The following is a 275,673-nucleotide window of genomic DNA, read 5'->3' as shown; positions in this document are numbered from 1 at the left end:
CTTTCTTTCTTTCTTTCTTTCTTTCTTTCTTTCTTTCTTCTTCTTCTTTCTTTCTTTCTTTCTCCTTCCTTCCTTCCTTCCTTCCTGGAGTCTCTGAAGAAGAATCTGCTTCCAAGCTCATTCAGGTTGTTCGTGGAATCAAGTTCCTTACAATTGTAGGACTGAGGTCCATTTTCTTGCTGGCTTTCTGTCCCCTCTACGTGGCCTCTTTCATCTTGAGTCAGCAATGTCATGAAGAGCCCTTCTCATGCTTCGAATCTCCCTGACTTCTCCTGTCTTCTTCTCCAACGTCACTCTCATGCCAGCAGCAGGAGAAAGTTCTCTGGTGTCCCAGCGCTGACTAGGATCTGCGGAGATACAAGATGCAGAACCCCAGGTGGGAGGGGGGAGGGGGCATTCTTATCGTCAGGTATCCTGTTTGGAACAACGCCTGCTGCTGTCGCTGGCGAACCTGATGGCACGCTACAGGGGCATTACTCCATCCAGGCTTGGCAGAATCCTGGAGGTGACGCTTTCCAGAAAGGCCAGAACAAATTAAACGTCCAGCAGAGAAGATTGTGGGTTGACAAAATGGCCCGAGCCCATTTTCCAAAGCGAAAATTGAAGGTGTGCTTTTGGAGGATACAGACACACATCACTGAAAGCGGGTTTAGTTTAAAGGCAAAAAAAAGTAATAAAAGGGCACTCTTCGTTTCTTGCTTCAGCTCCTCTATTTCTAGAAAGTCTAATACAAGAATATGATCTGAGAAAATGCTTCGTTCCTACCCACCCCCAACTACATAAGTTATGCAGCAGTGAGGCTCGTATCCTTTGTCAAAAAGAAGACACCAAAGAATTCCATTTCCTTATTCAAATTACCTTCTCGTAAAACAGAAGGAGAATTTTAGAAGTTTTTGTTTTTAATGGACAACTTAAATAATTGTTCATGATCATTCAGCCTTCCTTTCCAATTTATCAAGCACTGATTATTCATCTAGAATGTCATGGCAAACAGATTTCCAAATCATTCTCAGACCTTCTGGCAAATTTTCACTTTACAAAAAAAAAAAAGTTTCACAAATGAGCCTGCGTATGCTATAGTGGAGGAAGAAAAAACTGCGGAGCTGAAATTTATGCATGACTCAAGAATTGTACTTAGGATTTAGTTTCAAGTTCCAGGTGTGTGGCATAAGTACCTTGGTTGAGGAGGGAAAGACCAAACAGTTGTGATAAACAGAGTAATGCTGTAGTTCGTTTATCTACTCCCTGGCTCAAGAACTGTGGCTAAATACTAGAAAATGAAGGGAAGGAGTAGAGGTTTGAGGACTCACTACCTTTGCCCTTATCTTACCTACAGAAGGGCATTTTACCTACCATTCCCAGTTTGGGGGAACGGCCATATAAAATTATTTAAAACTTGTTACTTATGGAATACATTCATTTTCAAATTTTTTGGAAGACTGGTAGGATTATATGGAAGACAGGGGGCTATATGCAACCAATCTGAAGATTGTTTTTAAAAAATGCAGCCAGAATAAAGAAAGAATACTACCTAAATCGTGGGCATGACATACACTTCAAATTTATTTCATCAGGATTTCTTTACCTGGTGTCCATGAACTCCAGGATTGAGGGAGGCTGCAAACATGGATGGGAAAGATTATATTCTTGTTTTTTTTTTTTTTAACTTTAACTGAAACTGAACATTTCCTTCAATTATGAATATAGGTTTTATTAGACTGTTGAAGAAATTCATGCTGAGCACATACAAAAAAAAAAGGGCAAACCTTTTTTTTTTAAGTTTTATTTATTTACTGTGAGAGAGAGAGAGAGAGAGAGAGAGAGAGCAAGAATGGAGGAGGGGCAGAGAGAGAGGGAGAGAACGAATCCCAAGCAGGCTCCATGCTGTCAGTGCAGAGCCAGATGCGGGGCTCAAACTCACGAACTGCAAGATCATGACCTGAGCCAAAATTAAGAGTTGGATGCTTAAGCTACTGATCCACCCAGGTGCCCCAAAAAGGATAAAACTTCTTTCCCCCAAAAGGATAAAACTTCTTGAATAGCAGACTTTTCACCAGTAAGTGGGAAAATAAAAATTTTTCATGTTTGAACCAAAGTTATCAGTGCTTTCAACTAGTAAATATATGAATCCAGTAAGAAAGGTTTCAGATGAAAGGATATTGGTAATATTACCCACCACAGTCTATAGATATATATCATTTCAGTCTCTACAGTTGTTATTTTCAATTCAATTCTATTTGTTTTCTGAGTACTATGAGACAGATATTTTCTAAGCTCTGGGGGTTACAATAATTGCAAAAGCGTCCAGTGTTTTGAAGCTGCTAGGTACATGGTAACTATAATAAAAGGAATGTGTGATTTGTGTGTGTGTGTGTAGAGATAAAACAAAATTATTCAATACCTTACTGGGACTCTATGTCCCAGTATGGTGGGGAGCTTAGGTCTTCACAGTATTTGTTGTCTTCTTCCATTCTTTATAGACCCAGTTTTTTGAGCATCCACCTTGTACAAGGCACGAAGCTAAAGTAGGGGGTAGTGTTTTGTTGGGCCGTTGGACACATCCACACTCAGGCATCCACACAAAACTAATATACTCTTCCTGGTGATCTCATGCAACTCTAGCCAGATATGGTCATTTCTACTCCCTAACTTTTGCATCCAGTTTTCCAGATCACTTGGACCAAAGGACAGAAGACTACAGAGGGATTGTCACAAACTCATTCATAAAAGATTCATCTCGGGGGTTACCTCATCAAGAAGTACTCCCCGACTCTCCTACCCAGTGGTCATCAGATCTTTCTCTGTGAACCTATGTGACTTCATCTCTCTTTGGTACAGCCCTTATCTTATGTATCATAACCATCTGTGCCCCTCAAAAACTGCTTGCTAGACTGAGGTGACTTCAAATACTATGGTGAAGGAATAACCTTCATGATATCTTTTTTGGGATATTAGACTAAGTAAATAATGTACTAAACGAATAGGTAAAATTTTTCTCTCTCTTTCCTCTCCCCAAAGAAAGTAGCCATCAGTTAAAAATGAAAATCTTTAGCTGAGAAATATTAACATAAGTACATTTTAAAAATTTGCCCATCATTAATGAGCTTTGGTTATTATTTATGTCAATAAATGAATTGATAAATGGATGGATGTAGTAGACAGATAAATGGTCTAGATAGCAAGAGACCAGAGTTCTAATCAACTACATGAATCACCTCTGTGATCTTACAGAATGCATTTTTCTAATTGGTTAATTGATTTTAATTACTTTCTTAATTTCTCCATACTAATTCCTCTTTCTTAATTTCATCATCTATAAATATGGAGCTAGTGACCTTTGCCCTGTCTGTATAACAGAGTTGTTTAGAGGTTCAAATGAGACAGTATATGTCAGACCTCTATATAAATAGTCTAACTGTCCAGACTAGAACAGTGATGTTATTAGTACAGACAGGATTGTTATTCGCAAATAATTTATAACTTCATAATTTACAATTGGCTAATTATTTCCATCATCAAAATAGAATCATACAAAGACTTGCCACTAATCTCTATGTTTATATTAATAGTTATTAATATTATTATTTATAATATTTATTCATAATAATAAATATTAATATCTGTTTATATTAATATTTCCTAGGTCATTTAAGTCCATACTCTTGTATGTCAGAGATATTTTGGGATACAGATTTATTTTCAGGCCCAAATCCGTGTTATATTTATTTAACTATAAATAAATACCTTGAACACTTGATTACGCTTTTCAACTTGGGTTAAAAGGAAATTTAAGACTCAACTGACAGTTTTAAATGGATATTTTTATCTCATTTTGCCCTCAACTTTCAGTTGAAGTTCCCTGGTCAGTGTGGTAGATTTGGCTGGCTGCCTAGCCAACGGCCTTTTTCCTTCTTTCTTCCTCCTTGTTTATGGAATGCCAGTTTTGTTCAGGAAACTGACAGCGATGATTTACTAGCCCCTTCCCCAGGAGATGAATCGTGGATGGTTCTAGGCCAATCACAGCAACCTCATTCCTCTTTGCCAAAGGTTGGTTTAGGGGTTGGCATATGACCCGAATCTGGCTCATGAAATCTAACAAGTCTGTTGTGGAGGAATAAAGGACGTTCTAGGAAAGATTTTCTTCCCAGATAAAAAGAAATAGACACACAAAAAGAAGCCTTCTTCTTCCTTCCCACTTTTAGATATTGTTACAAGCAGATGTGTTGGTCGGCACTGTGGCAGCTGTCTTCAGACCCTGGAGGAAAAGTCAGGAAACCTTCAGAAAAGGTGTCACCGAGAAACTTCTGAATTAGCCAACCCTAGAACGGCTTACTCACCATTAGAAGAGTAAAAAGACAGGCCAAAGAATGAAAGATGATCCTTCCAACAAAGCATGTAGATAGCGCTTAAAAATCGATAAGAAAAATGAGACAAAAAAATAGGTAGACTTGAATAGGCATTATGCACACAACATATGCAGATCACCAAAAAATATACGCAGTAGTGGTCAATATCATCGGTCTTCAGAAAAAGGCAAATTAAAATCGCAAGATAGCACTGTATGCCCGCCAGAATGGCTACCATGAACAAGACTGACCAACTAAGTCGTGGTAATGATGTGGGGAAACCAGAATTCTCAGGTTGTCGTTGGAAGGGGAAATTGGGGAAATCTTTGACAAGATCTAGTAAAGTGACTTCTGCATTCCTGTTGAACCAGCAATTCTGCTCCTAGGTATCACCCAACAGAAATGTGTACGTGTGTTTACCAAGAATATTCACAACAGTACACTTTCGAATCCCTTCAAAGTAGAAACAGCCCCAAAATTCATCAGTGTACAATGGATACATACATTATGGTATATTCATTCACATATCAGATACTGAAGAACAATATAAATATAGGAACTACTGTTACACACAGCAACATACATTTAATAAACATAATTTTGAGCAAAGGACGCATCCCAGATGACTCCATTTGTATACAGTTCAAAAAACAAGCAAAACTAAATTCTGTTCTTAGAAGTCAAGGCAGGGATGGGGAGGGGGGTCACAAAAGGATATTTTTCTGCTGCTGGCAATGCTCTGCTTCTTGATAATGGGCTTTGATTTCATTTTCTGTTTACTTTATGAATGAAAACTAATTGAGTTATATGTTAATATCTGTATACAGCGGACCCTCGAATAACACAGGTTTGAGCCAGGCGGTTCCACTTATACACTTCTTTTCGTTTTTGGGTTTTTGCTGCACAAGCTTTGTTGTTTACATTTGGTGCCCAGCTTGGGCCAGGGCTCCAAGGTGGTTAAAAAGCTAGGCAGCAGCTGCAGGGAGAGGCTCAGGCAGAAGCACTGAGGCCAGGGGGTCTGGGGGGTAGGGGTGGTGGGTGCCAGAGTGGCCCCTCAGGGCTGTTGGCCTTTGCAAGCTCTTAGTCCTGCTCACATTGAGCTTTGTAAGAGACGCTCACCCATCCAGGCTGCACAGGGGAGTCGGGGTCGCCATTTCTTGATGCATTTCACCTGCTCCTCTGGGAAGTCCCAGAGGCTGGGGATGGGGGTGCAGGCAGAACCTGGGGCACAAAGATCCAAAAGGGCCTGCTTCGGGTTCTCCTCTATGATCATGGTGGCTGCCATGCCAGGGTTTTACCACACGCATCTTGGGGCAGTTTCTGGGCCTCCTGGAAGGCTACCCTGCTGCTTTTACATCTTCAGGAGATGCTGGGTTCCCTGGGCTTCTCCTCGGCCAGTCCTGGGAAGAAGTGGCCCGCGCCACCCAGAGCCTCATCCTCCCGGGAAATAGGAAGCCTAAAGAGATGTGGGTGCAGGAGGCTCGCAGGTGCACGGTGACCTGGCCAATGGCGGATTAGTTCTGATGGGACTGGGGGCTCCTGGCTGATGGACAATAAGGAGCTAAGCTCAAAATAAGGTGTTGGCTGCTCCCGGGGGCAGAGGATGGCTGAGAAGACAGCTCTGAAAGTTGTGACTCGAAAAGACTTTGGACGATGGTGGGAGGCTGAAAGTGGGGGGTGGGGGGGGTGGGGGGGGTTGCATCCCTGGATTTGTTCCTTCCAAATATTGTGGAAGCGAGGGACAGGTCTGCCGATTTTTTATAGTGCAGGAATGTAAATGCATTTTCTCTCCCCTGCCATCGTTTTCATAACCTTTTCTTTTCTCTGGTGACTTTATTGTAAGAATACCCTATCACTGCACATTACACACAAAATTGCGTTAATCCACCACTTATGTATTCAGTAAGGCTTTGGAGCAACCGTAGGCTATTAGTAGCTAAGTTTTGGGGGAGTCAAAAGTTATACTGGGATTTTCTGCTTTTGGAGGGTCAGCACCCCTAACCCCCACGTTGTTCAAGGGTCAGCTGTACCTCTTCTGAATGTATGTTTGCTTCAATAAAAATACTGTTTAAAAAATAATTGAAAGAGAAAAAAATAAGGTAAGAAGAAGTGTTAGCTTTGGAAAAGGAACAGAAAACAGAAGAAGTGTGTAAAGGGCAAACAGCATTTGCCAAGGGGACCTGCCATCCCAAACAAGGGTGTGTGTGGGTTCAGAGGTATTGCCTCGTGCTTCTAAAAGCCTTTCATGGGTTAAATGCTTCCGGAGTCTTTAATACCGACTCTGGCTGTCTCTTGCTGTTCTTGAAGGTAAAGTATAACTTGATTTTCTCTAAAAAATTAGAATTCACTGTCTGGAGCTGTTCATCTGCCACAAGTAGATCCTTGTGATTCTGATTCCTGAATGATTTCATAGTTAGGAGTCCATTTCTGTCTCTCATAACACATGATCTTAGATGCATACGTTTCATTTGTAGTGCTTAGACTAATTCACTAACACAGTCAATGCATTTTCCTATTATGTGAGAATACTTATTTAGATACAGTGTGTATAATCAGTTTGGAATTTAGGTGAAAATGTAATAACTAACAATTTTTTTAATGATTTTTATTTATTTTTGAGAGAGAGATTGCAAGCAGGCAGGGGGGCAGAGAGAGAGGGGGACAGAGGATCCAAAGGAGTCCCTGCTGTGACAGTAGTAAGCCCTCAGATGCTCAGTCGACTGAGCCACCCAGGTGCCCCAATAACTAACGATCGAAAAAAAATGTTGCCGGACCTTGATGATTTGCTTCTCTGTAGAGATCCTCCAACATTATTGGCCCCTAATCCATTTTGTTGACCAATGAGTTCTAGTCTGCCTTGGGTTTTTGGCAGTTTTTGTTTTGTTTTGGTTTTTTTCCCCTCCATGTATGCTAGCTTTGGCCCTCTACATAGATCATAAGCCATGTCTTATAATCTTTTAAAACTTTTTCTCTAATCTTTGGGCTTTATTCATAATAAGTGCCCAGTTTTTACTGAATAGTTGCTGGTCACTGTCATGCTTAGGTTAGATAAGGAAAGACCATGCTCATGGGCAATTGGCAGAGTATTTTTCTTGGCGGGATTGAAGGATAGAATAAGCATTCTTCTGCGTATAGTTACAGGAAGTCGAGGAAATGGACTAAGAACATCCTGGCAGTCTCTATCAGTCCTATGGCCTATGCATGTGACAAAAATGACAGGCGAATTATTGTTTGGCCTACCCAATACCAAACAACTCAGTTGACTTTTTTTTTTTCTTTTTAAACAGAATTGACTAGATTACCCAATTGTTTTGTCTTTGTGTAGACAGAGCCTGGGATTCTATTGATGAAACCATGTTTCATGCTCATTCTCTGAAACAGCTGTAGTTCACCAACTTGAAATAACTTAATGAGGTATTGATTTTACTGCTCAGCGTGTTCTGAAATAAGTACCAAAATTGTAGAAGGCAACATCATAAGGGAGGGAGAGAAAGAAAGGTGACTTTCTAATGAATACACCAGATGAGTTCCTGTCAACTTGATTATTTGAATTGGATGCTTTAGAATTAGAGAAATGAATTATTTAATTGGAGTTGAAAAATATGAGTTTATTTTGCTCCTTTGGAATTTGGAATTGGAGCTGAATCACACGCACTTCAGGAAACATAAAAGTTCAGGAAAAAAAAACAAACCTAGCTCAGAGATAAATTATAGTGGTAAGTTATTTTTCATGCCAATTTTTAGTTGTTCAAACTAGAAGAAATGGAGAAAGCCTTGGAGTGGAAATAAGACTCTAGGGAAAGGAAATAAAGGAACTGTTCCTTTTGCCTGTTTCCTAAATACTCCCTGGTGGCTCTTAATGAGCTGCATTATTGCGTTTTGGCTCTGGAGTTGGATGGAGCTCTGCCATAAATTAGCAAGATGGAGAGAATTTGAATGAGGGTACTGCACAGACAGGCATACAAGGAAACCTCTTCCTCATATTCCATTTGGCTAGATTCTGATTCTGTGGATAAACGGTTGCCATCCTGAGGGCCATCTCAAAGTTACCCAACTTTGCAAAGAAGTTTCTAGAATCTCTGGGTCGACAACTATGCTCATCAGGTAATTTTAGGTTGACCGGACACATTTTCCTGAGCCACTTCCAGACTCTCTTGCCAGTTGTCTCATCTCCTTTCATTAAGAACACCCATTGATTATTTGTCTGAGTGACATAAATTTAGTATTCCTCAAGAACACGGAGAGCCTCTATTAGCAAATAGGTTAGAACCTAAAGAGGTGGCAGCGTGTACCCCGAGAGGAAATGGTCCTGAAGCAAAGCAGAGGAGGTTACGGATGGTCATGAGGAAGAATTCCCAGCGAATCGCATATAGAGAGGCTGCCGGAGTCAAGGACATAATTGGGAAGAAAATCAGCAGCCTCCTGCTATGAAGGAAGGGCCCTCTTAGGGCCCTTATATTCTCAGATTCTTTCTCAAATTTAAATTTGATTCGGTTTCTTAATTTCAAGAAGATTCCTTTAACGCAACGGTTCTCAACTTGGGACAAGGCTGGTTTTGCCCTCCAGGGGACGTATGGTGATGTCTGGAGACATTTTGGCATCTAGTCACTACTGGCATCTAGTGAGCAGAGGCCAAGATGCCGATAAATACTAGAATGCAGACGACAGCCGCCTTCTCTCCCTTTGCTCCCCACAACAAAGATGGATCTGGCCCCAAATGTCAACAATGACAAGGTTGAGAAATCCTTAAAGGAAGGACTCTTCTTTATGGTCATGGAAGAAGGAGGAACTAATAAAAAATTAGGAAGGATTTAAGATCTGCTGAGGAAAGGAGAGAAATACCAGCCAGGAGCGGCAAAGATATGACAAGATGATTTAATGCTCCCTGTCAGGTGTAAGGAGTTCCATGACTGTGAGGTCTGGACTGTGTGGCTGAGATTCACTTTGGCTACTTGCCCAGAGCCTCAGGGTCGTAACTGATTTGCATATGATGATGTGTTTACATAAGATGTAGTTATAATAAATACAAACAACAGTGGGTGGTTTTTCTTTAATGTATCTTCTCCATTGCCAGATAATGATCATTTATTGGGCATCTGCTGGGGCCTGGTGTTGTGTTCAGTATATATTTTTAAAGGCATTCACATTAGTTTCCTTTGTTTTAAAACAGCAACCTACCTCAGCCATGCCCATGAGGCTAGTTTAATTGTTCCAGAAATAGAAGCATCTTCTTTTGAGTCCCTTGCTTTTCCACATGTAGAGTAAGTTAGTACAGAAGAAATACAGCTTTGGGATGGAGAGACTTTCTTTCAGGGCTCCTGCACAAGGAAAAATAGGTCTTATGCACTTGAAATATTAACAATCCTAAGGAGCTTAAAGGGATTTGCATGCCACACCCTTAAACAATGTTATTCTAGGTCTGTTTCCTGGGTCTCAAATGAGAAGTCGGCTCTGATGAGCTCCAAAGTCTTTTTCCACTAAGAGTCTAGGGTTCTGTTCTTCTCTGCCAGCCGGTTAGAAGTGAGGCAGTTGGGGCCCGTGCTCATCTGGAAAGGCTGCAGGATTTGCAACCATTGATTTCAAGGGCCTCAGGAAGCTGGCAAAATAGGGTGCCAAACTTTTTGAATAACTGCATTTTCCTGGGGTGAGTTTCTATATTCAAATGATAATCTAAATAGTCTGGGATTCTAAAAATTTAAAATCTACTGCAGTAGCGTGTGATGCTAATAAGGTCAGGATTATAAGCTTCCACTCTCACAGATATTAATAGAGGAAACTCTATCCTGTAACCCTAGACCTCACAATCCGACCCTGGGGATTGACAGGCAAATGTGTGCTATCGGTAACGGAGGTACAAAAGAAAACATATATTGGTCAGGGGCTCCCGTCGCCTCTACTCAACACACCGATCCCCGATAACAAAGAGCTGCTATGAAATCTCATCAGTCAGAGATACATATGGGATTTTGGAGAGCCAACAAATGGCACTCACCTTTCTCATCAGATTGTGGAGCCAGTAATGAGGCCAGAGAAGACAGACAGATGGGGAGTAAAAAGAAAGTTGGCTTTATTATTGTTTAAGCTGATGGAGAAACATGACTTTAAATTTGGGCCAAATAGGCTTAGTAACACTCCTCCTGAATTTGGAAGACTTCCTGCAGGTGTTCCTGGCCCAGCCACTCAGCCACAGGTGAGCTCCCTTCCTTCAGCTGAACCGAATACCTGATCTGCAGAAAGCCATTGTCTCTCTGAAGTTGCTGGATCTGGCATTGCTCTGCTCTGTCTACTGACCTCACCCATCTGGTATGGCTCCCCTCCCCAGAAGAGCAATGAACAAAGGGTGGAGAGCAGCTTTCCCTAATAACTTTTCCTTCTTGGATATTGGAGGCATGTTATCTGCTCTCCTTCGAACATCAGAAGTTAGGAAGAAATTTTTCCCCCCAATTTAAGTGCATCTCTGAATCAATTGCAGATTGAAATACAGTATTGGTGGGGAGATATCATAAGTGATTTATTTTTACAAATGGAAATAAGAGCTCTCCAAGGCCATATGAAGCAGGAAAAGAATTGATCAGAGAGTTTCGGAGAGACTGCCCAATATCTCTCAAGGCCAGCTGATGAATCAGACATTGTCAAGTGGAGCTGAGATATCCTGGGAGGAAATGCTTCAGAGCAACGTGTATGGGGGAGTGGGCGTCAGAGGAGTAATCCCCTGGATGAACCGTGAACTGAGAATTGTGTCACATTCTGGGAGACACTTTTCTGTTTTCCTTACGGAAAACAACACATTTGGCTTGGCTTGGCTTGGCTCTACAACATGTTTTCTGACTTTCTATTTAACATGCTATAAAACTTAAATGCTTTCAAGTTGTCACTCTTCCGGAATATTAACAGAGGTTATCTTTTGGGTAAAGCCAAGTCTCGGCCTTTGTGGGGAGGCGGGGGTTCTCCTGGGGCTTTAGAATTCTTAATCTGTATAGTGACCCAATGTCCCAATTTGTCTGGTGGGTCTCAGTTTACATCTGATGTCCCGATATAATTATTAAATGTGCTTCCATTCACCCTCAAGAGTGTCCTTGTTTGGGTAATAAATGATGTGTTCACTCCACTTTTCTGTAATGTTTAGTTTTTGCCTTTTTAAAAAAGGAGGGCATTTAGTGCTACTTGTGTAATTAAAATTAGTTTTATAAAAGGCAATGTCGTGATTTCTGCCTTCAAGGAGAGCCAACTGATTACAATCACAAAGCAGGCGTTGGTATGGTGTTTTCGCATTACAGAACACTTTGACAAGTCTCTTTAAAGGGCTGAATGGTAGGGGTTCGATATGTTTTGAGTAGATGAATGAATAGGTAAAGCTAGAGTGATAGGTCCAGGAGGCCTTAATATATTAGTTACATGTAAATTATCAACATCGTCTCATACTTGTGTAGTCTTGTTCATATCTAACTTGGTGACTCTATTGTGTGAAACTTCTTTCTTTCTTGCATGTTTGTAGGTGGCTAGTGATACTTAAAATTGTGTTGCTCTTTCAGAAAGTCGGCATTTCTCCCCTACTCTTAATTCATACTTTCTCTCGCCTCTAATCAGAGATCTTTTCCAGCCTTCAGCAAGATGCCAGTTATTGTAAACATTATTGTGCAAAGTGAGATAACACTGGTTACGTGGGTGAACATCTCCGGTCTCAAGACAAACTCCAGCAGGGCATTGTTTTTCAGTTTCTTCTGTTTGAGAAAGAGTCATTGGAACCCTTTTTGTATATGGCTCTCCAGACAGTTTTCCTCCACCATGTTGTGAAACCCAGCCTGTCGTATCTCCGTTTATTAATGGTTCTGTCACATAGACGAGAACGGAGGGTCCATATAAATCAAGCTGGATTGCCTCTCTCTTTTCCATCCTTTCAAATTCACCGTCAGGGAGGAAGGTTAGTGTGGTGGAGTTTTAAGTAACTGGATTCATTAGTGATCGTGCCTAGGACTGATAGCCAACCCGTAGGACCCCACTATTGCAGCATTGCTTGTTAAAATAGGAAAATATTTCCGAAGCAGTTGACAAACAGCCAGTGTTCCAAAGGCTCCCTTTAAGTTGTCCTGCCCCTATTTCCTTGACTCTCTCCTCAGGTACTGCTGGATGTCCCCAGATTCAGCAAATAAGTGTCAACACCTGGCAGAGCAAGGGGCTGCTGGAATGCACGCATCCGGGGACATGTGTGTGTGTGTGTGTGTGTGTGTGCACATGCGCATGGCAATGGACCTGACTCATTTTCTACCTTTCAGAGTGTCTCCAATGAACATTGCTGCTCAATAGTTGGGCCAACTATTTTGTTTTCATAGAAGACATCCTTCAGAGATATTCTCTTCAAACAAAACATGGAAATTTCTTTTAGCACCTGTCTGACAGATGGTCATCCAGTGTTTGTATAGCTTTGGTAATGGAGAGTTCACTCCCCCAGATGTCATTTTCCCGTCTGAAATAAATTACATAGGATGATCTACACTCATTTCTCAGGAATGTTCTTTATCGCAAAGAGCCAAACCTGATAGCAACAGGATTTACCTCTTTGTGTAAAAATGTTTCTCTGGATAATATTCCCTTAGCCATCCTCTCTGTATGCATATTCATGAACACTTATAATGTTTGAGAAATATCACAGACCTAAAGAAGCCACATCATCCAGATTCCTGTCTTGTGGCTCAGAAATATGCTTTGTACATAGTTAGGTAATCAGTCCTTAGGTAATCAATTGTTTCTGTCAAAGAAATGCATACATGACAAAATGAAGAACCCCAGGCAGAAAATATTTTTTTAGCCTTTATAGAAAATTCCCCCAGGATAGAAACTTCATGACTCTGATTGGCCTATTTCAATATTTAATCATAGCAAAGATCAAGAGTTTCCCTTATGCCCAGATGAAATCTCTCTACCTTTAATTAAAGCTAATTTCTTCTTCTTTAGTACTCTGGGTGGGTATCCTTTGTCTGGCTGCATTTCCAGATCATCCTTCTTGTTGACAGGGCAGAAGGAGGAGGAAGGAAGACCAAGCGTGTATTCTAGGAGTCTGGTATTCTAGAGAACTCTATTACCAAATTTACCTCACCATATAGTGATGGGGAACATTTTCCTTCATTGTTCTAGGGATCTGATTATACTAAAAAGTAAAACAAAAAAATGCTAACCACTTTGCTGTAGCAAGTGAGGCCAACTCTTTTTTTTTTTTTTTTTTTAAACCAGGTCACGTGTTAGCTTTGGATGTTCAGAGGGAAGTAAAGGCTGTCATTGTAAACAGGTAGGCGAAAGCATTTACGTTTTTTTAAAGTAAAACTTTATTACAATCTATGTGCAAATGTAAAAGTAAGAATTTTGTATTTTGTCTCCTGAGCTTGACCTTCTAACTTCTAATTAGGCCAACTAACATAGCATCATGGACTTTCCCAGAGTGCGATGGAGAACGCACAGAAGGCGGTCGTATCATGAGACTCTTGGTTCTAGGACTTTAGTTGTGGTTATGGACAGAAATATATCAATGCTTCTTTAATGGCAAAATTCATGGCTTTATATTTGACTTTTAGTTTCTATTGTTTTGAAAGGATGCTAAATCTGAAAGGGACTTTAGAGAGCCTACAGCTTACACGTCTTTGCAGATGAGGAGACTGTTGCTTATGCATTGACCATATACACATACTTCTCCTCAAAGGACTGAACGTTGAGGAGCAGTACTGAATGACATTGAACAACAGTAGTTACTTCTTTGGAAAAAATCTGGATCGTTTCTTGCCACCCTACTGCCATGGTGTCCATCAGTTAGAAATATGTAGAAAGGAGGAGTACAGTGCCTCCAGTGTCCCTGGCTTAGTGGATGTGTCCCTTAGGACCTTTAATCTTTTAAAAATTAATTCTGTGATTATGGAATAACCTCTTGATATGTGAGCATGCTTGCCTACTATGAGGGAGAGTCCTGAGCAAATAACAGATGTAGATTATTCTCCGGATGTAAAATAATAAGAAAATCATCACCACTCTGATTTTTAAATGTTTCCTATACTTTTGATTGTTTTGAGGTCCCTTTTTAAAATACAGCTCTGTGTGGGCTTGAATTTATTTACTGGATTCTTTTAAACAAACATTTGTTGAGTGTCTACCATTCAGTTAGTTATTCAACAAGAATGTATTTAGTGTTTGTTATTATCAGAATTTCTCTAGGTGCTGGGGATATAGTAGAAATAAAAGAAATACCTATACTCACAGAGCTTTTGGTCTCATTACAAATACAGGTGAATAAGATGAATCCTGTTCTGGCTTCCTTGAGCACGGAGCTTAGCAGGAAAGACAAAATTCAAATTGATTGCTACAATTAGTGTGATTAATATTCATTACAGGGGTAACAGAAGGTATAGAGTACCTAATGACTGATTACCTAAGTATGTACAGAAAACAAGACAGTGATAGCAAGTTCCAGGGTTAAGGAAGACTCCTCAAAAAGGGTAGAAAGAGACAGTTAAGTTGGTATCTAAAGGGTGAGTAGCAGTTCCATGATCTGGGAGATTGGGAGAGGGAACGATTCCATCAGAGGGAATGACATGCATGCATTTTGGAATTGAGAGAAAGGACGGCACATTTGTAAAACTGGAACAGAGCAGAGAATATTTGGGAATACAGGGTATAGCTAGAACAGAGTATCCGGGAATATGCTGGGGGAATTATGAAATGAGGTACCATTGTTGAGGGCTCTGGAAACCATCTTAAGGAAACTGTACTGTATTTGAAAGGCAGTGGGGGGACCCTGTGGGTTTTAAGCCATATTGCTTTTATTTAAGGATCACTCTTAGAGCGATATGGATAAAAGAATGGAAGGACAACCACTAGAGGGAAGGAGTGACTAGGCAGTTGACATAATCTGGGTAGGAGATGGTGGCAGGGAGGATGGAGTGAAATGCAGGGGTTTGAGTAACATTTTGGAAGTAGAATGCTCAGACGTGAACGAGAGCGGTGGAAGTGAATGATCACGTATTCATAAGAAGGACGGTTCAGGGTGACTTTCAGAATTTTGGTTCTGGATTCAATCAGCTACAGATCTGATTGCCAGACTGTGGACCTGTATAATTGCCCATCTTTCTGTTTCTCTTCCTTCATTTGAGGATGCACTTGTATATCGAGGTAGCCAGCTATGTCTTGTGGAGAGCCCCCATGTTGCACGTGGGTCTGTGTTCCAGTGAGAATTGTTATATATAAAGCCATTCAGCCTTCTATCTAGGTTTTAAGGTGGACAGGCCATCTTCTGAATTCAACTCAACGGAACATCTAAACTATCTAAGTGATTATGTCAGAACTAGCTAAGGCTCTGTCTGCATCATGCTACCAATTGATCATTAACTTCCTCAACTGTGCCACTCATAAAGCAGGCTTGAGACCCTGTTTTCTTTTCCGAATTGACTGTTGTTCAGGGCTGAATTGCACATCGCCCGTTGCTTTTGTATTGTAAAAACTCAATATATCTACTCCCCCTCTGAGGCAGAAGGGGAATCATTTGGATTAATATTTTATTATTTTAAAATGCCTCCAAGATGCTATCTGATTCATTCTCATAACAATTTGGGAAGGCAGGAAGGAAGCAGGTAAATGCACACTTCACATAGTTTTTACTTAATGGCAAATTTAGTGCTGTTTGGTCAAAGATGAAAAATGAAGAAATTATTCATGTGGAATCTAATTTAAGATCATCATTCTCGGTGACATTTATGACTTGCTTCTGGCAGGAATTTTGTTTGTTGTTGTAATATGAGGAATGTTCTACTCTTTGTATTTGAAGGTGACACCGGTATCCCTCCATTAGTTGTACATGGGCTTTGAGATGTTTTTCTAATGGAAAGGACAGATTTTCATTAAGCCATTTGCTCTTTCTCTTGACATTGTGACAATTGACATACATTTCTGATGCCTGACTTGGGATAGGTATCACAGCCATAACCACCAGCAGAGAAAAACAAATTGCCTGCCTGGGGATTTGAACTTTTGCCACTGGCCTCATTAGCACAGCGTACTAACCAAGTAGGGTAGCCACGGGCATGCAATTATAAAACAGCATGAATCAAACCTGGTCTAGAGCCCTGAAACTTACCCTTTGAATACATCCATTAGCCTCAACACATCTCCATGAAACAATGTGGCCTTTCTCTAGAGGCATATACTGCGAAAATGGTTTGCTGTTACCTTCCATAGAAATTTATTTCTCAAATTTAATAAAGATGGAAACATTAGTGAATCTTGAAATAAAATTTAGTGTTTCTATAATACTAGGTATTTAGTTTGGAATGGTATTCATAAACATGTCATCTATCTGTGACAACTGTTTTCAATAACTTGTTTTCCATAGTAAGGGCCATGCTTGAACCACATCAGAATTTATGTCTATCCACGTGTGGGGAGGGTAACATTTTAGAAGTAGATCACAAATGTCAGAACACTGTTCAAAGTGACAGCTTCATGGAAATGCTACAGAGTAGATAGAGAGCCCTGAAGGCATTATGTAAAGACAGGAAAAATTCATTACAGTCAACATATTCTTGCAAACTATTTTGAAAGGGAAGCACTTAATTACATTGTAATTATTAATGATTTCAAACCAGTGGTGGTTATATGGATATCAAACCATTCAAGGAAGGGAGGGTGCTATGGAAATGGATGTTAGATTTATAGACCGTGTTAGTTTGCTTGGGCTCATAGAACAAAATGCCACAGAATGGGTGGCTTAAACAACTGATGTATTTCTCAGTTGTGGAGGCTGGGGAGTCCAAGATCAAGGTTGGACCCACAGATTGGGTTCCTGGTAAGGTTCTCCTCCTGGCTTGCAGACTGCTGTCTTCTTGCTGTGTTTTTGCATGGTGGACAGAGAGAATGCCCCGGTCTCTTTCTCTTATAGGGACACTCATCCTATTGTGGGTACTCCGTCCTCATGACTTCATCTAAACCTAGGTGCCACCCTAAGGCCCTACCTCCAAATACCATCACATCGGGGGTTAGGACTTCCACATATGGATTTAAGGGGACATGAACAGTCGTAAGAAAAGCTGAAATGAGCTTGACTATTTTATTGGCAAACAAGTTCCCCTGTCTCCCTCACTTCCCTTCCTCAGCCAGCCATCAAGTCCTGTCGATCGTACCATCACGTAGTTCTCTAATCAAACCTCATGATACACCTGAGCTGATCCAGACCTTCTCATTTCTCAAGTGGACAGTGCCAGTAACTCCCACCTGCCTGCTGTCTCCAATCCTGCCTCCTTTTAATCCATTTGTCATAATTTATAACATGCAAATGAGATTCTGTCACTTACTTGCAATCTGAGGATTGCCATCACTCTTATGATGAAATCTCCAATTGTTACCACTCCTTACAAGAAAGACTTCATCACTGGGTGTTGCATGGGCACTGGGGAGTGTGTGTGTGTGTGTGTGTGTGTGTGTGTGTGTGTGTGTGCGCGTGCACGTGCATGCGTGTACATCTGTGAGTGTGTGTCTGTGCGTGGGAGAGTTGATCTCACACTGATAGAAGTCCACAAATTTAAGCTTTTTTTGCTTTATGTGCACATGAGATTATTTACGGTCATTAAAGTTTATATATTTGTGTTGAAGCATTAATTTAAGTGCAAACATTTAAGAATACCTGATTTTTACAATCCCCTTCTGACCTTTCTTTATTTTGTTTGTATACTGGGAGCCTAAGGTAAAACAAGTTGAATTGGCCTTGACGTCTGTCCGTTCAGAGGCCCTGCCCTCCAGACTCCTCTCTCTCTGTTCTCCACACACCACCGTGTACCCTAAGCTCTCCCTTCACGAATGTTTTCACTTTCTTAAGTGTTTGGTGCTCTCTCATCTGCGGAACTTCTCACATAGTGTTGCCCCTTCCTCGACTCATTCTACTCCTATTTTGCTCTTTCAGGTCTTAGCTCAAACATCACTTCCTGTTCCTGGGACTTCCCTTGAGAAGGCCCGGTGCTCCCATCACCCGCCTCTCATTCAAACTTCAGCATCCCCTTTCCTACCTTCCTAGGGCAGCAGGTTTACTGCTGGTTCATTTGTTCCTCCTCCTTGAGGATAGGGGTCTTGACAACCTTGCTCATTATGGAATCCCTCGAGTCTAGCAGAGAAGGAAGCCAGGCAAAGGCACCCACTACAGAGGAGCTTGTCCTCTGGAAGCTCCATGGGAACAAGAACCTCCGTTTGTCCTTTGACTGATTCACTGCTATATTCCCCAGCACCAATAACAATGCCTGTACATAGTGAGTGCTTAATAAATGTATGTGTGTGCGTGTAATAGTCATACACAGTTAGTTCTCTCTTCTTCTATACACATATAAGTATATGTATAAATAGGAAGTACGGTGTTTAAAAGACTGTTTTGGGGTGCCTGGCCGGCTAAGTCAGTTAAGCCTTCGACTCTTGGTATCGACTCAGATCATGATCTCATGGTTTCATGGGTTCGAGCCCCATGTTGGGCTTTGCCCCTCTCCCACTCATGCTGTCTTAGTCTCTCCCAAAATTAATAAATAAACTTAAAAAAACCCAAAAAACTATTGATTTTAGAGCAGTTTTAGGTTCACAGAAACATTAAGAGGAAAGAGCAAAGATTTTTCATATATCATTTGCCCCCACACATGCATAGCCTTCCCCACCGTCCCCACCACCAGAGTGGCACAATTTTCAGAACTGATAAACCTACATGGATACATCATAATCACCTGAAGTCCATAGTTTATGTGAGGGCTCACTCTTGGTATTATACACTTTATGGATTTGGACAAAGTATAATGATATGTATCCATTATTATAGTATCATATGGAATATTTTCATTGCTCTAAAAATCCTTTGTACTCTGCCTGCTCACCTCTCCTCTGACCACCCCCCAACCCTTGGGAACCACTGATCTTTTCATTGTCTCCATAGTTTTGCTTTTTCCAGAATGTTATGTAACTGGAATCATACAGCATATAACTGTTCACACTGGCTTCTTTTACTTGGTAATATGCATCTAAGATTTCTTCATGTCTTTTCATGGCTTGATAGCTCATTTCTCCTTGATGTTGACTAAGACTCCATTTCCTGAATATACCACAATTTACTTGTCCATTCACCTACTGAAGGACATTTTGCTTGCTTCCAAGTTTCAGCAGTTACAAATAAAGTTGCTATGAACATCCACATGTAGGTTATGTATGGACATCCATAAATTTCTAACTCCTCTGGGTAAATACCAAGCAGCACAAATACTGGATCATTTGGTAAGAGTATGTTTAGTTTTGCAAGAAACTGCCACACTGTCTCTTAAAGTGGCTGTACCATTTTGCATTCCCACCAACAAGGAAGGAGAATTCCTGTGGCCCCACATCTTCACCAGCATTTGGTTTTCTTACTGTTCCAGATTTTGGACATTCTAATAAGTGTATAGTGGTCAATAGACATTTTATGACTGAACCTCCTCTACATCATGGGACTAGTATGACAACTCTGAAGAGGTGATATCTTTGTTAAGTGCTATAAATATACATTATTTGTGTCAGGAATCAGAGTACAGATGTCACCCCTTGAAAAACACGGACCTGTCAAGGAACTAGCCTGCCATCTCTCTGCTTTACCTCTATGATTCATCAGTAGTAAAACAGGAAGCCAGGCATGGCTTGGCCACTCAGTTTTTTTAATGGTCTTCTTTCCTTTTAATGATTTCATAGCAACTTGCTTCAGTGGGAAGAAAATAATTGATTTACTTTTGAGAGACAGAAAGAGGCAGAGCATGAGCAGGGGAGGGGCAGAGAGAAAGACACAGAATCTGAAGCAGGCTCCAGGCTCTAAGCTGTCAGCACAGAGCCCGGCATGGGGCTCGAACCCATGAACCATGAGTTCATGACCGTGAGTTCATGACCTGAGCTGAAGTTGGCTGCTTAACTGACTGAGCAACCCAGGCGCCCCAAGGGCAATTATTTAAAAGATTATCTTTAACTTTGTTTAATAACAACTTAGCTGGATTTTTTGCCCATATACCAAAGGTTCAAATTATTGCAGAGACTGCTGACTCTAATGAGCTAAGAAGACCAGTATGGTTTCATGTTGAAATGTTTACAGCATAGCTACGAGGTCATAAATACAAAAAGAGGAAAGGCTAGCCACATGGTTTTTAATGCATCAAAAATTCAAATAAGAGTTAAATGTGTAAAATGTTTTGTAAGGTTCAGTTTTCCAGATCTGTATTTGTGAGCTATAAAATTAGGAAATGAAACGGTGGTTTCTAAATGAAAACTTTGATGAAGGTTGACCAAAGTTTTCGAAGCTTAGACCCTTTTATTATTGAGTATGTACTTAATAGGAATGAAAATTTATAATAACTACTAACTCACTGAACCTCTGTTTTTAATTTATTGTTACCTTTAGGTACATAAATATAATTTAAGCTTTATGCTATTTCTGTAAGCCAAGTGTAAGTATCTCAGTCTTGCAGAAAAGGGGACTAAGGATCAGAATGGTTAAGTGGCTTGCCTGAGAGCACACAGAATGAGACAGTCACAGAGTACAACGTTTCCTGGCTGGGTGAGCCCATTCCTCTGAATGTGTTTTGGACTCCAGTTAATGACTCTCCAATGAACTGTCTGAATTATTGTTGTTTAAATGGTATTTTTGCTGCATCTGCGATTCTTAGAAATCAGTTTGCTGTCAGGGAAGGTTTCTTAAAGAGCAGTCTACCTTCAATTATTTCCATTTTTTCCTATTTCCACTGTGCAGCTTCCACATCAATATTCTTATTATTGACTAACCTCCAGATTGGCAAATTTGGTGGGATCTCTTTCTAGTATTTGAAATTGCCAACTAATCTTCCTCTGAAAAACTTTTCCTTCTTTTTTTTTGCATTTAATAACTTGTGTTACTTTTATTTTTTTAAATTTACATCCAAATTAGTTAGCATATAGTGCAACAATGATTTCAGGAGGAGATTCCTTAGTGCCCCTTACCCTTTTAGCCCATTGTCCCTCCCACAACCCCTCCAGCAACCCTCAGTTTGTTCTCCATATTTAAGAGTCTCTTCTGTTTTGTCCCCCTCCCTGTTTTTATATTATTTTTGTTTCCCTTCCCTTATGTTCATCTGTTTTGTCTCTTAAAGTCCTCATATGAGTGAAGTCATATGATTTTTGTCTTTCTCTGACTGACTAATTTCACTTAGCATAATACCCTCCAGTTCCATCCACATAGTTGCAAATGGCAAGATTTCATTCTTTTTGATTGCCAAGTAATACTCCATTGAATATATATACCACATCTTCTTTATCCATTCATCCATCCATGGACATTTGGGCTCTTTCTATACTTTGGCTATTGTTGATAGTGCTGCTATAAACATGGGGGTGCATGTGTCCCTTCGAAACAGCACACCTGTATCCCGTGGATAAATGCCCAGTAGTGCAATTGCTGGGTCGTAGGGTAGTTCTGTTTTTAGTTTTTTGAGGAACCTCCATCCTGTTTTCCAGAGTGGCTGTACCAGCTTGCATTCCCACCAACAATGCAAAAGAGATCCTCTCTCTCCACATCCCCGCCAACATCTGTTGTTGCCTGAGCTGTTAATGTGAGACATTCTGACAGGTGTAAGGTGGTATCTTATTGTGGTTTTGATTTGTATTTCCCTGATGATGAGTGATGTGGAGCAGTTTTTCATGTACTGGTTAGCCATCTGGATGTTTTCTTTGGAGAAGTGTCTGTTCATGTCTTTTGCCCATTTCTTCACTGGATTATTTGAAAAACTTTTCCTTCTTATTGGCACAATCCAAGTACATCTCTGGGATCTGTTCCAGATCCATATGTCAAATTGTCTCCCCGACAGCTTGTTTGGTGTTTCCATCGACATTTCCAATTTAACATGTATGAAACTGAACTTGTTTTCCATATCAAACCTGTTCTTTCCTGTGTTCTTGAACTTAATTCTTGTGATAGTTAATTTTATATGTCAGTTGGTTACACTCTTGTGGCTGGGTGTTTGGTTAAACACTAGTCAAGATGTTGCTGTGAGGTATTTTGTAGATACGATTAACATTTACATCCGTTTGACTTTAAGTAAAGCAGATTACTCTCCATAATGTGATGAGTCTCATCTCATCAGCTGAAGGACTTAAAAGGAAAAACTGACATTTCCTGAAGGAGAAGGAATTCTGCCTCCAGACAGTAATGTAGAAATCCTGCACACGTTTCCAGCCTGCTGGCCTACCCAATGGATTTTCAATTCAATACTGCAATGTCAACTCTTAACATAAATTTCCAGCCTGCCAGCCTACCTTCTGAATTTCAGACTTTCCAGACCCCCCAATCACATGAGCTAACTCCTTAAAATCAGTCAATCAGCCAGACTCTCTTCCCGTGCTTGGTTCTGTCTCTGGAGAACTGACTGATACATTACTAAGTCAGAAACCACACATTGTTCTTAGCCTTCTCTACCTCCTCTTCCTCCTGCTGTCCAACAAGTGCCAAATCCTCTAGATTCCCTCTTTTAGAGGCTCCTAAATCTATCTCCTCTTCCCTTCTTGCTTGGAGCTCTGTGGTAGCTACCTAAGCCCCGCCTCCAGTTTGGTCCCCTCAATCCACTCTGCTGGAGATGTCACTGTGTCATTTCACAATCCTTTGGTGGTCAGGTCCCTTCACCTGAAACTCAGGCATGGGCGGGCACATGGCTCTCCTTGATTTTGTTCTTTATTTCGGGATCCTCACTTCCTCTACTGGCCCAGGTTCGCTTTTGGATCCATGAAGAAAGACTTGCTATTTCGTGCCTCTATATTTTTCCACATGTCATCACTTCTGAATGCCTCCTCTCCTTTTCAGCTAGCCATCACCTACTTCCTTTTCAACACTCAGCTCAGGGTCATCTGTTCTAGGACTCTCGTTTGTTCCCTCATAACCTCTTGCTTACACTGCAATCAAGAACTAATCCCTCTGACCTGGATTTGTTATTTGCTCTCCCCTCTACTAAAAACCAGAGAGCAGAGACCGTGTGCTTTTATTTCTATGCATCAAAAGCGTGTATTTTGCAGACACGTAATAAAGGCATATAGGATGAATGAATCAATAACCAGATGAATAGGCTATGACCGGGAGGTCTTTGCTGTATAACGATTCCCCCAAATGGTAACGGTACTGATACAGGTTCACCTGTGACGCAGTAATAAGGATTGGAAACTCTTTCTTTGCATACCACCCTAGGGCTAGACAGGGCCAGGAGTGCTGCTGGATATCTAAGCAGAGGTGGGACTAAAGGAGAAAAGTGAAGAAGAAAGGGAACTAAATGTTAAAATAAAAGAAGTAGTTGGGAAAGGGGAGAGAAAGAAGAGGAGGAAACATGGAAGAATCCTGGGGAATAGGTGGAGGTCCAGGGAGCCGTGATTAAGACCTCAGGTGTTCTCAGCAACAGGAAGCACAGGATTCTCCTGTTGTCCACCTTTGTTTGTTGTTCCTTGTGTCAATACTAGGGATCACGGCACCCTTACACCCCGGTCTCCTGCACATATCCTGTGTGTGCGCCTCTCTCTGTGCACCTCTCCCCTACGGTGAAGAATCAGCAGTACCAAAGGGACATGCCCACCTTGAATCCCCACCTAGGCCCCAGGATCTTGCAATGCCCTGCCCAGCTGGCCCTCAGTTGGCCTCCAGAGCCTTCACAGCACTTCCCGTCCATCTTCAGAGGGCAGATAGCTGAGCAGAGGAGTTGTCCCTCAGGCACAAGGTATACTCTGAGTGGGGTTACAACTAAAGCTCTACACCTGGATCTTGCAGACCATTCTCAAGGCCCTGGGAAGGCAGAATGGGTCTAGAGTAGCCCGGAGGTGTCAATATATTGACAGAAGAGAAGAGTTGGAAGATGTCCCAGCTTCATTCTGACTCCCAAATCTCTGCCGAATCTCACCTAGGCCGAGATGTAACTGGCCCTCCTGTAAGTCCTCCAAAGTTTTCCTTTTCTTAAAAAGTTGGAAAACAGAAAGCATTACACATAAAATATTAAAAACAACCCAATCACACATACTCCTAACACCTGGAATTAACCCTGTCAACGTTTTGGCTATTTGCTTCTAGTCTTTTTTTTTTTTTTTCTATGTAGACACCAAACACAATTCTGCTGGTGATATATGCATATGTCACCATTTCTTGGTAAATTTTTTTGATATAATTTCAAACTTAAAGAAAAGTCAGAAGAATGGTATGAAAACTCCTCTTATGTCTTATACCCAGATTCATCACATGCTACCATTTTGCCTCATTTGCTTTATCTTTCTCTTTTTCTTTCCCTCCCTTCCTTCCTCCCTGACCCCTTTCTTTGTAGCTTTCTCTCGCTCTCTGTGAAGTTATTTTCTGAACCATTGGATGATAAGTTTTAGTTTTTAGTTTATTCCAAAATATTTCATGTGTGTTCGCTACAAACAAGGACATTCCGATGATCACAATGAAGAACTTTAACATTGATACAACACTGTTATTTCAGTCACAGTCCAAACTTGTTTGATTGTCCCAGTGATGTCCTTATAGCTATTTCTGGTTTGGGCTCAGAATCCAGTCCAAGATCGGGCATTGCACCTAGCTGCCTTTAGTCAATTCCCCAGCTTCCTTGTCTTTCATGACCTTGACATTTTTGAAGGGTATAGGCCAGTTATTTTGTAGAATGTTCCTTAACTTGGGTTTTTCTGATGTTTCCTTGTAATTGGATTCGGTGTCTTTATTTGGGGCAGGAACACAAGAGATGTGGTGTTAGTCATTTCCCAGAATGTTGTAACAAACAGTCTGGTGCCGTCCAGTAAGGCTTCTCTCTCTGACCATCCTGATTCCTATTCCTGACGCCTGCATCTCCCTTACCCCCGTAGCCACTGTTACGTGGGCATCCTCTTGTTCTTTAAAAATAAATTTACAAACTTACGTGTGCTGAGGGACAATCTGTACTGTTAATTTTATACTTTTAAAGTTATACACGTAAAGTTTGAAGCTATACATACGAAACATTTGTAATGTGTTTGGACTCCATCCCTGATGATGCCTATAGACCTATGCGATTCCTTTTATGGTTCTTGTTCTCCAGAATCTTCAGTTTAATGCAGGCCTGAGAATTTCTCCAGGTGGCTGCAATATGGATCCCACAAGATCGTATCTATCTAGTTTACTACTGTGTTACCAGTCCAAGGCCTTTCCATCACAGGTCCTCAACTAATTTCTGCTGGATGGACTGAGACATCACCAGGATTAGAGGAATCTTCCAAGCCAGCTCCAGGGCTATTTCCCATACCTGGTTCTATCAGCACCAGGAGAGCTCACTGATTCCCCTACATTGTGACACTGACTCCTGGGTCAGAAAGTTCTGATGCATATTTTCTTAAAAATTTGTTTTCGAATTCACGTTAAGAGAGAGGAACTGGTAATCAAGATTAATGTTAGCCATTGGGGTGCACATACTTTCTTACTGTCATAAAAGAACATCATTGGTATTTGAGAACAGTGAGTCTCCATATATCGCTGCTATTAAAACTTCAACACAAAGCCTTTTCAGGATGTTTTAATGATCAGTGAATGACTTAATGAATGTTGAGCTGCAGGCTATTAACCCTGACTCTGACCTCTATTAGCTATGAATTAAGGCAGAGCTTTAGGCTTCGAAGAAGGGATCAGAATAAATGTGGGGAGTAATTAAGCTTCAGTGGGTCCCTGGATTTTTGCATTTCCCATTGTAGCCTGTGTAATTGCCCAAAGAGCTGATCACTCTGAACCTTCAAAACAAAAAGATTTCTTATTCTTTGACTGTGAGTCTGTATACAGATGAAATGGTGTATAGTCTTCTTTCTCACTTTGAAGAGAGTAGTGGAAAGAGAGAAGTAGAAGTAAAATTGATGACAGAGGAACCGACTGCCATGCTTTCAAACATGTAATACACTTGTCTGGGGGAAATGGCTTAGTATTCATGTTTTCACCAAGTAGACTTCTGTAATTGGCCAAGTGCAAACACAGAGGCTTTTACCTTCTTGAAGAATCGAGCAAAGCTCCTTTTTTCTAATCAACAGGATATCTGATTGAATAATATATTGTGTAACTCTGGGATATCAAAGTCAGTGTTCTTTGAATATGTATGAATCATAAGGAATTTAGCTGGTCAACATATTTACCCTGTAAGATTTTACATTTGCTTTTTTATTCGTAGCTTTTGGAAAAAACAACTCGTTCCTAAAGGGGATGATTTGATGACAGATTTTCATGTTATATAAGCCAAATTGGGTCAAAGATATCCTTATTTTTAATCAGGTTTTCTGGGATAGAACTTTAAAAACCTGGAGGCTTTTGATTCCACTTTTCGTTAGAAAGGAAGAAAGGAAGAATGGAAGATATTAAGGGAAGAAGGAAGTAGAATGGAAGGGAGAAAGAAAATAGACCCTTTCATAAAATTAATTCCTCCTTTGAAGAGCTATGTAGAGGCACAAAGGATCCCCTAAGTCCTCCTGAACGACGGATGTGAAAAGTCATGTGAGTGGTACACTGATAGTGATCAGGGGAGCCCCTAACCAGGAACAGGGAGACTGGGACCTAATGGCCAATGCATAGGACATATGGCAATACCTAACTCTTGGACTTAAATTCCAATGTGCATCTCTTATAAAAACAAATAGGAAGGGATTACAAGAGAGGCCACAGCACTTTATTATGCTTGGAGACTCCCATCTCTTCTCTGCTCCTAGCAGAGAGTAAAGGGATTTCCCCCAAAATATGTGTCATCTGAGAATGGTCCTTGAAGAATTAAATAAGACAAGATGGACTATATGTATATTTGCATATCCCTGTAGTATGTATGTGTGTACGTGTGCACGCTCACATACACACATATTTTAAAACCTAGGATAAAAGCTAAATTAATAATGGAAATACCAGCCTTTTTAAAGACTGTGAAAGTGTTTGTTTATTCTTCTTGAGGAAGCGGGATCTCTCCACTATGTTCAACGCCATTAAATCAAACAGAATAATGGATCCCTGAAGAGTTCCACATTCTGGAGCCTGTGAATATATTCCCTCATTTGGAAAAAGGGAGTTTGCAGATGTGATTCAGACAAGGATCTTAAGACAGAGAGCTTATCCTTGAATATCTAGGTGGGCTATGTAATCAAAGGATTCTTCAACGATTGAAGAAGGAGGCAGAAGAGAAAGAAGTGACAGAGGATTTGAGGGGTCTCTGCTGCTGGCTTTGGAGATGGAGGAAAATGCCATAAGCCAAGGAATGAACGCAGTCTATAGAAGCTAGAAAATACATGGATCCTCCCTGAGAGTCTCTAGAAGGAATGGAGTTCTGTTGACACCTTGATTGTAGCCCACTAAGACCCATTTTGGACTTCTGACCTCTAGAGCCATAAGATAATAAATGTGTGTTGTCTTAAGTCACCGAGTTTGTGGTAATTTGTTGTAGCAGCAATAGGCAATTAAAGCACTGAAGCATTTGCTTTCCAGATGAGAGTCTCTAATGTTCTCTAACACACCATTGACTATGAAGGTCTTGTGTTCTAGATGTTGTCACTACAGGATGGTAGTGACATACAGGCTGTATGCCTGGGTCTCTGAGTCCCCACATTACTCCTTAGACTGGGGGCGGGCTCTGCTCGAGTGAGAAATAAACTCTCTTCTGATTAAGACCTGGAGATTTTAGGATCGTTTGGTTTCGCTGGGTCACTTGGCCTTTCCCCCATTAGTACCCAGGACCTGCCTGGTAAACTCAGATCTTCACAAATGAGGTTTTATCAGTGGTGTGCTGATAAATGGTTATTTCTATGGTGTAAATATTCCCACCACGGCTAATTTCAAGTAACATATAATGTCACTGAAGGACAAGTAATATGCACAGTTAGTTAGCTTTTGTGAGTGTGTAAGTTGTACCAGCTCATTTCTGGGTGAACTTTGATTGGATCTTAAGATGGGGCAGAATTTGACTATTTTGTAAATTTAACAGTGGCATATCTATAGAGGGAGATGAATGTGGGAGAGGACACAGCCTGTTTGTGGTAACAATAACTGGAAAGGCTGTATTTAGTAATATTTTGCATTAAGATTTTCAAGCCAGGAATTAGAAGATTGAAATCATACCTGGTAAAATAAGTTCTAGCACTTAAATTTTAAGATCTATTTAATATACCCAACCAAGGCAAATAATTTAGAAAATTATTTTGTGGGTTTGGGGTTTAAAAAGACCTTTTTTTAAAAAAACATTTATTCATTTTTGAGAGATGGGGGGTGCAGAGAGAGAGGGAGACATAGGATTTCAAGTAGGTTCCAGGCTCTGAGCTGTCAGCACAGAGCCCCGACACGGGGCTTGAACCCACAAACTACAAGATCATGACCTGAGCCAAAGTCAGATGCTTAACCAGCTGAGCCACCCAGGTGCCCCTTATGAGTTTTGGTTTTATATTATGGCTGTATATCTTATTTTTGTGGAAAGAGCAAGTTACTGCCATAGTAAAATAAAGGTAAATGAAAACAGAACATTTTGGAATTTTTTATAGTAAATGAACTTTCTTACATTTGTTTTATAACTCAAAGACATTATAATTACCTATGTAAATATTTAGGAGGATGTGAAATGTCAACCGAGGAGTTTAGGTAAGTTAAATTATAATTTAAATATCATTTTTTACAAAATGTTTCTTGTGAGACCCAATATCACTCCTATAAAAACAGTCCATTTAAATTATCTAGGAAAATATTTCAAGTTTCTTTTTTTAAAAGCCTTAATGTCAAATAATAGTGTTATTTTTAATGTTAATCAAAATATATTTTTGTAAAGCCCATAATGAAATTTAGGGCTTTAAACCAATTCACTTTTTTAAAAAAAACATTTTTTTTTTTAACGTTTATTTATTTTTGAGACAGAGAGAGACAGAGCATGAACGGAGGAGGGGCAGAGAGAGAGGGAGACACAGAATCGGAAGCAGGCTCCAGGCTCTGAGCCATCAGCCCAGAGCCCGACGCGGGGCTCGAACTCACGGACCGCGAGATCGTGACCTGAGCTGAAGTCGGACGCTTAACCGACTGCGCCACCCAGGCGCCCCCTTTTTTGCTTTCTTAAAAATATGAAATGTATTGTCAAATTGGTTTCCATACAACACCCAGTGCTCATCCCAAAAGGTGCCCTCCTCAATGCCCATCACCGACTTTCCCCTCCCTCCCACCCCCCATCAACCCTCAGTTTATTCTCAGTTTTTAAGAGTCTCTTATGGTTTGCCTCCCTCCCTCTCTAACTTTTTCCCCCTCCCCCTCCCCCATGGTCTTCTGTTAAGTTTCTCAGAATTCACATAAGAGGGAAAACATATGGTATCTGTCTTTCTCTGTATGACTTATTTCACTTAGCAGAACACTCTCCAGTTCCACCCACGTTGCTACAAAAGGCCATATTTCATTCTTTCTCACTGCCATGTAGTATTCCATTGTATACATAAACTACATCTTCTTTATCCATTCATTGGTTGATGGACATTTAGGATCTTTCCATAATTTGTCTATTGTTGAAAGTGCTGCTATAAACATTGGGGTACAAGTGCCCCTATGCATCAGTACTCCTGTATCCCTTGGGTAAATTCCTAGCAGTGCTATTGCTGGGTCATAGGGTAGATCTATTTTAATTTTTTGAGGAATCTCCACACTGTTTTCCAGAGCAGCTGCACCAGTTTGCATTCCCACCAACAGTGCAAGAGGGTTCCCGTTTCTCCACATCCTCTCCAGCATCTATAGTCTCCTGATTTGTTCATTTTAGCCACTCTGACTGGCGTGAGGTGGTATCTCAGCGTGGTTTTGATTTGTATTTCCCTGATGAGGAGTGACGTTGAGCATCTTTTCATGTGCCTGTTGGCCATCCGGATGTCTTCTTTAGAGAAGTGTCTATTCATGTTTTCTGCCCATTTCTTCACTGGATTATTTGTTTTTCGGGTGTGGAGTTTGGTGAACTCTTTATAGATTTTGGATACTAGCCCTTTGTCCAATATGTCATTTGCAAATATCTTTTCCCATTCCGTCGGTTGCCTTTTAGTTTTCTTGATTGTTTCCTTTGCAGTGCAAAAGCTTTTTATCTTCATGAGGTCCCAATACTTCATTTTTTCTTTTAATTCCTTGCCTTTGGAGATGTGTCAAGTAAGAGATTTCTCCGGCTGAGGTCAGAGATGTTTTTTGCTACTTTCTCCTCTAGGGTTTTGATGGTTTCCTGTCTCACATTCAGGTCCTTCATCCATTTTGAGTTTATTTTTTGTGAATGGTGTAAGAAAGTGGTCTAGCTTCATTCTTCTGCATATTGCTGTCTAGTTCTCCCAGCACCATTTGTTAAAGAGACTGTCTTTTTCCATTGGATATTCTTTCCTGCTTTGTCAAAGATTAGTTGGGCATACATTTGTGGGTCCAATCTGGAGTCTCTATTCTATTCCATTGGTCTATGTGTCTGTTTTTGTGCCAATACCATGCTGTCTTGATGATTATAGCTCTGTAGTAGAGGCTAAAGTCTGGGATTGTGATGCGTCCCGTTTTGGTCTTCTTCTTCAACATGACTTTGGCTATTCTGGGTCTTTGTGGTTCCATACAAATTTGCTTGTTCTAGCTTCAAGAAGAATGCTGGTGCAATTTTGATTGGGATTGCATTGAATGTGTAGATAGCTTTGGGTAGTATTGACATTTTAACAATATTCTTCCAATCCATGAGCACGAAATATTTTTCCATTTCTTTGTACTTTCTTCAATTTCCTTAATAAGCTTTCTATAGTTTTCAACATACAGATCTTTTACATCTTTGGTTAGGTTTATTCCTAGGTATTTTATGCTTCTTGGTGCAATTGTGAATGGGATCAGTTTCTTTATTTGTCTTTCTGTTGCTTCATTATTAGTGTATAAGAATGCAACTGATTTCTGTACATTGATTTTGTATCCTGCGACTTTGTTGAATTCATATATCAGTTCTAGCAGACTTTTGGCGGAGTCTATCGGGTTTTCCATGTATAATATCATGTCATCTGCAAAAAGTGAAAGCTTGACTTCATCTTTGCCAATTTTGATGCCTTTGATTTCCTTTTGTTGTCTGATTGCTGATGCTAGAACTTCCAACACTATGTTAAACAACAGCAGTGAGAGTGGACATCCCTGTCGTGTTCCTGATCTCAGGGGGAAAGCTCTCAGTTTTTCCCCATTGAGGATGATATTAGCTGTGGGCTTTTCATAAATGGCTTTTATGATGTTTAAAAGTCTATCCTGACTTCCTCAAGGGTTTTTATTAAGAAAGCATGCTGAATTTTGTCAAATGCTTTTTTTCTGCATTGATTGACAGGATCATATGGTTCTTATCTTCTCTTTTATTAATGTGATGTATCACATTTATTGATTTGTAAATATTGAACCAGTCCTGCAGCCCAGGAATGAATCCCACTTGATCATGGTGAATAATTCTGTTTATATGCTATTGAATTTGATTTGCTAGTATTTTGTTGAGAATTTTTGCATCCATGTTCATCAGGGATATTGGCCTGTAGTTCTCTTTTTTTGCTGGGTCTCTGTCTGGTTTGGGAATCAAAGTAAATCTGGCTTCATAGAATGAATCTGGAAGTTTTCCTTCCCTTTCTATTTTTTGGAACAGCTTGAGAAGGATAGGTATTATCTTTGCTTTAAATGTCTGGTAGAATTCCCCAGGGAAGCCATCTGGTCCTGGACTCTTATTTGTTGGGAGATTTTTGATAACTGATTCAATTTCTTCTCTGGTTATGGTTCTGTTCAAATTTTTTATTTCTTCCTGTTTGAGTTTTGGAAGTGTGTGGGTGCTTAGGAATTTGTCCATTTCTCCCAGATTGTCCAGTTTGTTGGCATATAACTTTCACAGTATTCCCTGATAATTGCTTGTATTTCTGAGGGATTGGTTTTAATAATTGCATTTCCATTCATGATTTTATGTATTCAGGTCACCTCCCTTTTCTTTTTGAGAAGCCTGGATAGAGGTTTATCAATTTTGTTTATTTTTTCAGAAGACCAACTGTTGTTTCATTGATCTGCTCTACAGTTTTTTTAGATTCTGTATTGTTTATTTCTGCTCTGATCTTTATTATTTCTCTTCTTCTGCTGGGTTTGGGGTGTCTTTGCTGTTCTGCTTCTGTTTCCTTTAGGTGTGCTGTTAGATTTTATATTTGGGATTTTTCTTGTTTCTTGAGATAGGCCTGGATTGCAATGTATTTTCCTCTCAGGACTGCCTTCGCCACATCACAAAGCGTTTGGGTTGTTGTATTTTCATTTTCGTTTGTTTCCATATATTTTTAAATTTCTTCTCTAATTGCCTGGTTGACCCATTCATTCTTTAGGAGGGTTTTCTTTAACCTCCATGCTTTTGGAGGTTTTCCAGACTTTTTCCTGTGGTTGATTTCAAATTTTACAGCATTGTGGTCTGAAAGTCTGCATGGTATGATCTCAATTCTTTTATACTTATGAAGGGCTGTTTTGTGACCCAGTGTTGATCTATCTTGGAGAATGTTCCATGTGCACTCAAGAAGAAAGTATATTCTGTTGCTTTGGGATGCAGAGTTCTAAGTATATGTGTCAAGTCCATCTGATTCAATGTATCATTCAGGGCCCCTGTTTCTTTATTGACCGTGTGTCTAGATGATCTATCCATTGTTGTAAGTGGGGTATTAAAGTCCCCTGTAATTACCACATTCTTATCAATAAGGTTGCTTATGTTTGTGAGTAATTGTTTTATATATTTGGGGGCTCCCGTATTCAGCACATAGATATTTATAATTGTTAGCTCTTCCTGATAGATAGGCCCTGTAATTATTATATAATGCCCTTCTTCATCTCTTGTTACAGCCTTTAATTTAAAGTGTAGTTTGTCTGATATAAGTATGACTACTCCAGCTTTCATTTGACTTCCAGTAGCATGATAAATAGTTCTCCATCCCCTCACTTTCAATCTGAAGGTGTCCTCAGGTCTAAAATGAGTCTCTTGTAGACAGCAAATAGCTGAGTCCTGTTTGTTTGGGTTTTTTTTATACATTCTGATACCAAAGTCTTTTGGTTGGAGCATTTAGTCCATTTACACTCAGTGTTATTATTGAAAGATATGGGTTTAGTGTCATTGTGGTGTCTGTAGCTTTCATGCTTGTAGTGATGTCTCTGGTACTTTGTGGTCCCTGCGACATTTCACTCACAGAATCCCCCTTAGGATCTCATGTAGGTCTGGTTTGGAGGTGATGAATTCCTGCAGTGTTTGTTTGTTTGGGAAAACCTTTATCTCTCCTTCTATTCTGAATGACAGACTTGCTGGATAAAGGATTCTTGGCTGCGTATTTTTTTCTGATCATCACATTGAAGATGTCCTGCCATTCCTCTCTGGCCTGCCAAGTTTCAGTAGATAGGTCTACTACTACCCTTATGTGTCTACCTTTGTAAGTTAGAGTCTGTTTATCCCTAGCTGCTTTCAGAATTCTCTCTTTATCCTTGTATTTTGCCAGTTTCACTATGATATGTCATGCAGAAGATTGATTCAAGTTACGTCTGAAGGGAGTTCTCTGTGCCTCTTGGATTTCAATGCCTTTTTTCTTCCCCAGATCAGGGAAGTTCTCAGCTATGATTTATTCAAGTACACCTTCAGCCCCTTTCTGTCTTCTTCTTATGGAATTCCTATGATATGGATATTGTTCTGTTTGATTGCATCACTTAGGTCTCTAATTTTCCCCTCATACTCCTGGATTGTTTTATCTTTCTTTTTCTCAGCTTCCTCTTTTTCCATAATTTTATCTTTTTTTTAAAAATTTTTTTTTAACATTTATTTATTTTTGAGACAGAGAGAGAGCATGAACAGGGGAGGGTCAGAGAAAGAGGGAGACACAGAATCTGAAACAGGCTCCAGGCTCTGAGCTGTCAGTACAGAGCCCGATGCGGGGCTCAAACCCATGGACCGTGAGATCATGACCTGAGCCGAAGTCTGACGCTTAACTGACTGAGCCACCCAGGCGCCCCCATAATTTTATCTTCTAATTCACCTATTCCCTCCTCTGCCTCTTCAATCCGTGTTATGGCTGCCTCCATTTTATTTTGCACCTCATGTATAGCATTTTTTAATTCCTCATGATTATTTTTTAGTCCCTTGATCTCTGTAGCAATAGATTCTCTGCTGTTCTCTATGCTTTTTTCAAGCCCAGTGATTAATTTTATGACTATTATTCTAAATTCTTGTTCCGTTATATTGCTTAAATTGGTTTTGATCAATTCGTTAGCTGTCGCTACTTCCTGGAGTTTCTTTGAGGAGAATTCTTCCATTTCATCATTTTGGGTTGTCCCTGCCGTAGCTCCAAATGGCAGGGCACTTCCCCTGTGCTGTCTGGAGAAACTTGTGTTGGTGGGCAGGGCTGCAGTCAGACTGGTGTGTGTCTTCTCTTCCCCTCTCCCAGGGGCAGGACTCACTGTGGATTGGTGTGGTCCCTGTCTGGGCTACTTGCACACTGCCAGGCTTGTGGTACTGCTTCGATGGGATCTGGCCAAGGGCGTATTAGCCGGGGTGGATCCGCAAGGTGCACGGGGTGGGGGGGGGGGGGCGGGAGGGTCAGGCTCAGCGCGCTTTGCCTTCGGTGGTCCACTTCGGGAGGGGCCCTGCAGCACCGGGAGGGAGGCAGACCCGTCGGAGGGATGGATCCGCAGAAGCACAGCGTTGGCTGTTTGCGTGGTGCAAGCAAGTTCCGTGAGGGGAGCTGGTTCCCTTTGGGATTTTGGCTGGGGGATGGGCGAGGGAGATGGCCCTGGCCAGCACCTTTGTTCCCCGCCAAGCTGAGGTCTGTCATCTGGGGCTCAGCAACTCTCCCTCCCCGTTGTCCTCTAGCCCTCCCGCTCTCTGAGCAGAGCTGTTGACATATAACATTCCAGATGTTAAGTCCTGCTGGCTGTCAGAACTCAGGGAGTCCAGTCCCTCCGCTTTTGCAAGTCAGACTTGGGGGCTCTGCCTTGCCGGGCGGGCTGCCCCTCCACTGCCCCGGCCCCCTCTGGCCAGTCCGTGTAGCGCACACCGCCTCTCCCCCCTTCCTACCCTCTTCCGTGGGCCTCTTGTCTACGCTTGTCTCCGGAGAGTCTGTTCTGTAGTCTTCTGGTGGTTTTCTGGGTTATTTAGGCAGATGTGGGTGGAATCTAAGCGATCAGCAGCCCAAGTCACTCTTTAAGAAGCTATTTATTTATCTAAAATCTTCTAAGGAATTAAAGGATACCATACCACTGTCTGTGATAAGAGATAGTTAATTACCAGAAGATGATTATGACTGTATGTATTATTAAGCATATTCATTTTAAAAATAAAAATGTGTGTTTAACAAAGGAGTGGAAAAAAAAAACCCAAAGACTTAAAACAAGGGGGAAAAGGGATAAATGTATATTGACACAAAGCCCAGAGAAGGCAATGCTTGCTATTTTGCCTAGGATGAAGGACCCATGAGATGGGCCTGCCTGTCCAAATCAAAACCTTGACCTCATCTTTGAAGTAAATGGGTCCTGTCACCTGCACACACACGTAGAGCTGCTCTCTGTCTGTGCTGTTTTCCGCACGAGGAGAGGAAATGTTCTTTGTCTTCTGCGTATCCTGTCCCAACAGCAAAATTTGTTGTCCTCAGTTTACCATATAGTCTCCCCTAAAATCTGCTAGCATGTATATTGCCTGTGGTCAGTTGTGAAAATGTTAGTCACGGGTGCAGTCGTTGTCAAGTAGTTATTCTAGTTAGAAGCTCAGCCAAGACTGTGGACAGTCCTCATTCCTAAACTCTGTCTTTGCTTTCATTTCTCTCAACTGGTGAATCTCCTCTGAGGATCTTTCAGATGCTGCCCTTTTTTATAATCAGTCCTTAATGCTGTGTATGTGTGTGTGTGTGAGTGCATGTGTGTGCACACACACCCGTGTGCACATGCGTATGCAAGGCATACATATGCACGCAAACATACTCATGCATATACACACGTGTGCGTATACAGACCTATGCATGTGCACACACACACACACACACACACACACACACACGATTGGGAGACTTGCAGCATACATGCATGTGTGAGCATACACACACATTTTGTAGACTTGTAGGAATTATTTTGAGTCATTGAATTATTGGTGGACTTTCCAGACAGCCACTTGGCAGTATTCTCTCCTTGCTCTTGTACGTCCTGGCTTAGCACCCAGAAGCAAAGTGGGGCAGGTGATGTCCTCATGATTTGCGTGCTCTTCCAGTGTGGCTCAACACTGCTGCCGAAGCCATACTGCCAAGCAGGTGCACATGTGTGCAAAGCTGTGCTAACAAAGAAAGAAGCTTATCCTTCCCATTGGGGGCCATTTGTGAATATTCGGGTTGATTTTATTTACATGGAGGGAGTACTATCCACAGGAATGTATCCTAGTAATTGTACGTGTATTGATAGGATGGGAGAAGTTCACACATGTGCAGAGGAGACAGGACTCATTTCATTCAAAAATAAGATCAGGGCTTTGGAACGGAGTGATCCAGCAGCTATACAATGATTCAGACAGGCAGGAAAGTCCAATGGGTTTCTCACTCTAACACAAATTTAAGGACTTCTCAAACACTTTATTTCCAAATTTGGCTTATTCTACTCGACCAATAAGGACATTTACTTATCCCACAGGTCACATTGCAAAAGAAGTAGTGAAAGCCCTTATGGACTGAGAAATGTTTTGAAAGTTCACATCATCTGGAACCAACAGGGGCAGAGAAAATTGAAAAGCAGTTGTGAAAAAAAGGTAGCCAAGTTGTGGGCAGAGAGCCAAAGTGATGAGATGTCACTTGTCACAAAATCCATAGCAAATGGAGTAGTAGGACTGTGTTTGAGCGTGAGTTCCTTGAAAATGGCATCTGAGACAAAGTTCATAGTGTCCAGATATGTTATTGGGGATTATGATTCCAGGGAGCAGGAATGCAGGATATAAGGAATGAAGCAGAGAAGAAGGGAAGGCCAATATTGAGATGCATTACAGAGCTGGTCCATCCTCCAGGTAGCCCGTGCTCTCTTCTGCAGGAACTGCTGAGGAACCTTATGAAATGTGCCTGAAAGTGACTACATAAGAGGCAACAGGTGGACTTATTTTCCACTGACTCCAGCTTACCATTTGTTAAGGGAAGCTTCACGGGTGGTAACGCTCCCTCGTACGTTTAAGGTCCTGAGGCAGAAGTCAAAACATGTGTGCGTTAGTGCAAACAAGATGCTATCAGATTGAACTTGCATCAGGCTGCTAGAAACGTGGGCAGAACCGGTAGCCAGAGCAAAGGCTGGAATGAGGCAGTGCCACGTGGATGAAATTAATGTAGAAATATCTGACAAAGACTAATTATCTTCGTCGGTTTTCACTAGGTGTGCTGTGTTAGGAAACAGCCCTGCTATCTCTTAAAACAACAACAGTTAAGGGGCGCCTGGGTGGCTCAGTTGGTTAAGCATCTGACTTTGGCTCAGGTCATGGTCTCACGGTTGGTGGGTTCAAGCCCCACCTGGGGATATGTGCCGACAGCCTAGAGCCTGCTTTGAATTCTCTCTCTCTCTCTCTCTCTCTCTCTCTCTGCCCCTCCCCCACTCACGTTCTGTCTCTCAAAAATAGATAGATGTTAAAACAACAACAGTTTATTTCTTGGGCTTTCAGACTGAAGGAGAAGCCTCTATTTAGGAATGGCAGAGGGAGCAGAGCAAGAGCATATATTGACTTTTAAGGCATTTGCTCAGACATGACATGTATCACTTCTGTTCATGTTCCACTGGTCGAAGCAACCATATGGCCAAGTAGCACAGACTGGAAAACTCAACTCCAGAGGGAAGCACTACAGCTCACGTGGCAACAGACAGGATTGTGTCGCGCGCTCACAAGGAGGGCAGAGAATGAGCAAGAACAATAATACAGTCTAACCAGGGGACCTCCCCATAAGAACTGTTTACAGGGAGGGCCATGAGACTTCTTATTACTGCCCTACTGCCTTATTAATGCCTTATTACTGACTAGTGGTCACCTGGATAACTAAGGTGACTAATGTAATTACTGCAAAGCATTGAGAATTCGTGATCAAGTATTCCATCCACAGATAAAAGAAGCCCTGTTCACTGAGCCTGCCACATATAACACGAGAGAAATCAGAGTCCGAGTTTACGCCCAGATTCATCAAAGACACAGTCACCAGTGTCGCTGTCAAGATAAAGTCTTTCCATTGTCATCCATGCTTCTCACTATATGTCATCCATGCTTCTCACATTGGCCACATTACACACACACACACACACACACACACACACACACACACACACACTCCTACACTTCCCTTTTTCTCTTAGACACAAGGACTGAAAATAGAAGCATGTGACTTGAGCTTCAGAAAGGTGCTGAATGTCCACAGGAGGTCTTGGGTGTTTTGAGATGTTTTGCTTCCAGCTCTCAGACCTTCTATTTTAACGATGGCTCGTGCATAAGTAAAATTCAACTCAAATTTCAGAATTAGCCAACTGCCATTGAGATCTCCTCCCACTGGGTTCTGGCCTCTATATTTAAGATGCTCAAGGAAATCTTACAGAAAACTGCCTTCTTTGGGCAGAAGAGCTTTTAATTTGTAATTTGCATGCTGTCTTAGTCTATTTGGGCTGCTGTAACAAAACACCATAGACTGGTGGCTTACACGCAACAGAAATTTATTTCTCACAGTTTTGCAGGCTAGAAGTCCAAGATCAAGGCGTCAGCATGGTCCTGTTTTGGTGAGAGCTGTCTCTTGGTTCATAGCTGGCACTTTCTCACTGTGTCCTCACAGGGATTTCTGTGGAGCTTCTTTTAGAGGAGGACTAATTCCATCAGGAATTAATCACCTTTCACAGGCTCTACCTCCTAATACCATCAACTTTGGGGGTTAGGATTTCAACATATAAATTGGGGGGAGACACAGCCATTCAAACCGTAGCACATGCTTATTTCCTACCAAATTGAAATTTTCCAGTCGACTGGTGGTTTCGGCCATGTCTCAAGTTTCAAGGCACAGACTTGCAAGGCAGATATAGCACGATTCTTCCAGCTTGCCTGAGGTGTAATTAGTATACAAAAAGCTGCACACAATTAATGTATACCATTTGGTATACGTGTGTGTGTGTGTATGTGTATATTGGCATTACTATCACCACAGTTTGGGGAATGTACATTCTCATCACCTCCAAAGGGCGGATTCAGTATCACTCGTCCCTTTTCTGCCAAAAACTCTTGTAACCATTTTCTCATTAAAAAATGAGGGGTTGAAACTTCAGGTCTTCCTGACCAGTTACTCTACTATCAAAACATACCTGGACAGCTGGGGTGCAGGTGCAGGAATTCTAAAGGGCATCGCCACCTAAAAGTAACTGTTTAAATAAAGTGAGAGGCTAAAAATCATTTAGGAGAAGAAACCTCTGTTCTGTATGCAGTCGCTGCAGTAAATTGTCCCTTTGATGTATATATCACAATGGAAACTGTCTTTGAAACTGAACCTATGGAATGTGGCCTTTACCTTTTTGAATACTAATTGGTCATCATCGGTAACAATGTTTAAATTAAGGTGTGCAAGTTTCAAAGACGTGTAGATAGATTTGCTTCCCTTTCCAGAAAAGCTTTGGAATTTATTTACTCTCCCTCCATGAATAAAGGGTAAGTATAGTGATAACTCCTTACTGTAAAACAATTTAAATAACTGGCTGCTTATCGTCATGTGACTGGGAAGGGCCTTCAGAATTGTGCTAATGAGGTCAGATAAGATTAATAATGTAAGAACCACAGTTAAGGGCCAAAATGGTCTTAGAGGTAACAGAGTGATGTAGTAATAAGGGATGGGTACCAGGAAGGGCTATGGGGGACTGAGGGAAGCTGGCTGCAGTTGGGTTTGTTTTGGGGGGGAGGTGGAAACATTCGTCCCTGTCAAATGCCTCTCCCTTTACATGATCAGTGGGATCATATAAGGACCCAACATCGCACGACATGTCCTGGTTTTGGTTGAACGTGACATGTCTAAAGAATAATAAGGCTGAGTTTTCCTTGTGATTTAGGGAAGCAGGGCAGAATGACTGTCACAGCCACTTCTAGTCACATTTGACAGAGCAGCATGTGGCCCTGTAGCTGGTCAATCTGCTGAGATCAAGGGAATGTTTTTCTTTGTCCATGTGAAAATAATTGCTCAAAATGCAAAGCTTTAATACCAAATAACACATAAATTTTAATCAACTAAGGATAAATTATTGGACATATCAATTAGCATCTCTAGGGATAAAGTGACGTTCTATTCAGGAATTAATTCCCCCCCTGTCATATTGGGTTTTAAAAGGCAGGAGAATACCCCAGTCGTAATGAGTACCCCTAACAGCCAGATCTTGGTTTTTAATAATATTCTCAAATCAAAGGAACCAGAGCTTTGGAGAAATGACTTATTCCAGTACTGAGGCAGGAAATAAAAAAGATCAGTCTAGAGTGTCTAATAACATCAGAAAGTAAGGAAGTGTCCCTCTTTTCCCCAAACCGCACAATGACAGGCTCTGTCAGAGCCATGCAGGAGCTAACTGAAAGATTTCCCAACAGCCAAAGCTGGAACAATTTGAGCAGTAAAATAAATACAGCAGTATTGGATTATAATCCAAAAATAAATAAATAAGTATCCATGTGTCCATACTGATATAAATAAGTGATTGAATACATTAACAAATGCAAGAGAAGAGACAAATCTATGCAGAAGAATTCCAAAATACCTATACGGATACTCTGAACTGGAGAGGGAGAGCATAACTCCCCATTCCTTAGGTCGGGGCTGCAAAGGGTACATTCATTCTAGTATGGAAAAGGAAGAGGAAAAAAAGAATAAATTTGCAGTGGAAAATCTGACAAACACTGCGTCAGCTAGGTGGTCGAGGTCCGTAACAGTCATCAATCAAGTTGATGGTAGATGCCCATGATGTGATGTGTTGAAGATGGCACCTTACCTCGGTCCTCCTGATAGTATTATCATGAGAAAAACATCACATTCCCAGCAATGGATCCCTGACAGTTTTCTCAAAACTTTCAGTGTCACCAAAAACAAGGAAAATCTGAGAAATGGCAGCAGCCAGGAGGAGCTTAAAGAGCCATGATGACTAAATATAATATGGCGTCCTGGATGGGATCCTGGAACAGACAGACATGAGGTTAGAACTAAGGAAATCTGAGTAAACTCCGGACTTTAGTTCATAGCAATGTATCAATATTGGTTCATTAATTATAATAAATGTATCATACTTATTTGCAGGTGACATGATACTATATGTACAAAACCCGAAAGACCACCAAAAAACTAGAAATGATAAATGAGTTCAGCAAAATAGCAGGATATAAAATCAATGAGCAGATATCTGTTGCATTTCTATACACCAATAATGAAGCAGCAGGGAGAGAAATTAAGAAAACAATCTCATTTACAGTTGCACTAAAAATAATAAGATACCTAGGAATAAACCCAACTAAAGAGGTTAAAGATCGGTACTCTGAAAACTGTATACACCGATGAAAGAAACTGAAGATGATGCAAAGAATGGAAAGACATTCCATGCTTATGGGTTGGAAGAATAAATATTGGGTTTTTTTTTTAATTTTTTTTTAACGTTTATTTATTTTTGAGACAGAGAGAGACAGAGCATGAACAGGGGAGGGGCAGAGAGAGAGGGAGACACAGAATCTGAAACAGGCCCCAGGCTCTGAGCTGTCAGCACGGAGCCCGACGCGGGGCTCGAACTCACGGACTGGACCGTGAGATCATGACCTGAGCCGAAGTCAGATGCTTAACCGACCAAGCCACCCAGGCGCCCCGAATAAATATTGTTAAAATATCTGTACTACCCAAATCAATCTATAGATTTAATGTAATCCCTATCAAAATACCAACAGCATTTTTCATAGAACTAGGAAAAACAATCTTAAAATTTATATGGAACCGTAAAAGACCCCGAATAACCAAAGTAATCTTGAAAAAACAAAGCCAAGCTGGAGGCATCACTGTTCTAGACTTCAAGTTAGATTACAAAGCTGTAGTGATCAAAACAGCACGCCACAAAAATAGACACATAGATCAGTAGAACAGAATGGCAAGTCCAGAAATAAACCCACAATTATACGGCCAGTCTTCGACAAAGCAGGGAAGAACATCCAATGGGAGAAAGACAATCTCTTCAGCAAATGGTGTTGAGAAAACTGGATAGCAACTTGCAAAAGAATGAGACTGGGTTACTTTCTTACACCACACACAAAAATAAACTCAAAACAGGTTAAAGACCTAAATGTGAGACCTAAAACAATAAAAATCCTAGAAGAGAGCACAGGCAGCAATGTCTCTGACATGGGCCATAGCAACATTTTTCTAGATAAGTCTCTGGAGGCAAGGGAAACCAAACCGAAAATAAACAATTGGGACTTCATCAAAATAAAAAGCTCCCACACAGTGAAGGAAACAATCAACAAAACTAAAAGGCAACCTAAGGAATGGGTGAGCATAACAGATAAGTAAAATAAGTCAGACAGAAAAAGACAAACACCGTATAATTTCACTTACATGTGGAATCTGAAAAACAAAACAAATGAACAAACAAATCAGAAACAACAGACTGGTGGTTGGCGGAGGAAGGAGGTGGTGTGAGGGGAGGGGCAAAATGGGTGACGAGGGTTAAGAGGTACAGAGTTCTAGTTTGTAGTAAGTCATGAAGATAAAAAGTACAACATGGGGATATAGCAACATTGTAATACTGTCTGTAATGCATAGACTTGCCAAATCACTATGTTGTACACTTGAAACTAAGATAACATTGTCAATAGCATTTAAATAATAAAAAAGTTTAAAAATCGTCTCAAGTGTGCATGGGTGGCTCAGTGAGTGAAGCGTCTGACTTCAGCTCAGGTTATGATCTCTCTGTTCATGAGTTCAAGCCCCACAATGGGCTCTGTGCTGACAGCTCGGAGCCTGGAGCCTGCTGCGGATTCTGTGTCTCCCTCTCTCTCTGCCCCTCCTCCACGTGTGCTCTGTCTCTCTCTCTCTCTCTCTAAAAATAAATAAACATTAAAAAAAATAAGGGCAAAACTTAAGGGGACACCAACATAAGTACTATTTCACTGAAATATTTTTCAAAAGCCACATGAACGTAACAAATCCATGATGAATCAAATACCAAAATTTTATTCAATTTTAATTCCAATATAGTTAGCATACAGTGTTATTATTGGTTTTGAGCGTACAATATAGTGATTCAACAGCTCCTATGTCACCCGGTGCTCATCACGACAAGTGCACGCCTCCATCCCTATCCCCTACTTCATCCGCCCCCCACCCCCAATTCCCCCCTGGTAACCATCAACTTGTTCCCTATAGTTAAGAGTCTGTTTCTTGGTTCCTCTCTCTCTCTTTCCCTTTGCTTGTTTATTTCCTAAATTCCACATATGAGTGAAATCATATGGTATTTGTCTTTGTCTGACTGATTTATTTCACTTAGCATTATACTCTCCAGCTCCATCAGTGTTGTTGCAAATGGCAAGATTTCATTCTTTTCTATGACTGAATGGTATTCCACTGTGTGTGTGTGTGTGTGTGTGTGTGTGTGTGTGTGTGTGTACCCCATCTTTTTATCCATTCATCTTCACATACAACAATTTATTCATTTTTAACATTTATTTATTTATTTATTTATTTATTTATTTATTTATTTATGTTTATTTTTGAGAGAGAGAGAGAGAGGAGAGAGAGAGAGAAAGTATGCATGTGTGCATGAGCTGGGGAGAGACAGAGAGAGAGGGAGACAGCTCTGAGCACAGAGCCTGATGCAGGGCTTGAACTCACAAACTGTGACATCATGACATGAGCCAAAATCAAGAGTCAGACACTTAAGCGACTGAGCCACCCAGGTGCCCCTAACATATAACAATTTTTTAAAAATCAGTACCAGTGCCAGGTTGACCCCCAGTGAGTTCTGAGGCAAAAAGAAAACTCAGTAAACTGAATCAGATACTGATCCTATCTTCATTTAAATGCTTGATATTTTGTCTGTCATGGATTTTTGGGTATTCGCTTGATTTTTAAAGGATATTGCTGTGAACTATGATTTTCTTGAGTACCAAGTTTTCAGTGCTTCTTAATTTTGTGCTCAAGACCTCACTCAAGCCTCGGCCCTGGATGTCTGCCTCAGATTTTATCTTCCTCTTTTCCCTGTTCCTCTGCTCTGGCCACAACGGTTGCCTTGCAGTCCCTCAAACATTCTAGACAATTCCTTACATTAGGGCTTCTGCACTGGAATCACCTCTTCCCGAACTCCTTTTACCCCAGAAAAGTACATAGCTTGGTCCCTCAGCTCTTCTAAGTTCTTGGTACAAAGCATGCTTTTCCTGAAAGGTCTACCCTGGCCACTGTACGTAAATATAAAATCTGTTCTACCCCTCCTGCAGCCTCCCTTTTCGCTTCAGTCCTCTCTTTAAAATAAATAAATAAATAAATAATCAATCAATCGATCTCCATGGCACTTCTCACGTCTTTTACTAGATAGTTTCCTGAAGGCAGAGTTTTTTTGTGTGTGTCTATTTTGGTCACTGCCTAGTGCATATGGGTTGTTCAGAAAATATTTGTTGGATAAATGAATGGTTTAACCACTCCAAGGTCCATTGAGAGCTTTTGGAAGGGTCACAGATTCATTTGATTCGGATAGACATCGACTGTAAAGTGTTTAAGAGGTAGAATAGATTCAGTCTGAAACTAATTGAAGGAAAGTTTCTGCAGAATGGTATTGGGCATGGTCATTAATTTTTGTCCTTAATATTGGAAATCTGCCTTTGTCCCAGTCTTCTGCAAGAAAACATGATCTGAATAGGATCCTCCCAAATGATGTGGAAAAGTATGCCAAAATCTATATTATAAAATTCCAAAAACCACACTTAACTACTAGTAAGGGAGGAAAATGTTGATGTATTTTGTGGCTGTTGCTGCCTTTGATTTTGTCGAATTTATCTGGCAAGGGCAAAATGTCCCGTATTGCAGACTGAGATTTGAAAGTCTCTGATTCTGTTGACCGAAAATATTGAAGTATTTCACTCATTGTCTTTATTTTTCCCTCATAATGAATATTTTAAACAATTAGAAATGTGTTCTAATATAATGAGCACTCAGATTTTCACTAAATTGTCAAATTGTACTATTTTTTCCATATTTGCTCAAATTTTCCTTTCCTTTTCCCCCTAAGAAGTAAAACCTGATAGATATGATAGATAATATATGCTTTCTCTTTCCCATGGTTCTTCCTCCCTCTCCAGTTAAGTACTCTCCTAAATTTGTTGTTTATCATTTGCATGCATGTTTTTATACTTTCATTAATATGTATGTACCCATAAACAATTTATAGTTGCTTTGCAGATTTTTAAAACTGCATATAAATTTTATCCTACTGTATATACCCATCTGAAACATTTTCTTCTGTTGTTAAAAATTATGCTTTTAAGATTCATCCGTGTTGTTACATGTAGCTTTGGCTACTGTAGTATTAGATTGTGTAAATATACCTAGCCACCATTGGAAACAATGTTGTACACATCATTCATTGTATTTATCTCTTTGGGTATACAGCTGGGCGCTTGCTAGGATTGCTGCCTGGGGAATGGGTCTATGTATCTGCAACGTTACTAGAAGTGGATTGATTGTTATCCAAAGTGATTATGCCAATCATGGGCATTTTCCATTAGATCCTGGAATATTTTCTGGGAGCCTGTGTTTTGTACAAAAATGATATCACCTAATCTGATCACCCATCTGTTGAAGTGTAAATGTGTTGTTTAAATTTTTTTTTTAATTCAATGTTCATTTATTTTGAGAGAGAGAGACAGAGCGCAAGCAGGGGAGGGACAGAGAGTGAGGAAGACCCAGAATCCCAAGCAGGCTCCAGGCTCCGAGCTGTCAGCACAGAGCCCGACGTGGGGCTCGAACTCACGAACTGCGAGATCATGACCTGAGCAGAAGCTGGACTCTCAACCAACTGAGGCACTCAGGAGCCCCAAATGTGTTGCTTTTTTTTTTTTTTATAAAAAATATATCGCTTAATAGACATATTAGTAGAAAAAAATACTACCTAATATATTAGTAGAGAAAGGTGCAAAAAAAAAAAAAAAAGCTTGGAATAGAAAAGTGATGAATATACTGTAAAATCAATTCAATCAGCATTACCTACGGATGCAAAGTGGAGGAAGAGGTTTCCTGCTGTTCCCGCGAGAGCCGGGGTCATTGGGAACAGTCTCGCGAGCGTGGTCAGAGCAAAGTGTTCATCTTTCGGCTCAGTCTGTGTGGCTTCCACCAAGGCTCTTGAAGCCTCTCCAGTTGCTTGTACACCAACATTTGAGACAGAGACACGGAGGGGAAAAGAAAACTCTGCACTGCCTTTTTTTTTTTTTTTTTTTTTTTTTGGCAACTTTGGTTATATTGCTTTACTTCAAGCAAAAGTAAACCTTAGCCCCTAACTTTCTGCTCCCATTGTTCTCTTGATTAAACCACTTTTCCCTTCTTTTCATTTTCCCTTCCGTCCTCAAAGTGAAAGGTACCAGACACAGGACGGCAGGTGGAGACACTTGAATGAAGAGACAATATCCACGTTCATGCTTGGATAAAGTTGGGGGAAGGAGAGGTAGTGGCTTTGCCTTCACCCCAATTTCTGCCCTCTTCCCCGACCAAGGCTGAAACATTCTTTGTCTCCTTTTAAATGGTTTCACTTTATTTTCTCCGAAGCATTTTTGGCTTAAACAGTGGCTGAAGCTGTCCTGGTTTCCCCTTCTCACCTTCAAGAGTGTGTTATATTTCCTTTGGTGCCTTTCTGCAGTGGAGAGAGAACCTGGTTAGACGGCTGATTAAAAAAAAAAAAATCTTCTAAATAATTTGTCCATAACATTAAAGTCTATTAGTGAACAACATCATTTTGGCAAAAAAGCACCACTTTAATTCAAGAGAACATAGTCCAGCTGTCAAGCTACAACTGCTGCCATTTCCCAACCCAGAAAGTAAGATTCAGGAGGTCATTTGGTAGAAAATGGCTTTGTCAATACCAAGCTTAATGCCACTGCTATGGCTGTGTTCCACTCTCCTATTCTGAAGTACAAATGGGACTTTGTAAGACTGGGTGGATGGAGCTTAACATTTTTTAGAACTTTAATGGAATTCCTGAACTTGCTTTTCTCATGGTAATAAGGGACCCGGCCTCGATGGAGCAGCCGTTTAGAAAAAGCATATGCAGTGTTCCGATTCTGCAAAGACTAACGTGGAGAAATGGGGTGCGTTGAGGAATTTATCTTCGTGTGTTCAGGCGGTTGAAACAATGTTGCTTAATTCTCAGGTCGCTCCCACCAGGTCTACTGGAGTCGGGAAGTGGCTTTGAATGGCTTCCTGAATTTTTCTTTGTGTGAATAGTTTAAGGGTCTGAGAAAGTTGGCACATAAAGGCTTGAGAAGTGGTTGGGTTGATTCAAAAGACACTTATTAACTGCTAATGGCATGCCTTCATGTCACCGGTGATTCTCAGATAGAATGTATCTCCGAAACTCTCCTCCCTTTCCCTAGTAAGCTCATTGCCAAGTGTGTTAGTTTCCTAGCGCTGCAGTAACACCTTAGCACAAACTCTGTTTAGAACAAAAGAAGTTTATTCTTTCACAGCTCAGGAGGCCGGAAGTCCACGATCATGATGTCAGTAGTGTTGATTCTTCCTGGAATATCTGAGGGAGAAATGGCTCATGCCTGTCTCCTAGCTTCTGATGGTCACCACTGATGTTCGGTGTTTCCTCGGCGGTAGACGCACTCTCTGGAGGTATTCCAATCTCTGCCTCCGTCTTCACATTGCTTTCCTCTCTTTGTGCCTCTCCTCTTACTAATCTCTGGATTTAGGGCCCACCTAAATTTCTGTGCCTTTGCCCTCCACCATGCTTGGAACTACTTGTGTTCATGGTGAGAACACACAATGATGCCTGCCTGTGTCACCCCCCATGAACGCTAAGAGACAGAGTCCAAGAGAGAGCTGAGAGGTGAACCAGATCATCTGCATACTTTATGTGAGCAGCAGATCTAACGGTCATGCTTACCAAGTCACTAGACCTCCAAGTTTTCCAGGTTATCTGTTCTTACCGGGATGCTATTTTCCGGTCACACAGTTCTCTGAATCTTTCACCCATGCGCAGTGATTAATTGTCTGCCGTCAGCAAAATCCCGTATCTTTTACCTCTTCTCTGCACAACTTTGACTTTCACGATCCAACTAAAACTCACTCCCTAAGGACTCTGATTCCCTTATAAACTCTTCATACGGTGCTGTTTTTCCAATACCCACCCTGTACCACTTGGCCCAGAGGTGGAGTAAAAGACCTTTTTGTTCCTTATTGCTACTTATGGACACTGTCTTCCCCTGTCCCTCAAAAATCTCTAAACCTGTCATCAGAATCCACCATCTGCTAATTTTTCTGGTTGTAATCATCAACCAGCATCCTGGTCACATCTGCATTTACTGAGGTTTTTGTTCCCTGGTCCATGGTCTTTTTAATCCAACATTTCGTGTCTCACTACATTTACCTACCTTCCAGAGACTTTTTCCCAGCCCCCACCCCAGCCACTTCTCTAGAACAGTGGAGTCCAATGGAAATAAAATCTGAGCCACAAAGGTGAACTCTATGTGCAACTTTTAATGTTACGATAGCCACATGATAAAAGTTCAAAAAAACCTGAAATTAATTTTAGTGGTATATTTTATGGACCCAATATTCAAAATATCATTTTAATATATGATAAACATAAAAATATTAATGATGGGTTTAATGTGTTTTATACAAAGTCATCGACACTTGATGTGTATTTTATACTTGCAGCATATTTCAATTCAAACGAGCCATCCAATATCAGTCCTTAGTGGCCACACATGGCCAGGGCTACCATAGTATATAACTCACTCAGCGCTAGGGAATGGGTATACTCCAGGTGTTGTCCTAACTAGTAACTGAACCACCACCATTATCCTGATCTTGAGGGTCTCCTACCCTGGCACCACCTCTTCCTAGGTCACTGACCCTAGAACGACCTGTCCAAGAACTCTTCTACTCTAAGAAGACTTCTACTCAACTGACCTACCTCTTTACTGCCCCTCATCCCTCTGATATCCATATACAGCCTAGCTACTACGTTCTACCCACTGTAATGGTTCCCTTACAAGTACCCTTCATCTCTCGCTCCTCCCTTATGCACTTGACTAGTAAAACACCAACTCCAGGAGCACGTGGGTGGCTCAGTTGAGCATCTGATTTCAGCTGAGGTCACGATCTCATGGTTCATGAGTTTGAGCCCCACATCAGGCTCGCTGCTGTCCGTGCAGAGCCTGCTTCGGATCCTCTGTTCCCCACTCTGTCTGCCCCTCCCCTGCTCGTGTGCGTGCTCTCTCTCTCTCTCTCTCTCTCTCTCTCTCAAATAAAAACATTTTAAAAAGACACAATTATAAACACACACACACACACACACACACACACACACACACACCAACTCTAGTTAAGCTCAGCCCCTTGACACCTGTTCCACACCCGCACCAGAACAGCTGACTATACCTGGAGAAAATACATGACTGCAAGAATCTCAAGTGGGACCTCAGAAACATGCTGTATTTCCTTAATAGTGAAGTCTGTCGTTCTCTGAGACAACTGTTTAACGTTTTCTCCTCTCTTCCCAAACTGATTATCTTACTCCTCATCTCACTTAGAAAATAGAAGCTAGCAGAGAACAATCCCATTTTGTTCTAGCAAATCTATCGATCTAACAAGCGTCGAAATCCTGCCATTCTGCCTGTTGTCCTGTTGGCAGGATGTCTTAGGCCAACCTCTCTTCCTGCACTTGGATCCTAGCCTGTCTCACTACTCAAGGACTTTGCTCCTATACCTGTTGCCTCTCTTCCCTACATTATCAGTTGCTACCTCTCCAATGGAATACACCTCATCCCTACCCAGAAAGGCTACAAAGTATCAAAAGTTACCCAAAAAGCACCCCTCTTGATCTTCCAATCTCCTCCAGGAACTGTCCCACTGATCTGTTTGCCTTTAAGCAAATTCTTTTAAGGAATTCTCTATCTTCTCCATCTCATTTCTCACCTCCCATTTTCTTTTTTATCCCCTCTATTTAGGCTTTTGTCCCTATTCACTTGCCCCATCCACTGAAAGTTCTCTTGTCAAAGTCACTAATGACTTTCATCTTGCCAGATCCAATGTAAAATTCTCGATACTCATTTTATTTGAGCTTTCGGCACATTCGACGCACTCCATACTTGTTGAAGCACTTTATTTGCCTTCTATGACTCATGTTCTTGATTTCGATTTACCTCATTGGCTTCTTCCCTTTCACTCTCTTGATGAGTCTATTATCTCTCTGCTTCTTTTAATGTTGGAATGTCCCACAGCTCACTTCTCAAAACTCTTCCCTCTGACTGATCTCATAGCTTTAGATACCACTACATGATGATTTCCCCAATATTTTTCCTCTCTCACTGAGTTCTCTTGAGCTCCAGACTCTTATAATCAACTGCCTTGTCAACATCTTCTTCTAAGGACCTTCATGTTATCTCAAGTGTAGTATTTCCAACTCACAATTGATTCCACCTCCTCCAAACCACTCTTCCTCCCATTATTCATGTCAGAAATCTAAGATTTGAGTCCTGATTCTGTATTTTCCCTCACATGCCATTTGTAATCCATCAGCAAGGCCTGGTTGGCCTACTTTAAAAATACATATGAATCTAATCCCAATTCTTATCAGTTTTTCCTCTAGCACCCTAGCCCAAGGCACCATGGTCTCCCTGAACCACCATCAAAACTCTACAGAATGAACCTTTCAGATGTAAGTCAATGTACTTCCAACCAAATCCATGGCTTTCTATCAGACGGAGAACAAATTCCAACACTTTAATATGGCTGAAAGCCCCTATGTGATCTGGCCCCTGCTCACCCCAGTGACCTCCTCACCTGCCATCTTTCTCCTTTGCCTATTCCAGTCTGTCTGCTATGGCCTCCTTGCCGATCTCTGTATACACCAAGATCATTTCTGGCCCAGGCATTTGTACTTTTTAGTCCTTCCCATTAGAACACTCTTTTAAAAGGGCTTTAAAGATCTTTCCCTTATAAGTTTTTTTCAGGTCTTTTCTCTAGTGTCCACACTAAAAAGTATAAACACCACCACTATCAACAACAAAACCTACCTAGGACTTAAATGTAGTGTTCATGATGCTCCCGAATAAATAAACAAATATAAATAAATAGAATCTCCAAAATTAAAAAATAAAACACCGAACTCCTCTTACTATCTGTCGCATTGTTTTCCTCAGTCTCTGCTTCTAGAGGATGCCAATCAATGTCTGAGAAGCCCAGGAGAAAAGAAGGACCTTCAACATTAATTGACAAGGAGAAGGAAGAGAGGGCCTTAGACAGTGCTCAATATCTAAACATCCCTCCTGCTCAGAAACATTTTGGCACATTTGGTTTAAAAAATTAACTCTATTAGTTGGGATTTCTATCTGTCTTTACATGGCTCAGATGCAAAATAGCAATGTCTTAGATAAGACAGTTTATTTTTCTTTCCTTTAGGAGCCTGGGCTGGTATCATGACTCTGCTCTACAAAGTCTCTAGGGATCCAGCTCCTTCCATCTTGTTGATCTGCCTTCCCTAGAATACCCACTGGCCGTTCTAAGATGACTCCCCCTCCAACAAGGAAGGAGGAGGGGAGAAGGTAGAGCAAACCCCATGCCTTTAAGTCCTAACCCCAAAGTGGCACACGTTATCTCCACCAATACAGCATTGGCCAGAATCTGCTTATGTGAGTATGCCTAGCTAGCTGTGTGGGAGATGAAGAATTTTGTCCTTGTTCTATTCTGTGTGGTCGTGTATTATATACTGGCTGAATATCAGGGGTTTTATTGTTACAGTAGAAGGGGTGAATGGCTATTAGGTAGTGATGGGAAACTTCAGTAATGCACATTTCATGAAAAACAATCACGTAAGAATTATAGAATGACTGTATTGCAATGAGCTGGCTATCATGTGCACATGTATGTGTGTGTATCTGTGTATGTGTATAAATATTTGTGTATGTCTAAGAGAGATGAACTCTTGAAAGATTGATAAACTCTCTCCATAGAGGAGTTCAAGAAGGTCTGGGAAACATCATGGAGTAAGTCTATAACCTCCCAGGGCAATGACTTTAGAGAGAGCATCAATAATTGTGTTCTTAAAGCCTGCTGTGTTTTTACTTCATGCAAATGCATGAGGATCAACCTCGTACTCTGTGTATTAGGAACATGACATGATTTATACCTGCATAACCAGATATGTGGTGTAACAAAGAACTTTTTAATTTCCTCATTAGAATAAGTAATCACGACTGTAAACAGCTATCAGTATGATTATAGGGCTTAGTAATACCTATGGAGGATGCAAGTCTGATTTTAGGTGTAATGGTCTCTCCCTCCTTCTCCCCCCGTAGCTTTGCCTCGACTGCTGTTAAATGCTATCCTTTTAATCAGTCTTGATTGCTTTGCCTTGCTTTGAGACTTGCTTAGAGACTCCTCAGAGGCACATTGTTTCATGGGAGACAGCTGTTCTTTCCTAGCTCACACTGACTGCGGTTATATATAGTGACGATAATAACTGTCTGCACATACGCACACAGCACATGGGGACCCACTGATGAAAATTAGTGTTTTGTGCGTATGTAGTGCTTTCCTTTGATTGCATTTACAAACATCCAGCCTAACTTCCCCCCTCCAGCTGCCGCAACGTATCTCCTTAGCTCACAGAGGGGTCAAAAATTGCCCCTCAACCTCCAAGACTCCTCTACAACTTGATAATTAACACATTCATGACTGAGGTTTCCCCTTCCAGTTTCTCCTCTAAAAAAAAAAAAAAAAAAAGATTCAGATCTCTAGGTTTTTAATTCTTTGAATTTTATTCCGCGATCAAAGCTTTTATTCTGTAAGTACGATGCAATTTCTAGATAAATTCCACTTACAAAAATAAAATATTTTTTATTTTTTGAATTTGAATCGATTTTGAAATTGATATTTGTAACATTCAGCTCCGCTTCCACTTCCCATGAGGCACCAGTGACTGTAAAACAAAGGGCTTAAAAATATTGGTTACCAGTGGGAAGAAAAGTAGAACTGGGTCCTCATTAATGTGTTTGATAACAGTTCCTTTGTTTAAAATACCAACCCAAGTTTCTTCACCGATCATATAGAATTTATAACAATCATATACTAAAAATGGAGACCACCTATTTGAAATAACAAACAGTGTCCTTGTTTGTGGCGTCAGCCTAATCAGATCTCATATGCAGTGACAAAGGCCCCCTCTCACTGCCAAATGGAGCATCTCTAAAGCCCAAAGTATGGTTGTTCACCACACTGGCCTTTCAATAACAATCTATTTTGAAGTTGGCAGTTGTATTAAAGGGCATGATATTTACACTACGGTGCATATTCTTCAGGGTCTCTGGTTTTCATTTAATTTTAGGTCTTCATATTAACTCTTTTTTTATTCCTAGTTTTACATATCCTTATGTTAATGTTTCATTGTCATGGAAAATCCCATTATTTTTTGTTTGTTTCTTTTCTTTTTTTCATTTAAGACACTACAGTATTGTCTTTACCACAGTTTCCTCACAGTTTACCACCATAGCATAAACTAGGGCCATAATTTCTCTATGTCCTCTTTGAATTGCATCGGGACCATAGTGGAGTGAACCAGATGGTTTTCCCCAAAAGAGAGAACTCTGGGAGAGGGCACACCGTTTCTGAGGTCACAGATAACCCCAGTGGCCACATTGCATATGGTACCCCAAGACAATGCAGTCAGTAATTATAGAGGAGGTGGTCCCTGCTGTTTAGAGCCTCCTCGTTTTTCTTCCAGGCTGGTTTCCCTCTTGCTGCACATCCAGCCTTTCCTGATGGCCATTTTGTCTACGTGCAGTATACCAGAGACTGCACTGGCTAAGGCTTCTGCTCTGGGCTCTATCTCTTCCTATGTCAGTTTTGATATGATAGATGGCATCTCTGAGCCTACGTACTTAGTTTTAAAAGAGGTGGTAAAATGGAAAGAACTTGAGAGTAGGCTGACTTGGGTTCTGAGCTTGGTTTTGTCTATTACTAGAGGCACAATTAATTACCTTGAGCACTTGACCTCCTCTCAGGGATTTGGGCACAATGCATGAAGTCATACATTTGAAGGGTCTGCCTTGTATCAGAGCTTTATAGCTCTCTACTTTCTTGTCCTACTTGTCCCACCACTTTTGTGAGAGTCTGGTGAGATAAAATGAGAGAACACACTTTGAGTATTGCCTGGGAGCGTTCATGGTTTTCAGTGGTGGACTGCATAACCAGAAAGTACATTTAGATCAGATAACTATTACCGACAACAGTTGGTTACACTGAGAACATACACGCCCCTGGCCTGTCCTGGTGACTTCAAAAGTGATTCACATGTGGGTCAAGTCCTCATTGGTATTTTACTCACTCTTATTTTCTGCTTTTCAATAATCTTGAATAATGTGCGAATTTTACAGTTTGAAATTAAACTCGAGGGACTTGAAATTATGCCACTTTATTCAGTTTCAGTTGCAAATGTGAAGGGTTCTAAATGATCCCTGTACACAAATGATACAAATGATGTCTGTCAAATGATGCCTGTACATAGCCAATACAATGGAAGCCAGTCATGGTTTATCTGCTTCTGCCGATGAGCTAATTCAACGTGCTGTTGTGCTAACTGTGCTACCTTGGCTGGACTCCATTCCCCAGGCAACTTCAAATTTACTCTCTAGCCTTCTCTGTCCTGCTCTTTGCCCGAGATGGCTGGTACTGTGGGCAAGGATCCTGGAGCTCCTTCATCTTTCTAGTTAAGTTTGACCATAGGGAAGCACGAGCAGGAGCGCAGAGGATCGAGAGAGAGAGGTCAGCATACTTCAGACTGGATTGCACATTAGCCGGTCTCTCCCAGTAGCTGATTCCTTTGATGACCACAGCCACACTATTTCTTCCAAAGCTTCAGCTCTCACTGAGCTTCTTCAACACAAATTCCTTTCTTGTCCCTCCAGTTTTAGGGTTGAAAAAACTCCCACCTGTTGCTGTTCTTTTGGGCCTCACTGTTCCTTGTCTGTTCCTTTAATCCTTCCCAAAACTCGGTAAGAAGTCTCTCCTATTGAACCTCCATATTTGAATCACCCAGGGTGAATCCTGTGTCCTGCTAGACCCTGGTCTTTACTCTTGAGAGCCCTCAAGTCACCAGTCTACACAGGGGATGCCCAGATTCTCGATTTCCTCTTCTTAGTTCATGAAAAAACTTTACCTCTGATTGTTCCTGCTAGAAATGCCTTCAATTAATCAGCTTTATATGTTCAGCTCAATTTGAGTGTGAGGGTGGCATTGAAACGTTAAGTACAAGCATGAGAAACATTTCATCTTCTCTAAAATTAAGTGAATGTCCAAAGTCATTCATTCAGATAAGAATCCACATGATAAACCTCTCCACCATGAAAAAGGTTCTTTTTGTCTCAATAAATGTGATTATTAAATATCTAATTTCTCTATTAATTCTCTGAAAACATTTTAGGCAGTAGTCAGGTTATAAATTACACATACAGAAAATTCCATTAATATTACTTTTATTACATGATGAAGTCAAGAGTCTTGGCAGATAGCCATACTGGGAAGGGATTGCCTCCTGTATGTATGGCTTAGTGAACCCTCTAGTTGTTAGTGTTGTGGAAATAGGAACTAAACTGATGAAATAGTAAGAAAAATTGAGGGACCCAAATATCGATACAATCCTAAATAGAAAGTGGGGGGAAAAAGATATGGATGTTGAGTTTTTAAGAAAATTGGGAAGCAAAGTATAAAAGAACGAACACTTTATATATGGAGAAAGGGCAGAATTTTGTAAGATCTCATAACTTCGGCTAAATGGCCTCCTAACCTTTTGAAAAGATGGATAGGGAAAAAAAATAATTTAATTGCTGAAGGCTTCATAGAGAAGTTAAAGGTATATGGGGAAGTCTTATTAAGTAAAAAAAAAGACAAATTATTAGTAAATTTTTAAAAGACTCTAAATTATTTAAGATTAAAATTTAGAGGGAAAAGGGTAAGTATATGTGGCAAAAAAATGAGAATACTAATATAAGGCAATTCAGAAATATTCCCACTAAGATAGGAAAAAAGCCTCCAAAGAAAAGCAAATATGTTAATAAATGAGACAAAATTCTATGACTCTTGCAAATGGCTTGGAGAAATCAATAATTCAAGGTTTTTAATATATATATATATGTAATATGTATACTATGTATATTTTAATATATAATACTATAGATTATATTCAATACATATTTATTTATATATTTTTAAATATATATATATATTTATATATATTAAAAACTTTGAAATGTGTGTGTGTGTGTGTGTGTGTGTGTATATATATATACATATCTCAAATCCCTTGAGTATGTTGTTATTAAAAGGAATTATTGTTATCATCTCAAGTGAACCATCTGTGGGGTCAGTGAGGAGCTACCCCAAGTGGTCTTTCCCTATAAAATTCAAAATGTTGCACAGTAAATAAGCACTGAGAAATTGTCAACTTTTGTTGAGGGTTGAGTTGTGTCCTCTAAAGAGATACATTGAAGTCCTAACCCCTTAGTACCTGTGGATGCAGCCCTATTGGAAATAGATGTCATTTGTAGATGTAATTGAGTTAGGATGAAGTCATAGGGTGGGAACCAGTATGACTGGTTCCTTTGGGAAGAGGGAAATTTGGACACCGGCACAGACACACAAGGGAAGGCCATGTGAGCTCAGAGGCAGAGCTGCAGGGTCTTGCTGTTGCAAGCCAAGATATGACAAGGCCAGCAGCCACCAGCAAAAGCTAGGAACAGGGACAGAGGGACTCAGAGTCTCAGAACTGAAAGAGAGTGCATTTCCATTGTTTTAAGCCACCCACTTGGTGATACTTTGTTTTGGCACACCTAGGAAATGAATACAAGTTTCTCTTCTTTTTCTTGTCCTTCATGATGGTGAAAAACAGAAGGAGAGGTCCCTATGGGTACAGGCAATTAGGTAGTGCATTCTTTACAGAGAACCTGTAAACAATAATACGATTAAACTAACAGCCTGGCTGTGCTTTGTCATCACGGTGGATCACCAATTTTAAACCTTGTCGATGGTTTCCTGTCTCACATTCAGGTCCTTTATCCATTTTGAGTTTATTTTTGTGAATGGTGTGAGAAAGTGGTCTAGTTTCAACCTTCTGCATGTTGCTGTCCAGTTCTCCCAGCACCATTTGTTAAAGAGACTGTCTTTTTTCCATTGGATGTTCTTTCCTGCTTTGTCAAAGATTAGTTGGCCATACGTTTGTGGGTCTAGTTCTGGGGTTTCTATTCTATTCCATTGGTCTATGTGTCTGTTTTTGTGCCAATACCATGCTGTCTTGATGATTACAGCTTTGTAGTAGAGGCTAAAGTCTGGGATTGTGATGTCTCCTGCTTTGGTCTTCTGCTTCAAAATTACTTTGGCTATTCGGGGCCTTTTGTGGTTCCATATGAATTTTAGGATTGCTTGTTCTAGTTTCAAGAAGAATGCTGGTGCAATTTTGATTGGGATTGCATTGAATGTGTAGATAGCTTTGGGTAGTATTGACATTTTGACAATATTTATTCTTCCAATCCATGAGCAGGGAATGTCTTTCCGTTTCTTTATATCTTCTTCAATTACCTGCATAAGCTTTCTATAGTTTTCAGCATACAGATCTTTTACATCTTTGGTTAGATTTATTCCTAGGTATTTTATGCTTCTTGGTGCAATTGTGAATGGGATCAGTTTCTTTATTTGTCTTTCTGTTGCTTCATTGTTAGTGTATAAGAATGCATCTGATTTCCATCAAAACCCTAGAGGAGAAAGCAGGAAAAGACCTCTCTAACCTCAGCCGTAGCAATCTCTTACTCGACACATCCCCAAAGGCAAGGGAATTGAAAGCAAAAATGAATTACTGGGACCTTATGAAGATAAAAAGCTTCTGCACAGCAAAGGAAACAACCAACAAAACTAAAAGGCAACCAACGGAATGGGAAAAGATATTTGCAAATGACATATCGGACAAAGGGCTAGTATCCAAAATCTATAAAGAGCTCACCAAACTCCACACCCGAAAAACAAATAACCCAGTGAAGAAATGGGCAGAAAACATGAATAGACACTTCTCTAAAGAAGACATCCGGATGGCCAACAGGCACATGAAAAGATGTTCAACGTCGCTCCTTATCAGGGAAATACAAATCAAAACCACACTCAGATATCACCTCACGCCAGTCAGAGTGGCCAAAATGAAGAAATCAGGAGACTATAGATGCTGGCGAGGATGTGGAGAAACGGGAACCCTCTTGCACTGTTGGTGGGAATGCAAATTGGTGCAGCCGCTCTGGAAAGCAGTGTGGAGGTTCCTCAGAAAATTAAAAATGGACCTACCCTATGACCCAGCAATAGCACTGCTAGGAATTTACCTAAGGAATACAGGAGCACTGATGCATAGGGGCACTTGTACCCCAATGTTTATAGCAGCACCCTCAACAATAGCCAAATTATGGAAAGAGCCTACATGTCCATCAACTGATGAATGGATAAAAAAATTGTGGTTTATATACACAATGGAATACTACGTGGCAATGAGAAAGAATGAAATGCGGCCTTTTGCAGCAACGTGGGTGGAACTGGAGAGTGTGATGCTAAGTGAAATAAGCCATACAGAGAAAGACAGATACCATATGTTTTCACTCTTATGTGGATCCTGAGAAACTTAACAGAAACCCATGGGGGAGGGGAAGGGAAAAAAAAAAGAGGTTAGAGTGGGAGAGAGCCAAAGCATAAGAGACTCTTAAAAACTGAGAACAAACTGAGGGTTGATGGGGGGTGGGAGGGAGGGGAGGGTGGGGGATGGGCATTGAGGAGGGCACCTTTTGGGATGAGCACTGGGTGTTGTATGGAAACCAATTTGACAATAAATTTCATATATTGGAAAAAAACACACAAAAAACCTTGTCGATGATCAGCAACTAGTCTTCCCCCCAAATGTGGTGCTGCTGTAAGATCTAACCATTTGCTGCAATTACCGTAGAACTTTTAAAATACATATATAAGCTTCCAATGAGTACATGTATATTCTGTACTTTTTATTAAAAAAATGTTTTTTAATGTTTATTTATTTCTGAGACAGAGACAGAGCATGAGTGGGGGAGGGGCAGAGAGAGAGGGAGACACAGAATCCAAAGCAGGCTCCAGGCTCTGAGCTGTCAGCACAGAGCCCGATGCGGGGCTCGAACCCACGAACTGTGAGATCGTGACCTGAGCCAAAGTCGGACGCTCAACCGACTGAGCCACCCAGGTACCCCAAATTCTGTATTTTTTAATGAAAAATGTTTTCTGTGCAGAGGTTAATATGGAGAATTCACAGTTAAACAGTCATCCTGCACCATGGGCAGACTCACCTATCATATTCCTTTCAGGGTAAAGCTTGAGCTCTGGGTTTGTGCAAGGTTTGTGCCTTCCTCCCCTTGATACTAGATATTCCTGTGTTTGAAGAGCAGACTCAAAGTAAACAGTGACAACACTCTGCCTCCCTAATGTGGCCACTTGGAGTTTTTATTTGTGTGTAAGTTTTTTCCACAGAAAAACTTAAAAGCTGCGAGAAAGGAAAGCGAAGACATGGATAGTGTTATGGTTTCTGGAATTTAACGCGAAATAGGATTTTTATAACTCTCGACCCAACTTATTCTTGCGTTGAAGGTTTTTTTTTTAATCACTTGTAGGTCTGCAGTTTAATGTAAAAGAAACTCATCTAAAATAAAATAAAATAAAGTGTGATTCAATCAACCGTGATTGAGACTGGGTGGACAAATCTCATTGTGTTTTTTATCAAACATGACTATGTGAAGATCAATGTTGATGAAATCATTGGCAAGTTTGCAGTTAAGAATTGAAAAGAGAAGCTGTTGCACTATTATCCATTACGGTGATAAATCAATATATATGCATAAATCTTTCGATCTTTTAAAATGTGTGTGTGTGTGTGTGTGTGTGTGTGTGTGTGTGTGTATGAACTAGTACTAATCAAAAGTACTAATCCATCACTGTATTGGTTTCCTACCACAAACTGGGGAGCTTAAAACAACAGCAATTTATTTTCTCATAGCTCTGGGGGTCAGAAAGCTGAAATCAAACTGTTGGAAGGGTTGGTTCCTTTTAGAGGCTCTGGAGGCAGAATATGTTTCATGCGTCTCTCCTAGACTCTTGTGGCTGCGGGCGGTCTCCCATTTTCTGCCATTGCTTTCTCGTAAGCCTTCTCCCCCTGTGTCTGTGTTTTTTCTCCTCTTCTTATAAGGATACTTATTCTTGGATATATGGATCTTGAGATTCCTCACTTAATCACATCTCCAAAGACCATGGTACCAGGGGCCAGGACTTGGACATATCTTTGGAGGAACCGCGATTCAACCCAATACAGCGAACTTTTGCCTATTATCTATGGCAATACTTATTTTATCTTTTTATTATTCTAATTTGGGGGGCATGATTTTATAGGAAAAGCTTCATAAAAGAAAGTGTTCACTGTCTCTATTTCTTCTGTGGCCATTATTATTATTAATTTCACTTTATGAATATTCCTAAGAGTACTAAAAATGGCTATGATTTATGAAGGAGCATGGCATTAAAAATTATTTTCTCTGAGTGCCAAATAGCTAGATATGGATTGCTTCTTTGCTGGGTTTTCAAAGGGAGAAAACAGAAAGCAGAGTACAGGCTGGAAAAGAGAAAACTGGGAGAAGATGAGAACTCATGCGTGTGGTGATGTCATTGTGCAGCGCTTAACAGCATGAGCTTCTGAGTTTGAAGGTGAGGATTCATAACCCCAGCCTGTTGCCCTGGCAATGATATCTGACCTTAGCATGGCTTCACCAAGTGCAGAGACTTTTCAGAAGAGGGTGTAGGAAGGGAAACTCAATCATTTTTCACTCGTTGTGCGTGTAGGGGTGCAAATGTAGGACCTGGTGCGCCCTACAAAGGTGGCAAGGATGAAACAGATCTGGGCAGTCAGGCAGGGGTGAGGGTGGGGCAGCTTTGGACGCCCGGAGGATAAATGAAGGCATGGAGACTGGGAGAGAAGGGGCCAGCTGCGCTGTGCTTAATGTAGAGTCTGTTCCTTCATCTTATTGGAAAAGGGAAGATAAAAGAAGATGGACAAGCTATACAATTAGGAGGCCATGACCTACCAGTGCTAACTGGGCCTTTAGAGAGGAAATCATCCAAGCTCCTTCATTGTCAAAGAGGAAACGTGAAGTCCACAGGGGTCTAATGTGTTATCTGAGACAACTCATTGTGTTGGTGTGGAAGCCCCTCTTCCACGGTGCAGGAAAGGTACACGTAGCCTTTGTAGTAAGTTGTCCTCACCTGCCACGGAGGCTCCTTCGAACGGAATGACTGGTGCCACGAAAATACACCTATACACGATTGCAATTATAGTCTCAAATTTATTACAGGAAGAAAATAATGAAGTGAAAAAATTAAAAACAGAGTCAATGATACACTTTACTTGGAAATACTTACCTTGTGTAAATACCTTAGATATGTTAAATGACAACCACTTAGAAATGCATTACAGAATTCCTTTAATAAAATGTAAAATCCAGAGTTAATGGCTATATATATATTTTAATGACACACATTTATTGCTACACATAATTCATTGCATATATTAAGTATGAAATTTCCTGTGAGCAATAATAAATGTGATTTATAAGTCACAAATTTGTGTGGAATCTATTTCTTATTCTCTTGAGGACAGTTCCAAGAACCATAAAAAAATAGAAAAATATCTAAAACAATTGGAGATCATGCCAGTCAGAGTGGCTAAAGTGAACAAATCAGGAGACTATAGATGCTGGCGAGGATGTGGAGGAACGGGAACCCTCTTGCACTGTTGGTGGGAATGCAAATTGGTGCAGCCGCTCTGGAAAACAGTGTGGAGGTTCCTCAAAAAATTAAAAATAGATCTCTCCTATGACCCAGCAATAGCACTGCTAGGAATTTACCCTAGGGATACAGGAGTACTGATGCATAGGGGCACTTGTACCCCAATGTTTATAGCAGCACTCTCAACAATAGCCAAATTATGGAAAGAGCCTAAATGTCCATCAACTGATGAATGGATAAAGAAATTGTGGTTTACATACACGATGGAATACTACATGGCAATAAGAAAGAATGAAATATGGCCTTTTGTAACAATGTGGATGGAACTAGAGAGTGTTCTGCTAAGTGAAATAAGTCATACAGAGAAAGACAGATACCATATTTTTTCACTCTTATGTGGATCCTGAGAAACTTAACAGAAGACCATGGGGGAGGGGAAGGAAGAAAAAAAAAATTAGGGAGGGAGGCAAACCATAAGAGACTCTTAAAGACTGAGAACAATCTGAGGGTTGATGGGGGGTGGGAGGGAGGGGAGGGTGGGTGAGGGGTATTGAGGAGGGCACCTGTTGGGATGAGCACTGGGTGTTGTATGGAAATCAATTTGACAATAAAGTTCATATTTAAAAAATAATAAATAAAACTATTGGAGATTTATTTGTTTGTGGAATCATCTTTGTTTCAGTTCATTCTACAAAATATATTTTGAAATGCAACTAGCTTATTTATATTCCTATCATCAAAATTATACGGAAATTAAAACATGCAATTTTAAGGCTCTTTCATTATTTTATTTTATTTTATTTTATTTTATTTTATTTTATTTTATTTTATTTTATTTTATTTTAAATTTATATATTTTTCAGAAATAGAGTGAGACAGGGTACAAGCAGGGGAGGGGCAGAGAAAGAAGAAGACACAGAATCTGAAGCAGTCTCCAGGCTCCGAGCAAGCGTTCAGTACAGAGCCCAACATGGGGCTCAAACCCATGAACCCTGAGATCATGACCTGAGCCGAAGTCAGTCACTTAACCGACTGAACCACCGAGGTGCCCCAAGGCTCTCTTCATTTTAATCACTCAAGGAACATACTAAGTTTTTATGATTTTGAGTAAATCATTTTCTTCTGCTTTTTTAAAAATTAAAAGTGAACTTTATTACAAAATTAGTGAATATAAATTGTAAAAAATTTTAAATAAAAATAAAAAAATTAAAACAGGACAACCTACAGAATGGGAGAAGATACTTGCAAATGATATTTTCTGATAAAAGTTTAATATCCCAAACATAGAAAGAACATACATAACCCAACCCCAGAAAAAACAAATAGTCCCATTAAAAATGGGCAGAGGACCTGAATAGACATTTTTCCAAAGAAGACATCCAGATGGCCAACAGACTCATGAGAAGATGCTCGACATCACTAATCATCAGGGAAATGCAAATCAAAAACCACAATGAGATATCACCTCACATCTGTCAGAATGGCTAAAATAAAAAAAATAAGATATAACAAATGTTTACAAGGATGTGGTGAAAAAGGAGCCTCTGTGAACTGTTGGTGGGAATGTAAATTGGTGCAGCCACCCTGGAAAACAGTATGGAGTTTCCTCAAAAAATTAAAAATAAGAATACCAGTAAATATGATCCAATAATTCCACTCCTGACTATTTATCCAAAGAAAATGAATACAGTAATTCAAAGTGATATATGCCCTTCTTATGTTTATTTCAGCATTATTTATGATAGCCAAGATATGGAAGCAATCAAGTGTCCATCAATAGATGAATAAAGACGATGTGGTGTGTGTATGTGTGTGTGTGTATGTGTGTGTGTGTGTGTGTGTATGTATGTGCACATATATACATGCACACACATATATGTACATACACACACACACACTGGAATATTACTCAGCCATAATAAAGGATGAAATCTTGCCATTTGCAACAATGTGGATGGATCTAGAGGGTATAATGCCAAGTAAAATAAGTGGAAGAAAGACAAATATCATGTGATTTTTACTTGTGTGTGAAATTTAAGAAACAAAACAAATGAACAAAGAAATGAACAAAATACAGACTCTTAATACACAGATAAACTGATGGCTACACGAGAAGTGGGTGAGGGATGGGTAAATGGGTGATGGGGATTAAGAGTACACTTATCATGGTGAGCAGTGAGTAATATATAGAATTCTTGAATCACTCTAGTGTACATCTGAAACTAATATAACACTGTATGCTAATTATACTGGAATTTAAAAGAAAGATGTGGTATAAATGCACAGTGGAATATTACTCAGCCATAAAAAAGAGTGAGATCTTGTCATTTGTGACCACATGGATGGACCTAGAGGGTATTACGCTAAGTGAAATGAGTCAGACAGAGAAAGACAAATACCATATGATTTCACTTATATGTGGAATCTAAAAGTCAAACGAACAAATAAAAAAAGCTGAAACGGATCCGTAAATACAGAGAACAAACTGATGGTTGCCAATGGAGAGTGTGGTCGGGGAATGGGCAAAAGTAGGTGAAGGGGAGTGGGAGATACAAGCTTCTAGTTACGGAATGAATAAGTCACAGGGATGAAAGGGCACAGCATAGGGAATACAGTCAGTGGTATCGTAATAGCATTGCATGGTGACAGACGGTAGCTACATTTGTGGTGAGCATACCATAATGTATAGAATGGTTGAATCACTATGTTGTACACGTGAAACTAATGTACCATTATGTGCCAACTATACCTCAATAAAAAAAGAAAAAAGAAGATTAAAATACTATATTCCCAACACTAGTAGCACTATAATGAATACAGTTGTAAATTTTTATACATATATATATACGTATATATATGTATATATATATACATATATATACGTATATATATGTATATATATTTTTTTTAGAGACAGAGAGAGCCCGAGTGGGGGAGGGGGCATAGGGAATGAGAGAGAGAGTCTTAAGCAGGCTTTATACTCAGCATGGAACCCAACGCAGGGCTCAATCCCACGACCCTGGGACCACAACCTGAGCTGAAATCAGGAGTCGAATGCTCAACCAGCTGAGCCACCCAGGTGCCCCATATACATATACATTTTTTAAAAAAATGAAATAGTATATATAATGTGTATGAATGATTTGTTTTTGTCAGTTGACATTTTCTATTCTTCCATGTAAATGAAACTATCCCATCTAGTATCCAAGCCACATTAAATTGCCCTAATTATACCCAACATGTCTTTAAAGCTTCCCAAGAAGAATCTCCATCAGGACTGTCTGTTGCATCCTGTTGTTATGTTAAGTCTGTAATCTAGAACAAGGGCTGCTGGCCAAATTCATCAGGCTGCTGGTTTTTATAAATAAAGTTTTGTGGGAACACAGACACTCATTTATTTAGGGCCGTCCATGACTGCTCTCACTCTATAAAGGAAGAGTTGAGTAGTCATGACATAGGCCATGTAGCCCACAGAGTCTGAAGTGTTTCTATTCGGCCCTTTTCAAAAAAGATTTGTTTACCCCCAATCTAGAATAGAACAGTCTTCTTTTTTAATGACTCTGAATTGCTGATGTGACTGGGGCAGTTGTCCTCCAGAATGTCACAGTTTCTGGATTTATCTGGTTGCTTCCTATAGTATCTTAGTTTATTCTTCCTACTGGATGTTTTTTCCCATGTCATTACAGTAATCTCAATTACCTTAGTGTCAGTATGACCAGGATTTCATAGATACTAAAAGGATACATTAAATGAAATGAATGAAGAGAATTCTCTGATCCTGCCAAAACTTAGTTTTTTCTTCTGAAATTCCTTTAAGTGGGGATAAACTCTTTCACTGTCTCAATAGAAAGAAATATTTCAAACGAAAATATCTTGGGAGAAAGTATAATGGATGAGGCAGCACAGCCAATGGCTGGGTTTTAAAGCAGGGGAAGGGGAGACGTAGGGAAGATAAAATGCTGTTGGAAAGCCAGTCATACCAAGGTGTGAGTGGTCCAGGCTCGTGAGAAAGAGAAGCACGAGGCCTGCAGAAAGGCTTTGTTTTCCTGAAAGAGTGGAGAGATAACAAACCATAAAGAAAAGAAAGTTGAAATATCAAAGACAAACTCTCTATTCTAAAATTTTGTCTGGAGCCAATTCTGAGCAGTAAGCATTGTGCAGTGTCCAACCATTTCAAACTCATTCGTGTTTCCATCTTCTCTGTGGGAGGCATTGCATGGTGGTGGAGAGGCATAAGGAAGACCTACCACTTGCCTAGCACTGTTCTGATTACATTGCTGTAGCATTATTGTCTATAAATTTCAAGTATCCTCGAGTGGCCTAACTCTGTCTTTAACACGCAGTATTCAGTATCAGCCAATGAGTCACAGCAGAATAATTTGAAAAGTAACCACAGGATAATTTGAAAACTGTCGTAATGTTTGATACAACACTGGCTTTTTAGGTGCTAGATAGTTCTCTGGTGACCTTTGATTACAGCATGTGAAATGACTTCTGCCCAAAGACCGGTTGATGAAGCAAAGCTGAGTTCACTAAACTTCCCACCGCAAAGGAGATTGTCGTCTTATCTTGGAGGAAGTTAGGGAAGGATTTCTTCCAAAGGGATTTTGAGGTCTGGGCCAAATGTTTAAGATGGGTCTTTCAAAGCAGGGACTGGGTGAGGCCAATGACATAAAAATTTAGGTGTGGTGAACATATATGGCAAAGCAAGGTTCTGGTGAGCAAGCTCTTTGAATAGGGAAGGAAATCTTTGTTCTGACAGGGGAGCTGTTTGCCCAGATGAGCAAACTGTCTGCCTTGATAAATTGACTTGTAAGCATTTCCTGAAACAAATGGTGAGGTTAATTATTGGTTTCCAGTCTTTCTCTTCCAAGGTATAAATTACCTGGAACAATCAGGTCATATTAATACAGACGGTCTCGGGGCGCCTGGGTGGCTCGGTCGGTTGAGCGTCCGACTTCGGCTCAGGTCATGATCTCATGGTCCGTGGGTTCGTGCCCCGCGTCGGGCTGTGTGCTGACAGCTCAGAGCCTGGAGCCTGTTTCAGATTCTGTGTCTCCCTCTCTCTGTGACCCTCCCCCGTTCATGCTCTGTCTCTCTCTGTCTCAAAAATAAATAAACGTTAAAAAAAAAAAATTAAAAAAAAAAAAAAAATATAGACGGTCTCAGTTTTCAGTCCTAATGGCTGAGTTATGTTGACGCAGATGGTCTCATCCCTCAAGAACTTGGTGGAAATTAAACAAAAACAAAAACCTAAGACGTAAAATTATTGCCTTAAGTATTTTTATATATTAATAAGGAATATTTGTTTTGTTATACCAACGTTATATTGGAAATTTTCCAATTTGCTTTCAATGAATATTTAACTATTTTAATCATTTATTTTGAGTTACCCAATTATTTATAAGAACAAATATTAAAAACATGATCGTGAACATACTGGTCTTTTTCCCTTAGTGATAATTATAGCTGCTTAGACAACTTTTGGAAATTAAAAGAATATGTCAAAGTTAACATGCTAATTAACAGCATCCGAAATGTTGTTTCTAATTAAATATGTGGAAGGAATCTATGTGTTTGAACAAGATATGACAAAAACAATTTTGCCAATTAAAATGATTTCCTAAGATACTTTATATAATAGTTTTTCATTTATACTTCTTATATTTAACAGGTATTTATTGGGCATCTACCATTTACAAGGTACCATGTGCAATCTCTAGAGAATTCAGGCCCTCCCTGACCTCCAGGAGCCGACAGTTTAATAAAATAGACGACAGAGAAAACTATAAGTAAGGGATATTTTATGCAAATCAAGAGGAGTCATATAAAGTACTTCCCAATGATAGTGTTAAAGTATAATTTTTTAAAAAGTTAAAAACATGAGTCTCATGCAAATAGAGAATGACATGAGTCAGAGTTTTATTAACTCATTAGTGAAAGAACTATTAAAATGATAAAGCTGGTCCAAAGATCATTTTGAGGAATTGGGTATTTATTGGCACTTTGAGAAAAGAATGTTAAAATATGACGGGTAGGTTAGGTACAAAATTAGTTAATGTCCTATAGGGCAATAAAATCATAACCTCGAAGATTATGTTTTCTTCCAGAATAAAATCTGCAAGTAAATAGTAATTCCACACAGTCGAAGATTCTTAATTAATAGTAAATAGCAAATTCAAATGCAGGAATTCCCCGAGATAATTAAATAATCTTTATATGAGCCTATTATATGTGACTTTGGAAGTAGTGTTTTCATATGGGAGTTCCAAAGTGACATTTCTTGGGGATGTTATTCTAAATCCTGAATCCCAAGAAAAATCAGTTGAGAAAAGGGGAAACAGGACAAAGTATTAAAATTCTCTTACAAGAATTAAAACTTATCAGTGTAGAGACATTACTGGCTCAAAGGAATCCACTGACACCAAGTAGAAAGCAAGGGCAGTAAATGATCATACACAGAGGAGAAGGTTAAGTTAATGTTTCTAGGAATGTTTCGATGTAAAGTTTTAGACCATTTTTCTTAACAGACACAAGAAGGATCAGAAAACACTCTTAGAGAAAGCTGTGGACAAGGAATAGTTTAAACACGCAAAAACACAGATGGGGTGTGGGTAGGAGAAAAGAAGGGCTTTCTAAGCAAAGGGAACTCTGCGAACAGAAGCAGAACGTTTGGAAAGTGTGCGGAATCTATAAAACCTATAAACAAGGGAAGATGAAGGTTGGGCCAGATGGTAGGAGGTCTTAAGTTCCAAGATAGGATTTGAGTTTTATTCTGTGAGCAGAGTAGTTACGTGACTGTAGATGGGTTTTGTGTACATAATTAAGGCTGCAGATTTTGGGGAATGGGGTGAGGGAAGCTAGGTTAAAGGAGCGATAGCACTGGAGTCAGGCAGATGGGTTAGGACAATGTCACAGTATAGGTTAGATGTAACTCTGGCCTAGACTAGGTTAGCAGCAGTAGGAGTAGAGATTGAAGGGAAACAGGTGCACTGCTATCTTGGTTGCAGATGCCAAAAGGCAGGTCAAATGCTTGGATGTATTAGGGGGTGAAGAGGGGCTGATAGGAAGGCAAGAAGAGTTTTAGCAAAAATAAATGTGAGACTGGAATATTCGTAGAGGAAATATGGAAAAAGTAGCAGGCACTTTCTGCTTTGCCATTAAAATGGCTTACTATGATGATCGTCTTACCAATAAATTTGAATATTCATCAAAAGAAAGGTTTTCTGTACAATATTTAATTTGAAATACATTTTGTTTCTGTATCAAAGTTATGGAAAAGTTAAAAACTTTTTTTTTTTCCAAAATACATTCTCTCTTTTTCAGGAGAAGGTCAGTTAGACAGTAATCAACATACTACAAAGACAGTTGGCTTTGGAAATAAGCCAACCCAGAGAGCAAGGTTCTGTATAGAAACTCAGCAATCGGGTAGCCCAAACTTAGGTACTCTTGAGTCTGTGTCTTAGTCAGTTATCTACTGGCCATTTGGTATTATGAATGGACAGTGAGGAAAACAAGGGCAAGTGTTTTGGAGATAGGAAGGGGGATGGGTTGGGGGGAGGGAGTATCTCTAGCAGAAAGGTGACAAACTTTATTAAAGAAAGAGAACAAACTCTATTATACATCCATGAGAAAATGGAACATTAACATCAATACTAATGTTACTGACTCATTAATTCATTCACTCCTTTATAATTAATTCTTATTCTGAGAATCTTGAATTAGCCATCTGTTTTCATGAAGTTTCCTCCTTCTGCACTAGAGAGAGTCCTGGATATCCTGACTAAGTACACTTTTGGTCTTGGTTTTTCTAAGCTATAGAATGGCTATACTTTCGGAGTGTGTTGATATATACATTATGGGATGTGTGTATTTGGCATGTGTGTGTGCGTGTGTGTGTGTGTGTGTGTGTGTGTGTGTGGCTTAGTTAACTATGTTTCAGTATTTTATTTCACATAGAAATTATCTTGATACCCAAACATTCTCCATTAATTAACTTAATTTAATTATAGTCTAGGATGAAAAATTATCTAAGTACCTTAGATACTATTTTTAAAATTACTTTTACAAAAATGTTAGAATCATCTTTTAATTTAGTTGAATACACAATTTTATGTTTTTCACATTGCTAAACATTATACAGATGTTAGTTATCTGATCAATAAACTGATATAAATCATTTAAGGAATCAGATTAACTAAGCTCTTAAAAAAAACAAATAAAAAAAACCCATATGGTTTGTATAATGTGCTTCACTGATAACATGCCACACTGATATCAAAGAAAAGATATATAGTTGGTGTTACTTGTTTTTTTTTAATCAAAATTATTAAATAAGTCTGACTTGTCTAAAATTCACTTTAAATATGGGAACCTGAATTTCTTTTAAAAGAAGCTTCTGAGCATAATAATAGCATATTAAGAACAGAACAGAAGTTCTTTAAGAGGTGTTATAATCTAATTTAATAATAACCTCTAGTGGTAGGAGAATATTTATGGAGAGGCAGAGACCTTTTCCAGGTTCAGATACACAGGTATCCAAAGAGAATGTAGTTCAAGGTCCCACAGGTCAGAGTGAACACAGACACATGACGCCTCACCTGTCTTGCTCTCAAAGAACCATTCTTCATCTGAGATCACATATAGGCAAGGATAAAGAAAAGACTAACGAATTGGATACTCTGTTGTTTTTCACCAACTCAACCAACACACCTCACTAAATTGCCAAACCATTAAACCAGATTCCCAGCCATCATCCTCCTAATGCTGCTGCTGCTGCTGCTGGTAACTTATCTGCTATGTATGAAGTCATAGCCACTTGGACAAAGAGTTTGCAGCTTCCCACACAAACCAGAACCAGAACCAAATTTGGTCAAGATCCAAAAGCAAAAGGAAGGGCTCAGCATCAAGTTAAAAAAAGAAAGAAACAGAGTTAGCAAAAGTAAAAGTTCTACTGTGCTGGAGAATCCCTCTGGGTCCTAGAAAAGATGAACCTATGAGAAACACTTCTTGGATAGCACGGTTTAATTTGTTCTGGCACAGAGTCTACCTGGACATGTTTGACCATCTCCAAGCAAAGTCCCATTTGGGGAAAGTTAAAAACATTACCTGCTTTCAAATACAGAAAGAGCACATGTCAAAAGTTTTACTCTTGTTAATCAATGAAGGAACCGGCAGGATCACAGGACTAATTGAAAGAAGAATTCCTGGAACAGGGATTTATGTCACCAGAAATTCCGAGGAATGCAGAAATAAATGTTCTAATGGCTACAAAATTGGTTAGTGTCCAATGGGACTATACAAGTTTAATAACTGGAGCTATCATTTCTAGTGGACTGACATCTACAAGTAAGCTTTTAACTTCATGATGTCTGTGCTTTAATCAAATATAGTTAAGAGTGATGTTTCACACAGGTGCGTTTGTCTAAATAATTAATTATGACATGTGGGATCTTGAAGGCTTTGAATAGACTTTGGATTTTAACCAAAATGCAGTTTGCAGCCGAGTGATGATAGTAGCTTGGATTAGGGAATTGGCAAGGGGAACCAATTGACAAGGGGAACCAAGAATGCTCTTGAGATATATTTTAAGGAGGAAGATCCCCCAGATGATTATTAGATTACTGGCATGAGCATTTGGGGGTATTTGGGTGGCATTTATTGAGACACAGAGAACTGGAGGGAGAACAGATGAGAGCAGGGATGGGGAGGTTAACTTGGGAAGCACTAGGTTAGAGATGTCTGTGAGATAGGTGGAGGCTATGTTAAGTAGACAATTGGGTGTTGGGTCTGGGGCTCAGCAGAGAGGGCAGGGTAAGACTTAGCGGTGCGGGGATGCAAAGTAGTAGATATGGATGACCTCCATGAGGAGAGATTGTGAACGAGATGTGAGCTCAGAATGGGGGCCTTGGCACCCTACCCTGAGGGGTCAGCTGGTGGAGGAAGAGCCAGCAAACGAGACAGGCTGAGGGGCCAGTGAAGTAGGAGGACCTGGAGAGTCAAGAGGAGAGAGTGGGTTTTGGGAGTTTATCAAAGAAAACTCAGTCACTATTTGTGTGCACTTGTGTCCCCTGAAAAATATATGTTGAAGTCCTAAGGCGCACTACTTCGGAATATGATTTTACTTAGAAATGGGGTCATTACAGATGAAGGTGAGGTCATCCTGGAGTTGGGTGGGCCCTTAATCCAATATGGCTGGTGTCTATTTGATTCATAAAGTGCCAAGCATTGGTGACTTGAGCAAGAGTGGCTTTGCCGAAGATAAGCAGAGCCAGACTGCCGTGGGGGATAAACTGCAGGAGATGAGAGGTGGGGGCAGCTTTCCAAGAACTGTGACCCCCAAACCTCCTATGCTTCCAGAAGCTCTGACAAGTTTTGGGAAATGTGAACCTCCATGACAGTTGTATGTTAACAACCTTTCACATCATAATTTTAAATAATACCTATATCTATATCTATCTATGCATTCTTTTGGGTCTTGTATTCAATTTCAGCATGTGGAGGGGGTGAGGGTTTTTACGGAGGCCTCATTACATGGGCATGAGTGATTAAGTCATTGGCCGTTGGTGATTGAACTCAATCTCTAACTTCTCTCCTCTCCCTGGAGGTTGGGGGTGGGTAGGTGGGACTGAAAATTCCAACCCTCTGTTCACATGGTGCTCCTAGCAACCAGTCCCTATCATTAGGTGGGTTCCAATAGCCACCTCATTAACATAAAAGGCACATCTATCACTCTTTCACTTAGGAAATTCCAAGGGTCTTAGGAGCTGTGTGCCAGAAATGGTGATGGATACCAAATATAGATTTCTTATTATAAACCACAATATCACAGGCATATTGTAATAATTGAAATTTTAAGATAAAACTATTGTACGGTCCTTTAAAATATACCTAGTGGAGGGGCGCCTGGGTGGCTCAGTCGGTTAAACGTCCGACTTCAGCTCGGGTCACGATCTCGCGGTCCGTGAGTTCGAGCCCCGCGTCAGGCTCTGGGCTGATGGCTCAGAGCCTGGAGCCTGCTTCCGATTCTGTGTCTCCCTCTCTCTCTGCCCCTCCCCCGTTCATGCTCTGTCTCTCTCTGTCCCAAAAATAAATAAACGTTAAAAAAAAAAAGTTAAAAAAAAATTAAAAAAATATATACCTAGTGGAATCAGCATGCAATCACAATTTGATATTCAGTAATTCACTTGAAATATTCATGAACAAGTTGGAAATTTTATGCTGTTCTTTCCCTGTATAATCTTATTGTCATTTGATTTCTTCTACAGAATTTTATCATAATATATCATTATGTTTGGCAATCTTTTTTTTTTTTTAGCAGTCTTTGCAATAAAATAAAGACATTGACATTAAATTTTAAAAAAGGCCTATGACCATAAACTTTGAAGTAGTAAATATTTTTCTTTTGGATTGATTTCTTCCTTTCTTTTTTCATGTTATTTTATTGGGAGAGAGAGAGAGAGAGAGAGAGAGAGAGAGAGAGAGAGAGAGAGAGAACAAGTGAGCACGTGTGATTGGGAGAGGGGCAGAGAGAGAGGGAGAGAGCGAATCCCAAGTATCACAGCTGACAGTGTAGAGCCCATCACAGGGCACGATCTCACCAACTGGAGATCATGACCTGAGCCAATATCAAGAGCCAAATGATTAACCAACTGAGCCACGCAGGGAGCTCCCTGGATTGATTTCTTTTTCACATTTTCATACAGTTGGTCAACACAATATAATGCAATCTAAAATTCAATACATAATTGTTAAGTGTATAAAAGTTAGTGGAAATGTATCTGATAATGAGACAGATGGCAAAGGTTTTTCTTCAAGTAGTTTAAGTATCCCTAGTTCAGTATTTTTTTGTGAGAATGAGACAGAGTTCTGCACCAATACTTTTCCCATTTTTTACTTTTGTTAATGTAACTCCTGAGAAGCCTTTTCACAGAAATAAGTAGACAAGAATGGAAGGACTTTTGTTCTGGCAATACCACTAAATTCTTTAAATGGTCCTCATGATGCCTCCAGAGGAAGAGCTACTCTTATACTAAAGCTCAATCCGGCTTAATCATAGGCTGTACCTCCTCCCAGTGCTTTTGAGTTACATGGTAAAAATCAGAGTGTGTGTATCAAACAACATTTCCCATAATCTATTCATTGACAGAAGGATTAGTTTCTCCCTTCACTTGTGTTGAAAGCAAGAATTGGAAAAGATCTTTTACCCAGTTGCTAGAGTGATTCACTTTTTTAACACCTATACTGACATTTTGAACTGCCCCTTGGGCAGTGGCAGAGGAGGAGTTACACCTGAAGACAATGAAGTTAATGAGATTTGAGCTTCCAGAACCTTCACTTGTACCTGCCCCAGCTAATGCTGAGAGTTAGGAGCCTTGCTACTTGAAGTATGGTTTGTGACTCAGCCATACCAGTGTCACCTGACCATGTCCTGGGGATTGTCAAATATGTAGAACTCGGAGCCCATCCAGACCTACTGAATCCTAAATGGATCTACATTTTGCCAAGTTCCCCAGATGTTCATAGGTTCTTTGAGGTTTGAGAAAACACTGCTGTTGGGTATTCCAGGTTAGGAAGACCAACCAAGTTGTAATCAGTTACCATTTCTGGCAAGTTGTGCAAAGAGATCTCAAAAGAAAAAGAACTCGGATTCCCAAGTCTCTAGTATTTGGTGTGTTTTCTTTGCTCATTTGAAACAAATATTCACTTTCTGGGGCGCCTGGGTGGCTCAATTGGTTAAGCGTCTGCCTTCGGCTCAGGTCCTGATCTCACAGTTCGTGGGTTCGAGCCCCGTGTCGGGCTCTGTGCTGACAGCTCATAGCCTGGAGCCTGCTTCGGATTCTGTGTCTCCCTCTCTCTCTGACCCTCCCCCGTTCATGCTCTGTCTCTCTCTGTCTCAAAAATAAATAAACATTAAAAAAAAATGGAAATAAATCTTCACTTTCAGACTAAATTTTAGGTTTATAATGTTTTTCTTAAAAGGGACTCTTAATACTGTACAAACTTCAGGGCTTACCAAACCTGTTGTGTCCTGGCCAGGGGCGGGGGGGTGGGGGTGGGCACTGAGAGCAAAGAGTGGGGGTGGGGGGAGGAGGTGAGGAAAGATGCAAAGGGAGAGGAAGCTCAATGGGGAAAAGCACCAGGGCTACGTGTCAGTGAGGAGGGCCTACTGGAGGTTGGCGATACTGCTTTGGCTGTGTGACCTTTTTTTTTAGCAGCTCCTAATGATAGACAGGGTGGGTGCCTTCTTTCTCCACAGGTTCATGGGGTAGATTCAAGAGAAGGAGGAGGAGTGATGAGAAGATGGCAGTTTCTTATTTCTCATTTTATCCTCATGACACCTTTATGATATGTGAGGGCATACATACGACCACCATTTTAGAGTTGATGCTGAGCCTTGAGTCAAGTACTTTTCTAAGATGCTACACTGTTCTTGACCCAGTTTATCACCTCCCCAGATCCACTTAGCTTTTCCTGCCTCCTGCATCTTAGCCATTTGTTCAGTGGAGAGATGCATGGACCCTCTAAGCCCAGAGGGGTGGGTGCTCTGGGAGTGTTGGCCTTTGGCACGGCCTCCATGATGCCTCCAAAGGAAGAGCCGCTCTTATGCCAAAGCTCAACCCAGCTTGGCCATAGGCTGTACCTGCTCCCAGCGCTTCTGGGCTCAGGCGAGCACTGTGCCATAGGCAATGCAGCGGGCCCTCCAGCAGCTGCCTAGCAGGGTCAGACAGCAGTGTGTGGGAGTCAGCGCCCCAGGGGATGAGACACAGGTAGGAGCTGGAAAACAAACTCCTCTCCCCTCCTAGATGGTCCTGAGACTCAGGACTTCTACATGGCCCATCTGGCTGGTGTCCTGGGCTAGGAACCAGCTGCGTCTTTTTTTTTTTTTTTTTTTTTAATTTTTTTTTCAACGTTTTTTATTTTATTTTTGGGACAGAGAGAGACAGAGCATGAACGGGGGAGGGGCAGAGAGAGGGAGACACAGAATCGGAAACAGGCTCCAGGCTCCGAGCCATCAGCCCAGAGCCTGACGCGGGGCTCGAACTCACGGACCGCGAGATCGTGACCTGGCTGAAGTCGGACGCTTAACCGACTGCGCCACCCAGGCGCCCCACCAGCTGCGTCTTAATCAGCAGCTGTAGCTGGCTCAGTAACATATGTATCACCTTCATTTTGCTTTCTGTTTTCCTCTCTTTCTGAAGGCCTTGGGGTTGTACCTCCTGAGGAGGCCTCAACACACAGCTCTGCCTCAGTGTTTGCTTTTGGAAGTGCTCTGGACCAGGAGACACTTATTCAGGACACAGTAGAACCGACCATAGAAGTTACCTCATTGTCAAGGATACACTATATGCCAGGCGCTGAGCTGGAATGCAAAGTAAAACAAACAATATGTGGCCCCTTCCTTCGGGGGGTACAAATCCAGCCTTCCCATCTCCTGGTCCCATGTTCTTTCTAGAAGACACCATAGTGATTGCAATGGACGATCCATCTCTAAAGAATGGATGGAAACTCACCAGAAATCTCCTACTGGAGAAAGTTCAAGCCCTCTTGTCACACTGCTCAGAATTCATCAGTTTCGTTTTCTGAGTGGATTTTATGTGAAAGTATAGCTTGTTCTTTCTGTGTCTATAGAATAGAAAGAGAGCAGCAAACAATATATCCCACAAAAATAATTTATCTCAAATGGGAATTTTTTTCCCTAGAAGATATGCTTTTCATTTACTCCATTGAACCTGACACACCTTGTGGTTATCTAGGTTATTAGCCCCTCTAATAATGAATGAACACATATCCAGTCCTCTCTTCCCTTGTCTCCTCCATAAATGTCATTATTCATACTTCATTCTTTCATTCGTTTGTTCGTTCTTTCATTCATTCATGTATTCATTCACAGAGAAAGGGTTGTTGCGCTGAATTTAACAAAATAAAATATCGACTTCTGGTGTAACCTTAGCCTTTGGTGAAGAGCCAGCAGCCTGTTCTGAGCCATGATATTGAACATTTGGGAGGATGCAAAGTTGGCATAGTATGGGCCATAGGGATCCTCATTTTACACAGGAGGAAATGGAGTCCCAGGGAGGGTAGAGGGATTCTCCAACACTAGTTAGTGATAGAGCTTGGACTTAGGCATAATCACGCTCTCTTACCATCATGATGTTTGGGAACTATTTTCTTTATCAGAAAAAAACATGTTCTATTTTGATATGCAAGTATTCATCCTCCTACCGCAATCCTCTCTTAAGAGTGAGCAACTGGGATGAAGTCTACTTCTCAAAGAAAGGGCCATAACCTTGGAGTTAAATATTTATGAGGAAAGCATTTCTATTTGCAACTGCCACATAAGAATTTGGGAACAGCTGCAGGGTCAGGCCATAGCATATAATGCTTCTTCCCCCACTCCAGCGTCAAAGACAAGATTATCTCTGCTAAATTTTCTAGGTGATTTCCCCTGCTTTATATTTTGTCCAGATTAAAAATGTCCAGAACACCCTAAATGTAATTTTGCAGAATTGACAATATTTAATGATGCTAACATCTTGGTAATCATTACTCTGAAAATGTGCACCTAACTGCCTGGCCTGAATAAGGGAAAATGTTTGCCTCATCAGGCTGTTTAGTGGATTTTAAAGTGGATCGATCCACTGGGAAAGAGTTTATATGAGATTGTTCTGGTTTTTTTTTTTTCTTTAAGTTAATTTTTTGAAATTTGCTGCATAAGAATAATGAAATGAACTCCAATGAGATTAATTTAGTATAATGCTTCCTATAATTAAATCCCAACTTAAGTTCAGTACTGCAAATATGAGTAAGCATCTAAATTAAATCTGTTTTAACTAGGCTCTAATAGTCTAATTGAAAAAAATCTATGCTAGAATCAAGTACTCAGGTTTATAGTAAATGAGCATCTCTCATATGACATCAAACTGTAAAATGGAAATCTTTGGTAAATTTTGATAAATATCTAAATACTTTGCCCCCTATATTTTGAATATGTTCTCTCTCCACCCCCTGCAATTTTTAATATTTGCTATTTTAGCTTGAGAATCTGGGGAAATGGCTCCATGGTTAAATGTGGAGTAGTTAACATAGTCCTACATTTTGATTTAAGGGACTTAAGTCCTGGTCACAATTCGACAACAAGACATCTTCTTTACAAACCCACTTAACCTCGGGTTCATTATCTGTCAAATGAGAGATTTTGTCTACCAGACAATATCTGTGTTTCCTGCCCCATTCAGTCACTAAATGAATATTAGTCTTTGCTCTAGTATCGGAATGTGCATTTAGCCTTTGCTGTGGTTTTTATTATCACACATTTGGAGATATTGCCTTAACTACCTTTGAGAAATAGTATTACATAAGGAAATCATTTTATAGATACGCGTATCAAGTAATTAGTAGTGGTTCTTGAAATCATTCAATGTCAATCAGATTTTAAACCCTTCAGAAGCGTCCTATTCTTAAATTATGGTAATACATATCTTTCCAGGAGACGTTTTCTAAATGAAAGGAATTTTTAAATGTATATAATCATCTCTAATTAGTGAAGAAAGACATCAGGCCTCTTGTGGTTTACAATATCCAAGGGAAACACTTAGTCAAGTAGATTGTTTATTTGGAATATACATCAGGCCATAGCTTGCAAAGTTTGAAGGTATTCAGTCAGAGATTTGTAATCAAAGACCCCTGAGAGCAAATATCTCCCTGTCAAATAAAACATGGTAGAAATATTAGATTTGGTCATTTACCAACTGCATGAATTAGACAGGATGCATGTTTATATTCCAATTTTACAGAAGAAAAAACTGACCTTCAGAGAGTTTAAGCACCTTGGCCAATTTTACACAGCTCTCCCACTGGGACCAAAATCCAGGCCTTTCATTTAGTTACTCTGTTAACTACATCACAGATTCCTTTGAGTTGCCTAAAAGGAAAACAAAATTGCACATGGAAGGTAAGAAATGCCACTTTATTTAAATGGATAAACAGGGTAACAAAACAAAAGCCAACTGCTCTAAGAATCCCAGAGGAATTTGAAAGCGTTGTATTCACGTAATTTCTCTCACGTATAAGTGCTCTTGCTTCTCTGCCCCTTGTTGGAGATGGAATTTGTTGAAAAGATTGGTTGAAAGAATGATTTTCATAAGGAAGGTTAAGGCTTGAAGAAGGGAATGGCAGTTTATAAAAGATCCCCTGTTGAAGGAATTACTTCTTACCTAGAATGTAGGGCAACAGACCATGGACCAGTGAGGTGAAGACGCCGGCGGGGTTGGTGGTCCTTTGCTGAAGGCTCACAGGGCAATTGAGTAAAACCTGAATAAGAAATAATTTGATTCAGACTTATAGAGATTACAACAAAGAGTGGCTAGCTACTTAATTATGTGTTCCAAGTCAGAAAAATTATCGACAACCGATGGCAGAACAAATATAAATAGTTTGTTGTATTACAGTTTCTTCAGATAAGAAAAAACAGCTTTCTTTGTATGAATGAATGGTCATACTTGGCATATTTGAATCATCGGTGAACTGGTTATGTAAAAAAGAAATGCAAGGATTCCATTTCTCTGTTCTCCTGTTTTGCCTTTGGAGAAAGTATTTTTGGCATTGTAAACGCTTTATTTAACTATAGGAAATGTCAACAGAGGTAGGTGTAAGGTGGTGATTCTCAACCCTTGATGAGCAGTTGGGTCATTCAAAAGGGCAGCCAGAATGGGGAGCTCCTGCCACAGTGGAAAGGCCATGGGCCTCGATGTCAGAAGACCTGAGTGTGAGGATCAGTTCCTAAATTTATTAATTTTCTTTAACGAATTTAAAAATATTTGATTTGATTAACGTGCGGTCTGTAACATTTGACTTGTAGTCATTTTCCAGGGGTAGTATGAGAGGGCTGCACCCCGTATAATCTGGGGAGAACTTTTCGAGAAAAAGAATAGAAAGATGTCTTACCTTTGCAAATATTAGAAAAGCTGTCCAACCAGGTGGACGCAAGGCAAGCGTCAAGCGCTTCACAGCAATCCCCGCTCTGGCTTTACCGTCGGATCATTGTCGGTGTCTGTTACCATCAGGTGTCTCGTTGAAGAGTGGATAAGCTTGCATTCCAGCTTTAAAGAACTTTATGCAGTATCACTATGGCAGTAGGAAAGGGGAAGGACAAGGCGTTGGGGTGGCATTGGTAGAAGAGAGGGAGCCTATTCTAAAATTCACGGGCTGAAGGAAGATGGATCCTTGCTGAACGAACAGCGCCACCATCATTGGGACACGTACGTTGAATGCTTTCCCCTGATATTTTGTAGTCTAGATATATTCACTGCCAACTTTTTTATTGTTGTTCAGATAGTTTCCTTTGTTACTAAAAGAAGTGATCCTTGAAATTACTGTCAGACGTTAGGAATGTACAAGTTGGATCTGGAATAAGGAAGGTTGTTGGCTTACACGGAAATTATAAATTCATAAATATAAAATGAAAATCCCCCTTTGGCTCTTTTTATAACATATCCTTTTCTATATCGTAGAGATCTTATCTGTTCATGCGGTTTCAACAGCCACATTTGTCTTCTCATTTTATGTGTGCCGTGGTTGCACATTTAACTCACGTGCCGATCAAACACAAATGCCAGTTTCCAGTCGTCTCTCTTGAGTGCAAGGTACATATTGGGGCACCTGGGTGGCTCCGTCAGTTGAGTGTCTGACCTCAGCTCAGGTCATGACTCATGGTTCGTGAGTTTGAGCCCTGCATTGGACTCCCTACTGTCAGCTCAGAGCCTGCTTTGGATCCTTTGTCCTCCTCTCTGTGCCCCTCCCTGGCCTGTGCTCTTTCTCTCTCAAAAATAAAACCTTGGGGAAAAAAAGATACGTATAAATGCCTACCAGACCTCCACGTTTCACCTCGAACCTCCTCCGTTCACAAGTGCAAGCATGGAAGCTAGCCAGTCTCCTACCAGGATCCCTATCCTAGTGAAAGACCCACTATCTACACAGCCACCTAAACGGGAGGACTTGGAATCACTTAGACTCCTCCCTCTCCCTCACCCCTGACATCTGATCAGTCATTGAGTCTCACGGATTCTGTTCCTGTATCAAATATCACCTTCTCTGTCTTTGCACCGTCTCTAGCTTGCATTAGGCTCTCCTCGTCTTGCACCGAACTATTGCAATGTTTGAGGAACAGGTCTACCCCCCGCTTCCGATGCACTAGTAGAGTATTCTTTCTACAGTGCAAAATTCATCATGTTTGCAATCCTGCAAAAGCCTCCTATTTTTGAAGATAAAATCCTCAAGAGCATATCACATTCAGGATGTGGTCTCGGACTTACCCCTCCTATTACCCCTATTGTCTTTGGTCCGATACGAAAGAACCGGTTGTAGTTCTTTAACAGGCCAGCTTTCTCACTTTTATGCCATTGGTCATGCTGTCCTTACTGGCTTCTTTGCCAGCTCCTTCTGCATATAACACATTGCATCCTATAGGGCGTAGCATAGGCATCACCTCTTCACAGAAGCTTCCTTGGCTTCCTCCCCCAATATCCAGGCTGAGTTACATGCCTCTTTGCTGGGAATGAGAGAAGAAGAAGTAGAAACAGCAAGTTTCGATAACTCATATGAAAGGGAACAGAAAAATGAAGGAGTAACTAGGGGTAAGTAGCTTCAACTCTACACAGGATAACCGTGACAGAAAACGGTGAACCCTGTCTGAACTCTTCAACTTGATGGCTTCAGCACTGCCCAGCTCAGGAAGGAATCACATGCATTGGTGCTTTTGACTTGGATTTTTTTGTTTGTTTGTTTGTTCTGATTTAGTTCTATTTCCTCGACGCAACTTTTAAGATTTTTTATGATAGTTATACCATTTAGACATGAGGCCAATCTCTTAAACTAGTGCTACTCTTAAAAATCAAAGGGTAAGGGTGCCTGGATGGCTCAGTTCATTGAACATCCGACTCTTGATTTCAGCTCAGGTCATGATCTCATGGTTCACGGGACTGAGCCTGCATGGGGCTCTGTGCTGACAGCGTGGAGCCTGGTTGGGATTCTCTCTCTCCCCCCCTCTCTCTTTGTTCCTCCCCCACTGGCATACCCATGTTCTCTCTCTCTCTCTCTCTCTCAAAATACATAAATAAACATTTTGATATATATTTTTTAATGTTTATTTATTTTTGACAGAGAGAGAGACAGCACGAGCATGGGAGGGGCAGAGAGAGAGGGAGACACAGAATCGGAAGCAGGCTCCAGGCTCTGAGCCATCAGCCCAGAGCCCGACGCAGGGCTCGAACTCACGGACCGTGAGATCGTGACCTGAGCCGAAGTCAGACGCCCAACCGACTGAGCCACCCAGGTGCCCCCATAAATAAACATTTTTAAAAAATAAAACAGTAGGTGCCCCCATAAATAAACATTTTAAAAAAATAAAACAGTAGGGGCGCCTGGGTGGCTCAGTCGGTTGGGCGTCTGACTTCGGCTCAGGTCACGATCTCACGGTCCGTGAGTTCGAGCCCTGCGTCGGGCTCTGGGCTGATGGCTCAGAGCCTGGAGCCTGCTTCCGATTCTGTGTCTCCCTCTCTCTCTGCCCCTCCCCCGTTTATGCTCTGTCTCTCTCTCTGTCTCAAAAATAAATAAAACGTTAAAAAAAAATTAAAAAAAAATCAAACAGTAAAGATAAAAACCATATTTTGAGCTCTAATACATTTTATAAAATTGATATTATTTCTTCTTTGGTAGAATCCATGAGTGAAGCCATCTGGGCCTGGAGTTTGGGAAGCCATCTGGGCCTTCTTTGGGAAGGTTTTTGAATACAAATACATATCTTTAATTATTCTAAGTCTATACAGATATTTTTTAATGTTTATTTATTTTTGAGAGAGAGAGAGACAGAGACAGAGCATGAGCATGAGCAGGGGAGGAGCAGAGAGAGAGGGAGTCACAGAATCTGAAGCAGGCTCTAGATTCTGAGCTGTCAGCACAGAGCCTGATGCAGGGCTCAAACTCACAAGCCATGAGGTCATGACCTTAGCCAAAGTCAGACGCTTAACCGACTGAGCCACCCAGGCACCCTGTCTGGATTTAGAATAGAAAATAGATTTTAGAATAGAAGATAGAAAATAGATTTTCTATGACCTCTTATGTCAGTTTTAGTAATTCATGGCTTTCAAGTACTTTGCCCTTTGATCTAAATTGTTATATTGATATAAGTAGTTCATAAACTTTCTTTATTATTCATTTAATGTCTATAGATCATTATCAATATCTTCTCTTTCATTCTTGTTATTGGTAACTCATGTTTTCTCTATTCTTTTTTTTTAAATTTTTTTTTTAACGTTTGTTTATTTTTGAGACAGAGAGAGACAGAGCATGAATGGGGGAGGGGCAGAGAGAGAGGGAGACACAGAATCTGAAACAGACTCCAGGCTCTGAGCTGTCAGCCCAGAGCCCGACATGGGGCTGGAACTCAAGGACCACGAGATCATGACCTGAGCCGAAGTCGGACGCTTAACCGACTGAGCCACTCAGGCGCCCCATGTTTTCTCTATTCTTATCAGTCTAATTAGGATGTTTCCCTAGATTCTCAATGAAAGCAATGGCTGTTGATTTTAATCCTTTCCTCTTTTTTATATAAGCATGTAGGAATATAGAATTCCCCCCAAACACCGCATCCCACAAATTTGGATATGTGATATTTTCATTATCATTCATTTAAGAATATTTTCTACTTCTTCTTTTACCCATAAGACATAGGTTTCTTAATTTGCAAATATTTGGGGATTTTCTGGTATCTATTTTTAAATAATTTTATAATTTAACTACTTTGCTGTCAAAGAATATACCCTGTATGGTTTCGATTGAGATTTATTGTAGCTTGTCTTATGGCCCAACATATGGTCTATATTGGTAAATGCTTCATGATCGCTGGGGAGGAAAAGGGTATTGTGCAAGTGAGGTTAGTTGATAGTACTATTTAAATCTACTGCATGCACATGGCATGTTTTATATACTTATTCTGTCTACCTCTGACAAAGGAGGTTTGAAATCTAAAACTTTAAGTGTGAAATTTTCTATTTCTCCCTTCTGCTCCATTAGGTTTTTCATTGTATATTTAGGATTTCTCTGTTTAGGGGTATACAGACTTATGATTCAAAGTTTATTTATTTTGAGAAAGAGAGAACATGAGTGGGGGAGTGGCAGAGAGAGAATCCCACGCAGTCTCCGTGCTGTCAGTGTAGAGCTCACTTTGGGGCTCGATCTCACGAACCAATGAGATTATGACGTGAGTCGAAATCAAGAGTCAGACGCTTCACCAACTGAGCCACCCAGGCACCCCACGTTTACGATTTTAATGGCTTCTGGATGAAATGATCATGTTTCCATTATGAAGTGTCCCTCTTTATCTCTGATATTTTTTTTGTCCTAAGGTCTAATTTATCTAATATTAACATAGCACCCCAGCATTCTTATGATGAATATTTCAGTGGAATACTTTTTTCATCCTTTTCTCTTTCATAAGCAGCATATTGCTTTTTTTTTTTTTTTTTTTTTTTTTTTAGAGAGAGACAGAGAGCCGGAGCTCAGGGAAGGGGGGTGGGGGGGTGGGGCAGGAGCAGAAGAAGAGGGTGAGAGAATCTTAAGAAGTTTCCACACCCATTGCATGCCTAATGCAGGGCTCAATCTCACAATGGTGAGAGATCATGACCTGAAATCAAGAGTTGGGTGCTTAACCAACTGAGGACCCAGGCACCCCAACAGTATATTGCTCTTTTTGAAAACAAAAAATCCAGTCTGATCATTTTTTCCTTTAATTAGAGTCAGTCCCATTGAATGTAATTATCAGATAAATATGATTGTGTTTAAATATGTTATCTTGTATTTACTCTTTTTCTGTCCCATTAGATCTTTGTTCTTTTTTCCTCTTTCCTGCTTTCTTTTGAAACAAGTTTTATTTATGATTCTATTTTATGCCCTCTGTGAGTTTTTTTAGATTTGCCTCTTTCTTTCTCTCTTTCTTTCTTTCTTTCTTTCTTTCTTTCTTTCTTTCTTTCTTTCTAAACTAGTTGCCCTTCTGTTTCCTGGGTATATCCTTGACATATCACAGTCTACACAAATATAAATAAATAAATACATGTTATGTATAAAACATATTATGTTTGTAAGTATATACACACACACACACACACACACACACACACACACACACACTTATAGGATACTTCCGTCTTTCTGTAATTAAGCAAGAAGAAAGTGATCAGGGGCAACGTGCTGGCTCAGTCAGAAGGACATGTGACCCTTGATCTTGGGGTCATGAGTTTGAGACCCACATTGGGTGTAAAGATTACTAAAAATAAATAAATAAACTTTTTCACAAAGAGAAATACTCATTTATATTTGTTTACATATTTACCTTTCTTGTAATTCTCCATTCCTTTGTGTAGACTTAATTTCCATCTAATATCATTTTGTTTTAGTCTAAAGAACTTCCCTTAATATACCTTGTAGTGCCTGTCTGTTGGTTGCAGACTCTTGTGGCATTGATTCGTCTAAAAGTTTCTTGATTTTTCCTTCATTTTTGAAAGATGTTTTCACAAGGTTTTAGAGTTTGTTCTTCCTTTTGTCTCTGTTTTTCCTTTTAGTACTTTAAAGATGCCGATCTAATATAGTCTGCCTTACTTTGTGTCTAATAAGTTTAGCTTATGAACTCATATTTCTTTGGCTGACCTCCTTTAAGATTTTTCTCTTTATCACTTTATATATTTTAGAAAGTAGTCCCTTCCCCCCAAAAGTATCATACTTTCTAAGCATTCAGAGGTTGAGATTAATCCCATGTTTCCAAAAATAAATTGTTTACACTTTGTATTGACTGACGTTTCTTTTGGTTCTGTATCGCATTTTGCTGCTTCCTCACAATGTCTAATAATTGTTTATTGTATGCTAGATACTATGGAGGCTATGTTGCTGAAGAGCTGGCTTTTATATTCTTTCTTAATAGACAATATATTGAGTATCGTTCTAGCAGAGAGGTAAGTAATTAAGCTTGACACTTTCAAGGATTATTGTAGAGATTTGTTAGGAAAATTTTAGAGTAGCTTTTACTGTGGAACTAGATAAGCATGACTTTTTCTGGGTCTCTGTTGAAGGTCAGGGTTATTTTACGAGGTGTCTCCACTCCACCTGGTCAGGACTCAAATATCTCCCAGGCTTGGTGAGTTGAGCAGTTGCTCAACTCAAATTTCCCCAGTAATTTTTCTTCAGTACTTGTTTTTTGCCTCTTCTTACAGATTCTTGCCCCATGCATACACGGTTTGGTATTGGACCAAAGACCAAGGGGAACCATATGCAGAATTCTGGAGTTTTCTGCGTCTCTTCTCTCCATTCCTGCCCTCCCTTGTGTCCAGCCACCTCAGTAGCCTGGAGCTATGATATCTGTCTACTCAGCCCAGTGAGATTACTGTACTCTCTTTGACTCCTTCCCCTTACTATTCGCAGAGTGCCTCCAGGCACAAACTGGTATAACTTCATCTTATGTTTCCTTTTCTCTGGGATCGCAGACCTGTGTTCCCTATTGTCACATCTCAAAATAATCATTTCCTGTATTTTATCTAACATAATAGTTGATGAGAAGATTAGTCTGACACAAGTTACATTGTTGGTTTGTTTGTTTTTTTATTTTTGTCAAACTTTATTTTTGAGAGACAGACACAGAGTGTGGGTGAGAGAGGGGCAGAGAGAGAGAGAGAGAGACAGAATGTGAGGCAGGCTCCAGGCTCTGAGCTGTCAGCCCAGAGTTCAACACAGGGCTCGAACTCATGAACTGTGAGGTCATGACCCGAGACATAGTCGGACGCTTAACTGACCGAGGCACCCAGGTGCCCCTGACACAAGTTACTTAGTGATGGCCACAAGCAGAAGACCTCTAACATGTTTTGCAATATACCTTGTGAAGTTATAACTCAGCCATCTTTGTAAGTTTTAAAAATTCATTTGTCTTATGAATATTACATGAAGAACAGGTTTTTTTTTCTATTTTGAAAATATTGGCTAGACTTTCCCAAGTCCTGAGAAGTAAAATTTTCACTGTATAAACCTTGGATGCCTTCCCATGGTTTGCTGTTTCAAAACTGAAATGGCAAAGAGAAAAAAAGTAATCAAAATTCTACAAGAAATTTTATACTCTGGACATCCCAAGTACAGTCCTAATGCTTTTTTACAAAAAGCAGAGGGTGATTTATTTATTTTTTTTTAGTTCAGAATGGTGGCCAAGTGTCAAAGAGCATTAGACTAAAATATCAGAAAATACTGAGTCTTATCCTGGTTCTGCTGCTTCATAATCATGTGATATCGGATAAAGGCGACAGTTTCCTCATCTGTGAAATTGTGTCTGGTTTGTTGACCTCATGAGATTAACATGTGGTTTCCATGTAGTTAAATAGATCAGAAAGGATGTTGCTCCTTGTACCCTGGGAAATATAAGGCCATTTTATGGGTAAAGATGCAAATTTCAAGTGTGAAACTCTCAAGTTAAGAAGAATGTCAATAATGGGGTGAAAATAAGAACTTACCTACAGGGATAACTTATTTAGTTTTTATTTGTAACAAAGAAATTAGAAATCATTTTTTTTCTTTTTCTTAAGCTTTTATTTAAGTTACAATTAATTAACATACAGTGTAATATTAGTTTCAGGTGTACAATATGATGATTCAACATTATATTAGTTCATATTCAGCATATTCAACAACAATATGATGATACAACACAGGTGTTGTATGGACAACACCTGATACTCATCACAAGTGCACTCCATAATTCCCATCACCTACTTCACCCATTTCCCCACCAACCTCTCCCCCCCTCCGCCCGCCACCCCCGGTAACCATCAGTTTGCTCTCTATAGTTTCTTGGTTTGCCTTGCTCTCATTTTTTCCCCTTTTCTCATTTGTTTTGTTTCTTAACTTTTTTTTTTAAGTTTATTTATTTATTTTTGAGAGAGACAGAGAGAGTGAGTGGGGGAGGGGCAGAAAGATAGGAAGAGAGAGAATCCCAAGCAGGCTCCACACTGTCAGCATGGAGCCTGACGTGGGGCTCGAACTCACAAACTGTGGGATCATGACCTGAGCTGAAACCAAGAGTCAGGTGCTTAACTGATGGAACCACCCAAGTGCCCCTGTTTTGCTTCTTAAATTCCGCACGAGTGAAATCCTATGGTATTTGTCTTTCTCTGATTGACTTATTTCACTTAGCATAATACTCTCTAGTTGCATCCATACCATTCTTTTTAATGGCTAAGTAATATTCATTATATAGATACACACCCCCTGCCCCCACACACATACCATCAGTATCCATCAGTGGATGGACACTTGGACCGTTTCCATAATTTGCCTGTTGTAGATAATGCTGCTATAAACATCAGGGTGCATGTATTCCTTTGCATCAGTATTTTTGCACTCTTTGGGTAAATACCTAGCAGTGCAGTTGGTGGATTGTAGGGTAGCTCTATTTTTAACTTTTCAAAGAAACCCCATACTGTTTTCCAGAGTGGCTACATCAGGTTGCATAACTGAAAGTCACTTAAGTGTTTTTATTTTATTTTATTTTTAAAAAAAAAATTTTTTTAATGTTTATTTTTGAGACAGAGAGAGACAGAGCATGAACGGGGGAGGCGCAGAGAGAGAGGGAGACACAGAATCGGAGGCAGGCTCCAGGCTCTGAGCCGTCAGCCCAGAGCCCGACGCGGGGCTCGAACTCGCGGACCACGAGATCGTGACCTGAGCTGAAGTCGGACGCTTAACCGACTGAGCCACCCAGGTGCCCCACACTTAAGTGTTTTTAGAAGCAGAGCAAATTTCACTCAACTTAGTCAAAATATGTTTAAATGTTGTATGATCAGTTGTTTTTTAGTATTTTAATCACACCTTAGTTTTAGTTATTTAGCTTAATAATTAACACTAATTAATAAACTAATAATTTTATCAGCCAAAATAAAATTTCATTGAAGAAAGAAAATAGCTGTGACTTATATCAGTAGTTCTGATAGAATTATAGTCTGTGCCTTCAAATTTTGACCCAAATTCAAAAGAATACATTACTATTCTTAAACAGTGTTTTCCAACAAGAAAATCACACCTTTGAAACCTTGAAAGATTGCAATTTACCCCATTTTGCTAAAAATAAGCTATTTACATTTTTTGAGCCAATTAGTTCAAAACATCACCAGGGATTACACTTTCCCTCACCAAATTAATGGGCTTATTTATGTCAAAAAGAACTTACTTCTCTCAGTAATCTTATAATCACAGAATCATAAGACAAGGGGTCCAGGAGACACCATGGCCCTGATCTGACTGAGCCAAGATTTCATTGTAGAAAATCAACCATTCTGATGGTGACCAACTCTGGGGAGCCCATGCACAAAGCAGACAGAAAGAGACTGTATACAAATGGAAAAATAAAATAATGCCACATCAGTCTACAACTATAGTAAAATATCATCTTGTTTTTAGGAGTTATTTAATCTACTAACGTTTTAAATTTTTTAAATATTTATTTATTATTGAAAGACAAAGCACGAGCATGGGAGGGGCAGAGAGAGGAGACACAGAATCCAAAGCAGGCTCCAGGCTCTGAGCTGTTCGCACAGAGCCCGATGCGGGGCTCGAACCCACAGACTGCGAGATCACAACCTGAGCCGAAGTCGGACGCTTAACTGACTGAGCCACCCAGGAGCCCCAATCCGCTAATGTTTTTGAATGCTTCTGTCATCACTAATGGAAAGCACTGTACTTGGTGTTTCGAGAAGTTACAAAGGAGTGAACAACAGAGGTCCTTCGTTCAGATCTTATGTTGAAGTGAGAAAGAAAGCCTGGGGCAAGGATATTGCATCATTATTTCTGTATATGAGTTGGGGGAGCTGAAATGAATTTAATTCCATGAGGGCTTATGTAACAGGTGGCTGTAAGTGCAATGGGAACAAATATGTGAAAGAGAAGGCCCTAGCTCTCTTGTACCTTAAAGTTTCGTAGTGATGAAGGATATATGAACAAAGATGTGCATTAATATAAGCAGGTCTTGGATTGATAAATATTGTAATAAGACAGAAGGATGTGGTAGGAAATGAGGCCACAAGAGGGAAGGCAGGGGCAGCGGGGATGAAAAGAATGGTGGAAATTTGTGAGATATTTAGGAAAGAGACAATAGGAAGTGGTAACTAGATGGATGTAGAAAGAAGAAGGCACCTGAGAGGAGACTGGCTTATTCGTTTGGGTGAATGGGTGTGGGATGCAACCACCAGACAACGGAGAAAATACCAAAGAGCTGGAAAATGAGTGGCATTAGGGACAAGAACAACGGTTTTCATTTTTTGATATGTTGACTTTGAGATGTCTGTGGCAAAGCCTGGCGGACATGCCAGGAAGACTTTGGATACGTGGGAGGCTTTAATCTTTAAGTCCTAATGCAGATAGCGGGCATAAATGAGATTATCTGGGAAAAGAGTGTAGAGAGAATAGCAGCCCAAGAAAGAAATCCTGGAGAAGACCAAAACGAAAGGGACTACATGGAGTAAGACGACGTTACGAAGAAGATCCAGAGCATATGGTGAGGAAGGTGGAGGTGAGTTCTGTCCTCCTGTACGCGTGGCCCATCACACCCCGTGTGTTGTAGAATGACACCCTTCCCTTGTCCCAGGAAAATGTACAGTGATTACGATGCGCCAGTCGTGGACATCTACCTTTGTCAGTGATATGCTTATCCATGAGCACGTGAAGCCGTTCTGGCCATGAAGAAATAAGGGGAAGTCTGAGGGCTGCTATTGTTTTTCAGGCCTAGCTCATAGATTTGCCCGCTTTCCGCCTCTCAAGGAAGATGTCCGAGGCTGAGTTCATTATAACTGTAGCACCCATCTTGGACTCTGAAAAAACACGCCTGAAAGTGAAAGCCAACAACCTACCAGGGGCAACAGAGGGCACAGGAGGCACTGGAGAGATTTTGCTGTAGGCAGGGCTGAAACTGTGCGTGTGCCTACTTTATATGTGATGAATTATATGTCTTATGGACTAAAGTGTGTCCCCTCTTTTCCCCCTATTCATATGTTGAAGCCCTAACTTCCAGGGTGACTATATTTGGAGATAGGCTATTTAGGAGGTAATTAATTTTAAGTGAGGTCCTAAGTGTGGGGACTTAACTGAATAGGGCTGATGACCTTATAAGAAGAGAAAGAGGGTTCTCTCTCTGTTTCTCTCTGCACATGCACAGGCAAAAGTCCATGTGAAGACATAGCAGGAAGGTGGCCATTTGCAAGCCAGGAAGGGAATGCTCATTAGGAACCGAATTGACTGGTGTCTTGATCTGGGACTAGACCCAGAACTGTGACCAAATGAATTTCTGTTATAGCCACCCAATCTGTGATAGTCTGTATGATGGCCTGAGCTGACTAAGATAAGACCCTGTATATTGTTGAGAGGGAGAAAGAAGGGAGAAGGGAAGGAAGGGAGGGAGAGAAGTCCAATTAGGAGAGGCTGATGTGGAAATCAGACAAGATAGAGTATTTCCAAAGGATGGAATGGTTGAAATCTCTAAAGACTCAAAGATCGAGTTCAGTCGTACTGGAAATAATTTCAGAAGGCCGCTGGTGACCTTAACAATTTAAATGATGTGGTCACTATCCAGATGGCACGAGAGCAAGGAATGACTAGGAATTGAGCACGGGAAAACCAATACAACATTTTCAAGAGAGTGGATTGAGAAAGGAAGATAGGGAGGCATCTAAAGGGATACAAGGTCAAGGAAGACTTAGTCTCTACTATGGGAAAGGTTTTTTTTTTTTTTTTTTTTTTTTTTTAAATTTTAACGTTTATTTATTTTTGAGACAGAGAGAGACAGAGCATGAACAGGGGAGGGGCAGAGAGAGAGGGAGACACAGAATCTGAAACAGGTTCCAGGCTCTGAGCTGTCAGCACAGAGCCCGACGCGGGGCTCGAACTCACGGACCGTGAGATCATGACCTGAGCCGAAGTCGGACGCTTAACCGACTGAGCCACCCAGGCGCCCCGAAAGGTTTTTAATTTTATAGGCAGAGGGTCAAGAGTCAGGAATGAGGGAGAGGCTGAAGATGCCAGAAGGAGACTTCTTTATGGGGACTGTCTCTGAGAAGGTGAGAAGGGGTGGGCTTACGAAGAAAGATGAGGATTTTGACCTCGAAAGGACACATCCTTCTCAGTCCATGGAGAGAAGTGAGGAGTGTGAGAGGAAGGGATGGACAATAGAAGCCAGAGAGGTGATATTATTCTTTGCCTTGAAGGGGGAGAGAATTTTGTTTGTGGCGAATGAGGGGGTGGGTGTCGGCTGGAAGCAGGAGTGGCCACATTCTGTATCTTTGGACAAGCTCACGCAGCTGCCTCTTGGCAGACTGGGGAGTAGCATTAGCCCAGGAATGTGACCCTGTTAAGTCATGCATCTCATTGCACCCAAGCGAAGGATGCACCGTTGGAGTCACTGCTATATTAGGTTAAAGTACATGCCACAGGGCCTTATCAAGATTGGGAGTGATTCCAGGGGATATGTGACTGCGTCAATAAAAAGAAAGTAAAAGATGAATTAATATGTTAAAAATAAGGAAGTAATTTTTGCAAGGTTACTCCTAAAAATGAATTGTATCTCTAGGAGTTGATATCTGGTGACTTAATTCTATCACCTTAGTACCTACGGAGGGATGACTGTATTTTTTGTTTTTATTTTTTTTAATTTTAAAGATTTTAGTTTTGTCTTAATTTTTTTTAATTTTTAAAATTTATTTATTTTTGAGAGAGAGACAGAGAGAGAGAGAGAGAGAGAGAGAGAGAGACAGTAGGAGAGGGACAGAGAGAGGGAGAGAGAGAGAATCCCAAGCAGACTCTGCACTGTCAGCACAGAGCCCGATGCAGGGCTCGAACTCACGAACTATGAAATCATGACCTGAACTGAAACCAAGAGTTGGACACTTAACTGACTGAGCCACCCAGGCACCCCTAAAGATTTTATTGTTAAGTAATCTCTACACCAAACGTGGGGGTCAAATTTACAACCCCAGGATCAAGAGTCCCATGCTCCACCAACTGAGTCATCCACGTGCCCCTATTTTTTATTTTTAAATTAAATACATGTATAGTAATTTGAGCATAATGTGTATTATCCCAGCCTCTGGCTTATGTAGGCCATTTGCCATAGAGAAAGCAGAATCCTGTTGATTCTGGTAGCACACTTAAGAAAAGTGGGCAATATGGTGATCCTTAAAAAAGGTCATGGTCCATTTGATCAGAATATTGAAAAGTGAACGTAAGAAATAGGTATGATATTATTAGCTATTATTTTCCAGTGGCTTATTAAATAGCAACAACCACCACCTGAGTTTCTGCTCTGTACCCATCGTACTTATTTATTGCCATATAACGAATCGTACCAAAACAACCCAAATCCCTTTTATTGTTTTCTCCCATTTTTCTGGGCGTTGACAAGGCTCAGTTAAGCAGGTTTTTTTTAAATTTTTTTTAATGTTTATTTATTTTTGAGACAGAGAGAGACAGAGCATGAACAGGGGAGGGGCAGAGAGAAAGAGGGAAACACTGTATCCGAAGCAGGCTCCAGGCTCTGAGCTGTCAGCACAGAGCCTGACACGGAGCTTGAACTCACGAACTGCGAAATCATGACCTGAGCTGACGTCAGATGCTCAACTGACTGAGCCACCCAGGCGCCCCTCAGTTAGGCAGTTTTTGCTTGGGGGAATCTCATGCTATGGTAGCAGACGGTGTGTGGGGCTAGAGTCATCTTGTGACTCACCTGCTCATATGTCAGGAGGCTAAGGCAGCTATCGACTGGGACCTCAACTGGAACTTTAGCCAGAAAGTTATACTTGGCCTCTGTGTGGTCTTGCTACATTCTCACAGCATAGTGGCTAAGTTCCAGAATGAATGTCCCAAGAGGACCAGGTAAAATCTGCATGGCTTTTCATGTGCTAGCCATGGAAATTCCATAGTACCATTTCTGCGGTCATCACAGTCCCCACCAAGATTCAAGGAGAGAAACAAAACCTCCATGCCCTATAGAAGGAGTGTCAGCATCACACAGGAAGAAGACAGGTTGGATGGAAGTCTTGTCGCAGCCATCTTGGAGGACACAATCTACATACTGCTTTACTACAGGTTTATTGCTCCATTCCTCTCCTCATAGAAATGTAAAGAAAAAGTACTTTGGCTTAAAAATGCTTTGTGTAGCTATTCCTGAAAGTAGTAATTCTTCTCTGACAAATACTCCAGATGCCTAGAGTCTGTCATCTAAGGAAGAAATGGAACCCATTAAAGCACTAGGTGAATGGAGACTATGTCTGGTGGAGGAAGTTATTGTGGAAGGTACCTTCTCTCTTTAAAAACAAGAGGGAACCGGGGCACCTGGGTGGGTTGGTCGGTTAAGCGTCCGACTTCGGCTCAGGTCACGATCTCGCGGTCCGTGAGTTCGAGCCCCGCGTTGGGCTCTGTGCCTACAGCTCAGAGCCTGGAGCCTGTTTCAGATTCTGTGTCTCCCTCTCTCTGTGACCCTCCCCCATTCATGCTCTGTCTCTCTCTGTCTCAAAAATAAATAAACGTTAAAAAAAAATTAAATAAAAAAAAAATAAAAAAATAAAAACAAGAGGGAACCAGAAGTTTTTCCATTACTGAACATCTACTCTGATTCTTCCCTTCAGCCAAGATTAAATCAGATGGAAGTCTGAGTCTGGGAAGCCTGAATGAAATGTTTCTATCCCACCAAGTACATTTTGTGCTAAGAGGAAAGAGAGCACTGATTTTGTACTTGAAAAAAAAATGGATCTGATCCAAATATAAATTAATTTCTTCTCTTCAATGGTGGTTGCCTTCTTCCCCAAACGGATGTCATCATTATGGTCATAATAGTCGTTTGACTGACACGGGAGGAAGTGATTAAATTAACTACATCAAAATAGTTTTTACAAGCATTATTTTAGACCTGGACAAATGATAGGAAGTTTAAGCCTAGGGCTATTTTTCTTAATACAATGAATCGAAACTAAAATAAGGAGGATCATATCATCAAGTATGTTTCTACTGATCTGTATAATCTTTGTTGTTGTAAATACCACATAGCTAATTTTTATTCCTGGTGTTTGTCTAATATTGACTACGTCAATAATGACTAACATGATAGCACTCAGAAGGATGAAGTTTAGAGAGATGGTCCCGGTGAAGGTAGTTGCATTAGTAACAGCAAGTGCATTTTATTTTACATTGTTCTTTTTTTTTTTTTTTGAAAATTTGAATAAATAGAAGGGTTTAATATTTAATATGAACTTCACTTATAAGTTTGGGGACAAAGTTTCTTTAAAAAAATTTTTTTTAATGTTTATTTATTTTTTTAGAGGGACAGAGCGTGAACAGGGGAGGAGCAGAGAGATAAGGAGACAGAATCCAAAGCAGGCTTCAGGCTCTGAGCTGTCAGCACAGAGCCTGATGCAGGGCTCGAACCCACAAACTGGGAGATGATGACCTGAGCCAAAGTCGGACGCTTAACCGACTGAGCCACCCAGGCGCCCCCAAAGTTTCTTTAATAAAACACATCTTGTTCTTAGGAGTCTGCTATTTCAACATTGTTCATTCCCTTCAGTGTTTTTATCTTAGCGTATATGTTCTATTTTATTTTTGCAAAAAGTTATAATGCTCATTTTGATGTAAAGAGCATATTGAGAAAAGAGCATATTGTATGCAAAAAAATTCCCTGAATATTGCTCTATTGAAGACCATCCTGTTGATGCATATATCACTGTTTTCCTGGCTTAGCTCAATGAGGGTAAAGCTCAGTGTCTGGGTCACAGCCAAATGCTCTTTAAGAACTATGAAGTACAGACACGAAATTTCCTTTTACTCACATAGAAACCTATTGCCTAATGTTAAGCCGTCTTCATTGAATTGATGGTCTTCCTCTCACTTATTTTACTTAATCATATTTATTAGGGAAGCTTAACACATCAAAAGCACATTTAAAAATAGTCCTATGATTAACCTTAGGGCAAAAAAAACTAATGTAATGTATATTGCCAAGTTTATTAACTATCTTCCTGATGAGCTAACAGCTGTGTGATGGAGACAGTAGCCATCAATTAGATGAACAGTGATCTTGAGACCAGAGTTTTCATCATGAAATAGTCATCTAAGTTATGGGCATTGAAAGGCAACCACTGGATGGACATATTTCCAAGGATTCCTCAGTTCTATGCCTTATAGAAGAGTGCTTATGAAAAACCTAGGCAAATTGGCCAGGTCAGAAAGCCAAAACACATTTATGTAGTTTGGGAGAATTTTAACAAAAAGTGATTTTTTAGAACATTAATGTATTATGGAAGTACATATTCACGTTCAAAGTTTGTTATTCATCTAACGTATTAGCAGGTATACACAATAAGAAGTATAAATTATTTTTTTTATTTAAAAAAAATTTTTTTTAACGTTTATTTTTGAGACAGAGAGAGACAGAGCATGAACGGGGGAGGGGCAGAGAGAGAGGGAGACACAGAATCCGAAGCATGCTCCAGGCTCTGAGCCATCAGCCCAGAGCCCGACGCCGGGCTCGAACTCACGGACCGTGAGATCGTGACCTGAGCTGAAGTCGGACGCTTAACCGACTGAGCCACCCAGGCGCCCCAGAAGTATAAATTATTAAGCTTGCTATTGTCCTTACTCCTTTGCAGAAAGATGTCATTAAATAAAAATGTAATATAAGAGAGACAGCCAATACTCATATAATTGGTATTTTTTGATGAAGCAAACAGACACTACTTTGAGGGACAAGAGTTGACCAACATCTCAAAGTAAGAAAGAAATGCTTAAGTCTTCTGCTCCATTAAGTAAGATAAATCATAACACAGTTGTTCTAGGGCAGGGGTAAAAGGGAATTTAAATATTTTTTTAGGCCAAAGTGCTTCTCTTTTTTCTTGCAGAGTTTGCAGAGGATCAAGAGGGAAGTTGTTTAAATGGTGATACATGTGAAGGGCATATTCCTAGAGGTTGCAGACACTTGCATAAAAACAGTGGAAGTCTCTTCTGGTCATTATGCTTAGAAGAACCCATGTGAAGCAGTAGTCCAGGGCGTGGCTCAAAGCCAAAGGCTCAAGACATTTAACTGTTGTTATCATTTCATTTCATTTCATTTCATTTCATTTCATTTCATTTTTAAAGTTTATTTATTTCCGAGAGTGAGAACCAGTGGAGGAGAAGCAAAGAGAGAGGGGCCATAGGATCCAAAGCAGGCCACGTGCTGACAGCAGAGAGCCCAATGTGGGGCTCGAACCCATGAGTCCTGACACCAGGACCTGAGCCAAAGTAGGATGCTTAACTGGCTGAGCCACTCAGGTGCCCCTAGCTATTGTTATTATTATCCCTCCAAAAACAGTTGCATAAAAGCTCTAGGTTGTTGATTCCCACCTAAAGATATGGTCCCCTAATGATGTTGATTCACTATAACATTAAACTCTGATGAGAAGAAAAATCAAAGGTGTAACATGAAAGTTCTCCTTTGATTTTGCCCAGGGAAAATTAAGAAGTTTCGTAAACCTGAGATCGTTTTATCCAAAAAAAAAAAAAAAAAAATCCAAAGTGTTGTTGGAGTCTGAAACCTCCACTGAGAAACTGTCTCTATTATTCTAGAGAAAAAAGAAATGTTAATGAAATGAAAGTCCTAAAAATGCTCCTCTACCATGAAAACTTGGATAGATATAAAGCCATTTGTGTCCATCAGCCACTGTTACTGGCAGCTGGCTTTGAACCTGGGAGAAATGAGTAGGTGTTATTTATTCTGTCACTGAGTCCTATCTCTTTGCTAGATGAGGAAGAGACTACAGAGAATAAGGAAGCTAAGTTCCTTTCTATTAGGGAGCCTGTGGTCCAAAGGGGAGTGGGAAGTTAAGGACAGACAGTATACAAATAAATAATAAACAATATAGAATAAATAATGGCAAAAATACAATAGATAAAGAAAAAGAAATGAAGAGAGTGAACCAGAGTGACATATGGTCATGTGAGATGGGTGGAATTGGTGACAGTCTTGGTGATGACGGTCAGTGATGACATTTGAGCTGAGAACTGGATGGTGAGAAGGAAGCCGGTGGCCATGTTAATATCTTTAAAAAGAACATTCTAGGCAAAGAGGTTAGTATGATTAATAGTCTCCAAAGATGGCTTCCACCAACTCCTTCCTTTCCTATCTGGGCAGGCCTCTCCTCCTGTCTTCTTCCTTCACTTGAATCTGGGCTGGTCTTGTGACCTGCTTTGGCCAACATAGAGCTGGGCCAGTTCCAGGCCTTTATCTGTGAAAAGGCCTGGCAGCTTCTGTTTTCCCTCTTCAAAACCAGTTCTGTCTCTTCCTAAGTTCAAATACTCTGAAACTGCCATGCTGTCAGGAAGCCCAAGCTACCCAAAGAGGCTCCACAGAGCTCCATCTGGGCACCAGACTTGTGAGTAAAGACTTCAGAAGCCTTCCAAGAGAGTAACACGATCCACACAGAAGAGAAAACCACCCAGCTGAGGTGAGTCAACCCACCAAATTGTGAGAAAGAATAATTTGTTATTTTACGTCACAACTTTTGGGGATAGTACACAACTTGGGGGAACAGAACAGCCTAAGGAATGTGCTTTCTTTTTTAGTGTGCTTTCTTTTTAGGGTGAGAGTAGTGGGTGATAGAGTGTCCTCCAGTTCTACAGCCCGTACTAGAAACATCCTCCACAGGACTTGCTAGGAGGCGGGCATGCTGCTTAAAAAGCATCTGTGTAAGGAATCGCCAGTCACTGAGTGCAGCAAGCTTGGAAGTGTATTTGTAGGGAAGAAAGTGCCAGGTGTTTCCTTTTTCTTTTTCTGTGGGGAGAAGGGATTAGTCCTGGTCCTTCCTCCAAGTCCTGTGCAGGAAGCAGTAATTGAACCCTTTGCCGGGGCTGGGGGTCGTTTACCAGAAGGGGAGACCAGAATCTTATGCCTTCTCTCAGAACTTGCTTAGAGAAGCTCAGAGCTCCGCCTCCTGCTGCTATCAGAGAAATGTGAAAGGTAGTTCTTGGAGAATCTCCGACATAGGTGGCAAAGAGTCTGTTGGCCAAACTTTGGTTGGAGAAGACCCAAGATATGAAGGTGGCTGAGGAAGGTGGTGACGGTAGGGCGAAGGGAGAGAACAGAGGGGAAGGACACCAGCAGCTCGGGAGGGGGGTGGGTAGGGGGCTGTGGGGGGGCATCAATGTGAGAAAGTGCCCAGGGACCCTGTGGGCTCTGTGGAGGCAGCATAGCTTGAGACTGCCCGAGAGGGCTTCGTCCGAAGGCTGCCTGCTGAGAGAGGGGGAGTGGGGAGTGGGGCGGGGAGGGGGTCGAGGACCTCTGAGCTGCCTCCTCCTGCCGTTTCCAAGCATCGGGCCAGACCTGAGCCAGGGAGAAGGGACAGGCACTACAACGGGGGTGAGGTGACTTTGTTTTCTTTACAAAGTGAGCGGAAGGCCAAGAGCAGGAGCTGGCACAGCTTGAACGGGAATGGGAGAGCATTTTTTTAAATGGAATACATTTGACACATCACATCGTGTAAACTTAAGCTGTACAACTTGCTGCTTTGATATATTTATATATTGTGATACGATTGCTGGTGTAGAGCTATTTATCACGCTACATGATTACCGCATAGTCCATTGCAGTCTGCACTCGTCACGCTGTACGTTAGATCACCATGGCCTGGCTACTTCTTGTTCAAGTCAGCAGAACAATCCTCAGAGGGGCACCGGGGTGGCCCAGTTGGCTAGGCGTCTGACTTCGGCTCAGGTCATGATCTCACAGTTGGTGGGTTCGAGCCCGGCCTCAGGTTCCGCGCTGACAGCAAGGAACCTGCACCTGCTTCAGATCCTGTGTTCCTCTCTCGCACTGCTTCTCCCCCGCTGTCCTTGCAAGCTCGCTCTCTCTCTCTCTGTGTCTGTCTCAAAAGATAAATAAATAAATTAAAAAAAAAAAAAGAACATTGTTCAGAGCCCTGGTAGGAGAAGACTAAAGCTCTTTTCTGATTACACCCACCCCCTGCCCCAAGTTTAGCCCATTCCATTCAAAGTTCAAAAGCTCTAAGGGAGAAACAGGTTTATTATGTGCGAGGATATGAGAGAAGGTGTCTGTGGCAGGCAAGCGCGGGCCAGCAGAAAGCAGGGGAGAGTGATGTAAAGTGAGGCTGGAGAGGAGAGGTAGGCAAGGGTTCCTTCCTGTGTCACTTTGTCGCCCAAGAGTGTTTTACTGAATTTTACGGAGGGTGTCAGAAAGCCATTGGAGAGTCTTAGGCAGGAAAATAATAGGATCTTAGTTTCACTTTTCAAAACCTCTGGCCTCTCTTGGGGGAATCGGGTGGGAGGGGGAGAAGGGCTGAAGCAGGGAGGCCTGTAGGAGGCCCCCCATTGATGGGGATGCCACTTGGGGAGCAGTTAACATGCAAATCCCTTCTGATCTCCTCTGATCAATGGTGTGGGGCCCTGGAACCTGCACTGTTAGAAGCACCTGCATGCTCATAACTTCTTTGACATCAGTCCTACAAATATTTCTCTAGATATGTCTCCTCTGGCAAGGGAAACAAAAGCAAAATTGCACTATTGCAACTCCATCAAAATTAAAAGTGCCATATAGTGAAGGAAACCACCAGCAAAACAAAAAGGTAACATACCAAATGGGAGAAGGTATTTGCAAAAGCTCCGTCTGACAGGGATTATTAATATCCAAAATACATAAAGAACTTCTATAATTCAAGACAAAAACAAAAACAAAAAATTCAATTAAAAATGGGCAGAGGACCTGAATAGACATGTTTCCAAAGAAAACACTCAGATGGCCAACAAACACATGGAAAGATGCTCAACATCGCTGATCATTAAGGAAAACGCAAATTCAAACCACAACGAGATATCAATCTACACCTGTCAAATGGCTAAAATAAAAAACATGAGAAGTAGCAAGAGTTGGCAAGGATGTGGAGAAATAGGAACCCTCTTGCACTGTTGGTAGGAATGCAAATTGGTACAGCCACTGTGGAAATGGTATGGAAGTTCCTCAAGAAATTAAAAATAGAAATACCATATGATCCAGTAATTCCACTGTTGGGTATTTGCCCAAAGAAAGTAAAAACACTAAATTGAAAAGTTGAAAAGACATATGCGCCTCTACGTTTATAGCAGCATTATTTACAATAGCTGAGCTATGGAAGCAATCCAAGCGTCCATCCATGGGTGGACGGGTAAAGAAGAGGTGATTACTCAGCCATAAAAAAGAGCGAGATCTTGCCATTTGCAACAACCTACACCTAGAGGGTCTAATGCTAAGTGGAACAAGTCAGTCAGAGACAAATGCCATATGATTTCACTCATACGTGAAATTTAAGAAACAAATGAACAGGGGCACCTGGGTGGCTCAGTCTGACTTTGGCTCAGATCATGATCTCACAGTCCACGGGTTTGAGCCCCGCGTCGGGCTCTGGGCTGACAGCTCGGAGCCTGGAGCCTGCTTCGGATTCCGTGTCTCCTTCTCTCTCTCTGCCCCTCCCCCGCTTATGCTCTCTCAACAATGAATAGATGTTAACAAATTTAAAAAAAAAAAAACGAACAAAGGGGGAAAAAAGAGACAGCTGTGCCCCTAAACCGACTCTAACAAAGTGGTGGTTGCTGGAGGGGAGGTGGGGGGGGGGGATGGGTGGAATAGGAGAAGGAGATTAAGAGTACACTTATCTTGATGAGCACTGAGTAGTGTGTAGAATTACTGAATCTTTCTATTGTACACCTGAAATTAATATAACACTATATGTTAATTATATTTGAAAATGAATGAATGAATGAACGAATGAATGAATGAATGAAATTTTAAAAGTGCCTGCATTCTCACACAAATGGTTCTGGGACCCTAAAAACCTCTGAATCCAGAGGCCCCAGTTCCCTGTGATTTGGGCTTTCTCAGATGTGCAGTTAACTCTGCACTCGGAATTTCAGCACTTATTAAATATTTTTCTTTTGTTGTTTTACTTTCTCCATTTTATGCTTTTTTACTTCCAACCCTTGAACTTTAAACACTTTGAGGACTAGCTTTTTTGCCTTCCTCCTTCTCTCTCTCTCTCTTTTTAAGTGTTTATTTCTGAGAGAGAGAGAGAGAGAGAGAGGCAGAGAGAGAGGCAGAGAGAGAGGCAGAAAGAGAGGGAAAAAAAATCCCAAGCAGGCTCTGCACTGTTAGCACAGAGCCTGATGCAGGGATCGAACTCTCAAACCGTGAGATCAGGACTTGAGCCGAAATCAAGAGTCAGATGCTCAACGCGCTGAGCCACCCAGGCACCCCTCCTTCTCTCTCTTTTTAATTACCCTCCTAAGGGAATAGAATTCCAAGTGCATAAGTACTTCTTAACTGTTTTTAAAGCAACACCATTCACAGTATAAACACTTTTAAAGGACAATGTATCAATTACTAGCAGAACAATTTAGAGACAGAAGTGGCTTAATGATATAAATAAAGGACTCATTTTCTCTAGGAAGTAACAGAGACAGTGTCTCCAAATTTCCCCTCCTATAACCAAAGACATTTTAGGAGAATAGACTTCCAGCTCACAGGCAATAAATGGTAAATGAAAATATACAAATGTCTTTATCAGGCATTTTAATCTAAAAAGCAAAAAAAACCACCCCTAAGGTTGCAGACATTTAATGCTGTGCTATCGGACCTAATGTGGGACAGCTTGCTTTTACCTACAACAAAATGGAATTTGTTCCAGATATCTGGATGACCTTGATGTAGCAGGAAATGTGTGATTTAATCATGTGAGCCATAATATCTCCTATTGGTATAACCAAAGTTGGCAAATGTTCCAAACTGTCCCCAACAAGATCATCCAATGGGGGATGGCGGAGGAGGGGGCCTGGGGGTGGGGCAGACATTATACCTTTATGCTGATGAAGGCAGGAAATCATTCCAGTCATTAATGGAGACAGAAGCAAAACTTAGGTGTTATAAGTGTTTTATTATTTTCTTTCAAGTAATCAGCTCTCCCCCCGCCAAAGGCCCAAACAAAGTCCAAACGACACTTTAAAAACAAAGTATCTTTTTTTTCAAAATACTTTTCTAATAAAATTTGTGTATGAAAAATCAAGAATTACTTTTATCTAGTCAAAGCATGTGGTAAAAAAGACAAAGACCTCAGAAAAGCACCATGTGTAAGTGAAAAATAAATTTCTATTTTTTTCTTTTTTAAGTTAAAAATTTTTTTTGAATATTTATTATTGATTTTTGAGAGAGAGTGAGGCAGAGCATGAGCAGGGGAGGGGAAAAGGGAGGGGGAGACACAGAATCTGAAGCAGGCTCCAGGCTCTGAGCTGTCAGTACAGAGCCGGACGCAGGGCTCGAACTCATGAACCGTGAGATCAGGACCTGAGCCGAAGTCGGATGCCCAAGCTACTGAGCCACCCAGGCGCCCCTTTATTCTCTTTCTGATTGCTTTTCTAGGCCCAAAGAAACTGATAGTCAATGCAGACAAGTTGTCCAAGAAAACTTATTTACCCCAAACTGAGGCCAGATCAACAGAAAAGAACTAACCAAAGTATGGTGTTTGCCACACCCGAAGAGCAGGGAGAACACCTCACAAAACCCACCTGAGGATCGATTCTTTTGTTCCACACCGTTGTCCTCAGACAGGGACACACATGAACGGCTTGTCCCACGGTGAAGAAAATTCAATATGCCTCATGTGATTGCTTGTCGGATGGTGACACATGGCATACAAGTGGAAAGCCAATTGGCATTCAGTCACTTCTATTTCAATAAGCAAGAAAAACACTCATCTCAAACAGAACTAAAAGAAGTCCCTTTTCAGTTTCAGGCCAAGAGCTGGACAGTTGATAGATACACGTCTGGAATATATCAGCAACTTTTCTGTTGGGAAAAATACTTCCCTAAGTAATAAAGTGTTCTCACTGTGATTGAATTCCAAAGTAGAACATGGTATTTTTTGATGTTTATATTTACAGAAAAGGGACCTGCTACTCTTCTCCTTTCTTGAAGAAAATGATTGCCTGATAAAAAGCATTATAAATGTGAAAACACTGTTGTCTCTGGAGTTAGACGGAGACACAGTATTAAGGGGAAAAGTGAGACATTTGTTGAGCTAATGAAATTTTTAAGAACTCCAAACTTTTTAAAAATTTTTTAAAAATATTTATTCACTTTTGACAGATGGAGAGAGACAGAGTTCTAGGAGGGGAGGGGCAGAGCGAGAGGGAGACACAGAATCCGAAGCGGGCTCCAGGCTCCGAGCTGTCAGAACACAGCCGGACACGGGGCTTGAACTCAAAAACCCTGAGATCACGACCTGGACTAAAGTCAGACGCCCAACTGACACAGCCACCCAGGTGCCCCAAGAACCCCAAACTTCTTAATAATTATTTATAAAAAATAGTTTCATGCCTCAGTGGAAATTGCCTAAAATGTAGGAAATTGTTTCAATGGCATTCAAATCCAAGATGACACAGAAAAGTTTGAGATGATTGATCTATTATCCCTAGGTAATGTCTCTGCCAGAATCCATTTGATAGTTTTTATGGGCTCTTCAAAAAATGTCCAATTTCTGAAAAGAAATTGACATGTCTGGACTATGTATAGAAGCATTACATCATTCACTTATCTCAGAAGAAAGTCTTTGGTACCAGAATGGGCCTTTCTTTTTCTTTCTTTCTTTCTTTCTTTCTTTCTTTCTTTCTTTCTTTCTTTCTTTCTTTCTTTCTTTCTTTCAGTGTTATCAGATTGATCAAACCATTGGAGCACAAGTTTTCAATTCAAAAAGGAATGTGTTTGTTCTTGTTAATTAATACAGCAGGCTCTGGATTACAAGGGGGTAAACCAGGTTCTAACCTCAGGAAAGGAGGTTTATGGGAGCAGGGTTCATTACTGCTTGTCTCTGGAAAGGCTGTAAATCAGCATGCAGACTTCAAGGAGGAAACTCTTTAACCTGGTCATTTACATAATTATGTGTCAGCACACTTTTTCCGCCCCTTCTCCCCTTGGTTGGCATTACATTTTCTTCAAGTATTTATCTTTTTAAAAATAATATCTCCATTTGCCCTTCAACGTAAAATCACAGACAGGACCTGACTGATACAGGCAACAGAAAACACCTACCCGAGACTCTAAAATGGCTCAACCAAAACACGTTTTCTTTGATATCCTGTAGTTCGAGGCATGTGCTATTTCTTGAGCAGATGGAAATTTTTTTGTCATCTAATAGAGTTCAAGGAGATATCTGGCTGGGGAAACCAATGTATAAAAAAAGAGAAACCGCTATTTAATTTTGTTTGTTTTTGTAGCTAAAAGAAAAAAAAGTGATTGTCCTAGATATGCTCAAATTTACCATCTGGTTCTCATTCCATATTCTCGTGGCTCAAAAAAATCACTAGATCCAGGACTGCCTATTAGGGTTATTCTGATTAAGAATGGTTAGGAGGACAGATGGTAGAATTATTTGGTAGAGAAAGTGATGGGGGACAGTGAACTACTTAAAATGAATACTCTGCCAGCATAGGAGCTGTTGAATTATTGGGTGGAAATTCTAAGTTGAGTGTCATGTCTGGAACATCCCCATGCGGAAAGCATTGCTCACAGAAGGTAAAAAAAAAACTTTTGACAAAAACGTATGTACATTAATATAACAACCTAATCATGTGTCATTATTATTGTTTGTTATAGTTAGCACTTGTTGAGAATTTATGTACCATAAATTATACTGATTTCTTTTAATTGAAGAATAATTGACATACGATATTGTATTAGTTAGTTGCAGGTGCACAAGTAGTGAATCAGTATTTACATACTATGAAATCGTCACCACAATAAGTCTAGTTACCATCTATTGCCATACAAAGTTGTTACAATATTATTGACTATATTCCTATGCTATCCTCTGTGTCTCTGTGTCTCATTTATTTTATAACTAGAAGTTTATACCTCTTAATTCCACTCACCTATTTCGTCCCTCTCCCACAGGGGCCCTCCTCCCCTCAGGTAACCATCAGTTTGTTTTCTGTATCTTTGAGTCTGTTTCTGGGTGTTTTTTTTTTTTTTGTTTGTTTATTTTGTTTTTATTAGATTCCACATATAAGTGAAATAATATGGTATTTATGTTTCCCTGTCTGACATATTTCATTTAGCATAATGCCCTCTAGGTCCATCCATGTTGTTGCAAATGGCAAGATTTTATTCTTTTTTTATGACTTGAGTTGTACTAATTTCTGACATGCACTATGTCATTCCCTCCTCAAACAACCCCAAGAATCAAGTATTCCTACAACTTCCTTTTTTTCACACCCAGAAATGGAGACCTTGAGCGTTCCAGAATTTGCCCAAGGTCAACTAAGAAGTGGCCAAATGGGAGACTCAAAAGAAGTCCAATTTTGAAGCCCTTACCTACTAAACCACACTGCTTTCTGTAACCTTGAATGATTGTGAATGCAGCCAGTAGGGGTCCATCTGCTTTAGTCCTCCATTCAACTTGTTTTTCCCAATGTCCACCGTCTCCCTCCACTCTTCCCTTGACATATGCCTTGAACTTGACTGTGATTGAAGGAGTTTCCAAGGAATACCACTTGCGATACAGTTTCGAATTCTAGATGTCATGTCTGCGGTCGCTTACATTTTCCTTGCCTACAGAACCTCCTTCCTTGGTGTACAAAACAGCACTGATCATTTTTAGCTCGCCTCTGTTCTGCTGCCATGCACGATTAACTTTGCCGTTACCCTCGGGCCCTTTGGGACATTAATATTTGACTGACTTCACTCATCCATTGGCAGTCCGTGTTTCGAATTCTTTGTTAGTTCTCCAATATATTAGATTGTGACTCGCCAAGTTGAATTTCAGTCCCTCTGTGGTTTTCTCCTCAATTTATTCCTCTGGCATTGCAGCAATTCCCCATTTAGCATCAGATTTCATTACTGTGGTATTTCCACATTCTTCCAGTTTGTCAATAGAGATGTTAAGACCAGAGAGACCTTCAAAGTGACCCCTTGGTTCCTGTCTCTATTCTCTTCCAGTGACACCAACCAGGAATAGGTTAAAGCGAATACAGATGGTGAAACTGAATTGCGAGAAGCACCTAAACTTCTTGCCAAGGGTCAAAAGAATTACCCATGTGGCAATCATATGGAAGGGGACTTGGAACAGCAGGAATCGAGCGGTTGCAGTAAAACTAGAAAACACAAGGGAGAGGATGAAACAACCTTAGTTCTTGTTGCTAGAGATAGCATGAGGAGCGACGTGTATAGTGCCCAGAACATTGTTACAAGTTCTTACAAAACAAATTGTATTTTCTCAGAAATGGTTAATGTCATTTTACTTTCACAGCCGGGGTTGTTTTTCATCTCTTCAAAACCATCACCCCAGAAGGTGAACGTTATCTCCAGTCAACGTATAGAAATGGGGAAGCACGAAAAGATACAAAAGCACTGATTTGAAGTGATACATGCACCCCAATGTTTATAGCAGCCTTGTCAACAATAGCCTAATTATGGAAAGAGCCCAAATGTCCATCAGCTGATGAATGGATTACACACACACACACACACACACACACACACACTGGAATACTACTCAGCCATCAAAAAATGAAATCTTGCCATTTGCAATGATGTGGATGGAACTAGAGTGTATTATGCTGAGTGAACTAAGTCAGAGAAAGACAAATACCATATGATTTCACTCATGTGTGGAATTTAAGAAACACAACAGATAAGCATAGGATAAGGGAAGGAAAAATAAAATAAGATAAAAACAAAGAGGGAGGGACAGCTAGGTGGCTCAGTTGGGTAAGTGTCCAACTCTTGATTTCAGCTCAGGTCGTGATCCCAGCATCATCAGATTGAGCCTTGCGTCTGGCTCTGTGCTGAGAGCACAGAGCTTGCTTGGGATTCTCTCGTCCCCCACCCCCCTCTGCCCCTTCCCCCTTTCTCTTTCTCTCTTTGTCTCACGCACACTCTCCCTCTCTCTCTCAAAATAAAAATAAACTTTTAAAAACCAGAGAGGGAGGCAAACCATAAGAGAGTCTTAACTATAGAGAGCAAACTGAGGGTTGCTGGAGGGTAGGGAAGTGGGGAAATGGGTAAATGAGTGATGGGCATTGAGGATGCTTGTTGGGATGAGCACTGGGTGATCTATGTAAGTGATGAATCACTAAATTCCACTCCTGAAACCATTATTACACTATATGTTAACTACTATATGTTAAGAACTTAAATAAAATCTTGAAAGAAAAACAAAATAGAAACTGGGAAGCAACTTGACAAAGCCCCTTTCTCTTTGGCATCAGACCAAAGTCCACTCATTTCTAGTAAATTTGGAAAGGCATCTGAAATTTAGCAATACGACTAATAAATTGTACATAATAAACACACAATAAATATCTGTTTAATAAAAATCCTTTGCAATCAAATCAGAAGTTCTGTCCTGAAGGTTCAAGAAGTGGTGTTTCTACAAGAGAACCATACCTTGATCCTTCCCTACCCTCTCCTGTATGTCTGTGGGGGCATTTGACTTCTATCTATTAGAAGACTTGTGGTACTAGTTTGCTCAGGCTGCCATATAAAATGCCACAGTCTGGGTGGCTTCAACAACAGACATTTATTTTTCACAGTTCTGGAGGCTGAAAGTCCAAGAGCAAGGTGCCATCAGGGGTGGTTTCTGGTGAGACCTCTCTTCCTGGTCTGTAAAGAGCCACCTTCTCGCTGTGTCGTCACGTGGCCTTCCTCTGCATGTGCATGGAGAGAGAGAAAGAGAGGGAGAAAGGGAGAGAGATCTGGTGTCTCTTGTTCTTCTTATATGGACACCAATCCTATTGGATCAGGGTCCCGATCTTACAGTCTCATTTAATCTTAATTACTTCCTGAGGTGCTTGGGTAGCTCAGTCGGTTAAGCGTCTGACTTCGGCTCAGGTCATGCTCTCACAGTCCGTGAGTTCGAGCCCCATGTCAGGCTCTGTGCTGACAGCTCAGAGCCTGGACCCTGCTTCGGATTCTGTGTCTCCCTCTCTCTCTGCTCCTCCCCTGCTCATGCTCTGTCTCTCAAAAATAAATAAATACATTTTTTAAAAAATCTTAATTACTTCCCTAAAGCCCCAGTCTCCAAATACAGTCACATTGAGGGTGAGGGCCCCAACACATGAGTCTGGGGCCGGAGGCAGGCACAATTCAGGCTCTAACACGTGTTGGTGCTGCGTATCACCTTCATAGTTGAGCTCTGAGTCTGGTGTAGGTGTAGGTGTGTTCCATTTTTCCATTATGTGTCTCTCACTACTGCTCCAGAAACACACACACACACACACACACACACACACACACAGACGCACACACACCCCACCCTACCACCACTTTGAAATGCCAGGCTTCAGAAAATAGTGAGGCAGTTCTGATCCTCTTGTGGGCCTGGGGTGACACCCTTATCTGAGACGGTGCTGTCTTCCGGTTCCTCAAGAGAGAGCAGTTTCTCAAGAAGAACTATGCAGACCCCTTGGCTAATGTACTGAGTTGTACAGTGTCCCCTCAAATTCCTGTCCGCTTCCAACCCGTGAATGTGACCTCTTTCGGAAACAGGATCTTGAAGATGTCATCGAGTAAAGATGAAGTCACGCTGGATGACGGTGGGCCATAAGTCCCGTGACAGGTGTCGTTATGAGGAGAGGGAGACACAGATCCACTGAGACAAGACAGCCAAGAGAAGGCAGCGGGAGGAACCAGACTCATAGAGTTACAAGCCAAGGGACCCCAAGGATTCCTGGCAGGCACCAGCAGGAAATTCGTGATTTCTCTCCTTCACATGGTCCTGTCCAATTCATAAGTAGCACTCATGGAGGGCGCTTCTAAGATGTGTCCCGCTCCTGACCACTTCTCTCCGTCCCTATCTGAGGTCGCTGTCGACCTTATCTAAGCCGTGGTCAGCGTTCATTTAAAGTACTGGGATAGTTCCTCCGTTGGCCTCTCGGGTCTCGCTCTTGACACCCTATAATCCATCCTGTGCACAGGGGCCAGTGTGATTTGTAAACATTTAAATCTGATCTCCTCGCTCCCCTTCGTAACCCCCCACAAAGGTTGCCCATGGCAATCGGGATGAAACCCAATTGGCTTTTTCTGCTCCTACCACCCACCTTCTGTGATGCAGCCTCCATCTACAATTCCACCTCCGCCTCACGCCCTCCCTGCTTGTACACACTTTCCAGCCACATCTGTGCCCACGACGCCTAGTTCCTCTGCTTAGGTCACGCTTTCTCCCGGGTCTTGTTGCACGTGTCTGCTGCTCACTACCGCACACGCACACACTTGCTCAATTTAAGTATCACCTTCTTGGAGAGACCTCCTCTGGGTGTACAATTTAAAATAGTCCCTTGGGACTCCTGGGTGGCTCAGTCGGTTGGGCGTCCGACTTCGGCTCAGGTCATGATCTCAGGGTCCCTGAGTTCGAGCCCCGGGTCGGGCTCTGTGCTCACAGCTCGGAGCCCGGAGTCTGCTTCGGATTCTGTGTCTCCTTCTCTCTCTGCCCCTCTCCCGCTTGTTCTCTGTCTCTCTCTGTCTCTCAAAAATAAATAAATGTAAAAAAAAATTTTAAATAGTCCCACAGTGTTGGTCCATCACATCAGGTCTCTGTAGGCACTTTGTGTTTGTTTTTCTTGTGTATTTGTTTGTTTGTTTTCCTCCCTCACCTGTAATGTAAAGTCCACAAGAGCAGGGACCTCTTCTGCCTTGTTCACTCCAGAAAGCCAAGGATGGGAGCATGGCTTGACACAGCGAAGCTGCTCGGTAAATATCTGCCTAATGAAGGAGCAAACAAAGAGCTGGAGAAATTATTGTCATGATGGTGTTTGTGGGGGTTTCCAAGGATCAACAAGTCACAGAGACCCTTCCTTCCTTTCCTTTGCTGAGAGGATCTCGGTACCCCTCAGCATCACCCATGGCCATGACATGATCCGGCTTTGAAACATGTTTGTTAAAATTTTTTAGCATTTATTTATCATTGAGAGACAGAGACAAAGCATGAGTGGAGGAGGGGCAGAGAGAGGGGGAGATACAGAATCTGAAGCAGGTTCCAGGCTCCGAGCTGTCAGCACAGAGCCCGACGTGGGGCTCGAACTCACAAACCACAAGATCATGACCTGAGCCAAAGTCCGACGCTTAACCAACTGAGCCACCCAGGTGTCCCATGTTTTTGTTTTTGTTTTATTAATCACCCTGAGTGTTTCACCTATTTCACTCTGAAAGGAGTAAGTTATCAAGTTATCATTATTATTATTTATTTTATTTTTTTTTTTTTTGCCTGCCTCAAGGGATACAAGATAGTTAAGAGTATGTTGAATATACAAGGGGTAGTATGTGATAGTTTCCCTGGGCTTGGGCAAAAACTTTTGACTGCTCAGTGATGCCTGAAATTCCTCTACCTAAGCGAAGCTTTTCATCCTGGATCAGAGATGAAGTTTAAAGATAAAAGACACAGCATTGGCACCTGGGGAGGGAGGTGGGAGAAACCACCTGTGAGGGCAAGAGTTGAACATCGGTCCCTCTGTGTGGCTTCCTTCGCGATTTTTATCCTGCCGTAGAAGTGAGAAGTTGGGTCACAAGAGCTGCCTAACTCTGACTAGTGGGTGAATCAACACGCATGCTCCGTTACGCATCCCGACTGCTTTGGAGCCCCCTCATTCTCTCCACCTTTTGCTAGGCCCCTTCTCCCTACAAACTGTCTTAGGCTGTTCCTTGCGTGCGGAAAACGTATTTCTCTCTGGCTTTTTTCTCAGCAAAATCCGTCTCCTGCAAATTTGTTTTCAGAACTATGTTTCACCAAATCTTTTGAATCCGGTCCCCGAGTAAAATTCCCTCCCTAGGAGGAGAAGGCCTGAGACGTGGCTCAGGGAGGAAGAGAAACAAGACAGAAAGTCAGCGATTCCTCATCCGCGAAGCCCGCCTTCCTTCCAGACGCTTCTTTCTGGTTTCTTATTTGCTCCTTGTCCTGATTTGCCCTTCAACCACAGGCCCAGTGGACATAGTCTGTCCCCTCCTTCGTGTTCTCAAAGGCACTCTATAAATTACAAAGGCACCTGTTTTGTTGTAGTTTCCCTATGTTATCTGAATTCCTTCCCTTACGCGGACTTTTTCACAATGATAGATACCCATGCTGTCCTCATTCAACATCTAGTTTCAGTGAGGGACACAGAGTTGATGATAATGCAGGGGTTCGGAGCACAGAGCACAAAGCCGGAGATATGGATCTAAATGTAGTAGTTATGCATCCCCACTCTGCACTTGAAATTGAAATTTAGGCCATATTTTATCAGGGTACCTCCATTTTATATGTAAAGAAAGGGGGGAAAAGGCAAGGTGAGAGTTGTGTTGGGCTCTAAAATAAAAATAGATGTTAGTAGAATCAGGTAAGATAAGGCACACAGATTCACTCTGTAAAACATATGTGTATACAAGTATAAAGTCATAATGTATTATACAGACAGTTGGGTTGTTTTTTTTTTTTCACTTTCAGACTATGTGAGTGTTTTAGGCTTTCAGAAATTTTTTGAATTTCTTACCAGATGGAAGAGGGCAGAAGGTATAAAGAGTAACTTAGTTTTCTCCTCTTTCTGATTCTGCTCAAAGGTTTTTGTAGGTTGCTAAAGAAAATGGGTGGAGAATTTACTTATTTTCATATGTTCTTTTAAAAAAAATTTTTTTTTTCTTAAGTAGGCTTCATGCCCAGCATGGAGCCCAATGTGGGGCTTGAACTCACAACCCTGAGATCAAGACCTGAGTAGAGATCAAGAGTCAGACGATTAGCCCACTGAACCACCCAGGCACCCCTTTCATATGTTCTGAATATTATTTTATTATCTTGATTTCCTCAAGTTATGAAGGAGCCAGTCACGATGATATAGGTCCAGTCTATGTCCTGTTCCCAGAAAAGAAAGGAAATGTGTTATTAATAATCCCTGTTATTAACTGAAATGATTAGAACTGATTTACATCATCAGAGGGTACTTAATATTTGAATAGTTTAGCATCTTTGTGGTCTTTATCCTGGTTAAAGCTCGACATCTCTGAGAAGAGAGAAAAGCAGAAGTGTTATACCCACTTTATGGATGGGCAGACTGAGGGCCAGAGAAATTTACACCTGGGATTATAATCAGTTGTGTGCTGTTAATCGACTGTCCTGGGGAGGGAACCCCCGAACCCTGATTTGTAGCATTTGCTGGTTCTTGGGGTGTAAATACTCCCACGTGGCTGGCTTCAGGCTGCCTATGTGAAGCCAGTCAACATGCAGTTGGAAGAGATCCAAATGGTGGTTGACGCGCGATGCCGAGGAGATTGAGGTGCGAGGCGCGCGGGCAAAGCCAGGTCACGTAAGTCCAGAAACGAAAGGTTTTGGAAATGGAAAGCACAATATACCTCTGAAAGCGGGGTTTGCCTGGGGCTGAGGACAGAGATTGTCCACAGGTGTTGACAAGTTACCCCCCCGGGTCCCCTTGCTTTTTCCATTTTAATCCTGATTCCAGCTCTCCTTACCTGGCAGGAGACGAGAGAATTATCCTATAGAGAAGCTGAAGCAGCCAAAATCCAGGTTCCTGCTTCTCCAGACAGGTTGCCCTGAGCCCTTGTGCTGCACTCGGCTTCCCGCTCTGCTTCCACCCCCAGAACTGCTGCACTGGGGGGCTGAATTCTGTGGCGTCCCCAGAGGCTGCCCGCCCCCCAGCAGGGTCTGGTGCAGGTGTGGGGCGGGCCAGGGTCAGCGGGGGGCCCCGGGCTACCAGTGCCAAGGCTATTTGGTGGGGGACTCTGCACAGTCTCCCCCCTGCTCCCTATTCAGGAACCAGCACAAAAGGGCAGTCCCCTGGGGGGGCAGGGGGGAAGGTGGGGGTGCAGACCGTGCCTTATTTTCTTATTCGTTTGGTTATTCCTGTCTATGATTTTATCTTTCTTCGGGAACTGTGAAAAACATCTGAAATCTGAGATAAAGGTGGGTTTCTCCAAGCAAATTTAGCTGTGCTTTGTCAAGGCACTGTGGGTACCGCCCGTCTAACTACTTTAAATCGGTCTTTCTCTTAACAGAAGACCATGGGGGAGGGGGAGGAAAAATAAAAGTTAGAGACAGAGGGAGCCAAGCCATAAGAGACTCTTCAAAAACTGAGTATAAACCGAGGGTTGATGGGGGGTGGGGGAGAGGGGAAAGTGGGTGATGGGCATTCAGGAGGGCACCTGTTGGGGTGAGCCCTGGGTGTTGCATTTGCCAAGAAATTTCATATTAAAAATAAATAGTGTAAATCGGTGTTTCTCAAGGAGTGTGTTATTAGCATCTGGGGTGGGGCATTTCTTGATTATGGAAGTTCCGTGCCTCTGCTTGTACCTGAAAAAAAATGCCCAGGGTGCTCCCAGGAATAATGAGAACTCAAGAAAATCCCCAGTCTTTCCCAAATGTCTCTTCTGTCAAGTGCTATTCTCACTGGATGAAAACCCAGGTTCTCGGTGATATTTTCGGCTTGAGGCTTTTGGGATCTCGCAGGTAGTTTGAAATACGGTTTCCATTCTCCCCGGGACCAACTGGTAACTCCAAATTCTCACGGCTTTTTTCTACTATAATCTGTTCCGAGACAAGGGTTGAGACATTTGCTGTTCCCTGTAGTAGCTTGAATCAGAGGGTACGGTCTTGCTTTCTCCTTTTCTCCCATGCTCACGTGTAACCCTTTGGAATCTCATCTTCATCAAGACCATCACTTATTGGGACCCCCACCTGGGGCCCACCTTGGACTTCATATTCTGCCCCGTATATCTGCTGAGGTCATAAAAACTAAAACTCTAGGGCATCGGTTTAGGCAAAGGACCTGAGCACCAAAGCTAGATTGAGTGCTCTTCTGGCCTCCCCTCCTGGTCTGACAATTGATATCTTGTTTTTCTGTTTGTCTTCTTTTCTTTTTTTGTTTTTGTTTTTTTTAATTTTACCCAAGATTTCTAGTCCTTTTCAGAAGCTGGAGTGGTTTAGCTATCATAACGGAAATCTTGGCAAGGCATCAGTAGTTACAAATTTCATAGCTTGATTAGGAAAAAAAAGTGTTATAAAAATGAGCACTTTTATGAGAAAGGCGAAACCACGGGATTCAGGAATAGCACGAATCACGCGATATAAGGAGAATCCAGAGTGTGGGAACCAGAGAGTTTTGGGTCTGAATCCCCGCTGTACCACATCCTATCTGTGTGGCTTGGGGTAAGTTCTCAAATATCTTTAAAGCTCAGTTTCCTCCTCTGTACATTGAGGGAAAAAGAAAATCACACCTCTCAAGGCAGTTGAGATGATTGAGGAGATCGTATATTTTTGGCCCTGTCCCTTCCCCTTTAGTTCAGCTCTGGGGACTTTCAAATCTTATTCACGTTCCTTTACTTTAAAACAAAACAAAACAAAACAAAACAAAACAAAACAAAACAAAACTCTTGCCATTCTCTTGTCTTTGCAGTGGGCCTCGCAAAGGGAACTGGGCGCCCCTGGGTGCCAGATGAAGTTTTAATTAAATCTATAGAAGCTCAGGGAGCAAATTCAAGTATATCCTCAGATATAGAACTTAGAATCTCTCTCTCTTTTTTTAAAGTTTATTTATTTATTTATTTATTTATCTCTTTTGAGAGAGAGAGAGAGAGCATGCCTGTGAGCAGGGGAGGGGCAGAGAGGGAGAGAGAGAATCCCAAGCAGGCTGTGCACTGTCGACACAGGGCCAGATGTGACACTCGATCTCACGGACTGTGAGATCATGACCTGAGCTGAAATCAAGAGTCGGATGCTTAACCGACCGAGTCACCCAGGCACACCAAACTTAGAATCCCTTAAAAGAGGCCCAGTTGTAAATCAACAGACCACTTCCCATCCCCAAATACCTGACATATTCCTCAGATGTGTACTATCGTGGATGCCATTAGCTGTTTGAGAAAATGGACAGTGTCATGAAAATACAACCCCAGATAATGCCACTGAGACCGTCTTTTATGTTCATTAAAAACTGGAAGAAATAGACAAATCCAGCTTGTTCTCATGTGACCAGAGTACAGGGAGCTCAAAACTCCAGGTCAGAAATCACACTTGTGATGATCAGAAATGGGAAACCATTGGAAGAGGGAGTGAGTAGACAGGTAAGCTCTTGGTTACAGTTGAGTTTTTAATAAGCTACTGAGAACAGTTATGAAAACTCCCAACGTAGACCCAGAATATGAATTATCTCAGAGAGAGAGAAGGAGACCGAGAGGAGGGGGGAAGGAAGAAGAAAGAGGAGGAAGAGGAAGAGGAGGAGGGAGGGGGGAGGGAAAGAGAAGGAGGAAGAGAGCGGGGGAGAGGGAGAGGGAGAGAGAGAGAGAGAAAAAACATTGTGATGATTCTGCTCACTATTTCATCAAAGACCATGTACCTTCAATGAGAATGAAATGGGAGCCAAATCTGTTGTTGGTCCTGGGGGACCTGGTTGCAGAATATCTCATACCACTGAAAATGATTCTCATTTTGCATATATATTTTATCCATAGAAAATGGCTTTTACATGTATGCAAGCCAGTAACTTCATTTGATATGGAACTGATGAAAAAGCAATCTGTGGTAATGTGAGATTACATTATGTGTAAATGTGAGAGAGATTTGGCGGCCTTGGATTTGAGAGAAAAGGAATGTCTACCTTCGTTTGGGTGATTGTCGGGGGTAATTTTTTTACACGTGATTTTTGCCAAATAGGCCGACTTTAGAATCTAACCCAGTACAGTGTAACTCTACCGTGATTGGAATTTATATTCTGTACACGATAATCAATAAGCTATGTTAGCACTTGGATTGGTGAGAGCGAATCTGTTTTTATATACCTTCAAAAGTGTAAAAAATTAAACATAATTCGGATGAAATCAACCACCAGTGGAAGCAATCTACCCTCAAAATCATACAAAAACCCTCTTTTCTTTCCAAATCTTGATCTAAGTGCAAGGGTGTTTATCAAATACGTAAGAACTTAAGTTATAGCCACCATGAGATAAATGTTGACGCATTTAATTCTGGTAGATTAGGGGTAACGTCCTAAAAGATGTGAAATCTCGCAAAAAGAGATTCAGAGTCAGAATTTTTCAGGAATAAGTAAACGCTGTCCAGGAGGTGGACCAGGAAATTTTCTACTTCCTGTATCCCAACAAATAAATAATGCATACGCTTGGTGAGCATACAGTGGCAGCGAAGGGGGTTTAATCATTCTGCAGCCTATTTTATCCAGGTTGTGGTAGATTGGACGCGCCAGCTATAGAAAATTATCCTTCTAGGAGGTCCTGATTGAAGATAATGGGTACCTTAGCACAAAATCCCAACAGACACACGGCAGACTATTAAGTCTGGACTAGATGCCAAAAGTTCCACAGCAACTTGGGGTTTGAAAGAATGTATTTCATATAATTATCAAAGTTGCAACTAACCATCTGTTTCAATATCATGGCATCGTGCTGTTGGTCAGCATTGTAAAAATGAACATCTTGTTGTTTTTGATGAGCACCATTTAGGTTTATCTGAGCATATGAAACACTAATGGTAATTTAATTCAACACTCATTGTGTGTCTAGAATGTGAACGGCATGGCAGTAGGCAGTAGGAGAAAGATTGGGCAAAAAGAATTCCTTTTCTCAAAGTGTTTGCCGACCGGCAAGAGAGACAAAGGCGTGATGGGGTTATTTGTTTTAGACATGTTTTGCACACCTACTCCATGCCTGGTACTGTGCTTAAACCTGCGGATACAGCCTCACGAGACACAGTCTTTGCTCTCAAGGAGGTGACAATAAGGTTGCAGAGGGCAGCAGGAAGAGACACGGCCATGGAAAGTCACGTATACTGTTCTTCGTGCTATGATAGAGAAAACCGGAGGGTACATTGAGTCACAAGGGAAGAAGATCCTATACCGTCCTCCTTTGGGGGCATCGGGAAAGGCTACTCAAAGACCCCTAGGCTGAATATTTAAGATTGAGCATTTATTGACTGTTTCACTCAGCACATGCACACTGACCCCCACCCTCTTCTGCACGCTGCACGAGACAGAGGGGCCCTACAGCAGCAACACGATGAAGCTCCCTGGGTGCATGGAGCATATTTTTCTAGTGGGAGGAAAGAGGGAGTAGTGAGTAGATGATGAAGCTAGTATCAGCTGCTAAACTCGCTTTGAAACCTTAGGTTATGTGGGGACAAAAATAATAACTATATGTTAACGCTGAGTCTTCTTAATCAGAAAACACGGTACTTAAATTCTACTATTTTCATTGCTTCGCTGGATTAGAAACACATCTCCTAAAGACAGCAATCATCTGTTAATAGTTAAGCAATCTCACTAATTTAATTATAGCCAACCGAGGAAGGGGTAAGATGGGAGCAGAACATACCAGAAAGGAAAACAATGGTAGGGAAACATACCACATTGGCAAGTCATAGACACAAGGGAGGATGATGTCCTCGCACACCTGTAAACGTATTTAGTGTGGCCAAGGCGTAGGGGATGTTGCAGCAAGAGGGAAAAGTAAGCAGTAACTAGATCATAAAGCCCTGTCTGCCCGACTGAGGAACTTGGACGTTATTAACAAGGGAGATTTTCATCCTGTCATCCAGATGATCAAATGTTTATATTAGAAAGATGAATCTGGCAGCAGAGTGGGGAATGGTCAGGAAGGGGGGCAAAGTTGGAGATGGGGGTTAATCACAAGGCTGCTGCAATTGTCCAGAGGAGAAGTGATGCGGGTCTGAGCTAAGGCAGTGTCAGTGTTGACGGACGTGAGCTAAATTAAGGAAGGCAGAATCCTTGGGGGTCTAGTAATTAACAGGGTATGGAGCCTCTGTCAGATGCTCCAGTGAGAGGGGCGCTCGTTTTCAAGATGGAGACCCTAAGGAGGAACATATTTAAAAAGCCAAATTAACCAAGACCAAATTAGGGTGTTTGAGATATGTAAGGGACAAATAAATGGGTGTCTTCAGGAGGCAGCTGCATCTATGCGTTTAGAGCTCAGCAGAGTTGGGGACTGGGAATCACTGAATCCAGGGCCGTCTGGGTGACTGAGGAAGCTATGGGAGTATCTGAGGAGAGAACTGAGGAGAGAAGCAGGAACTGATGAGAAGAGAAGAGAATATTCACACTGAGGTGCAGCCAGAGAAGAGCCCCCTCAAAAAAAAAAGACCAAGAAGGAGTTGCAGGGATAAAGGGAGAGCAGGGTTCTGGAAAGCTAGGGGATTTGTAAGCAGAAGGAAGTGGGCAACTGTCAATCACAACAAGAGTTTGTGATATGGAGCCTGAAAATTGTCTGCTCTTCGGCAACGGCAAAGCCTGTGGCCACCTTCCGCAGAGAACTTTTAGAATGTGTGTGGCTCGGGGCTGAGGATGGGGGCTGTGTGCAGGGATGAGGAGGCAGGACATTATAAAAGGTTAAAGAAAAGGTGAGGGATTAAAGAGTGGAGACAATGTTTGGAGAGAACACTCAAGAATGTTGACTCTGAAAATAACGAAAGTGAATAGAACTAGGGATGGAATCAAGAAAGCACCCTCTCCTTTGCCAGTGGGAGAGGCTTCAGGTGATTATTTTAAGCTGAAGCTAATGGCGGGGGTGGAGGAGGGAGAGAGAGAGAGAGAGAGAGAGAGAGAGAGAGAGAGGGAAATATTTCAGAGAAAAAGGGACTCTGGCTCCCAGAGGCAGGGGGAGATATAGGTCCAGAGCAGAGAGGGAGTGGCTTTCAACTGAAGGCAAACAACTTTTTCGATTAAAATGGAGCGAAGAAGGTGTGATGTTTAATTTTATGTGTCAGCTTCAGTGGGCTAAAGGGTGTCCAGGTAACTGGTCAAACATTGTTTTGGGGTGTGCCCATGGGAATGTCTCTAGGAGAGATTAGCATTTGAGTCAGTAGGCTGAGTAAATGAGACTGCCTTCACTAATGTGGGGTGGCAGGTGGCTGTGGGGGGGGGGGGTACATCATCCAGCCCATTGAGGGCCTGCCTACAACGAAAAGGCAGAGGAAGGTTGAATCACTCTCTTTTTTGCTGGAACCGAGACACCTATCCTTTGCCCTTGGACATTGGTACCTCTGGTTCTCAGGTTTTAGGACATAGACTGGAACTTACACCATCCGTCTGATTCTCAGGCCGTCAGACTCGGAATTTACCACTGGCTTCGCTGGTTCTTCTCGCAGAGGGCAGACTGTAGAACTTCTCAGCCTCCATAACTATGTGAGCCAACCCCTCCAATAAATCTCCTCCTCTCTCTAATGTAGATATACAGATCTATAGCTATAGCTATATCTGTCTCCTGTTGGTTCTGTTTCTCTGGAGAACCCCGACCGATACAGGAGGTGTGGCTGTGTTTGTGGGCTGGGAAAGCTAGAAGCCAGCGGAACTCAATGCTCGTGGGTTCTGTTTTCACTCTGAAGTAGGAGGAAGGGTCAAATGCCAAGTAACGATGATAGTATGTGTTATTTGGGATGGGAGGAGAGGAGGAAAATGTGAAGGGCCAAAAAAGAGATGGGTATAATTTTGACTAATGTGTAGGACAAGGTTTTGTGGAGGAGGCAGATTTGGCCCCACTGTGGACAAGATGGAGGAAGACGGTGAAGGAAGAGGAAGTTCCGGGAAGGGGACTACAATGAGAAGAAGAAAGAAACTGAAGAGTGAAGGTCATTTCAAGATCGCCCATTCACAGAACTGAGAATGTTGGTTAGATAGCAGGTTGCATGAAGGCAATTATACAGATATAAAAATGACAAATGTTATGTTTATTTATGCGCCTATAGAATCCAACCTGGCTCCTGGCACAAATATGGGTCCTCAATACATGTGTGTTAAGTGAATGAGAGCAACTTCATTTGCTGTACCACAAATTAGAAAAATTAAAAAGAGTGTCCAAGGGCAGCCAATGGATGCTAATTTCCTTTTTTTTTAATAGCAAAATATTGGGGCACCTGGGTGGCTCAGTTGGCTAAGCGTCTGACTCTTGAGCTCAGGTCAGGATCTCAGGATTCCTGAGGTCAAGCCCCACATCAGGCTCCATGCTGTCAGCATGGACTCTCTCTCTCCCCCCCTCTCTCTCTGCCCCTCCCCATTTGCATGCTCTCTGTCTCTCTCAAAATAAATAAATAAACTTAAAAATAAATAAAATAGAAAGATATCATTACATTTCGTTTTCCATCTATGGAGATGCTCTAGTCACTATTGCTATACAACAAACTATCCCAAAACTTAGTGGGTTAAAACAACAACCTTTCAAAAGGTGAAGGTCACTGATTCTGTAGGCAAGGAATTCGCACATGGCTCAGCTGGGTAATCCTTCTGCTTCTGGTGACTTTGAGGTTACTTAGTGGTACTCAGTTAGCAGATGGGCTAGTCTGAGGGTCCACAATGCTAAACATCCTATAATGCATGGGACATCCCCCACCCACTCTTCCTCACAAATGATTTTTCAGCCCAAAATGTCAACAGTGCGAATGTTGAGAAATTCTGCGGTAGATCCTGGGACCCAAGAGAAACAGACAGCGGCTGCAAAACCTTCTGAAGTCATGCAGAGGGTCACTTCTCCTCCACTGTATTAGTTACAGGATGTTCACAAAGCCAGTCTAGGGAAAGGGACCAGACTCTACCTCTTGATGGGGGTGGGGGGGGTGGGGTGGGGATTAGCAAGGCTTCATTGTGCTACATCATGTGGACAGCACAATTTTGGTAAATGCAGTTTACTAGGACAGAGTTGGAAGCACAAAACAGATGAGGAGGCAGTATTTAATGCCAGAGAAGTTGGAGTCCAGAATATATGTAGAATACGGATGGGGAATGGAATGGATCCAATGTGCTTCACAGAAAAAGTGTGCTTCCAATAGGAAAGCTGAGAGAGAAAACTGCCTCTCCCCCATCTGGAATTGTCCAGTTGACAAGCGACAAATCAGTGGTGGGTGGGCCTATCAGGAAGAATTGGGCTTCCCCTTCTGCTAGTTCCTTGGGACATCACAGTCTAGGGTCTTTACTGATGCTGAGGTCACTGAGCTTAAGCCATCAATACTTTCACCAGGGATACTCACTCTCTGAGCTCTTGGTACCCATGGAGATTATTGAGAACAGTTCTTTGGTTTGTGTTCATTCTTGTTACCCTCCCCTTAGGGCCAGATCACCCGTGAGGCCAAACCTCTGAACCTCTACTCTGCCTTCCGTCAACATGAATTCTTTTGTAAAAAGCTCCTTGGGCCTTTATGTAAAGTCACCAACCTGTCAAATTGGATTTTCAGTTGTATTTTGCTTATTAAAAACATTTTTTTTGTACTGAGTCTTTAAAAGACACTTAAACAAGTTGTCAGTATCTCAAAATTAGAAATTTTGCATAGAATAAAAGAATTGTTTTTGCTACTTTTGCAAGCCTGGAAGATCCAGATACATTGGACTCACAATTTTGACAGCAACAATTGTTGGAATCAGGTAGCAACTGCCTTGGAGATACTTTGTGGTGGAAAAAGTCTGTGAAGTACAAGCGAGAGTCCTCATCTTAGGGATTCCCAATGCATGGTGGCATATTATCCCCTCTGGCGAGCCCCGAATCATGCCGATAGTAATGATAATGATAATAATCACGGTGTAATTTTGTTTAATGGAGCATTTTCCAATGGGCAAGAAAAATTTTCTTTAAAAAAAAAATGACTTTGACACAGGTAGAAGCAAAATGTAAGCAGGCCCTCGTGAAAGCCTATGCTTTGGACTTCATGAAAATACCTGAATTGGGGATCTTTGGTACATGGCATATATATATATATATATACATACACGCCCTAGTGACTTGTTTGGCTAATAGGGGAATAACAAATATGACACATGCATAGATTTAAAATTCCTATGTATTGTGTCTTGCCCTTACTTCCTTAGAATTCTGAGACCACCATTTGAATAACCTGAGCTAGCCTGCCAGAGAGGCCAGGGGGTGGAGAACTGAGTTGTCCCAGCCTACAAACCAAGCCAACTGGTAGACTCATGTACGAGCTCTCTGGGACCAGCCACTCTACAGACACTTTTCCAAATAACCACAAATACATACACAAACCCAGCTGACACCACCTGGAACAGCTAAATCTTCCCAGCTGAGCCCTGCCCGAAATGCCAACACGCAGCATCATGAGCAAATAAGTGGTCGCCATTTCAGGTTGCAACTTTTGGGATTGAACAGCAATGGAAGACAGACACGTATCACCATCTGAAATTATGTAGGATGATTGGCTTAGTCACTGCCCTCCCTCCTAGGATTTAGCCTAGCGAAGGCAGGAACGTAGCCTCATTTACACTGTGGTTGGCAAGCTTAGAACACAGCCCGGAAGCCACCTATGGAAACCCTCAGGAAATATTAGTTGACTGAATGAAAATCGCCTGAGAATCTCTCATGAAGCAGCCTCATGTGTGCTCCTCCACCTTCTGGAGAAAGGGAAGAGAAGGAGGTGCCCTCAGGAGAAGTGAGGGGATTATAAGTCTGGGTGATTTGGAGTAAACAGTGCTTGACATTTTTTTTTAAGCGTGGAAAATTTCAATCTGCACAAGAGTGGAGAGACTGGTTTTAATACACTCCTCCTGAACTTGAACTCCTTCTTCAACAATCATACATTTATGACCAATATTATTTCATTTATTCTGAGTGAAAACATTTCTGGAATATCTGAATATGGCCACCCCATCTGATACAAGGTGTGTGTGTCTGTTTTTTTTTAATTCAGTTGATTCTTAAGTCTATTAGAGAGAAAAATGACTTGAAGTCCTTTTAATTTTTTCCTGAATACAATATTACAAATGAAGCAGCCAGGCTTACTCATTAAATTCCAATCCTCTCAAAAATCTTGGCATACTATTTTAAAGACTACTATATATTAGCTGCACATTATGAACTCAGTCCAGCAGTCTGAATAAAGACAAAACTCCTATTTGGATGAGAAAAAAAAAAAGCAATTAAATGTAACTGGTAAAGAGGAAGAAATGGGAAAAAAATGTGAGATTAAGACCAAGATTATTTTTTTTATGTGAAATCATCAACACAGGTGAAATTATTTCAAAGATCAAAGGACTGACATTTTGTAAGGAAGCCAAAGAATGTACTATATTTGCTCTGTGGGTCTACACATATGGCGTCCTGGGCTTTTCTCCCCTCGACTGGACAGGCTCTTTTAATGTAATCAGTTCAAGTTCTGAATCAAGTTTAATTTCAAAGGACGAGCAGTAGAGCACCAGTCCTTTATTATGCAAAACTATTTTACTATCTAATGAATTTACTGTCAGGATATCTCTGCAGGCAATGTTGCTTCCCCCTTTTTTTTAACAGTCTTTTTTTTCAGTTTATAAAATTGCAGGAGAATCTCAGGAACAGAACCTCTGAGATCGTAAAAGCCATGTTATTCCTGCCTCAATTTTTACTATTAACATAGACAAACAAAAGAGTTGAGACAAAACTTGGGCATAAAATATAGGTAATTGTATCATGCACCCTCATTAAGACTTTAATTATTGTAATTTTGAAATTATGCATATGATCAAATACCAAATGTTACGAAGAACGTATAGTAAAAAGTAGCCCTATATGCCCCCTTTGCCCACCTGTCCCAGAGTGCCTTTTTCAAGAGTCAACCATCCAAGTTGTTTCTTGCACCTTTGTTGAGATATTCAGTGCACACACAACCATTGAGTAGGTGCCTCTGTTTTACCTTTCTCACTCAGATAATAACACAGTATAAACACTCTCCAACACTGTTTTCTATTCCCACCATATCCAGCACATCTTGGCAATCATCCCATGTTAGAATGACTGGTGCTTCCTCACGGTTTTCAACGTTGCATAGGATTCCATTATATGATGTATTATAATTTATATTATCATTCCTCTATCGATGGATATTTAAGCTGTTTTACTCTTTAGCTGCTGTAGAAAGTGCCACAGTTAATAGTCTACTACTCTGTCTTTAAGTTTCTGTGTAAGTATATCTGTAGGATAAAAGCCCTCAGGGTTACCTGGGTGGCTCAGTCGGTTGAACGTCCCACCTCAGCTCAGGTCACGATCTCACGGTTTGTGAGTTCGAGCCCTGCATCGGGCTCTGTGCTGACAGCTCAGAGCTTGGAGCCTGCTTCAGATTCTGTGTCTCCCTCTTTCTCTCCCCCTCACCTACTCATGCTCTGTCTCTCTCTGTCTCAAAAATAAATAAAAACATTAAAATTTTTTTTTTAAAAAGCCCTCCAATAGAACTGCTGAGACAAAAGGTATACATGTTTTAAATTTTCATACATATTGACAACTTTTAGGGGGATTATATAAAAATTATACCACCAATAATAATATACCATGTGTCTATTTCTCCAAAATCTTGCCCAATCAGGGTGCCACATAATTTTGACAATATAAGTAAGAAATGGTATCTTTTAAAAATTTTTTTTGATGTTTACTTATTTTTGAGACAGAAAGAGACAGAGTGTGAGTGGGGGAGGGGCAGAGAGAGAGGGAGACACAGAATCCGAAACAGGCTCCAGGCTGCGAGCCGTCAGCACAGAGCCCGATGCAGGGCTCGAACTCACAGACCGTGAGATCATGACCAGAGCCGAAGTCTGATGCTTAACCGAGTGAGCCACCCAGGCGCCCCAGAAATGGTATCTTATTATAGTTTTCATTTGCAATCTCTTATTTTGAGGTGACTTTCTTTTCATAAGCATGAAAAAGTTTATATCTCCTTTCTGAGAATTACCTACTCATGACCTTTGCCTGTGTGCATAAGATTATTGGTTTCTTACTTCTTAATAATTTGTAATAAATCAGTAGTATTTATAGTAACCATTAAATATATTTATATAATTCGAGACATTATCCTCTATGTGAATATTGCCAATATTTTTTGCAGTTTGCTATTTGTTGGTTGACTTTGATCATGTTGTGGTGGAATTTTTTTATATGATTATTTTATAAGCAACCTATTCTATCTTTGAAGGTCTCTGTCTGGGAGTCAACACTATAAAGTATATATCATATTTGTTCTGAGAATTCAGATTTAACCTAAATTTTTAAAAACTGTTTGCTAGGGGCCATGCATGCCAACATGCTTTCTAGGTGAAACGGGAGAAGATTCTAGCAGCAACCAGTGGACAGTGAGCACACTCAAGTAGAATCTGACCACAAGAGAGTTGATCTTTGAAAAGGCTCTACATCTTAGATGACAGGGAATGTAGCATTTAAGATACAGGATAAGAGTCTCCATTTAAAAATATTTACTCTGAGGGGCTCCTGGGTGGCTCAGTCAGTTGAGCGCCCAACCCTTGATTTTTGGCTGATGATCCCAGGATCATGGGATTGAGCCCCATGTCTGCCTCTGTGCTGAGCGTAGAGCCTGTTTAAGATTCTCTCTCTCCCTCTGCCTCTCTCTCCCACTCACACACGCACTCTCTCTCTCTCTCTCTCTAAAATAAAAACAAATAAATAGATAAACACTTAAAAAATATTTGCTATGAAAAACAGGTTAATTTGGAGAAATATTTGCTTCCATGATCAATGAAATGTAAGGATAGATGAATTCCAGGAAATAAGAGACCGATGACAAGATGAAAACCCCAGTCTTGCATGAGTTGGGATGTACCTGAGAGGTGGGTGGAGATAAAAAGATAACTGGTGAGACAGAGAGGGTTGAAAACAATGTCAGGACAAAATTATGGAGGTAAACTTGTCGTTGGAAGACTAATTGGTACTGTAGAAAAAACAAATCATGAGGTGAAAGAGAACGTAAATATTTCAGAATACACAGGGAAAGGACAAAAAGAGAATAAAAATGAGCCAAAAGAAAATGAAAATAGAGGAGGAAACACAGAAATGGAAAGCTGCTGATGTTGATGAAGATGCTAGAAGAGGTGAGATTAACAAGAATGAGGACTGTGTCGCGTTCAGATTTCTTCACTGCAAACTGAAGAAAACAATTCTGGGTCACTTCACCAGAGAGAAGAATTTATTTACAAGTAGTGGTTAGCTCACAATATCTCTAAGAAGCTTCCAGAAGCAGGCTTGACGACTTGGGAACCAGGAAGCAAGCACATCGTTAGGCAAATATGTTGCTGCCTGGACCTCAGAAGTACTGAACGCGGGATCCAGAATGCCCCCACTTCCTGTCGCACCGTGTGCTTGGGTGTAGCTGCTCCCACTGCTTTTTCCCATGAGTGGCTTTTGTTTCAAAGTCTGCAGTGGTACATCTAAGTGGGTAAGTGTAGACCATATCCCTGTATCCCCGACGCTAGGAAGGCAGTGAATATGTGGTGACTGCCATTGTCACTTTCTGTAGAGGTGCACAGGCTTTTCCAAACGAGAGAAACTTCAAACATGAAAAAAAAAAAAAAAGAGCATGCGACTCTTGATCTCAGTGTCCTGAATTTGAGAACCACATTGGGTATGGAGCCTACTTTAAAAGAAGAAGAAGAAGAAGAAGAAGAAGAAGAAGAAGAAGAAGAAGAAAAAGAAGAAGGAGGAGGAGGAGGAGGAGGAGGAGGAGGAGGAGGAGGAGGAGAAAAAGAAGAAGAAGAAGAAGAAGAAGAAGAAGAAGAAGAAGAAGAAGAAGAAGAAGAAGAAAAAGAAAAGAAGAAGAAGAAGAAGAAGAAGAAGAAGAAGAAGAAGAAGAAGAAGAAGCAGCAGCCTAGATGGATTGGGTTGGATTTAGAGACATGTTTTTAATGAAGAGAATACAATAAAAGTGATGGGATATCCCTTCCAAGATTAGGTTACAAGAGACTGACTGCCTCCTTGCTGGACTCTCTCTCCCTGGCTCCTGTCACTTACTCATTTGATGACACAAGCTGTGACGTGGAGCTGTTGAACATCCAGTGGAAAAACGGAATCCTGCCAACAGTTACAGGAGTGGGCTTGGAGGCAGATACTTTCCCAGTTGAACCTTGAGATGAGTCCCATCCGAGCTGACACCATGACTGCATCCTGGAAGAGATTCTGAGTCAGAGCCTCCCAGCTGAGCCACAGAAATGATGAGATAGGATATGTTGTAGTGTTTTTTAAAAATATTTGTTCATTTTTGAGAGAGAGACAGAGACAGAGAACGAGTGAGGAGGGGCAGAGAGAGAGAGAGGAAGACACAGAAACCGAAGCAGGCTCCAGGCTCTGAGCTATCAGCACAGAGCCTGATGTGGGGCTTGAACTCAAGAACCGTGAGATCATGACCTGAGCTGAAGTCAGATGCTTGACCAACTGAGCCACCCAGGCGCCCCAGTGTAGGTTGTTTTAATCTGCTAGGTTTTATAGAGTTTGTTATCAAGCAATAAAAAACCAGTAAAAACAAAACAAAACCCTAACTACTTCCTAATGATTCTTAGATCAAGAGTTAACCAAAACTAACACTATTGATTCCTCAGGAAAAAAAAAAAAAAAAAAACAGCGATGAAATAAATCACGTATCAAAATAAATAGGTGAGCTTTGACTTCTAACCTCAACGGTAGAGTCTGTGGCTGACCAGTACCTCAGTGAGAACAACCAAAGCTGGTTGCATTAAAAAAAAAAAAAAAAAAAAAAAGATTCTATCTGAAGGTTCCAGAGACTGCAGACGCAGCCTGGAAGTAAGGGGCCAAGCTCCCGGAGAGAGGCCAACTTATTGGCTTGGATTTCTGCCAAGGCTGGGAACTGAGGGGCTAATATCCTGGACAGAAAGAAGAAGATGGAAGCCGGTAGGTGAAGTATTTCCCTTTCCTTGCCCTCCCCTCCCCCATAAAGACCTTGCAGAGGTGCAGTTGGCCTGAAGCAAGCCCACCTGCAGGGCGCCATTTCTGCAGCCAGGCTCCCAGGGACCCTCCTGACAACGGTGCCTCATTCCTGCTCCTGGGAATGCTAATTCCTAATAAAGTAATAGCTCATAAGCCCCTCCGCCTGAGGCTTTGCTCGGCATTGAAACCAGACTCCAAACAAATGAACAGAAACTAAAACATTTTTAAGACACCAACAACAGCTAATTAGGAAACATAATGGGAAAAGCACCCCGTACGTTTTATTGGGTTGTGTTTTCATTATCAGTTAAACATATTTTCTAATTGCCATTGTGATTGCTTCTTCAGAACCATAAATTGATACACGTGATGTGCTAAAAGGTATATGGTACACACTGTATAAGTGCTGGCTTTTATTCTTGAAAAGCATAAAGATAACATATCCATAACGGTACATGTATGTACATATTAACATACAGTATTACAAGTAAAAGGAAACTTACCGTGTATATGGCAAACAAAATAATAAAACAGATGGCATTAATGCAGTGCCCTCTCTGTCTTATAGGACAATACCATGTACTTTTATCCACACTTTATAAATGAGGAAACTGAGGCACAGTCATTTGTCCAGGTCATACAATTGGTAAGTGACAGAGCCTAAATGTGAACACAGGCACATCTGACCATTGATAACGGTCCAGTTTAGATAATGAGAGGCATAATACAGACTTTTTCTTTTTCAAACCCTATTAAAATATAATAAGAAATCTCTAAGTAAATCCGTAAGAGACTGGAAAGCCAGTGGGGGTGCTAATGGCGTAATAAAACAGGAAATTCTGGAACATAGAAAGCAACTGGTAATTGAGTGATAGATATGCTAACAGAGCTGAGAACCTACAACCTGAGGACACTGTAACTTGAGCTCAAAAAAAAAAAAAAAGCGGGAATGGGAGAAAGCATGGGCTGAGCAGGTGAGCCTTCTAAGCAAGGTTCCTCAGGAGCCCAAGTTTCCAAGAACCCCCGAGGGATGTGGAGATCTCACATCACAAGCACGGACAGTCCGTCTCGCTCTGTGTCTGTGGGTCTGTCTGTCCTCGTGCCTCCCTTCTCCATGCTCTCCTGTCTCCCTTCCTCCTGCCCTCACCCATCCCCACACCCCACTCTGCACCAAATGCTGTGTCGAATAGAAAACATAAACGAAACAAAGGTCATTCCAGGGGTGCCTGGCTGGCTCAGTTGGAAGAATATGTGACTCTTGATCTTGGGGTCATGGGTTTGAGCCTCACTTTGGGTGTAGAGATTACTTGAATAAATAAAGATTATGGAAGAAGAAAAAGGTCATTCCAAATTACTATAGGCTAAATAATTATTTTAATTACATTATATATTATGTAGAATATATAGTTCTTATACAAACACTACACATATATTAAAAGATACAAACTTTACACATAAAAGTGTATATTATATAAGTATAATAGTAAATAAGCTTAATAATAATAATTAACATGTTTAAAGAGTTTCAATATAAAGCTAAATGAACACAAATCCAACAGACTCATTGAGCGATTTTCACACTCTTAAAAATCAGCACATCAAGGAGAGAAAAGCCCATTTACAATGTACATATGACTTTGCCCTAAACAAAATAAGAATATGAAGTCTTTTCAAGCGCTTATGAAAAAAAATGACAAATGTTCACCACAAGCACTAGGTTGCAAAGGAAATCTTACATGTTCCAAAGCAGAGAAATCATGCTGGCCCCATCCTCAGTCCACAATGATGTAAAAGCAAAAATAAGTGATAAAAAGCGTGCTCTTCTCTTAAATATATTGTCCTTGAAAGTTTTTAAGTCATTAAAGAATACCATTTGAGAGAAAAAAAATTAAAATAGAAACGACATTCTATTTAGAATTGAATGAAAACGCTCAATGGGTTGCTGCCAAGACACTGCTTCCAACAATTGTTTCTAGTTTTCGAAATAGAGCAATGACAGCAAAAAGAAAGCACAATTAAATTAAATCAAAACTTTAATTTTTGGAAAGTAGCAAATGAGATAGTACAAATAAAACATTAGGTCGGAGGACATAATTATAAACATTTTTTAAAATAAAATATGAAACTTCGAATCGTTGTCTTTGAAAGTCTACATGAAAAGGGTAATTTTCTTAAAATTTTTTTTTTAACATTTATTTATTTTTGAGACAGAGAGAGACAGAGCATGAACGGGGGAGGGGCAGAGAGAGAGGGAGACACAGAATCGGAAGCAGGCTCCAGGCTCTGAGCTGTCAGCCCAGAGCCCGACGTGGGGCTCGACGCGGGGCTCGAACCCACGGACTGTGAGATCGTGACCTGAGCTGAAGTCGGACGCTCAACCGACTGAGCCACCCAGGCGCCCCGAAAAGGGTAATGTTCTAAGGAAATACAAGACGGAGGAAGAAACCTCAAATAAGAGGGGTTAACAATGTAAGGACAAAAACCTCACAAAGAGAGAGAGCAAAAAAGTATTTGCTATGCATGTAGCATTAGGGATTAATACCCAACCTATATAAAGTATTCTTATAAGACACTTAAAAGAAAACTCAAAATTAAAACACACACACACACACACACACACACACGCACACACGCACGCACACACACACACATTCAAGAGATGGGGTGGGGGACACCTCAGTCACTTAAGCATCTGACTTCAGCTGAGGCCACGATCTCTTGGTTCCTGAGTTCGAGCCGCCCCACATCCAGCTCTGTGCTGACAGCTCGGAGCTTGGAGCCTGTTGCAGACTTTGTGTCTCCCCCTCTTTCTGCCCCTCCCCTGCTCATGCTCTGCCTCTCTCTCACTCCCCAAAATAAATAAACATTTAAAAAACTTTTTTTAAAGTAAAAAAAAAAAAAAAGATAGGGGCGCCCAGCTGGCTCAGTCGGTAGAGCATGTGATTTTTGATCTTGGGGTTATGAGGTTGAACCCCACGTTAGGTGTAGAGATTACTAAAAAAATGAATAAAAACTAAAAAAAAATCTTAAAAAATAAAAATAAATTTAAAAATATTCACAAGATATAAATATGTTATTCACAGAAAAGGGGATAATGAACAATAAACCGATAGAAAATAATGCAACCTCACTGGGCATCAGGAATATGCAAATTAAAACCAGAAGACTACTTATGTGCTCTTTCTCACCACATTATAATTTAAAACGTTCAAATGATGGCTCATATCCTGTTCTTTTGGACGTGAAGGGAAACATATAGGTGGAAGATAAATTGATAAACCAGTTTGCAATGTATATGGGCAGCATCTATCAAAATTCAAACTCCGCCATCTATCTTTTATTGTAGATTTCGACTTCTAGAGACTTCCTGTTTGGAAATATTCAAACAAAATGTATTAGTAGAAACATCCTATAAGAAACAATGGACAACTTACGTTGTTACACAGAGTAAAGCACATTCAAAAATATGAACAGCCCTACAGCTTGAAAAAGAATGATATCCAAAGTATTATGGAAAGAGACATTTAACATCATTCTATTTATTTATTTATTGTTTTATGAAAAAAAAAACATTTAATGCAATTTTAAATCTCTTTTTAAAGCTCCATTTGGCAATGGTATCAAAAGTCTCTAAAACTTTCATCTTCTTCCTGCTGTCATCTTGGATCTCCCAACGTGCCCTGTTAAGCCACAGACACCGTTCCTGCCACGCAGCCGCAGTTGCACGGTCCTAGGCTGGGACAGGGTCGGAACAGAACCTGATAGTTGTGAATCCACTTAGGAGCTGCAGGAACAGGATTCCACACAGGCAAGCCCCATTGGCAACAACGCCTGAAATAGATGGTCCAGTCAGTAAAAGCAAAGCAAAGGAAGTCTTGGGAGGCCATGTCCACACCAAGTCCTCAACAGGCTACAGAAGTTACTGGAGTAGCCTCCCAAATTCTTAGAATTCTTAGAATGTGCCCTTTGTCATCACAAGGCCACATGTCTATAAGAGCCCAGCCTCAGACACCTACATAATTTTAGGGGAAGAAGCCAAGGTCAAGGGTCTGTCTCAGCAAGCATAGCTAGCAGCTGCTGAGAAATTCAAAATTCAAGTGAGGCTGTTTAGAACCTTCCAGAAAAAGAGAGACTCCAAGTGCCTAAGAGGAGAGTGAATGGAAGGAAGTTAATGAAACAGATGTGAACATTCAGGCCCTGGAACTGATCGTGTCATAAGCAAATGTGTCGAGCGCAAAGGCAGTTGGCGCCCTGAAGAACAGCAGTAATGACACTGTGAGTGTTATTATGGAATTAACAATGAGGCCATCCAAATAGAAGGGCTCTTCCTTCTTTCGGTGTTTCAAAAGAGCGACTTAGCTTGGTTTTACATCTGTGCCGTTTCCACCATTGATACAAGCACAGTTTCTGTTCCAAACTGTTTGGCCTATTCCTTCTAATGCTGTGAATCTTCTTTAGGAAATGATCATAAAACACAAAGAAAAAAAATTCTATACTTATGCTTATACACATATTATTAAAATATAAAAAAACCCAAAACAAACAACCAAGCAAAAACAAACAGTGACAAACACAGAAAAAAAGAAAAGCGAGCAATACTGTAACTGTCCCAGGAGAAAATAAACAGGATCTCCATAGAATGCGGTGTGATCTCGATGTGAGGTCTTTGAGTGCAATGGTCGAGAAAGAATTCTTCAGACGGTTGACAGTGCAAAAAAGTGCTTTTGTTATAGAGTGGGGACAGGACCCCTGGGCAGAAATGGCTGCACTGGGGTTGTGGGGAGTGACCGCTCATATAGGGTTTTTTATCCTGTGGAGGAGAAAGTGATGTTAGGGCTCCAGGACATTGACTGTACAGGTTCCTGGAGGTCTGTTACTCAGATTGTGCTTTTCTTGTAAAGCGTTAAGACCATGACAAACTCTGATTGAGTTTCTGTCCTGCATGACCGCAAATCTTTATCAGTTGACCATTTGTTGCTCCCCTGCCTTTGTTCCTGGGCAGACCTGAGGGACGTCACAGGTAGCCCACCTTTGGTGTGTGTGTGGGGGGGTGGTATGTGGGTGTCAGTTTGCCTTTTGCCCTTTCTTCAATCTCACCATTAAAAAGTCTATTTTAGGAGCGCCTGGGTGGCTCAGTCGGTTGAGCATTCGACTTTGGCTCAGGTCATGATCTCACGGTTTGTGAGTTTGAGCCCCGCGTCGGGCTCTGTGCTGTCAGCTCGGAGGCTGGAGCCTGCTTCAGATTCTGTGTCTCCTTCTGTCTCTACCCGTCCCCTGCTTGTGCTCTGTCTCTCTCTGTCTCTCAAAAATAAAATGTCAAAAAAAATTTTTTTAAGTCTATTTTAGAAGGATATGAGAAAATGATCAAAATATAGTGTCTGTAGAGTAGACTTCCATTAGCTGAGCCATATCTTTGGGAGGACTGCAGGGCTTAGTTAATTCACTAAATTAGGAAAACTTTCTGATAAGTCTGCATTCCTAAAGACTAGCCTGTGGAGATTTCTTACTACATTAAGGGTGTTCTTATTATGATAAAGGTGTTCTTAGTCCTTGTGTCCCCTCCTCTAGGCTTCAGTTAATCTCTGGCTCACTCCCCAACTCTGTACTCTCACCTAAACCCCTCTTCTTTGTCTTTCTGAAGAGGATTGGGGGAAGGGCTCAGATGCTTCTGGCCCTTCAGGGAGAAGCATTTATGACAGAAAAAGAAAGCATTTATTTGTCTACCCTAACTTCTGGCTCAGTAGTAGAGACACCCCTTTGACTCCTTGTCTGTCACATTGTTATTCCAATGGAGACTGTGGCTCTTTTCCTGCTCTTTCCAAAGATCCCTCCTAGGAAGGCATTTCTGGAGTGGAGAGAAAAGCTCCTATCCTACGTACTTATGTTTGGGTAATAGAATCAGTAGTCACTGTTTTATTTTTTTCATTTGTTTTCTGTATTTTTCAACATTTCAACAGATAACATATGTAGGGAAGGAAAGGTAATTTTTTCCTCTACTCTTCTAGGTTCTTGGTGGAGAAGGCCCGGGATAGAAGCTTAACAAGAGAAAAACAAACAGAAGTTGACTCTGGTATACATGGAGGGACCCAGGAAAACATCATCTTAAGGCTTAAGACAGAAGGATGCTGGGGGGAGGTGACCAGGAGAAGCTCAGGAAACAAGGTGAAGCTTGTTACATAGATCTAAACTGAAGCCTTCCCCATTGCCAAGATTCTTAGGATTTAGAGTTGGCCTTGTGTTACCAGAGGGAAACATCCTTACACATGCAGATTTCCCTTGTAAATGTAAATGCCCCTTAAGAGAGGGTAGCCTCTTGGTTTTCAGGGCTTTTGCTGTGGCTGCAGTTTCTTCAAAAATAAAAGTTAAGGGGCACCTGGGTGAGCATCCTGGCTCAGGTCATGATCTCACAGCTCCTGAGTTCGAGCCCTGTGTTGGGCTCTGTGCTGACAACTCAGAGCCTGGAGCCTGCTTCGGATTCTGTGTCTCCCTCTCTCTCTGCCCCTAACCCACTCGCATTCTGTCTCTGTCTCTCTCAAAAATAAATAAACAAAAAAAAATTTTTTTTTGAATAAGAAAAGTTAAAAAATCAGTCCCAGATCATCTTTATGCCAAAGAGGCATATTTTGGGGTGGAATGTTTGGCTCCCCTTCTTATAAAAAAATCTGCAAAAAAAAAAAATCAGTCATTACAATTTTTTCTTTTTGTCTTAAGAGTTACTAACATGATATTGGATGATAAAGGATTTCTTCTGAGTGTTTTGTATTTATGTATTTATGTATTTATTTATTTATGTACTTATTTATTTATTTTTGAGACACCCCAACATATCTTTGTGATATCTCTCCTGATAGGATGAGGGCCCCCAAACGTGGGGTGACCCAACTGGGTGGAAGCTGGTGGGATGGGAGGTGAAAGGATTCACCCAGGGCAGAACAAAGGAAAGAGAAGTTTATTGAATGCACCACCACGGAGCTGCAGGCGAGACAGCAAAGCAGAGACTATCTGCCTCAAGGCAGTGAGTGAGGGTTGTATTTAAAGGGAGAAGGTGAGGCTGTATGGGGACTTATGGGATACTCCTTTTTTGGGCCTGTGCCTGGTTGTAAGTAGCACATTGGTTAATTAGGGCCTGTGGATATTTTGGGTGGGTCACCTGATGGGCCTGTCTATATTCAGCTGGAGAGGGGCTGGTTACTGTGGGCCCTTTTGCCTTGATCGGGTTTCCACTGCTCAAGCCTCTTGCCGAAAAGTGGCTTCTACCATCTCCAGACATGGACAAGTAGTCCTAGGGTTGGAAGATACAAGTGGGCAAAGTCGCTCCCTATTGAGAACCGCAGGATTAGGGCCAATTTTAGGTGTGTGTTGCCATTTTTCCATTATGATTTATAAAGGGATTACTCTCTGAAATATGAAAGTGAATACGCCTTTTACACCTGGATTTTTTTTTTAAGACTACACAGATAAGAGCATAGGAAGTACCATACTCACTCGACTCGATGACCCTTCATTTCTGTTATTTTCTTTCCGCTAGTGGCATCCAAACACGATTTTGAAAGAGTGTGGCCATAATACTTGAAGCTATCAATCTCAAAGGGTCAGGCACGTCTCAGCCCCACCTCCCCAGTGCCCCATCCTAACACTCCCTGCTACTCAGGAGCAGAAGTGAAAATGCAGATGAAAGTCACGTTTACCTCTGTTGAAAACAAGACATCAGGCCCCAAGTGGAGTCTCTTATGCTAAACCTCACATTGCCAATCCAAAACTTAATTATGGTTCCTGTTTTCCCAGAAATGGAGTCTTAAGCCTGTCAGTTAGGAATCTCCTGGTCAGCACCAGACGGGCTAACCCTGCTAGCCCCTAACAGAAAGTGACTTTGCAATAACCAGCCCACTTTTTGTTGCCCCGTATAACTTTCTTGCTCCTTCTACCCCTTCTGCCTGTCAGTCTTTCATTCTGCATAGCTTCTCAGAGCTCCTTTCTATCTGCTGGATTGGGTGCTACCAGATTGATTTTTGCTCACACTCAATATTTTTTACACGCCTCTGTTTATTTCCCATGCTCACTGCATCATTATTAACAATAGCCAAGAAATATAAATGGACACAGAAAGTGTATTCTATATATGCAACAGAATATCATTTGGCCTTAAAAAAGAAAGAAATTCTACCATTTGCAACAACATGGATAGACCTTGAGGATATTATGCTAAGTGAAATAAGTTAGGGAAAGACAAACCCTGTATGATCTTACTTGTATATGGAATCCAAAAATGTCCAGCTCACTTGTATATGGAATCCAAAAACGTCCACTCATAGAAGAGTGGTTACAAACTGAAGACTTTTGTTTTTTAAGTGGTGAAGCTACACTGATGATCTTAGCTGTCTCAAGCCACACAGGTTTCTTTTTGGTCTGCTATGAGTTAGATGACACGGGAGGCGTGTAGCAGAGTGGGTAAGGGGATGGGCTTGGGCATCACATTTCCCGGGGTGAAGAAGGCAGCCTCTGCTGCTTACTAGCTGCCCGGATGGGCACAACTCCTTTTCTCCGGTCCTACTTTCCCATCAGTAGAATGAGCATAATTGCACCTGCTTCATGGCACTGTGGCAAAGATTAAATAAATTAACGCATGTTCAGCGCTTGGAATGGTGCCTGACCCAGGAAATGGTCAATCCATTTCAGGTATCATTGGTTAAGTGCAAGAGAATTGTTCATGTAGTTAAAGGTTCATTCATTTTTAACATAAATCTTCTTTCAAAGTGTTACAATCACGTCATTTCTCTGGTTCATGGGCTAAAACATTTTTGGCTCCCCATTACATACCAATGCATTTGTACTTAGCACTGGGAGCAAACCATAAATTTCGTATGTATATAAACGATCTGGCTTCAACCCCTTGTGATCTGCTGGCGGAGAAAGAAGCAGAGAGAGGAAGAGGAGGGAGCTTGTGTGATCCCCGCCCCACTTGGAGTTGGGGGAGGGGGAACTAAGGGGGCCTCCATGCCCAGCCTGGAGCCTGATACAAGTCTCTATCCTAGGACCCTGGGATCATGAGCTGAGTGGAAATCAAGAGTCTGTGCTCTCAACCAACTGAGCCACCCAGGCACTCCTCTGAGAAAAATTTTTTAATCTGGTTACATTAAGTGGTAAAAAGTTGTAATTTACCGTATTGGAAGGGAATCTTCTGAACATGTGCCTCATCAGTCTTTACAGGTTGCCCAGGCTGTTAACTTTTCTCAGGGACTCAAGCCCTTCATGGTGAATAACAGTGATTGCGCAAGACTACAAGACAAACATTCCCTCCCCCCCCTCCATGGCTTCATAAACTGTGTGCAAAGCTGTTTGCTCTTAAATGAACCCTTCCTGCTAAGATTTTTATTTTTATTTATTATTTTTTATAATACTCTATTTTTTTAAGTCATTTATTTATTATTTTTAGTAATCTTTACATGCAACCTGGGGCTGGAACTCATGGCCCCGAAATTAAGTGTAGCATGCTCTTTCGAATGAGCCAGCCAGGCGCCCTACCGCCAAGGTTTTTCAATTATTGGGTTATATTCCTAGATTGGTTATTTGTAATTTGCTGTGGATAGGGAGATCAAGCATAGTAATTAGGATTATATTTAAAATCAAATACAACATCTAACGGCTTCACTTGATAATGTGACTCTGTGGGGCGGGCTGTGGTGCTTTTCTGGAGGCTGATTTATTTCCTGGTGCTCAGGTGGTTCTAGGTCACGTTTGATGCAAGAATGACTTCTTAGGAATTACATGGTCCAAACCCTTCTACAGTGATGTTTTTTCCAACAGAAGGAGTGCTCCTCTTCTAGCATTTCAGGAGCTAATAAGTTATCCTGCTTATCACTGTCTTCATTTTTTATGAACTTGAATCATTTCCTCAATCACCCTCCCTCGTCTCTCTGGTCTTCGTGCTTGAGTCTGATGCTAACAGCAGGTTCTGTGTCCTCTTGATTTTGTTAGTTGCTGAGATGGGCGTGTACCTGGCACACTCCTACCTAGCCTTCAAAGCCCAGTCCAAATGACCCACCCTGAGAAACTTTTTCTCAGGATAACCATCTTTCTCCCGAAGAACTGTTGCTATCTGTACTTCCTGCATGCTTTTAATCTCCCTGCTATAACTCTTAATCGGTGTAACATGTTTATGTCTATGTGCCTATCTTTTTAGTTGGACTATGGCTGTTTTGTGGTGAGGTCCATCCATCTCTCAAAGTCCTTTACCCAAAAAGTTGTCCCTTGGCAATTGCTGATTTTACAAAAAGATGGCATTTTATGGTCTGTCCTCAATCCCTTTTTGACAATGCCCATGATTGTGGGAATCTCCCACCCACCCATCCACTTATCCCCCCCGTCCCGCCCCGCCCCGCCCAGTATATTGAGCTCATGCTTGTAGCATCAAAGATTGTTATTTATTTTTTTAACGTTTATTTTTCAGAGAGCGTGTAAGCTGGAGGAGGGGGGGAGGGGGATGGGGATCTGCGCCGATAACAGGAGACTGACATGGGCTCAACCTCACCAACTTTGAGATCATGACCTGTGCTGAAGTTGAACTCTGATGTATAACCGACTGAGCCACCCAGGTGCCCCAAAATAACACTTTTTACCTGTATTAACTTATGCCCCGTTATTCAAATTTTCCTGCATTTAAGAAGCCTTGTGCGTAGCTGCGGTTTATAACGCTTGGTTTTGCATTTCAGTATCTTGCAGAGTACAATTTCATATTGTTGGCCTAGCTGGGAAGGGCTACGTTTGGGAGTTCCAATGGACAGGAGGAAGGGGCTGACAAGTACTGCAAATCTAATGGGCTAAAAGTCAAATTCCAAGATGCAGGGAGGGTTGTATCTGTTCATGTCTGTCAGTCATGTTCAGTCATTTCCCTGGAAACGACATTTCTCTTCCTTTGAGGAGTTGCTGTTGGACCGTCACAGCCGCGTCGTTGCGTTGAAGGTTAACTTCAGTGGTTGATCAGCAGCTCCTGGTGCAGACTGCGTCTATCATGGTCATTTCATGAAATTGTTAAAGTCTGGAGAAGGGGCGGGTTGGGGTAGAATTGGAAGTGGGATGTGGAATTTGTGATCTGGTGTAAATATGGAACTGTCTCCACCTCTTGTCTGAACGGGGACCCTCTAAAGGGAATGGGAGCAGACTAGTACCCCTCATGGAGGCGGGGGCCCTGGAGAAGAAAGAGGGAGCCTAGGATTTTATGGGAAAGCAACCAGGGTTCAGGTCAGTACCTGGTTGAAGCCAAGCTCCAGCAGGGCATCCTTGTAGGTTTCTGGCTTCATAGCTCCACTTTGCTCAAAACGGTGGGGCAACTGCCCAGCTGCCCAGGTGGTAAGAGAAATATCCTGAGGGGGGGTGGGCAGGGATAGGGAGAAGAAAAAAGAAACGTGGGTGTTTCACTGTACTTTAATTTTTAAGAAGATTTTATTTGTAAGTAATCTCTACACCCAGTGTGGGGCTTGAACGTACAACCTCGAGATAAAGAGTTGTATGCTCTACAGACAGAGCCAGCCAGCCGTCCTTCACTGTACTTATTAACCCTGGATTGTTCCTTAGGGACTCTAATAAAGGGACGTGTGAAGAGTTTGTCTGTCTAGCAAACTAATTTTCTGCTCTCCGTCCAAACATCATGGAAGCATGGCTATCTTTAAGTCATTTATGGAACTCTATCAAAAACTTTAAAAGTGTAAATAATAGTTCTTTTGAAATAAGATTGCAGTTAATATTTACTTATTTAACCCACATTTATTGAGTTCCATTAATGTCAGCCATCATAGTGCATGCTTCAGAGAAAAGGTCCATTTAAACAGATCTACTTGAATTCCAAGTAGCTTACAATGTAGCACAAGGGGGGGGGGGGGGACACCCAGGTAAATGCATACCTAACCACAACGCAAGGCATAATGTGATAAAGGTCCTAAGAAAACCATCTAATTTAACGTGTGAGGTTATTATAAAAATACATGATTTTCAGCTGAGGGAAATCAGTGCTGACTTTCTTCCAGGTCCTTCTAAAGCCTGGAGTCTCTATCAGGTCATGCTGATGTGATTGCATTCCAGATCTCAGTCAGGTTTAGGATATACAGTGTACACAATAAATCAACATATTTTTAAAATGTTTATTTATTTATTTTGAGAGACTGAGAGCACGAGTAGAGGAGGGGCAGAGAGAGAGAGAGAGAGGGAGAGAGAGGATCCCAAGCAGGCTCTGTGCTGTCAACACAGAGCCCAGCAGGGGGCTCAGTCCCATCAACTGTGAGATTATGACCCGAGCCAAGATCAAGTCGTGTGCTCAACTGACTGAGCCACCCAGGAGCCTCTAATTCAACATATTTCCATATCTTCAGCTTGTCTGCTAAAATACCTTCTGCATTTCCAAGTTTCAAGGAAGTGAGACCAAGAGAGAAAATAATGTGGTGCTGTTTTTTGTTTTTGTAATTTTTAAATTGAATATGATGTTTTACAATCAAACATGCCCTTAATATATTATTTTATTGTTTTGAAGGTCTCAGAGTATTGGTAGGGGCGGGGGGAGATCTAGGAAGTGTTTTTGGTAGAAATTAGGAAGCTCATTATCTCATAACTTTGATGATTTTGCATGCAAAGTTTAGATATCCCCGAGTGTTCAGAGAAGAGAGCGGGTTCTGGGAGAGATCAAAGGAGCTTAGTGAGGATCAAGGCACCTAGGAAGGGTAGAGGGAGGACTGGCTGGTTGGCTTCGATTTAGAAGCCTTTAGGAGTGGAAATCCAGCAGGAACAGAGAACAATGGAAAGATGGAAGAGGCAAAGATAGACTTGAAGGAGAGTATGGTACCGAACTTATGGATAAGACTGATAAAGGCTAGAATGCAGTGTTGTGCAAAATCATACGGGGTGCACCATGAGTGATCAATCTGATTGGTCAGATACGGAGACCATCCATCCATATTCCTTCACTTTCCCTTAAAACCAAGGGCATGCATTTTCAAATTTCTGACATCTTCATTGAATGTGAAATCAAGGTATAGGGGAGACAGTATTTCGCCTTCCTCCCTTCTAGGTTCTTTTGGCTGCTCTACTAATTAAAGTAACATGAGACAGATGAATAGGAGAAAAACAAATCATGGCGGTATGGGAGCCCCATGAAATATGAGACCCAAAGGCAAGTGAGGCGGTTGTGGCTTACATGCCACCCTGAGCTTCGGAACGGGATAGAGACCTGGGGCTTGAAGAAGGGAAGAGGGCGATTCACAGGATAAGGTGAAGAGCAGATTTCTGGAATTAGATGTTTGCTTTGCCATCTAACTTTTAGATAAAAGTTATCTCTGGTAATAGTTCTCTTTCTGGGCCATGCCCCCTATCTAATTCTTTATGTAGTTACAGGAGAGGTCAAAGTTTTTCTTGAATCTGCTGGGTCTTGAAAGCCTTCAATCTGAAATAAGGTACCTGCCAAAATGATATATTTTGGGGTCGTGTATTCTGCTGCTCGTCAAAGGTCAATCAAGACTTTGATATTACTTCTCCATGGTAGCAAATGACTAGGCAGCAACTACAAATTGGTAAGAGAATAATTTTAGTTAATTTGGTTAAGGAATGGAAAAAAAACCAACGTATTCGCATGACATGGAGTGTGCCAAAATGCTGTAACTACATCCTTCATTGTCCTACAGATTGCGGTCTCACTTGGGATGTATGGTTTAACCAAATGTACAATGCTTTACAGACAGAGACTGATTGGTTATTACCTGCTTGACTGGACGGAGTTATTCATATACAGTAAAACCTTGGATTGCGAGTAACTTGTTCTGGGAGTGTTTTGCAACACAAGCAAACATTTCTTCTTTTTTCTTAATGTTTATTTATTTTTGACAGGGAGAGAGAGAGAGAGAGAGAGAGAGACAGATCCTGAGCGGGGAGGGGCAGAGAGAGGTGTAGACACAGAATCTGAAGCAGGCTCCAGGCTCTGAGCTGTCAGCACAGAGTCCCATGCAGGGCTCAAACTCCCAAGCTGTGAGATCATGAATTGAGCCCAAGTCCAACACTTAACCAAATGAGCCAATAGTTCTTGAAATTCACTTTGATATATGAGTGCTTTGGATTACAAGCTTTGATATATGAGTGCTTTGGAATGAACTTTGCTCGCAAACCAAGGTTTTACAGTATTTGTTCAGTAAGTATTGGCTGAACACTACTCTGACCAGGCACAGTGGACAGAAGTCTCCAATGGAGCAAATGCTTCAATAGAAGATGTTAGATAAGAAGCAAACAGGGGTGCCTGGCTGGCTCGGTTGGCAGAGTGTGTGACTCTTGATCTTGGGGTTGTGTGTTTGAGCCCCACGTTGGGTACAGAGATTACTTAAAAATAGGATCTTAAAAAAAAAAAGCCAACAGAATACACACAATATGTAAATGAAGGCATACCTCATAGATACGTGGCTTTGCTTCCAGATCACCATAATAAAGCAAATATCACAATACAGTGAGCCTACTGTGTTTTTGGTTTCCCAGTGCATATAATAGCTATGTCCACACTACACTGTGGTCTATTAAGCATACAATAGCATGATGTCTAAACAAAAAGTACATACCTTAATTAAAAAATTCTTTGCTGCTCAAAAATGGTAACCATCCTCCGAGCTTTCGGTGAATTGCAATCCCTGATCACCATAACAAATATAATGATTTAAAAAAATTCAAGGGGCGCCTGGGTGGCTCAGCCAGTTGAGAGTCCAACTTCAGCTCAGCTCACGATCTTGCGGTCTGTGAGTTTGATCGCCGCGTCGGGCTCTGTGCTGATGGCTCAGAGCCTGGAGCCTGCTTCGGATTCTGTGTGTGTGTGTGTGTGTGTGTGTGTGTGTGTGTGTGTCTCTGCCCCTCTTCCACTCACACTCTCTCTCTCTCTCCTTCAAAAATAAATAAACACTAAATTTTTTTTTTAATTCAAAATATCGTGAGGATTACCAAAACGTGACACAGAAATGCTAGTGCTGTTGGGCAAATGGGGCTGACGGACCTGCTCGAAGCAGAGCTACCGCAACCCTTCTATTGGTAAAAAACACAGTATCTGTGAAGCACAATGACGGGCGATGAAACGGTGTGCCTTCATGTAATACTGAGTAGTGACATGAGAAAGAATAAAACCGGGATAGGGTCAGAGTTAAAATAGGGCTGGAGGATTCTATTTCTGATAAGAAGGTTAAGGAAGGTCTTTTGGATGAGGTGCCTCAGAGCAGAGATCTGAGTGAAGTGAGGGAAAGAGTCATAAGGAGCCCAAAGAAGGTTGAAGAGGGAGTGTACTTGGCAAGGTCAATGTGGTAGGAGCGAACAACAGGGAAGAGGAACGGGGGCGAGGAGGAAAGCTATGGTCATGTCTTCAGAGAGGTAGCCAGAAGTTAGAAGGAAGACTTGAAGGGCATGCTCACATTTTTGATAGTGCACAACGTATGACGGGAAGCCATTGGTGGGTACTGAGCAGGAGCACGCGTGATTAGACTCACATTTGAATTGGATCGTCCTGGCCGCTACTGGGGATGGACTCAAGAGTAAGAAGCAGGGTGACAAGAGGCTATTTTTTTTAAATAACATTTATTTATTTTTGAGAGAGAGAGTGCAGTGGGGTAGGAGCAGAGAGAGGGAGGGGGAGAGAGAGAGAGAGAGAGAGAGAGAGAGAGAGACAGAGACAGAGACAGAGATCCCAAGCAGGCTCCACGCTGTCAGTGCAGAGCCAGATGCGGGACTCAAACTCACTGACTGCGAGACCGTGACCTGAGCCAAAGTCAGACGCTTAACCAACTGAGCCGCTCAGGGGCCCCAACAAGAGGCTATATGATAGTCCTGGAGCACCATGATGGTAGTTTGAATTGGGATATCGGGGTGGTGAAAAGTAGTAGTAAATTTGGAGTATATTTTGAAAGTACACCTGAAAGAACTTTCTGATACACTGAACGTATGATGTGAAAACTCAGTCAAGGATGCCTCCAAGGATTTTGGCTTCAGTAACGGGATGAATGAACAACTAGCTTACTGGCATAACGAAGGTTGGGAAGCGAGCAGGTTTGGGATGTTGTTTGCTTTTGGACTAGGTTGGTCTGAAATGGCCCTTCGGCATCTAAGTAGGGCAGTCAAGGAGACACGGTGACACGTGAGACTGAAGTTCAGTGGACAGGTGAGAGTAGGAGATATACATTGTGGACGGGGCTGCACATAGCACTGTTCTATGATGCTGACACCGTTTTAGTTCTGACGTACAACAAAGCTATGCTCTGCATTGAATATTTACAATACGCAGATTGCACTTCACTATCCTCTCTAAACACTCACACCCCCACCCATACAACATAACCTAATTGCTCTATAGCACAGAGTTCTTTTCTCTTAGATATTTGAAGGCAACTGAGGATTCTGTGTATTGTCCTTAGCGACCACAGAGACAAATGAGTGCACCCCAGCCAAGTAAATGCTCTCCAAAACACTTTGCAAAAAGATGTAACCATTACCATGCGTCCCTGCTGGTTTATCCATTTTTAATCACTAAATTATTCAATGTGTATAATGAATATTTGCTATGAATTCATATTTACAAATATGGTATAGGATATAGCTTAAAGAACATTTTTCATCGGTTTGGGAAAGAGAAAAAGGTCTCATTAAATAGTTTTGTGAAAATACAAGACTACCTTAAAACTAAATGTCTGGATTTGTGGTGTAAATAAGAAATACAGAAGGAATTTGAAGGAAAGAGAAGCTAAAACAGAAACAAAACAAATTAGTGCACTCCAAAGGTGCCAACTATACAATTTTGGAACATCTCTAAGAGTTTAACTCGAAAGAATCACAAAGCAATTCTGAAGAGCTCTCCAGGCTAATTTTCCTGTTGTTAACCCTCCTATTGAAGGGCATATCAAGGTCATCACACATAATCTAGCTTCAAGATCGTTTTGAAACCATTCTGACCTAGTGTAGCCTGGAATGTTTTCTATTTAAAATCCCTAATGTGACCCCAGAGGATAGATTCAGGACAGGGCAACATGGGAAATTCAAGGAGGATTCCTAGAGATATCCACGAATATCACCAAGTAACTTTTTGGGACATACTTGCTTGGGCCCCTCCTAGCTCTCCTTCATTCTTGGATTCAGCTTAAGAAACTTCTGGTATCTAAAGGGCTTACAACTTCATAGTGAAAGGACTGTTTTGGTGAAGGGTACATTTCACTCAGCCTGTGCGTGAAGGGAGGTGGGTGGGTGGGGGTTAAGATATGACAAGGGAGACTTTTCTGGCATTTGTTATATTATTTGTATCTTTCTTCTCCTTTACATAGGTTGAAGCAGATTGGATGTGCCTTTCAGCATTTTGGTAGATGCATGTTGGCTATTGGATGCCTGTCAGTGGCCTGCTGGTGCCCTGATAGTCTTTATCAGATGTCTGTGTCTTAAATGAAGATCAGGAACACATGTCCCTTTTTCAGGGAAGGGTCAGCTTTGGAGGTCAGAGAAGCTGGGAAATAATGTTTTTATGTGGTTACTCACCGTATCGATGAAAGTTAATTTTCTCTTCCTAGCATCGTTTTTCAGAAACAATCAACTAAGAGGACACATCCAGCACTGTGGCTCTTTCCTCTTTTATCCATGATACTCTGCTGTCTGAATCATTCCGCATCTTTTATACAGAAACCACGGCTTGTATGCTGTCCTTCAAATATTAATGTACTTTGTCTTGCCTGGTAGAAATTTACTAGTTGTTAATTGAATTATTTAGGGGATTTTTAAGGACAATTTAGACAGCTTTTAACTCAATAACTGAGGATCAAGGCTTATGACTATCTTAAGCCTGTGGCGGTATACAAACGGTGTGCAATGTCATTTTGACAGGTGCAAACATATGAAAACAGATCTACAACCACATTTCTTCAGCGTGGTAAGTTCCGAGGGCATTCAGGGATTATTATTTTAAAAATATGCTTGCTGCCTGCCACTCTGCTACCAAAAATAAGCAAGTCTGAGGGGCGCTAAGTGTTAGAGGACATTCCCGGGAACTATTTCATTCAGGACCACGTGTGACAAAGCATTTCTGAACTTTTTTGTTCACGACCTTCTTTCCCCGCTTTGCAATCAAACCAATTTATGTCTAAAGACCTGGGACTTTTTTTTTTTTTTTTTTTAACCACGTATACTTTTTACTTCCAAAACTTATAAGAGAAAAAATAATCTCAGCTGTTAGTTTATCTCAGTCCTTTCAGAGCATCTATTAGTAGGACGCGGTGCCACCAGACACACCATTTTAGGAGGCTTTATAAAGGTTTGGGGAAAAAAAAAATCATTGGGTATTTGAGCTGGAAGATCTGGAGTCAGGGAACTCAAAAGTTTTGTCAGTAGTCCTATGACCTTGAAGAAGTTACTTAGCCTGTCTCATCCTGGGTCTTCGGCTATGAAATGCAGCCCAAAATGACTGCCCAGAGAGAGTCGACTGCGCCAAAGACGTTAAACTGTTAGAAGAGTGAACATCACCATTGACTCGGATAGGCACATTGCACTACGTAAATGCAATGCTTTATGAGTTTACACTGAACGGATTTGGAAACGACTGCATGTGCGGGCTTTTCCTTCCCGTTCCCTGCAGGTATGGTAGTTTATTTCCAGAAAAGAACTGAGGAGAAAGTTGCCCTGCCTATAGAAAAGTCCCAGAAAGGTTTCCCAGAGTGCAAGTGCAGAGAACTGGCCTTGGGCTGCTGGAAACCAAGACCCGAGGACACAGCCACTTCTCAGGGAGGAGAGGTATCATTTAAGTCCTTTATAAAAGGGCGAGGATGAAAGTGACCACCCGCCACACAACGTGGCACCGGAGTTCAGCTGGGAGGAGCCGGTCCAGGAAATGACCCAAGATAGTTACAATGTCACCAAGATATTTACAAATAAACCAGGATACTCACTGCAGGAGGGAGGGGGCGAGGAGGACGCAGGGAAGATTCTGGGGCGAGACGGACAGAGGGAGGATATAGGTTCCAGAGGCTTCGGTTTTTAGGGCTCTGGTGGATCCCTGAGAGTGCCCTTGAGGGAGAAGGCTCTGAGAGGGCCCGGAGCAATCCCCGTGCAGCAGCGGTTACCGTCCCCCGGGCTCGCGCGCCCCTTCCCGGGCCCCTGCTCCGCCGGCTTCCGCGAGCCAGGACACCAGCCTCGCGCACCTCAACTCCCACGCGGGTCTCGGGTTCGACCACCCCGGCCCCACCCAGCCCAGGGCTGCCGCAGCCCACTTGCCTTCCCAGTAACGGTTTCTGGACCCGTGGCCTCCGACCCCTCCCCCTCTCCCGGCTCCCGGAGCCGCAGTGCCGCGCCGTTAGGAGAGGGGTAATCCGCCCCGGAACCGACGTGAGCGGCCCCGGGGCGGGGTCGGTGGAGGCGGCTCGGGGATCTCCCCTCCCTGAATTCCAGCCCGAGGTCTCCGCACCCCACACGGGGCTCGCACCCGCCTCCTCAGGCCCCCCTCCTCCGGAGCGCCCCCTCCGCTCCTCCACGTCGGCCCCGCGCCGGCTCCCTCCACCTCCTTCCCCCGCCCACCCCCCCCCCCCCCCCCGCGGGGCGGCTCCGATACCCCTCCCCCTCCCCGCCCCTCCCCCCCCCCCGGCGCGGCTCTCACGCGCAGCCGAATTCGGCGCCGCCTCCACCAGAGCCGAGCCGGCGGCTCCGCGGAGCAGCAGCCTGTGCCGCCGCCGCCGGGCCCTCCGCGTCCCCTCCCCGTCCCGCCCCCTAGCCCCTGGCGCCCGGGTCCCCCTCCCCACCCTCCTCCCTCCCTCCCTCCCTCCACTCCTCTCTCTCTCCTCCCACCCCCTCCGTTCTCCCCTCGGCTGCAGCCCGAGCCCGGCCCGCCAGCTGGGCTGGCAGGAGGGCGGCGGCGGCACCACCATGAGCTTTGAGGGTGGCCACAGCGGCAGTCGGCGCCGCGGGGCGGAAAGCGGGGACACCGAGCCGCCCCCGTCGCCTCCCCCGCCGCCGCCGCCGCCGCCGCCGCCGGGAGAGCCGGCCTCGGTCCCCGCGCCCCCACGCTACCTGCCACCTCCGCCCGCGCCGCCCGCGTCCCCCGAGCGCGCCGCGGGACCAGACGAGCCGCCGACGGAGGTGGTCCCGCGGCGCCGGGGCGCGGACGAGCTGCCGCCGCCTCCCGCGCCCCTGCCGCCCGCCGGCCAGGAGGTGTCGGCGGCTGGCGACTCCGGGGAAGGTCCGAGGCTCCTTCCCGAGGCGGCGGTCCCCGAGGCGGCGGCGGGGAAGGGCGTCCCCGGGGAGCCTGAGGCCGGTGCGGGCGGGGAGGGCGAGCGGCGGGGCGCCAGCGACCAGCCCGAGACGCGCTCGGTGTGTAGCAGCCGCAGCAGCAGCAGCGGCGGTGGCGACCAGCGCGCCGGGCACCAGCACCAGCACCACCAGCCCATCTGCAAGATCTGCTTCCAGGGCGCCGAGCAGGTAAGGAAGGCCCTGCGGGACCCCGGAGGTGCGGGCGGTGGGCTCCGGTCCGAGCTGGACCGGCGCCTGCCCAGGACGGTAGACCTTTCAGCACCATGGACAGCGCTCGCCTCCCGGCTCTTCTCCTGCCCGGCTGGTCCAGTCCAGCCAACTCAGCGGCAGCTACCTGGGTTCCCTTTTCCCTTTCTGTCAAGGCAAATGAGAATGTCCCGGTGGCGAATGCAGGGTTTAATTGGGTCTGCACTTAATTTTTCTTACCTGGTATTACAGTTACACATTCCTCAGGTGCTTTAATGATAAAGTCATAAGTATCTCCTTTGTGAATTGCTACATGGATTTTGGTTTATAGATAGAAACAAATCCTTTTTCCACAAATGCCTACGGAGGCAGAGAGTCTTAGAATACAAACTGGGGGTGAGTCACGTCAAAACCAAAAAGGGCAGGGGCTTTACATATTGCAAATTATGTTGACTCACCGATGTGAGAAGCATGTCACGGTGTTTACAAGAGAAATAGGAATGTACTTTGACCTTGCGAAAGAAAGAGTATTTAGCTAATAACTTATTTTTTATTTTGTTAGAAACATAATTCTAACATTATAAACTCCGTAGAGGTACATGCAAACTTCTGTGAGAGTGATCATGGAGGCAGCAGGATAATATACCTCTTACAAAATGTGTGGTCTGAGAAAACATTAGGTTTAGTATTTTTAAAAGTAAGGAAATTGCATAAGAATATGCAGGCTTTCAGGAATATAGTGCCCTAAGTCAATAGTTATGATGCTACATTTAGAAAAAAAAAAAGCATAACCCTACTGCAAGCTACTTTCAGGGATGCCATGCATTTCTTCTTTAGCAATGATTAAGAATAACTGCAGAGGAAATGCATCTGACCATCCACTTAAAAGTTATTAAAGAGGTTTAATAGTACAGCTTTCCCCCAAGGGTATTGGGAGCTATGTCTTGCAGACATTTTGTGTGTTGGTAGAACATTTATGTCATAACATCAAGCAATATCTTTGAAATAGTTTTAAGATTGTAGATTCATTCCCATCAGAAGTATAAAAATTTAATTTAATTTTCTCATGTAGATCGATGCTTGTATCCATCTGGGTAAATGGCTTTGAAAGAAAAGAAAGCAAGTGTTAGGGTTTTTTTGTTTTGTTTTGTTTTGTTTTGTTTTGTTTTTTTAAGTAGAGGCACAAGTACAGATATTCACCTGAGGTGTTATCTTTACAGGGGGAGTTGTTAAATCCCTGCCGATGTGACGGATCCGTTCGGTACACACATCAGCTGTGCCTGCTGAAATGGATCAGTGAGAGGGGTTCCTGGACCTGTGAGCTCTGCTGTTACAGATACCATGTCATAGCCATTAAAATGAAACAGCCTTGCCAGGTAAACATCGGTGACATTTCTTTTTCCTGAAATGATCTTGCTAAACAGGTGTGCACTTGAGTTTAGTTATCATGAAGGATGCCGACATAACGCTACTCAAAAACATTTTATGCAAATCAAAATAAAACCAAGATGAAGAATTTGTTGAGTTGTGCTTTGAAAAATCTGTGACACTTTTTAATCTGAGGAACTCAAGAGACATTTTATTCAAATGGTTTCCATTATTAATTTGTTGCTCTTCGATAAAATGATACCCATCTTTGCTTCTAAAAGGACAGGTTGGTAAACTGTGAAATACTTCAGTTAAATCGATTTTATTAATTGGACATGTTACACTATTTTTATAATATTTTGTTAATTGAAGCTTTGAAGCCATGAATGGGCTGCATTGATGGAAAACACATGCATATAAAGTAAAACTTTACTAGTCTGGAAACTTTAGTTGAGTCTTTTAGTTTTAATCTGAAAACTAGGCTCTTCACTTAACTAGGCTCTTTTTCGTATGATGTTACATTTAGAAGCTTTGGCTACTTTGATTATTTGTTGTGTTCAAGTACATAGTGGATTCAGAGGTATTCCCAACTGTTACTCTCAATACCACTGAAATTGTGTATGTTCTTAAACTTTTTGTGTATAATCACATAAAACACAATTGCCATAACCCTACAAATGCCCTTGGCAAAATAGGCTTTCATTTTTTTATGGTGGGGCTGATTCAGGTTCTTTGAATCGATCGGTGGGATGTAAAATTGAAAATATTAAAAATGATGTATTAAATTAATGCAGAATAGTGTGTGACTGATGAGATCTGGTAGTAACCTGGAGCTGAAGTTAGGCAGACATAAAAGTGGAGATTCAAAACAGGGACAACGGAAGACAAATGGAAGGAAGAGGAAAAAGGAAAAGTTAGGAGGGGAAGAAAAGTCATAAAATCTCTCTTTTTCTGCTTACATCAACAAATGCAGCTTGCGTTGAATAATATACAATAAGTGAGACTGTTAGTGATCGCAGGGGGACCTGGAAGCTGATACACTACTGCTTTCATAATTTAAATTTCATAGAGTTTAATTTGTGCATCCTTCATATGGTTTGCAATTAATTTGCATCTCTGATAGTCACCATTTGAAGCATGATTAGCAGGCATGAAATGAAAATATGAATTTTTTCAAGTTGACCTAAGGCTTATAAATAATTTGGAAAGAAGAATAACTAATGTGGAGGAGTGATGTTATCGTGCTGAAGATAGGCACAAACCTAACACATTTTCCCAGGACCTCTAATTGATTGAACTACTTGGGTATCAATTTATGGATATATCGTAGCTGTCTTGAAAAACACATGGAACCGTGTCCAGATACAAGGATAAGAGTCGTATAATTGGATCTACAATAATTCTATGACTAGAAACATGGGGGAGATGGGAAAGGGGCAGCTTTGGACCTCCAGTGGAAAAGTCCCATGAGAAGTACCATGACCAGATGTTCAAGAGTTCAAACAGAATGCTAAGTATTTAAAGAACTTATGGCTACTATATCTTAATTCACGTGGGATGATTAATTTTGAAGTAAATAGAAATAGGTCCTTGATGTAATTTTAAAATGCAGAAGAGACAAAGGGCTAGGACAAAAAAATACTGCTTACTAATTCTATAGCAAAATGAAGTGATTGCTACTATGTTTTGTTTCATTCATAAAAGGAATCATTCAGTGTCATTTTAACAAAAGCAGTTCCTCAAAATGTGTATATGATATGAAATCAAAACAACAACAACCAAACCAACGAAAACCCCAAACCAAAATGAACCCAGTGTTACTAATACACTAGAACTAATTTTATTACGACACATGCGGATACTGCCCTGCTCTGCAACCTGACCTGTTTGGTAGAGTTAACGACCAAATAATATTTAGAAACAAAGTTGATATAAGTCTGATAATGATAGCACAGAACATGCCTGAGAAATAGCCCTCCAGGACTATGTCATATGCATATAAAGCTCAGTGCTCTTAATGAGTGGAAATCAGTTATAAAGTTCCTAAAGTGTGGATTCTTCTACCTAGGAGCAGGTTATTCTCAGATAAAGTTTTATTAATCGTCTGACATTTCTGTTACGGATGACCTACAAACTGAGCATTTACTCTGATTTTTGGGTTTTCTCCCTTGCTGGTGTGAGGCCGATCAGATTTAGCGTTTATCACATTCATGCTTTTATGACCTGGCAGAAATCCATTTCTTCATGGTGTAGGATCAAACAGGCAGTATGCTGTGGCACTCCTCTTCTTTCCACATCCGTCTAAGTATGGAAGGTTACGTATGTCTTAAGTATAGAGCCCTCTGTAGCTGTGAGTGGGTGGTTCCTTGGATGTAGAACAGAAGAGAGGATAAATAATAATATTAATAGAGAACATTTGCTGAACACTTACTCTGTGCCAGGCACTGTTTAAGTGCTTTACCTATGCTGATACTGATATTTAATCTTCCTACGAGGTAGGGAAAAGTATTATCTCTGTTTTACACAAATGGAAACTGAGACACGGAAAAGTTATATAACTTCTACTAGGTACATATCTAATCAAAGGCCAGGATTCAGATTTAGTCAGGCTGGCTCTAACTCACCACGTGACTTATTGGCTGGCTCTTAGTCACCACGTCGCATATTGGAAAGTGTTCTCAATTCCATCATGGCCATTTCTGGGCCTATCGTGGCTTATCCTGTGTTATTCTGAGTCCATCAGGAACTGGTTTTTAGCCTGGGTCTCTAACAGGGTGTAGAAAGGCTTTGACTACTTGTTGTTGCATAACAAAGCACCCCAAATACTTACCGGTTTAAACAACAATCACATTATCTCTTCAGAGTCTGGGTTGATCGAAGTCAGCTCGTAGGTTCTTCTCCATATGTGGTGTCAGTCTGGAGCTGGAGTCATCCAGAGGTTTGACTAGAGTGGAACATCCAAGGTGGCTCACTTATGTGACTTGTTCTTGGTGCTGGCTGTTGGCTGGACGCTCATCAGGGGCTGTCACCTGGCACCCCGGTTCTCTTCCCACGTGACTTGGATTTTTCACAAGAGGTTGTTGAGTTCCAAGCGCATGAAAGCAGAAGTTACAGATCGCTTAAGTACAGTTGCATGCATGTTGTATTCTCTTGATTAAAGCAAGTCACAGGACCGGCCCACATTCAGAGGAGGGAAAATAGACTCCGCCTTTGGAGTCTGTCCTTTTAAAGAGGGTGGCTATCTTTAATCCACAATAAAAGATAGTTTCTAAAATGGCTCTAACTATCCTGGTCTCTGTATTAAGTACTAACTAGGCCCAGATAGGTCCACAGGCACCATCATAACTCCCCTCCCAGGGCTCAGAAATAAAAAACAAGCTTGAAAAAAATGTATAGGAGGTTGACTCATCAGTGGTGCTCGATGCAGACCCCCAAGCACTTCCAGAAGTGATTATTACCATGAGGTACCTCCTGGTGCTCAGAGGAATATGGGGACCGAGAAGGGAAAAGAATAGCTAACCAGAAGCAGGTGTACGTGCGAGGGAAACATGTGGCAGTGAGTCTAGAACTTTAGTTTTACTTGTTTTTCTCATTGAGATTAGAATTCTTTGAGAATTTGGGTCTAAAACTCTCCATTCCGTTGGGTTTTAGCGATTCTCAGCAACATGACCCAGTAGAAAACGGATGTATCCCCTAAACATATTTAAGCCTTAATTGCTGTATCATTAGCAGTGGAGTTAATTAAGACATTCCAAGTAATTAACATGCATTTACCGTCCTACCTACTTGCAGAATCTATTTTATTGATTAGCATATTCAAGATGACGCATTAATAATATTTTAAGAGTAAAAGCTAATTGTTTTGAATCTCATACTATGGTATAAAATTAGTGGAATCTAAGGACATAGAAGATCAATTTTATCTTGAGATGCTGGTGACATTAACTAATTAAGCTATATTCAAGGTTCTGAATTCTTTCAGTGCTTTTTGCAAGGAATATAGACGGTTGAAGAGAGAACATTTATTTGGTAACATATGGTAGGAGAATCTTAAGACTTGTTATAAAAGACCTCACTCCTTAAACATAGGAAAATACACTAGAAATGGAAGGTACCTTGGACAAATTACTTAACTCTTTGTGCCTCAGTTAACTCATTTTTTTAAAAGTCATCTCTATACCCAATGTGGGCTAGAACGCACAACCCTGAGATCAAGAGTCATAGGCTTTACGACTGAGCCAGCTAGGTGCCCTCAGTTAAGTCATCTTTAATAGATCATAATGGCATCTATTTTATCCATTATTTTGAAGACTAAATACATAAATATATGCAAAGTGCTAAGAATAGTGCCCAGTGCATAATAGGTACCATTTTAATGTTAGCTTTGATTATTATTACTTGTTCATTCAGCTAACAGATGGGGACCTTCAGTCACTCACAGGTCCCTGTTGTTTCCTTCAATCTCTTGTCACCAAAGTGAAGTTAATGACTTCTCTTTCCATATCACTCTTTATCCCTGGATGTTTACACCCCACTTTTTCTTCGAGAGCACATCTCAGTGTCTGAACACATTTATTTTTGTACATAATGAATAAACAGCATTTTAAGAATCAGGTGTTATGCTATATAACAATCTCAGCACACAAGGGCGTATGTGCTCCAGAGATAATATCCCTCCCCATGGGTCCTTATTGGAGTCTACTCATAATCGGGAGTTATGAGATGCTTCCACAGGTGGCCAGGCACAGACTAGTGCGATTCATTTTCTCAGGAGTCATTTGTTTACACTTTGGAAATGCCACTACTGAGTGGGGTGTGCCTGTGAGCAAGAGGAGGTTGGAGAAGCCCCAGAGATCCCTGGGGGGCAATCACAAAGAGGCACAGGCAGTTGGGCTGAGCCTCAGTCAGAGTGAATGGTGGTGCCCATCAGCTTTCCTTCTCCCCCCTTACTTCAAGTACCAAAGGAAAGGGCTAGGAAGGAACTTGCCTCGGACAGTGTTGAAAGTTGCATGGGGGCCATATACCTTTGTGAATATTAGGCCCCTGGACATTTTTACTAGCCTGTAACATTTTTTATCAGCATTTCCCTTACTGCTTTGCCTTTCAACACTCAATGTGCTGTCAGCAACAGGTCTTCTCATAGCAGTAAAAATGACTCAAAGTCTCCTAGGAGGGAGAACGACTTGAGAGCGGTTTTCATTTCTACCCATATTCTCAAAACCCCGGGGCTCATCATGACAGTTTTGAATTAGAGAGGAAGTTGGCACCAGGTGGGTCCCTCTTGGCTAATGTTCCAGACCTTATTTGTACAGCGTTTATAGAACCTTAATTTCTCGAGGACTCTGTGGTCGTTATTTTCCCGAGTGGGGCTGTGTCACGGGAGGGGTGGTCTACCTTCAGAAGTGATGCAGTCATTCTCGTGATGTAGCTGACACACAGCAGGAGAAGTTGACAAGTTATTATAGAAAATCAAGTGTGATTTTGAACATGTAGTAAGAAGACATCAGAGCATGAACTGTATCGCTTTTGCATGCTGTCATTTGCAATACTTCAAAATACTTCAAGGCATTTTCCTTTTATGGGTTAAAAATGTCTGCATACATACCACCTGGCTGACATGGTGAACCGCCCTTTCTCTGGTTTTCTCTAACCCCTGCTCTCTTACTAACATTCGCTGCGGGCTTAATAGCAAATGGCAAGCTGAGGAGAAGCTTTTCGTTACCATGCCTGAACAACTGAGAAACAACATTAAAATGTAATATTTAAATGCATATGTTGGCATATTTTATAGGTAATTAAAAATGTCAAAATAAACAAAGAACACATCATGAGGCAATTTGCTCGCCTTTGAAATTATTTTTGTTCCATTTGCTTACTAATTCTCAAAACACATGAATCTTCATTTTACTCACTGGAACAGATTAATGATTCTCTGCTGAATAAAATATGTAAATTATACTTTGTGTACTACTTATAAGCCATCTTATTTATTGTGTAGGCCACGGGTACAGTGATGTTACAATTTGTCTCAAGGCCAGATGGTTCTGAGATGGCAGTCAAAACAGATGGAGTCCATTGAGGGATCTTGTGCTGGTGTTGACCTTTACCCTTTACCAAAAGAGGACTGGGATGATGTTGCCCGGATGGTGGTACTTTCCAGAACTGTCTTCTATACCCATTTGCTTTTCTACGCTTCCTAGCTCTGGTTAAGTGTATTTCTATTTTGATACCCCTCTCTTCTTCACTTTCTTGGCCCCTCCCCAGTTGCCCTTGGAAGAGGAACCCCCCCCCCCCCCTCCACCGCCTCTGCCAACCTGGGGTGGAACTGGGCAGACTTTTTGGTTAAAGCAACTTACGGTGGCAAGAAAATTGGGTAGTGGTTGGGTAGAGGAACCTTGCAATGGCTCCAGAATGTCTTCACTTGATAACATTAATCTTGGTATGTAAACCAGAGGTCAGCAAATCTGTTCCGTAAAGGTCCAGACAGTAAACTTTAGGCTCTGAGGGCCTAAAATATTATGGTTACTGTCCTAGCACGAAAGCAGTCATAACCATCGCGTAAAGGAATGGGCGTGTCTGTGTCCCAGTGAATCTTCACTTGTAGACCTTGGAAGTTGAATTTCATATACTCTTAACATGTCAGGAAATAAGATCCTTCTTTTGTCCCCCCCACCCCACCCCACACCCCAGTGATTTCAAACATAAACGCTTGTGGGCACCACAAAAAGAGGTGGATTACCAGCTGGATTGAGCCCACATGGGTTTGACAGTAGTTTGCCAACCCCCAGTTTAAACAAATTAAGTATCAACATGGACTTCGGTATTTTCTGACCTCTTAGAAAATGAGATGGGTGAAGTGTCCCCAGATTTTTATATGTTTCTTTGTAATTTTGAGTGAAATCATCATACACTTACATCGTTCAGAAAATGGTGGGACTGTATCTCCATAACAAAATGCTATCAACTTTACACTAAATATTAAAACCATTGTTTCTTCCGAACAGTTTCTTGGTTGTATTGAACTCAAAGCCTCCATTTTCAGGAGCTGCTTCAGTTAAGTTAGAAGCAGAAGGCGGAGACATCCCAGAAGAAGCCCTCAGTGTCCCTGGAGTAGGCCACCTTCTTGTCCCTTTGAGTTGTAGAATGCGTTTTGGAGAGTGTTCGCAGATCCATCCCTAAAGCAGGTCCTCCCAGGCTATCTGCAGCCCAACAGGTATGCTTAGAACACCCACTTTTGAATGTTTCAAAATGTTGTTGAGTTTGGTTGGGGTTTCCAAGCCTGCCTTCTGGGAGGACAAGCTTATCAGTGAGTGGGAGGGGTTTGGGAACAAATTCTGTAACACAGCTCAACAGAGTTTGGGAAAGCTTCTCTTTCTTGGTCGCTTTGTGGTCATTCAGTGGCTATTTGTAGTACGAATGAGTGAATGAATGAATGAACGAACGAGTGTCTTAGTAGGATGAACAGAACCAGGGGGCCATGTTCATATTTGTGCAGTGAGAATACATCTCAAGGAAAATGATCGAACGTGCGTTCGATGCTGGCACGTCAGCCATCTATTGGCTGTGAGTTTTCAGCTTGTTCTTAAGTTGCTTTTCTAATAATTCTCTTCTGAAGCTGTTCGGGCAAGTATGTTCAGTTCTTCAGACCACAGGAAAAAGCCTTAAGAGTAATACAGAGATCTATTTTTAAAAGCCTAAAATTGAAAGGAAAAAAAAAAAAACCCACAAAAGGTTCCAGAGAGACATGTCTGCTCTTTTCACAAAACAAAATGTCATGAAAAAAGACTCTGTAAATGTGAAATTACCCATGTGTGACACACTTGCTTTCTTGAGGTTGTCACTGGTTGAAGGATTTCATCTAGCATTTGTTCAGAGAATCTGAATAATCTGCCAGAAATTTTGCTGTATGATCATGGGTATAGATGAGCTGCTAAGAACGTTCTACGTGGTACAACTCTTTTGGCGTGGAATCTGTCACCTGGCTAAAAACAAGGTGAATTTTTTTTTTTTTTTTTTTGACAAACGGTTTGTACAGTTGTGATGTAACTCCAAAAGTGCTTTTCTACTGGTGATAACAATACTCCAACACAGAGAGACACGGGGGAAGAGAACAGACTCTTTTCTCCTTGCTCATTTCCTGCTTGGCACGTGGCTTTACTGCGATGTGACAAACTAGGTTCCCTTCTATTTTCGGACCCTGTAAGAGTAGAATGGTGCGACCGAGGAAGGGTGAGTGTGCTTCTGACCGTTCGTAGCAGCAGGGAGTGGACCGGCAGGAGATGATCGCCTATAATTACAAGTAAATGGATGGTAGTCCCTGGGGTCTCTCCAGGAAAGACTGCGCCATGGCTTGTGCTTTCTGTATCCTTGGATATTTGACCACATGGTCCCTGCCAGAGCGTAACTTACAATTCAACAGCTGTTCTACATGACTTAGCCTGATGAGGTCCCGTGTAAGTAGAGGTGGATGGCGCCTCAGCACGAAGCAGCTCACGTAGGAAGACGTGGCCCAAACCGGAAGCATTTCTATACAGGCAGAGCCCAGAAGAGAATTTACTGAGGATTTCTGTCCTTCCTCTTAGGCGTGGTATGCTCCGGGGACTAGCGTCTGAAAACCTGCTTTCTCTCCAGTGTTTATCTCTTATATCAGCTCTCTTGGCTAAAACTTGGGCAGTGTGTTCTTATCATAATAATAGAGTTTCATTGCCTTCATGTGCCCTTTGGTTTCCTTTCTCATTTTGGTATGCTAATTATGTGCAAGTGGCCAAAGCTTAACTTGGGCACAGGAGGCCCTCCCATAGGCATCTAGCTCTTATTACAGGAACCCTCTGGGCGCTCCTTTGTTATATATGGACTTGATCTTGTGCCATGATACTCATTTGTGTCCTGACTCTGAGTTATGATATAGTTCAAATAAACAAGGAACTATTTCTTCAAGAAATTTATACAGGCTCTCCTTGGTTGGTTCAGCCTGTTAAAAAAAAGATTTTGTTTTTATTATTTTTTTAATATTTATTTATTTGGAGAGAGAGAGAGAGAGAGAGACAGAGTGCAAGTGGGGGAGGGGCAGAGAGAGAGGGGAGACACAGAATCCGAAGCAGGCTCCAAGCTCTGAGCCATCAGCACAGAGCCCGACTCAAGGCTCGAATTCAGGAGTTGTGAGATCATGATCTGAGCCAAAGTCAGACGCTCAACAGACTGAACCACCCAGGCACCTCCAAAAAAGATTTTTAAGAATGATAACCTCTCCTCTCTCACAAGTATCAGGGAATTTTACTTATATTCTTGTTGAAAGAATATTCTAGAAGCCACAGGGGAGTACTTTTTCTTTTCTCTCCCCCCCCCTCACTCCCCAGTATTAACTTCTTTTCTATGTTACATTTGCAATTTTTTTTACACAAATATGTATGTAAGGAATCTCTTATTAATTTAAAGAAAAAATAAAGAACATAAAATATTTATAGTAGAATAGAAAAAGAACACAGGATTTACTAGGAATACATGGAACATTCAGTAAATATTTGTTTCATGCTCATTCCATCTTTTTCTTATTTTCTTGACAACATTATCCCCTTACTTTTTTAGCGGAAGCTCCAGTCCTTTGGAGAGGAAGGGTTATCTATTCTTACCCACATTGTATCCCCTAGGATCAAGCATTCCCAAGCTCAAATCTGGAAGTTGAAAGAAAATCCTTTTTTTTTAATTTAATTTAATTTAATTTAATTTTATTTAATTTAATTTAATTTATTTTATTTTATTTAGAGAAAGAGCACATGACAGCAGGGGAGGGCTGAGGGAGAGAGAGAAAATCTTAATCAGGCTCCACGCTCAGCACGGAGCCCAACATGGGACTCAATCCCATGGCCCTGGGATCATGACCTGAGCCAAAATCAAGAGTCAGACACTCAACCGACTGAATCACACAGGCGCTCATGGAAGTTGAAAGGAAATCTTGAATGTAAAACCACCTTTTCATCCTTCTGAAACTGCTTTCTTGTACCCTTCATGAGGGCCTCTCAGTCCTGCTGCTAAGGCTTCTATTAAAGTCATTTTCAAATCTAGATAAGACTTCTCAGCAATTTAAGTAGTATAAAGAAATGAAAAAAAATGCTAAGCCAACAAGATTACACCTAATTGTGTCAAGATTTGTTGGGTACATTTGGATGACACGTGGTTCTTAGAATATGGTGGGAAAGATGCTTGGATACTGAAACTTGTTTGACTAATTTGGTGAAACACATAACAATGGGTGACTAATCTCCCTACCTCCTGCCCACCTCTTCTCTCTGACCTACACCCTACTGAGACTGAAGGTAGTATCTGTTACAGATAAGGACATTTGAGACAGAAATATGCTACTTTCATTTTGGACATGATTAAGCTCTACTATAGTAAACTTTAGGAGGAGAAAACTAACCATTTCTTGAGTTGCTTGTAGGGAAAATTTCAATGCTAAGTGATGATGAATGTGTGGAGATTATTGATATAACAGGGCATAGCAATGGATTAATATGTGTATTTTTGTTCTAGAAGATGACTTCACTTGTGTCAAGGGGTAGCCTCAAAATATTTCATCTTTGTTATTTCTTACTAAGAATTATATAATTAATACTTTTTTGTCGATTATTTTCTCATGCATTCAACATATTAACTTCTATCATATAGCAGGCACTGTTTTAGGCCCAGGAGCTAGGTAAAACAGGCAAACCTCTGCTTCTTATTTTAAATCCTTGATGGTGAGGGACAGACCATAAACAAATAAGCAAATAAATTTTAAGAACTAGGTAATTATAGATTCTGTGAATACTTCTAATGGAAATAAAGCGAGTGACTAAAACAGGGCAAACTAGACTCAGCCATGTGGTGCTGGATTAGAGTTGGGGACATCAGTACAAATTCATGTTTTGCTTAAGATAGATACAACTATTTATAGCTACGTGCTTATGCATGGGTTAGTATACGCCTATCCATTGCCCAGCTCTGTCTGTTGAGAAGGCCTAACAGTAGTGACACTCCAGTAATAACAAACTCACCTAGCGCCAGATCTTAGCTTCCAGTACCATTTTCCAATAAAAGGAACGAGTCACATACAAAATGCTTATTCTTACGCAAGGTGGGTCTGGAGTGGCTTGTGCTGGAAAGTCAAGAAGTGCCCAGAAACCAAAGGGTGGAGGCACAGCAAAGGGACACAAGGGCCAACGTGAAAGAGCCCCCAGTGGCAAAATCTGGAACAATTTGAGGAATGAAATAAATGACGTAGTATAAGATTATAACTCAGACTACAATATGAACAGCCATGAATGCCTACTGATATAAATAAGTGATAAATAAGTGAATGGGGGGAAAGAGCCAAATCTCCCTAACTGAAGAATGCCGAATAATTTATTTGCTTACTGTCCCCTCCGGGAGGTGAGGCGCATCTCTGTGCCCCCCTCGAGTGTGGGCTGTATTTAGTGACTTGTTTCCCAAGAGTAGATTGGTTATAGGGTGGGAGGAGCCAATGGAGTAGCCTTCCAGTGGAGAAGCCTGGCAAATTCTGCCTTATCTAGGTTTATGTTAAACTTATGCATGATAAGTCATATTCGTAACATATGCCCTTGTTATGTTGTGATGAGACTACTTGACCTCTACGGTTTTCCTCTTAAAAACCTCTAACCTCGTCTAATAATGACAAAACCATCAGCGCAAACCAAACCGGGGGATAGTCTACAAGTGCCCCTTCCACATTGCGAAGGAAAAACAAGGAAAGCCCGAGAAACTGTCACAGACCAGAGGGAGCTAAAGAGATGTAAGGACTGAATGTAATGCGGTGGTGTCCTGGATGGGATGCTGGAACAGAAAAAGGTGGACATCGGGGAAGAATTAGTGAAATCCTAGTGAAGTGTGGAGCTTAGTTAATAAGTGATGCACCACTGTTAGCATATTAATTGTGACCAATGTGTCAGGGTGATGTAAGATGTTAACAGTGAGGGAACCTGTGTGCAGGCTACAAAGGAACGCTTTACACTATCTTTGCAACTGTTCTGTAAATCGAAAACTGCTCCAAAATTCAGTTTATTAAAAAAAAAAATATGGGGAAGCCTAAGTCCATCTAGATAGAAGGGGTAGGGAAAGTCTTCCTGAGGAAATGACATCTGAGCTTAGACATAAAGGTTGATGATAATCCCACCTTTGAAAAACTCTAAAGAGCATGTTGAAAGGGAGAGCAGCTAAACCATAGACTGTGAGTAGGAAAGAGCTGGTATGTTCGAGGGAGGAAAAAGAGGACCATGACTGAGGAGGAGCAAATGATGTCTTCAGGGAAGCAGGGGTGCACTTCACCACTCAGGCCATTTGCATTTCATTCATGCATTTCCTCATTCATGAGGAATTTGCATTTCATTCTAAGGGCAGGCAGAAGGCTCTGGAAAGTCTCAGTCAGTGGAGTGATGTCTTTTGTTGCTTTGTGGAGACTGGGTTGGAGAGAGGCTGGGCTGAGGCAAGAATGCTGTTAGAAGGCTCCCTTGGTGAATGGGTGGAAGGACAGAACAGTAGGTCATGATGGCAACAAACAAGAAAAAAAGTGGATCCACTTGAAAAATGCTTGAAAGTAGAAGCAGCAGGTGTTTAAATTTTATTTTCATTTTTGTAATTCATTTGATGATAGAACATCTGAATTGACCTGAAGCTATTGATAGTTGTTATTGATCAGTTAAGGTCAATATCCATATGTTTTGCTGTGGAGATACTGTGATTAGAAAATAGGATGTTGACCTAGATAGACCCTGCTGAGGATGTGGAATGTTCCATTTCTGTTGAAAATGCGCCGTATCCTATTTTAAAAATCTGGACAATTTAAAATTTGAAACATATATGGCCTAAGGTATTTTGGGTAAGGGATTTTGGCCTAACATATGGTTTGTCCCAGAGACTGTTGCATGCATTTCTGAGAAGCATGTGTATTCTGCTGCTGTGGAGTGGTGGGTTCTATAAATGTCTGCTTGGTGTCGTTGATTGTGTTGTTCAAGGCTTCTATTTTCTGTTGATATTCTCTCTAGTTCAAAGTGGGGTATTGAAATCTCCAACTATTATTGAACTGTCTGTTTCCCTCTTCAATTCTGTCAGTTTTTGCTTTTTGTATTTTGGGGCTCTGTTATTAGAAGCAAATATGTTTATGAGTGTTATACCTTCTTGAGAGATTGACCATTTTATCATGACAAAATGTCCTTCATCTGTAGTAGTAGTTTTCATCTTAAAGTCTGTTTTTGTTTGATATTGTGGTAACAATCACTGGCATAGCCACTCCAGCTCTCTTTTGATTACTGTTTGGATATATATATATATATCATTTTCATCCTTTTACTTTCAACCTATTTGGTCTTTGAATCCGAAGTGTATCCTTGCAGACAGCATAGGGTAGGATTGTTGGCTAAGGGAGCTTGAACCTGCATATGGTTATTCCTGAAACAGAGCCTCATGAAAAATCAGTAAGAGTTGGTGAGCTAGCTTTCTTTGTGAAGTTATCAGCTTAGGAGATTCTATGATTCTGCAATCATGGTGATTATGTACCGCATGAGATTAAGTGTTTCAGACCCCTAATCAAATAGTCTCTTAATCTGTGTGTTGGTGCAGTTGTCCTCTCCCATCATTCATGAAGGAACTATGTGACTTTTCATCATCTTCTTTTTCCCTGATCTCCTGAGACTTGGTGTGAGTAATTGAGGAGTTTTGGGACTCTATGCTTTTCAAGTATCAAGGAGATACTTACTGCCATTCATACCTATCCAACTGCTTCTTCCAGGTCTCCAGAGCGTCCTGGGGATGAGTATGTTGACACAATTAGCCTTTGTAACTTAAACCCATCCTTTAAAATATTTGTTACACATCTTCTAGAGGGGTTGAGATTATATGAGGGTCAGTATAATACAATAGAAAAAGCATGGACTTGAGCAATGTGCAGACCAGGGTCCAAATTTTAGCTCAACCTCTAACAAAAGCTGCGTGACCAGCAGTGACATTATGTATATTAATTCCATCGTATTGTTGGGGAAAGTTAAATCAAGTAGCATTCTCACAGTTGTTGGCATTTGATTGTGCTTCATTAATTCCTGACTTCTAACCTTATTAGAACAAGTGTTGTAACAAATACAATTCTGCCAGATTTTGTGTTTGTTGTTTATTCGTTCTTTAAATAATCCAACAAATACTTAATTACTAATTGATGGGCACTGTTCTAGGGGCAGGGGACGAACAAAAAAGTAAACGAAAGAAATAAAATCTCTGCCTTCAGAGGGCATACAACCCGGAGAGGGAGACAGTTGCTATACAGGTATAAATTGCAAATCAAATAATCAGCAAACTAATTAGGAGCAAGTGCTAAGGAAAAAAATATCGGGCAAAGAAGGAGACCTATAAAATCTTGGGAAGAGGTGATTAAATTTTTACGTACATTGGTCAGAGAAGGCTACCAATCCCCGATCTTTGACTTTGATTGACAGAATTTTCAAATTTATGGCTTTCTAGAAATAGGGTATGCTAGTGAATGATTACTTTTCCTACTGAAACACATTTCATTCTGGGTTTCAGTTTTCTAGGAACCGGAAAGGTCAATACTTATAGCTTATAGTTTTATAATTTGCATCAATATGTTAAAAGCCTTTATAGTGGCCAATTCCCTCAATCCGCTGTACTATCCAGGATATTATGGTGAAGATTCAATACATTGGTTTTAGGAGCAAGGACAAAGAGTGCAATCAGATGGATGTAAAGAGAAGAAGAGTAGTAAAGAGGTATTTTAGAATCACAAATGATCAATTTGCTCTTCCTGAGTCATTCACTGTTTGATCTACAGAATTTTCAAGGGGTAGGATTTTAAATAAATGCCATGATATATGAGAAATTCAGCCTACTTTGGATTCTTATAATTTTTAAAGTAATCTCTATGCCCAACATGGGGCTCAAACTCATGACCCTGAGATCAAGAGTAGCACACTCCACCAACTGAGCCAGCCAGGTTCCCTTGGATCATCATCATAATTATTATTTTTAATGTTTACTCATTTTTGAGAAAGAGAGCACGAATGGGGAAGGGGAAGAGAGAGAGGGGGACAGAGGATCTGAAGCAGGCTCCGCACTGACAGCAGAGAGCCGGATGTGGAGCTCGAACTCACAAACCGTGAGATCATGACCTGAGCCAAAGTTGGACGCTTAACCGACTGAGTCACCCAGGTGCCCCATGGATTATAATTATTTTTAATAATGATTTTTATAAATATAGTGATAATAAAACAAGTAAAAAACTAATATTGGTCTTATTTTATCCTGATGTTGAAAAACATACAATTTCTGAGGTGGATTGTTTTGAAGAGAAGCTCCATCATCTAACTGATTGTCATCTAGGAAACTTGGCTATTTGGAGAATGGATGTTTGAGGCTGTAATTTTCAAGATAATATAATTAAGAGATACTGAACATGACTTGGCCACTATGAAAATCATGCATTGACCAAAAGAGGGTAAATGACTTTTTATGTTGCTTTTGGAGCTACAGAAACTGACATCTGGGCTTCCAAAATCCATTTGGAATAAATGGCTTCCATTAATCAGTGAACTGGATGCTGGGCAGCCCATCTATTTGAATCTCTGCCATTGACAGAGAATATGAATATAAAGGAGTTTTGAAGGGTAAACACTCCTTCCTTCTCTTCAGAAAACTTTTAATAATATGGAGACACTCTGTTTGAGTTTATGGTACTTAGTCAACCAAAATGGAATAATCAGTTCCCTAAATTTGATGGGAAATGTCATCCATAACTCACAACCCATGGCTTTCAAAGGCCATAAGCAAAGTGGGTTATTAAGAATCTTTTATTCAGAAGAAAAGTGATGGTCATTTCATGGAGAGTAAGATTCATATTTATAAACATATGCAGGAGGGAAGACAGATCATTCTGAGAGTAAGCATTCTCCACGGAGCCCTTATCTGGGTTTTCTGTATTTGCTTGATTGCCTTTGTAATAGATAAGTTTAGGTCATCAATTAAAAGTTCAGTGCTTTTCAAAACAAGTCAGAAGTGGCAGGTCTTGAGGATTTATAGGAGCAAGCCTCTGACTATTGGTATCCGTTTCCCCAATTAGATGTCAGAAGAGCTTCACTATGCAACTACGCCCTCTAGTGTTTCCTGTTAACTCCACTTGTGTTCTTGAAACGGATCTCATAGTGCACAGAATTCCTTTGACCTTAGACATGTTTCTCTACCTTTTCATCTTGTTTGAAAATAAATTTGGGCCAGTTTCCATTTACTTAAAAGGCTTTGGCACCTGGTGTTGTTCACCCAACTTGGTTTCGAAAAAGGGGCTCCTTTCTCTGTTCGATCTTGATCAAATAACCATTTCTACATTTCTGTTTTCTTTCTTTCTTTCTTTCTTTCTTTCTTTCTTTCTTTCTTTCTTTTTTTTTTTTTTTCCTTGACACTTTTCAATTTGGGGGAGTTAATCTTTACTCTGTTCAGAGATTTTGGAATAGCTACTTCTTGAACAGTGGAAGAGTGTGAAGTATGTGAACCCAAGCAGAATGTGAAATCCATTTAAAGTTATTTTAGGGAGTGCCTCACATTTTGATTGCCCATTGACTATCTGGGCACAACAACTTGAAATGGAAGATAATTATAGCGCCTAGTGGTCCCTGCCAGAATATTTGCACTATATCCACAATCAAGTATTTTCGATATTTTTGTCAATAAGACAAAAAACCTCTTTTTTGGATTCATCCGTATTTGGAGCAGTTTTGTTATTTGAAACCCAGTCATTGCATTTTGGCTTGTTGTTGCTGCTGTTGTTTGGCTTTAGTTTTTGTTTGTTTGTTTGTTTCAAGGGCCTTTTACTTTTCTCTGGGCAGCATTTTAAAAGAGAATTAGACAAGAAGCAATTTTCTTGATGTAAAACTTATGAACTATATTTGAAAATGAGGTTTTTAATTACTACTGATTGTTTTACTAATGGCAAGCAATCTTGCTTGAGGGAGAAAATTTTTCCAAGCAGCTTGAGTTCTTAGTTAACAACCAGCGGAACTGTAATTAAGCAGTAACTAGGCACCGGGCATCTCCTGAGGTTCGTCATGGTGGGGAGGGGATGTGGAGGATGATTCTCTCTGGCTGGTTGTGAATCCCCAGGAAAGGCTCTGTTACCCTGGAAATAACAAAGAAATAGAGCAAGAAAAAAGGAGAGATAAGTAGAATTTTTCTCTTTCTAAATGGGAAATATAATTTCGCTTTAGAGGTACGGGCGTTTCAAGCACACTAATAGTGTGCATTAGAACAAATAGTATTTGTCTGAACTCACATGCATACCCTTTCCAGATCAAGGAGGCCACAGTTACTCTTGTCTCGATGCAGAGAAAATATGACCTATTTGTTACTGAAAATAAACAGTATATAAATACTCAAAGAACTTGGTTTGTAACACTTCCCCTGCCTTCTGTATTGAGTAACTCATTTATCAAATAGTACATGAGAATATGGCAAGAGGTACAAAGAATGTTATGTTCTGTCAGAGAAAACCATTTAAACTGTGGTTTCCAAGAGCCGTAGGTGGGGCCGGGGCCTGTAGGAATATGAAGCTTCTGTTAGATGATGATGGGGGCCATAACAGTCATTAAATATATTTTACATAGGGTTACAGTGTGTGTGTGTGTGGGGGGGGGGGTTAAGTGAAGAAAAAAAACATAAATAAAAACAATATCTTTTACATAAAAATGTACATGTAGTACCTCTGCCTTACCAAAACCTGAAATGTATTTCTAGGCCAAAATAAGTTTCAGAGAATATTTAAAAAGCTAAGCACGATAATAATTGCATACATTAGCATGGTTAATTCATAGCCGGATATCTTGGTAGCTAGTGTGTATTTTAGTTTGGCCACCTAGAAAAATATTCTTCATCAGATTTTGGGACAGTAAGAAAAATGATTTCTATTATTTATTAAGTGCCTTTTTTTTTCTCTCAGCTGCAAGCGATAGGGTACTAAATGACAAACACAGTAAATTAAAATTGTCTTGCGTGGTCAATAACATGTTTTCAGCAGCTAAACCTTGAGCAAATGCTGAGCATATTAATTTTTATGGCAAAGGGTTGGTACAAAACTGGGACAGTTTTCAATCACATAGCATAAAGTTTCACTGCGAGTAAGGAGAGAAACATTTACACTGATAATGTATCTGCATTGCATGTTCTGTATTAAAACCACTGCCTAGCAGCTCACATAAGATTGCTATTCCCATAAAGGACTGAGAGAATACTAGCCATTGTTGAAGGCGGTTTTCGTTTGTAATTTGAAGGCAAGACCCCTACTACAGATAAGGTGCTAACTATACATGGGTAACAGTGTTATGACATGAAAAGTAATACAAAGCTCCTTGTCAAGTATGGGTCTGGATTTGTCTAGCACTTTAGATGTGAGAGAGCTCACTTCTCAGATGCTATCAGAGTCCGATAATGGAATTTCTTCTAGATGTCCGATCAGAACCAAACAGTGCCTGCAAAGTGACGATGCCATCATCAGATTATACAATTATTATCTTTTAACTGTATATATACAGCGAATCCATTCAGAGCTCAGCACAACAGAGAGATGGCTTTATTCACTTCCAGATACTTATGGATTAAAGCTAACTTGATTGCAAAGCAAACAGCTATGGAAAGTGATGTGGATTAGACAAGTGTTTACTTAAGCGGATCCCAACATGTCATTTCCAGGACTGAAAATATCTTAAGTATGGTTGTTGACAGCGATCTGGAGTAGGAGGTTAAGAGTTATGTTTGGGCACCTCCCTGTGTACACACTTTCTCAGGCTGACCATGGCTGATGAGAAAACATGGTTTGGGAAACAAGCATTTGTTGTCGCACTACAATCCCTATTTCTAGAGACCCTTCCTGATAATAGCCACCATTTATGGAGCACTTGTGCAGCAAGCAGTTTGCAAAGTGCTTAAGAGGCATTGCCCCGTTTCGTTCTCAAGCTGCTGTACCAACGAGTAGTCTAGAAAAATGTGTCTTACTCCGAGGTGCTTCAGTTTAAGTTGTGCCAAGATTTACAGGATTAAATTTGAATCAGTTTGGGGAAATGGAAAGAACACTTCCTGATAGGGAGCCTGATCCTAGTTCATGAGCCACCACAAATCACTATGGGATTTGGGTTAAGTCTAATAATTTACTAAAATGTTTTGAACTACACAAGTAATTCAGGAAAATGTAATGTAGTTAAAATGTATGTTAAAATTTAAATGATTCAGGTAGTATAGAAACCAGTGGAATAAAAATGGATAATCTCTCCTTTTGTTTACCTCCCAAGCCCCACCCCCAACCATTACCCCAATCCAAGTGTTCACTGATAAGACTGTCACCTTCTAAGACTTTCTGAATAATGTATTATTTTCATATGTACAAATTCTGTGTATTTATAGTATTTCTCTTTCCTGCTACCTGACTTGTTCTGCAGTTTCTTTCATTTGACAGTGTATTTGACCCTCTATTATTTTTTTAACTGATGTATATATTCTTCAGAATGAATCTAACAATCTATTTAACAGTTTTCCTGTTGAGGGACAGTTAGTTTATAAATTTTCGCTGTTGTAAAATGGCGGCAGTGAACTCTATACACTCACGTTGGGTGTATTACTGTAAGGTTGTGTCAGATGTAGAAATGTTGGATTATAGAGTGTCCACCATTAAATTTTTGATAGATATTTCCAAATTGCCCACAATCAGCACTGAATGAATATGATTCTCCATTAGCATTGTAGGACAGCGGTCATTTCCCCTATTCTGACCAACATAGGAAATTACCAATTATTAATTATGAATAAATTAAGTATTAATGTTGCAGGAAAGTGATACTTTGTTATTTTGATTTGCATGTCCCTGATTACTAGTGAGATGGAACATCGCTTTCTATGTTTACTGATCGTTGGTATTTCTCTGTGCTTGTGAATTATATGTTCATATCCTTTGTTTTTATTGACGTTAAGCTTATTAATTTAAAAAAAATATATTTACATCACTACATTTTTTTCCTTTTTTTTTTTTTTTTTTTGGCCAGCTCAATCCGTCAGTTTCTGTAACATAGCTTACAATCTAACTGGCAGATAGACATTAACAAATCATCATGCAATTAATTTTTCAACTTTTTATGAGGATTACCTTTGTGTTTCTGATTTCTTGCTTAATTGCCTTGTGATTAGAAAACATAGTGGGGAAGAATTCATTCTTTCAGTGTTTGCTGAGACTTGATTTTTGGCCAAGTATGTGTCCCGTGTGCTGGAAAAGAATGCGTTTTGTCCAGTTGTTGGATGCAGTTCCTCGGGTTTAATTGGATTGTCCAGCAGGGCTTTGCTCCACCCTTTCCAGAATTCTTGGAGTTCTTACCTAGGGCGAAACCCACAGACTTTTTGGACAAGGAGCTACAGAAAGCCCCTTGCATTACTTCCTAACCATGTCAGATAAGATCTGCTGTAGGTGCCCATTGGTGGCTGTGATGCCAGTGGTGGCTATCTAAAAAATCCGCAACTCAGAAGAGACAGGCATTTCTTTTTTCATAGAAGTATCAGGTAAGATGCTCCTGGGCTGTGAAGGTCATGCATCAGAGTCCAGGTTCTTCCCCTCTCATTGTCCTGACATATGCGACCTCCATTTCCAAGTTCATCTTCTTGCCCAGAACGGCTGTTTCACCTCCAGACGTTGCATCCATGTGCCAACTGGGAGCCAGGAAAAAGAAAGCTAAGCACATCCCTCTAGAAATGTCTTAAAGTGTCTAGAAGCCATCTCCCAGAAGTCGTGCACAGCACATCAGACTATGCTCCGTGCCTACGGGACAGATGGCCATATGACTAAATATGATCACATTTAACTTCAAGACGAGCTAGGAAATGTGTGGCGTTCGTTCTGGCCAGCCTGTGACCAACTGAATTTTGGGAATTCTTAAACAAGAAAGGAATGCATGGGTACTGAGCAACAGTTACCAGTCTCTGACATAACCAGTTCTTTCAACTATATATCCGTCCATTAATAGCCAATATATTGAATACAAGCGTCTTGAAGTGTAAAGAATATCACACTTAATGTTGGGTGCAGTCTTTGCTCAAACACTTAGACTTTCCCCTTTCCGCGTCCTAAAACACAACTCTGAGGGTGCTTCTTGGGAGCCCTTCCAGGAGCTCCTGGTTGCCTACAGAGTGCCGTGCATGCTCCCAGCATGGTGGTCAGGTCTTATTCAAGCTAGCGACATCTAAGCTACCAAATGTACGCCTCCTTCAGTGCTTCCGATAACCCGTGATCCTGCCAAAGAGTTATCCTTGTTTTTCTAGCACAACCCACAAGTCCTGTCTTAGTTCCCGAGCTGAAAGCACTCCTTTCCCATCTAGAAATGCCCTTTCTCTCTTTTCTACATGGAGAAGGTCCCTCTGGCTTTCCAAGTCTAATCTAAAAGCCACTTGTCGACCAAGACATCTTTGAACACTGCAGCACGTGTGTGATCTTCTCCTCCTTGCAACTGCCATGGTACTTTATCTTTTCTGCGCTTCTGTCATTGCGCACACATTTTTATCTTGGCGCTCAAGGGCAGGACTGGTCCCTGACTTAGTATTCCACCCGCCACAGTGCCCAGCCATGTGTATAACATTGGACAATGCATCGAGAAAGGAAATTAAGTGGATGATCGACTGCTTGTAAAATGTGTGCATTTAGTGTCATAGTATTTATTTTATACGATCTGAATGATCGTGCTACGTTAACGTAACTTATGCTCTGTGTGGTCCAAATGACACGGTTGCTGCGTTATCATTGTAATAAACTGAGAGATGCATTTAGTGTGAATATAGCATAACCAGCTGCAGGTGGCGAGAGAAAACACGATACCACTTACTGGCATATCTTAATATTTTAACAGACCCGTTCTTAGCCAAATAGAGGAAGCAGAATTTAGAAACGGTGCCAATTCCTGCAATTGGATCCATCAGGGGACACTTTATTTCATCAACTTTGGGAGGGTGTGATGAAACTTCCTGGGCTCCGTTTGTGTCTCTGATTGAGGGGAAGAAATGGATCTCTGATTTTGCTGTGAGAGCTGTTTGTAGGCAGTCTCTTCTCTTGTGGCTTTATACCTATCTCTTCTCGATCGGGATTTCTTTGTATTGGACTGGGTCCTGCCAGAATTTGGCTTAGTTTCTTTAAGATGAATTAACAAACGGGGCTTGATACGGTTTGTGACACGGCCCTTGATAACACTTACTGTTCTTGTGTCATAGATATACTTGGAAGGTGTGTTTGACCTATATCTCTCCTCGCTGGGCCAGAAGCTTGGAACAGATCTCATGTTTGGACAAAAACTGAAAAATTTCTTCGTGATACAGAAGGAGGGGGGCAGGTAGACACTGTGTGGTTTGCATCACAGCCCTTACAAGCCTATTTATCTCCGTGTATTCATCTTAATAGATGCACAAAAGACGCACTTGGTGAAAGTCATTTATTTAGAACCGTAAGCAAAATATAAACAAAAATATAAAGCTCAACTAAAACCCTTTTCATGCTTAATGAGTGAGATACTGGAAATACAGCTGTCCCGCGTTATCTGAGGTTGTTCTGGAAGTACTTAACTAATGCAGTTACCTTTTCCTCCCACTGAACATCAGCAAAACAACTACACTTTGCCTTCACCCAAAAATGATGACACTGAAAAAATCCCCCAAAAGCCATTATTATTTTGTTTACATTCCTTTGGCTAATGGGGAGATTAGGTATCTCTTCATGTGTTTTATTGGCAATGTTCGGAGCGAGATATGAAGTGTTTACTTGTGGCAGTAACTGGAGACATGGAAGAAAGAATTCTATTGGCTTTCTCTTAGCGATATTGGCTTTCGCTAGCTCCCATCTCTCTCCCCCCCTCCCCGACGCATAGGCTCCCAAGGTGGAGATGCAAGAATGTCGGCTGCCAGGCTTTTGTCCTTCTAGGAAACAAAATAATGAGTCAGTCTCAAAGAGTGGGATATGGTGGGGGAGTGGTTCTGGGAAAAGGATTTGGGGCCTATAAACTGATACTCTGTTTCTGGAGAGTGGTCTAGACATGTTTCTCTGAATATAAAATAAAATGTGTTCAACTCTTTGCCTTGGCAATCCTACCTTAAGAGGTTTACCGTAAGGATATAATTATAGGAGTCTGAGATGATGGACGTATGAGGATATTGGTTTCAGCCTGGTTTGTGATAGAGAAATATTGAAAAAGACCTAAATGCTGATCCACAAGGCCTGATGCACGGTTATGTAAATGATGCCACCCCAATGCGGTGGAGTGCTAGGAAGCCAACGAAATGTGTTGACTTGGAAAAATTTTCCACAACCTGTTACTGAGGACAAAGGGCAGGTTACAGAACATGCGTGTGTTCTAATTCCACTTAGTAGCTGAATAGGTAGATAGACCTCTATCTGTATATCTGAACATATCTGTGAATGTATAATTTATACCTAGAAAAAAATTACTAGAGTATGGACACTGGTCATTAAAATCCAGCTGGGAAGACACATGTAAAAGAGAAGCTCTTGGGGACTAACTTGGGGGAGATACTTACAATGACTGAAGGTCACAGGGTTTCAGAGAAGGGAAAGGTCAGCGGCACAAGAGAGAGCAAAGAGGGTCTTACATGGTGGGAAGCAGTTGGGTTGGTTCGTTCGCCAGAGTCAGGGGTTGATTGGGTGGAGAGGCAGGAGCAGGATTACGGGCAAGAGGGACGGCCTTCACCCTACAATATTTGCGCACAGCAGCGAGGTGGACCCTAGGAATCACATGCAAGCTATAGCTCCCAGACTAGAGGGGCGTACAGCCCACTGGGGGATAAAAACACATAAATTACAACCCAGTGTGGATTGTCCTGTCTGCACTGTGATAGTACTAAAAAATGGTACCTGCTTAAGCCTTGAATGTGGTGAACAGGGGTCGACGATGAGGGGACTGCCTGAGGGAAGTTTCTAGAAGAGGTGAGGGTGAGTTGAAAGTCAGCAGGCGTTACCTCTGGGGAGAGTAAATACTGGAGGCAAACGTGAATGCTTACCTCCAATACAAGTGCTTACCTCAGACTTGACCGTTACGCTGTACAAAAGGCCATCCGCAGCTCAGTAACAGGTAATGTGTTGAACCTGTTTGGGAACAGCGCTCCTTTTTCACTCACAGAGCCCGTGTGGGTTTCTCTGGCTTGTCCACTGAGGCCATTTTGCCTGGATGCTGAGCACCGCATATGGAGCTGCTTAGGTGGACTGATTTCTGGGTCCGGGGAGGGGAGGAACATCTGTCTCCCCATTTCATCTCCACTCCAGCTCTGTGACAGGCACGGGCACAGGGCAGGGTGAAGAATTTGGGCCACATGCGGCAGGAGGCCCTGGGTCATGGGGCACGTGTCTATATAGCTTTCGTGGAGACTACCGAAAAGCTTCTGAGGACTTGTGCCAACTGATCCTCCCACCAGGAGTATAAGAGAGTGCTTCCGTATCTTCACCGGGAAGCATAAGGGCAGAGGACCGTTTCCTCTTCTCAGCTTTCCATCGCCTTTTGTCTTCATTTCATTTGGACCCTAGGTCTTTAAAACGAGAGGTACTAGTGACTTTCTGGAAAAACTCCCCTTAAATTTCAAAAGAAAGCCTTGGACATTGAGGTCAGCCGGGGCTTGGGGGAGGAGTGGAGCTGGGTGGGCAGCACAGAGCAGTGCTGGGGGGCGGGCGGGAGACTGGGAGGGTGCCGGGTGGTGGCGGCGGTGGTAAGGAGGGCTCTGGGTGAAGAGATGGGAGGGGCTGCTAGCAGGGTGCCTGGGTGATGGCTGGGGAAGAATCGGTAGGTGGAGGTGGGGAACAGGTCCTGGAAGGATGGGGTGCTTATTCCCCCTTCCCCAGACTCACCATTGCTCACATGCTTTTGGACAAGGGTCAGTACTGATTAGAGTCGGATGTTGGTGCCAGGGGCAGGGAAAGAGTGTCAAATATTAGTGAGTATGTGTACCAGTGAGGAATAAAGGAAAGAGAGGAAAATCCCATGTAGACACTGAATTTGGTGAATTTCTGGGTAGCCATTCTTTTGTAAGGGGAATGGAATCATCTATCTATCTATCTATCTATCTATCTATCTATCTATGTATCTATCTATGTATCTATCTATCTATCTATCTATCTATGTGTGTGTATGTGTGTGTGTATATATATATATATATATATATAAATTTAACATGTATGTATGTGTGTGTATATATATTAATTTAATACCACAACGACACAAAAACTAAATTCATGTCCTCTGTTTCCTAACAGTGCTCTTACTTCATACTCTGATTATTAGATCTGCTGTTGATTGCACTTCTCCTCCAATTTTTCCTCAATATTCCCTAAAGTGTACAATATAAACCAGGAGCAGAAGATGAAGAAAAACTCACTTTATAGACATTTCCCCATAGGCGAGGGTGCACTACATGGCCTTGCAGGTGGTGTAGACATTTCCTGGAATATACAGTTGTATAAACCATATAACCTGGGCCCTGCAGCTTATTCAGTGTATTCCTGGGTGCTTGTTGAATGCGTATCATGTTCCAGACACAGACAACGAGCCCACATACCTGCAAACCAGTGTGCAGAGTGATCGGAATGGTTATGTGTGCCACACCATGTTTACTTAGCAAAGACGGGTCCAGTAGACTCTATGTTCTCCTCTGAGATAATTGGGGACTGATTCATGGTCGTTCAACATACACATTAAAGACCTTCTAGATCAGCCCTCTTTTCTAAAAGGAGAGAGGGGGTAGCCAAGCTCCTCGAGACAATTAGTGACTGAGCCCTGTCTAGAACCAGGGCCCCCTCCTTCTGCCAAGAAGCTTTGTGGGCAGGAGCATGGTTTACTAAGCCCATAGGTCAGGTTTTGAGTCTCCGCATTTACTGGCCTTGTAATGTTGGGCCTGCTTTTTAACCTCTCAGTGCCCCAGTTTTCTCAACTGTCAAAAGGGGATAATAATAGTAGTAACTGTGTCACAGGGTTTCGGAGGATCAAGTGAGAACATGCACGCGATACACTTGGCCGAATGACACATGGAGTAAACGCTCCATAAATATCAGCTGTCATTAGCGGTGTTTTTAAATGAAGGGTTTTATAGTTGAAGGCAGAGAAAGACTAAGTACCGATTCAAGGTGTTCTTGAAAGTCCCCATAGACTGACCAGTGAAAACCTGTTCTTTTGTGACTGCCCTACTTTAAACGCAGGCCCCCCAAACAAGGCATCTACCGTGACATCAAATGAAGGGGAGTTCTTTGAAACATTACTTGCTTTGGGAAAACTGATCGATCAAAGGACTACTGAGATACTTCAGGATTTCCACTTAGGTACACTTGAACACAGTGAGCAGATTCTGCCTCTGTTTCGGTGTCTGTCTGCCTCTCTCTCAATGTTTTTCAGATTTTTAGCACAGAATAGCTAAGCTAGAATTTCCAGTTATCCGGTCTCCTACAGAGTACTATAATGGAAGGCGAGAGCGGTACTGCTTAGAAAATGTGGCAGCGACAGCCTGTATTTCTGCACTGGCTGGCTTGTTTTAAAATTGTTACAGCAGAGGGGCGCCTGGGTGGTTCCGTTGGTTGAGTATCTGACTTCGGCTCAGGTCATGATCTCACGGTTCTTCATGGGGTCGGGCCCCGCATCAGGCTTGCTGTTGTCAGCACAGAGCCCATTTCTGATCCTTTGTCCCCCAACTCTCTCGCCACCCCCCCCCTTTTCAAATATAAATTTAAAAAAAAATTTTGTTATAGCAGAAAGCTACATTGAAATTATTGATGATCCTCCTGTTTAGCTCTTGTGCCATCAACTTAAAACCTTGGAAACAGCCAAGCCCAAAGAATTTCTCCTGCTTCTCACAATCCTTCAAATCAGAACTTTGGATTCCTTTTAGATTTTTAGCTGTTTAAGCTGTAGGTACCCTAGTCATCACATACCTCAAACCCCCACGACCATAAAGCTGGCGGAGTGAGCCTCAAAATCCTGGTTCCTGGGGTCCAGGGGTCACTTTACCCTTCTCCAAGTGGTGGTAAACCAGAGAGAGTTCTCTAGTTCTGAGCTGACTTCTTTCTGTCTCAACAAGAATACTCTTTTTGAAACTTTCAACCATCAAAGCTAAAGAGACAAAATAGAATGCTGTTAGCAAATGAAAGGTTTTGCTTAACTGTACCTTGTTTTTTTCTTATTTGTGATCTTAACTGATGAATAGCAGGCCTCAACTTCCAGGAGTTGGAATGATTTGGTAAATATAAAGAAAGCCACTGTGAGAGGTCCCCGGGAACACTGCCTAGCCCTTTGTTTTGAAAAGATAGAAATAAAGTGAGTCTTGACATTTTGACAGTGAGATTAACAACATCATCACCTGCTTATGATTAGGGAGGTTGACCTTATGTTCCAATTCTTTTGGTTATTTACAAACTGAAGAAATTTTCTGCTGTTCTTAAAAGAGAGTCCCATTTATGAAATTGGGGGGAATGTTAATTGAATTTAGATATAAGAGATTTGAAATGCTTCCACACAGAACCCTCTTAAAATCCCAGGGCAGGGGCGCCTGGGTGGCTCAGTCGGTTAAGCGTCCGGCTTCGGCTCAGGTCATGATCTCACGGTCCGTGAGTTCGAGCCCCGCGTCGGGCTCTGTGCTGACGGCTCAGAGCCTGGAGCCTGTTTCGGATTCTGTGTCTCCCTCTCTCTCTGACCCTCCCCCGTTCATGCTCTGTCTCTCTCTGTCTCAAAAATAAATAAACATTAAAAAAAAATCCCAGGGCATAATAAAGGTAAAATTGTATATATACTATTATTTCCCTTGGACAAATATGGATAAATCTTATCTAGAAACGGAAGGGCATTCATTACTAGGTCATGCATCCGGGGGTCATGTACTGCATGAATATTAAAATCTGGAGATAGTGATTTGGTGAAAAGCAGCACCAGTGACATTCATGAGGAAGAAAAAAAAACATCTTTCTGCATTTATTTGGTTGACAGCTTGTTCTGGAATGGGGAAAAATGGATATGGTTATATTTTTTCCCAAATGCATTTCTCCCAGTATTGACAAACTGGTCTTTTCAACACATGAATCATTTTATATAGCATAATAGTGTTTGGTTCTGTATTCTAAAAGTACTTTTTCTTTCACAAAGACCTGTATTGGTCAGTTTGAGCTGCTGTAATCAAACACACAGATCAGGTGGCTTAAGGGACAGAAATTTGTATCTTACAGCTCTAGAGGCTGGGAAGTGCAGCTCAAGGTGCCGACTGATTCAGTTCCTGGTGGGGCTCTCTTCCTGGCTTGCAGAGGTCCGCCTTCTTTCTGTGTTCTCCACTGAAGACTGCCTTCTTATAAGGCCACGTTCCTCTCGGATTAGGGCCCTGTCCTTATGACCTTTAATCTTAATGCCTCGTAAAGATCTTATTTCCAAGTACAAGTTTCACTGGCGATTAGGGCTTGAACCATGAATTTTGTGTGGGACACAATTCAGTCCACGGCAAGAACTTTCTGCTGGATTGAAACAGACACCTACAAAACAAAAGCATTTTAGTTGGCAATTTCGTTGAAAGCCTGGCAAGGGTACTAGGATTCAGTTTATGTGTTCCATCCAGGTGTCTTGGTGAAGAGTGAGCTGTCTAACATTCCTTGGGCATGATGAAAAAAAATCCAGGAAATTTTGCTTTGCCCTTGATTTATGGGCCTTTCCCAACTGAGTTCACTTCTTTGTCCTTAAACATTATTCCAGGTAGCGTTGTAGGTTACTTCAGCACTGTTGATACATCAACATCATTGGATGGGTAGGTCAGCTCTTCCCAGAAAAGAGAGAGTGGAGGTCGAGGGTGGGAGTCAGGAAAGAGACCTCGTTTAGGGTCCTGTGAGGCAGAGCTGGCCAGATAGTGATGGAGTCCTGTCCTTGGCTGTCTGGTGGCAGCAAAAACAGATACCACCAGGGCACAAAGGAGGGCAAGAAGAAGATGAAAGTGAGGCCCGATCTGGAATTTAAGGATATAGAAACAAAAACCACACCACCACATAACTTACCAGTTATTTATTCCAGCCCTACAAAATGCTTGCAATGAAAGCAATTAGTTTCGTTTTGGGGGTGCATGCCTGGGTAGAGCATGTGACTCTCATTCTTGGGGTTGTAAGTTCGAGCTTCACGTTGGGTGTAGAGGTTGCTTAAAAATAAAATCTTCGACAAAGAGAAAGCAGTTAGTTCAGGTTTTCCAGTTGTGAGTGCTCTTTGACATTTTGATAAACTTTTAATTTTAGAACGGATTTTTTTAAGTTTATTTAGTTGTTTTGAGAGAGAGAGCACAAGTGGGAGAGGGGCAGAGAGAGAGAGAGAGAGAGAGAGAGAAGAGAGAATGAGAGAGAGAATCTCGAGCAAGCTCCACGCTGTCAGCACAGAGCCCGACACAAGACTCGAACTCACGCACCATGAGATCATGACCTGAGCTGAAATCGAGAGTTGGAAGCTTCACCAACTGAACCACCCAGGTGCTCCTAATTTTAGAATAGTTTTATGTTTACTGAAGAGACACAGAGTTAGTACAGAGAGTTCTTGCACACCCCACACCCAGCTTTCTTTGTTAAACATCTTATATGGCTCTGGCACACCTGTCACAACTAAGAAAGAAACGCTGGCACGTTATTATTGACGAAGCTTCACATTTTACCAAAATCCCAATAGTTTTCTCTTAACAGTCTTTTTCTGTTCCAAGGTCCTCTCTGGGACACCAAATTGTGTCTAGTTGCTGTCTCCCCTCAGGATCCTCTCGGCTGTGACCGTTTCCAGACTTTGCCTATTTCTGATGACCTTGACAAATTATGGATTCTTTATCAGGTGACTCCTCGTATGCCTCTTCACTTAAGTTTGCCTGATTTTCTTCTCTTAGGTAGACCAAGATTGTGGGTTGTTTTTGTTTTTGTTTTTGTTTTTTGTGGGGAAGACCCCATAGGTGAAGTGACATGGTCATTGCCTCGTATGAGGGCGCGTGTGTCAGCACGACTTATCACGGTTGATGGTGACCTCGCTTGCTTGGCTCGAGGTCACGTTTGTCACGTTTCTCCACGGTAAAGTTACTCTCTCCTCTCTCCCCACTCCATGATAAACTGTTCGAAAACAAGTCAGTAGGTACAGCCCACACTCAAAGAGTGGAAGATCTTGAACTTTTTAAACTGAACGTATTTAACTTTCTTCTGTCGACCTGCAACTCTTAAGTGCATCTCAGTTCTAACACTTAACTCTAACGGGAAGGTTTTGTCTAGGCATTTTCTCACAAGCTCCACGGACCGTCTTTTTTTCTTTTTTCCCTCATTTCTGTCAGCTGTCACTCTTAATTGTGCAGGTTTTCTGCTGTGCGCACATGACATTTAAAATCTAGATTAAGGGCTGAAAAAGTTAGTCAGCTATCCCCACGTTCTCACTTAATGTAAATGTTTCCCTAATAGGCTAAAAATTCAAATAATGAACTAAAAAGCATTTCTTAATCACACTGCTTGGCATTGCTAAGTGATATACTTACTCTGGCACCATGAATGCCTCACTATGCTATTAAGCAAGGATGTAATTTCACTGGCTGTGGAGCCATGTGACCCATTTGAGCATTCCTCTGTGTGCTCGATAAACAGATTGCAATATGTTGCTTTGATTAAGAATCAAAACTCGCGCTTTAACTAAAAGCTAAAACCCCCAAGTCAATCAAGCAGGCCAATGGAAAAACAAGAGGTAGGATTATGGGATAAAGAGGAGAGAGGGTCAGTGAGCATACATTTAACAGTCAGTAGAGGAGAACGAAGGCAGAAGACAAGGAGTGTGTGGGTGATGCTGTTGGAAAGCATCCTGTGATGGGGAGACGGTAAGCACCCACTGGTGGTTGTCCATTGAGGTGGATGGGACGCTGGGAGAGGTTATATGATCTGGGCATCATGCAGCAAGTTGATAAAATTCCATTTTAAAGAGCACGGATGGTCACTTTAACGAATATCCAGAGAGAATTCGAGAACATATTCTCAACTTCTGCATTTACCAACCTCATTGGTTGAAAAATAATAACGAGAAATAATAATGAACATCTGCGTCTCGCTTTTCCATGTATAAAGTGCTTTCGCACGCATTAGTTCATTAATCCCTTATGAAGAATCCGAGGTGTTAATTTTGTCATCATCCCATTTTGCACATGGGTCTGTTGAGACTTGAGGAGGTCTCACTTGTTCAGGGATAAAGAACCAGGAATTCCACTTTCTTCCAGTTCAAGTTTCAGTTACAAGAGAGGGAGCCCCCTTCCCTGCTGAGCCTGGGGGAGTCATGCAAATGTGAATCTACCACCGTCCATTTAAATAAAACTGCCTCTGGAAGCCTGTCAGTATTTTGAAGAGATTTTGCTATCAGGATGTCTAAGGAGTGTCTCTTATTTTGGCGGAGGGGGTGCTAACTTAAACCGAGGCCTGAGGATTATGACCGCACCTTGAACTCATTGCCCTGGGTCTGGACAAAACTCCCAAATGCTTGCCTCTCTCTTTGGCCTTGCTCTATTTTGTAATCAACCTCTCTGGTTTAGGTAAAAAGACTACATTATAGTTGAGGAGAAATGCCGCGTTCCTTGGAACGCTAACCGGGGCCTGGCTCTTGGGTGGGACAGTTTTCTTCCACGGGCACATTCTTTTAGATTAGCTGCTTGAGAGGTCAACCGAACCTTCAAAGGAATAGGGCAGAGCAAGTTCATTTCAGAGGGGCGATCGTCAACATTCAGTGGCACGGTGAGCCAGCTCCTGGAAGGTGACGAGGTGGCACAGAGCAGCCGAATTGCCATAATCTAGGGTGTTGTTGGAGAGACGGGGAATGCCTGGGAAATAGAAGCAGAGGGCAGGGCAAGACGTGTCTTCCCATCAGCTGTCCTCTGCCACCCAGGTCCCGCCTCCTTGCCTGATTCCATGTCCATGGTGTCCTGTCACCCTTCTCTTCCCTCTACTGTCTTAGGAGTCCGAAACAGAGAAAGAACAAAGGGGCAAGCTAGATGAGCTTTGAATAGGATGAAGGTCCAAGGACAGAGAAGGCAACTACGCAACACAGAAAGGAGAAAGGAGGACACAGGGGCATAGGGTGTTTAGCCCCTGTTAAGGTCTGACGCTATTTGCCTGTACACGTTAGCAGGTAACCTGCACAAAGTGCTTCCTTTTGAATGGCGTTACCAGTGGAGAGGAAGTCAGGGTCATGGGAGCAGTGATGGCTGTAGGCAGTGTGAATCCTCAGGGCCCGACCAGGCTGCACTCTTGGACACTACAGTGTATTTTGTCATGTGGTCACCTTTTGAGCCATCTACTTGGCTTCACGCACCGTTGAGGCCAGAAGAGGGATTTTTGAAATCTGTCCCGAAGGTCCTAGAGTGGAATTACTTTTAATGTCCTTCAAAGTGACAAGTCAAGTGAGCTCGAGGGGAGGAGATGACGACGTAGATACGTACTTAGGTTGAGCAGGAAACCATGCTAGGATTTGTATGTTCTTGGATGCCTTTGACTCTTAAAATCTCACCTTAGAAATGGCTTGTCTTTGTAAAATACAGTCCAATTTAATAATTTCCCCCCAATTTTAGCCACTTGTTGATAACTATTTTGGTTTTGGAAATAGTGATGCCAACTCCTTCCAGCGAGGTTTTTAGTCATTTTGGCCTGAGTTGATACTGTGTGACTAAGATAGAATCTGCTGTTTTTCCTCTTAAAAAGGATCATAAGGCTGTCTTCTAACTTTTTGGCAGGGACTCGTGTGGAAAACGCAGGGTGGCTCTGTTTTGCCTTTTAAAATCTTTGTATTAAAGTGATTTTCCAGGAAGACGGAAAAGAAAATCTCCCTAAAAATTAGGCAACATCCTGGTTGCTGAACGCCTTGTAGGGGTCCTTGTGCCGCGAGGTAAGGAATGTGCAGTATTTGGACACTAGAAAGTACTTTATGCAATATAGACTTTTAAGAGGCAAATGCTGCTTTTTGTTGCTCAAGGTCAGAGTATATTGTTCTCATGTGTTTCTTGGCTCTTGAGTTTCAGTTCACAATTTCAAGATGAATGGAAAATAGATGTTATGGTTTTCAAAAACATGTCATTTTTTTTTTCAAAATATTAAAGTGAACGTGCTGTGTAGACAAGTGTATCTCAAGCTCCTTGGCCTTGAAAGGATGTGACTCGCTTACATTTTTATTTGATGACTTTCCAAGGACGTCCTTCTTTCATTTTGCCAATAGAACGCGGTGGAGGGTATTTGCAGTTCATTGGCTTCCAGACAGCCTTCACGTCTTTGTGGACACTCTAGGCTCCTTAGGAAAGGGCCGTGTTTTGTTTTTATTTTCTTCAGCGCCTGAGATCTGGGGAGTGTTTACTACTAATAAAGAAGGTTTACGCTGCTACGTTCTTTCTGCCTTTAGATTTAGGACCAGAAAGTGAGCTGGGTGAAGATCATTTATCAGTACCGGTAAATGTTTAACATCTAGAACAGCATCTGGTACCCAGCAGGCACTCAATAAGTGCACGCCGAATGACTGTGTCTGCCATCTGATGTGTTACACAGCAGTTAGTAGATAAGAGCAGAGTGTTTTATATAGAGTCTCCAAGAGGTACTCTCAACAGCGTTGAAAGAATTCTGGGAGGTGGAGCTTAGATGTTACTTCTTCTGTTGGTTTGGCAACCAGATGATTCCTTCAGCTTTCAGAATAAATCCAGAGTCCTACAGTGTTGGCTCTGTCCGCTGTCCCCTTCATCCCCCCTGCCATTGCCTTATTTAGCCATTACTTTAGAAAAAGGGAGAAAAGAACAATTTTGACTAGGTGCACATCCACTCATAGCAGCACCAGGCATATAACATGCACTTTATAAATGCTCATTATATTACTCATTATTATGATCTTGGTGATGTGTCCATATTTTTCTATGTTATTAAGTCTAAAAATAAAAAAAAATGGAGAAATTTTAAATTTTATGAAATTTTGTCCCATTCTTCCTTAGCATTAATGGAGAACTTCTCTCTTTTTACTTACTGATATGAAGAATTATATTGACACGTTTTCTAATGCTAAACATTCTTTGCACGCCTGTTAGAAGCCCCATTGTATTGCATAATTCAGCTTGTGTCTATTTACTTTGAGATTTTTGCGTTGAGAACATAAGTGAAATTTGTCTGTAGTTTCTCTTTGTGTGGATGTGTTGTCTCAGGTATTGATGTGGATGTTATGCTGGTGTTTTTAGAATCAAAACCTTCCCTTCGTCTTCTATGTGTATTGTAAATGGATTTGAAATTATCCGACCCTTTAAGGTTTGGTAGAAGTCTCAGTTGTGAAATTGATTAAATCTGGTGCATTTTGGGAGGGGTTATTCTTTGAAACACTGCAGTTTCATTTGTGGTAATTGGCTATGTATGACATCATCCATTCATTTGGGGCTTTACGTTTATTATAATATTTAGGAGGCCAGTAGTTTTTATGATTCACATATTCCATGAAAAATTTATGGTTCTTTCTGCATTCTCAATTTTTTTCTTCTTTATTTTGGTGAGTTAATGGCTTAATCTCATATATTGGTCTTAGATTTCTTGACTTGAAAAAAAAAGGCTCGGTTTCTTATTGATGCATATAAGTAGTTTAGTCTGTGAATTTTTCTCTGAGCACATCACAGCTGTATGCGAGTTTCTGATATAGAGCATCCCATTGTTACTATTTTCTGTATATTCCATATTCTTGGTTTTAATTTTATTTTTGACACCAAGTTTATTTTGGAGGCTTAAATGTTTTGCAGATGGTAGGGTTCCTTGATTTTCTGGTTTTGTTACAGATTTTAATTTTTATTGCATTATGGGCAGAATTTTTATTTCACTGCTTTTTTTTAATGTTTATTTATTTATTTTGAGAGAGAGAGAGAGAGAGAGTACATGGGAAGGGCAGAGAGAGTATGAGGGAGAGAGAATCCTAAGTAGGCTCTATGCAGTCAGCACAGAGCCTGATGCAGGGCTCGAACTCACAAACCATGAAATCATGACCTGAGCAGAAATCAAGAGTCAGGATGCTTAGCCAACTGAGCCACCCAGGTGCCCCTATTTTATTTCTGTTTTGATAATTGATTGAAACTTTTATTTTTGGTCTAACTAAGTGTCAAGATATTCTATGGAGATATATAAAGAAGTCACATTCTCTGTTTTAAGACACGGAATTCTATTTATATATCAGAACAGCCTTGTGATTTTATTCTTATTTTTTGTTCGTGTGATCATTCATCTGCAGAAAGAGATAAATTTCAATACATCTGTATTTCTTACACTTGTACCTCATATGGGTTTTGCTGTATAAACGAAGATGCCATATTTATAACTGTTGGATGCTCATTGGGGCTTGCAATCTCTACAATTTTAAATATATTTTTTAAGATTTTATTTTATTTTTTTTTTAATTTTTTTTTTTACCGTTTATTCATTTTTTGAGACAGAGAGAGACAGAGCATGAACGGGGGAGGGTCAGAGAGAGGGAGACACAGAATCTGAAACAGGCTCCAGGCTCTGAGCTGTCAGCACAGAGCCCGACGCGGGGCTCGAACTCACGGACCGCGAGATCATGACCTGAGCCGAAGTCGGCCGCTTAACCGACTGAGCCACCCAGGCGCCCCTAAGATTTTATTTTTAAGTAATTTCTCCACCCGGTGTGGGGCTTGAACCCACAACCCTGAGATCAAGAGTCACCTGCTTCACCGACACAGCCAAGCAGGCGCCCCAGCAGCCTCTACAATTTCAAAGTGGCTATTTCTTATTGCAAGTAGCTACTTGCTTTGAAGTCAATGTGTCTGAAATTTCCATCAGAATTCCCAAGTTTGTGTTGGTACTCACCTGGCATGTCTTTGCCCAGCCGTTTATTTTCAACTTTTCTTCGTCACTTTCATTTTACGTGTTTCTTCAATAGAGCCTATCATCTATTTTTCCCCCCCCTTGGGAAGCAGTCTGGAGGTTTTTTGTTTTGATTCCTTAATACAGTGCCAATACGTATATTTATAAAATAGATGTGTTTGGTCTTAATTGTGTAATCATTTTATGTTTTTCTTTCTTTTATTAACTTTTATTACATGGTCTTAGTTTAATTGTATGTTTTTTCCTCTTATTTGGAAAGTTCCTATCTGTTACGGCGTAACTCTTTTAGGAACAACCGTTATAACTGTACCTTCATAGATATATTTAGTTAATTATATTTCTTTAGACAGTATCTATTTATGCTCCCTCCCAGGGCTCGTGAAGAAATAAGTATAATTCCACTTATTTCTACTTTCTATTCCTTCCTTCTACCGCATAATTTTAGTTGATTATACTATATATTTTTAGCTATTCTCTATTTACCTTTATATTTTTAATGTACTTAAATTTCTTCTCCTCCTCCTTCACCAGATTTAAGTCTGGCATTTTTACCCTGGCTGTAAGAGTCGAGGCCGTTGGTACACTTTGCCTCCTCTATTTCTACGTGGTCACGGTACATGCCATTTCCGTTGTGTTCTAGAGCTGATGCTCACGGTGGCTTTAACTTCCGTTCCCTGCTTACATGCAGCCAGGGATCACTACTAGTCATTTTGCTAAGGGTTTTTATTTGTCTCTTGACTTTGTTTGCCTGAGGACTTTGGAGACCTTCTGCCATGTCTCAATATTGAATGTTGCTGGGGAGAAGCCCAAGGTTAGCTGATGTTTTTCCCTTCGAGATAAATTTATCTCTTTCTCCTAGCTGGTTGCCCAGAGGATTGTTCTTTATCACTGAAGTCTACGAACTTCATGTCTGTTGTTATATATCAAATTTATTTCTGGCATCCATTGTATACTTTCAATCTGTTTCTTTATTTCTCAAAACATTTCCTTGAATTACATCTTCCTCCTTCCCTCCCTCTCTCTCGCCCTACTTTCTTTCTTTCTTTGTCCTATTTGCTCTCACTTTTTTTTTGAGCCACCATTTGTACAAATATACTATCTGCTACCACTTTCCCCTTGAATTTTTTAAGAGCATATTACTTAATTTATAGATGAGAAACTGAGGCACGGTAAGAGACATGGCTGGCTAGGATTGACAACCATGTCTGCTTTCCCTGTGTCTTTTCAGATGAGCACCTTTCTTCCTATTTCGGATCTTTCCAAGTTTCTCCTTCCTCCCTCCCTGCCCCCTGCCTCCTTCCTTCCCCCCTTTCCTTTCCTTATCCCTCCTTTCCCCCTTCTTTCCTTCTTCCCTCCCTTCCTTCCTTCCATCCTTCCTTCTCTTCCTCCTTCCCTCTCTTTCTTTTTTTCACTCCCCCAACCTCTCTCTTACTCCCTCTCTGCTTTCACTCTCCCTCCATTCCTTCATTCTTATTGCCTTTGATATCTTTCCCCACATCTTTGCACTGGGGAACCTATTCGATATAATGTGATTACCTGGGGTTTGGAGGATGGTGCTGGTTTGAGGGAGGGAGATGACGTGATCATTACATAATTTAATCACACTTTCTAAGGAACATTTTATGCTCCATATGTAGACGTGGAGACCACTGGCCATTGCCAGTGTAATAATTACACTGGCCATTGCTGTGTAATGATTACTTTTCATCTGTCCCAAGATTTAAATCTTTCCAACAGTATTTTTGGAGGTGGGGGGGGGGGGGTGGGAGGGGTGCTACATGATCTCATTTCTGAAGAAATACTGTTATTTATAATGTTTTCCTTTGAATCTTTCTTCTTAAATTGTGAATCCAAAAATTGTAGATGATATTCATAAAACACTATATGTGACCAGTGGGGTGGGGAGGAATTAATCTCATGTTTTACTTGTCATTTTAGGTTTCAATAATGTACTTGATTCTATACACAGGTTTCTAATTCATGTTCAGTTTCTGGTCTGCTGACTCCTAGATCTGTTTCAGACACACCTACACTTGTTATCTATTACATTGTGTAATTAACTTATCCTTGTTAATGACCCAACAGAGGTCCCTCTTACATCTCGTCTTTTTATTTCTGGTTACCTCAGCATTTAACAATGTCATTCTGAATTCATAAAGTCTCCTGGTTTGGTAAAGGACCCAAAGCTGTTAAATTTATATACTGTCCAATGTCTAGTCACTGATGAAAAGATTATAAAATGCACCAGGTCGAGAACTGACCTCTAAATTCACCCAAAGCTGTAACCAATCATTAAAAAAGTGAATTTATTGGTTGTACTTATTTTTTTCAAAAAATTTTTAATGTTTGTTTATTTTTGAGAGAGACAGAGAGACGGAATACAAGTGGGGGAGGGGCAGAGAGGGAGGAAGACACAGAATCTGAAGCAGGCTCCAGGCTCTGAGCTGTCAGCACAGAGCCCCATGGGGCTCGAAATCATGAACACCGAGATCATGACCTGAGTCAAAGTCACACATTTAACCCACTGAGCCACCCAGGCGCCCCCCCTTTTTTTTCCAAAAAAAATTTTTTTAATGTTTTATTCGTTGTACTGATAAAATGAATGTATGCTTACTATAAGGAATTTGAAAATTCTGTGTGTGTGTGTGATATATCACCCCAAATCCTAATCCTGGAGGTACAAAGATTACTTAGCATGGCTTTGTATTTGCTTTTAGTCTTAAATATACATACACACACATATAATTGTATTAAATTGCAGTCATGCTGTAAACACCTAAAAGTTGGTATCGAGTTTTTCTCTTTATGTTGCTATGTTATCTCATTCTCTTAAATATTCTTCACATGTGTTTTTTGTAATGATCCACAAATTTTAAATTATAAGGCTATTTTAAGGCTATACCCAACTTTACTTAGTCACTCTCTCATGGTTGAAATTCTTGTGTTATTAAATTTTGTACATATGCATAAATATTTCATTGAGATAAAGTCCAAGAAGTAGAGTTAATAGATAGATGTGCATGAAGACTTTTTTGGTGCCAGGTTTTTGGTTTGTTTAAGTGTTTTTTTTTTTAATTTTTATTTTTTTTAATATTTATTTATTTTTGAGAGAGAGAGAGAGAGAGAGAGAGAGTGTGTTAAAGGGAGAGGGGCAGAGAGAGAGGGAGACACAGAATCTGAAGCAGGCTCCAGGCTCTGAGCTGTCAACACAGAGCCCAACACGGGGCTCGAACTCCCAAACCGTGAGATCATGACCTGAGCTGAATTCGACGCTTAACCAACTGAGCCACCCAGTTGCCCTGTTTTTTAAGTGTTTTGTTTTGAAAAACTGGGGGTACAAAAATATAACACGAGTGTGAGCATTTTGAGGCTCAAGACTTGATGTGAGCTTGATGACGATGGCTGGGCCATAGTCCCTTTTCACAAGGAGTGTGTTTGAGTGTTCGCCTGCCTGTGCCAGCCTTAACATTTATATGAGTCTTAAATTGTGTTGTCAATTTAACGTAGTAAAAACATTTCTTTGCCTTCATTTGTTTATCGCGTATCAGTAGAGTTGAGTAGATTGTGGATGTTTGTTAGCCGTATGAATTTTTTTTCTGTGAATTGTCTAAGGAGATCTTTGCCAAATTATCTGTTGGAGTATTAGAATTTTGCTTATTTCCTTTAAGCATTTTAAATATTTCAACATTCTTCTATCTCGCAGATGTGTGTGTGTGCATGTGCACGTTACAATTTTTTGTTCCAATTTAGGTAGATTAGTTAGCTCGTGCTGTGTAACAAAACCCACCAAAACTCAGTGGCTTACAATGATAATCCTTTCTTATTGTTTGTTAGTCTTTGGCTAGTCTATGTGTTCTTCTGGCCTTGGCTGGATTCTCTCATGCCTCTGTGGTCCACTGTGGGGTAGAGAGACTCTTCTGCTGATTTTCGCCGAGATCTCTTACATTTAAGGCACCAGCAGGCTGGCTGAGCTCTGGTGACCTGGACGAGGATAGCTGGGCTCTCTCTCCGTCTCTAGGCTAGCTTGATTTTGTTCAAACGGCAGGGTTCCAAGAAAGGCTTGGAACTGGTACACAGCTATTTCTGACATTCTTAGTGGCAAAAATAAGTCACAGAACCAGACCCGATTCAAGGGATGGTGAAATGGACTCTTACCTCTTGATGGAGTGAACCGCAAAAATACGTTGCAAAAGGCAATGGCAGGAGTGCTTAACCTGTGGTTATTCTTCTGGTAGGTGCATAGTTTCTTGGTGGTGGTGGGTTTTGTTTTTATTTTTTTACTGGATATTTTTAGGATATTTCTTCATCCTTTTATTTCAAAATGATGTATTCAAGAGACAGTCAACAAATAATTTTGCTTTTTTCCAGCACAGGGAAGCTTTTTTTTTTTTCCAGGAGGCTTTTGATGATTGCATCAATTCCTGTTGTTCCTCATAATGCCAACTGTTTCCTGCACTGTGGGTTTTGATCGGTCTGTTATGTCTTCTAATTTCCTTGCAATTATTTATCTTTATCCCTGTCCTAGCTGGTTGTTTCTGTCTGTTCCTACTGACTTTTCATCTGAGGACTGCCTCTCGTTATTTTCGCATTCCAGTTTTTGCAGGGCATACCTTCTTTCATATTTCTGAAGCTTCTAAGAAGTCTCCTAAAATGTTCTTTGGGTTCCCTTCATAAGACATCAGCTGTCCTACTCTCAGTCTCCAGGCTAGCACACCACACTGTATTATCCTCTGACACTTTGAATTTTAATCAACCACATCCAAAGGCAGCCCCTTATTTGCCCGTTACTCAATATTTTTCCATATCCTAGCACTTCGCTTGTAAGAAAGCATTCCTAATACAACTAGGTTTCCATGTTCAAGCTTTCCAACACTGACTCATCTTTTTCTGGCAACCCAGACACTGGAGGAAGGTTATGAGCGTCACTTTAAGGAGGAAGAAGTCAAAGATAGATGCAAAATGGAATCTCCTAGACCAGCAAGAAATGGAGCCCCCAAAGAGGTACTAAGTTGGACCAGTAAGACACACATAACTGGCCTGGAGATTGATAATATCAGCCATCCAGATGACTGCTCATCACACTTCGTCCCTTCTCCTTCTCAGCTCATTATTTCCTCTCATTCTCTTTGCTCTTGGGCCATGTAAACACCTTGAGAATAACTGTTTTCTACTTGGTTCTGAACATGGCGGCTAATCTGCTCTGTAGGCGAGGGGAGGAGCTGCCCCTGCTGTATTCTCCCATATCCCCTGGGTAGCGTCCCCAGCCACAGTTGGGGTGCTCTGAGCTCCTGCCGTGGGGCTCTGGATCAGGGGTGAAAGGAATCCTCTGTAGCTGGCTTGGACTGTACTCGAGGAAGCAGTCAGTGGCTTCACATCTGCTTTTCTTATCGGATCTTTCGATGTCGGTGAATTTTACCCTACCTTCCGCCATCCCTGGCTTAATTACTGTAGCTCTCTTTTAACTGGTGCCGCATCACCGCTATTTAATACCTCACATCAGAAGTTGGCAGAAATTAGAACTGAGTAGGAATTTTAGGGGAGAAAAAAAGGACGTGTATTCCGATTCTTAAGCGCAAAGTAAAATGAGCTTTCTCTTTAGGTTGTCCTTTGTGAAATGGCAACATTCCCAGAATATTTGAACTGACAAGGATCTGATAGATCATCAAGTTGAACCGGAGGAACCTGGGCCCCAAGAAGGTTGGGACTGATTCATTCACGATTCCAGAGTGGGGAACTGAAAAACAGGATTTACACCAAGATCCCCTTAATCTGTTGCCTTTTATTGTTTACCTACCCTCCCAGGTCTTCACGTTGCTCTGCTGATAATATTACGTTTTGTTTTAGATTATATTTTTCCTTCCTTTGCTACTCCCACAGTACAATTTTTTTTCACTGTTTTCCTGGTATAATTATACATTTGTCTATTTATTATATTTCAAAGTTTAAAATATTTCCAGGATCTCTTTCTTGTTGTCTAGAAATCCATCCATAACAAACTGTCATTTGCTATTTTCTGCTTCCCTTTCTCTGTACAAGGTAATTCTGATGGAGATTATGTTACTACTTACTGAACCAAATACTATGTGTTCCATGATGGTTGTTCGCTTTCTTCCTTACAAATTAATTAGGAATTATCTCCATTAGGATTAGAATTTTGAACTTTTTTTTTAAAGATTTTATTTTTAAGTAATCTCTATACCCAACATGGGGCTTGAACTCACAACCTTGAGATCAGGAGTCACACGGTCTACCGGTTGAACCAGCTTGGTGCCCTAGAATTTTGAACATTTTATTTTATTTTATTTTATTTTATTTTATTTTATTTTATTAAGTTTATTTATTTTGAGAGACAGAAGAGCATAAGCAGGGGAGGGACAGAGAGAAGAACAGAGAGAGAATCCCAAGCAGGCTCCCCACTGTCATTGCAGAGCCTGATGTGGGGCTTGAACTCACAAACCGTGAGATCATGACTTGAGCCCTAATCAGGATGCTTAACTGACTGAGCCATCCAGATGCCCCTTGAACTTTTTAAAAAGAATTACTTCTGACCGTTGAGGCACTTGCCTTAATATTACATGTGGATTCATGTTAATTTGCCCCTCCCTTCTATTTACCTCTTCATGCTATCCTTGTTAAGTGGAATAATGAAGGTACTGCTGGCTCTAAAATGCATTTTTAAAGGCATGTGTAAATATTCATCGTTATTTCATCTATTTAAAATGAAAGATCCAGCAGATCATATTTGCATGGTAAATTAACATGAGCCTTCAGGCATATGGATTAAAATAAATTTTGCCAGATAGGAAAGGATTCAGGAAGTGAATTTCAATGAGCAGGGAAAATGTGGTGTCTCTTAAACATATCTGGAGATAGGCTGTCGTCAGCTTCTGGTTCCAACTCTGGAAGTGATACTGGGTTGATCTGTGAGTGGTGACGATTGTCTTCTACCCTAATAACTACAAGCTAGGAGCATATGGTCAGCATCTCTGATGTCCTTTAATAGTGCTTTCTTGATTGTTTTCATCTATGATAATGTTACTGCCTTTTGCCCTTTTATGTCTGTTTCTTTCATGAATATCATCATCAGGAAATATATATATATATATATTTATCTATATCTATATCTGTATCTATATCTATCTAACCAGAACCAAGGAGGTTTTCTTTTCCAAAGAGTGATTTGTCCTCTGTCTAGTAGTATCCCTGCATTGACTGTATTCCCTAACAGCCCACGGGTCTGTATAAACCTGCAAAACAACAAAACCACTTCTCATGCCTAAGTATCACAGGCATGACATTTTGTACCACAATATTCTAATTTGTGAGCATATTTAGCATAGCAGAAGTATTCAAGTTCAAGGTCTGTGCACATTCAATCTCACTGAAGAGCTTATGATCTTCCTTGGCTAGAAACAGGGGCTAATGGTTAATAGATATTTAATAAAAATATGAACACACTATTATATGTGTGTGTTGATCCCCTAGAATTTATGGTATTTTCATCTGTACCACAGTTAATATGAATTGTTAGCTGAAAGATAGATCACATTTCTGAAACTGAAGCTACATATAATTATTGAATTTATTAACATGTGATTTTACCTGTATTTACATAATGCAGTTAGACAAAATCTTGGGAACAATAGTTACCTCTCATTTGCTCTGTAACTGATGAAATATTACGTCTATTATTTGCAAAGGAAATGTATCTTAAAATGCTAAAAATGAGGAGGCATGGAAATTTTAGCCATTAGCCATATTGGATTTCATAGCACAAATTTGACTGCATGCTCTTTTTTTATTTTGATTTATTTTTCTTTTGGTCCTTATCTCACTGATAGGCATTCCTCATTCTGTAACATATCCACAGTGCCATGTAAAGATAAAAGTAGGTGGGGACAGGTGTCATAAAATCACCTTAAGACGAATTATGTAGCTCAGTGGAATGAATGTCCATTGGAAATCACTCATTCTCTATTGAAATACCTGGAATAAAAAAAACCCTCAAGCAGAGCAATGCAAATATCTTATTCAATTCTACATTTAACTTTTATAAAACCTTTTTTGGAATTGCTGAGACTTAATGTAAAAATAAAATATTGCTGAACCAGCGAGTTGTTTGAAAAATAATTTACTGAAGACATAATGTGAATGTAAAATAACCCTAAGATAAATATTTTAAATATCTTTATTGGGCCATCTTTATATTAAGTAAAATTAAATTTGACGTAGCTATTTCAATATAAAACACTTGACTTAAAAACTAAATTTTCCCCTTGTAAACGGTGACTTTAAAAATTGTTTATTCTAATACATTGCTTTATAGAAAAAAAAAATGAAGGGCCCAAAGTATGCTAGAAAAAGCTTTCCTGAGCCATATCATGAAAATATAACCAAAGAAACATTGGTAGTAGTGTGAAAATAATAGAAAACATTCCTAGCTATTCCACAACTTTAAATACCTATACATGTCTTTGGACAGTGTGACATATATTATTATATTAGCAAGACATCTGACTCCAGAAATGAGAAAAAGTAGTGTGCCAAGATAAGCAGTGGAGAACCAGCTCATGTCAATCACATGCCAAGTGTACGAACTGTGGCAAACAGTTTATAAGTTCTGCATTGCCACATAAAGGACTGCATGATGGTATTAAAGTTCGTCCTCTCAGGGCGCCTGGGTGGCTCAGTTGGTTGAGTGCCTGACTCTTGATTTCGGCTCCGGTCATGATCCCAGGGTCATAGGATCTAGCCCCCAGTTGGACTGCATACTGAGGGTGGGGCCTGCTTGGGATTCTCTCTCTCTCACTTTCTATCTCTCTCTCTCCCTCTGCCCCTCTCCCACTCATGCTGTCTCTCTCTATAAAATAATTTTTAAAAGAGCTTATTTTCTAATCAATGCTTGCCAGTCAAGGGTTAATGGGACTTCTTTGTGTAAAGACATAAATGTGGAGAGGGGAGGGGTTTTACATACAAAATAAAAGAGACTATTTTGTAAATGAAAACAACAAGGCACAAAAATGAATATCTGAGGCTTAGATATCCATCTGGAAATGATGTTTTATGAATCACTTGTATGAACAGATGGCCAAGCTTGCTCACATTTTTTTCAAAATGTTTGAATATTGGATCAGTTTTTTTATGAGCTCTGAAATACGCATTGGAAAGTGGTGTTTTTACACACACACACACACACACACACACACACGCACGCGCGCACACACACAGTTTGGCATATAACCAGTGAACTCTAGTTCATTCCAAGGAGGTTATTTCTTTTGTTAGGGCACATTCTTTGTTCAGAGTCTTTCCCTACGCCACCTTCTCTAGGAAAGATTATCTTCTCAGGCCACATCAGCTTAGAATTACATAGGTGGTGACTGAAATCAAGAGCATTTGATTCTGTTTTTCTGGCTCTCATCCCTCCTTCCTATAATGGGACCCCAAGTGGCTTCATACTCTTTCCTGTATATTTCTGGGTATCCCCAGGGACTGTCACTGGGCCTGAGTGTGCCTTGGCAGTTAATAGCTGTTCAGCAGTTTGAAAAGCTGTGCAGAAGTACCCAGATACAGCCTCTTGTGCCCACATTTGGACTGCCTGCAGATAGGTGCTGTTTCCGGCGTCCCTTCACCCCCCCCCCCCCCCCCACAGAGGTATGAGTACTGCCCATTCATCCACTAGAGATCAGATGCACCGGGCAGGCTGTTTCTGTTGGCCTGCACATTAGTCAAGCTGCGTTGTGCCTTGAGTCTGACTAAGAGAAAATCCTTACTTTCTCTGCTTGCCAAGCATTGCCCGATAGTACTGCCTTGTGTCTGGGATCTTATTGAAATTTCAATAAAGATATTAGCCTTTGAAATTACATGTAGCCTGCATCAGCCCTGGTAGGAAACAGGTGGATAACTCAGTGGGTTTTGTGGGTGGGATGGACAGGGTCAGGAGAACCAACAAGAGGTAGGAGGTGGAGAGTTCCCAGAGTGCTTTCGGAGCTGTAGCTGTTGCAGAGGAGATGAGCTCAGGATAGCAGAATGGAGCCACTGCCATGTTCCTGATCAGATGGGGAGGGAGCAGCGGGGAGCAGATACTCTGACTTCTCCGCTTCTGCCCTCTGACTTCTTCCAGGTCCCTCCCATTGACCCCATCCATCCAGGAGCCAGACGGCAGGGGAGCTAATACGGTTTCATAAAGAACAGGGAAGGAAAGGACAGAAATGAGATCTGGAGGGGCGAATGATGAGAGTTTGGCACATAGCCTCTCCTCCCCTACCCGCCCCCCCCCCCCACCCCATCCCATGCCACACTAGCTTACGGGTCTTAGGAGCTGGGTTTGAGCATACGTTTGCAAAGAAAGGGAAGGAAAAGAGAAAGATAAACACATAAGATGACTTTATGGCTAGGCCCGGTGTGGCTGGCATCTGGTCACTCATATCCTATTGGCCACTTAGTCACATGGCTCTAACCTGAATGCAAAGAAAGGCAGGATGTTCGAGGAGTACGTGCCTGAATCCCAACGATGAACATAACCTAGAGTGAGTTGGGACTCCTTACCCAAATGTTAACTGAATACTCAGCCCCCACTCAGCCTCCATTAATTCCTGTTGTCCTACAAATTTTCACCATGTCCTGTGAAATGTTTAACCAGTTTACTCTAGATATGCTACTTTAAGGATCTAATTTTAAATATTATGCACTTTAATTATTTACATTATTCATTATTTGGAAGAATCAGGGGAGATTTTTTTTTTTTTTTTTTTTTTACTGAGTTGAGATAATGTAAGTATATAGGTTTATGTTGTTTTTCTTTTTTAATGTTTATTTATTTTTGAGAGAGAGAGAGAGAGTGTGAGCATGGGAGGGGCAGAAAGAGAGAGGGAGATACAGAATCTGAAGCAGGCTCCAGGCTCTGAGCTGTGAGCACAGAGCCTGATGCGGGGCTCGAACTCACAGAACCGTTAGATCATGACCTGAGCCAAAATTGGACGCTTAACCGACTGAGCCACCCAGGCACCCCGATAGGTTTATGTTATTAAAGATTTATGGTCCTTTAAAAATATCCCTCCCAAATATTAATTAAAGGAAATATTAATGTTTCAATCAAGTTTTTAATTTGACTCGTTGTAAAATGTTCATGCCTATTACAAGCAGATGCTAACCAAAGCAGGACCTTTGCAAGATGCCATTTCTTATGGTTGGAACAAACAATGAAGGGTATTATGGGGAACAGGTAATATGACAAATTGATTTAATGTCAGTACTTTCAGAATCTCAGCTCTGTAACTAGAATCTCAACTCCACATTTCTCCTACAAGAGAAATTCTGAATATTTGAAACCAAATATTTAGGACCAAAGAGAAGTCCAGAGGGAGAATATATAATTTCGCTTTCCTTGCCGTAGGAAATATACCATATAATGCTATTTTTTCCCATTCTTTTTTTTAATTTTTAGTGTTTTATTTATTTTTGAAAGAGAAACAGAGTGTGAGTCGGGGGAGGGGCAGAGACAGAAGGAGACAGAATCCGAAGCAGCCTCCAGATTCTGAGCTGTCCGCAAAGAGCCTGACAGGAGGCTCAAACTTGTGAAGCACGAGATGATGGCCTGAACCAGAGTCGGATGCTTAACCGACTGAACCACCCAGGCGCCTCTATTTTCCCCCATTCTTATAAGTAACAAGTTCTTATTTGTAAAATGTCTACGCAAGGCACTGAAAAAAATAGCTGTTTTAGCAATGAGAATGCTCTCAAATCGGGGCTTTGCAACTAAAAACTTAAATCCAAATGCAAAGTATTATAATTTGAAATAAATTACAAAATAATTCATGTGTTAAAAATTAGTCTATCTGCCAACGTTTTCTTGTAGATGATTTAGTTGTTAATTAGCGGTGTTTATATGGTACATTCTTGGCATGTGAATTCATGGAATTGGTGAGCACAGTACAAATGAGAAAATAATTTGTCTTAATTTCTGATTCTCCTTTTATTAGATGTCAAAGATCTCTGCGTGTCCCTTCCATCCAACACCCCCCAACTTAAAACCATGCATGGTTTCACGTTACATTATTCCCTCATTAGCAATTTCTCCTTGAAGCACCAGGTTACGATCAATACCTAACGTGCATAGTAACTATTAGTTGGGGTGATGTGTATTTAAGAAGCCCAAAGTAACAACTGTAAAGTTAAAGGGTTTCTCTGAATCTTTCACCATGAACACTCATAATGCTTATTTTCTCAAGATTTGCAAGCAAGGCATTATGTTCACAAATCAGAGCGAGGAAATTCTCATCACGTTGACTTGGTATCTACGGATTTCAGGGGCATCAGGTCTCTGCTGTGACTTACTTCTCATGGAGAAAAGTAAAAATGTGGGTTACCTCAGGCTTACTGGTGTTTATCAATTGAACCTGAAAGCGATTTGTATTAAACTTCTGCTGGCTTACTTGTGTGGCTTTTCTCTCTCTCATCGAGCAGGTGTAGTTAGAGTTCTTCATAGTCAGGCCACATATGCTGGGTCTCTTGACACGGGTCCCTTTGGTGTTGTAATGAAGCCGTGGTCAGCGTGAACTATGGACAGCCAGGGTTCACAGCTGAGAGGTAACCATGGGTATCCAGTCCCTATAAACTCCAAATCCATCCCTGGATGCCAGACTCGGGACGAGAGTCTTCATGGCAGCCCAAGCATTGCCAGAGAGTGATTCCATGCTTTAAAAATTACGTGGCAGAGGGCCATTCTGGGGACTCTTTACAGCCCTGAGGGCTCCAAGAAAATGCTAATCTCTTAGGGTTTATTGAACTTGAACCGCATGCCGTCCCCGTTCTAAAGAGCTGCATAGATGATCCCCAGTGCACAACAGCAGCTTTACCAGTGTTTGATACACAGTTGGTGTCTGTGCCAGTGCCCAATTCCAACATGAGATGATCAGGAAGGTACCCTCAGCAGTGTTCCAGAAAACGAGTTCTCGGCACGCCCTCACACCACACACGTATTGCGTTTCAGGGTCATGTGACATATCGCTGCTATCAGGGCCCTGAGGAGCTGATATTGCCGATTACAATACATGCTTTCAACTGCACTTCACCCATCACAGAACTGGCAAGAGACTGAAAAATATTCCTGCCAAGAAACTTTGGATTGAAGGAAATTATAATAATGGAGACCTAATCAGACAATAAGAACATGGCCAAGCTGGCATTCCTAGTACCAGTTCAGTCATAGTTCCAGAAAAAAAAAAAGAAAGAACAAATCTAATCATATCTGACAAAAAGCCGAGAACCCAGCGAGTGAGTGAGAGAGTTTTAGAAACGTGGGTTTGTATCTTCCATCGTTAATTAAGAATCTTGCCCCTAAGTGCATTGTTGTGGACTAGATAAAAACTAATGATTCTATAAATTCCTGGCTCGGAAACTTACTTCCTGTGATTTCCCAGGGGCACCACCAGGTACTGTTAAAATGTCAAGGAAAATACAACGCCACCTGTCGGGCACTGGGCGAATTACTACTCGAAGTAGCTTCCGGTTTCAGGTTTCAACATTAGATCTCGCACATTCCGTTTGATGATGTCGTGCATTGTGAAGCTAGATTTTCCGCATTTGCTGTGATAAAATGTAAGTGCTTCTCGACAGCCCAGGTGGAACAGGGAATGGAAGTGACAGCGTCTTATTTCAGTCTAAAGTTTGAGACGTACAGTACCGAGCGGCAGGGTCACGTGTCTGTAACAAGTATTTATAGTCATTTAATAATGACACTTACCTGTATTATTTTTTTTTTCAAATGGCTACTAAGTTAGGGAATAAATACTTATTAGTTGTCTGGATCCAGCTATTTAATAAGCGGGACTATAAGCAATTTCTTTTCGACTAGGAGCTTCGTGAGAAAGTTTACTGTCTTACTAAGGGCTCCTTGAGCCTAGGAAATATGGCAACCTCGGTTGTAAACCCATGATAATTACCAAGACCTTTTCAAAGGGTAATATACATAATACGGAGACAAGTCTCTTACACTGTTTCTACAAAGATAGTTTCAAATCACGTTTGAATAGGGCAGACCGGTTTCATTCATGCGCTCGGAATCTGTCTGAAGGTCTTATAAACCTTATAGTTCTCACCGTGCCTACAAATTTGCATTAGGCCATCTAGGTTCTCTTGAGACTTCGGTTGCCCTGAATTGGTGACCGCATTTCCAAGAATCATGGCTGCCTTATATTTTAATTTGACTATGCAACTAAGACCAAACAGGCTGGGGACAAGCCCCGCACACCAAAGTGCCTGTTCTTACTTACCCTAAAGTGCCTAGCTGTGAGGTTCCTCGGGGCAGCGTCTTTCATCATTCCCTGTGGGAGGTAGAAATCTTTACTAATAGAGCACGTAGGGTAGCAGGCTGTGCCTCTGGTTTTGGCTTCACTTCTAGAAAACGTACTCTTATATTCCTTGCATGTCTCCCATCATCCATTATGCTCAGCTCCAGATTCAACTCTCTGTCTCATGTCAAACGTCATTGACAGTTGTTGGCCCCCAGACTCACGGTTCTGCCCTCTCCTGGATTCATAAGGAAGAGGGGTAATTTAAGAAAAATGTTGATTTATTTTTGAGACAGAGAGCACAGGTGGAGGAAGGGAAGAGAGAGAGAGAGAGAGAGAGGGAGAAAGAGAATCCCAAGCAGGCTCCGTGCTGTCAGCACAAAGCCTGGGTGGGGAGGGGGGGTGGGGGGTTGGTCTCACGGACCATGAGCTTATGACCTGAGCTGAAACCAGGAGTCGGCCACTCAGACTGAGCCATTCAGGCACCCTGAGAAGTGATTTTTGTTCAGACTACTGAGACACCTTGGGGTGAGCTTTGTGCGAACTAGCCTTCCTTTTCTGTAGCCGAAATAAGTTCCAGAAGTGTCTGCATCAACGGTGGCCATCCAACGCCCTAGCCTTTCTTTTCCTCCCTGCCTTTGCTGGCTTCTCTCATGCTGAGGCCCCAGTCTCTACGTACCAGGTCCTCATTTTCTTTTTCTACTTCGTTCACCTCACAACTTATCATCGATTCTTTTCACCATTCCCAGACCCCTCATCCTGAGTCATTCCGTGCTCAGAGGCACACAAAGTTAGCCGCTAACTTGGTGGTTTGGCTGAGCTCAGCTAGGCAGTTCTAATGTCGGTCTTGACTAGGCTCACTTATGTGTCTCTGGCAGCTGCCAGGAAGCTGGTACTGACCGGAAACCTCAGGTGAGATGGCTTGTGTCCGATCCACATCTGGATGCTTGCTCACATGGCCAAGTCATTTCGGCCACATTCTATTGGTTGAAACAGGTCTCACAGCCAATCCCAAAGGCAAAGAGTGGGGAATTGGCTCCACCCCTTGATGGGAAGAATTGCAAAGCATCATAGCCGTTTCTGCAATCTACACACAAGGCCAGAGAGTGGTGCAGCCTTGTCCGTTGTAAATGTGAGTTTAGACTTCATTCGTAATGTAAGTTGGAGAGCCATCTGAGAGCCTGAAGCAGAGCTTTAACATGATCTGACTCAGTAATTGCAAAGTCTCTCTCGGGGCTCCTGGATAGGAGTTCAGGTCATGATTCTAGGGTCGTGGGATCGAGCCCTGCCTCGGCCGCGTGCTAAGCATGGAGACTGCTTAAGATTCTCTTTCTCCCTCTCTCTCTGCCCCTCTCCCCACTTGCACATGCACTTTCTTTCTCCATCTCCCTCTGTTTCTCTTCCTCTCTCTTAAAAATTAAAAAAAGAAAAGGAAAGCCCCTCTGTAGCTGCTCTGAGGAGAAGAGACCATAGAGGGACCAGGAAGCTGAATGACCAGCTAAGAGGCCATTGTAATAATCTTAAGTCAGATTTGGTGGCAGCTTGAACCGGGGAGAGGATAGCAGTGAAGGTGGTGAGAAACAACCACATTCTATGTATACATTGAGTGGCTTCCCCTGCTTATTCTTTCTTTTTGTCACCTCATGAAAGCTCTTTGTGGGTAAGGAATGCTTTATTTTCCACAGTGTTCCCAGCACCTAGGACCATGCGTGGCACATAGCAGACGGTCAATACATATTTGTTGAATGAATGAATGAGTAAATGACTCGATTGGACTTTCTATTTCCGAGGTGAACTTACAGAAGCTAATAGACATTCTCAGAAACTCTTTGGGACCCCAGTGGCTCTGGGTGGGTCATGGCATGCAGTGCTGATACAGGCCTCTGCTTGCTGTCCTTGGACCAGGCTGCTGGGATGGGAGCGTCCTTGAGTTGAGCACTTAGCGGCATATGCACGGACATAAAGCCGAGGGGAATCCATTTGTGGAGGGTTATTTAGTAATGCATTTTAAGCTAGTTCATTTCGCTTCATTGCATTCTGTGTGTTTATTTGAATCTGTGGGTTGAGTTTTTATTACTATAAATAGAAGTAATAAAACACAGAGCCTTGGGTTTTTTGCCTTAGAGGAATAATTGGTGGGATAAACTCAGAATCTGAGCGTTCTTAAATGGTATTGTCAGCAAGTCAGGAAACATAATTGCTTTGTTGGCTGATAGGACTTTAGTATCTCAAAACATAATCATGTTCATGGCTAGGCATCCTTTAACATTTTTAAATGGCTTCCAATATTCATGGCTCTAGGAATTCGGAAAAATTAAAATCAATTTTTTTTTCCAAGTCTTGTGGAGAAAGAGCGTCAGGGTGATGCTTTCCGCATGCTCTCTGCACCTGATGCCAGAGGAAATATCTGCCTCTTCAGGACCCATCCTTCTATTCCTGCTCCAGAGCTCAGTCCCTCAACAACGCAGGGCTTTTGCTCCTCAGTTGTTTTTCACCTCTTCCCTGACTCTTCAGTTGTGTCCTCTCGAGATTATTCCAAGGGCAGTTATACAGAGTTCTGTAGTCCCCTAGCCTCATTCTAAGAAACGGAACAGAAAAACCAAGATGACAAATACACCTTCCTTTGACCCACTCAGCCACGGCTCTCCTTTTCTTCCCTGGCCCCGGCACTCAGCGGCACCGCCCCCTTCCCTGCTTCTGCCTCTTCCCTTCCCTGTCCTTCTTCAACCCCCTCGGAGCTGGCTTCTGCCTCCATTACTTTCCTGAAACTGTTCTTGCGGAAGCCAGTCAGGACCTGAAAGAGGAGTCTTCAGACATTTCAGAGCAAGACGCAGTGGGTGATGCCCTCCTTTCCTCGCTTGCCTGGATTCCTCTTTCCTCCTTCCCCTCATCTCACCCACTGCTCAGTTTTGTTTTGGTTTTTGTCTTGGTTCTCCTTCCTCTGTCAAATATGGTCATTCTTTCGTGCTCGTAAATCCAACTACCTACTCCCTGTCGTCGCTTGAATACTTAATGGGGATTTCAAACTAAATGTCTCTAACAGAACTCACGGCCTTTCCCCTCAAAGTTTGTCCCCGCCCGTCTCAATGTGCTGTACCTCCATGCATCTGCCTTCTGAAGCCACCGTCTGGCCCCAATCACGGCCGCTTCTTCTTTGGACCAGTTGAATGGCCTTCTGAATGGATTTTCTGTTTCTTCCCTGCTCAGATCTATTCTCTACAAGGCAATGAAGGAAACATCATCTTCTGCCTTAAAACACTTCGGTGGTTGTTTCCCCAGTGACCTTGGGAGAAAGCCTCAGCCCTTGGAAGGGCCCCCAGGCTCTGTCTGGCCCATACCATGGCTGAGTCTGTGAGCTCCTTTCACATCACGGTGTCTGCAGGTGGGCGTGTGCCTCCAGATCGCCACAGGTGCTTCAGGGCTCTTCCCTCTGCCAGGCACACCTTTCCCTCTGCTCTTCTCGTAATGAATTCCTCTTACCTGTCTCTCAGTAGGATAAAGTGCCTTTTGATCAAACAGGCTTCCCTGAACACCCAAATCCAAAAGAATTCCGTTCGCCTTCCTCCTTCAGAGCAGCCCGTGTCTCTTCTCATGGCCCTTGTCACAATGCGTAGTTACACGCTGACTTTCTTTGTGCCACTTTGGTCTAGTGTCTGCAATCTTCTGCTCTGCTGTAGTTATCACATGAGCAGGAACTTGCCTGACTTGTCACCAACATATGCCCAGCATCAGGCACATAGTAAGCACTAAGGTAGGATGAACGAGTGAATTTTACTTCCTAGGTTGTTTTGGAAGACAACCGAGTCTAAAGAAGGCAGGCGTCGGTGTCATCACAGAAGGCCTACGTGGCCTTCCTGTGGGACCAGTCCAAATGGGGACATGACTGTGCTCTGCTGCTCTGTGTAGGGCACTTCCTAAACGTATGATCCCCTTTGTGGATGCATACACAAAAATCTTTCAGGAGAGCAAAGAAGCTAGTCGTGAGGCATGCCTACCCAAATAAATCAGTTTCAGAAAAGTTTGCACCATTTTATGAGATGGCTTTAAAAGGTTAGTGAATAAACATGCCGAGTGGGTACAGTCAGGAATAAATAATTCACAGCATCCCAAATGAGCCATATTATAGCAGAGCCGATCTAGTCATATTTTATTTATCTCTGTATTGAAGAAAATCAATTTGAGAAAATTTCCAGAGCGGTCCTGGTGCTTCGCCGATCCCCCTCCTCCATGTGTGAAGTTAGGTGATTCTTTTCAGCCAGAACAGCTGCAAATCCCATCCTTTCTCTCGCTCTTCCTATCTCTGGTAAGATCCCCGCTGCAGTTACCACTGGAGTATTTAACACATTTGTCCTTTTCAGCGTGTTTCTGACTCGTCTTTGATAATTGCTCTGCGGTGCTAATCGCCAGCTTGACATTGTGTTAGAGTTTAGATCTTCTCCACCGTTGCTGTCCTCCTCAAAAGTCCTAGCTGGGCAACCTCGACACGCTCTCACCCCTGCACGAGGTGATGGGACTACTTCTAGAAAACCACTTCTTGCTGCGAAGGTGTTCTTCCGGTCTCTCACCCAAATCCAATTTCTGAAGCATTTGTCCACAGGTTTAGATATCTTTGTGTAGTTGTTCATCGTTGAATGAGGGTATACCTTTGAATTATTTCCAAGTATTCCAAAAATGTTTTTCATCATACGCAATAAGATAGCAGGTTTTACTAATGATTCCAGGAGCCTTAAGATTAATTTTGCTAACCTTGTTTATAGGATCTATTTACTCTATCAAAGGAAGCAGAGTGTAATCCATAGCTCAGCATGGCTTTTTTTTTTCTTTTTTTCTTTTTCCCGAAGTTCGTATGGTGGCAGAGACTGCTTCCTGTATCACCTGTACTAACAGTTCTCTGCAATTTGGGGGAAGAATGAAGCCATTTGAGATAGTTAGAGTTATTTGAGGAAATCATAAGCATGGAAAATCAGGCAATCTTAGTTGCCTGTTAGATGGGGAACCTGTCGTGAAGGTAGTATATCTTGTGCAGTATATTTCCTGGTGAGAGAGAATCCCAGGACCTGGGCACTGAAGTACAGTCAATTGGATTTCACAGAGCCAGATTCGGTTTGGTGGTTGCAAAGAGTCAGAAGGCATCGCGTGGTCAAAATGCTTCATTTCAGGACACTAACCTCAAGAAGACCATTCACTGACTTGATACGCTCAAACACAAAGAGGATGATTTTCCTTCGTTGCCTGCAGGGTCTCTTCTGACAGTCATTAGTAAGTACATGCATGTTCCAGAGGCTAGAATCATGCCACACTCAACTGTCCCCCTCTTTCCCCCGATGATGTGCAACCTCACAAGACGCATTTCAACCTGTGCTTACGAGAGCATTTAATTCTCAGAGACGCACATGCAAAACCAGTGTCAGCAAAATTGCTCATATTGAAATTGTCCTAGGAAAAAAAAAATTCCCGAAGTCAATAAGTCCTAGGTTTCAATTTCAACGTTCTCAAATTGTTATTTAAATCTTTTTATTCCTTCCTGCTTACCCAACGTACGAAACTCCTAGACCACGGGTAATGTACATGCCTCCTGAAAATACCTGTTTAGCAAAAAGTATTCTCCTTTCATGCTATTGCTTCTGTCCTGTCTTCTACGTTGCAGGGCTCTTGATTCAGATTTACTGATGAGTTCATTCTTTTCTCGTAAACCGATGAGGCCGTGACATCAAGCTGCACTTGACGGTGCTCCCCTGCTGGGGAGAGAGCCAGGCGCGCACAAAATGCCACTCAGGGACGCGAAGGAAGAGAATCTAAGTGCCTACTGGGTGCCAGTGTTATGACAGAAATGGACGCGTTAGGGAAGGAGAGGACACTCGTTACAAAATAATGGTTTAAATTAGACTCCCAAATTTCATCTTAATAAGTAGATTGGCTAAATATTTCATTTTAAGTTATTCTTACTGCAAAATGCCCTTTGCAAAGTTCCACCCCGGCCTTCGTTAAAAATGTTACTGCAAAGTCAAGACTCATAATCCTATTCATGAACCTCACTGGTGACAGGAATGTATTCAGCGCAAAAGGCTGAATGTCGCAACAGCGTGAGCCATGGTGTGCAGTTAAATGCTACCGATGAATAGTAGCAACTAGAAAAGCTTGGTTGCTGGGTTTGGATTCCACAGCACAGGGATTCGTTTTGTTGTTGTTGTTGTTTTTATTGTTGTCTTATGCTTAAAACAACAATCCAAATAACCCAAGTAAATAGAATCTCAGGGAAGATATGGGAAATCATATTGTTATTTCATGTTCATATTAATAATTCAGGCAGGCATTTCTTCTTGTTTATAAAAGAAAGAATTGCAGGAGAGCCAGCCCCAGTATACCTGCCGGTAGGTTCTCTGCATCTACCGGTTGGGCAAAGCGGCAATTCTGGACGAAAAGGGGAGATTACAACTCCATCAAGAGCAAGGATGCTTTCCTGGGTGGTAAACAAGCTGGAAGTAAGAAAAAAAGGACGTGTTGAAAATAATGCACAAACATGATCAGTGCAAAAATGAAACCCAAAAAAACCTTTTTCAGATTTTAGACTCTTTCTATGCCTTTTTCTTTAGTTGTATAATCTCGGTTTTCATCTTAAAACCGAGGTTTCTGTTACTCTGTGAAAGAGTAAGACAGTGACCTTCCTTTGAAAATAAAAAAAATACTCCCTTGATGTAAGATGTTGGAATTAGGAAAATGGATTGTATTGCTAACCATTTCTCAGAGACAGCGTGGTGTTGAGATTCTAATAAGGTCATTCCTTAATTATGCCCCTTTTCATCCTCACTCAAATACCTGTATATTTTTTTAGTTGGAGAAGGTAGACTATGACCTAAAAAATGATATTTTATTTTATTTTATTTTATTTTATTTTATTTTATTTTATTTTATTTTATTTTATTTTATTTTATTTCATTTCATTTTATTTTTGAGAGAGAGAGAGAGAGAGAGCTGGGCCTGCACACTCAAGTGGGGACAGGCAGAGAGAGAGAGGGAGGGAGAGAATCGTAAGCAGGCCCCACACTGAGTGGAGCTGACATGGGCTCAGTCTCATGACCATGAGATCATGACCTGAACTGAAATCAAGAGTCACATGCTTAACTGAATGAGCCACCTAGGTGCCCCCATTTTTCTAAAATTCTATCTTTTGGGGGAGCCTGGCTGGTTCAGCGGGTAGAGCATGCGACTCTTTGATCTCAAGTTTGTAAGTCTGAGCCCTGTGTTGGATGTAGAGATTACTTAAAGATCAAATCTTTAAAAAAAAATAAAATAAATAAAACTATATTTTTAAAAATGGAGCACTAACAGCAGTGTATTTCTTTAGTATGCCTGGAAATATTCCAAATTTTAGTCATGCTTTTCATTTGAATGCTGGTTAACATTAAACACAGTTGTTTCATTGAAATGGTAAACTGGGGGCGCCTTGGTGGCTCAGTCCATTAAGTGTCCAACTCTTGGTTTGGGCTCAGGTCACGATCTCACAGCTTCATGGGTTCAAGCCCCATGTCGGGCTGTGCCGTGGCAGTGAGGAACCTGCTTGGGATTCTCTCTCTCTGTACCCTTCACTGACTTTCTCTGTCTCTGTCTCTCTCAAAATTAATACACTTAAAAAAAAAAAAGAAAAAAGAAAAAAAGAAATGGTAAACTGTACGTTAGATATAACTTACTTCTTTTGGAACGGAGGTCTCAACTCCCCATCACCAAAAGAATAAGAAAGCATAGGATACCTTGAATATTGCCAATCCAATATACAAAGAGCTTTCTATAAATTATGTTAGGCTACTAATAATTTTAAGGAAAAAGAATATGTCTGCCAAAGATTTATTTTAAATATATCACATATTGCCAAGACTTTAGTTTACTAGGGGTGTCGGCCATGTCTGAGCAATTGCCTATCATGGATACCCTACCCATCGTGCTTTCTGGTTATATCACTCTTTAATTCCTCAGCTTTTGATATGGAATGCATTATCTTCTTGTCAGACCTCAAGGAATACAGTAACTATTACTGCCTGGGCTGGAAATTAGAAATATAAAATCACACCATTTTCTGAGTCTGCTATTATTAATTATGATAATAAATAAGGTCTGTACTAATAACAAAACAGATCTATAACTTTTGTTATGTTGGCCATTAACTAGCTGTGTGATCTTGGGTAGGTCACTTTACCTTTGGTCCCAGTTTATGTAAAATGGGAATTTGGACTAGATGGTTTCTATATACTTTTTTCAAAACTCTAATATTCTCTAGTCCAAATACATATCCACTTTATATTATGTGGTTCTATTAAATTGTATTATAGTTGTGCACTTCATATACGAAGACGCGGTTTTTCACCTACGACTACAAGCCTGTATGTCAGTGAATTTTGAAAAATTCAAAAGTAGATGGGATGGATGGTCTTCTTCATTACGTCTGGTCCCCTTTGAGACCAGGGACACGATTGAATGATTCGTTTGTGCAAAACGATCTTACATATACTGATACTGAACTATGTGATCTTGGGCTCAGTGTCCCAACCCAAAACTATCATTTTTGTCTTTTAAAGGAGGCCTTTAAAATTACGAACATTCTAAATTTTTCTAAACTAGTAACAAAATATATAAATAGGATATGCTCAGGTTTTCTTGAGAACCAGAAAGAAAATATATTCCCCAAATGGGACTTCACTGATAAGTCACTCTAGTGATCCTGGAAAAAGAGTAGTAGTTGCTGTGTTTAATCATTTGAGAAACCATCTCTGGGCTTGCTTTCTCTCAGAGCTCAGCTGGTGAGTTTCTGGGAGGTCCGCCCTCTTAACAGTTAATAGCTAGATGTCGTTCATTGAGTGCTTATGTTCCAAGGACACTGCTAAGTGTTTGTGTAAAACTTATCTCTTGTGCTGCTCACAGCATTCCCACAGGTTGCTGTTTTGCGTTTGAGGAAACTGAGGCTCTGAAACAGCAAGCAGATTTCCCAGGTGCTGCAGAAAATGCAGTTAGGACTCTTTTTTTAAAAAAACTGTTTATTGATTTTTGAGAGAGCACAGGCCGGGGAGGCGCAAAGACAGGGGCACAGAGGGTCTGGAGAGGGCTTCTCCCTGACAACAGTGAGCCCCCGATGCGGGGCTTGAACTCACGAACCATGAGATCATCGTGACCTGAGCCGAAGTCAGAAGACACTCAACGGACTGAGCCACTCAGGTGCCCCAGTGGTTAGGACTCTGACTGAGGTCCATTGAGCTACACTGAGGCTGCACTGAGGCTTCTGACATTGACCGTCGGCAACAGCAGTCTGTGGACACAGACGCACCGCCATGAACGCACACGTGTACTCACGCACACACACGACACAGAGGCTGTCTCCGGCAAGCTGTTCACCCAGAGCCCCGCTTCTGCGGCTGCCAGACAGACACAGCCCAGAGCACGCTTTTCTCACGTGCCTCAGCTCCCTGGAAGCACAGGGGCCTTGTTTTGTGTTGCCCGTTGTCCTGGCTTTTTCATGTCGGCGAGAGCTTTTTAATGTCAGACGTCACCGCCACCACGACGGCCACCTTGGTTGTGGACGTCTGTGCCGTGCTCGCTCGGGATCTCTAACTTCGCAGCTCCTTCCTCCCCTTCCTTCTTTCCCCTCCTTCCTGTCCCAGGCTGCTGGGGCTTCTGCGAGGGAACAGGTCTGACCTTGCGTGCTCCTTTTCTCCACCTGGAGCCTGTCCTTTCCTGGGAACAGTTCGGCCACCAGTAGGTCCCCTTCCTCTACCCTGGCCGATGTTAAGAAAGGACCTTCCCGGTTCTGTACCCATCACTACAACCCTGTGCCTGCCCGCCCTCTCCTATTCTGTGCCCTAAAATGCCCAGATATAGGTTTTATTTCTTTTAGTGTGTGTTGGTGGGGGAGGGGGGGCCCTTTTAATGTTGCTGCAGCTATTTCATAATGTATTAATTATTTGGGGGTGCGAGTTGCCTTATTTTGCTGTTTGCAAAGCGTGCTCATCTCTGGGTGTGCACTCCTACTTTCACTTGCAAAACTTGTCAAAGAAGTTTCTTGAAGAATAAATTATCCTTCACTAGGGACATAACCTCGGAAAAAGCAACAACATGGTAATATGATTTCCAAAAATATCAATAGTGCTTCCCTCAAGCCCTCTTATCTTCAAACCACTTCTTTCTTTCTTTTTTTTTCCCCCCACTCTAAATCTCTTTCTGGGGAGGGAAAACTCTAGAAAATTTGCTTTCGCATCTTCTATCAGATCAATCTTGTTCATCAGCAAAGCTGCTTAAAAGCCAGTTGAGCTGTCGTGAGGATAATTTCATCGTCATTCCGTCGGTGACACTCCTCATTCAGGAATGTTTTCCAGATGGAGTACAGGTGCGGTTCTGTATCACACCTCACCTGCGGCCAGGGCCCTGGCCACTGTCGAGGGTCCTGGGGCAGGAGGCTTCTGCCGCCGTCATAAGGAACGGGCTGACCGTCCTGCAGCGGCAGGACCAGACTAAGAGTGACTGAGACTAAGAGCCAACATGGAAGGAGCAGGTGGCCCATCTGGAAAGGGTGAGGTTGCAGGGTAAATCCCGAGTCCCCACAGCTGAGCTCCAGGAGCCCTGGACCGATTCTGGGGCCCATGTCCCATCAGCCAGCTCGGCAGCCTTGCCCCAGAGCCTTCTCGGCTTGTACCACTCTTGGCTCGTCCTTAAAATGAAGGGCCTCTGAGGAGCTGTCTGCCTCCTTCCAAATGTGCTTTTATGAGGACAGGTTCTAAATTGTGTATGTTCGGATCCGGCACAGGCTGAATTTGGCCCTCAATGGACGCATTTTTCTTCTGTGCTGACCATTCCTCTCAGAACTAGAGCTTTCCCCTCTACAACACAGTAATTTATTGTGTCAGGCAGTTTCCTCTACCTAAAGGTGACCTGATCCGGAATATTGGTGCCTCCCTAATCTTTGTGAATGGCTTTCTTCCACTTCTCTTTAACTTTTTTTTAATCCTTATTTATTTTTGAGAGACAGAGAGAGGGCGAATGGGGGAGGGCTGGAGAGAGAGGGAGACAAGGAATCTAAAGCAGGCTCCAGGCTCTGAGCTGTCAGCACAGAGCCTGATGTGGGGCTCAAACTCACGAACCGTGAGATCATGACCTGAGCCAAAGTCGGAAGCTTAGCTGACTGAGCCACCCAGGCGCCCCTTCCAATTCTTAATCAAAACCAGAAAAGGCCAACTGTTGCCACTAACCTGGGGGGTTACAGTGTATGGAGACACAATGCGGGATGGCTCTACAGCATTATGGATGTTATAGTGACCTTGGCAGTGGCCTTGGGTGAGGGTAGTTCAGTCTGTTTCTTTGTCCACCAATGCATCGACCACTGACTCATCCAACCTCCCTCCCTCCCTTCTCTCCCCTTCTTCCTTCCTTCTTTCCTTCCTTCCTTCCTTCCTTCCTTCCTTCCTTCCCTATCCATCTCTCCCATGCTATAAAGAAATCTTTCCTTAAGCAGCATGCCTTGCCCTCCTTCATCAGTGCTTTATTGAATCATCTCTCATTCACTTTAAAAGTAGCATGTAATGCTAATATATACATGTAGCTTCTTTCATGCAGAATCACAAAGACTTTGAACTTGTTTTTAACTAAGGCGCCTCGGACACATGAGCACATTAGTCACCATCTGACAACATCCTCTCTGCACCGTTCCTCACACATTTTCTGGATGCAGCAACCATGTAATGGAGTTTGCTGGCTGATGAGATGACCCGTGGCATACCTTGGATGTCTCTGCTGTTAAGTTTCCCAGGAAACTAAGTGCAATTATCTTGAAAAGAATCCGGCTCTTTCCCCCTCATTTCTTTTCACATGCTTTCTGTTCAGAAGAGAATACAACTAGAACCCCAACAATCCAAACACGGCATCTATTTTCATCTTTTTTTTTAAAGTTGATTTATTTTTGAGAGAGAGAGAGAGAGAGAGTGCACACGCACGGGGCAGAGAGAGAGAGAGAGACAGAGAATCCCAAGCAAGCCCCACGCTGTCAGCACAGAGGCTGACGCCAGGCTTGAACTCACGAACTGTGAGATCAGATCATGACCTGAGCCAAGATCAAGAGTTGAACGCTCACTCAGGCGCCCCAACATCTATTTTGGTGTTAAGTGTGATAGACTAGAATAGGGTTTCACGAACTTGGCACTGTCAACATTTTGGGCCAGACACGTTTTTTGTTGGGGCGGCTGGCTTGCAGCCCGTAGGATGTTGAGCAGCGTCTCTGATCTCTGTCCCCTAGACACGAGTAGGGCCAGTAATGACCAGCAGAAATGTCTCCGGACATTGTCAGATGACCCGTGCGGAGTGAGTGGGGGCAAAATCAGACCTCATTGAGAACCACCAGGCTGGAATCAGAAAGCTAAAATGGCTTTTGGGTCCTTTCATGCTGTCCAAACAAGTCAGTCACGTGAAGAGACAAAGCAAAAGCAAACCTCGTTCTTGACCCAATTTCCTTGAGTTCTGTCAACAGGCCACCACGCGGCCAAGTGGCAAAGACTCAGACATCAGTAAGGTCCATCCTTGCCTGCAGAGAGCTCACAGAGAGGTTGGTTGGGGAAGAGACGTGTAAACAGGTCGTCATATACAACAGGACCACATGGGGAGAACACTGGTCGTGTCGCTGGATGTTATGTAGCCAAATCTCACTGACTACACTTTTCACTTTTCAGACAGCTTCTCTGGCATCCTAGACTCCCGGTCCCTTGATTGATTGATTGATTGATTGATTGATTTAAAGTTTTATTTCTTTATTTGAGACAGAGAGAGCAAGCATGAGTGGGGGAGGGGCAGAAAAGATGCAGAGAGAGGATCCCAAGTAGGTTCTGCACTCTCAGCATAGAGCCCAACACGAGGCTGGACCGCCGAGCAGAAATCAAGAGTCAGACGCCTAATGGACTGAGCCACCCAAGCTATCCTCCGGGCCCTTTTTTTTTAAACGGCACCACAAGAGCGTCTCTTGCTCATTCTCCCTCCTTGGAGCCTTGCTGGAGTGGTTCCTTCTGGAAGGTTTTAGCTTAAACTTTCACATCTCTGAATTCCCCCTGCCGTTCACAGGCCAGCCTGTCTCTTCCGGGAAGCTGTTCTAGATTGTGTTGCTGTCTGTCTGTCAAGACTCCTCCTATGAAACCCAGAGTCTCTTCTGCACAACTTGTGGGCTCAATTACATGCTGTCTTTGTACAGTATGTCCTCCCCGCCCCCTGCTTGCCAGGCATCGGTCTAATCACTCAAGAGGTTGTGGGCTACGTGAAGGTGGAGATCAGATGTCATACTGGATTATTCACATTAATGGCAAAGGAAGTCACCATTGGACTGCCGTTGGCTCGCAAAACTCGGTGTGGGGGGAGAACTCAAAACCATGAGGAAAGGCCAGTGAAGGAGAAGATGAAATTAACGCAGACCTAAAGCCAGAGAATGACGGGCATTTGGTCTGTCTGGCGCCTTCTTTTCCACCTAGTGACTTCGGCTGATGCTTTAAAACCCCAGAGTGCACACTACCTCCTCCTCTATGCTTGCTGTGGCTTCTGATTATGAAGTGTATCTCTGCTATGCATTTTGATAGCGTCGTTGCAAAGATGCGATTGCTGGGGTGTCCCCTGCAGTTGCTGGTGGGGAGTCCGAATTCCTCACCCGGCAGTCAAGTGTTCAGGGCAGGGGCGAGCGCATCTCGTGGCAGTGTCCTGTCCAGCACTCTGCCTGGCCCACCACACGGTGGCTTCTCAATCGCGATGTAAATGAATGGCCTAAAGTTTACGCAGAGGGAAGATATCTCTTGAGTGAGGAAAAGCTTCTTCTTTATTATTCCTATAAAACCCTTATTCGTGAGAAAACTATGGGTCAGTGAGGAATTCCTGGAGCTGGTGGGAAGGCCTTTGCTTTATTAAAGTATTGCTGAAAGTAAAGAATAAATATGAGAAGATATCATAGCTCTTCCTTCCCCCCTTTGCCCCCTTAATGAGTTGCCAGATCTCACTTAAGAGAGTTCTTGTTTGCGGAAAGGACTTCTTTGTGCTCAAGCAAAGTGACATGCTCACCGTGGCAGGATGTCGGGAAATGGGACATGGTTTAGGGTGAAACTGGGAGCGGGGCAGGGCAGCCTTGTTCAGACACACTGCTGACCATTCTTCCGTCAGACTTCTTCTAGAAGCATCTAGAAGCAGATGGCTCAGGGATTTCCCTTTCTCAGAGAAGTTGTCAATTAGGGCTCTTTTGTCTTTGGAATGATAATTATAGCTGAAGGAGGACTGGTTATGTGCCCCGTGTATACAGTGTGTGTGTGTATATGTTATGTAGTGCATGTACGTGTGTGTATGTTGTGTGTGTATGTGTGCATTATCATTTAATCCTCACCACAACCTTTGAGATAGTTACCAGGATCTCAATTTAAATGAGGAAAAAAAGGTTCTTGTCCAAAGTCCCACAGCAAAGAAGTGGAAATGTCGGAGCCGGTGTTCGAATCTGACCTCAGAGTCCAAACTCTTTATCTGGTGTGCACCTTTCTAGGAATTGAAAAGCTGAGAAGAGTGAATTCAGATAAATGGCCTTCTTAGGGGTCCCCTCTCTGTTGGGTTGCACTAGAAATTATATTTAATTAAAAAATTAAACACATTTCAAGGATAAAACATTTGTAAACGATAGCACACACCAACCAAGCAAGTAATTGCTGAAAAGATTTCACTCGGTTTGCTATTTTAAGGATTTCTTGAGGGCTTAAAAAATAGTTTTCTTGAGAGGCATAGCTTACATACCATAAAAATCATCCATTTTTTTGGTGCACAATTCAATAATTTTTAGTAAGTATATTGGCTTGTGCAACCATCACCACATGCCAATTTTAGATCATTTCCATTACCCCCCAAATATTTCTCACGTTTTTAAGGACAAAAACCCTAAGTACATATGGAGAGAAGATGGAGGGGTAAGAAAAAAGGTGTGAACGCAAGTTATATAATAAAAAGGCATATTTGAGGGAATTGTAGAGTAGAAGTAAGACTTCTAGTTGATCTAATTGAAATTTCATTTTAAAAATGAGGATGAGAAGGGTCGAGAGTTGGGGAGCCGGAGTGAGGGGGCGAAACACCAAGAGTCTGGTTTTCTAATTCTCATCCCACAATTACTGCAATGCAAAGAATGATCCGTGAATGGATGGGTTCCGCTTGGTCTCTTGCTATTGAAAAAAGCTATCCCAGTACTTCGTGGTTCTTTTGCTCATGATTTTGTAGTTGGAAAGGGTTCAGCTGGGTGATTCGTCTGTGATCCCTGTGGTATCCGCTGAGGTTCTGGGGCTGGAGAAGCCACATCCCAGATCACCTGTCATTCACGTGCCCAATGCCCCTGTACTCCTTGGGCTTTTCCTCACGGCTTGAGATTCTTACGGCATGGCGGTCTTGAGGGAGCCACACTTCTTCAGAAAAAAGCTGCGAAGGCAGTTAAAATCTGTGCGTGGAATTGACATAGGGTCACTTCTGCCATATTCTGTTGGCTAAAGCGTCCATTACTCGAAGGAGTGGAGAAATTGATGCTCCTTCTTGATAAGGGTTGGCAAGGCCGCATGGCAGGAGAGCCTGTGGGATGGGATGTATCGTGTCCCTCTTTGGGAAACACCAGAAGCAAGAGCAGAAGTAGGCAGGCAAACCTCTCTGAGTCATCTTGTCATAAGACGTGGCTCTTTCTTGTCATTACCTAATAGCCATTGCCTTATAGGATAAAGTTCAAACTGCATCGCCAATTCTGGAAGCCCCTTCCAAGCTGGCTCCCACACCACTTGCCCACATGGGTTCTACTCTTCAGCAACAATGAAACCCCCACTATTTGCCAGCTCCTCTGCGCATGCTTCTTCTTGTCTGCCTGTCCCGTCTCTCCCCACGTCTTCACCATACTCTCCGCTGAGCAGACTCTTCTTACCCGCGTGTTCACACTCAGCTCACCTTTTGCCCTTCGTGCTTCTTTTTAATGCTTAGATAGTGTTTCTCATAGCAAGAGGATTTTTCCTCAGTCCACTAACTCCTGTAAGGTCTGCCATCTTATCAGCTGCCATCTTACCTGCCATCTTACCAACTGCCAGGCAGCTGGTAAGTGTATGTTGAAGGGTTCCATTTATACACATCAGAAATTTAAAGAGGGTGCAGTTCGGTGCACACCTTTATGTCTGACCACCAGAATATACAGTGTTCGGGTGACATGAGCTCAATTATTTAAAATGGAAAGATGGCTGCTTTCCGTGAAAATTCTGCTTCAGAATCAAGGTTGAACACAGCAACAATGCACTGAAAGTTTAAATAAGCTTTAGCAAAGGTAGCTCTCAACTCTTTGTGGAGATGACACGTAAATATGGTCATGACCACCTACTAATTACTTAGATAGAAATATCCTTGGGAACCTGTATTTAAACATAATTAATATCAAATATTGAGAAGAGTAATGAACTGAGAATGCATTATATACAGACACACTGTTAATTCATGTGGGAGCAAAATCTAGTTACTAAGACTGACTCTTTTAGAAAGTTGGCTCTTGGAACAGATTTCCCTGATTTGAAATAATGGATAGCACCAGCTTTTGTCACAGAAAGAATTAATACAGAGAGGGGGAAGGCAGTATAATTTCTCGGACCCTGAAGAGCTAGAGTGTATTTTTATCTTAACTTTCGGACTGTTTAAGTGTGGATTCACAAGACTTTTGGCAATTATGAAAATCTATAGCTGACGAAACAACTGAACAAGAGGTAACACTGAGAGATGAGATAGGGAATAGTTCTGGAAGAATTAAGGGGGGGGAGGGAGAATCAATATGCTTTTTCTTAAGTGAGATCTAGAATCTGGCATTTCTCGTGTGGACTCTGTGCCCTATAGTTGCTCAATTAATGCTTGTTAGTTCAAAAATTGTTCCTTCTGTTAACAGTCATTTGAGAGATTTTCTCAGACTACATCTTCCAAATAAGGATACTCAGCTCCTATACGAAAACTTTTTACACCTTCTACTCCTTTGATCTGCCATCGTCCTGTGACTCTAGAGACAGCCAGGTAGGCTATTCTTCGGGACTTCGTGTCCTATCCCAAGATTTGGCATCGAGATAAAGGACAGCTTTTATTACCAAGGTTTTTCTGGACACACATTTCTTTAGAAGGCTCACCTCACTCATGTAGTTAGTATCCTGGTCCCTGGACATTCACAGATGCCCCTCCCATGTAGCGTCCCTCCCCACTCCACATCTTTGGGCTCTGCTAATTCTGCTTCTCACTTAGTAACCAAACTTTTACTTTAGATTAATTTCATTCCCCCCCAGAACTAAGTTTTCAAACTTGGCAGGCTCTCTGGTCACTTTGGCCTACCTCTGGATCTGTGGTCCCTTTTAATTCATATGGGAGCAAAATCTAGTTACTAAGACCAACTCTTTTAGACAGTTGGTACTTGGCCTTGGACCAGGTTCACCTCGTCCCAATTCATCCAGGACTTGATTCTCCTGGCCCTGAAGTCAAAGCTCAGCCTCGCCTATTCATATGTCTAGCACAACTGAGCCCAATTGCTGTGAGGAAAGCTGAGAAGAATCTCCTTACCAGAGTCAAGTCTTAAAGGCCACCTTCTCCCAGGGGCTTTCTTCTGGGGGACGAAAATTTCTCTCCTTCTTCATTTCATCTTAGGACACAGACAGAGTCCTTGACAGTCCATTCCGGGAACCCCCAAGGTGGCCCTCACCTTGAGGTTCTCAGTTTCTTCTCCCTGAGCCTCAAACCATATCGAGTACATCTCTGTAGTCCTGGTACATGGCTTGTCAAACCTCTTGGGATTTCCAGGTTTCTGGAAGAAAAAACTTTCATTGGTGGTCTGAGCCCTATACCATAGCACGAAGCCCTCACAACATGCCCTGGTACACATGGGGACCTGCCCACCCACTTCTCGGCTTTCCTGTTGGTCACATGATCTACTTCGAAGCATTTTAATTAAACCAAATGATGCTCTGTGGTCAAGACACAGCACCCTGCAGAATATGCATTACCGCCAGCTCTGGGAGTGGCACTAAAGACTATTCCCTACAAGAAAGTGAGTCCAGAGAGTTTTCTGCCAAATTCTTGTGGAAACTGCAACCCATGATTTGGAGATTTGTTTTTCTTTTTTAATCACTGTGAGTTAAAAGTAGATTGATAATATCAACGGATTGGTGTTCATTTTAAATTCTAGAGCAGCGGCCTCTTTTTTTGAAAATGTAAACAATAACAAGAAACCTTTGTGCTTTGGATACTATTTTTCTTCCCCTTTAACTGTAGAACCTAAATTTAGGGAGAATAATTATCTGAACAATAGTTAGTCTTCATGAAAGCCATTTCTTTAAGTCCTCTTTATTTCAGCAGTGACTTGTAGATTATCTTTTAAACATTTTAGTCTTAAGTAATTTATGATTTATGGTATTTTTAATGTAGCGCTGTTTTTTGTAATTTTATTTTCCAACTTTTTGCTGGGGTATTTGACACAATTGATCTTTGTTTATTGACCTTGTATTTTCAGGCTTCGCGAAATTAACTTCCTAATTCTGTTAGGTTTTCTTGTGGATTTTCTAGGATTTTCTACATAGATCATCATATCATCTACAAATAGAAACCTTTTTTTTTTTCTTAACTTATTCCATTGACGAAGATGTCTATCTAGTTCACTAGTGCATAGGAGTAATAAGGGTGGACATCTCTGCCCAGTTCCTGATCTTAGGGGGGGAAAGCATTCTTTCTTTTCCTCCACCATTAAGTATGATCCTGGCTTTAAGTCTTGTACATGCCCTTTACAGGTTAAGTTTTCTTTCTTTACTAGTTTTCATCATGAATGGGTGTTTGTCATGTAACTTTATGCATCTTTTGGTAAGATCTGTTTCTTTTTTCTTTGCTTTTTTGTTTATTTGTTAGTATTGTTAATTACATTGATTGACATTTTGTTATATCAATCTTTCATCCCTAGGATAAACCCCGCTCACTCATGATGCATTATTCTTTTTATATACTACTGGATTTGCTAGTATTTTGTAGAGGATTATGTTTTCGTTTATGCTCATAGGGAATATTAGTCTAGAATTTTTTTATATACATATTTTTCTTTTTGGGGTTTTGGTATCAGGGTCTTGCATGACCTCATAAAATATCTTGGGAAATGTTCTGTCTTCTTTTGTCGTCTGATAGAGTATATGTAACTTTGATATTACTTTTTTCGAAATGTCTGATAAAACTTCCCAGTAAAACCATCTGGTCCATGAGGTGTTTGTTCATTTGTGGAAGTCTTTTAATTATAAGTACACTTATTTTGTAAAGGGTTATTCGTACATTCTATTTCTTCTTGAGTCAATTTTGGTAAGTTATGTTTTGCAAATAACTTATCTATTTCATCTCTATTATTGAATTAATTGGCATAAGACGGTTTATGATATGTTCTTATGACTCTTTTTATCTGTAGGATAAGTCATGTTATATTCCCAATTTTATTTCTTAATTAGCCTTGCTAGAGTTCTGTCCGTTTTTGTTAACGATTTTAAAGAAGCAGCTCCATGTTTTCCTATTTATTTTCTCTAAGTTGTTTAGATTTCGCTTTTCTCAAAGAACAATCTTTCACCTTTCTCAGGCAAAGCAAATTCTCTTCTGCCTGATTATCATTTCAGCTCTGATCAGTTTATGAGGATGCTTTTCTAGCAGAGAAGACCCACACCGAAGCATGAAATCACGTTTAATATGCAGCTTGTAAATACAACCCTACAAAGAAGGGGCATATAACTAACTGAATGTTGTATCCGCATGTCAGGTTGATTACACATAGAGATGTTTTCTACCAGCATTTCAAATCCGAACTTATAGTGGCTCAATTTAAATACCATCTAAAGATGATTGAAAATAGGTTTTAGCTAAATTCACTTTTCTGAAGAGGACATTTCTTAAGAACAGGTTCTCCCTCCTGTGACACTGGTAAGTGATCCCACCTGTCATACTGCATGCTATAAATCATCATACTACAAATCTATTAGCTTATGATTCATATCTGGCCTGCCTTTTAAAAACAAAGGTGAAACAGTTTTAGAATGAAGGATTTAATGCACACTCAATGAACCTACTTTCCTTGAGTTCAATTTCATTCCCTCTGAGCATGTGTTATTTTCGGGGAGGAAATTGGGTTCTAAATTGAGAAGGTGCATTAACTATTTCAGACAACGGAATGACAGGTACATCTTTCTAAATAGCTTCCTGGAGGCCTGATGGAGCGTATGCCTTTCTCCAGTTCTTATCTTACTGGCTGGAAGTGACTGATACCAGGAGACGACTTGCTCTTACCTTGGCTTGGGCTCCCGTCACTTCTTTAAAGAAAATTCCCAGCTTTTTCTTTCATCCTTTTTTCTCTGAAGGAAGTCATAAATCTGTGCTAATCAGTTAGACTTCATTGGGAAAGGCAACCATTTTGCCATGGTTTCACAGCAGTCTGTGGTAATTACTGGGGTAGTTATTTAATTTTCCGGGAAGAATGCCACACAGACATGGACCCTCACACACGACGATACCCAGTTCCGGGCCATGTACGTTGTCTGTGTCTTTTTAGGACTGGTGGGCCTTTCTTGGTGCATCTCTGAACAGCCGTGTATAATGAGAATATTAAATAATTTCCAATGTGTATTTATTTATTTCCTTTCAAACTTCATTAAAATAAAAGCGATACATCTCCTTGAGGTTGTCTTCTTTATGTTAGCATTCAGTTAACAAACTGCAAATTTCAGACTCAAGAAGTATTGAATGCCATTTAGAAAGTGATCGGTGATATTTCGTTGGGACTCTGCTGTGCTGAACTGCTTTTCGCATATGTTGACTTTTCCCTAACTGTAGAGGTATAATTTTTATAGAGGTATAGTTATGCCCAGTTTGTTTTCACTTTCAAATATAGGATGTGTCAGTTGAAGCAGGTGGAGAGAAGGGCATTTTAGAAAGAACTTGGGCTTTGGAAACAGATCGCAGTTTAAATTCTCACTTCTCTACTCATTGGTGGCTTGGCCAGAGCTGGAACTTTATCTTGGAGCAAGACTAGAATGGAGGTGCAGAGAATATCATTGTGACAGTCAGATAGACGATGGAAACTGAAGCCAGGACACCATGTAGTGAAGCATTTCCTGGGTCTGTAGAGCTGTTTGGTGAGTATCAGGGGGGATGAGACTGAGCCTCTGCCTTCATGAAACTTGCAGTCTGTGGACAACAGGGAGATAATCACCTGGGATCCAAGAGAGAAATTCACACCACACAGAAGTAGAAACAGTGGATTATGGGGTCCAGACGGGGGAATCTGCACGAGAGGCGGGGACGGCTTTTTAGAAGAGGTGGCATTAAAGCCAGTTAAGGATGGGTGAGAGATTTCAGCCCGTGAGGAAGGGGAGAAGGGCATGGCATGCTGAAAAAGGAACAATGCTCAAAGGCAGAGAGAGACCAAAATAAAAAGTAAGTACATGCATTTGGGACAATACAGGCAGGCAGATTAAGCAGAATTGAGGAACGTACACATCCCTCCCTCTTTCTTCTTTCCTTCCTTCTTTCTTCCATTTTTCCCTTCCCCCTTCCCTCCTTCCCTTCCTTCCTCCTCATTTCCTTCTTTCCCCCTTCCTTCCCTCTCTTCCTCATCATATCCCTCTATCCCTTCCTTTCATCCTTCCTGCAACGGTTATATGCCAAGGACTCGGAATATGTGCTGAGCCATATGCGTAGCCTTCCTTCCTGGGACTCCTTTCATTAGGAATGTAGACTTGGGGCTGCCACGGGGGACTAAGGCATGACTCACGGCTAGCAGTCCAGCTGGAGAGCTATTTCAGGAGACCATAGAAGACAGACTTGAAGCTGTTACCGGGAAAATTGTGCTGTCACTGCAAAAACAGGGTGTGAGCCGTTAACTGTCATCAGAGCGTAGTAGAATTATCGTATGGTACAGGTGACCCTTGGACAACACAGCTTGAAACGGCGTGAGTCCACTTATACACGGATTTTTTTTTTTTTTGGATAAATGCAGTACCCTACTGCAAATCTGTTATTTTCTCTTCCTTATGATTTTCTTAACATTTTTTTCCCTCTAGCTCACTTTGTTATAAGAACGCAGCATGTAACTCACAAAGTATGAGTCAGTCGACTGTTTATGTCATTGCTAAGGTTTCCTATCAACAGTGGGCCATTAGTAGTTAAGTTTGGGGGGATTCAGAAGTTATACATGGGTTTCCTGCTGGAGAGGGGGTTGGTTCCCCTAACCCCCGTGTTGTTCATGGGTCAGGTCTATAAGAGAGTGAACCTAGGAGCCAGACTGCCTGGGTTTATATGGCAGCCTTAGCCCTTAGTAGGTGTATCACCTTGGGCGAATTGTTTGACTTCTCTCTGCCTCAGGTTCCTCATCTTTAAAATGGAGATCGTAATAGTACGTTCCTCACAGAGTTGTTGTGGGAATTAAATGAGTCAATACGCATAACCTCCTAGAAAAGTGCCTGGGACATACTGGCCCTATATAACCATAGACTATGTTTATTAAATTACTTCTAGTATGCTGCATGAGGATGAACTTTCAAAAGAGGAACCGCTCGGTCCCACTTTTGCTAGAAACAATACATCCAATAGTTTGTGTAGAAGTGAGCATCTTTTCAGGAAGATAAAAGTCAAACATATTCCAATATTATGGAAAGAAATAAATCATAGCAATTCTGTAGAGTCAATCTGCTCATTGTTATAGTACTTACCTTTCCAAACTTGGGAAGAAATGTAAATAAACACGCATATTACATATGCTTACATATTAAGTTTTAGAGGTGAAAAGTATGTTCAGCAGTTGACAAATACTGTTCAAATATCAGAAATGTCTTACAGTCTGAAATCCAGGCCTGGGATACCATTGGGATAGCCTCGAGAGACTCATCCTCTATTTTTATTGTCTAAGCTAATGGTCCATTAACACAGCTTCTTGAGGCTAAGCCCGTTAGATAATGTGTGCCTTCTAGGGCAAAGACGCCAGGTGGGTGTTTCCTAGTGGTGGAAAGCAACATTATTTTTCCTGGGGGAAGAATGTGAACAATCCCACTTTTTTGCATAATGGTAACAATAATAAGAACATTATATAATGGGCAAAGAAATTGCCAAGATGACATCAGCGTTCAAAGGGAAAATCCCCATGTTCATAATCAGTTTAATGATTTTGGTTTCAATACTGGCTTGCCCTCATTAGCTATTCAGATAAATGGTGCTAATTTTAAGGATCATCAGTATATGAAGAACATCGACGCCTTTCAGACTCATTGGCATATTTGCATCAGCGGACTGATATAAAGCCAAAAATTTCAGGAAGCTTTTTATAGCGTTTGAGCAGTGTTTCCTTCTTTAGAAATAAACTTCCAAGGTCTCAACATTATTTCTGACGTTATTTCTTATCTCCACAACACAAAATAATTTCTATGATAATAATAAATAAGCATCTCAGGGTATGAGAACTGAGAGTTATGCTCTTTTTTTTTTCCCTGGCTTTCTGGATGTAATTTTAAACACCTTCATTTCAAACTGCCAGGTATTTGAATTTTAAGCCATTTTCAATTTGGTGTCACCAAACAAGTATGCAACATCAATGGTTCTTATTCCTGGTAAGTCTGTCCATTCACTCATTCTCCTTCCCTGCCAGGAAGTAGTTAAGCTTCATGTGTCAGAAGATTCCCAACACAGGGCTCCTGGGTGGCTCATTCAGTTAGGTGTCAGACTATTGATCTCAGCTCAGGTCTTGTTTTTGGGGTCATGGGTTCAAGCTCTGCATTGGGCTCTGGGCTGGGTGTGAAGTCTACTTAAAAAAAAAAAAGCTGCCCAACCCAGAGTGGCCTCTCAGCCCTCTCAGTCGTGCTGACTCTCAGATGTGAACCACCACAACTTCTTGTGTCCCAGGAAACACTTCAGCTTCATCCGTCCCTCCTGATCAGTTCACCCAAATCTAAGTGGTTAGTAGGACCTCACCACATCTGCCTATGACCACCATGTTTCGCTAAATTGCCACGCGGGAAGTCTTGGACCAATTAACTACTAAGCCTAATTGAAGCTCAATATAATGAATTGTACAATATTGAGCTGTCTAAATTTAATTCCGCTAAAATTACGGAATGAATCTGGAACATAAAGGATTCCTGAAAAAGGAAAATAGGTATCAGTAAAGACCACTTTTGATAAATCCTTCTTACTTACCGCTCCCTGCTTACCCAAGACTCTGGTGAATCTGGCTTATGTATTTTGGAACATATTGTTCACCATATGAAAATCATACACACGCGCACACACGCACACACACACACACATACCACTTGTGTTCCTTTGCCTCGTGGATTTAAAAGCATGCTTTGTTCTCATCTATCTGACATGATTAATAAATTGATAGAACACCATAATGCACAGAGATGTGATAGCAGCCATCTGGGATGGATGTTGGTTGGAAGTTATTTTCTCCTTAGCTTCCCGTGTTGTGGTATTTAAGGCAAAACTTTAACGAGCACCAAAACTAAACTAAGACAACAACTAATACTTCACACCTGTTTGGTGACGCCAAATTAAAAAAAAAAATTCAGTGTTTATGTATTTATTTTTGAAAGAGAGAGAGCACGAGATGGAGAGAGGCAAAGAGAGAAGGAGAGAGAATTCCAAGTAGCCTCTGCATTGTTAGCACAGAGCCCAATGTGAGGCTCTAATCCACGAACTGTGAGATCATGACCCGAGCTGAAACTAAGAGTCAGACGCTCAATGGACTAAGCCGCCCAGGTGCTGCTAAAATGGCTTTAAATTCAATTGCCTGGCAGTTTAAAATTACATCAGGAAGCCAGAAAAAAACAAAACAAAACAATAGCTTCGAATACATGCTTGAAGTAAATTGATTCATTTGTAATGATAAAATCATATTGACTAATTTAATTATTATTCATCCAGAATTGTAAAGCAAAAGCCAGTTTTCGATAATCAAATCTGCATCTTAAAATCATTAGAAATACGTTTCTTATGGAATTCCACAGAATGGTCATTTGGTTATAAAATTTTTAAAGGAAAGGGCGCCTGGGTGGCTCAGTCGGTTAAGCGTCCGACTTTGGCTCAGGTCATGATCTCATGGTTCGTGAGTTCAAGCCCCACATCAGGCTCTGTGCTGACAGCTCAGAGCCTGGAGCCTGCTCCGGATTCTGTGTCTCCCTCTCTCTCTGCTCTTCCCCTGCTCACATGCTGTCTCCATCTTAAAAATAAATAAAGATTAAAATAAAATAAATAAAAGAAAATAAAATATTTAAAAGAAAAATAAATGACCCTAGAGAATTAAATGTTTCATATGCATTTTTGTATTTAATCTTTAATAAATGTAGAGTTTAATAATATCTATGAATATGCAAGGTAAAAATGCATATTTGAATATAATATATAAATTATTTATGACGAGAGACAGAAGCAATGAGGGAGAAGAGGGAGTCATGGGTAGTGACAAACTTACCATTTGGGATCCACATATTCAGACTTAAGGTAAGTAAAGAGTTTAAGGAAATATCGGATTCACCCAGTGGATGCCGGTTGTTCAAGCTCATTTGTTTTTAAAGCTTATTTAAACTGTTTAGGAATTCTTCTGACAAGCCATATGTTGCAACAGCCAGAGCCCTTTCACACAGAATAAAATTGTGCAGGTTGTTTTGAGTTTCATTGTTTACTGACAAACCATAATAGCAATCCTAGTCTTGTTTCTGTCTCAATTATGCAAAAGGGAGAACATGACTAATTAATCCTTTCAAGTTGATAACACTCTTGAAAGACTTTTGATCATTTGGACTGTAAAATCCTCACAAATACTGATACTTAGGATACCAAATTATTCTCCCCATTGACTAGTGTGGTACTTACACGGTTTGTGAATTTCAAAGATATTCCATTTGTTTACCAATTCGAAATCTTGACAAAAAATGGCTTCACAGATCACTCACTAGATAATTAAAATTCAGTAATATCTGAGTATATGAAATGTACCAGTAACAGATAATGTACAATTTTATAGTTCTTTTAGAATTCTAGTGTATTACTTTAATGACTTTTGCATTGATGTTCTTATGTAACTTATGTATTTGTTTCTTACATTTTTTTTTTTTTTGCAAAAGCAAGAGACAGTTCCCCTTTTTTTGCAGTAGCCAAATGTGCTAAAAAGCAAAATAAGTTTCCAAATAGAGGAGACTTCAACGCATATCTTCGGAGTATATTTAATTTTGTGCATGCATGAAAGATAATAATGTGATCCCAGGTACTAAATATTCCTCAGCCATTCACTCGCAGTACTGTTATCTGGAATAAAACTAGATTAAATGTGCAGAGCGGTGAATTACTGAAAATAATGAAGCTAAGGCAATTCATTAATCTTTATCTGCTTGTCTATTTTTTATAGCCGGGATGAAATGGAAAAATTCATTTGGGGGCTGATCAGATCGAAAAGCGTCTAACATTATGAAGAGAAACATGGGGCTGAAAATGTTTTTTTTTTTTTTTCTTTTTGAATTGAATACAGCACCTTTTTCTTACATGCCTCTGTTTTTCTTTTAGTGGCAAAGCATTTCTATAACACTGGTTGAGAAAGTTCAGATGATTGCTGTAATCCTAGGATCCCTGTTCTTAATAGCAAGTATGACCTGGCTCCTCTGGTCTGCCTTCAGCCCCTATGCAGTGTGGCAGAGGAAGGACATCCTTTTTCAAATCTGCTATGGAATGTATGGTTTTATGGATCTAGTGTGCATAGGTAAGACCATGCCGTTGAACATTAACAAACTGTCAGTAATCCATTTTTTACAGCTGTTTTACTTTCACCAGTGGGATCTGGGGTAGAACGTTGTGGCTCACGGGATCTCGGGTCTCCAGGTACTTAACTGTCTGGGGTGTCACGATCGGGCCGCTTTCCTCAAAAAGCATAGCGTCTATATACCCAAGTTGCAAAAAATTTAACAGAGTAATGCCCGTTTGAAGTGACTTGTTTTGCAAGGTAAAGGAAGGAAGAGTGGAAGAAATTATTGGGGGGGAGCAAAATAAGGTCATTTATTTCTATGGCATGAGAGCAAATCAGCCCCCTTTCACCAAGCTGGGAAGGCATTGACTGGTGACGGTGGTGGTCTGTGCATTTGGGGAGAGGAGGGACAGACCCCTGGTGGTCCTACCACGTGGTCAAGTGACTCAGGTGCCTCGAGGGCACAAAGTACTCCTGGGCGGGATGGGGGCTGGGGGTCAGTTTCTCCTATCACCTGTACCTCTTTGTTTTGCTTAATACATTCAGTGGCTTAGAAGAGAAAAAGGAGCAAACATTTTGGCTTAAACAGATCCCTACGAAAAAAAAAGGTTATTTGCACGTTCCTCTTGACTGATCTGCTGTTTCCCCAATACCAAGAGAAAGTGGAAGGCAATTCATGCAGCAGTTATGTGGCGTGTAATTATGCAGTTATCACACTGGCGCTGTGATGGTGTCTGGTTGGCAGTGGGGGGCGGGCACATGGAGGGGCCACGCGGTCTCGAGGGGACTGTCCCTGCTCTGATGTGGTTGCAGCTCGGTGGGGCGTAAAAAGAGCTGAGAGAGGCAGCCGTGGTTTAGAGCAATGGTCCTACCGCGGCTTCTTAAGAAGTGCACATTCTCAGGCTCCACCTCACCTGCCAAATCTGAAATTTCAGGATTGGGGCCCCCCCGGCCGCCTGTGCATCACAAGTCCCCTGGGATTCTGAGGCACGCCGAAGCTTGGGGGACGCCGGTTGCAGGGAATGGTGCAATTTGGGGTCCAGTGACTCGGTTTCCAATCGTGGCCTCCGCGGGGACTAATCAACTCTCTCTCTCCGTGTCCTGGATGGAAATAATAATCCCTAGCACACAGGCCCAAATCAAGGAAATCATGATTAGAACCAATTAGGTTATTAATTGGAAGTTACAGATTAAAGGTATTTGAATAAGTCACAAACATTAAAGCAACTCAAATCATGCACGTTAATGCCTGTGCTCACCAGAGCCTTAATTTCACTAGCAGTTTAAATATCTTCAGTCACTTTTTCTAAAAGAACCCTATACATTTTAAAATAGGATTAGCCAGAATTTCCTCTCTTCCTCCTTCCTCCCTTGTCACTAGCACAAGACTAATAGGAAAGAAAATGATCAAATTGCAGGCCAGGAAGGGAAAAAGGAGGTGTGGGGGGGAAATGTCATGAATAATATGTAAACTGAGCAGATGTTGCCTGAATAATGGAGCTAATGACGTGTATGAACAATTTGCATTAAATGTGATAATGCACTTGTAAGCATTTGGAAATGCTAAATCTCTATACAAATATAATCTCTAGGGTATTGCTCTAAATAAAAAAGAGTCACAAAACTGTTCTACAAATTCCTTAATAAATTCAGAGATAGATAGTATTTATTTTTTTTCACCATAAATGTTATAAAATGTGGTATTCCGCTGATACGAAAAGGAGAGATGAAAAACAAAGAAACCATTAGGCTTCCAGTCGAACGTGGAGGGAAAAAGTCCCATTGGCTTTGATATCATTACAGCACTAAAAAACGAACGTATATTTATACATCCTGGTTAGGAAATCATTATCCTGGCTTTCCTTTCTTCTTTTTTTTTAATGTTTATTTACTATTAGGAGACAGAGAGAGAGAGGGCATAAGCTGGGGAGAGGAAAGAGAGACAGACAGACAGACAGACAGAATCTGAAGCAGGCTTCAAGCTCTGAGCTGTCAGCACAGAGCCCAATGCGGGGCTGGACCCCACAAACCATATGAGATCATGTTCTGAACCAACGTAGGATGCTTAACTGACAGAATCATGCACCCCCATTATCCTGGTTTTCAAAGCTTGCATTTAGTACCAAGTTACCTTATCTTAAATTTTGATTGCTAATGCCAGTTTCTTAATCAAAATTATTAAATTTTGGTTTTAAACGCATAGGCCTTTGGACTAATGATTTTTGGTAGAATATGGACATATGTGGGCTTTCCTTTTGAAATCTGGGTATTTGCCCATTTAATGAAGACAAGTTTCTTAGGCACACAAACCAATCAACATTTTCCTGGCTTACACTTTGGAGAGTGCATTTTTATTGAAGTTTTAAATAATGACAATAACCTATCATTGCATTCTAACTCATTAAATCCAAATATCACCCTTGCGGGATTTATTTGTATATTTAAAAAAAATTTTTTTTAACGTTTATTTATTTTTGAGACAGAGAGAGACAGAGCATGAACGGGGGAGGGTCAGAGAGAGGGCGACACAGAATCTGAAGCAGGCTCCAGGCTCCGAGCTGTCAGCACAGAGCCCGACGCAGGGCTCGAACTCACGGACCGCGAGATCATGACCTGAGCCGAAGTCGGCCGCTTAACCGACTGAGCCACCCAGGCGCCCCAGGATTTATTTGTATTTTTTGAAAAATGTCAAAGAATTCAGGTTGAACAACCTTGTTCGTTTTCAGAGAGTATCTTATTTTTTTTCCTCAAGAAATTGGGAAACGACTATAGCCAAGTTAGCAAGTACACACGCAGGTTGTCAATAGCCAACTGGATCATAGCCAATAATAGCTGGGCAAATTAATTCAAGGGTCTGTTAATTGCATGTAGATGGTAACAAAGTAGGTTACATTGATTACGCCTCCAATCCCCCTGACTGCAGGAGTCTAAGGGTGAAAGCAGGTTACCCTCTGAGCCCAGTTTGCTCAGGTCAATAAATATTTATTGAGAACCTTCTTTGTGTCAGACACAGTGCTCAGCGCTGGGAATACAAATCCGAGTGGGTCATTTTCCCACCCCCCGGAGCTCCCAGCCATACAAGAGGACAGACATGTCAGTAGGTAATTAGAATCTGGTGGAATGTGCACAGTTCTGGAAGCAGGCACAGGAGGTGGGCAAAGCAGGGAGACATGACTGCTGGGATGTTGTATGCAAGGAGGGGGTGGTTCCAGGCAGATTTCACGGGGAGGTGACAGCCAAGCAGGCTGATGGATGAGTACATGCATGGCAAGTGGGGAGATGGCCCCTTGTCACTGGTGGAGGAGGTAAGATTGGCTCCCCTTTCGGAGGGCGTTAAAGTACTTGGGAACATTCCCACATTCCTGTTTGCCCAAGCTTTTCAAACTTGTTTATACCTCAGTGAGAAGGAACAGGCTGGCAGCTTCATAAATCTTCTGTTTAAAAAAAAAAATAATTCGGAAAATCCGTAGATTATTCCTGAATCAACAAATGTTATAATCCAGCCAGTGTTTGTAATGCTTAGGAAGAGGTTGTTGTTGGATTGTTCAATAGAAATGTAAAGATGTGTAGAAAATGTATTTACTCAGGGAAATTCGTTAACTTCTTTCTACACATAGTGGGTTTGGTTTTTGCTTTTATTCATGATTAATTGATACATTTCCTGCTTTCCCGAGATTCAGTTTTTTCTTGCTATTAAAGTTTTGAATTCTCCCTGGGTTCTAGGTGCCATTGTCATTTCAATGCCTGGATTAGGGCTGTCCAGTAGAACTCACTGCAGTGTATCTGTTGTCCAGGACCACCAACCCTAGCTACGTTTGGCTCTTGAACACTTGAAATGTGGTTCGTGAGAAAGAGAAACAGAATTTTAAAGTCAATTTTATTTAAATAGACTTAAATTTAAATAAATAGCCACATGTGGCTGGTGGCTATTATATTGGACAGTACCGATCCTAGATGATGATTCAACTTGAATGTGTAAGGGCTCGATGAACACAATCCCCATCGCCTATATAACCAGGTTGTATTTACTAAATCACAAAGTGGCCGTGTGCCAAGAGAGATGGAGAAAGTAAGAATGAGTTGAAGATCGTTAAGAGAAGATATTAAAGGTCAGAGGGTGGTGGTCGAGAGGTCGACGGAGAACCATAAAAGGGAAATGTGTCTTAAGGAAATTGAAGTACAAAAAGGTAACTTTATATCATACAGGGGGAGCTCTTTTAAGTATTTAAATATTTGACATTCCAACTATAATTGTGTACCAGGAAAACTAATATAAAGGATTTAAATCACTGAGGTGTTTTAGCCTGGGACAGTAAGTTAGGGACAATAGTCAAAGCAAGCTCGTTTGTGTTGGCTCCCCCCTAAGAAGATTTGCACGGTGGGCAAAGGAAGGTTATGAAACCCAGAAATGAAAAGCAAATGCATGGTGGAAGGCTTTGGGCTCAGGATTTGGTTCTTAAGTCCATACTCTGCACATTGAGAAATTAAAAGGCTATCGCTTCCATTGACTGATTCAGAGGAAGCTTGTTCCGTAAGAGGAATGCATTTAGTAGTGACCCAGAGTCAGCCATGAGGAAAGGGAGTCATTTGAGGAACTTGCATCCAAAAAGTGAGGGCAGTAGTTACCAAGTCATTTGAGTGTCTGGTAGAACCTGATGAGGTGAGTTCAATTTTCTGTCAAAGCAATAAAATGAAGCTAGAACCCAGTTAGTGGGATTCCTGAACTCGGGATAGCAGTGCTTATGCTTAATTTCATTAACACTCTAAATTAGGACCGAATCCATGTCTGGAATATGTTTTGAGCTTCCTTGAGATACCCATGGAAGGGGCTGGTTATGGCCACAAAATTTAAGCGGCGCCTGGGTGGCTCAGTCGGTCAAGCATCCGACTCCGGCTCAGGTCATGACCTCGCGGTTCTTGGGTTTGAGCCCTGTGTCAGACTCTGTGCTGACAGCTTGGAGCCTGTTTCAAATTCTGTGTCTCCCTCTCTCTCCCTGCCCCTCCCCTGCTCGCACCCTGTCTCCCTCTGTCTCATCTATGGATAATAAAACATTTAAAAAAATTTAAGAACGTGGATCACTTTGTTCTTTTAAAAAAATCTCTTAATTGTCCACATAGTATAAACATGTACATATTCAAATAAACCCATTTTATGAATATATAAAGTTTAAAAGAAAAGGCTTCACTCCCACTGCCCTGTTATGTCATTCCCTTTGCAGAAAGGTCCCCCTCCCCCAACATTTTGGTGTACATCCACCAGATCTTTTTCATTAGGTTAACATGTGTATGGGTACATAGACACGTAGGTGTTTTAATATAAGTGGGATCATACTATTCGTATTATTCAAAACATAGTCATTTTCATGCAGCACCATGACCTAGAGATCTTTCCCCATTAGAATGGATGTACAGCCGTTTACTTAACTTCTACTGACGGATATTCAAGTTGTTACCAATTTTTGTCATTAGACACAGTGCTGCCTAGTGGTATTTCTGTAGGCAGGATTCCAAGAAGTGCAAAGTCTGGGTTGAGTAGTAAGCACATGCCCCGTTTCGGCTCTCTAATTTTGGCTCTCTAAATTTGACTTATATTGCACTCACCCCAGATATATGAGAATTCCCATCTTCCCACGCCTTGCCAAAAATGGATATCCATTTTTTGACATTTTCATTGGTAGTTTGAGCTATATTTAATACCATTAGAGTGCTTTCCTTAAAGTCTCTTGTAACTATTTAGGTTTGTGGGGTGGTTTTACCTAAGAAAATAAGAATGGCCACACGGAGCCGTGCTCTTAATGCAGCTTGTCCTGCGTGGCGTCTTTTGGGATGCGGTGGGCAGGAACATAGACTAGCTCTGCCCTGTGATTACTCCCACCTCGTCTTTCTGAAAATGAAATCAGAAGATGGGATCGAGGTCAAAGATCGCTGCCTCTCGAGAACAGTTCTATCGATGATACCATTAACACTCAAGGAGTTTCACTTCTCAGTCTCTTTTTTTCATGCAGAAAGTGCTCCCAGAAATTGCTTTAAGGAAAATTGCCTCCCTCTATCACTTGGGTCTGTGGCTAAAGTACTGACTCTGTTATTGCTTGTTTTCCGTATTATTCTATTAAATAGACAAATTAAAGCACAGACATCCAGAGTGGAGGAAACACACATGTATCCACCAGGAACTAAAAATCCCTCTCAGAGCTCTTTGAAATAATGATATAAAGTATAGTATGGTAGTTTTTCTTGTCCTGCTTTTGAAAACTGCAGAGATTAGGGCATTTTTAAAAATAACCTGCTGTATACTTGAACGAGGATCAGATCAAAATATCTTCTCCTTAATCTACCAATTATATAGTCAGTGCTGAAAAATGCTCCTTCTGCAGAAATTTCATATCCTCCAACGTGAGGTTTTATTTCACTCTGTTTGAAACCTAATTATTTTTTTAAAAAAAATACATATGAATTCTTGTAGTTATTATTATAGCCCTTTTAAAAAATCTGTTTTTCACAGTTGATGATCTGTCTAGTTAAAGGTTCTTGGGCACACACAAGAAAACGATATAGAGTTACCAGTTGGTAATGTATTCACATTTCATTATAGAACTTCAAATAAGTAAATACCACATATTCTTACAGTCCTTGATTATATCGGAGACACGTGTTTACATTTTTAAAAGCTAAGGTAACATTTCTCTCTTACTTTCCATACTGCTTCACTGTGCTATTTTTTTTCCCCAGGCAGAGCAGCTAAAAGTAACACATCATTGAACCTTTCATTGACATGAAACTTAAAACGTACATTTTCTAATTCTGTGATATTGTATGAGGAAAAGTGAAGACTTTTAACCAAGAATTTCAGGATAATCAAACCCTTGGTTACCACAAATGAGTTCTCCCCATTGAGGATGGCCAGTTGTCTATTTCAAAAATTTTTTTAATGTTTATTTCTGAGAGAGAGAGACAGAGCACCATTGGGGGGTGGGGCAGAGAGAGAGAGAGAGAGAGAGAGGTAGGCAAAGAATCCAAAGCAGTCTCCAGGCTCCCAGCTATCAGCACAGAGCCCGACTCAGGGCACAAACTCCCAGACTGCGAGATCATGACCTGAGCTGAAGTCGGACACTTAACTGAGCCACCCAGGTGCCCCGCCAGTTGTGTATTTCATGCCAGGGTTGTTTCTTTCTAAAATGAGGCTTTTAGATTCTCTTTCTTCCTGTGGCTTGTTTTCAACAAATATAAACCAATTAGCATAAGCAAAGCGTGATTAAGAAAGTAAATCAACTAAGGAAGAAAAATTCTAATGCATTCCAAGCAAAATATAAATGACTGTTGGACTATCTCTTGTTTAAAATTTTCCATGCTCTCTGGCACTTGACAGCATGATTCAGAAGTTCCTAAAGCATTTTAGGTGAAAAACAGATATTTACTTAAAGAGTTTGAAAGAAATTAGCATTGGAAGTTGGAATATGCCATGATGTGGAGCAGAAAAAAAAATGAGTTTGCAGGAGACAACAGGGGAGCCTTCAATTCTTAGATTGTCACACAGGGTCATCGACCGTATAGATGAGTGAGTTTGAAAAAGAAATTTGGGCAAAGTTTGTAAAATGTGCAGCCCTTGGCTCACTGCAGAGAGACAAAATATTTATGGATAAATATAAAATCTATCAAATAGCTTCGAGTGAGAAACGTAAAATTACCAAGAGGACAGTCTCGTTCACCAGCATTCTTCAGGGCCTGTGTAGGTTCTGTCCTGCGCAGAGGGGTGAAGGATGCCCGATAGAGTAGGAGAGCCAGGATCGCAGAATCCAGTGTGGTTCTGGGGGCCTCTTCTATGAGAAATGGGGGAGAATAGCTGTCAGCCACCCACAGGCTCCACACCTCTTCTCAGGGTCACACCAGCAGGGCAGCTCCACCCCATTCAAAACTGTCAGTAAGTTTGATCCTAAGACTCCAAATATATGTTGACTTTCTTTTTTTTTTTTTTAAATCACAAAACACCGGGAGCCCACATCCAGCCTTTCATGGCACTACACCCCTGTCGCCACCACCACCACCACGGAGTCTGGGATCTGAGCCACCAGAATCATTCCAGAGAACAGAGCTTTGAACGTCAGTAGGTCCTCAGCACGTAGTGGGCCCGCAGAGGCTGTTTCAGAGCTGCGGGCAGAGCTTTGGGCTGCGGAAGGCAGAGTGTAGGAGGGCGGCACCGCTCTCCTCTCCCAGAGTTTCCTAGGAAGCACCAATGTGGAAGCATCTGCGTGAATCATAAGGCATGTGAAAAAAAGCAGCTCAACTTAAACACTGTTTGGCAGAATAACTAGGAAAGTTGACTAGCCCGGTACTTCCTTTTTTAATCTTCCTATCACAATTTTCAATTTTCCCTCCAAGACAGGAAAAGACTATCAGCCACCTCCGCTCTCAAGACATGCTTCCATTCCCTGATCTGTGATTTGACTGGGGATCGGTACCCCTGCAGGGAGGACAAAAGCCTCCTTCTGCTCTTGCCCGGAGCCCCTCTGGGTTTCCCTTCAAACTTCCTCCCAGGCAGAGGGCTGGGTTCTGAGGTCGGCTGCTGCAGCCAGGACCACTACCAGATTTGCACGTGCTGCTAGCTTGATGGGAATCATTCCTTAAACAGAGCAGAGTCTTTTACAAGTATCGATGTTATTTCCCGAATACAGAATGTCTTAGCAGGCATCATGCGCTAGGAAATGCCGCAACTTTGTCGCGAAAGAGTCTCGAACAGGAGTGCATCCTCCCACACCAGTCCCAGCCTCCTATCTGAGCCTTCGCTTTCTGACCCCTGAGGCCAGGCCCCTCAGAGAGGCAGAGTGGTGCTTTGCAATTCAAAATTGTTAGAGGAAAACCAAATCTTTATCATGTATATGCTTTGAAAAGTATGCCATTATTAGCATTTTACTCTGGAGGTACAAATTAAAGGCTTTTCTATGCCTTAATCATACTGTTTACCAATTTCTCTAAAGATTATTATCATAGTTGGTTATCAGAGATATTGCTGCCTTTAAAACCCCAGGAAATAAGATAGAAGGGAACTTGTTTTTTGGCACTTGACCTTCAGTGCTGTGCTTGCAATGGACTCTCAAAGCGAATTAACTCTTTAGGCTTCCTCAGGGAGAGAAGACACAACCCCTTGCCTTCCTGTCCTTTGACCTTGTAAAGTTCAAGCTCTCTGGGGCAAACATTGACATAGTTAGCAAAGCAACAGACCAAATATGCTGATCTTGTTGACTTCTGTTTCCTCCAGAGAAAATGTGACGCTCTTAGCCGTCTCTCTCATCTGGAGGCCATTTAGCCAAATGGGTCCCTGTCATCTATTGAGCCAACATTTGCTAAGTGTTGACTGTGTCGTTATAAGCCTGGAGTGCAGGAGAGCGATATTAATAGCATGGGTCTGCTGCCTGTTTTTGAACAGCCCATGATCTAACAATGTTTTTTACCTTTTGAAATGATTTAAAAAATATTTAGAGGAGGTTATTATTTTGTGGCATATGAAAATTACATCAAATGTAAATTTCAGTGCCCATAACTAAAGCTTTATTGGAATACAGACGTATCCATTCATTTATGTGCCATCGATGAGTAGTTACAACTTCGTCATTGAGAGACCATAATGTTCACATAGCCTAAAGTATTCACTGTCTGGCCCTTTCCAGAAGAGCTTTATGCAGCCTGACACGCTCCCTGCTCTCCAGCTGCTGGAGAGGGCCAGGGAGCTAAGCAATTAAAATGCAACATGAAAAGTGTCAGGAGACAAATGCATGTGAGAGTAGGTGGGAGAATGTTGGTTAACCATACTTAGAGGCAGCAAAGTCTGTGGGGAGGAAGAAATCTTGAGTTAAAGTCTAAAGAAGAGCACGAAGGGGGTCAGAGAGAGGCAGCTGCCTGAACCTGTCAATACATGAAAACATGTATTTTGGAGGACTCCTGTGGAATTTGGTGTGACAAGAGCAAAAGACGCTTGCTGGGGAGTAGCAATGAGGAAATAAGGTGTGATCATCTAGCAGGACCCTGTGGCTGGAGCATGGATTTGGGACGGGACCGTGAAAGCTCAGGGAGCCCCTGGAGGGTGGTCTGCCGCCTGTGACTGGTCAGCTTGACAGTGAAGAAAGAGCCTTGGTAGCAGGGGACGTTCAAGGGGTCAGGAGAGTGTGGTGGGCATGCTGGGAAGGCAAGAAGATAATAATCCAGGCGAAGGATTAGGCCAACATCAGGGCTGATAGGCAGCTGCTGGAACTCAAAGAGGTTCATCTCCAGATAACGGGGATCAGATCAGTGGAGGTAGGGGTGGAGGTCAGGGGTAAGGGAGAGGGACCATCAGGTGTGATTCACAGAGGCTGATTGGTAGATGGGAGAGAAAGATGATAGGTGCTGTTTGAACATTTTCTTTTTGCAGAATTTCTGAGGAATCGAGTGGATAGGGCCAGGCAGTGGCTGCGTATAGCGGTCTGGAGCTCAGGATAGAAATTTGAGCTGGAGATTTGTATCTGGTACTTGAAGCCACAGGCTGCAGGGGAAGGTGATCTGGGCGAGAAGAGCAGCAGTTTGAGGAACACAGAGACATGCAAATCAGGCAGAGGGCTATGAGACAATCTGCTGAGATGGAGAAGAGGCAGCATGGGGAAGAGTCTGAGGGGAGCTTTAGAAATGAAGTTCGGTGGTGGAGGGCTTTGGAGCATTAAGGACCACTGGGTATGATGGAGCGCCTCCCCCCCCCCCCGCCAGAGGCTGGAGCCCCCAGTCTGCACAGCCATGTGGCTCTGTATTTTTACCCGGTAGGGATGAGGAGCAGGTGCAGAGAGGTGAACTATGAGGCTGGGCTCAGAGGGGGTTTGTAATGCAGAGTTGCAGAGAGAGGAAGCAGCAATGTCGACCTTACCTTTTCACTGCCCTCCCTCCTCCCCCCCCCCCCCCCCCCCCCCCGGCCCCGTGCTGGGAGAGTGATTATGGGGTGGGTGTGCTTTCTCAGTACTGGGGGAGGAAACAAAGCCAGAAAGAAGTAGCAGATGGGGGGGGGGTGTCTTCAGGAGGTAGAAGAGGATGCATTGAGATGAAAAACATGGGTAAGAAGCCCTGGAGGGTGGTTGTCCGCACTGGGTGGGAGAGTTTCAAAGCTAGCAGTTGGAACGGTTTCTGGAAGGGAAGGGCTCCAGGCTGGAGTGAAGGAGGGGCAGCAGAGGGCAAGGGGCATGTACGTTAGGTCAGGTCGTCCACATGGGCCTGGAGTCCTGTGTGTTGAGGGAGCTTCGGGGAGCCAGGAGCCAGGGGACAGATCCTCTGTGATTGTTGAGAGCGGCTGAGGGGCCAGGAGAGGAAATCTCCTGTGGCCACACCATAGGCTCACGTGGCCATACGTTTTGTGCAACTTGACTCTTTCTTTTGTGTGACTTTACTGTTCTCCCGAAGAGTAGTTGTGGGACTTTAAATACAACGAGGCTCACGCGTGGCTGCAGCAACCGTAGAGAAATCTGAGTGTGTCCCTAGGCCAATGTGAGATAGGGTCACCTCGGTGTGGGAACAGGAAGTTTTCCTGGGAGGACAGATCAGACTAGACTGCATGGCAGTGGGACCCAGGACACTAAGAGGCAGGCCCTCTAACCTAAAAACCTGGAGATTGGTCTTCAGAACTGACACCCGCCTCTTTAGGGATCTCTTGACTTAGGACTGTTTTGCAGCAAAGAACCTTATTTACTGAAGAGAAATGTGAACATGAAGATTCTTCTAGATGATGCGCACATCACGGCAGGTTGGGGACTATGGGTTTGCTGACAGGGAGCAGGCGACAAGCTTGGGTCATGAGGAACCACAGAGATGGGCATAGAGACGAAGCCCGTATGTGTTTTCAGGGGCCTCCAAATAGGTAGAAATGAGGTTTTAAAAACCATGATCTCCAATAATAGGTAAGATTATGTTTCCTAATCCAGGTACTTTTCCTCAAATGTCACTCTTAATCCCCACATTGCTCCACTAAGTGTAGGTACTGCCACTATATCATCTCAGAGATGAGAAAACTGAAGGCGCCATTAAGTAGTTCTGCCAAGGTCACCCGGATTGGAAGAGGGACCTGACATTGGAATCCAGACCTTGTCGCTCCCAGAGCCTGTGTAAGAATATTTATGTGATTCGGTCAATTCTATTTATTATTTAGTCAGGACCCCTTCTTATATGCTGAGCTTGAATAGCTAATTTACAAAGTGTTGTTGTTTATTCATGAAGTGAAACCACATTGAGTTGCTGTCTCAAACACCTAAGGCATAACAACAGGAATAAATATTTATTTGAGGTATGGGGGATCTGATTTTAGATCAGACATGGAGAAAAATTTTCCCTAAAAGCCCAAAGTAATGTAGCTATTTTGCGAAGTCTTTACTCATTTATTCTAAATTAATGGACCCATACAGAACATACAGAAACAGTGGAGAATGGGAGATATTTAATACAGCATACCAAAAGCGATCTCTTTCTTTTGACTGATCTGAGTGAAACAATTGCCTGATAAGAATTATGTATGTAAAGAATCCCCTCTAACCCTTGGATTTTGTTGCTGGATCACAGAATAGAATATTAAGGAAAGCTAAGGTCTGAGCATCTTTATATTCAGGTTAAAAATCCCATTAATATTTTCAATTACAAAAATCTTACTGATGTGTGAATGACATCAAAGAGTTAGAAAGTTTATTCATGTTTATTTAGGTGATAGCTTCTGTTTGGAATTTTTACCCACTGCCTGTATGATTTAAGAGAAATGAAAACAAAGCCAACAAAGAGGAGATAGCCTATTACAAGTCGCAACGATAAATAGAGTTGTAACTAGATATTTCGATTTGGATCTTTTTAAGTATTATTCTCACCCTGAGAAATAGAACAACCAATACATATATGATCTACTCTAGAGATTAATAAAATTGTGTTCTGTGAGTTTGCAGTAGACAGTTTGTCCATTGGCGAAGAAGGAAAATTAGCTGTGTTTGTTTCTACTTGCCACGAGGAAAACAGTCTCCACTAATAGTCTCCTTCTAAGAACTGTTTTTAAATTTTTCTTAATTTTTAAAATTTTGAGAGAGAGACAGAGACAGAGACAGAGAGAATCTCAAGCAGTCTCCTTGCTTAGTGCGGAGCCTGACTCGGGGACTCCATCCCACAACCATGGGATCATGACCTGAGCTGGAATCAAGAGTCGGATGCTCAGGGCGCCTGGGTGGCTCAGTCGGTTAAGCGTCTGACTCCGGCTCAGGTCATGATCTCGGCGTCCGTGAGTTTGGTCCCAGCGTCGGGCTCTGTGCTGACAGCTCAGAGCCTGGAGCCCAGAACTGTTTTTAGTCCATATCTTAGAGTGTGGGAAACAAATGGAAATCTACCAACGTAGATTTCTAACTCTAAAAGCTTTAACACAGCAAATGGACATTGGTAGGACTTTTTAACACAATACTGTTACACTGGGGTTTGTAGAGTTACTTTCATAAATTGTGAAGGTCACTGTAATCCTTCCCAATGCTGTCGTGTGCCCTTTAAGATACAGACCAGAGGAGAACTTAACCATCCTAGGCTCTGGTGTTATTGAAGAGATTTTGATTCTATCTACTTCATAGTATCATATCCCTTGGGCCAAAGAGGCACCAGTGTGGACTAGCTCTGGCCAAGGATGGTTCCTGGGGTCTGAGTTCTTACCAGCAAGCACACTGGACCAGCCATCAAAGGTCTGGCTCTGGTTCTGGGCTCCAGCACTAACTAACTGTGGACACTTGGGCAAACCATGTCACTTCTGTGAGACTCAGAGCCCTCATCCCCCAAAGCAAAAGGGCTAGATTAAATCATACCCAGTATTTTCTAATTTTGAAATTCAGTGACTACGTTTGTCCACTGCTGATCCCATGACACATGATGTTACCCCTTTGCTGCAAGGTGTTTCATCGGTTCATGATTTGAAGGCAGACTTGAAGTTGTGTTTGGCTGAAATTAAAGGAGTTCTAATCCTTGCTTCCAGTTATAGGAGGGCTCTAGGATACCTTTGTCATCTATAAGGACATTGGACTAATTCTTTTATTTCTTTTATTGAAATAACCATATTCATTAGGTGACTTTTTTCTCAAGCACTTTTGGGTAGAAGCTTAGATGATATAACAATTCTTCTCTCCAGTGAATTCTTTTAATCCTTTAAAAAAATTAACTTACCGAGGTGCGTGGGTGGCTCAGTCAATTAAGCATCTGACTTGGGCTCAGGTCATGATCTCATGGTTCATGAATTCAATGCAGGCGGTGGGCTCTGTGCTGACGGCTCAGAGCCTGGAGCCTGTTTCAGATTCTTTTGTCTCCCTCTCTCTCTGCCCTTCCCCTGCTCACACTCTGTCTCTCTCTCTCAAAAGTTAATAATCAACGTTAAAAATTAAAAAAAAAATAACATATCATGTATTTTATAACATGTAAGAAAGTTTGCAGCTTTTGAGGAATGTTCTGTGACTATGCCAAAGGTGGATTCGAGAGGCAGGACTAGTAAAGATTGAAAGATCAGGAGTTTCTTATTTACTAAGATATAAGAGAAATCATTAAAATCATTCGTTGATGGATTGGCTTCTTAGAACAGCAAGCGGTCAGATGAATGGGGAGCATCTCTTTTAGTCTCCCTGTTTTGCCTGGAAATAGCAGAGACAAATGCATATAAGTCACTTAGGCTTTCAGCCTGAGCGTGGTCATTTTATGACCAGCTGGGTTCATGATTGTTTGATTCAGGCAGATGTTTGATGACCAGGTCAACAAGACCTCGGGGGAGTTGGCTACAATTTACTTGGACTGAAAATGCGTCCCAGTGAAGGATTTTAGCTCTTCTACCCCCTGCCAGGCCGTGTGTGTGTGTGTGTGTGTGTGTGTGTGTGTGTACCCGTACATATGCTCAAGTATGTATGGAACGTGGGCCCCGATTCCTAAACTTTTTTCATCTCTAGTCTTAGAGTGCATGTCTCAGTGTGATATCTTAAGATATTACTCTGCTCTTTTATTTTATTTAAAAATTTTTTTTTTATTTTGAGAGAGACGGAGACAGCTCGCAAGAGTGGGAGAGGGGCAGAGAGAATGGGAGAGATAGGGAATCCCAAGCAGGCTCCATGCTGTCAGCTCAGAGCCCTACTCAGGGTTTGAACTCATGAAACCCTGAGATCATGACCTGAGCCCTAACCAAGAGTCGGACGCTTAACCGACTGAGCCACCCAGGTGCCCCATTACTCTACCAGTTTAAAGAACACTGTTTTAGTGGCACTTTCATGACTAGACTTAAATTGACCCTTGTTCCCCTTTACATCCTAGGGATGCCTGCTCACCTCTTTCTCATCCCCTCCCATTTCGCAAAGATTTGTTGAGTTTCTACTATGTTTCAAGCATTGAAGTAAGAATAAGGTCTCTGTCCTCAGAGATCACACAGCTGATTGAAGTCACACGCATAGAAACAAAGTATTCCAGTACCAGTAGTAGGTAAAACAGGGCAGGTATTTCCTGTGTGGAATGGCAGAAGGTAGGAGGGAAGGATTAATTCCGAGTGGGCCAGAGAAGAAATTATGAGAGACTATGGATGAGGAAGCATATTTAATAATAGTTCATTGTGAAAATGTAGGAGCATGATCCTTCTGGAGAATTCTCTGTCTTATGGGTTTATCTCGGATTTGCTAAGAAGATAGAATTAGCAGAATTTAGTGCATAGAGGAGTCTAGGTGATTCCAAGGTTTTAGCTTAATTGACTCAGGGGATGGTCATTAACTGAAATAGAGGTGGTAGGTCAGGAAGCAAATTCAACCTATGTCAAGACCTTTCAGAAAACAGTGTGCTTCACTCCCCACTAGTTAGTAAACTATTATACTCCTTAATGAAATTTGGATTTGCCATCTTGTTCTACCACCAGGCAGTGATGTCATCGACATCAGTGATGATCCAAGAGCCCCTGAGGATCCAGCCCCACTGTGTTCTTTGCGTGAAGGCTGAGGACTGCAGATTTCATTGAGCAGACGGGAGGACATAGAGAGTAGTGAGCGGGTCAGAGGACAGACACTGTGAATTTTCTTTTGTGTGCTCTCAGAGAAGCAATCACGTAGGGTTTTCGCTATTCTAATAATCATTTCTTTATGTGTACTGTTACATACTCTGCTATGGGGTGGGTCAGATCATCAGTTGGGGTGGGTCAGATCATCAGTTGGGGTGGGTCAGATCATCAGTATTTGGGAATTAGCCAGCGCCTAGTTGCAAGGGTTTTCATGCTGTGGGAACTTTGTGAGTAATTTTTATTCTTATTACATTTCTTACACAGAAGATTTTATTACCAACAGTTTGAGTGTTTGGGCTCCTGAACTTTATGCTTTCTTGATGAGCCTGCCATCCTCAACTTGGTTCTGTGAATTTATGTATATATGTATAAGATATACATATTATACATAGATACAATGTACCTACATATATATGTAATATATATAATTTACAATAGGAAAATTAACTCATTTTTTATAGATGTAAGTGCATTTTATGTGTAAAACACATTATTTGTTCTGATCTGGGCAACACTGGAAATAGACTTGCACAAAAACCCCTATGTATAATCAAGACATTGTAGTCCCCAGTTGGCTTTTAAGATACCAATTTCTGATGGCTTTGTTGTGTGAGTCTAGTGACTTCAGTGAGGGCATATGTATTGTCTTTCAATTTTCATCTCTAAGTTTCATATTTTTGCATTTTTTTCTTTAAGCTCCACATATAGTTTAGTTCAACAAAAAGCATTCGTTATGCAAAGAAGTAATCACTCATGCTTATTTCTTCAAGATTCATATTAACAAGATTCAGCAATGGGGGAATGATTTATGTGTCCAAGCGTTGACCTCTATACTCATATCTAACTTTCCATTAAGTGTTCAGCATTTAAATTTGGGGTAGGTTGGGAAAAATAAGCCGGGAAGATTAATGCATTTTATGACACCCCAGCAAAGATTATGCATCAAAGGGTATCTTGGACCACAGTCTCATTTAGTTGATCTTTCTTATACAACCATGCTCTGGTCCTCAAGTAGTGGCAATTAAGGAGTCAAAAATGGGTCCATGTTGGGGTATCTGGGTGGCTCAGTTGGTTAAGCATCCGACTTCGGCTCATGTCATAATCTCAGTCTATGAGTTTGAGCCCCATGCCAGTCTCTGTGCTGACAGCTCAGAGCCTGGAGCTGCTTTGGATTCTGTGTTTCCCTCTCTTTCTGCCCCTCCCCCCTCAAAAATAAACATTAAAGAAATGTTTTTAAATGTGTCCATTTTTTGAAACTGGTTCTAAACTGTTCTTAAATGGGATTAAATGGGTCCCAAAGTTCCCACCCAAAGTTTCCATTCTTCTTCTCTTGCCCACTGACTTCTCAGAATGACATAGGTTATATTTTATAGAGTATGTGTAACTTTCATTGAGAGAGATGGGCAGAGAGAAAAAGAGGGAGACAGAGTGAAAGAGATCTTGGCAATGGACACTGGTGAAATTTAGTCTAAAAATCTTGGACATTTTCACAGTCAGGAGCGTTTTCTGGCCAAATGTGTGCTGTGCATTGCAAGTTCTTTAGCTTCTCCCAAAGGTTGTTTTGATTGGACGGCACACAGGGCTTTCACCTGTGCTCCTTTGTGGTTTCATCAGAACCTCTCACTTCTTGGGAAACCTCAAGGTGGAGGCAGCTTCCCAGATGAAGCTGTCACCACTTACAGTGTTGTCTTCAACAACTTTCTTCCTGTGGGTGGGAAGAGGAGGAAGGGGCTGTTTCACTGGCGCTTTTAGAGATATAACAGTGTCAGTGACCTACAAGATATTAAAAATGGCAGTTAATGGTATAACTTTGTCCAAATCACAGTCTCCAGGACTTAATTTACTCATATTTTCCATGAGGATGGTGTAGGTCTGCAAGGTCTGGCTTTGTCTGTTCAAGCCTCTATAGCAAAATACCACAGGACATTTATTCTTAGTTTTGGAGGCCGGGAAGTCCAAGGTCAAGGTGCTAGCATATTCAGTGTCTGGTTAGGTCTCTCACTGTGGTTTGCAGATGGCTGTCTTTCTCATGTGTTCTCACATGGCCTTTCCTTGCTGTCTCTTCCAGATTATATAAGGACATTAATCCAATCATGAGAGTCTCACCCTCATGACTCAAAATAGCCCTTATTACCTTCCCACAGGTCCCACCTCCACATAGGGATTAGGGATTAGGGCTTCAAGGTATGAATTTTGGAAGGATACATTGAGTCCGTAGCGAGGGTTCTTTTAGTTGATCTTCATTCTGAGAGACCGCCTTGCATTGGAAATTTAGCATGGATAGGACTATTGTACACAAGGTTTATATGTAGACAAATTTGAGCCCCAGTCTCTGCTCTTATTCTTATGTCTTGATGTTGGACAGTTATTACATTTAAGTCTCAATTTCCTCAACCATCAAGTTGTTCAATCGTGGTGTCTATTTGTAGAGTTACTGCCAAGATAAAATGAAAACCGTGCACGTAAAGCACTTAGCACAGTGCTTGGCACAAAATAGATCCTTGATGATAATTTAAGTTCTGAAAATCAACCAAACCTCTTTGAACAAGAGCTGAGACTGGTAACACACAAAAAAAAATGAAATGATTTGATCAGTAGTTTGATTGTTAATATCAAAATTTGTTTGTATTTGATTATAATTTTTGCAAGTCTCTGTTAATTGCAACATATCATTTGTGTTGCAATAAATATGGACAAGTGGTGTGTGTGTGTGTGTGTGTGCGCGTGTGTGTGTGTGCGTGTGCGTGTGTACATGCTTGTGCATGTGAGCATGTGAACATGGGACCTTGATGGTCTTCCCCATCATGTATTTGGGTAATTAATTCATTTTCTGCTACCATAGAAAAAAATTCAACCAACACACCACTTACAAATTTGGGATATATTTTACCCACACATCACCCCTCTGCTTTTATTTTAGTGAAACCGGAAACATTTGAACTTTCTCTTTTTGAAGCATATTATTCCCTAACAAAAATGTTCCTCTGCACATCAATAAGGGGATGCTCGAATTAAATGTTACTGGGAGGAAAATGATAAAAAAGAAATAAAAAATAAATAAATAAACAAAAAGAAACCACCACCACCAACAACAACAAAAACAACCAACACTTAATACACACACACTTTCTGAACTCTCAAACTCCCAAATTCTCAGGAATCACCCCTTGACATCCATGCTATTAATAATGTAGCAAGTGTCGGGGCGCCTGGGTGGCTCAGTCGGTTGAGCATCCGACTTCGGCTCAGGTCATGATCTCAGTCTGTGAGTTTGAGCCCCGCGTCGGGCTCTGTGCTGACAGCTCAGAGCCTGGAGCCTGCTTCGGATTCTGTGTCTCCCTCTCTCTCTGTACCTCCCCTGCTGATGTCTCAAAAATAAATTAAAACATTTAAAAAAAAATTAAAAAATAGTGTAGCAAGTGTCCTAAAATATTTAATATTTACATTTTATAGAAATTATCATTGCTTTTCCATTCAGGTCTAGTGACTCCTGAAAAAAATAAATCTAAGCCTGTTGTTACATAACCTGAAATGTCAAGATGACACATTCATTTTAAGGCTTAACTTAAGGTATCACTCAGAGAGTGAAGGTCCTGGAGGAAGTGGATTTCTCAGTTGTGAAACAAGAGGAGACAAGCTCATCAGTAAGAAAGTATGGCAGCGTGAATTTTACTAGTTGGATTTTCAACATATGGACTAGAGTTGAATGAATCTTTACTCTTGGATTTTGACGATCTTAGTACCATTATGTTCTCATTACCTTGAGTACAAAAGGCATTTGCTACAAGTCTAGAAGACTTAAGGAAGAAAGGGAAAGATGCATATTAGAGAGGACCTCAAGGGTAGGATCGCCCTCCTCCTATTTCAAGAAAACTTAAGCTTCTAAAGGGCAAGGAGTGATTCCCAACACTTATAGGAAATAAAACAAAATCTAAGCATCGTTCATAACTTGAAGTGCAATGAAGAAGCAGAACACGGAACTGAAAATTCAAGAGGACCGTGTTTTCCTGAAAACTTCAAGTAGCTCCCTCTAAATTCAGAATGTACTAGAAAGGCCTGTGGGATTTATTTCTGCACACTGGGTAGATTTATGTATTTAGAAAAGGGCTACCAGGAGTGCGTTCCCAGAAAGTGACGTTAAGCTCTAGTAAATGATCTGATTTCTGGCCTTTCAAAGGAAATCGATAAAAAAAAAAAAAAAGAACAAGATCCTGTGAAATGAGTGATTTCCTGGGGTGAAGCTGTCCCCCATCACTGTACTTCTCCAGAATAAACCTGTTGCAAGCTGCACTGGTTTTGTGATTAGTGTGAATGAATGTTTCTCGTCACGTAGATTCACTATGGACTTTTTAATTAATAATAATGTCTTGTGTCTTTAGAGCCACCATCGCGAGGAAATTTGAGTGCATTATAATTGATGAATTTCCATTTGTCTTCATACTATCCTGCTGAATGTATAGATTAGGTATTGCAATTGTGTTTTGATGAGGAAAAATAGAACCAGAAAAATTAAATCATTGCCCACAGAGATTTCAGAAAGCCAATAATCGAATCATCGATTACTATCTGGTAGTCTTTACTTCTAATTCTGGCTGTTTCCCCAGAATATCTGATCAGTTGTGACAGTTTGTCCTTAGAAAAATAGAGTTGATCAAAACAGTTATTTGCAGTTGCTATGATTAACAGAAGTTTACATTCCTTCTCATTATTTTGGTGGTGTTACACAATTATTATTTGTTTATTTTTATTGATTAAACCACATGCATGTTTTAAGTGGCCTATGCCAACATCCTTGGAATTCTCTTAAGTCACGCATGTCAGAAGTTTTTGTCCTGGTAAGGGAGTGGTGTAAAACTTAAATTCGGATATTAGGTAGTTGTGATATTTAAAAATTGGGTATCTCCATCACCTACCTGCCATTGTTTTAGCTGCCAAAAGAAAATGAAGTAATCTCCCCAACAAAACCATGTTCAAAACCCTTACTCGTTGTACCTTTGGAAAGATTACTATCATCCTTTCAATCACCCATTCCTCTAGGTTGAAAACATGAGACTGATTTTTCCCCTTCTTGCATTACTAGTTCTATCATTGTTTTCCTTTGACAAGTGTATTACTCTGTCCCTTACTGTGCCCACTCTGCTCCTCGCCTGCAATGTGGTGATCTCCCTACTTGTCTCCTGACTTCAGTTCTCTGTGCCTCAATACGTCTTAGATAAATTTTCCTAATAAATTCTTTGTAATTTTAGAAAGTATGACTTAGGCATAAAAAAGTATACAGAATATGTTGAACATCACCACCACCCAGCTTAAAAAATGGGACCTTAGAGGGGCACCTGAGTGGCTCAGTTGGTTAAGCGTCCGACTCTTGACTTCGGCTCAGGTCATGATCTCATGGTCATGAGATCGAGCCCTGCGTTGGGCTCCATGCTAACAGAACAGAGCCTGCTTGGGATTCGCTCTCTCCCTCTCTCTCTGCCTCTCCCCCACTCGCGCTCTCTTTCTCCCTGCTCTCACAGAATAAATAAATAAACGTGAAAAAAAAAAGTGACCTTAGAGATACAGCCAAAAAGCCTATTTGAAATCTCTCCGGGATCTCATTTCTTTTCTTTCCTTTCCACTGTCACAAATTTCATGATTATTTTTTATGCATCTTTTTATACTTTTTACCTATATATCTGAATCTGTAAAAATGGGTAGTATTTCTTTACCCCAGTAATTTCTTTCGGAAACTTTCATGTTGTTTTTTTTTCACATGGCTTTAAGAGTTCCTCTCTTTTAAGATTTATACATGTTCGTGTATGCGACTTTGTTCCCTTCAGTTTCGTTGCCATGGTCCACTGGATCCATACGACACGATTTATCCATTCTTCTCCGCATGTACTTTGAGACTGTTTGCTATTTCCCCCCTCAAACACAAACAGTTACACGACAAACATGTTTGAACATGCTTCCTTGCTCACATTTCTGAGAGTTTCTCTAGACTCAAGGTCTAAATCCTGGGAGGTAGGATCTGCTCACTTTCCAATTTTTCATTCAACAGTGCTTGTGGCCAACTGACATGCTGTAATTATGTGCCCTATTCCACCTAAAAAAAAAGACTCTGCATTCATCCCTCCACCGACGTTCAATGGAATTTCATCCTCCTGAAGGAGAAGAGCTCCTTCTCATTTCCCAATCTGACCGGACCTCCCCCAAGGAATTTCTTTTAGTGAGGGGTCACCAGTTCAAAAGCTTTGGGCCACATGCTGAAATGCCGATGTATGAAAAATGCAGGGTGTGGTGGGATCTGGGTAGAGTGGGAGCCATGTATCAGGGCACCATATCCGATCTACAGACTACGAGTTTATGGTCCCTGAGATTCTTGTATTACCTTGTTTATGTTCCTGAGAGTGTCTCCGAAATGCGTAATCATCCCATTTACTGCATAGCAGCAAAGACCTAGGTCTCTGGAGCCAGGCTGCCTGGGTCTGAATCCCTGTGCCACTGCTACTAGTTCTCTGCGTCTGAGCTGGTTCCTTGTGTGCAAAATGCAGGACATGCTCATACTCGTTTATTAAGGCTTTGGCGAACACTGGACGAGGTAATATACATGAAACTCTCACGTAGGTGCCCAATGCATTTTTGTCGAGTTGTTGAAGAGAGTGAAAAGAAGGAAAAGTCGTCTCATACCTCCTCGGTGTGAGACAGTGCTTTAGGCACTGGGAAGATGATGTTGACTTTAACATCTGTCTCTTTCCCAAATTAAGGTGTCCGTTGAAACCAAGCCCTCCACACGTTACTTGGCCCCGCAATGAGTCCGCAAATACATGATGAATGAATCAATAAGCCTAATGATTCTCTTAAGGCAACATGAGTGCCCAAGGTGTGTTCTGAGCCACGATGGAGCAGGTTAATTATACCCGTGATAACTTTACTCTGTGCACGTTAGTGTATTCTTATTCTTTGGCTATTGGTTATTCCTGTGTAATATGGACAGTAGCTTGCCGTTAGCTGTGACAGTTGAGTGGTCAGGATACCGTCTTTTTTTGTGACAATGAGTAACAGAGAACTATTTCTTTAATGCCTTACTTGTATACAAAACCACCAACTTTTGATTATGACGAACCTTTGTTCCCCCCCCCCCCTCCATTTTTAGGTCTCATTGTCCACGAAGGAGCTGCAGTTTACAGAGTGTTTAAACGCTGGCGGGCTGTTAACTTACACTGGGATGTATTGAATTACGATAAAGCCACAGACATCGAAGAAAGTAGCCGGGGAGAGTCTTCCACAAGCAGGACTTTATGGTTGCCACTGACGGCCCTGCGGAACAGGAACTTGGTCCACCCGACGCAGTTAACTTCCCCCAGGTTTCAGTGTGGCTACGTGTTACTGCACCTGTTCAATCGGATGAGGCCCCATGAAGATCTGTCCGAAGATAACAGCTCAGGGGAGGTTGTGATGAGAGTGACTTCTGTGTGACAAAAGCGTAAGGCGGCGTGGCGTAGACCACCCTGCGCATCTTGGAATGTAATTGCAATGAATGGCGAAACCACAGCACTTCTAAAAACACACATCTATGAACTTTTTAAAATTTATGCTTTTTATATGAACATTTGAATTGCAAATACATTTTTCTGAAAAAAAAATAGCTCTCTGGTTCTTTGTTTTCTGATTTCCCACATCTTTTATAAGTTGGTACTTGAAATCATTATACATATAATTTAACCCTACTTGGTTCAAAGAATGATGGAAGCTGTCCTGAAGGCCGAGACTATTTTTTCTTGCTTGTTTTAAATATATTTTTTATCAAACGTTTTGCTCCATGTGTAGTTTTTCAGGCATGCTACGAACGGGGAAGAGCTTAGAACTCCGTGGGCAGATGCCAAGGTGCCTGTGGGTTCGCAGATCCCAGGTGCTTGGGCGATGCTATGGACTGGTCCTCTTCGTGCCTCACATCTACTGGCAGATGTAAGCGGGACTTTTTTCCTGGGATGGAATAATCTGTCACCAGGAATGCAAGCTCTAGGAATGTTGGCTTGCTTTCTAGCTTGTGAAACAGTACAGAGAGCTTATAAACAGTTAAAGATGAGTGGGGAAAAAATAGTTCTCCTCCAGTACGTATAACTTACTGCTATTACATACAAGCGGGCAGGGCCTTCTGTATACTTATAACCATAAGAGCTCACCAAAACATCACATCATTGCTTGTGAAGAAATAATCCCACCGCCTCACATTTGCATAACCCTCTTACAGACCTACGGCAGTCATTTGGGTTAATTATTAGTGTCTTGAAGTCTGTGAGCGCTATCTTAATTAGATTTTCTTTCTGTAAAAGCTTATATACCTACTGAATCATTTAAACACGGACGCTATCGCTCGCTTTAATGAAGTCCTGGGAAATATATTCACCCGCAGCGAGAAATGTTTTCTTTCAGTAGATACGTATTTTTTAAGTGAAAAGAGGAAAAGAAAAATGAGGCTATTGACTCCCTAGGAACGGTTTGCTAACTAGTGGCACCTGGAGATTTTCCACCTTTTAATCCTCCTAATGGAGGGAAATGGCACATTTTAATGAGCAGTGACAGAATAAATGAAGAGGCAGGCGGTCATGCTGTCCTTTGGAACATGAGTTGAACATGTAAGTCATTGGAAGTAACTGATGAGTAGATTTTAAAGCATATGAAATAAGAACGCTTTACATTCTATTTTCTAAAAATGACCTTTGGATGATTCATACTAGAATAGTTAACGTTTACAGGTAGCACTGTGATTCCTACGTAGCAAATCCCACCAATACGCGGAAGAATATTTTCCCAGTTTAAAAACTGTCGCAAATGAGTTAAGGCTGTGCTCATTTGCATAAATGGGAAAAAGGAATCAGGAAATCATGAAAGAAGGAAGACGCAACCACTGTTAAGGGGGCAGTTGTAGGAAGCGAGAGTGTTAAATATTCCCATCCTGTATGTCACTTTTTAAATTCTGATATTACACAAGCACAGTCCTGGGGAAGACACTGGGAGGTAGCAGTCAGTCCTATGAATCTGGTTCCGGACGCTCAGAATCTTGCCCCCTGGGACCGAAAAACAGATTAATTAATAGAGACACCAGGAATGCCAATCTGCTGTCAAAGGAACAACCCATTTTTTGTGCCCCGCAGGTGTTGATGTTTGTCCTGGACAGTTTAATCACAGAGAGGAGTCGTCGTCAACAACACGTTTAATGGAGAATAATTGTGAGAACTGTTCAGAGCATCGCATTAAAAATACCGGATAAAGAGACAGACACAGATTAGATTATCACTGCTCCGTATTTAGCAAGTCTGCCCTTCTAATTGGCATACACCTTCGTATTCCATCAACTCACTAGAAACAAAAAGGCGTAATGGGTGGGACACCCCGCCCAGTGTGGGGTGCACGAGGTAGAGATGTCGCCAAGAGAGTTCAGAGTGAGCCTGTCAACCTGGAAAGGAATATGCGTCCCTAGGCTGCCCTGCTTTTCAGCACCCTGACCTTCGGATGCACATTTTGCCCACACCCACTGTTTCCCCCCGTCACCTTCACACCTCCTAACACGCCCACACACACAGTCACACACCCACATGTGACCCGAGTCAAGGTTGGAATAAGGATCTGGCAGAACCTCCGCTCAATAAAACGTACCCTCTCTGAAATGATTACATAAAAACTCAGAAGAAATACTCCAGGTGGGGAGGAGACGTGCCTTGAAAGAATTGAATTCACTGTTTAAAAATAATTAAAATGTTAATATGTACCACGAGTTACGGTATAAATAATTAACTTCCAGTTGCCAAGTCTGTAATTCAAACGTGGGCTCCCTTAAATATCAAAATCCCCGACGTAAGGAAATAAGTTCGAAATGCCTTATTTTTAGGATCTTTTCCAATATTAGAAACACTGAGACCTGTATGCAATTTGTCTCTTTCCAACCACTCATTTGAAGGACAGGCATCCACAGAGCACCTCCTGCGTGCCACATACTTTCGCAGTGGGCCACAGAACGACCCAGGTTTGCAGGGAGACTTTGGGGACATGTGCCACAGCATATGTGGCAGGATACAGGCAAGCAAATGAAAGCGGCAGATCAGGAGCAGATTTCCCTGGGGTGGCCGGGGAAGGAATCCCCGAGGAGCCGGCATCACTTGGGTGCTGAAGCGTGAGCAGTTTGCCAGACAAATGGAGAAGAAATTCTGGGAACGGCTCCTTGGGGGTAAAAGAGAGGCATGTTTCAGTCATGGTGAGAGGCTTCTCACTGGGGGGGCAGAAGATGCCTGGGAAGACATGATCCATCTCTATGGGGTTCAGTAGGTAGCAGGGTCCGAACTCCACAGGGAACCCTGAGAAGACAGTGTTCAAGCTGCAGGTGGCCAGACGTGGCAAGGTCATCTCGGGGGGATGTTCATCCCCCTCTAACCCGATTCCTATGGGCGACACTCTGTTCTCAAGGTACGGCTAAAATAAATGGACAGTGGTCGTACCCTCAAAAGAGTTCGGAGAAATCCTACAAAACGAAATAGTAGGCAGCAATCACACACAGGTGCCACCACTATAAATTAGATAATGCAGTAGAAATACTGGGGCATTGAGTGGGCTCTCTTCCCCTCTCCCAGAAGACAGCGAAACCCACAATTCCGAAGAGGAAAGCACATCGGAGATTTTGTGAAGTAGAAGATAGTGTCTCTATTATTGAAAATACTCCCAAACACTTCCCAGAATAAAGACTATCATCTGATTTTTCTTAAACATGATTAATTTTTTTTTTTTATTCCATATGTCTCATTAACTAAACAGATGCCAGAATAAAGCAAGCTCTCTCTACTGCTTCTGTTTCAGCCTGGGACTGCTATCCTTTTCCTTTTTGTTTTTCTTTTTTTTCCCACACTACTAGCATAGTCTATTGTTTTTGATGATGTGCTAATCAATCCTCCTTTATCTATGGAGTGAAATAGCAAAATTAATTTGTCTTTGCCAATCCAGAATTAGATCAGCGATCATCTAATAATGGAAGTGTCATTTTACACAAAGGTCATAATTTGTCCATATTTTCCTGCGTAGCTTGCTTCTTTTTTTTTCTTTTTGATTTGCAAATTTTAATGACAGTAGCTTACGAATATCTGATACTTAAAATTTTTCTTGCCAGGCTCATCATTTATCAGACTTCAGTGGCAAAATTTGGCTTTTTATTTTCAAGACGTGTTTGCATAAATGATATCATATAAAAATAATTTGATGTCCAACATATTAAGAAATAATTGGTTTAAAACCTTAAGAAGATACTGGAGGCAGTTAGTTCAATCCCATTTTATCAGTTCAGAAAAAAAATGCTCCCATAACGTGTGTGTGATTCAGAATTGCAGGAGGTGCCATAATTTATAGCAAAGCTCAAAGTTCCGAGCCCCGGTGGAACCTAGAGATTAATTAATTACCTCATAAAGATGCCATTTTATACACAGTGGATTTATCTAATAAATTAGTCAAAGACTTCAAAGTTATTTTAAGGGATTTTCCCTCTAGGAAGTATAGACACTGGGAGCCAGTGGGAGAATGAAAACTATGCATGATTTCCTGCAAAATTTTGGTGATGCATAAACTTTACCCCAAAGCGTTTGATACTGATTTTCCAAAATAAGTTAGAGGTCACTTAATTTTCTTGTAACTTCTTCATATTTCTGAGAAGTTTTTCTGCATGCAACGTGGCCTTTCGGAAGAAAAGTATCTTTTTCTAGGGCTGCCAGTAGAAAAAAGAGATTTGCTCCAAGACACATAGGGCGTGGAGCCTAGTGAGCGTAGGGTGGAAATGGTGACCTAGGTGATTAAAAACCCTGCTCTCTGGGGCTGTCAAGCACAAATGTCCATCTTAGCTGCCGGGCCACAGAAGGAGCCTCAGCTGTGAGTGGAAACATGGAGACAAATGTCTCATGTAGTCATACCTCTAGCTCCCTAGCATAGCTGTCCTGGGGCTTTGGGAACACAGGAGATCTGCCCAGAAGCTGTTATGACAACAAGGACAATGTGGCCAGAAGCTGGAAATGCTCCGTGGGACACGCTTCCCATGAGACTCTTGGCAAAGTCAAGATTTAGTAATAAGAAAGAGCCAAAGCATAGACTCAGAGACCAGGAGAAGAAAAAGTAACACAATTCGACACCATTTAATGACACGATGTGATTAGTTTTGTTAGCTGCAGCTCTGGGGATACTTACTTTTCTACCTCGCCTTCCTTATTCATCATCCCTGGCTTAGACAACAAGGTGGCACCGTCCCCATTGTGCCATTGTTCAAAGTATTATGGCCCAGGCACACAGTGAGGCTCCGAGGTGTTCCTGTTGGTATATCACTAAGGACCAGCTCCCCACATGGGCTGGAGAGACTGCCCCCCAGAAAGAGATAAGGAAGAAATCAGAAGAGGCAGCCATGATGGAGGGACAATAAAAAGTGGGCCACAGTGGCACAAGCCCAAGGGGTTGCTCATGAGGTGACAAGTGAGGGAAGGCTGCCTGGGAACAGAAGATAAAAGATAAGCTGATTTTATGAAGTTTGTGATCTTAGGGAGGAGGAAGCCCATTAATTTGGCAGTTGAATGAAATGGTTTAAGCACTTTGATGCCAGAAAAGAAAATTTCAGAAAAGACACATGACTCAAACCTAGTGTTCAGAGAAAGTTTCCTGAAGAAGGTAACCTCCAGACCAAGATGGCGACAGAGGTTGTTCCTGACTTGACTCTCCCTCACAAGAACAAATAACAACTCTTCAAAAACAAGACACCACTGAGAGAATTCTAGAATATGTGGTGAGGCTGAAGCCCCCCTCCCTCCCTCCCCTCCCCCTCCACAGACCAGGACAGACTGCATCGGCCAGCCTGCTGGGCTTTTGTTCGACATTCCACTGAAGTCATAGACGAACTTAGGGGCACGTAGGCAACACTGTGGAGTCTTTCAATACACTAACATTTGTGTAGGATTTCATTGTTTTATCTCAACCACATCTTATATTTTAAGCGTGGAGTTCCTTTACCTCTTTTGTTAAAATTATTCCAAGTATTTCATGTTTCTGTTTTTGTAGATCATGTTTTCTTTTATCTAATTATTTATTGCTAGTATGTAGAAATATATTGGTTTTGCTATGTGGACCTTGTATCCTGAGACCTTATAAATTCCCTCATTGTCTCCAAAGCTTTCGTTGTTGTTATTGTCCTGGTGTTCTCTATATACACAGTCAAATCTGTATCTGTAAGCAATAACTGTATCTTTCTTTCAGTTTTATAAATTTGAGTTTAATTTTTTCTTCTTTGCTTCTTCTTTTTAATTTATTTATTTGAATTTGTATTTTATTTTTTGAGAGAGAGAGAGAGAGAGAAAATGTGAGTGGGGGCAGAGGGGCAGAGGGAGGGAGAGAGAGAATTTTAAGCAGGCTCCACACTCAGCATGGGGCTAGATGCAGGGCTCCGTCCCACGACCCTGGAATCATGGCCTGAGCCAAAATAGAGTCAGACACTCAACCAACTGAGCCACCCAGGCACCTCAGTTGGGCTGTCCAGCTTCTTAAGGTGGAGGTTTAGATGATGGAATTAAAGGATTTCTTCTTTTCTAATGTAAGCACTTAAACCTACAAATTTCCCTCTAAATGCCATTTTAACGGCATTGCATATCTCTTAACATACTGCTTTCCCTACCATCCTATTTAAAATATCTTATAATTTCCCTTGTGGTTTCTTCTTTGATCCACAGATTATTTAGAACTATGTGGTTAATTTCAAAATATTTGTAGACTTCCTAAATCTCTTCTTGGTATCAATTTATAAAATTTAGAATTTAATTCATTGTGGTTAAGAAGACACTTTGTATAATCTAAATCCACTGAACTTTACTGAGATGATTTTATGGTCAAGTATATGGTCTTTCTTAAGTGTATCACAGATCTACTGCTGTATAACAAACTACCTGAAAAAATAAGCCACCTCAAAGCTTCGTGGTTTAAAAATCATAATTTATTATTTTTCATGATTCTGCTGGTTGTCTGGGTGATTCGTCTGCTAATTTCCTCTGATCTCACCCTGAGACTGCATTCAAATGGAGGGTTGTCTGGGGGCTGGGCTTAACAGGGACACTGGCTGGGCTGGGCTTCTCTCTCTGTCTCTCTCTCTCTCTCTCTTTTTTTAATTGTATTCATTTTAGAGAAAAAGAGCATGAGCAGGGAAGAGAAGCAGAGGGAAAGAGAGAAAGAATCCTAAGGAGGTTCAACATTCAGTGCAGAGCCCAACTTGCAGCTTGACCCCACCACCCTGGGACCATGACCCAAGCCGAAATCAAGAGTTGGACACTCAACCAACTGAGCCACCCAGGGTCCCCTGGGTTTCTCTTTCAATATCAGAGGTTAACCTAGGCTTCTTTACCGCCGCAGTGCAAAAGTGGGTGAACAAAGTCTAAGAGGACTTGACTCCAAAGTGGTATAACATCAGTTCTGCCATACTTCATTGGCTAAGGCGGATCACAAGACCAGCTCAGATTTTTAAAAATGGGAAAATGGATTCTACCTCCCGACAAGAGGAAGGACGATTAATTTGTAGTCACGTTCAATGTACTACATTTTGTGAAGGTTCCATGGACACTTGAAAAAAATTTATGTTCTTGCAATTGTTGGGTGTGATATTCTATACATTTCTGTTATGACACACCGATCAATATTGCTCAAACTATATCCTTAAATATTTTTTAAGTTTACATTTAAATCAATTACTTCCTTATATAGTTTTGTTTATTTCTCTGTTTAGCTTATTTTTGTTTCATGTGTTTTGAAGCCCTGCTTTTAGCAATGGATGCATATACATAGGGTCGTTGTGTCTCATCCTTTCTTGCATTAGGGAGTGTTCTTTATCGCTGATATGGGCGTTTACTTGGTTGACATTAATTCTGCCCTACCAGTCTTCTTAAACGGTCTTATTTACACATTTTCTCATCCTTTAACTTTTAAACTGTTTGTGTTTTCATACTTAAATTTCATCTCTTGAAAACAGGATGTAGTTGAATCCTGCTTTTCTTTAAAAAAAAAAAAAAAGTTTATTTATTTTGCGAGAGAGAGAAAGAGCACAAGCAGGGGAGGGGCAGAGAGAGAGAATCCCAAGCCATCTCTGAACTGCCAGCACGGAGCCCAATGCGGGGCTCGAGCTCACCAACCATGAGATGCTTAACCAACTGAGCCGCCCAGGTGCCCCATGAATCCTGTTTTTATATTCACCCTGAAAATGTTTGTCTTTTGTCTCCTTTGCCATGTAAAGTAACATAATCTGCTGTTTCGAGATTTAGAACTTGGACATATTTGGGGGGGGGCATTCTATCCTTTCTTATGTCTCTTCCCTGTATCTCTCAGCTCCCACCCTTTCCAGGACCCAGTATAATTTCCTCAGGAAAAGTAATAGTAACAATAATAAATAACAATTGAAGAAAAAAATCAAAGCAAAACAAAAACAGAAAACAGTTCACAACAGGAAAAAGATGTAAACATAACCATAGGGATGAGGGAAGGAAAATTATTCTCTTACATTTTAGTTTCCTATGGACATAGAGGGAAAAAAGTATTAATTACTAGTTAATAGTTAGTGAATTACTTCTCTGCAGTTTACTTTATATCCCCAAATTCATGGGGGCGCCTGGGTGGCTCAGTCGGTTCAGTGACCGACTTTGGCTCAGGTCATGATCTCGAGGTTTGTGAGTTCAGGTCCCGCGATGGGCTCTGTGCTGACAGTTCAGACCCTGGAGCCTGTTTCGGATTCTGTGTCTCTCTCTCTCTCTGCTCCTCCCTCGCTCATGCTCTGTCTCTCTCTCTCTCTGTCAAAAATAAATATTTAAAAAATATATATATATGTATACATACATATATATGTATATATATATATATATATATATATATATATATATATCCCCAAATTCATGAAACTCTCCCAAAATCTCTATAGATGAAAGTACCATTTAAGACACCAATTTATGTAATTCTTTGTCAACGTCTGTGCCCGGAACACCAATCATGAGTCTAGGCAGAGATGGATTTCCTGAGGCTGATGGAGGTTTGAAATGTCAGAAGGATGTTCAGGAAGAGAGTGTGACATTTATCTCTCACAGATTTAATCTTTCCTGTCTGCCCTAGATTGGATAGCCTTACAGGAAACAGAATTCGGAGGGCACGTGTGAATTACACCCTAGGGGAATTAGGCCCCAGCAATCTCTGTTCCATTAGAAATCTTCACCTAGCCATGTTTATGAAGATTTTGCATTAACACCCTTCCAAATAAAAGGGTGTATAGATAAAAGGGTCAATAGATTCGGATTCTGAATTTGACAGAATTTGAGGCTGAAAATGTTCTTCCACTTCTTCCCTCCACTTTTACTTAAAATACCTGGGCTGTACCTTGCACCAAGTTTAATCAAAAAGGCAGACAAGATTTTTTTTTTTTTTTTAAATAAGACTGTAGGACTCAAGTCTTTTCTATTTGGACTAAAATAATATTGAAACACCTAGGTCCAATTAACTAAAACAACTACTTCCATGGGTAATGAATTTTCTGGATGTAGCAGAGAACGTGCTTTGAAACAGCAGTAAAACAAAGTAAGGGGGTTTGGGTCTATGACATATTCACAGGTCTGTGACTTACAGGTCTGGTAAATAACAGTGTTCTCCAACCATTACCGGTGTCAGACTTGGAAGGTTCTGTAGTTCTTCAGAGGCTTCTCTGAAGAAATAGTCAGGATGAGTAGCCCTTTTTACATAAATCTCCTAACTGCATGATTGCAGTGTTTTACAGCCCTCAGCTCCAATCATTTCCATTTTACTCGGTTGTCATTACCAGAAGGGTGTGTGTCCTTGGGTAGGGAGGTGGCTGTGGGTGTCGCGGAGAGATTAGAGCAGACTGTCAGTGTCAGTGGAAAATTCATCAGCAGGACTAAAGGTTGGGACGGTCAGTGCTCAGGGGTCACTGTCAAGCGTCTGGTGCTTGTCTGCACCACCGTTCATGGAGCCGAATCTAATTCTCATCCATCCCGCTGGCTCTTCAGAGTCACTTAGAATCAATTTGAGCTGGGCTCAGAGATGTGTGGGAGTCTGGCTCCTGTCCCGGCTTTATGATCTCACTCCGGGCTGACAGTCTGAAACCCCAGCAGCACCCAAGATTCAAAATGTAAAGCTTGCTTCTGGGGACAAGGTTACTTTATCTGGTAAATATTTATCGGTCCTCAATTATGGGCCAGACATCGTGAAAGAGGGTGGGGTAGAGGGCTTGGAGGTGGAGTTGACTAACCATCCTTAGACCTGAAGAAAGGAGCTTCTGTCACGTGGCCCTCACTGGCAACCTCTTCTAGCCACACTCCTCCACATGGCACAAGAAGACCTGGCCAAGGGACCCAGAGTCCATCCAGAGCCCAAATGTCAATATAGAACGTGCACCAAGCACTGAATTCCCAGAAGTTTCTACCCAAATTGGTCGTGTCTACTTCATGAGCTCACACGGACCTCTTTCCTGGGTTCGTTCTTCTAGGACTGACTGTCCCTCCAGCGTGACCATCCCTAGGACTTGGGGCTGGCCAAGCAGAGCTGAAGAGGCATGTGTGAATGAAGCCGGGTAGTACAAGCTGGAGGTCACACACGTGTGACCACACGTGTAAGTAAGGAAAGAATCCAGGGGTAGAAGGAGAAGCGGTATAGCCATGGGGTCCAATAACTCAACTGACCATTGAGATTTCACGAAGGTGTATGTAAAGGGGATGAAACTGATTTGACAGTTTTTGCCTTCATTTTTAACTTCTAAATATTAGACATCTGGGATCTGTCCTCCTGCCTTGAACCTTGGAAATATTAAGAGCTTGTCTGTAAGCATGGAGTTAGGATAATACATACTACACATTATTATGTATCACCAACTGTTACGTACGGTTTAGTAGGGGCTTCTAAAAGTCTTTTGTAGGACCATAGTAATATAATTCTGAAGTCAGACGGCTGGGTTCAAACCTAAGCTCTAGCTTTTAATAGTTACCCAATCATTGAAGAGTTACAGAGGATGTTGGCTTAGCAGACCCTCTAGCTGATGCGTGTTCTGCGTTCCTCCTGTGAAACATACTAATGAGACCCGAAACATTCATTAGCTGGTCTAATGTTGCACAGCAAACCACTTAAACTGAATGGGTTCAAACAGTGGTCTTTTATTTTGTTCACTAATTTGTAGTTGGGAAGGGCTCAGCAGAGAGGTCCTCTCCTTACCCACTCGGTGTAAGGTATAGGAGGGGCTCAGCTGGGGCGCCGGGGTGGCTCAGTTAAGTGTCCGACTTCGGCTCAGGTCATGAACTCACAGCTCGTGAACTTGAGCCCGGCGTCGGACTCCGTGCCGACAGCTCAGAGCCTGGAGCCTGCTTCTGATTCTGTGTCTCGCCCTCTCTCTGCCCCTCCTCTGCTCGTGTGCTCTCTCTCAAAAACAAATAAAAACATTTTAAAAAATAATTAAAAAAAAAAAAGAGGGGCTCCGCTGGGATTGCAGGATCTGCTGGCAAGACGGCTCAAGACAGGGCTGGAGAGGTGGTGTTGGTATCGGCTGGGAGTTCACTCAGGGCCACGGGCAAAGGGCCTTGGTTCCTCTCCATGTGGCATCACTACAGTGTGCTGGGGCTTCTTGGCAGCATGTGGCTGTCCAAGAGGCAGGGCTGTAAAAGAACAAGGCAGAAGTACATGGCATTTTTGTGACTTAAGGTTGGAAGTCGCAGAGCATCATTTTTGCCATACTCTCAAGGTAGTTACCAACGCTCCTCCAGGTTCCAGGGGAGGGGACGCAGATTCTGCACGAGCATCTGAGATGGTACACCATCTTGGAGTAGAATCTTCTGTAACAGACACATACATTCTTGCTTCTACCAGACGAGTTTCTGACAATTAGTTGTCAAATCACTTGATACCAATGTCATTACATAATTTCATTTAATATAACTGATGATGGAATTGAGCATGAAAAGAGGTGACCACTAGGCTGAGAGTTTTGGAAGGACTGGAGAGGCGTGAGCCCTGCCAGTTGGATGTTGGGAAAATATCTGTGGAAGATTATAGAAAGCAAAAAAGAAATCTAGAAAGACTCTGCATCAGATTGTTTCACCTGGGTCTCCAGGTTTATTTCACATCAGAGAAACTGAAAGTGGAAAATGTGAAGCATATGTTATATGCGTGCTTTATGCAGGAAAACAGCCCTGAATCCCATCAGCAACTTCTACCAAAAGAAAAGCCCTTATCGAATTGATGTATATTATGCATTTGAAAAAACAGAATGTTTAAGGTATGCGTGAATCAGTTTCTAACAATTCCTTGTTTCTTTTTTTAAGTTTATTTATTTATTTTGAGACAGCGAGTGAGCAGGGGAGGGGCAGAGAGAGAGAGAATCCCAAGCAGGCTCCATAATATCCGAGTGGAGCCTGAGGCGGGCCTCAAACTCACGAACCAAGAGATCACGTCCTGACCTGAAATCAAGAGGCAGACACTTAACCGACTGAGCTTCCCAGGTTCCCCAACAGTTCCTTGTTTCAATTGGTTTTTTCAATCAACGGATTAATTCTTGGCACTTACTGTATTCAATAAGAAGACTTTTTGTTGTACTTGACCCCCTTCACCTTACTTTACTCATCTATAAAATGATAGTATCATTAGGATACTTACTTCATAGTGTTTTTGAAATGATTAACTAAAACAACCTACTCACACATTTAACATACAGCAATCAGGTGTTTCTTATACTTATTACCATTATAAGTACTTTAGGTCACAAGGAGGAGAGATAGGCTTGAGCTACCTCAGGTGATGGGGATCTAGCAGGGAATATTTGGGGAAGTGAGGAGGGTCAGAAAACCACCTTTGCTCTCCCACAGTAGATGCCACAAAGAATCAAAGCATCATTCCAGATCTTCAGGAGCTCTGGTGCCCTATTGTCCTTTCTGTCAACAGCACTGGCACCTAATCCAGTGAGCCTGCCATTCTCAACCCGTGCTACTTTCTATCTGCTTCTCTCTCTACTCTTGGGTTTCCTCCATGGCTGCCCTGCCTCTTTTTCTTCCTTCTATGTCTTATGTCACCTGTCAGTTCCTCCAGAAAGAAGCTCTTACTGGGCTCACCGATCTTCATCCAAAAAGGAGCACATCGATGTGGCACTTGACCACCTTGTGAGCCACTGGCCTGCCACATGTGTCTTGTAGTTTTTAGTCAAGGAGCCGATCTCTGGTTCAGTCTGTTGTGGGTCAAGACACCTGTATCTGATGGCCCAGAGCAAGACAACACAGGTAATTCCACTCTGTCCATGGGCATAGCAGGGATGGAGGGTTTCAGGAACTTTAGCTGACAGTTGGTATTCATGCCTGTGCAGTTAAGTATGCCATCCTGGAAGCTTATAATTGGCATTCATTCTATTTGAGGGGTGCTGGGGCTGTCCCATTTGTCTTGACGCCCATGGTGTCATTTGGTGATAACCATTCTGCATGGTGATTATTTGATGATTACCATTAAAAAGAAAGGGGCATTGTGCAGAAGAACATGAGTGGGAATCAGATCCTGGTTTTTAATCTTGGCTTCTCCACTAGGCTCTCTCTCTCTGCCCCCACTCCTGTGGGGTCTCTCTGGGTGTCTCTCTCTCTCTTGATCTCTCTGTTTCTTTCTTCCCCCCCCCCCCGCCGCTACACTTCTCATTAAAAGTAAAATTGCTCCTGAAACTAATTTGAAATAAAAATCATTTATTATTATGGCAAGTACCCGTAGGTACTTGGGCAGAGATGTGGGTAACTCATCCTGTAGATTGATCCTGTAATCCCTGCCCTACGAGGATTACCATCTCAGACGTGTTGTAGATGCACCAAGAAAAACAAAACAAAACAAAAATGGAAAATGAGACCATTTACCCAAAGTGACACCTGGGTACCACAACATTTGCCATCCAAGTTGCTTAATATTTCACATTCTTCAGTCTGCGGTGAATACGTACATTCTATCTTTAGAATTCATTTAGAAAAAACAATTCCATAAATGATACAAAGAGAATCCATCTGGAATCAATTGTTTAAAATACTCAGCAAAACTCTCTCCTTCTCTTTGGAACACTCCAATCCCCTAAATAGAGTTAAGATTAAAATAACTCTCCCATATCACTGCTGGCCAGAGAGCGGGGGAAAGGGATGTGCCAACATAATGGAGTAAGAATTCCCACAAAAGATTCCTTTATGTTATTAACCAGCACTCCATGTAGCTGCTTTCTTCTGGCCTCACACCTCCTGACAGTCACTCCTAGCTTGCGTGAGCCTGGCCGTTCATTTCCTTTCCAAATACAGTGAAGGGATGGTGAAATCACCCTAAGAAAGAGAACTTACCACCAGGAGGTACAAATAAAATGATCGATAATCAAGTGGGCCATCTGGCCATCACACCAGCCTCAACTGACGGTATCCAGCGTTGCTCATTGGCATGCATTTTATCACTTGGGGCGGAAGGAAAATGTCTTTCCGTACAGGCCAGGGACAGAAGATCCATTCTTTAACGGGGAGCCAAACCCACTCACTCTTCCCTGCTTGGGTCTTTAAGATCCCTTCGGATGGGACTTCCTGGGGTGTAGTTTTATCAGAATATGCTTGGTCCTTCCTGCGCGCAATTTTCAGGACATAAATAACGGACCAGACTCCGTATGAAGTGATTTTCCAAAACACCAGGAAAAATTGGTTTCCTCCCATCAAGTGGCTTTCACTACCCATAATCCCAAGCTTCACATCTCCTAGTGTCTCTTTTTATTCATCCTAATTAGCAGTAAGTGAATCCAGTCGTGTTCTGTGGTCAGCCAACTTACAATTGGATTTTATGTGCACTTTAGACTCAGCAACCTGCCGCTATCTGGCTCCAGACACCGTCTCATCTGTGGTCAAGAGAAGTGTCTGCTTTTGATTTATTTCCACTAGAAATCAAACGGCTGATTCCGTGCGCACATCTGACACACGGTGACCACGCTCATTTTCTATATATCCCGTTTTTAAGAAGCTTAAAGTTTCAATAGGCAATGACTAATCTGTGCGGCTCTACTGAATGCATGGGGTGGGCACCAGGCTTCATTTTGTCAAGAAAGGCTCTCCAAGGGTCACAAAAAGTGGCGTAAAGGCGAGCGGGATGTCAGAAACAGAGGACAAGCATGTCGTCAGCTCAGAATGGGCTTTCTGGGCAAGGACTCAAGCCCAGTAGTCCACTCTGATATAAGTCCGCCGTAATGGGACACTACTTGGGCACATTCTCTGTATCCCTTTCTCTGTATTGGATTGGCACTCTGGGGATATTAATATTAATTAGGATACTAATATTAATATTATAAAGAGCAATAAATGAAGTCTGCACATATAATCCAAGTCCAGACCAAAAAATCTCAACATCAGTGATTTGCTGTCCAGTTTTCATGGATCATTTTCTTTCTTTTTTTTTTTTTTTATTTATTTTTGGGACAGAGAGAGACAGAGCATGAACGGGGGAGGGGCAGAGAGAGAGGGAGACACAGAATCGGAAACAGGCTCCAGGCTCCGAGCCATCAGCCCAGAGCCCGACGCGGGGCTCGAACTCACGGACCGCGAGATCGTCACCTGGCTGAAGTCGGACGCTTAACCGACTGCGCCACCCAGGCGCCCCTCATGGATCATTTTCAATGATATAACACAGAATGTGCTCTCTTTTGAGAATGCTTTTTTATCCCATCCTAGACTCAGACTGGGCCCTCTGGGTTTTCTTGGCTGTTTCTTAGAGTGACAGGGGCTACTTAAATGCCCCAGACATCCCCTCAGGGGACACACCCAAGAGGAGCGAACACAGAGTTGCACTGGCCTCTCGAGCTAAACCCCAGGTTCCTGTGACCCCACAATGTCTGGTTTCACATCCATAATGCCGAACTTGAAATCTCCCCGTGTTACTCATTGTAATTACCAATGAGTGAACCCCACCTAGTGTTATGCCCTTGGAAGAAGACTGGGAGGGAAAGGTTCCCCGTGGGTCGGCCAGAATTTGACCTGAAGGTGCAAACCTCTGTTCCACAGCCAGTCAGGGTCAGAGGCCCTGGCAGCTTGACCGCACCTCAAGTCCTCCTTTTGGCAGCCAATGTGGTTCTCGCTGCTTGGCGAAGGGGCTTCCCACTCTGCCCTATGTTCCACGTGAACCTCAAGACGTGCAGCACCCTCAGACCGGGACAGGCCAAAGAGCTTGCCATCTTCCCTGAAGGTATCTGTTGACACTCACCCTTTATTGATCATGATGTCCGTTACCATCTTCAAATAGGCGGAAAAGGGCTCCAGGAACCCACCTCGCGCCATGCTTTTTATACTGGTCCCTCTCGGGGATGCTCCTGTACAGCCCTACCTCTCTTGAAAGACCTGGTACGATCATTGATTACACCTTCTAAGCTGGTTGTTTCCAAATCATCTGTACTTGCAAATAGCCTTGATAGGAGAAGGGAGGACCTAGATACCGAACTATGCACTCATTCACTCCAAAAATATTTACTGAGCACCTATAATGGGCAAGAAGTGATGCGTGCATAAATTACAATTACAAAGAATACACCGTCCCGACCCCAAGGACACAACCGATAGATAGCCAATGTCCAAGAGAGTATGATAAGGTTTGGAACAGCGAGCCCTGGGGCCGTGTAGGCATGGGGATGGTCTGACCATGCGTCGCCACGGCAAAGGCTGCCGTCATAGGAAGTAATACACACCCCCGTGCTGTTTCAAGTGTTGTTTATGGATCTGATACATAATACCTCCAGTGTATTATTTTTTTCAGCTCTATGAGATTAATTTAAAAGCATTGCTGGATGTGTATGGAATCCTTCTATTCTTATGTGACTTGTTTTGCAATGAAAGCTCACCTACAATCAAGTGAGAGGGTAGCGTAGCTGTTAAGAGCAGGGACTGTGGAATGGTGTCATAACTCAGCTCCCCCTTACCTGTCCTGTGACTTCCCCTTACCTTGGCTTTCTCCTTTGTGAGATGACAGGCTATTTTCCTAACAAAGATGGAATGAACATGAACAGAATCAACACACAGAAAGCACCTAAGCAAGGCTGGCACATGATAAAATGTTAGCTACAGTTATAATCATGGACCCCCGGGGGGCATGAAGTATTTTGTGCTTAAAAATGGATTCCTGATAACTGGAAAAGTTTGGGAATGAAACTTTTCTTCCAAGGGTCTGGCTGGGAAGAACTGAGCCAGTGGCCATCAAAGGACATAAACCCTGTAAACTGCTGTCATCAGTCCCAAGTCCCAACATGCATGGGGGCCACTCGGTTCAAACTTGTCATGTCCATTTCTCATACGTGCCTTCTGTGAATTGGTAATGGTCAGTGAGGACACTGCCATTGCCTGAGACCTTTCCCTGCTCCAGGTATAGGAGGTATGTGCCATTATTTCAGGCACCCAGTCTCGATGGGCTCGGCTTCACTGGGCTCCTTCTTCCAAGAACCTATTCCTACCAGCCTCTATCCCGATTCACCCAGTGTGAATTCACCCTGCTCTTAACACCCCTGGATTCCACATAAACACTAACTTTAGTTACCTCCCAGCTACACATAAAATCTGAGGTCATGGGAACGCTTGGCAGGGGAGAGGAGGTGTCGGGGAGAGGGGAAGAAGGTTGAAAATGTACAATTAGATTGGGGGAAATTACATACCTTTAGCTCTCCAGTTTTCATTTGGGCCCATTTTTTTTTTTTTTTTTTTTTTTTTTTTGGACAGAGAGAGACAGAGTATGAACGGGGGAGGGGCAGAGAGAGAGGGAGACACAGAATCGGAAGCAGGCTCCAGGCTCCGAGCCATCAGCCCAGAGCCCGACGCGGGGCTCGAACTCACGGACCGCGAGATCGCGACCTGGCTGAAGTCGGACGCTCAACCGACTGCGCCACCCAGGCGCCCCTGGGCCCATTTTTATCTGAGTAGGTTTGCAAGTTTTTCTTCCTTACTTCATAGCTCCACTTTCCTGTGATATCATTACTCAGTGACAAGAAAGAAATACACATAACCAGGGCCTGCGGTGAAACCTTCCGGGTCCAAATGCCATTTGCGATTACTCAGCCTTTGGATTCAGAGAGATTAAACGGTAATGTGTCATGGAGGTGGGAGTGAGTCAAGAACAATACTTCAATTCCCTATCGATTTCCATCTATCTTCCCATCTCTTCCCCTTTTTCTCCCCGTCTCTGACTTGATTTTCTCCACCGGTATCTCTCTCCATCTGTGTATGTACTACGTGTTTCTCTCAATTTCTGTCTCCTTCTCTCTGCCCATCTGCCCATTTGTTACTATCTACCCATCTATCTATCTAGCCTCTAGACTGAGGAAATGACTGTCAGTGTTTCCAGGAGATCTGGACTTTGGGAATCGAGACAGTTGTTGCCAAGGGTGTGTTTAGTATAAAGGACAGATGAGCATGTAAACCCACCTAGAAAATAAATAACTGAGCAACTACTCTGTGCCAAGCATTGTCCTGGAGGCCTCACTTAGATCATCTCATTTGATTCTCACAACAATGCTGTGCAGCAGGTTACAGGCTTTCTATTTCCCAAAAGTGGAAATATGAGACTTAGAGAAATTAAAACTTTTCCTCAGTGTCCATAGCTAAGAACTGGCAAATTTGTCTCCGTTTAACACGCAGGTAAATGGATCCAAGAAAAAAACAATTTTAAAACAGTTACAAAACTAACTTAAATAGAAACAAGGCCTAAATACAAATTTTGGGCATCCCAGTGGTCCCACAAGTGCACATAGCAAGCTAGTGCCCTCCTGGACCCAGTAACTCTGCACTCTCAGTCAGGTATCTGTCACATCTGTCCTCTGTCTTCTGCTAAACCCCCTTTCACCACCACTCCAGCCAAGGCGAATTTCCCTCTCTCTCAAAACAGATCATCTGGCCCATCAGCCGCTCACCTGTGCCCCAGCCACGCTGGCTGTAGGACTGTTCTCTGGCCATATTCGGCAATGGACCCTTCAATGGGACAAAGACCTCTGGGAGCTCCCATGATACTTACTTCTTATGCTACTTCCAAACCCCCAAGTCCTCACAAATGAATGGATGTGAGTGTCCATCCCTGATGAGATTTCAGTAAGATGGGAGTTTTTAAAATATTCGATATTTCCGGTAAATTTTTTTTTTTTCAAAGCTAGGTTTCACTTTTAGAGGCTACAGTCAAGTTTATAACATTTACTGTGCTAGACTCAAACAGAGGCACGGGTGTTAGGTCTTTGCCCTAAGAATGGAAACAAGGTCAGCCAATGATCGAAGAAGAGATGGGTGGTAGTGAAAAGAAAGTGGGACATGTGTCTGCCACTTGATGGCTTAACTGTGTGACTTTGGTAAAGTCACCTTTACTTCCTGGAAGATAAGACTTGTGAGGTATGTCCTGGTGGTCTCAGAAGGTGCTGTGTCAAATGAGATCATGGCTGTGGGAGAGTTTTAAAAATGTGTGTGTGTGTGTGTGTGTGTGTGATTATAAATATGAATAGAGAGAGTTCAAATATATAAACTTAATTTACCTATAAAATTATTTTGTATATATATAAATAAATTATTGGTATAGATACAGATACGGAGAATTCTATGCTGTATAGTCACCACTTCCATTAAGACAAAAGCTGAGTCACTCGGACTGGCAATGAGCAAATGATAAAGAAGAAAAGGTCATGGGACATCAAGATGCAACATTGAGCTGAGTCATTCTCATTAGGCCCTCATTACACTGTGGCAAGTCGGTAGAGGGTGACATGGTGGAGGGCACATCTGGTGAGCAGAGGAGAGGGAAGGAGGTTGCATTTTTGCCTATGAAGTGGCTCAGGAGGTAGAAGGTGAGTGAAAAGGGAGAAACGGGTTGGCACATGAGGACACTCCACCAGTGAGCTATGATCCACCCATTAAGTCATTCAGGTAGTCAGTCGTTCTTCTCACAAGTATTGAGCACCTACTGTGTGCAAAGCACAGGACTAGGTACTGGAGGGATAGGGGAGTCAGGCTGCAGGACATAGTTCTTGCCCTCGATCGAGTAAGTAACAGAAGCCTAGTGACATGCAAGATAAAATCGACATCATAAATGAGGTATGATAATCTCTCCCTAGTCGTGTCTCATTCTCTGTGTACATTTCAGGCAAGCTCAAAACACCACCCCCAGAAAGTGTGTAGGACTAGCCCTTCCTATGTATGGGGGAGTTAGGCATTCCCATTTGGAACCTGGGCATGTGGAGGTAAATCAAATGGCAATGCTAGAGTAGAGGTTTGGATGTCTCGGAAGAAGATCTTCAAAGAATTAGGATTCTGAGGGATAGGGCTTGGCCGGGAAGTATAGCGTAGAGCAGCCTTCAGGTTGGGCTGGTGGAAAGGAGTCAAGGGACAGTCTAGTCCTGCTTCCAGAGCACTGAACTGCTTCAACCCGCCGATGCCCTCAGTATCTCTGGCTCTATCTGCAGATTATATCTACCCTTTTGGGGTGTCGTGGCAATGAATATGGTAATCAATGTAAATCTCCAAGCAGGGCGCTGGGTAGGTAAGTGCTCACGAGAACTCATGACTCCTCATGCCTTTTCCTCGGGAGTAAATACTACCCCAGTTATTGCCTTCTGGAGGTTAAAGTGGTTGGAAGGAAGTGGACCGCCTTTTTCCTTTTTTTTTTTTTGATAATGTTTATTGATTTTTAAGACAGGGAGTGAGAGCAGGGGTGAGGCAGAGAGAGAAAGAGAGAGAGAATCTCAAGCAGTCTTCACACTGCTAATGCAGAGCTTGATGTGGGGCTCAAACTCACAAATCGCGAGATGAGGATCTGAGCTGAAATCAAGAGTTGGACACTTAACTGACTGAGACACCCAGGTGCTCCAGGAAGTAGATTTTTTTTTAATGTTTATTTATTTTTGGGAGAGAGAGAGAGAGAGAGAGAGGGAGAATGAGTGGGGGAGGGGCAGAGAGAGAGGGAGACACAGAATCTGAAGCGAGCTCCAGGCTCTGAGCTGTCAGCACAGAGCCTGACCTAGGGCTTGAACTCACGGACCGCGAGACCATGACCTGAGCCAAAGTCGGACCCTTAACCGACTGAGCCACCCAGGCGCCCTGGAAGCAGATCTTAATAAAACTTTCCCGCTGACTACAGAACTCCATTAAAATGTCGTGTCGATAATCACATCCTCTTCCAGCTGTTTGGATGGTCTCAATATACAGAAAGGACTCGTTCCCATGAGATCGAATGGTATTCCTTATCTGGCCGTATACGTGATATGTTGGGGAAACGAACACAGGGTCTTGTTGCCTTTGCATTTGTCCAAACAAGGGCCACTCTCTTCGGAAGCATAATTTTCAAGGATATCATGTGCCACTTCTCTGAGTCTACAGTAGGCCGCAATGGATGGAAATAATTTCACCTGCAATATTTAGAGCTGGGACTAATGAATCTTCATATCTTTTCAAACTCATCTATTCTTATTTAAAAGTGATGAATAGTGGCAGTTTGGAAAGATGTACTTGTTCATTGGCGCAATAAAAAATAGATGGCATTACGGTGCAAAAGTTCTTAATGTCCTTTCCCAAGGGGAAAAAATAATTGCTACAAAGAATTAGAATTTAACTCCTTGCTCTTATTCCTTAAGAAGGTTCACTAGATTTTTACCCTTTTTTAAAACTTCTTTCCCCCCGTGGTTCACTCAACTCATGTGCAGAACATTTTGTGTTTACATATATAAGGTTAATATTTTCTTACCTGTATTTAGCATATTGAGAACAAAAGAAATTTTTGTAAACGTTTCTTTTATTTTCATTTTTTAACGTTCATTCATTTTGAGAGACAGAGAGAGACAGAGTGTGAGCGGGGGAGGGACAGAGAGAGAGGGAGACACAGAATCCGAAGCAGGCTCCAGGCTCTGAGCTGTCAGCACAGAACCTGACCCAGGGCTCAAACCCATGAACTGCGAGATCATGACCTGAGCCAAAGTCGGAGGCTTAACCAACTGAACCACCCAGGCTCCCCGATAACCAAAGAGATTTTCAGGTTTGAATTCTTTTTGTAAAGAACTCAAAGGGCTTTAATAATGGAAATTCACGCAGAATTCAGACTTTGTGTATTACTCTCCCGTTTACAGATGAGTAAATAGAACCTGGAGACAAACTTTATCTCCTATTTCTAACATGAAAAGGGTCTCAAGAGAAAAATACCTCTAAGTCAATGCAGAGGAAACATATCCTTCAGGGAAGAAGGGTGATATGTGTGTTGGGGACGGGAGGCTTTTTTTGGATTACAGTCTCATCAGAGACGAAGACCGGTTTTATCACCTGGAGGGCAGAATTAAGCTATACTCATGCATTGTTCTTCAGTGATGTGGTAGAAAGGGAGTCAGGATATTGGCCTTTTTTGCTAACTAATTGTGTGATCTTCAGAATATCATTTAATGTCTTTGGAGCTCAGTTTCCTCCTACATAAGAAGAAAGGGTAAGACTTTCGTATCTCTAAGTCTGCCACTCCCCAATCTTGTGCCCACAGCGGACATCAGTATCAACCTTGGCATTATTTTCCGTTGAGTCCACACTTGGCTTTGGCACAGTTTCAACATCATGCTCTGGGTGAAGCCACAATCAATTGATAAGAGTTAACAATGGAAATAAAATCTATTTGCCACCCCTGGACTGGAAGATTTCAAAGGTGCCATCGAAAATCCTAGGCTTCTCCTTCTTACTCGGCCTGCCTACATTTAATAACAATGATGTAAAACAAATGAACATTTGGAAAGCGTCCATAATACCCTTTGTTCTATGGAAGCCCCAGGGAACATGGCCCCAGACTAATGAAGTACTTAAAACATCATGTGCCCGGCCCACAGCAGTCAGGGGCTAACTGATGGCTATTGGGGTCTGACCTCAGGGTACAGAGATATCATCTGGTTTCTCCTAAATAATATAAGCTGCACTACATGATTTTAAAACTATGCTGCAAGCAAAGGAAAAGGAACACTTAGCAATAAAAAGATCCAGATATTGGCAGCAATACACTATTAGATCCTTGTTGAATTTGTGTTGTTGTTGAGATAACACTGAGATATTGACATGCCACAGAATTCTAAGCCTGACTTCCCTCAGCCTCCTGGACCTGACTGCAGAAAGACATATATCAGCAGGCTGGGTCTGTAGTAAGGAATTACATATTCGCATGCATTACCCAACTGACTGGCTGAGAACATATCGTTTAATGATTGCACCAATTAGGTCCCTGTGAATAGACTCTGATACATATTGTCCTGGCTTATTTTATTTTGCACTCTGGATTCTAAGATACTTTGGCCTGGAGAAATCAAGACGTTCATAAAAGAAGCCAAGCATTTTGAAAATGCACTCTTGATTTATACATGCAAATCGTCAAGCGTCTCGGGGAGAACAAGGGGTCCTTGTGTTTTGTGTTACTTCGGTATGACTTGAAGCCCAGTCTTCTTCCAAATGAATGTATAAAGTGATATCGATGAGATGCTCTGCTCTTCCTTTGTCTGCGAGTACCTGCAATTCTTTCCAGAATTTCCTTGCCGACTGGCGAAGACAATCCAATGATACTGCTCTGGTGCCGGAGAGAGAGAGCTCCTTGAGGTCATCCAGGGAGGTCAACCCAAGGGGAAGTGGTGACCACATCTCCTTGTAGTGTTCCATGTACATATTCATTTTCCTCGCTCTGCCCTTACCCTCTCTGTAGAACAAACATCTACTGAGCAGTTGTATTCGTCTGCTCAGGCTGCCATAACCAAATACTGCAGACTGGGCAGCTTATTCGCCAGAAATGAATTTTCTTTAAGTTCTAGAGGCTAAGAGTTTAAGACCAAGGTGCCAAACAGGATTGTTTCCTCTGACGGTCATGAGAGAGGGATCTGTTCCAAGTTCCCTCCTTGGTTGACAGATGGCTGTCTCTCGGTGCACATGCACCCCTCGTGTCTCTGTGTCCTAATCTCTTCTTATAAGGACACCAGTCATATTAAATCATTACTAATGTAAATAATGGCCTCATTTTAACGTAATTACCTCTTTAAAAGTCCCTATTCCCAAATACAGCCACGTTCTGGAGTACTGGGGCTTTAGCGCAGGTGAGCCCATAATAGCACTCATGATTTAGGCTCTCCTAAATTCTTTATGCATGCTGCCTCATCCAGTTCTCACATAGCAAACCTACGAATTAGGTACTATTTTTGCCCCATTTTACAGGTAAGGAAATGGAGGTTCAGGGAAGGGAAGAACTTATCCCAGATCCCAAATATACACACAGGCAGTTATTTCATTTGAGAAAGTTTCATTTCTTCATTCTTTGAACGGTGCCATAAATCGGCTTTATTATATTTGCTAATGCAGAAACAGTATCTTGTACTTGCATGGAAACTAACAATGATCCTGTTTTCACCTATGCCTAGATCAGATTCCTTATTGGATACAGTGCCTTGCATCTATGATATGCTCAGCAGTTCATAATTTGACTTCAAAGGGTTTGAAGGCAGAAATAGAATAGAACAGACTAGAATAGAACAGAAACTTCTAGACGAGGCCAGAGTGACAGGATTAACTACACGGCAGTTTCGTCTGTGATGAGACGGGCCGCATGAACAGCAGGACGTAGAAACTGCGATCAATATATACTTGCGAAAGTTTGGCAAATATAAGGAGCTGTTTCCTTTTCC

The 275,673-nt window shown here is 41.7% G+C and overlaps 2 protein-coding genes across 2 annotated transcripts; one reads left to right on the top strand and one right to left on the bottom strand.

The window, feature by feature from the left end:
• Positions 1-139,835: 139,835 nt before the first annotated feature.
• LOC128778371 (uncharacterized) lies at positions 139,836-149,054 on the bottom strand. Its single transcript, XM_053907659.1, has 4 exons — positions 149,013-149,054; positions 148,083-148,619; positions 140,409-140,522; positions 139,836-140,165 (listed from the first exon to the last, which is right to left on the bottom strand). The coding sequence occupies exons 1-4, from the start codon at positions 149,052-149,054 to the stop codon at positions 140,097-140,099; spliced, it is 762 nt and encodes a 253-aa protein (XP_053763634.1). The 3' UTR covers positions 139,836-140,096.
• Positions 148,775-251,773, top strand: MARCHF11 (membrane associated ring-CH-type finger 11). Its single transcript, XM_019450766.2, has 4 exons — positions 148,775-149,604; positions 150,843-150,998; positions 227,779-227,971; positions 251,119-251,773. Exons 1-4 carry the CDS (start codon positions 149,053-149,055, stop codon positions 251,439-251,441), a joined length of 1,224 nt encoding a protein of 407 aa, XP_019306311.2. The 5' UTR covers positions 148,775-149,052; the 3' UTR covers positions 251,442-251,773.
• Positions 251,774-275,673: the final 23,900 nt, after the last annotated feature.

This window comes from Panthera pardus, unplaced genomic scaffold, assembly GCF_024362965.1.
Source record: "Panthera pardus isolate Hobbes unplaced genomic scaffold, ASM2436296v1 HiC_scaffold_2, whole genome shotgun sequence".
Taxonomy (NCBI): domain Eukaryota; kingdom Metazoa; phylum Chordata; class Mammalia; order Carnivora; family Felidae; genus Panthera; species Panthera pardus.
This window is presented reverse-complemented; position numbering and strand designations above follow the sequence as displayed.

What these genes read in the sequence shown, in the direction of transcription:
- MARCHF11 (XM_019450766.2), top strand. Translation starts at nt 149,053, where the DNA reads ATGAGCTTTGAGGGTGGCCACAGCGGCAGTCGGCGCCGCGGGGCGGAA. An exon ending in GCTTCCAGGGCGCCGAGCAG is followed by an intron (nt 149,605 to 150,842) that starts GTAAGGAAGGCC and finishes TTATCTTTACAG; the next exon opens with GGGGAGTTGTTAAATCCCTG. An exon ending in TATGGATCTAGTGTGCATAG is followed by an intron (nt 227,972 to 251,118) that starts GTAAGACCATGC and finishes CTCCATTTTTAG; the next exon opens with GTCTCATTGTCCACGAAGGA.
- LOC128778371 (XM_053907659.1), bottom strand. Translation starts at nt 149,054, where the DNA reads ATGGTGGTGCCGCCGCCGCCCTCCTGCCAGCCCAGCTGGCGG. An exon ending in CCTGCCAGCCCAGCTGGCGG is followed by an intron (nt 148,620 to 149,012) that starts GCCGGGCTCGGG and finishes GGGCCTGAGGAG; the next exon opens with GCGGGTGCGAGCCCCGTGTG. An exon ending in TGGAGCTTGGCTTCAACCAG is followed by an intron (nt 140,166 to 140,408) that starts GTACTGACCTGA and finishes TGACCATGATAG; the next exon opens with ACGCAGTCTGCACCAGGAGC.